A 279,020-nucleotide genomic window follows, 5' to 3' on the forward strand; every position below is an offset into this window, starting at 1 on the left:
GTACCGGTGCCACATTCCCTGCCCCACTCTTGTCACCGCCTAGCGCCCCGGAAAAGACAGCGCAGTCCCGTCTCACCTGAGCTGTGGGTCCAGGGGTGCTTAAGTGTGGCCTCTCGGGAGGCCCGAGGTCCCGCCCACACGAGACCCCACCTCCGGCCACGCCCAGGCCACGCCCCTGGGCCGGCTCCTCGGCTCCGCCCCGCCCCTACCGCCGCATCCTCTCTCCGGCTCCCACTTCCCGCCGCAACTCAGCTCCTCGCTGGGCGCCCAATTGAGCGACTCTCCCGGGTTCTCGCTGCGTGATCCTCCCTGGATTGCGGCCCCTTTGAAACCTGAGGCATCCGTGGCTCCTACGGCTCTGCCCCCGCCCGCAGACCTTGCCCTGGCGTCCACCGTGCGATTCCGAATGGGTATAGGTGTGGTGGTCCTCCCTTCTCCTCTCTCCAGACCCCTGCCCCCACTGCCCACCCCCAAAGAGGCCAACTTTTTTTTTTTCTTAAAACATTTTTACTCCTTTCAACCCAGGAACATCACAATCTAAGAGGACGAGTGGGGAAGGGAAGAAAAGCGGGCGCTGGGAGCGTTGGGGGCTTCGATCTGCGCTGGCGGAGCAGAGGTGGGGGAAACCATCTCCTTGCTTTCGCGTTCCCTCCCCCACCGCTGCAGGCGGGCCTGTGGACGGGGAGCGGGCGCCCTCAGGGGCACTTCCGCTCCACACACTGCTTCCCGCCCTCCTCATATTCCTGCTTGGAGATCCACATTTGCTGGAAAGTGCCCTGGGTCGGGGGGGCGACATCGGCGGTCGGGGAGGCTCTGGAGAGAGGGAGAAGCGCCTCCCCACACGCCTCCCGCGCAGGCTCGACCCCTCGGAACCTCCTCCTCTCAAGCCCACAGCCCTCCCGCAGCCACCAACTTGCCCCATCTTCCTGTCCCCATCTCCCTGTCCCCATCTTCCTTCGTATTCTGAGGGCGAATACCTGCTTCATATCGTTCAATCCACGATTCATTCATTCAACAAGTATTTATTGAGCACCAGTCTGCCCGGGGCCGAGGGCTGTTCTCGAGCTGGGAGGTGGAGCTTACAGCCCCAGGCCAGCCAACCGGCGCCCCAACACTCCACATCCATTCTCCACCAGATACCCTATCACTCCGTCAGGCCTTCCAAACACGCCAAGTCGCCCTCCATCCCAAGAAAAATCTTTCCTCCTCCCTCCCCACCATTCCGACACCACCTAACATCAGGATATTAGGATGTCGTCACTTTGGCGCCCCACCTCCACCCTCCCGCTGAAACAAGCGCCTTGAGGGTCTCCAGCCCTGGCATTTCAGGCTGCACCCTCTCTGTGGTTGTCCTGCCTCTGCCTGAAAGTTAGTGTGTGTGTCCCTGCTTCTGTCCCTTGGCGTGTCCAGGAAGAACACACCTTCCTGGACCAAGTCATTCCCCTCCCTTCTGCTCACGTGCCAAGGCCCCACCCTTCCCACCATCTCTGGTTTCCAGTGCAGATCTCTGCGCTGAGTTCTAGACCCAAATACAGTAAGCCCCCTACATACCAACGAGTTTCCTTCTGAGAGCATGTTCTTAAGTCCAATTTGTTTTTAAGTCTAACAAAGTTAGCCTAGGTACCCAACTAACACAATCGGCTATATAGTACCGTACTTTAATAGGTTTATAATACTTTTCCCACAAGTATATTATGTCTGCTGAAATAAATATAGATACTAGGGATCCAAAGAAATCATGAAGACCACACATAATACTGAACGCCGTTTTAACAAAGGTGGTCACAGTAAAGTAACTGGATTAAAAAGATGATATCTGATTTTTATCTATCATTCCAATATCTATAATATCTAATGTACATTCCTATTCAAAATTCTTCAGAGTGAAATTATTTTATGGGCTTGAAATATAATTTTTAAAGAAATATTTTATGCTAAGGTTGCATATTCTAAGAAGTTCTGCACTAGTGCCAATGAAATGAACACTTCTATTTTTTACAAGTACTGTACTACTGTACTCTATACAGTACTGTACAGTAAAGTACACAAAAGCAAATCACTTGTGGAGGATGCACGCATGTGACAATGTACGCCAGACACGTGAACTAACTATGTGATTGGACATGCGAACATTCGCATCTTTGAAAGTTCGAAACCTGAAGGTTCGTAAGTAGGGGACTTACTGAACTCAGCTGTCTTTGGACACCTCCTCCTCAGTGTCCCCTGGGACCTCACCCTCAACATGTCCACAACTGTGTTCACTATCTTCGCCCACACCTGCCCCCAACCTGCTTCTCTGGTCATTCTCACCTTCTACAGTTGCCCTGTCCAAATCCAGTGGCCATTCGCTACATGGAACATTTGAAATGGAGCTATTGAGCACTTGAAGTGTGGCTAGTCCGAAATGAGATATGCTCCACATGTCGAATATATACCAGATACTGAAGACTAAACCCAGAGAAAAGAATGTAAAACATCTTAACTTTTATATTGATGACATATTGAAATGATAATACTTTGGATATATTGGATTAAATATAATATATTCTTAAAACTTAATTTCACGTGTTTCTTTGGACTCTTTTTAATTATGGCTACTAAAACATTTTAAATGACCTATGTGGCTCACATTACATTCCTCTTGGACAGCACTGCCAGGATCTAGCATCCTGGGCCTCGTCCTTGAGCCAGTTCCCTCTTACCTCGTGTATCCAAACAGTGTCCACATTCTGTCAGTCAGACCTCTGATAAGCTTTCAATTCCACCCCGATATCTGCTCCGCCGTCAAACGCAGGTCACCGTGGAGACCACAGCAGCCCTCTCCAATCCACTCTCTGCTCTGCAGCCCAGGTGAGTTCACTCAACTCAGATCTCACAGCATCTGCCCACTGCCTTTGGCCTTGCCTAGCTCCCCCCAGGAGCCAAGCACCCTCTCTCCCACTTCGCCTCATAAGTTCTTACTCACTCTTTCATCTCAGCTTGAGTGCCCCTTAGAGGCCCTTCATGACCCCTGAACAAAATCAAGTCTTCCTTTGAAGGAACACCCCACACTTTGTGATGACCTCCTGTTTAATCGTCTCGGCTTCCAGACTGTTCCCACGCACAGAGGCGGGGACTAGGTCGGGCTGTCTGTCCACTTCAGGTGCACAGGAGGCCCTCAACAACTGTGTGACTGACACACTCTCAGCCCTGAGCTAACTTCAGGGGTTCAGTCTCCTGTCACTCTGACCATTGTTTCTGTCTCCTTGGGGGCACACACTCTAGTGGATATCCTCCTTGTCCTGTTATGGCCCTGCTGTCCCAGTCTGTGTGGCTGACACCTGCACCCCCAGATGCAGTTTGCATCTTCACCTCTCGCTCAGCGTCTTGCCTCTACCCCAGCAGCTGGTCCAGCCTGAACTCCCCACCTACCGCCCCAGAACCAACCTGCCAGCCTCCTTCTGTTTGCCCCTGGCTCACCACCCCATCCCCACTGCTACCCATTCCATGACTCCAGGACAATAGGAAGAACCTCCTGGCAAGGTCCCCTCACATCCGGCTCATACCCTGATCCCCAAAGACTCATGTCTGACATAACCTTCCCAAACGTGCCTGTGGCCATCACATCATCTTACCCCAAACCTTCAGGGTCTCACCCTGGCACACAGGGCCACCACAATCTCATCCCAGCCAACCTCTCCGGCTTCCTGTCCTCCGCTCCCTGATTTGTGTCCTGATGTAGGATCCACCTTTCTGGGAGCAGTGACTGCCCTTTCATAAATGTTTGTTGAATGAATGAATGAGGAGGCAGGCAAGGCGATGGGGGCTGTCTGGATCTGCCCTTCCCCACATTCAGCGCTAGGCCAGGCCCCTCCCCTCTCACCAGTGAGGCCAGGATGGAGCCCCCGATCCAGGGGCTGAACTTGCGCTCCATGGTGCTGTTGCTGGCGATGAGCTTCAGTCTCATGCTCTGGGGAGAAAGAGGGGCTGGGGGAAGCAGACACCTGGCTTCTGGGAAGGGACAGGGCTGGGGGTAGGGAAGACTGGGAAGCCACAGCAGGAAGGGGCCACTCTGGTGGCCAGAACGTTTGCTTGATGTGTGGGAAGGAGGAAGGACTTGGTCCTGAAGGGCTGAGCCAGGACTGGAGTCCAGGGCCCTGGCCAGGGGTGGGTTCCTACCGGTGGAGTCTTCTGGGAAAGCTCTCGATTGAGCCTGTCAGTGAAGCCTTGGAGCAGCGTGTTCCCACCAGTGACAATGACACTGCCGTACAGGCCCTGAGAGCAGGGAGGAGGAGTGAGCAGTCACGGGATAGCCCCTCCCCCCCCCCCCAGCTTCTCCTGGGCCCCTCTGCCAAGACTCAGGCTTGGGCCTCACCGGGCGAATGTCAATGTCGCACATGCCGATGCTGGTGGTCACCACGTGGCCCACGCCTAGCATGGTGTTCCCCGAAAGGCCCTGCAGAGAAAGGTGACTGGGCTTCGGGCCCTCTGTCCCCTCTCCCAGACCTCTGTGATGCTTCCCAGCTTCTCCCACACCCCAGGATCCAGGGCCCTCCACCCAGCCCCACCTTGACATTGGAGGGATCAAACAGGCCCTCGGGGATGCGGAGCCGCTCCGCACCATAGTCGGTGTTGTAGCCATTGGGCATCTCGTAGTGCACTGTGGGCATCTGTGCAGCCACCCTGCCCAGGAAGGAGCAAGACTCTGCTTGGGGGTGCTCCCAAAAGACCAGCGGTCCCCCCTGAGCTCCAGACCTGCCCCCTTTCCACCCCCCACCCCCCAGCCATGAGCTGCACTTACTGCTCGTCATAGGGAGAGTCCGAGACCTGCAGCACGGAGGCCTGGAAGTCCTGGATCACCTCCTGAGAACCCAGGGAGGTGGTGAGGGCTGGGTTCCCATCTCAGGGCCCACCCCACTCCACCTGCTGGGCCTCGGTCCCTCCCCGCGGCTCATGGCAGGGGACTAGGAGGTGGGGGGCGCGGGGGTTTGGGGGGATTTCTCCAGCGCCTCACATTGCACATGTAGTTATGCCAGGACTTTGAAACCTGGGGTAACTTCTCCTTCTTCTTCCAGTTTGGGGGGGCGCCCTCCCGTACGGGCTCCTGTGGGGACACAGCCTGTGAGCACCCTACCCCATCCCACACTGGCCCAGCCTACCCTGACCACACCTGCCAGCTCTGTAGCTAATGGGCACTGGGTTCTCTGCTCTGTTGCCCAGAAAAGGTGTTTCTCCCCCTTCCCTGTTAGAGGAGAGAGAACGGGGAGAGCCCATCCCCACAGATGCCATGTGTGCAGCGGGTACAGCTGATCTGAAAGGCTTTGGTCAGAGAACACTGAGGGCCTGGGGAATCCAGCAGGCGGCCAGACCTTAAGGAAACAGCCTTTTACGGATCCATGTTCCACGTGGGGATCTCTTGCATGCAGTGTCTCATTTAACACTCGCGGCAGCCCTATATGCTGTTATTCCATTTTACAGGGGAGGAAACTGAGGCTTGGGAGCTTCAGTCTCATGCTCTAGGTCACACAGTTCTTCTGTGGCAGAAGCAGACCTTGAACCTGGGTCTACTGGACACCAGTACCCACCACACTGGCCCTCACATACACATCCTGCTAGCAATTGGCTGTGGGACCTCGGCCATATCCCTCAGCCTGTCCAGATCTCTGATGCCTCAATTGCAAATTGAGGGCTGAGGGTCCTTCTGGGGCCTGGCTGCTCCCCACCCTGATATCTGATGGGTCAGTGCCCAGGACACCCCAGAGGCCCCACCTTGGCTGCGATCATGTAAGGCGGGATGATATCAATTGCCATTTCCTGGAAGAGCTCTCGGCACTGCATGGAGATGAAGTCCCCTGCCAGGGGTGACTTGACAATGCCTGGAAAGGAGGGGGTGTCAGGACCTGGTCCCTCAAGGCACCCCCGACCCCTGCCGAGGCCCCACCTTGCTGCAGGACGTAGCCATCGTGCACTGGAATGGCCGTGGTGTGGGTGGCCCCACTGTCCAGCACCAGACCTGTGGAGCGTCCATTTGCAAAGCTGGTGTGGGATGGGTAGGTCAAAGAGACAGCAGCGAGAGGGGGCTGGGACCCGAGTCTGGCCTAGTCACTCTCTTCTTTCCTGGATCCAGCCCATTCCCAGTCTGCAAATCTCTCCTTCTAGTTTGTGACCCATCTGCTAGAGAAAGGCAGCTGAGACCCTTGTCACTTTTTTCTTGTCCGAATCACACTCTCTTCCTCTATTCCTTCCTTTTGAGCTCCCAGCCTCTCTTTAGGTTTAGTTCTATGTCCCATGGGCTCTCTGAAATTAGGGGCTATATCGCCCCACCGCCTAGCATAGGGTTCAATGCAAGGCAGATCCTTAAATAAAATAAATGCTGATTGGCTGCTTGGGAAGGGAACAAACACCTCAGTGTCATATACCCTTCCCTCCTCCCTCGCCCCAGCCCCTGCTGTCTACCTGTCCCTACTCTCGATGCCCAGCCTGATCGAAGGAATGGGAAAGGGCCGCTGAGCTGGCCACCCCAAGGTCCAAGGCGCTTAGCCCCCAGGGGCCCTCTGCACTAATGGGGCTCAGGGGTCCGTCTACCCATCCAGGATATTACCCTCCATAGAATCAGGCCCAGCCTCCAGCTCAGAACGCCACACACCCCACCCTGACCCTCCACTCCGGCAGAGTAGCTTAACCCAGTGGATACGCAGTAAGCACAGCTGTCTTGCACAAGAAGAAGGCAGGAATGTTGTACTGCTCGAACATCAGCTCCGTCAGCTTCTCCCGCTTGGCCCGTGTGTTCCACTGAGGAGAAAGTGCAAGAGGGGAAGATTCAGGAAGGGAAAGGCACCGATCCACGTACATACCCGCCACCCCAACACGTATCTTGCGCTGAGGACAGAGGGCAGGTCCCCTGACCCTCAGAGATCTTTAGAATGTGAGAACTATAAAGAACTTTAAAGATCACAATTCAAACTCAACTGAAGAAAACAAAACTCAGGGAGGGAAACCGGCCCAGATCACACAGAAAGCTCTCGGTAGAGCTGAGTCTAGAGTCACAGTCTCTTGACTCGTAGCCCAGTACTCTTGATTGTGCAATACGCACTTCAGCACCCCCACCCCCCGCCGCCAGTACATCCCTCTTCCTCACTCTAATCATCTCAGAGGCAAGAAAGCTGAGGAAGAAGATTTCTGGGTAAAAATGTTGGATTGAATACAAACATCTACTTTTATTCCCTCCCAAGGTCCCAGCAAAACTATAATAGAGCGGGAATTAATTTAAAAAACAACAACAAAAAACCCCAAACTCACAAAAGCCAACAGGCACATAAAAAGATGCTCAGGGCTTCCCTGGTGGCAAAGTGGTTGAGAGTCTGCCTGCTGATGCAGGGGACACGGGTTCGTGCCCCAGTCTGGGAAGATTCCAAATGCCACAGAGCGGCTAGGCCCGTGAGCCATGGCCACTGAGCCTGTGCATCTGGAGCCTGTGCTCCACAACGGGAGAGGCCACAACAGTGAGAGGCCACAACAGTGAGAGGCCTGCATACCGCAAAAAAAAAAAAAAAAAAAAAAAGATACTCAATATTTTTGGCCATTAGGGAAATGCAAATCAAAAGGACAATGAGATTCCACTTCACACCCACTAGGGTGGTGATAATAATTTAAAAACAAGACAAAACGAAAAAACAAAGAATAACAAGTGTTGGAAAGGATGTGGAGAAATCAGAACCCTTGTCCATTGCTGTTGGGGAGGTTACATGGCTCAGCTGTAGAAAATGATTGGCATGTCCTCAAAAAATTAACATAGAATTATCACATGCCCCAGCAATTTCACTCCTAGTTATATACCCAATGGAATTGCAAACAGGTGCTCAAACAGATCCTTGTATACAGCTGCCCACAGCAGCTCTATTCACAACAGCCAAGGTGGAAATAACTCAAATGTCCATCAGCAGATGAACGGCAAAACAAATTGTGGTATATCCATACAATGGAATATCACTCAGTCAGCTACAACATAAATGAACCTCGAAAACATTAATACAGACATAAAAAGTCACATACTGTATGATTCCATTTATATGAATGATCCAGAATAGATATAGCCATAGAGACAGAAAACCAACTGATGGTTGCCAAGGGCTGGGGGCAGGGGGAGTGGAAAGAAACTGCTAAATGAAAATGGGTTTTCTTTGGGGGTGATGAAAATGTGTGTTTTTTTTTTTTTCTTTTCGGTACGGGGGACTCTCACTGTTGTGGTCTCTCCCGTTGCAGAGCACAGGCTCCGGACGCGCAGGCTCAGCGGCCATGGCTCACGTGCCCAACCGCTCCACGGCATGTGGGATCTTCTCGGACCGGGGCACGAACCCATGTCCCCTGCATCGGCAGGCGGACTCTCAACCACTGCGCCACCAGGGAAGCCGATGAAAATGTTTTGAAACTAGATAGAGGTGATGGTTGCAGAACATTGTGAATGTATTAAATGCCACTGAATTTTTAACTTAAAAAAGGTTAATTTTATGTCATGCGAATTTTACCTGAGAGAGAGACAGAGAGGCATAAACCCTTAAAGCTTGAGAAGAACAAGAAATGAGAAAACAGCAACAAATTTTTGAAGGCTGGAAATCAGTTAGGTGAGCAGTAACTGACTTAACAGATTCAAGAATGCTGACTCCTAAACTGGTAGTGGAAAAAGCCAACAACAGCCTGTGCTAAATGGCAGAATCCTCACAGGGATTGGGAATTGGTAGTTTCAGGTAGCTCTGGAAGTGGAAGGAAAGGGGAAATAAAATAAGATTGTTTAAAGCTATTCAAGTAACAGATCCCTAAACTCTCATCCTAATTCCATGGCACTAGGCTATTGCCCACTCCAACCTCAGCAGAAGAGTGGAAATTTATTCTCTGGAGAGAGTAAAACTGAGGGTCTCTGAACTGGTGGGACACTTGTCACTGTTGGGAGTGAGGACACTATACTTAAAAGAGGGGAATTAAGTGATGACATGCATATTGAATGCTGATAACATCAGCCCTATTTGCTCACTTGGCTTCCAGAAAGGGGTTGCGCAGTCCTGTCTTCAGGTTGGAAGTCTTCCCTGTGAGTTACATCAAAGATCTAAAGATGCAACATCCCAGTCAGACCATCCTATAACAAAGACTGCAGTCAGCAAGTCCCCCTGCCCAATCAGCTTTTTAGTCCCCCATTCCTAAACATATGCGGACAACCAAGGATTTGTGGAAATCTGAGAAAAACCTAGGAAATGAGATAAAGACTCCCAAGAAAGGGCAGGGAAAAAAACCAACTTGGAAGAACAATAAGTATACAAGGAGATGAAAACTTCCAAAGACAAAACTAATAATATCCCTATGAGATAACAAATAATATTGCACCCATGAAATAAGAATAGGATGCTCTAAAGAGTAACATTCATGGAATAATAAAGACCTACCGGGAAATAAAAATACAGGAGCAGGAATGAATTAAAAACTCAATAGGGGCTTCCCTGGTGGCACAGTGGTTGAGAGTCTGCCTGCCGATGCAGGGGACGCGGGTTTGTGCCCCGGTCCGGGAAGATCCCACATGCCGTGGAGCAGCTAGGTGCGTGAGCCATGGCCTCTGAGCCTGTGCGTCCAGAGCCTGTGCTCCACAACGGGAGAGGCCACAATAGTGAGAGGCCCGTGTACAGCAAAATACAAAAAAAAAAAAAAAAAAAACCCAAAACCCAAAATACTCAATAGAAGAGATGAAAAACAAAGTGAGGGAATATCTTGGAAATAAGAGGAAAAAGATAAAGAGATGGAAAACATAACAGAAAAGACGAGAACATTAGGAGACCAGTTCAGGAGGTACAAAATCCAAATAATAGGATTTCTCAAAAGAGAGAATAGAGAAAATTGAAAGAAATAAATCATCAAATAAGTAATTAAATTTTTTTCACTGAGTTGAAAGACATAGGTTTCCAAAATAAAGTCACACACTGGGTGTCCAGAGCCATGGACAAAAATAAACCCATATAATATTGTGAAATTGTAAAACACTGAGGACAAAGTGAAAATTTTATAAACTCTAAGAAAGAAAAATAAGTTACACCAAAGGATCAGGAAATAAATGTTTTTGGCCTTCTTGATGGTAACAGTAGATGCTAGAAGACATTGGAGAAGTGCCTTCAAGATTCCAAAGAAAAATGATTTCCAACCTGGAGTGTTATACCTAGCTAAACTATCAATCCAAGGTTAGACATGCAAGGTGTCAAAAATGTTACTTCTTATGACCTTTCTAAGGCAGTTAGTGGAAAATGTGCCCCATAAAAACAAGGAAGAAAATAAAGGAAAGGAGTCATGTGATACAGGAAACAGGACTTCTAATACAGGAGAGGGGCAAAGTGTTTCCTTAAGATGATGGTGAAGGGAGATGTCAGGATGATAGCTACATCTTCTGCGTAGAAGGTAACTAGTCCAAAGTAGAGCAGGTCAGTGGGCTCCTGAGGAGATTTCTTGAAGATGAAATTGATAGAACACCTTAAGGAATTAATGTCTTGAGAAAAGATATAGATAACTGATGAATAATTTAGGGCCACATTATTAAGTAGATAGAAAAACTAAGGAAAACAGAACCAAGACAATTTTCAGTGCTAGAGAAAACAAAAAGTTGCACAGGAAAGAAAAATAAGCCACAGTTTATTGCCTGGTTCAGGCCTGATTAGCATACATAATAATAAGAGTGTAAATACTGAATATTGATCTTAAAAAACCCCAAAACCCTAAACTACAACTGTACTTTAGGTAAGAAATAAGAAATGTGTGTGGTGTGGGCTGGGGAGGAAAGAGAGCCAAATGCTCATTTTCTATAGTGGGAAATCCACAGATAATGTTTAAAGCTAAAAAATTCACCATCAGCAATTTAAGTGTGATATTTAGAGATATAAAAGGTAATGGCGGGACTTCCTGGTGGTCCAGTGGTAAAGAATCTGCCTTACAATGCAGGGCACATGGGTTCGATCCCTGGTCTTGGAACTAAGATCCCACATGCTGCAGGGCAAACAAGCCCACACGCCTCAACTACAGAGCCCATGCGCCCTGGAGTCTGCATGCCACAACGAGAGAGAGAAAATACGCACACCACAACTAGAGAGAACCTGTGGGCCACAGCGAAGAGCCCGTGCCGCAATGAAAGATCCAGCATGCCGCAACTAAGATCCAACGCAGCCAAATAAATAAATAAATAAATAAACAGGGGCTTCCCTGATGGCGCAGTGGTTAAGATTCCATCTGCCAATGCAGGGGACACAGGTTCGAGCCCTGGTCCGGGAAGATCCCACATGCCGTGGAGCAACTAAACCCGTGTGCCGCAACTACTGAGCCTGCACTCTAGAGCCCGTGAGCCACAACTACTGAGCCCACGCACCTAGAGCCTACGCTCCGCAACAAGAGAAGCCACCGCAAGAAGCCTGCGCACTGCAACAGAGAGTAGCCCTCACTCACTGCAACTAGAGAAAGCCTGCACGCAGCAACAAAGACCCAACGCAGCCAAAAATAAATAAATTCATTAAGAAATAATAATAAATAAATATTTTTTTAAATAAATATTTTTTAAAAAGGTAATAGCAAAAAAAAAAAGCTAAAAGAGAGAAGAGCAATTGCCTCTGGAAAAGGGGCAATAGAAGGAGGAGGCTATGAATGGCATTTTTTTTCTCAACATACTTTATAAAACAAATTGATTCTTTACATGTATATATAATATTGACAAAGAATGTAAGTTAAAAGGTCATAAAAGGACTTGGGGTGGTGGGGCAGTGTATAAGGTTGACTGGGGTAAGGGCAAGTGGATAGAGCTGGAGGAGAGAGGAAGGCATGGAGACTAAACCAGGGAGGAAGGAAAGTGGTTGAAGATGATGGAGTTGGAAGGAAAGTTTGAAAAGCGAAGTGGAGTGAGTGATGGCTTGAGGAGAGAGGTGAATGGTGGGCCCCAGGGCTTGACTAGCAGCTGGATGAGGCACTTACCGGGGCCTCGGACATGAGCACTGGGTGTAGATTTGGCTCAGACTTGACGTGTTTGCTGTAGGTGTGATCCAGGATCGCACGGAAGCACTCCCAGTCCTCGACTGGGGCCAGGAGACCAGTGGAGAGATGAGGGTGGGCAGGCAGGAGTCCAGGGACAGGAAGGAAAGGAAGGAGGGAAGGAAAATCCGGGGGAGGGGAAATAAGACAAGCTCCAGCAGAAGTCCCCCCTTCCCAGGAATCTGGTGGCCCCTGGTTAGGAATCAGGCAGCTGTGGGAAGAAGTAAGGGCATCCCTGGGACTTGGGTCGCTGCAAGGAAGACTCTGTGGATGTGGGGTGCTGTGCCCCAGGTTGTTGGGTGTGGGCTCTGAGTCTGTGTCAGGAGGCAGTGGGTGGGGGCCCCGTACTCATGCCATTCTTGAGGGGTGACATGACCTCCGCTCCATCCCGAGGCACGTGGAGGGCATTGGTGTCGATGTGAAAGATCTTCCCTTTCTTCTCCTTCTCCCCCTCCAACTCCAGCCCGCCCCCCTCCTCCGCGGCCAGCAGTCCCACTGTGGTGGGAAAGTCAGCCTGGAGGGGGGCATGGGCGGAGAGAAATCAATCTCTTGCCCGGTTCCAGGCCCATGGCAGGGCCCTCAGCCCACCCCTGGGTTTACTCCCTCATTCCCACTCAGCAAAGCTTCTCTCTGGGCTCCGAGAGCCCTGGATCACTGGGAAGCCTGGAGGGGAGCCCTAGGTTTTGGGGAGGGGGCTGGAAGGCTCACCTTGGGGCAGTCCTCCCCAGCGTACCCAGCGCGGACTGAGAAGGAGCCAATGTCAAAGACCAGCGCCCCCACCTCATCTGTGCGGGGAGACAGACTTGTGAGGGGATCTCTCCCAAACTCTCTCCTCTTGGATTGTTCCGAAAGGAGGTCAGGGCAGAGCCACCTTCAACGCCGGACGGTGCGGGTGGGAGCTCGGCCAACAGTTTAGGGTCCTGGGAGTGGGGGTCAAGACCCCAAAGTCCCTTTCTGCTCAGTGGCCGTTTTCAGGCCACTCTCCTTGCTGGGCTGGGGGCCGGGCGGTGGTGGGTTGAATGGTAGAGAGGTTGGGCCCGGTGCGCGCGAACGTCCGGGGGCGGGGGTCGAAGGTGGGAGTGGCGCAGGACACAAACCAGGGGCTAGACCTGCTCGAGCGCCGAGGTGCCAGGCCCCAGGGTGCCCAGAGCTTGGGTCTCGCGGGTTCGGGGCGCTGGGATTCGGGCGAGGCCGCGCCAGGCTGGAGAGCCCGAAGCCCGAGGCTCGCTCACCTCCGCCGTAGACGCCCCCGCTCATAGTGCCCTCTCAGCGCTGCTCGCGGCCCGTGGGCAGCGGCGGGATCAGCACCGAGGCTGCCGGACAGCTCCCGGGACCCCGGGCGGGGCGGGGCGCGGGGCGGCCAATCGGGAGGCCAGGTTCCCCGCCCCCAACGGCGCCGCCGATAGGCTGAGAAGCCAGACAATAACCCGGCAGGGGGCCGCTGCTTTAAAGGGGCCAGACACCTCAACCTTAGGCGCCGGGGAGGGGATTAGCAAGGACCTCGAGGCCGGCCCTAAGGGATAGGCTGGCAGAGAGCAGGAGTACGCAAGAGATGGAGACCTTGTCCATTCGGAGACTGTAGGGTGACTGACGGGGCCCCTGCTCCCTTACTTTTTAAAATGGGGTCTAGAAAAGGGCGCCATCGTCTCCGAGACGCGTCCATTCTCAGGCTCCTGAGCAAGGTTCTGCCATACCCAGGACTGAATGAAATCACTGGGAGAGGGAGGGTAGGGAAGGAGGGGGAGAGGTACGGGAAGGGGTTGTCTCCATTTTCTGCCTGTTTCTTGCCACCCTTGTCTTTCTGATGGTCCCTCTTTTCCTCGCTGGTCCTCTGGTGCCTGGGCCTTATACATACACACGTTTCTGCACATGTACACACGTTCACACATGGCGCTCAGCTAACCCAGCTTTAGCTTCCTTTCCCTCTCCCTCTCTTTTCATCTGTTCTTCTCAGGAGTTATTTATCTAGCAAGTAGATTTTCCCCTCATAGGCTCCTAGGTCCTTCTTGGCTCCTGGCATGAGGCCATCTCCACAGCAGTTTTGAAAGAGAAGGTGAAGGAGTGGCTCTGACAGCCTGGCTCAGCTGAGAGACTCTTATGTGAGCATCTGGGTAGGTGTGTGCCTGTACGTATGTGAGTGTGTCAACATTTGTGTGCATATGCATATGTGCATGTGTTGGGGGCACTCCCACCTACTTGTTTAGGGGTGGGGAGCAATAAGACCAGAGATAGCTTTGGAAGAGGGTTCTGTGTGATGGCCAGCCGAATGCCCCTGAAGGTTCTCAGCTCATCAGATACTCATTCTGTAAGGGACTCCACCCTTCCTTAGCCAAAGGACAGATGGTTTGAGCTGGCTCATCCGTTACCCACTGGCGACAGTGGCATTTCACATGCCCAGGGGTGGTTCTGAGCCCAGGCCTGGCTCCCCAGACTGGAGGCTTCAGTGGGAGGGGTGAGCTGATTCAGGAGTTGGGAAACAGAAATATCCCAGCGTGAGCCTAGGTCAGCCATTGTCCTCTATACATTGAGGCCTGGATGAATTGGAACAGCCCCTTTAACCTCTCAGCGCCTCATTTCTTCATCTTTCAAAATGCTGAGGTGAGAATTAAAGGAGAACACTGGAGGGGAAAGTGATTCTATTCATGGTCTGCACCTCTCCTTTTTGTTGACATTGAATAATGTTGCTTCACTTCCCTTGTAAATTCACCTTGTCAATTCCCACTATCCCCTTCCCCATCCCAGTCAGGATCTCAGATTCAGAAACTACCCCAGTCAGGGGAAACCTTACCGATCCTGTATACAACTCCTAGATTTTATAGGGATTTCCCCAGATAGAGGCAGGGCCCTGTCTTGGGTCACACAGCCCACTGGGGCAGAGCCAGGACTAGAACTCACATCTCTCATCAGCCAGTTGACAGATGACCTTGTTTCATAACATCTCTATGTCCCTCTGCAAGCTTCACTGTCCCCATTTGTAGGACAGGTGGTGGTGAGGACTCAAGAATCAAGTTCCTGGCTAAGAGCTGGGCACACAGGGCTATTCAGCAAACACTGGGTCTTAAGAAAATCCCTAGGGCATTTTTGAGGCTTTAATATTATTATCCATTTATTCATAGAAATCTGTAGTCTATCTGGTAGAATGATTTTTCCTCTCATGGTTGGTAGAAAAGCTAAAGTCAGCGAACTACCGACTAGACTTGATTTACCGCCCAGTTAACTGTGGCCAGTTTCCATTTGTCATAGGATCTGACATGATATGCTATTGCATGATGGAAGTGGTTAAGGTGAAGTTTATCCATATATTTCATTCATCCATTCATTGATTCAACAAACAGCTTTTATGCCTACGGTGTGCCAGGCATTGTACAAGGTATGGGAATACTAAGGTGCATAAGATATATCCCTGCTCTCAAGGAGTCTTGGTGCAGTGGGGAGCTCAGACATGCATGAAAGTGGGGTGAAATGGAGGCCCAGAGGAGGGAGTGGCTACCTGTCTCTGAGAGTCCAGGGAGGCTTCTAAAAGTGAAGTTTGAATTGTGAAGGATAAATAGGGGTCACTGGTGAACAAGGTGGGAAAGGTCTTCCACCAGAGAACAGTGTGAGCAAAGGTCCATATGTGGAAATAGGAGAGTTGGAGATGAGCTGGTGGCAGAGACCAGCGTCAGGGGAAGATGAAACTAGGAAAATAGTCAAAGACTGACTCGTTAGGCTTCCCTGGTGGCGCAGTGGTTGAGAGTCTGCCTGCTGATGCAGGGGACACGGCTTCGTGCCCCGGTCCAGGAAGATCCCACACGCGGCGGAGTGGCTGGGCCCGTGAGCCATGGCCGCTGAGCCTGCGCGTCCGGAGCCTGTGCTCCGCAACGGGAGAGGCCACAACAGTGAGAGGCCCGCGTACCGCAAAAAAAAAAAAAAGACTGACTCGTTTATGCCTGAACCCTGTTTTTACTTAGCAAACACAAAGCATCTGCTATGTGCCAGGCACTGTATAAATGCTTTACAAATATTAAGTAATTTAGTCCTCATAATGACCCGATCATCATCTCCATTTTGCAAGGGAAACAGAAGCATGGAGAGGTAAATGACTGGCCCAAGTTCACTCAGCTGGTAAGGGACAGCTGAGATTTGAACTGTGGCATGTGAAGAGTATTGGTCCTGGGGAAAATGTTGCCATACTTCTATTCATTTCATAGATGTTCTCCAGGTGCCTGATAGGCACTGGGAATAAAATGGCTCATATAACTTGATGTGACTCTCACTGAGTTTAATGTCTATTTTAGAAGATGGATGATTAAACAATTAGCTCAATAAAGTCATCTGGAGGTTCTCACACTGGCCAAACCTGAGCACCTGGTAATGACATTGAAGGTGGTAGGACCATGACCCCCAGACCCCACACCTTGGATAGGATTTGGCATCTTGTTTGTGTCTATTCATTGCTTGGTGAGTTCTCACCCAGCCCTCTTCCAGACAAGCCAAGTGCCCTGGCTTCCCAGGGAGCCCCTAGTGCAGGTGGCAAGTGCCCAGAAAGAAAGTCCAGTAAAGACTGCAATAGGCACGGAGCCAGCACTGCAGTGGGGCACAAACAGTGACGTAGTTAGGGAAGCAATATTTAAATTAAGACTGAGAAAATGAAAAATTTCCCAGCTGACAGGAAGTAGAATTGGAATGGAGGGTGGAAGGCATTCTTAATAGAGGGGAAAAGACCCAGCCTCTCTGTCTTGCAAAGAAGTTTGGCCCTCGTCATGGAGTCAGTGGGGAACTACTGCATGGTTTTGAACAGCAAAGTTATACGATCCAACTTGCATTTTAGAAAGATACCTCCTGGCAGCTATTTGGTAGGTTGATTAGAGAGGGACTATCCTGAAAGGCCAGGAAATAGGCAAGAACCAAGGTAATAGCAGCTGGTGTACAGTAGAACGGATAGATTTAAGTAATATTGGAGAGGTAGCACTGACAAGATGTATTCACTGATGACGTAGACTGCTAGCCTTACATCAATAGCCATCTCCCTCCTTTCTTTTTTTTTAAAATAAGTTTATTTATTTTAGTTATTTTTGGCTGCGTTGGGTCTTTGTTGCTGAGCGCGGGCTTTCTCTAGTTGTGGCGAGCAGGGGCTACTCTTCATTGCAGTGCGCGGACTTCTCATTGCAGTGGCTTCTCTTACTGTGGAACACGGGCCCTAGGCGCGTAGGCTTCAGCAGTTGTGGCTCTACAGCTCAGGCTCAGTAGTTGCAGCGCACAGGCTTAGTTGCTCCGCGGCATGTGGGATCTTCCCAGACCAGGGACTGAACCTACGTCCCCTGCAATGGTAGCAGATTCTTAACCACTGTGCCACCAGGGAAGTCCCCCTTCTTTGTTTATGAACAATGTTTTAACTGGGTATATGGCTACAGACTACATTTCCCAGCCTTCCTTGCATCTGGCCAACTTCTGAATAGAAGTTAGTGGTGTCCTTAAACAGGAAAGAACTCATGCTTCCATGCCACCCCCCTTCCCAAGAGATGGATTCAGACACAATAGTGGGAAATGCCTGGGCCACATTGGACACAGGTTGAGGATGGCTGAGATGCCCCACAGTCCTGGAGGATCTATTCTGGGGTTGTCACTTAAGCCACTGAATTTGGGGACTCTTTGTTCTAGCAGCTTGGACTATAGCCTAACTAACTGACCATCTTTTGGATATGGGGAATGAGGGGGTGAGAAGCTCCTGGGCAGATGGTGGTGCTGTTAACTGGGCCAAGAGATTCAGAGGAGAAGTAGGGTTGGGTAGGATGGGGTGGGGTGGAAGAGGATTACTTTAGTTTTGAATATGTTGAATGTGAGACATCTGTAAACAGTGATGTGCAGTCACTGTTTTAACAATCAACTCTTCGGGAAAGGGGAATTTCGATCTGAAGCATTTGCTGACTTCCATGGTGTAAATACTCTCACCACAACGATTGCAAGTTACTACTATCAACATGACATCATTGAATAAGGAGTTGGGAAGAGAGGTATACAATGGCCTCTTGTGAGCTGGTCCAAGCTAGCACGAGCTGACTCCAGTGCACCACTGTCCCTGAACATGCAGGTGGAGACGTTCAGTCTGCAGTTGGACAGACACCAAGTCTGCATGTGGAGACAGAGATCTGAGAGTGATGAGCAATTAAGAGGTAATGAAAGTCCCAGCAGTGACTGGAGTCACCAGTGAACAACATGGAGAGTGAGAAGAGGAGGCTGAAGCTGGGATCCTGAGAAAATCAGCGTTGACAGAGTCCTGAAGAGGAGGAGAAGGCTGAGGAGAAGCCTGAGAAAGAACAGTCAGAGGGAGGAGAAAGTGTCCCATGACCCACCAGGGCCAGGTTTTCCACATGTGCTCCAGGGCTTCTGCCTTCTCAGAGAGATTGGTCATCCTCTGGTTATCCCCTACCTGTCTCTATCTTCACCTCTCTCTCCTTTCTGTCCTTCTCATTATTATCTTTTTTATTATTATTATTTTTATAAACAAGGTTTGTTTATTTTAAATAAATCTACTTATTATTTTTGGCTGCATTGGGTCTTTGTTGCTGCACGTGGGCTTTCTCTAATTGTGAGTGGGGGCTACTCTTAGCTGCGGTGCGCGGGCTTCTCATTGCGGTGGCTTCTCTTGTTGCGGAGCATGGGCTGTAGGCGCACGGGCTCAGCAGTTGTGGCTTGCGGGCTCTAGAGCACAGGCTCAGTAGTTGTGGCACACGGGTTTAGTTGCTCCACGGCATGTGGGATCTTCCCGGACCAGGGCTTGAACCCGTGTCCCCTGCATTGGCAGGCAGATTCTTAACTACTGTGCCACCAGGGAAGCCCTTCTCATTATTATCTAAACAAGCTCCAGGAGCTCCCATCAAAACACATATTTCTTGACTCCACATTCTCCTCCCATTGCCGCCCCACCTTTCTATACCCCCTTGCAGCCAAGATTCCCAAAGCCTTGGCCACCTTGGTTGTCTCCACCGCCTCATTTCTCACTTGTCCTCAGCCCGCTGCTAGCAAAGCATCCATTGCAGATGCTCCAGACCAAGCCAGCAGCAGCCTCCACGGTAGTCAATCCTATGCCCTCTTCCCAGTCCAGCTTTGTTTCACCTCTCTGCAGCATTCAGCACAGTTTACCATTCCTTTTTTTGGAACAGAATTTTCCAAAAATTCTGTTGGGTTCCAGAATTCCACGTTCTCCTGATTTTCTTCTTAGCTCTCTGGCTTCTCCTTTGGCAGCCTGTTCTCCTCTGCCTGACCTTTAAATGTTGGAGTTCCTCAGGGCTTGGTCTTAGGCCATCTTGTCTTTTCCCTGAACCTCTTTATGATTTCATCTGCTCTAAAATGCCACTCATTCTCAAGGCTCGATTCCAACCCAGACTCCTGCTGAGCCCCAGACCTGCTTCGACAGCCACTACTGAGCATTCTGCCTTGCACCTCTCCTAGGCACCTCAAGCCTAACACGTCCCAACTTAAAACTCTTGATCTTCTTCCCCAAATATATCCCCTTCCAACTGCTCTGCTCTCAGTAAATGGCACTTTCAAGCCTCCAGTACTAATAGTTATTTCCATGGTTGTCTACCATCTGTCTCCTCTGTAGATTGTAAGCTCCCTGCAGGCAGAGGAGGGTGCACAAATTCGAGGTTGTATCACCAGGGCCTAAGATAGCGCCTGATAGATCTTTGGGACTCAATAAATATTTGCTGATTGGGTTAAAACAAGGAAGCATATTAGCACAGAACCCAAGTGAGAGGAAGCAGTGTCAGATGCCCTATAGAGATTAACAAAATTGGGTTCTAGTCATCGGCTGCTAGTTTACTAAATGACTTTAGGGAAGTCACTTCGCCCATCTGGAGATTGAAACTGAAGTAAATATAAGGTCCTTTCCAAATTCTAATTGACATCTCTTATCTACTGCTAATATATCACTGAATTGGTGAGTGCACATACATGGAATTTATGCTTAAGTAAGAATGACTTTTTTTCTTATTTTCTTAAAAAATTGGTGCTTTGACGGGAATTCCCTGGCGGTCCAGTGGGTTAGGACTCAGTGCTTTTACTGCTGGGGCCCGGGTTTAATCCCTGGTTGGGGAACTAAGATCTGCACCCCCCCCCCAAAAAAATTGGTGCTTTGAAAACTATTTGTAATGCCTTCAACAGAGGTTACATGAAAAGTGTCTGTTTTGATACTTTTAAATTTGATGAGGAGGCGAAGGCTATTCACTGACTTGAACTTACCAAAACATTTTCACAATCTGTGGGGATCTCATGACAATCCAAGGTGACTTGCAGGGCAGTTAGCTATCAACAGTCTCATTTTGTAAATGTGGAAACTGAGGCTTATACTTACATTCTCATCCCTTTACAGGGATGGTCCAGGGGTTCATCAGGAGGCTAGCACTGCACACAGTAAAGTCGACAAAGCTGCCCTGGTTCATATCTTAACTCTGCAGCCCTAGGAATCTGTTTCCACTACTATAAAATGGTAACAATGCCAGTACTTAACTTCATAATATTGTCGTGAGCGTTAAATAAGTATGGAAATCAATAAATATGAGTTGTTATTACGGTGTCATGCAGCCCTGTAAAGAGTTCTACAAAAGCCCACTGAGCAACGTGGGGACACTGCCTGGGCAGGACTTTTCTCCCAGCACACCTGAGTTCCCAGGGGCAGAAGCTGCCCCCACTCCTTCCTGCTCGGGTACCTTCGGCATCGCTGCCCTTTCCTCTGCAGCGCTGAGGCCTGCGGGCTAGCCCTGCGTGGGTCAGGATCTCTCTAACTCCGCCCCCTAAGTAGGGGCGTGGCCTCACATGCAGGGGGCGGAGCCAGGGCGAGAACTGGGACGTCGAACTCCCCTTCCCAGTCTGGAGCCGCCCAATCCGGGAGGGTAGGTCACGTGATCATCCAGCGGTTTCACCCTCCCCTATGCCGGTACCATCTCTGCCAGTCCCGGGGGAGATGTCTTGCGCCTTTTGGGGAGGCAAAACATCTGTTTTGGTCCATTTTGCGTGGAAATAGTGAGGAGTAATATCTTTGATGTGACAGGGCCAATATTTGCCCCTTAGGTGGTACTTTCCCTTCCGGGCTCCCCCCACTAAGTAGTTGGTCTCGCCCAGCCGGGCCCTGGGCGCGGCTGCGACGGCCGCGTCACTGGCGGGCGGGATCCCTCCGCTCTAGGGAGAGCAGAGCTGGACGGTGAGTTGCGGTGACTGAGGAAATCCATCCGCGTCGCCGCCGCTGCCGCCTCCGCCGCGGAGGAAGACAGGACCTCTCGCGCTCCTCTAGCGACCCTTCGCAGAGTCCCACCGCCACAGGTACCTCCGCTGATAAAAGGAGTCCTCACTCCCCCCCTAAGCCCCAAATTCCCAGGGGGGAACCTCTCTTCTGTCTGTCTCCCCGGTCTGGCCTCTCGGGAGCGGACGTAACTCTCCAGACCTCCCCTCCCTTTTTCTGGCCCCGTCGCTCCCAAACCCGGAAGGGAAACCGGGGCACCCTCGCCTCCAATAACGCACGCTTTCGCTGCACCATCGGGGTTATTTTGCCTGACCCCAGATCCCAGGCCAGCCCCACCTACCTCTTGTTCCCTGAGAAGTTGGGGGTCTAAATTCGGGGCTTCCTCTAAGCCCCGCCCCGCCCCCTTTCCCCACCTCTACCACCCCCTTGCCTGCCCCTGGGTAGCACTCCTCGTGTCCTCCCATTTCGCACCCCCGCCGGCATTCGCCTTGCAAAACTCCAGAATCCTCACTGAGGCAGGCAGGGCCGCGAGGCTACCCTTCTCCTCGTCGCCACCTCGATTTGGGGTCTGCCCGTGTTTTCTGGCCACATTACCCTAGACCGGACACCTCGGCACCCTCTTACCTTTAGTAGTCCTAACCCCACGCTTAGCTCCCAGGCGGCCCCCACCCACCCCACCCCCCCGCCTAGCTTTCATTTGGGCAAAATGGAGGTCGTGGGGGCCGGAGGACCAGGCCCACTGCGCTTAGCAGCGCGGCACCGGCCCGCGCCTTCCAGCTGCCAGATCCGGGGACCCTCCCTTGTCCCTTCCCCTTCTCCCCACTAGACCTGCGGAGGTGGTTGCACCCCCATTTCTCCGTGGTACCCCCGGCTGCTGTATGCCCAGAACCCGGGGCCGCCTAGGGGGCCCTGGCGAGTGATGGGGATTGAGGTCTGGGAGCGTCGCCCCCGCCCCCAGCGGCTTCCTCCCGGCCTGCTTCCTTCTGCCCCGGGCGTCTGGCGTTGCCGCCCCGCCTGGGCTGCCGGCAGCTGGAAGGAAGGGGCTTTCTCCGGAGCTGGGGAAGTGGGGTGGGGGGCTTTGCCCCCTCCCTTTTTTGGAGGGGCGTCCTCGGGCGCGGGTGTAGAAAAGCTGAACAGAGGGGAAATGTCAGTGGGGAAGAGGAACGCCCAGGGTACGGGGGAAGTGGGAGCAGGATGGGGGACGCCTGGGTGGGCAGAGTGCAGTGTGCATGGCCAGATCACACAGGTGTCTAAAGGGGAGGGGGGGCAGGACTCCGGGCCCTGGAGCGGAGCCAGCCAGGCCCCTGGGGCCCCGGCGCGGAGCCCGCGGGCTGGGCTCTTGGGGAGCCGGGCCGCCTGGGGCCGCCCGCTCGCCCGCCCGCCGGCGCCTGGGAGAGAGCAGCTCCGCGCCTCTGGGCCCGGGACCTCTCTTTGGAGTCCTAATTACTCGAGAGCGGCTCCCACGGGCTTTCTGCGGGCGCGCCGGAGCGGGCGGCCTAGCCGCTGGAGGGAGCAGCGGCTTGGGGCTGGCTACCTCGCCACCCTCGCCTCCACCCGCCGCGGGCGGCTAATGGGGCGCAGCCGGCCCAGGGATAATCCGGGGTGAGCCGTCCCGAACCTATTAGTGCCCAATCGGCTTTTCCCAAATCCTGTAAACAGCCACCCTGGCTGGTTCTGGGGAGGGGCGGGAGGCTGGGTCGGGCGGGGGCGATGGGGCCGGGGGTGGGGTCATCCACCCTACAGGTCTCAGCCGTGGATGCGGTTGCCTCGGCAACCGGGCTAGGGTGGGGGCACTTCACCAATGAGGTGCTCTCAGTCCGGGTGACGGTTGCCTAGGCAACCCCACGAACAGCCCAGCTTTCCCCTCTGGTCTCCCCCACCCCCAGTCGAAGCTGGGGATGTGTGTGTGGAGGGTGTGCGGTGTATGGGGGTGAATTTAAAGAGGCACCGTCCCTTTTAAAATTAGGTGCTAGGAGGGCGGTGTCTCTGCGGGCCGGGGAGGACGCCCGGTCTGTTTTCGAAGGGACTCTCCCCGCCCCTTCCCGCACCCCAGTTCCTGCAGCGGGTGTCCCGCCCGGGCTGCTGTCCGAGGGAGGAGTTTCCCCTGCGCTTCCTCTTGAGCTTCCCGCTCCGTTTCCGGGGGGCGGGAGGAAGATTGGGGAAGTCAGCTGTTGCCCGGCTACGTCTCTCCCGTGCCAGAGGCCCGTGCTCTGTCCGGGGACCGCGGCCACCGCTGGCGCCCCCTCCCCCTCCGACCTGTACTTACCCCTTCCGGGCCGCGCGTCAACCCCGCCTTTCCCCCTTCTTCCCCGGCGGCCTTGGGCCTGACGTCAGCCCTGCATCCCCCAGGCCTCGGGCCAGCGGCGAGGAGCTGCCTCCCCCAGCCCCCGTCCCGCGGCCCCCAGCCGCCCCCAACCCCGCCCCACGGGCCCGGCGCCATGAGTGAGCTGGAGCAACTGAGACAGGAGGCTGAGCAGCTCCGGAACCAGATCCGGGTGAGGGCCTGGCCGCCGGGCTGCGGCGGCTGAGCGGGCAGGGCCGGGTGGCTTGTGTGCACCGGGCCAGGGGAGGGGTTTGTGTGTGGGTGGTGGTGGGGTACCCTAATATACTCCTGTCTCATCCTCTCCATTCCCTTGTTTCCTGTTCTCTTTCCTCTCCTCCTGTCTTATCTTCGTGCCTCTCCATGAATGGCTCTGCCGTCTCTTATAGGATGCCCGAAAAGCATGTGGGGATTCAACACTGACCCAGGTGAGATGAATCCAGGGCTGGACTTGGGTTTAGGGAAGGAGCACGGGTTGGAAGCATACTTCTCAGAGGGCCCTGCCGCCTGAACCTTCCTGAGCCCATTCTGCCTCCACCTCCAGATCACAGCTGGGCTGGACCCAGTGGGGAGAATCCAAATGAGGACACGGAGGACCCTCCGTGGGCACCTGGCAAAAATCTACGCCATGCACTGGGGGACAGACTCAAGGTGCGTGCGGCTGGGGCTGTGTGCTGAGCTGTCGTGTTTGCCTTGGGCTGAGTTTATGGCAGGCAGGGTGGGCAGGGGTAACCTTGCACGTCTGGTGCCAGAAACAGGATGCCCCTGTTGCCAAGTCTGTTTGGGAAGCCCATGACTCCCAGACATCCCCAGGGGATGGGAAACAGGGCCATACCGACAGGAACTTCTCAGCTGCTGCCGGGAGTTGTCTCCCACCAGATGGGAGAGGGGGAAGGGTGTCCTGCCTCCAGAGGGGGCTTCCCACCCTGACCCCTCTGCGTCTCCATCCACTCTCTGACAGGCTGCTGGTCAGTGCCTCCCAGGACGGGAAGCTCATCATCTGGGACAGCTACACCACCAACAAGGTAGAGGTGGCACCTGAGGCCGGATGGGGCTGGGCTGCAGGCCCTGGCTGGCTCTGACCCTGGGCACTGCCCCTCGTCCATAGGTCCATGCCATCCCGCTGCGCTCCTCCTGGGTCATGACCTGTGCCTACGCGCCCTCAGGAAACTTTGTGGCCTGTGGGGGATTGGACAACATCTGCTCCATCTACAGCCTCAAGACCCGTGAGGGCAATGTCAGGGTCAGCCGGGAGCTGCCTGGCCACACTGGTGAGAGGCGCCTGGCAAGGCACAGGCACTGTTGCGGGGTGAGGGGCTGTGCTGCCCTCCCTTAAAGACCTGGCTGACCAGCCCCTTTCCCCAGGGTACCTGTCATGCTGCCGCTTCCTGGATGACAACCAAATCATCACCAGCTCTGGGGACACCACCTGGTGAGGCCCTGCCAGGGCTAGGCAGTCGGGACTCACCTACACTTCCTGCCGGGGGAGGGAGCACCGCCTCAGTGCTCAGGCGGTAGTCCCCACCCTGCGCAAGCACCGGCAGAGCCCTTGTTCTGAACACTCAGCCTTTTGCTCTGGTGGCAGGAAGGAGGGGGAAGTGGGGGACCTCTTCTCACCTGGGACAGGAGCAGGCTTCTGTCACCCAGTGGCTCCCGGTGCCCCTTGTGTGGAGCCTTCACTGGGCCTGGGCTCACAGGGAGGAGGGGTAGGGGAGAGGGAGTCTGTCCTGCACCCGTCTCTGATCCATTCCTTCTTCCTGTCACCCCTCCAGTGCCCTGTGGGACATTGAGACAGGCCAGCAGACGGTGGGTTTTGCTGGACACAGTGGGGATGTGATGTCCCTGTCACTGGCCCCCGATGGCCGCACCTTTGTGTCAGGCGCCTGTGATGCCTCCATCAAGCTGTGGGACGTGCGGGATTCGATGTGTCGACAGACCTTCATCGGCCACGAGTCCGACATCAATGCCGTGGCTGTAAGTTCTGGGCGAGCTGGGTTGGCCCATCTTTGCCAGGCTCCAGGCCCTGCCCTGCACCCTCATCCCACTCTGGTCTTGTGTCCTGCAGTTCTTCCCCAACGGCTATGCCTTCACCACGGGCTCTGACGACGCCACGTGCCGCCTCTTTGACCTGCGGGCCGACCAGGAGCTCCTCATGTATTCCCATGACAACATCATCTGCGGCATCACCTCTGTTGCCTTCTCGCGCAGCGGCAGGCTGTTGCTCGCTGGCTACGACGACTTCAATTGCAACATCTGGGATGCCATGAAGGGCGACCGTGCAGGTGAGAGCTGGGAGCTGAGCAGGGGGTGGGTGGGGACAGGGAAACGAGGCTGGAGTTCTGACGTCCCGCTCCGTCCCAGGTGTCCTCGCAGGCCACGACAACCGAGTGAGCTGCCTTGGGGTCACTGACGATGGCATGGCTGTGGCCACAGGCTCCTGGGACTCCTTCCTCAAGATCTGGAACTAACAGCCCCGACCCCAGCTGGGCCCAGGCTAGGAGGGGCCCTGCCCATGCCCACACTACAGGTCGGGAGCTCTGGGGCTGGGTGCACACCGAGCCTCCCTCCTCGGGCCACGGGGCCTCGGGTCCCTGCTCCCCTACCCAGGTTTGGTTCCTCCCGGGGCCCCCACTGTGGAGATTAAGATGGGAATAGAATGGGGGAAGAGGAGGGGCAGAAAGCCCTCATCCTTTTGCTGCCCTGGGGTCAGGGCCTCATCCCTCTGGAGGGCCAGAGGCAGGAGGTGGAAACTCCAGGGGCTGGCTTTTTTAAAACTGGTTTTATTTTAATTTTTATTATATTTTCAGTTTTTCCATAAAGGAACCAATTCCAACTCTGTACCTGGTCTCTACCTTTGCTTATGTCTTCCTCGCTCTAGGTATCTGTCCCCAGCGGCAGACCAGCTGGGGGGATGTGGGGCTCCAAATAGTGGGGTGGGGACTACCACTCCTCCTCAGCCAGAAGCGGAGTCACAGGTGGGAGGACCTTCTCTGGCCCGCAGGTCACAGGTGTTCCACACACACAGCCCTCCCATTTCTAGTCTGGCCTGGTTAGGCTGGCCGACCATAGCCACCCCTTGCCTGTGGCTTTTTCAGTTCCCAGCTCTTTTGAGCTGTGCCTCTCGTTCCCAACATCCCCTTACCCCAAGAAACAACTCAGACGCAGGAGGGGAGAACACACACCAAGTTTTATTGGGGGGAAGCGGAGTATTTACAGAGGCAGGTAGACGAGAAGGGAGTCACACAGGTTGGGGAGATGGTGGGTACAAGGCAGACAAGGATACAGAATGACCCCTGCACCCACCCTAACCCCAGGAAGGGCGGGGGAGCAGCCGGGGCCCAGGAAGACGGGCTGGGAAAGGACAGCAAGGGGCCTGAGTCCCTGGGCTGGGGGGCTCAGGGGCTTGTAAACATTGACCACTCTCAGAAGGGGATGGGGGTGGGAGAGGGCTCCCCCTACACTTCCTCACAGGGTTAAGGCCTCTCCAGGCTCAAGGGCCCCCTAAATTCAAAGTCTCTTTAGCTGGGGGGGGAGGGGAAGGAAGAGACGGGGAAGAGTGTCATCCCCCCTCCCCCTGCATTGGCTGCGGCAGGGGTGGGGGCAGTTACATTCAGTCACAACAGTACTCCCCCAACACCTCTAATGCCACCAAATACTGGCTCGAGGAAAGGGGGAGCTGGGGGGCCAGCAGCAGCAAGACATTTCCCCCTGGCCCATCACCCCCTTATTGCTTTAGAGAGAATATTGTCTTTTCACGGACGCTAACACTGTTGAAACCAGGGAGAAGCAGGTGGAGGGGGCCCCTCCACCCCCGAGGCCAGCTTTATCCCCCCAACACTGACCCAGTTGCCACTTTGGTGCAAAAAAAAAAAAAAAAAAGTTAAAAAAAATCATCTCTCTGGGGATAGATGGGGAAAGAAAACTGGGGCCACTCCCCATTTCCCCAGGGCAGGAAGGATAAATACATTCATGGAGGGGAGGCAGTGGCAGAATCTTGCCCTAATACTGCGCTCTGAGCAATGAGGTCCACGGGAGAAGTTAAATGAGAAATCCAAAAGATACAACAAACTTAAAAGAAAAACCCAAACGGAGACAAACCCAGGTAGGTGATTGGGAGTAAGTTGGTGAAGGGCAGCCTACCCCCGACCCAGGAGAGAGACACTCCCATTCTTGACACCCCACCCTACCCAACATTTAAAAACATGAGGGGAGCAGGGAGGGGAGAGGCCGCGTGCTCCTCTCCCATTTGGTCAATGGAGGGGTCAGGGCCGAGCTGGGTGGTCCATGTCCCACACAGCTGGCTGCAGGTGGGGGGCTCCCTTCTAACAGCCCCGCACTGCAACCAGAAGCCCCAAGCGGCCCACTCCGTGGCCTCCTTGGCCCCTCGCCTGCCCCCTTCACAGGAGGAACAACAGTCATGAAGTGGCGCCTCTCTCTCCAGCTCCTGGAGGAACTGCTCCGCCCCCACCTCTCTCGGGTTGAGGCAGCGGGCGCAGCAGGGGCTCGTGGCCCAGAGAATACATTCATGTGGCAAGGCAGGGAGCTGGAACTTTCAGCTTCGCACCCAGGCCGGCCCCCCGAATGGCAGCGGAGGGGGAAGCCCCTCACCAGGGCCAGAGTGGAAGTTCTGCCGGCCTGCCAGCCAGGTGAGGTTGGCACTGCCGGCACTCTCCCATCCACCCTGTCGGCCAGTGCAGGGGGGCAGCCTGGGGCGCTGAGGCGGCCTGGCCCATTTGTGCAACTTTCCCCAGAAGCAGCAAAGCCAAGGGGCTACTTTGGCCCCCACCTCAGACACCTCTGCCACAGTCACAGCAACAAGGGAGCCGTTCACAGCGGGTCCGGCCGGCGGGGCTGAGGGGGCCTCGCTGTGCAAACTGCTGGCACCCCAGCTTCCAGTTACCCCAGTGGCCCACCGTGTGGGGCAGGGAGGGTAAGTGCAGCCTCGGGGGCCAGGCAGGACAGGTCCGTGGGGCCCGTGTCCCCACTGCCCCAAAATAACAGTGTGTTTTTTCTTTCAGTCTCCTAACCATTTTTTTTTTGTTTTTCTTTTTTCTTAAAAAAAAAGAAAAAAAAAGAAAAAAAAAACGAAACAAAAACCTCTGTGGATCTTCCATTGTTGCTCCCCCATCCCCAAAAGGGAAAGGGAGTGCTTAGAGTCTCCTTCTTAACAATTTTTTTTTGTCTCTAATGTTTTCTTCAATGTTGTTTAAAATTAAAAACAAAAACAAAACAAAAAAACCCTTCCCCCCAATCTGTAAAGTGCCTCGTGGTGGGTGAGTTAAGGTGCATCGTGTGGTTTGTAACAAGTGCTGGGGACCCTGCCCCTGCTTCCTCCTATGCTCCTCGTGGGGAGCCTGCAGGCCGGGGACCCAGGGGTCCAAGCCGTTGCTGCTGCCCCTGGCCTATAGCCCAGGGTGCTGGTGGGACGGGCTGGTCAGTAGTCATCCACGCTCTCGATCTCACCAGAAGGTCCATGCAGGGAGTACCCTGAAGCCAGGGGAAGCTGGGTTTGAGCTCACCCACCCAGGCTCCTGCCCAGTGCTGAGCAAGGAGCCTCCTCCCCACTCCAAACTCACCCAAGATGCTGGGGTCCGAGTGCAGCATCAGTGCCCGCCTCTTGGCCTTGCTGCCCTCCCCAGAGCCGAGTTTGGTGCTGTGGTTGGTCTGAAAGGCTGTCTGCAGGGAGCCACTGCTCAGCCAAGCCTCCTGCCAAGCAGCGGGGGGGCGGGGGGGGGGGCGGTCAGGGGAGCGCTGGGCGCCCTCACTGCCTCTGGCCAGGGCTCTGTGAAACCTCACCTGCTGCTGCTGCCGCTGCTGGCTGGCCTTCTGCTTGGCCCTCCGCTCCAGGAATTGTTTGGCAAATTCTTTGGCTTCCAGCGTGTCCCCCAGGCAGGAACGGATATAGTCATGGACGTCGTAGGGGGATTCCACCTCCTTGAGGATCGCTACAGCCATGGGCACTGCGGGGCAGGATGGGGCTGTCAGAGCCCACCGATGCGGGTCTGGTACCCCCAGCCCGGCCTCCCGGGGAAAGCCACCCGTACCGTCCAGGCTGCCCGTGGTGCTCAGCGTGTGCAGCATCTGCTCACACCACTGGGTGAAGCCATCCTGGGGCCGGGGGATGCCCTGGAGCAGCTTCAGCAGCTTCTCTTCCTCTTCCGTCTTTTTGCGCACAGGCCGACCCGACAGGTGGCTGTACGAGTCACTGAGCAGGATGGAGGTGAAGCTCAGGAGTCCCGCACCCTCCCACGCCCACCCCCACAGGCCCCGGCGCCCACCTGATGAGCTCAGGAGTCCCGCACCCTCCCACGCCCACCCCCGCAGGCCCCGGCGCCCACCTGAGGGAGTCCCGCACCCTCCCACGCCCACCCCCGCAGGCCCCGGCGCCCACCTGAGAGAGGGGCTGCTGCGGCTGTTCTTCAGGCCCAGGCTGCGGGCCAGGCTCCCGCTGCTCTTGAGGGTGTCCTCCCAGAGCCCCAGGCCGCTGCTGCCCCCACTCTTGTCGGGCCCGCCCCACAGCGGCCCAGCCTCAGACACCCACTGGTTCAGGGGGGTGGCGCCCAGGCCCCCGAGCTGCTACAGAGGGCAGTAAGTCAGGGTGGCCCAGGCCGGGACACACACACTCAACGCTGAGTGGGAGGTTCGTTCAGGTGGCACGGCGGGTGGGTGAGGTGAGGTGAGGGCCTCACAGAAGAGAGCGCCTCCAGGGTCACATGGGGACCAGTGTGCCCCCCACCCCGGGTCACCCCGGGAGCTGACCGGAAGGGGTTCCCGAGAGCCCCAAGGTGCCAGCCAGCAGGGGCCAGGCCCAGCCTGCTCACCACGCGGTGGTTGGGAGCCTGGGCCCGCGAAGGCTCCCGAGGCGGGGGCTGCTTATGCATCTGCCGCTCGCCCTCCAGCTGCAGCTCCAGCAGCGCCTTCATCGACAGGCCCTGCTTGGCCAGGCCGGCCCACAGGGGGGGCGGGGAACTGGGCGCAGGAGGCACAGGAGGCACAGGGACGGCAGCCACCGCCTGCTGCTGCTGGAGCAGCTTCAGCAGGAGCTCCTGCTGCCGCACCTGAGGCAGAGACGCGGTGAGGGCCGGCGGGCACCCCCGCCCGGCCCAGGCAGGACGTGCGCTCGGCCGGGCCCCCACCTGCTTGCGCCGAAACAGCTCCTCTTCTTCCTGCCGCCGCTTCTGCTCCTCCTGCTGCTGCTGGCGGCGCTTCTCCTCTCGGCGCTTGCGCTCCTCCTCCTCCCGCTTCGCCCTGAGCTCCACTTCTCTGCGCTCCTGGAACTGCAGCGGTCGACATCAGACCTGACGTCAGGCCTTCCCTGCCGTGGCCCGGCCCCCAATACCCGAGGATTCCAGCCCCAGACGCCCACTCACTTTATGCTGCAGCTGGAGTTGTTCTAGAATTGGACCCTGAGTCGAAGAGTTAATTGGTATGTCCCAAAGACTGGCCTCACCGCCTGCAGGGAACAAAGGCAGCTGCAGGAGGGAGCTCAGGCCTCAGGGTACCCACCCACCCGCGGCCGTCGGGGATAGGGAGGGGACTTCAGGGCTCAGGATGGGCCGGGCAGGCAGTGGCTGGCCACACACCTGACTGTGATGAGGCTGAGGTATGTATGTCCCAGAGGGGGCCCGAGTCTGGCGCTGACAGGGACCGGTTCATCGTCGGGAGCAAGTTCTGGTCCCCACCCCTGGGGAGCAAAGCACTGACACTCAGCACCCTAAAGCCATTTCCAGCCTGCACCCCACGCCCCCACCACCCGAGGGCTGTGCGCGTGGCCACGGGAACACGGAGCGAGGATGGAGCATCCCACACACCTGGGGGGCTTGAGAGCTTGGAGCTGCTGCAGGAACGCGGTGAGCTGCTGCTGCGGCGGCGGCGGCAGGTCCCCCAGAGCCGCCTTTTCCCGGAGCGCACACTGCGGGAGCTGGCGGCTGCCGAGAAGTGGACGGGCATGAGGTGGGCCGGCCACAGGGCCAGTGCAGCCCTACTGACAAGCCCTGCTGGGCCCCCCATACCTGCCGACCAGCTGCAGAAACTGCTGGTGCTGCAGCTGCTGGTACAAGGCGGCTGCCGCCAGCTCCTGCTGCTTCTTCAGCCGCTCCTGGTCCATGTTTCCCTGAGTGAGGGCCAGAGAGTTCCGGCGGCTCTGACCTTGGCTTGCTCTGCAGCACCCGCTGCCATCCGCCAGGCTCCCACCTCCCGTCCCTGCTCTGTGCAAAGGGGGGTATGCTCACCAGCAGTGGGGGTGGTGAGGGCCCAGGGGCAAAGGGCACACGACCCCACATCTTGATCACCTCACCCAACGGCTGGAAGCCCTCATCACAGCCCCGCTTCACAAGCAGGGCCATAGAGAAATAGCCCGCCTGGAACCACTCCGCCATCTCCTGTGTCGTGAAGGGGCCTGGGCCAAGGGAAAGGGGGCTGTGGTCAGAAAGGGGCGCCAGAGGAGCCCTTGATGAGAACGGTGCTGTCCCCACGCCCCAGGAGCCCCTCCTGCATGCCCTGTTTCCCACGGGCACCTTGGATCTCCCCCTGCGGGTCCTTGTAGAACCACTTCCGGGCCGCGCCATGGCTGAGGGGGAGGGCGGTGGCAGCTGCAGAGTGGCGCAGGCCCTGGGCCTGGATGGCGGCTGTGAACTGCTCCTCCTCCAGGGAGCTGTCCTGCAGGGAGGCCACGAGCTTCTCCGCCTCCTGGGAACCCAGGGAGAGAGGGGAAGCCTTAACCGGCCAAGCCCAGCAACATCGGACGGGGCTGGGGCTAAGGTGGGGTGGGGTCAAGAGAGCAGGTCCTAACACAGCGGGACCAATGGGGAAGAGCCTGGAACCGGGGCAACGACAGACGGAATAAAGACTCTCTGTCCCCCCAAGAGGGGAGGATCCCCAGAGCCTTCTCAGGCCCCCTCACACCTGCTGCAGGTGCTTCAAGCCTTCATCATCTTCCAGATCTCCAGGTGGCCCAGGGGGTGAACCCACCCCAGGACTCAGCTGCACTGCCCTCATATCGTCTCCTAGAAGGAGCAAAGAAGGGAAGGTGGAATGGGTGAGTCCAGAGGAGGGAGCGAGACAGTCCCCCTTCTACCACCCTTATTCCAGAAAAGTCGGCGCTAACTCTGGCCCCCCCACAAACACTCCTTGCACCTCCTTCCCACAGGGAAGGGGAGCATCTTCCCCACCAGCCCCAGGCTCCAGGGAAAGGGCGGCCCTGCCCTCTGGCTACCTTCAGCTGCCGGCAGGTCTTTCTCCAGAGCATCACCGCCTTGCCCGTTGCCTCCCCAGAGTGGGCCCAAGCTGGGCAGTGGGGATGGGGAGCTGGACTTCTCCTCCTGAGGAGGCAGTGGGGTCAGTTCTTTCCCACCTGAAAGGGAAGGGTAATTACCAGAATTCAAAACCAAAGAGCCGGAAGGCCTTCAAAATGATTTAGCACAAACCTTCCATTTGTGGTCAGAAGGGCCTCTGGGTATTGAGTCCACCCACGTATCTTTGGTCAACACAACTAAGGTTCGGTGAACTGACACCACAAACCCCACTTTGCACACTTCCTCTCTTGCCCCTGCAGTAATGGACACGCATCCGTATCACCGTCCGGGGCTGTACACACAATACCACTGGTTTAATACCGTGTTCGACAGATTCGAGGGACTGTCGAAGGTCATTTTGATTCTGCTTTGATTTTCATCTGGCCCTTGGCCTTCTGGACACAGCCCTGCTGTTTGCAGGCTCCTCCCCACACTGTGTCGGCACCGGCCTCCCTCCGTGTTGCCCGCGGACCCCGCTCGCCCGAGGCTGCAGGCGTCCTCCTTGCCCTACCGCGCAGGCTTACCCGCCTCAGGCCCCTCCTCGTCCAGCCCTTCGGAAGGCTCTTCCTCCTCTTCCTCCAGACCCTGGAAGTCGAGCTCCTGCTCCTCAGGAATGGGCTCCTTGGGGCCCTTCTGCACAGGTTAGGGGATATGACAGGGAGGTGAACGGCAGAGGAAAAAAGAGTGGAGTGAGAGGACCCCCTCAGGGCAGGTTCCCACCAACCTCTAAGAAAAGTCTCCCCCTCGCCGCCTCGCAGATACCTTGACAGGCAAGAAGGCCCCGGAGGCATCGAAGGTGCCCATTTCTTCATCCTCATCGTCCAGACACCACTCCGGGAGCCCATCCTTGTCGTCATCAAAGCCGTCAGGCCCTCGGCCCCTCCGGAGGTGAGAGCCGCCCCCCCCACCCCTCCCCTCCTCTTCACCACACCCTCCTCGATCCCCTCGCAAATCAAATTCAAACTTCCGACGCCGGTCCCCATGTTCCCGCCAGCCAGCAGAGCGGGGGCCGCCATCTGGGCAGGAAAAGTCGGAGAAGGAGAATCGGTATCCCAGTCAAGCCAGAGTCCCCACTCTTCTGCCGCCCACTGGGACCCCCGGCCCGGAACCGGCACTTCCGGGACAGCATTCCCACCCGCCCCGCTCCAGAACTCTCTGCTCCCTCTGCCTGGCCGTAGGTGCCCACCCTCACAGGAAGTTCTCGCCACCCGCCGCCCCCGACGGCGCCCACCTGGCCCCCATCTCACCAGGGCTGGCAGAGCGCCAGCGGTCGCCATCTCGCCGGGGTCCTGCCCCAAGTCTCCAGCTGCCCTCCTCCTCTTCCTCTTGTTCCTCCCGGAGAGAACGCCAGTTCTCGCTATCTGAGCGGGCATGCTCCTTCCTCGGGCCAGCCCCTCCCTCATCAAACCCGGATCGCGCTTGGGAGCAGGGGAAGACACAGTCAGCGGGCGGCGGCCACGGTCCCTGCAAGACTCTTACTATACACCTTGCTGGGAAAGAGGAGCCCAGCTCCGGGCCCTCCTGCCCCTACCACCTCCCCCAGGAAACATCCCCCAACCGGGGCCACCCATTTCAGTCCTCCCCCACCTCTTAACGAACTCAGGGCCTGGCCACCACCCTCGCCACTCTCCATACCTCCATCCCTCCTGGCCGACTTCTCAAACCGCCTCTCGCTTCTGTGGGAGGGACAGGTGTGGGTCAGAGGACAGTTCCGCCCCCAACCTGCAGGATCTCTGCTCACCTTGTTCATTCTGCCCCGAGAGGTGCGGGAGGGGGCGGGGGGGCAGGGGGACGGGGGGGCTTGGAAGGAAGCCCAAGGGCGTGCCCAGAGAATCGGAAGGAAAAGGGCAGGGTCATAGGGGGTCAGAGGGCACAGAGAGAGCTCTCTGACTAGGGCTGATCTGGTGGGTCTCCTGGTGCCCTCTGACGACAAGACCCAAGCCTTCCTCCGTGAGACCCTGGGCCCTAACCCCGGGGCCCCTCTCTGCTCTGCCTCTGTGCCCCCTTCTCCCAGCCTGCACCTGTCATCCCAACTCTGGCTACGCTGGATCTCCCGGGGGTTTCGGCCAAAGGCCCCATCGCCTTCTTCAATGCTTCTTTGGTAAAAGCAACTGTCACCGCGGCCGCGGCCTGGAGGAGGAATGAGGTGCGCGTGGGAAACCTGCCGGCTCACCCCTCCAAGTCCTCAAGACCGCGAATCCCACCGCTGCCCGCCCCAGAACACGCCATCACCCCCCTCTACCTCGGCTCCGCGTGCTGCCCCTGCCACGGGAGGCGCCACCTAGGGGGGGACCAGCCCCTTTCCCCATCAGCCTCAGCACAGCCACACTGTTCACTGACAGGGAGAAGTTTCTCTGAGGAGGGAGCCAGGGGTGGGAGTGAGGACCCAGGCACCTGACCGCTCCCACCCCATCCACAACCGCAACTCCACCATCTGCCTTCCCAACTCCAGCCCCCTCCACGGTGGAGACGCGGCACCCGCCGGCAGGGCCCCACCTGCTCCTCCTCAGTCAGAGGCTCCAGCGCCAGGGGCTGCAGTGGCTCCTCCTGCAGCACCGCAGCAAACTCCTTGTCTTGCAGCTCATCGGGGACCTGTCAACGGGGGCAGGAGGTATCACATGCTCCGGGGCCCTCTCCACCGGCCAAGGCCAAGCGGGCAACTGGGCCACACCCCACGCCCGCCCACCCCTACCTTGCTCTCCTTGACATAGAGGGCCAGCATCTCCTCTCGCCCGTAACGATAGTCGGCCAGCTTGTATTTGGGCATGGCGGGGGATGGGGGTGGGGAGGCCACACTGCCACCACTAGAAAGGGCCCTCAGCCTGCAGAAGGGGCACGAGAAGGAGAGGGACAGAAATCTGAGCAGCCCCGTCCTTCCCGGCTTCTCTACGCCACCCAAAGCACACTTGACTCACCACTCAGGCCCAAAGTTGAGGGTCTCTGCTGCCATTGTGGAGCTGGGCGTGTCCTAGAGGTCGAGGGGATGAGCAGGGGAGGGGGTACCGGGTGTTCACTCTCCAAACACCTGTGGAGACGTGGGGGACACTGGGCCTTGGAGACGGCACAGCCGGAGAGCCCGAGGGTATGAGGACTAGGTGGGTACAGTAATGGGCTCTGTAAGGACTCGCCTAAGCCAGCCACGTGCCACTCACACCATGAGTTAACCAAACAGTCACGGTGGAGGAAGGCCTGGGGGAGGGGAGGAAAACAGGCAGGCAGAGCCCCTTCCAGCTTCCGCAGGGGGACGCCCTCCCTCTGGCCCAGACTCACCTGGCAGCCTTGCCCAGGGAAGCAGGCAGGGCAGGGGCCGGGCTCTCTCCAGGCAAGGGCCTGTGCTGGAGTGAACCAGGGTCCCCAGGCAACTGGATGTTGGTCTGACCAGAGCAGTGCCCAGGGAGGGACCTTCACATCTGGGAAAGATCCTTATTGAGGGGTGAAGAAAAGAAAGTGGGGTTAAATTAAAGGTGAGACAGACCTCCCTGCCTCCAGCCCTCCTCCGTCCTGCATAACGAGAAGGCCCACAGCTGCCTGGAGGCCGCTGGTTACGGAGCACAGGGCAGCCCAGGCCCTGCTCCTCCTCATCGCTGCCCTCCACTCATCAGGCCTCTCGAGCAGTCAGTTCACTCGGCCGAGCCCGGCGGAGGTGCTGGGGGTGTGGCAGGGAACGCCAGGCACCTCCCGACAGCTCGGCACTCTCGCCAAGTGGCCCAGCATTCAGTGAAGGGGTGCCTGAGATACACGTGGATGTTTAGGACAAAGATAAAACACACACACACACAAGCAAAAAACCCACTGGAGTCCCAAATGTTCTAGAGAGAGAAAAGGCCAGTTATTAAGAGGGTGAGAAGTTTGTCTGGGAGCAAAATTACCTCTCCCCTGAGAACACTCAGGTCTGGCCGCTTGGCAGCTAGAATCCAGAGACTCAGTTTGGGGAGAGACCCAGTACAAGGGGAGCGGGGGCTATTCCAGAGCCTGAGGTGGGGCGCGCTGAAGGCCGTGGCCGGCCACTCCAGCCAGCGTGCCCAGGGCTCACTCACCAGACCGGAGTCAACACCGAGGCCCGGTCCCTGGGATTGGAAGAGCCCGATCGTAAGGACAGAGAGCCAAGGAGGGAACGACGTTACCGTGATACAAGCTAGGAAGAAGGCTCCCTCACCACAGAGCGGGAATAAGGTCAGAGTTACTGAGGCTGACAGAAGCGGTTGTGGTGGTGGCAGCGACCCGTCCCTCTAAGGAACAGCGGAGGCGGCTCTCAGGAGGCGGCACATCCCTGGTGGTGCCAAGCAGATTGGGGGAGGGCAGGGGCTCAGGGAGCCGCGTAAGGGCTTCCCTCACTGGCTGGGGCGGAGGCGGGACCGGAGCACCTCCACAGTTCCCATCGACTCCAAGACTCCACAACTCTGGGAAGGAAGGAAGAAGAAGGGTTTCCACCAAAGGGGCCAGGGGAAAGCTGCAGCCCAGAGCAAACTCCATGACAGCCACGGGACCCACTCCCAGAATCCCAGCGTCCTAGGGCGAAATGCAGCTTGTGAGACCATCCAGAGCAGGGCTGACCTCCCCCGGCACGGGCGTCTCTTCTACAACAGCCTCAGCTAGCCACTTCTGGAGCTGGAGCACGCCACAGCCCACACGGCCGTCAGAGAAGACAGGCCTGTTGAAAAGCTCTTCCTGTCACTGAATTCGAGTAGGCCTCCCAGAACAGCCGAGTCCGGTTAGTTCTGTCTATGCTACAACCCTTATGTAATTTGGCCAACGAATGACTCTTGAAAACATTAGCTAAATAAAACATACCAGTCACGGAAGAACAAATATTGGATGATTCCTCTCACGTGAGATTACCAGGGGAGTCAAATTCAGAAGAACAGAGTAGACAGTGGGTGCCAGGGCTGGGGGTGGGGTGGCAAGGAGAGTGGGGAGTTGTTTAACAGAGACAGTTCCAGCTGAAATGGGGCAGATGAAAAAGTTCTGGGGATGAGGTAGATGGCTGCACAACAACGTGATGAATGTATTTAACGCTGCAGAATTGTATCCTTAAAAATAGCTAGCGTGGGGGCTTCCCTGGTGGTGCAGTGGTTAAGAATCCGCCTGCCAATGCAGGGGACACGGGGTCAAGCCCTGGTCCGGGAAGATCCCACATGCTGCGAAGCAACTAAGCCCGTGAGCCACAACTACTGAGCCTGCACTCTAGAGCTCGCAAGCCACAACTACTGAGCCCACACGCCGCAACTAGTGAAGCCCGCGTGCCTAGAGCCTGTGCTCCACAACGAGAAGCCACTGCAATGAGAAGCTGCACACCACAACGAAGGGTAGCCCCCGCTTGCCACAACTAGAGAAAGCCCGCGCGCAGCAACAAAGACCCAATGCAACCAAAAACAAAAAAATAAAAATAATTTTTAAAAAATAGCTAAAATGGTATATGTTATATTTGACCATTTTTCAAAGGTTTGTGGGGGGACTTCCCTGGCAGTCCAGTGGTTAGGACTCCATGCTTCCAATGCAGGGGGCGCAAGTTCGATCCCTGGTCGGGGAACTAGGATTCCACATGCCGCGTGGTGCGGCCAAAAAATAATAATAATAAAATAAACATTACTGGTAAAAAAAAAAAAAAAAGGCTTAGGGGGAAAAGAAGACGTTTGGGGATAGCTATCACATACTAAGTCTTCGTCACTCCAAGAAAAACACCCCACTTCCTTCAAACAAACTCAGGAGAGGCTGTTCTGAGCCTCTTCCAGGCCACCCCAGAAGAGCCCCATCCTAGACGGATGGGACAAAGAGTCCTGCGAGCATGGAAAGCTGCTGCGGGGTGAGAGGACAGAAAGGGGACAACTCACCCTCCCACCCCTCCAGGGAGTGGCAAAGGCGGCTGGCCGCCGGGCGCTTCCCACTTCAGCCGTCGCCCTTCTGTCCTGGTTGCAAGGAGCGAACTGAGAAAAAGCGCTGGCTCCCGGTGTGAGAAGCAGGGAAACTGCGGAGGCGAGAGAGACAGGCAATCAGGCGAGAGGAAGTGGAGGAGCGGCCGGTGAGAAAGGCCAAGCGTCCAGGCGGGCCCAGCCAGGGGAGGCCTGGCTCCCAGAAGCCCGGTGGCTGCCTGGCCCTCCGACTGTGGGCAGCACACACGCGCCCCACCGTTTCTAGCTCCAAACAGGCGTGCGTCTTTCCCACGCCCTTCGTCAAAGCCACCGCTTCTCAGCTGGGGGCAACTCTGCTCCCCAGGACACATGCGGCAATGTCGGGGGACATTTATGGTCAGTATGACTGGGAAATGCCACTGGCATCCAGTGAGCAGAGGCCCGGGTTGCTGCTCCACATCCTACGCTGCCCAGGACGGCCCTCACTGCAAAGAGCTGTCTGGGCCCGGATTACCAACAGGGGCACAGTTAAGAAACCCCACTGTGTGCCGCAGGCAGAAGGTAACCATACCTATTGTCTGTTTATGGGGAAGAATGTAAGACAAGAGAAACCAAATTTACTCCAGCGCATTCCTGCCTCTGAAGAGCAAGGAAATCATTCCCTAATTACACTGTCCCATGAGAGAAACCTGCAATCCTGCCAGGAGGGAAATCCTCGGGAAAAGAATAGATTCAGCAAAATTGTCCTGAGTCTATCACAAACTTTGAAAGCCCAGCATTTGGATCCCCTTCCAGTGAAGGAAAGAGGAGGAGGTGGCAGGCAGCGGACGGAGACAGCATCCCTCCCCGGCTACTTGGCCTAAGGATGTTGTGCTTAGCGCCCACCTCTCAGCATCTGTCTGCCGCATCTATCCACAGCCCGCCCCCTTCTCCTTCTCAAGCCTCAGCATACCCTCACGCCCTGAACACCTGAATTACTGCTCTTAAAAGGCTGCCCCCTGCCGGAGTCCAAGGGAGAGGACACACACTGGTCCTGGGTGCTCACGACAGGCTTGAGGGAACACGAGGGGACCCTGTTCTCTGGGGTTCAGAACTTACAGGAGAAGGAAAAAATCCAGAGAATAGGCAGTCCCAGTACACACTAGGTTAAGGACGTTACTTCCTCACTCCGTCACCGTGACGGGAGCGCAGCACCAAATGCCCCGCACTTGAGCGGCCGCCCAGCCCCCGCCTGTTGGAGGCGGCTCCGCCCTTCCTCAGGGTGGGAAGCTTCTCCACGCGGGGTAGGAGAACTCTTGAGGCTTAAAAAGAGGTGCAAGCCCATGCTCTTCCCAGCTGGTCAGTTTTCCCAGCTCTGCCCTCTGGGCCATCATAACAACGCCCCGCAGCATGTCTCGCAGTTCACAGTTTGCAAAACACTTCCACGCTTTACCTCATTTGATCCCTTCTGCCCACTTGCCCAGTCTTGGGCTCAGGCAGAGAAAACAAGGAAGAGAGGCTGCAGCTGCCCTGATAGGAGACACTGACGTCTCCGACACCCTACCTGAGACTGGAGAAGGGGCACATGTGCAGCAGGAACCACCCCAAATTCACAAGCACACTTTGTGAGTTTTAAACCATTTTTAATTTCTCGTGAGAATCTTTAAAATCCTTCCCATAGGGACTTCCCTGGCTGTCCAGTGGTTAAGACTTCACCTTCCAATGCAGGGGCTGTGGGTTCGATCCCTGGTTGGGGAGCCAAGATCCCACATACCTCGCAGCCAAAAAACCAAAACATAAATACAAAAAAAAAACACAGAAGCGATACTGTAACAAATTCAATAAAGACTTGAAAAATGGTCCACATCAAAAAAAAAAAAACAAAAAAAACAAACAAAAAAATCCTTCCCGTAGCCACTTCTCACCTCCTCTGCTCTAAAGTGGGGCTTTTTTTTTTTTCCTATCCCAAACTCCAACTACAGATGTAAAAGCCAGGGCAAACTGGGGTCCTTTAATCCATCAAACCACAGACAACACTGACGTATCTGCTGACTGAGAAAGACAGGCCAGGAGTCTAAGAACAGAACTCACTTGACTGTAATCACCATGTGGGACCCCTCGAGGTCCCTGGTCCAGGCCATGGCAGCCACACAACGCCCAGATCTGTTCCAACCCTGCCCAGTGACACACTAGACCTACCATCTAGGAAATAAAACTGAGTCTGGGGTGAGGGTGGGTGGCCTGGGACTGCACAGGGAACGGTACCGATGAAGGACCAGAGAGCAAACACCCACACCGTGAGAAGCTAAGGGGACCAGCCTGTTGGTACCCAAGGTGTTTCAGATGCAAGCCAAGGGGCGGGGGCTAAATTGCAACCGCGTGTCAGCTCTCGGGCAGCAGAAAGGCTGTGGAGGCTGATCTCTGGAAAAGCAGCAATGAGAAGCAAGAGGGGAGTGAGACTGGGGTGACTGGAAGAAAGAGCTGGCCAACAAGTACTGGTTGAGCATCTATCCCCGGGGCTAGGCCCGGCCCTATGATGGACCAGAACTGTACGCTCACTGGGAATTCTAGTAATGGCTGGGTAAGACGTGTGAGATGAGGGTCTTTTTAAAGTTAACTTGGAAAAAAAAAAAAGGCAAAGTGTGAGGGGCCGTGACTGGGGAGCTGCTGCATCAGGGGAGATGGGCTGGGAAGGGCTCAGCCTAGCGACAGGACAGACCAAGGTGTTTCACACGGCCGGGCAACCGGGAGGAAGAAGACCCCAATGACCAAGCACTAATGTCGCTCGCTGAAAGGAAATTTAGGCGAAGACCCAGGCGAAGTGCTGTGGTTAAGAGGAGAGGCTTCCACGTTAGCCAGAAGTCACGGAAAGCTTGGACTTTAAGACCCGCCAGGCCCAGCTCAGGCCGATAAGAAACCGGAGGCGCGTTGGTGGATATCTCCGGGGAGAACCGGGCATTAGGGTCCCGGGCCCCCGGGCGGAGGATGCGGGCGGGGGTAGGCGGGGGGCCTGGGCCCGGCTTCCGAGGGCCGGAGAGCTACCGTTAGGAGCGCGGGGGTGGGAAGGAGGCGGGCCGGCCCGGGAGGACGGCGTGCCCTTCAGGGAGGGGGCGCCAGGTGCGGGGGCGCGGGCGGCCGCCCCCGGGAGGGAGCCGGCCTCCCTCCGGGCGGCGCGGGGGCCCGGCCCCCGCCGGGGGAGGGTCAAGCGGGGAGGGCCGGAGGGCGGGCACACCGGGCGTCGGGGCGGCGGCCTCGGGAGGAGACGGGGGAGGGTCCGTGCCGGCGGCCCGCGCTCCCGCTTTGGCTCTCGCAGGCTCGGCGCGGCCGCCTCGGCGTCGGGGGCGGGCCTGGCCCGGGCCCGGCCGCGGGCCGGGCTCCGCGGGGTCGCCGGGCGCTTACCGCGGCGGGCGGGCGGCGCGAGGCTCCGGTCCCGGGGCGTTGGCGACGCGCGGCGGGCCGGGGGGCGGTGGCAGCGGGGGAGGGGTCGCTGGCGCTCCCGCGGCGGCCGCTCCTCTCTGTTTGTGTTTGTAGCAAGATGGCTGCCCGCCTCACACCACGTGACGCGGACGCGGGGCCGCGGGGCCGCCCCCTCCGCCCCCGCCGCGGCCGCCGCCACCGCCACTGCCCCCCTTTGCTACTCCGGCCCGCTCCGACCCGCACGGCCTAGCGCGCTCCTAGCGTGCCCGGCGGGCGCGGCCCGGATGCCCGCCTCCCCCGAGCCCCCCCGGCACGTGACCTGGGAGCCCGGTGCCTCACGTGACACAGCCTGCTGCGGGCCGGGGGGGTTGTGAGGGTGTCCCCGGGGTGCTCCCCGGCTGCCCCCCCCTGCACGCGATGCGCGACCATCGCGACGAAGGCCGCCGCTAGCGGCATCGCCCGCCTCCCGGACGGTCGGCTTCCTCCGGGAAGCCCGCCTGGATTGAAGGAGACCACGTACAACCCAGAGGTGTGTTCGTCGGACATCCCCGGGGTATACGAAATAAACGAGGAACCTAATGGTTTAGAAACAAGTCCGAGGCAGCACTGGCTGGTGAGATCTGGAGTTTCTTTCTGGCTCCGCCACCGACTAGCCCCCTAGACCTCGGGGGCGAAGGAGTTGACGGTGTCGGGCCTTAGTTTCTGTTTTATAGTAAGGTATTGATGCTCTGCTCCGCCCCATCCCTGGCCCCCATTCCACTCCCTTCCGGAGTGCTGAAAGAATTAAAATAGGTGAGTGTGAAAGGCTTCGGAAAGAGAGAAACTACTATGCAAATGTGAGAAGTAGATTGACACCGCCTTTGTTTAAAAAGGAGGTTTTCAAGAATGACTTTTCCGATTCCCTGAACTTTTTAGGATGAAAAAGTCTTGTGTGTGTTTTCACCGTTTTCTTTGGAAGTTACGCCAGAATGTATACTCTACTTCCCAGCTTCCTAAAACAGCCGTTACCAAAAACAATATAATCCTCAGGACAGGGAAGGGCAAATTCAGACTTGGAACTTGAGTCCTCTGTGTTTCGCCAAAACGGAGCGCCGACCTCCGGAGCTACCAGGAAGGCCCTTTGTTCTTGCACGGAGCACACCCCAGGTTTCTATGCACTTATAGATTTCGTGTCTGCTTTTTTCAGTTCCCTTGTCTTTCTTGCAGTCAGGATTCCTGCCTCAGTGTAGTCAGTGAAGCTGCTTGTTCACAGGCTGGAAAATGCAATTGTTTAAAGCGAGGGCTTATGTGCTGGTTCCATCCTATACTGACCGTGGCCTTGGGCAACTTTACTCATTTCGGAGTCTCTGGATTGTATGGTAAAGCACTTAACACAGTGCTTGGTATAGGGCAGGCACTCCACAAATGTTAGCTAGTGGGGCCTTCTGGGTCCACAATATTCACATTGTCAACTGTGTGAAAATATATCAACAGAATCCAATCTCCAATCAAGTTCTTCTAGAACAAAGTTCTCAAGTTTATGACAGCTGTTTTTTCTTACTCCAAAGCTTTTGTTGTTGTGTCCCCCCCCCCCGCCCACTTTCCTAGATGTGTCCTACCCTCTGAATAAGGTCTTCGCCTTTTGGCCTGTTTTAATGATTATTTAGCAAATGTGAGATTGTAAATTATAGTGGAGAAATGGTACAGGGGAAAGAGGGGGGAAACCCCTGTGAAGGGGAAGCAGTCAGGGACAGTGGTGGCCTGTGCTGAGCAGGAAGGAAGGGCAGGATTTGGGTAGATTTAAGAAAAGTGAGCGTCAGCTTTAGAATAGTGACAAGCCAGGCTGATGGGAGAAGAGGACCTGGATTGCTAGTTGGATGAGAAGTGAAGTGAAACTTAAGTTGAGGGCTTCGAATGCTATCATGAAAGTGTTTTTGATTGGACAGTAGTACCTACCTACCTACCAGATGCTTTGTGTCAGGGAGAGCACGCTGGACTCCAAGGTAGAAGATTGGAGTAATTGATCGGTCGCCCTGGGTTTCCTGTATACCAGCTTGTGATCCTGGCCAAGTAATCTCCCCCAGCCGTAAAGTGAGAATGCGTTTGCTGCTGATGACACTGTGGAAATTGAATTGCATAAGCACCCTCTCTGAGAAAGGAAACAAATCAGAACTGTGAATCTCCCATACAAAATTAAAGAAAAGAATTTGAATGAAGAAAATCACTTGGACCTAAGATATTTTTGTTTATTCAGGTTTATTCAAGACTATGCTGTAAAATGCCTTGGTCTGTGTTATTTTGAATTTGGAAGCTTTTGAACTAAACAAAGAGTTGTGGTTAGATGGTTTATCGAGATGAAAGGGAAGTCTCAAGTAAGAGTAAACAGCCAAACTCTCTGCCTTTTTTTCCTAACGAGCTAAGTTCTTTGGTCAATCAAGTGTAAATGCTTGTCAAGTCACCAGTGCAAAATCACCACATTGCTAAATCCACTGGTTTGTTACCTCCTGTGGCCTACCAACAGCATATGACACAGCTGGCCACTACCTCCTCCAAGAAATGCTTTCTTCACCTGGCCTCCAGGTCACCGCACCCCTTGGTTTTCCTCCTACCTCATCAGCTGTTCCTTCTGAATCCTTTGCTGGTTCCCTCCTACTTCCCTATCTCCCAGGGCTCAGACCTCCCAGACCTCTCCATTGTAACAGGAGGTACTGCACAGGATCTGAGCCCAGCTGCTAGACGTTACTGCCTCACCTTAGCCATTGCGTCCTGTGGAACATCTTGCATCCCCCCAAGGTCATATTGGCTGCACCTCCTTGAGGGTCCACTGAACCCTATCCATGCTCCATGCTGAGCAGCGGTTGCACTGTCTTGCTCATCTTGTTTGCCTTCCACAGTAAACTCTGAGCTGCTCAGCACAGTATTGTTCTAGGATGTACGTAGTCTTCCAGCAGCCTAATGGGTCTCCTTGATCCAACTTTTATTGCTGAGTAGCAGTCCATGGTAGGGATGTACCACACTTTAACCAGTCACCCATTGAAAGACACAAGGGTTGTTTCCTGTCTGGGGCTTTTACAAACACTGCTATTACAAACACTGCTGTGGACATTTGTGTACGAGTTTGTAAATTCCCATGTGTGCTCTTGCTGGGTCATATGGTGAGTGTATGTTTAATTTTAGAAGAAGCTGCTGAACTATTTTCCGGAGTGGCTGGACCATTGAAAATTCCCACAAACAGTGTATGAGAGATCCAGTTTCTCTGCATTCTCCTAAACACTTAGTATTGTCAAAATTTTTAATTTTAGACATTCTAATAGGTGGGCAGTGGCATCTCATCATGGTTTTAATTTGCATTTCCATAATGGCTGTGTTGAACATCTTATGGGCTTATTTGTCATCCTTATACCCTCTTTGCTAAAGAACCCTCTGTTCAAGACTTTTGCCCATTTTCTATTTTTGTTTGTTTGGTTTTGTTTTTTTCGGCTGCGCCAGGTCTTAGTTGCAGCACTCGGGATCTTCGTTGTGGCATGCGGGATCTTTCAGTTGGAGCATGCGAACTCTTAGTTGCAGCATGTGGGATCTAGTTCCCTGACCAGGGATGGAACCCCGGGCCCACTGCATTGGGAGCACGGAGTCTTAGCCTCTGGACCACCAGGGAAGTCCGTAATTGAGTTGTTTTCTAACGCTTGAATTTAGAGAGTTCTTTACTCTGGATACAAGTCCATTGTTGGATATGTGATTTGCAGGTATTTTCTCGCAGTCCGTGGCTGGGTGGTCTTTCACAGAATAAAAGTTTTTAATTTTGATGAAGTACAATTTATCAATTTTTTTTAAACCATATATTACTTTTCACATATTTATTTATTTATTTTTGGCTGCATTGGGTCTTCGTTGCTGTGCATGGGCTTTCTCCAGTTGTGGCGAACGGGGGCCACTCTTCGCTGCAGTGTGCGGGCCTCTCATTGCAGTGGCCTCCCATGCTGTGGAGCACGGGCTTCAGGCACGCCGGGCCCCAGTAGTTGTGGCACGTGGGCTCAGCAGCTGTGGCTCACAGGCTCTAGAGCGCAGGCTCAGCAGCCATGGCACACGGGCTCAGCTGCTCCACGGCATGTGGGATCCTCCCGGACCAGGGCTCGAACCCATGTCCCCTGCACTAGCAGGTGGACTCCCAACCACTGTGCCACCAGGGAAGTCCTCAATTTTTTTCTTTAATGGATCGTGCCTTTGGAGTTGTATCTAAGAACTCTTTACCTGACCCTATGTCATGAAGACTTTTTTCCTATATTTCTTCTAAAAGTTTTATAATTTTCCATTTTATGTTTAGATCTACCATCCATTTTGTGTTAATTTTTTGCATAGGGCTGAGGTTCAGTTCTTTGCCTATTTATTCAGTTGTTTTAGCACCACTTGCTGAAAAGACTCATTCTTTCCCCATTCAGCTGCTTTTGCACCTTTGCCAAAAATCAGCTGGCTGGCTCTTCCGCGCCAGCCAGACAGGGGTCCATACGGCGTTGTTCTGGACTCCCATCGTAACTTAAAGGGAAACTTTCACAATTTCCAGAGCCTTTGATATCCTGCAAATGAAGGAGGAGGATGTCCTCAAATTCCTTGCAGCAGGAACCCACTTAGGTGGCACCAACCTTGGCTTCCAAGTGGAACAGTACACCTACAAAAGGAAAACTGATGACATCTACATAATAAATCTGAAGAGAACCTGGGAGAAGCTTCTGTTGGCAGCTCATGCCACTGTTGCCATTGAAAACCCAGCTGATGTCAGTGTCATATCCTCCAGGAATACTGGCCAGCGAGCTGGGCTGAAGTTTGCTGCTGCCACTGGATCCACTCCTATTGCTGGCCGCTTCACTCCTGGAACCTTCACTAACCAGATCCAGGCAGCCTTCCGGGAGCCAAGACTTCCGGTGGTTACTGATCCCAGGGCTGACCACCTGCCTCTCCCAGAGGCCTCTTACGTTAACCTGTCTACCATTGCTCTGTGTAACGCAGACTCTCCTCTGCGATAATGTGGACATTGCCATCCCATGCAACAACAAGGGAGCTCACTCCTTCCCAGTGGGTCTGATGTGGTGGATGCTTGCCGGGGAAGTTCTGCGCATGCGTGGCACCATCTCCCGTGAACACCCATGGGAGGTCATGCCTGATCTTTACTTCTACAGAGATCCTGGAGAGATTGAAAAGGATGAGCAGGCAGCAGCTGAGAAGGCTGTGACCAAGGAGGAATTTCAGGGTGAATGGATTGCTCCAGCTCCTGAGTTCACTGCTACCAGTCCAGGTGGTGGACTGGTCCGAAGGTGTGCAGGTGTCCCCGTGCCTCTTCAACAGTTCCCCACTGGAGGCTGGAGTGCTCAACCTGCCACTGAACACTGGTCTGCAGCTCCCACTGCTCAGGCCGCTGAGTGGGTAGGAACAAGCACTGAGTGGTCTTAAGCAGTTCTTCCACAAACTCTTAAAATGGAAATAGGTTGATGGAAAATAAACAGTTTCTTAAAAAAAAAAAAAAAATCAGCTGGCTGTACTTGTGTGAATCTATTTCCAGGTTCTCTATTCCATTTTATTGATTTTTGTGTCTGTCCCTTGGCAGATATCACACTGTCTTGATACTGTGTTTACAAAGTAAGTCTTAAAATCAGGTGGTGTGATTCCAACTTTTTGTTTTTCAGAATTGCTTTAACTTCTCTTGCCTTGCCATATAAATTTTACAATAAACTTATTTACATCTACAAAACTTCTTGCTGGGATTTTCATAGGAATTGCATTAAATTTGGAGAGAATTGACATCTATACTATGTTGAATATTCCAATACGTGGACACAGTATATCTCTCCATTAATTTAGATCTTTGATTAGCATTTTGTAGTTTTAAGCAGAGTTTGTACATGTTTTGTTACATTTATACTTAAATATTTTTCGCTCCCCCTCCTTTCCTCCTCCCCCTTCCCCTCTCTCTCTGGAGTGATTGTAAATGATTTTAAATTTTGGTTTCCAGCTGTTTATTGCCAGTACATAGAAATACAATTGATTTTTTTAACTTTTTTTTTTTTTTTGGCTGCCTTGGGTCTTCGTTGCTGCGCACGGGCTTCCTCTAGTTGCAGTGCGCGGGGGCTCCTCTTCGTTGTGGTGTGCGGGCTTCTCAATGGTGTCTTCTGTTGCGGAGCACGGGCTCTAGGCACACAAGCTTCAGTAGTTGTGGCTCGCAGGCTCTAGAGCACAGGCTCAATAGTTGTGGCGCACAGCCTTAGTTGCTCCGTGGCATGTGGGATCTTTCTGGACCAGGGCTCGAACCCGTGTCCCTTGCATTGGCAGGCGGATTCTTAACCACTGCGCCACCAGGGAAGCCCTACAAGTGATTTTTGTATGTTAATCTTGTATCCTGCAAACTTGCTAATAAGCTAATTTATTAATTATATGTTTTTTTTAGATTCCTTGGGACTTTTTATGTATACACAATCATGTCATCTGCAAATAGAGACAGTTTTTTTTTCTTCCTTTACAATCTTTTCTTTGCCTTATTGCACTGGCTGGGACTTCCAACAATGAGAGTGGTGAGAGACGACATCCTTTCCTTGTTCTTGATTTTAAGAGAAAGGTGTCCAGTCTTACACTATTAAGTATGATGGGAAGCTGTAGTTTTTTTGTAGATGCTGTTTACCAGGTTGAGGAAGTTCCTTCCATTCTCTTTTTGCTAAGAGCTCTTATCATAAGTGGGCACTAAATTATGTTAAGTGGTTTTTCTGTATCAATTGACATGATCGTATGTGTTTTTTTCTTTAACTTGTTAATATGGTAGATAATACTGTTTGGTTTTCTTACACTGAACCAGTCCTGCATCTTTGGAATCAACTTTACTTGGTTGTGGTATATCATTCTCTATATACTGCTGGATTCAGTTTGCTAACATTTTGTTGAAGATTTTTTGTGTTGTTCATGAGAGGTATCCATCTGTGATTTTTCTTCTTTTGTATTATCTTTGTCTGGTTTTGGCCTCATAAAATTAATTAGGAAATGTACCTTCCTCTTCTGTTTTCTGGAAGAGATTGTGTAGAATTTGTGTTACTTCCTTTTTTTGTGTGCGTGGTAGAATTCACCAGTAAAACCATGTGGGCCTAGATATTTCTTGTTCTAAATTTTTTTTTAACTATGAATTTAATTACCTTAATAGTTACAGAGTTATTCAGATGATCTATTTCATCTTGGGTTAGTTTGGTAGTTTGTTTTCTAGGAGCTGGTCCATTTTATCTAAGCTGTGAAATTTATGTGTGTAGAGTTGTTTGTGTTGTTCTCCAAGTATAATTCAATGTTTATGGGATCTTTAGTGCTATCCCCTCTTTCATTTCTGATAATCATAATTTGAGTCTTCTTTTTCTTGTTCTCTCTTTTTTGTCAGTCTTGCTAGAGGTCAATTTTATTGACTTTTTCAAAGAACCAGCTTCTGGTTTGAATTTCTTTATTGTTTTTCTGTGTTCAGTTTCATTTATATTTGCTCTTTATTATTTCCTCCCATCTTCTCCCTTTGGCCTTACTTTTTCTAGTTCCTTGAGGTGGAAGCTTAGGTTATGCTTCCATTCTTTTAAAAATACTGTTCAGTGTTTCCAGAATACTCCTTGCTTCCCTGAAGAATTCCTGTTTGTCCATCAAAACTCTGTTCAGATGCCACTTCTGAGATGGAGTAAGGTTGTAGCCAGCATTTCCTCTTCAACCCCAAATAACCCCCCAAACTTGTAAGAATCTGAAGCTGAAAGAACCACAGGATTTAAGTGGTGCTGGGAGAGAAGTTCTCAGGAGCCTGGCCTCTTTCCAACCTCCAGTCAAATGGGGTCAGACTCTACCCCAGGCAACTAGAGAGAGGTCTGGGGTGGGGGTGGGGGGGCGGTGTGCATAAAAATGCCAGCTCAGGGACGTCCCTGGTGGTCCAGTGGTTAAGACTCCTCGCTCCCAATGCAGGGCACCCGGGTTCCATCCCCGGTCAGGGAACTAGATCCCACATGCTGCAACTAAAAGCCCGCATGCCACAACTAAGACCCAGCAGGGCCAAATAAATAAATTGTTTTTAATTAAAAAAAAAGCTAACGTGTAGGCTTACAGTTTGTAAGGTTATATTGAGTTTTGCAACTCAGTAGCAAGACAGGAATTCTCATCCCCATTTGAGTGATGAGGGAACTGAGGTCCTCACTGCAGGTCTAACTCATTTCCAAATGGAACTCTACAGAAGCTAAACCAATCTGGGCAGAAAGCCCCTTCCCACTGGTCTTGGGGAGCCACCAACCCCCAGGTGTTGCCCTGCACTTTCCCGCCAGGGGGCGCACGTCCGTACTCCCAGGTGTTGGGCAGTGACCGAAGAGCTGGCGGCGGGTGGGGGTGGTGGAGGGGTGCGAGTGGGTCAGGGGGGCCCAGGGGAGCTGTGAAGGCTGGACCTGCGGTTCATAGCTCGCGTCCCCAGGGAGGGGGAGGTCAGCCCTGCCAGACGCAGGGAAGAAGGACGGGTCCCCGTGAACTGCAGAGGAGTCCCGGAGAGCTGTCCTCCGCCAAGGGCCGGGCCTCGCCACTCGTTACCCGCCCTCAGTCTTTGGGCAACAGGAACCTTGGGCGGGAGGTCAGTTCTGCCAACTCTGCCACACCTCCTCTGACCCGAAGAACTGCGATGGACGCGAGAGGGCAGACTTGACTTCAGACCCCTTCGCGATCACGTTCTACGGAACTCGCTGCCCTCCCTGCTATCTTTGGAAGACCCTTACCCCCAAATCCTCCACGCCCCTACAATAGCCTCCTCTCCTCTCCCCTTCGGGACACCTCCGCGAACCGGGGACTCGGATTGGCCCAGGAAAGCTGACCTCCCCTTCCCAGACCCTCCCCAGCTCCGACTTGGTACACGCCTCCTGCCTCTGCGCCCCGCCTGGGAGGCGTACACGTGGTAGATCCCATCACCCCCGGAAGCCTCGCGTTACTCAAACACATCGCGCGGTTTTGCGAGCTCTCAGGAAAGGGGCGGGAGAACGGAGGCCAGGAAGGCGATTCGTGGATCCCGCGGGCTTGGCTGCAGGGGCCGAGCGCGCGTGCGCACTCGGCACCCTTTTCAGGAGCCAGGAGCCAGGAGCCGGCTGGGTTCTAGCGCTCGAGCGCTCCGGCGGTGTTCACCTTTCCTTCTTGGGGCCTGGGGGTCGCGAGAAGCGCCCTATATTCCGGCCGGTCGGCGTAACGCTTGAGTGCCCTGGCAGGGGAGCGGGCCGCGGCGCGTGGAGAACACTGTGGACCGGAGAGAGTAGGCGCGGAAGAGCTGGGGAAAGGGGGCGGTGGAGGGGCCTGGAGGTTGGGGGCGATGTGATGAATGAGTAGGAACTGGGGGTGGGGGAGATGCGGGAGCTTGAGGTGAGTGGAAGGGAATAGAGGCGTCGAGTGCGCCTTCTCCCGGCTTCACCCTTTGGGCAGGAAACGGGGTGGGAAAGGAAGCGTTGGTCGCTCGTCACCCCTGGCTGATCTCGTCTCTTCCTCGTGCCAGGGCTCACAGCATGGCCGAAAACCGAGAGCCCCGCGGAGCCGTCGAGGCTGAGCTGGACCCGGGGGAGTACACCCTGCGGAAGCGGCTCCCCCACCGCCTGCCCCGGAGGCCCAATGACATTTATGTCAACATGAAGACTGACTTCAAGGCCCAGCTGGCCCGCTGCCAGAAACTGCTGGATGGAGGGGCTCGGGGTCAGAACGCATGCAGTGAGATCTACATCCACGGCTTGGGCCTGGCCATCAACCGCGCCATCAACATTGCCCTACAGCTGCAGGCTGGCAGCTTCGGGTCCTTGCAGGTGGCTGCCAATACCTCCACCGTGGAGCTTGTCGATGAACTGGAACCAGAGATTGATACGCGAGAGCCGCTGACCCGGATCCGCAACAACTCGGCCATCCACATCCGTGTCTTCAGGGTCACACCCAAGTGATTGAGATGAGGCTGGCCCACCTTATCCGCCCACCCCCGTACAGCTAGGCTCAGATGTGGCTCTTCTTGGACTGAGTACTGTCCTGGACCTTCTTCCAGAGCCATGTAGGAAAAAGCCTGTCCCCTCGCAGCCCAGAGGACTCTGAATTGAGAGGGCAAATACTGTCTTTTGTTGGGCCCAAGCAGTGGGGCCTCCTGAACCTTTGTGGTCTGTAACCATTGTCGTATACAATAAAAAGTGTCAAGTTGTGTTGGTGCCCTGCCACCACGCTGCACTGCCTCTCCCCTGTGTAAATTCTGGAAAGGAGAGTAGGAAAGAACTTTACAAGGATTTAGGTACAGTAGGGGCACCCCAGTGTTTCCTGCCGTCACAGAAAGCATAAATTGTACTACGGACACTGCAACCTAAAACCAACTTCAGTACAGTGCAGAAGCCTGACAATTCCAATGTTTGCTTTAAAATATTTCATCCTCACAGAAGAAGGTAGGGCAGATAAAGTATATACTCTCACCCGCTGGAGTGCAGCTGGGGTGTAGTTGTATGCTAGGAAAGCATCAGGTTCTCTGCTGGCGGTTCCCAGGCACAGGAAGGGTGAGGGTTTAAGGGTGAAGAGGGCAAACAAAGATGGGGGCCTCCTTTGTGTCAGCCTGTGGTAGGGACTGAGACACTGCTTCATTTGATTCCTGGTCCTGTGGGGCCCAAATTGTTCTAAACAGCTATGGTCCAGAGCCCTTCAGACCCTTGTGGCTGGGCTGTTCTAAGCAGGAAAGGATTGCCTTTCCTTTGAATTACTGGGCACACAGGTCATAAGTACTTTTTTGTTGGGATATTTGTAGGAGGAGCTGATTTTTCATGTTTATCAAACAAGTCACCTAAAGCAATTTTTATCAAAGTGGGTGGTGACCGATATGTGGGTCTTGAAATCAATTTACTGGGTCAAAGGCTTTTAAAAAGCAAGTAAAAAAAAAGTACAACTTCAATGATAATATTTTGTTGACACTTTCAGTTATAGATGTGTATATAGACACATACGTGCTAGTTATGACATCAGTTTTACTGTTGGGCGAGGTCACAGGAGTTTGAAAGCCTTTGATCTAAACGTTAGTAACAGAATTTGGAAGGCAGTTTGGTTTGGGGTTCTGAAAATTAGCCTCCTTGTTTAACAAAACCTCTCCCTCTGGCTTGAGTATTCCTGTTGACGAGGGATTCATGCTGCGGAAGTGACTGCCAGCCACTCAGGAAAGTGAACTCCTTACAGAAGGACTAGCTTCATTCTAACAACTAAATACATGCTGAGTGCCTACTGTAAGCCGAGGCCTGGGCTGGGCCCTGGGGATACAAAGATGGGTGTGAAATGGCCCCTGCCTTCAAGGAGTTCACCACTTAGTTGGGAAGGTGGATATACCCATTTTTTGTGAAATGAGTAAGATGTGTTACGTAAGAAGTAAGAATAGCCACGATACAGAAGTGTGGAGAAGGAAATGGCTAACTTCCTGGTGAGGTCTCAGATGGTTCCATCTTTTGACCTGGGTTTTGAAGGATGAAGAGGAGCTTGCCAGGCAGAAGAGAGGGGAGAGGGCATATCAGACAGAGGGATCAGCGTGCACAAAGGGGATTCATGAACAAGCAGGGTGTGTTCTGGGACTGGAGGGTCACTCGGGCAGCTAGAAAGTAGCTGCGCGGGCTTTCTCTAGTTGCGGCGAGTGGGGGCTACTCTTCGTTGCGGTGCGCGGGCTTCTCATTGCTGTGGCTTCTCTTGTTGCGGAGCACGGGCTCTGGGTGCACGGGCTTCAGTAGTTGTGGCTCGCGGGCTCAGTAGTTGTGGGTTGCTGGCTTTAGAGCACAGGCTCAGTAGTTGTGGTGCACGGGCTCTGCGGCATGTGGGATCTTCCCGTACCAGGGCTCGGACCCGTGTTCCCTGCATTGGCAGCCGGATTCTTAACCACTGCGCTGCCAGCGAAGTCCCTCCCTATCAGCCTTGACTGCAAGACTCCCTTGTCCAGGAGCCCCCAGTAACGGAGTGGGGAGCCGGCAGGGAGCTGGAGGGAACTGTGTGTGTCCCTGCACGTATGTGCTCCGCTCTCTGCTCCTGGCCTGGGCCCAGCAGAGGTGGTGGCAGCAGCCCTTTTGCATTTGGTTTGTTTTGGCAGCTACGTCTCCCAGCTTATTTGTTTGTTGTTTCTACTCCGAGTTCTCTCACTGCTTGCCAGTGGGGCTTCCCTCAGTGGCAGGTCTGCGGAAACAGCCCCTAGTCATTGCCACCGAAGGAAGAAGGGGTGTGAGGGCAGGTAGGGGGCGTGGGGAAAGCTCCCGCATCTGTTGGAGTTCATGCGTGGTGGACCGGGCAGGGAGCTCTGCATTCCCTCTGCAGGGAGGCCAGTGCCGGCCTCTGCTTCCCTCCCTCTTTGGTTCTCTGAAGTGTCTTCCATCACAGCTTGGGAGGTGATGGGGGTAGAAGGCGTGTCCAGGTGCAGTTTCCCTCCCTTTTGCTCAACCACTATGGAGCCCACAGAGAGTGCGAAATGACCTCCTACTTCAAAAACAGATCCCCAGAGGCCAGATTGGAAATGCTCGTCTTGGAGGTGAGTGTAGACCTTTTCTCGTCATCCGTGGTATTATTGAGCATGCACTGGTTGTATGGAATCTGTGTTAGGCGCCAGGTCTGCCTGGAGAGGTATAAACTCCTGGTTCTCTAAAAACTAATAGGAAAAAGGACAGATTTAAAAAGACAAATCATTTACGTGGTGCTTGGAGTTGTCCTAGCATAGTAAGGGCTCAAAAAATAGTAAGGGCTACTATTGTTAGCTTGAGCCATTTTGCTAAGGAATGGTTTGAGCCTCTTCATGGGGGTGGGGAGAGGGGAAGGAAGGTGATTTGTGTGTGTTTGGTTTACAAGGCTGGGTTATTAGTCCTGTCGGCTTTTACTTTTGTGGCACGCGTGGCAGGGAAGAAGGGAGGCCCTCAGAGCACATGAACTGTTTTGGATGGGCGGATGATCCTAGGTGAGTTCCCAGTGCTTGGTCAGGAGTTCGGGGAACAAACCCTGGAGCCTATAGGGAAGTTGGACTAGAGGCATGTGTCAAATGTAGTTCCTTAGGGAAGAGATATCCCGCTACACGGATTTGGGGGTGAGGCAAATGTTATCCCACCAAGAGAGAAGTCTGTGAAAATGACCACTTATGACTCCATCTTCCTAATGACATTATGGGTGCTTTTTAATTGATGTGTTTTGGTTTAGCCATATTTTCTAGTTGGTCAATGATCCTGTATTGTTTTTGTAACAGGAAAACGTTATTTTTTTTTTTTTTTACAAAGCCTGTTCCTTTGGTCTGTTCCCTAGGTGGGGTGATCAGGGGAGTTCCTTATCAAACTGCTGAGACGACTTCAAGGAGAAGCAGCGATTCCGTTGTGCAATCCAGTAACTAATAAATATCTGACAGATGAATGGCTGGATGTATGCATGCACAGGAGGACAGCTTGTTATTGGCTACCCTATAACAAGTCTCTGCTCCCTTAGAAACACCAAATATCTTTCACTGGAAGTGTGCAAGCAGAGGGTGGAAGTTCACCTTCATGGGATGTCCTAGGTCCCTTCCAGCTCAGAGTCTATGAATCTCGTTTGCTGCAAGAAAAATATACTTTCCTGAAAGTACTAAAATTACTTGCTGGTTGATGAAATAAGACATGAACAGAAGGTCTTGCTTATATACAGATCGGAGGATGCCTCTGTCAAGCAATAGGTTCTCGTAACTCATTGGTTATCAGTGAGCCATGAACAATTTGGGAAAATATTTGCTAAACTTGGAGGTTTAAGAGTATGTCTAAGGCTTCTATAAACTACCTTGAGTAGATCTTGGCCTATGTTCCTCCAAGTAGGAAGAGCCTAAAGAGTTCACGCAGGGCTTCCCTGGTGGCGCAGTGGTTAAGAACCCGCCTGCCAATGCAGGGGACTTGGGTTTGAGACCTGGTCTGGGAAGATCCCACATGCCACGGAGCAGCTAAGCCCGTGTGCCACAACTACTGAGCCTGCGCTCTAGAGCCCGCAAGCCACAACTACTGACCCCGCGTGCCACAGCTACTGAAGCCCGCGTGCTTGGAGCCCATACTCCTCAACAAGAGAAGCCACCGCAATGAGAAGCCCGCGCGCAGCAACGAAGAGTAGCCCCCACTCGCCACAACCAGAGAAAAGCCCGCGTGCAGCAACGAAGACCCAACGCAGCCAAAAATTAAATAAATAAAATTTAAAAAAATAGAGTTCATGCAAAATCCTTAAGCCCCATGTTAACAAAATGAAACTTTTGTGTTCACGACTGCACCCCTGCAAAGATCTTAAATGGGAGAAAGACATTACTCTCGTTGATATGGCCAGTAGTGTTTTAAGTTAGGATTTTCTAGTTTTATTTTTGCATGGACAGGAAAGCTACTCTGACCAACTTAGCAGCTCTGTCTTCTGATAAAGGATGGGTGCCATGGGAAGGAGCTTGGGAATATCCAGCCATACTTGTGAGCAAGAGATCCTAAGATGGGGTTGACACTTCATAGAAACCTAACCTGGGGAAGTGTTTCTGGATCCCAAGGTGGAGGTCTTGGTGCTTTGGGCGCCCTCCTTCAAGGACTCAAGCACTGGAGGAGAGGCAAGAGACAAGTAACCAAGGAAGCTGGCCTGGTAATGCTTCAGGCCTCATTCAGTCCAACGTCCTTGGGACTTCTCCGGGCCTCCCTTGGGAGGAGACCCATGTTAATGGGACAAGAAACCCCTGTTTGGCCCCAGGCTTTGAATAAACTAAGTGTGAGACTTGTCTTGATATCTGTGTCTTCACCCCCGCCACCCCCCAGCTCCCACAGTGATGCCATTTCACTCAGTTTTGTTCAGTGGCAAGTTTCTGCAAAGAGCAGTGGATGTGTACACCCGGCGGTACCTCCATCCGCACCCCACTATCCCCATGACCTTTACCAGTGAGTTGTTTGGTAAAGGTACAACACCGGAGATAAGGTGTCATGAACCCATGCCCAGCTCCCCAGAGGGAACAGTGGAGGACGCCGGAGGAGGGCTGACGAATATGCTGCAGATTCGGTCTCCAGGCCTCCAAAGCCAGGTAGCAGCCACAGTAAAGCAGAGGGCGCCGTGATAATTGCTAGCATTCATTGATTACCCTGTGCCGGGCATTACATAATCACACGACAGCCCTGGCAAGCGATTACTAGAGTTTTTTACCATCCCCAGGCTCAGACGTAAAGTCACTTGTCCACGTCAGGTGCTAGTGGCACAGCTCAGGCCTCCAATCTGGGCTCCCTTGTTTGCCAGACGAGCCCGATTAGCCTGCTGAAGCCACAGAGCTGCTCGCTGAGAACAGACACCCGGGTGTCTGGTTCTACTGGCTACTCTGTGGCCAAGTAAGCAGAACTTCCCTCAGTTTCTCCAAAGTGACCTTCGCACAGGACTTCCTTTTGCTGTCTGGCAGGAATCCCTTCTCCAAGTCCTCACTCCCTTCCCAGTTCCCCAAGCGCCAGGAAGCCCTCCCCCACCGCACCCTCCAAGGTCCCGGCCACCTCACTTCCCAGCACAGAAGGTCTTTTGGGCTGCTGGCTGAACTCCCGAGCCCAGCTGAGAAGCCACTGCTTGGAAAGGAGGAGGGAGGAGAAGTCCAGAGGCCCCCCTCGTCCCCAACACGACTCCAGGCAGCTGGGACTTCGTGCTGCCTGGGGGTCTGCGACAGCTCAGGGGGCTGTAAATTTGCTTCTTGGATTTTCAGTCTGAATTGGCTGCCAGGAAGACTCCATGGAACAGAGCCTGCCTCCACCCCCGCCATCCTCTGGTTCAGACCCCGCCTCGGGGGGCTGCCTGCTCAGGAAGTAGATGGAGGCCTCTGAGGCCCCCACGAACCCAGAGCTAGGTTGTCCAGGCATGGCTCCAGCAAGCATTCAGAGGATGAGGAGCTCACTTCCTCCCTCTAGGTCTCCCATTCTCTGGCTGAGGTGTCTGGAGTGGAGGGACCACACAATGCAAACCACACTTGAGGGAAGCCCATAAACAGGCAACATGCTGGGTGCCCAGTGCCACGCAGGTGAACAACACCTGCCTACACTGTCCTTTGCTCTCTCCTCCGGTTAACAGAGCACCTGTGCTGCATGACTCCAGAGAGTACCATTCTCATCAGGGTCGATATGAATGGCGCCCCCTGGAGTTGTGCAGTGCTCAACCGTGACAGCTGTATATGGTGGCCCGGTCAGGAGAGGCCTAAGACGTGTACATAAAGGATGGCAGCCCAGAGCAGGGAGACAGCTTCCTGCTGGGGTATCAGGGAAGGCTTCATAGAGGAGGTAATGCTTGGGTTTGGGCTTTTGAGAGCCATAGTGGGAGGGGGAGGGTGATCCAGGTGGAAGGCACATAGTGAGCGAAGGGCAGGAAGCAGCAAACCATCTAACTGAACTCACGTGATGCAGGAGAGTGGGAGTGAGCAAAGTGGGAGAACAGGCTGGAAAGGTGGGTGGATGGCAGAGCACAGAGGGTCTTAGTTCAGAGGCAACCGGGAGCCACTGCAGGCTCCTGCTCTGGGGGAATGCCACGAACGAGCTATTCAGTGGGAAAGTTACTCTAGTGGCAGGGCTGGGGATAACTGGAGGGGATGGTGCGGAGACCCTCCGCGGTGGTCCTGGCACTGGTCCAGCCCCCTGTCAGAGAAATACAAACAGGCAGATGGAGGGGGCACTGGCAGGGGGGTGGTGGGCATCGGAGGGAGAGCCCTGGGTAGCTTCCTGCTCCTCAGGGGCCCCTGGTGTCAAGGCTGGATGGATGGACCCTACTGGGCAGTATCCACAAGCACCTGGGTTGAAGTTGGCTCCTAAACCAGCCTCTGCCCTCTTGGTAGGATTACTACAGCTTAGGGATTGGGTGCAGGGTGGGCTGAGATCCTCTACTCTGCCCTCTCTCCCAGGCTGCAATCGCAGTTCTCTCTCCCAAAGCCCCAGCGGATGAGCCAGCATCACCCCCGTCCAGCAGGCCCCAGCAGCTAGGGGCTGGGTGCTCAGGGCCCATCTCCCTTTCTCGAAGGCAGGGGCCTGGGGACCTCTGACAAGCTGGTGTGAGGGCAGAAGCAGGTCCCACAGCCTGAACGGCTCCTCCTCTCCTCCGGCTGTGTCTACTCCCCCCCACCCCCGATCTGTCCCCGGCCCCTCTCCATGGTCAGGTCAGGGCAGTGACGCAGGAGTCAGGGGACCCAGAGAGCAGAGGCTGGGGGGTGTGTTGTGGGTCGGGACAGAACGCATGTGTGGACGTGTGTGGACGTGAGTGTGCGTGTGCTTGTCCCACAGCTGGGATCTTGTCCCAGAGCTGGGCTCTGAGGGCCAAGTGGGGCTGGGAGGCTGCCTGGGTGCTGAGGAGGAAACGGGGACCAGAGGACGTAGTGAGGTGTGCAGAGCCACAGCAGCTGCACACCAGGTTCGGGGAGGACCCCGAGAGCAGGCTCGCAGTGAGCGGAGGGCAGGGGAGCGGCTCGGGCCCTCGTTAGTTCCCACGAGCCTCTGCCTCCCCACCCCTCGCATTCATCTTTCTGAACCCCTCTTTGATCAGGCTCCTCCCCCCACCCCTTATCTCCCTCCCTCACCTCTGTCACCTCTCAGCAGGCATCCCTGCCTGCTTCATCAAAAATTGCCACCTCCTCCAACACTCCTGGGCCTTTTTAGTTCTTTTAGCCATTGGAGCGCCTCTATCTTTTATTCATTCTCTGTGTTTATCATCCATCTCTCCACTAGAATGTCAGCTCCACCAGGGCAGGCATTCTTGTCTGTTTCATTCACTGCTCTATCCCCAGGTCTCTGGCCAAGAGTAGGTACTCTTATATGTATATTTCTTGAATGAATGAATGAATACTTCCCATCTTTCCAAACAAACTCCAAATTCTTCAGAGGGGCATTCAAGGCCCTTCACAACCTGACCTCTCCCTAACCGCCACCCTAGTCTGATCTCCACCTCTCCCTCCCCCACCCCACCTTTCACCCCAACACACCTGACCCACCAAGCACTTGGCTGGACCGGCTTCTGCACCCACCTCACATCTTTTCCCATTGAAATCTTACCCACCCTTCAAGGCTGAGCTTGTTGTCACCTCCTGCATCAAATCTTCCTTGATTTCCCAGCTAGAGGTGAGCTCCCCCTCTTCCAAACTCTCACAGCTCGGATCTGCACACTCCAGTCCTCGTGCACAGTTCCGTGTCCCCACCTTATCTCTATTGTAAACTACAAACGCCAGGAGGCAGGACTTAGGGCTCAAAACACCTTTTTGTCCTGAAAAGTTCTTAGTCAATTGTCTTGCACGAAGAAGGCACTAAACGCATGAATAAAGTATCTCTAATATCATGGGACTGGGGAGGGAGTGAATGAACGTATAAATAACCGCCGGTATTTGTAGGACTTCCCTGTCTATTATGAAAGCTGCATGAGCTGGGACTGGTGCTTTCATGAGGCCCATTTGACAGGTGAGAGCACTGAGGCTCAGGGACTCAGGCCACTTTCCAAGGTTTGATAAGCCAGCTAGCCTTGGACTCCTGCCCCCCCGCACCCCCCCCCCCCCCGCTGCCTCAGGGCTTCCTAGAAGCCACAAAGGCTTAGCTGCAAATCCCAAGGGCCATCACTCTGGGGGTTCACTCTATTTCAGAGTTCCTAAGAATTTTACCATGCAGACTAACCTAAAAGTTCAATTTCTGGGTTTTCAGGGTCCTCAAAAGTGAGGAGTGGGGGAGAAGACCCCCTCAGATTTCTTGCTTTGTGCGGCCCCGTTAAATTTCTCAACAAGAACACTGGTTTCTAGAACAAGAACTAGGATCGTGAGAAGGAGGCCACTGACTTGCCCCGCAGGCACCTTCCGGGCTTCCAGCCCTAGCTGCCTCGCAGGAACCCAGACAGCCCCAGCTCTGAGTCCCCGCCCAAGACTGGGACGCCCCCTTCCCTGGGGGGACGTCGGGGTCCCCAGCCTTTCCCAGAATGGCACTGCTCTCGCAGCGCAGCCTTCTGCCCGTCCCGCTGCGCGCACCCAGCCGCCCCTCCCGGGACCCTGGGGTCCGACGACGGGGCGGCAGCTCGGCTCCCGCCCCGGCGAGCCCCCGACCCAGGCGTCCTGCCCCCGGCTCTGACCCCTCCGCCCCCCCCCTCCCGCGACCCCTCACGCACACAGCCCCCCCCCAACCCCCCACACGCACGCACACAGCTGATAACAGCCCCGACCCCCGGCCGCCGCCGCAGTTCCCCGGGCCAACAGTCCCCGGGCCAACCCCGGCCGGCCGCCTCGCCGCGCCGTCCTCCGGACCCTGGCCCCGGGCCCTGCGCGCTCTGCCCCGACCCCGGCTCGGCGCCCCGGACGGCGGCCCCCTCCTTCGGGCGGCGGGGTGGCTCTGCCCCGCCGAGCTTCCCGGGATGCGGGCCCCCGGCGCGGGCACCCGCCGAGCCCCAGGTCGCTGAGGGGCCGGGCGAGGCGCGGAGATGGGGGTGCGCGGTGAGTACTCCCGGCCGCGGGAGCGCCCGCCCGCCCGGCCCCTGTTTGAGGAGGAATTTACCGCTGGGGCTGTTGGCCCCGGGGTGGCCGGGTTCAAGGACCTGCGACTTGCCAAGGACCCCGGAAGGGCAAGGGGGGTGGGGCAGCCTTCACCTGCCGGCCGGGCTGGGGGAGTCCCCGGGAAAGTCGGAATCTGAGCTGGAGACGCGATGGAGGACTGGGGGTCCAGGGAGAAGAGGGGCGGCTACGTGGGTGCCGAGGGAGCTGATACCTGGGTCTGGGAGCAACAACTCGGATCTGCGAGAGGGGAAGCCTCTGTCACACCGGGATTGAAGTTTGGCCGGGAGAAGCGGATGCCGGTAGCTGGGGGGTGGGGTGTGCACGCGGCCGCGGGATTGAATGAAGGCAAAGGAGGCAGAGCCTGAGCGCTCGCAAGGTTCGGGTCGGGAGGACTCGCAGGGCCAGAGCAGCGGGATGGGTGAACGTGCAGGTCCAAACCACCCCTTCTCCTGCAAGTCCCGGCCTCACACTCAGCCCGGCTCTCTCTCCTAGAATGTCTTCTGCTGCTTCTGCTGTCCTTGCTGCTGCTTCCTCTGGGCCTCCCAGTCCTGGGCGCCCCCCCACACCTCATCTGTGACAGCCGAGTCCTGGAGAGGTACATCCTGGAGGCCAGGGAGGCCGAAAATGCCACGGTGAGGCCCCCTCCCCAGGACCTTCCACAGAACTCACCCTCAGGGGTCCAGGGTCTCCCCCAAGATCCAGGAACCTGGACTCCCCCCTGGCACTTGGTTCAGGGGTGGAAGCGGGGAGCCAGAGCCCCCAGTAAAAGAGTGGTAGTCCCCAGTGCACACCTGGAAGCTAGGTAAGGGGCGAAGCCAGCAGGAGCCCCTGGGGCCCCTGACTCCAGGCTTGTGCATTTCAGATGGGCTGTGCTGAGGGCTGCAGCTTCAGTGAGAACATCACTGTCCCAGACACCAAGGTTAACTTCTATGCCTGGAAGAGGATGGAGGTGAGTTCATTTTTTCCTTCCTCTTGGGGAGTCTCATTTTGGGAACCTCCTAGGGCAGGAAGGAGAATGATAGAGAGAAGAAACAGAGCAGCAAAGATGAGGGCTGAATGGAATATGTTCATTCATTTATTCATTTGTTCATTCATTCATTTAACAAAACTGTTTGCTTGGGGCTGCCGAGAGGGAGGAGGGCGGGGCTGGCTTGGGCCAGCTAACTCCGAGTCTCCACTCCCTTTAGGTCCAGCAGCAGGCTGTGGAAGTCTGGCAGGGCCTGGCCCTGCTCTCAGAAGCCATCCTGCAGGGCCAGGCCCTGTTGGCCAACTCGTCCCAGCCATCCGAGGCCCTGCAGCTGCACGTGGACAAAGCTGTCAGCGGCCTGCGAAGCCTCACCTCCCTGCTTCGGGCACTGGGAGCCCAGGTACGTGTAGGACCTTCCCTCGCACTTGTGTTTGCCCTTTCTGTAAAATGGGAGAATGGCCCTGCCGAGGAATCCCTGCTGCAATTCTGTCCCAAGTTCCCTCTCTTGCCGGGGTCCCCACCGGTAACCTTCTGTTCTCTCCTCGGCAGAAGGGAGCCGTCCCCCTTCCAAACGCAGCCTCCTCTGCAGCGCCGCTCCGAACATTCACTGTTGATACTTTGTGCAAACTTTTCCGAATCTACTCCAATTTCCTGCGGGGAAAGCTGACGCTGTACACAGGGGAGGCCTGCAGGAGAGGGGACAGGTGACCCGGCGCTCCCACCCCGGGCACGTCCACCACCTCGCTCACCACCACTGCCTGTGCCACGCCTTCTGCACCTCCACTCCCAACCCCTGTCGATGGGCCATCAGCTCAGCGCCAGACTGTCCCACGGACACTCCAGGGCCAGCGGTGATTGATATCTCAGGGGCTAGAGGAACTGTTCAGAGCTCAACTCAGATCTAAGGATGTCACAGGGTCAGCCTGAGTCTCCAAAGCAGGAGGAATTCAGAGAGTTCAACTTAAACTTGGGGACAGCGCCATGCTGGGGAGACACTGATACTCATCTCAGTGCCTTGCAGAACCGTGCTGCTGCGTGATGCTGGGACAAGCTGGAGGGCAAATAATTCCTTTTGCACCTAGCAAGCAGGGACAGGACGGACTGGAGAATTTAGGGGGCAAGCCATGAATTCTCCGGGTCTCATGGGGACTCCGTGACAGCAGAGCCCGCTGGATAAGGAGGGTGGTGGGAGCCGTGAAGATGGGATGGGGGCTGGCTCCTGGCTCTCACTGGGTCCAAGTCTGGTGTATTTTTCAATCTCACTGGCAAGAACTGAAACTGCAACCTGGCTCTTGGCTTTTCTGTTTTCCTGGGAGACCCCTACTTCCCTGGCTCTGCCCCCATCCTGGCAGCAGGCTGCAGGTCCGGGAAACCAGAGGTGGAGGGGGCCGGGCCCTACGTGCTGCCTCGCATGGCCCGTCTGACCTGTTGACCCCACTGGGCCTGAGGCCACAAGCTCTGCCTGCGCTGGTCAATAACGTGGCTCCATTCAAGGCTAGTCCTCAGTAGGCATCTGGCCCAGGAGAAGTCTTTTTTTTTTTTTTTTGGCTGAATCGCACGGCTTGTGGGATCTTAGTTCCCCAACCAGGGATGGAACCTGGGCCTCGGCAGTGAGAGCACGGAATCCTAACCACTGGACCGCCAGGGAAGTCCCCAGGCTGATGTCTTTAGTGAGCCTCGGCTGCCAGCAAGGACACAGGAGCCAGCAGGAGGGGCCCCTTTGGGGGCTGGCGGCAGCTGCCCGTGCTCCCTGCTGGACCCTCTTCTCTGTGGCCGCTTCTTCTAATGCCACAACCCCAGCACCGGCCTTTGCCATCTCAGCACACAAGCCCCCTCTAAATCCAGTGGAACTTTCCTTGCCTGGGGATGGTTACCAGGAATGCTCTACCCTGAAACTTGCCAAAGGGGCAGTAGTAGAGTGGGGTACAGTGGGAACCAACTTCCCAGACAACCATCTTGTTGATCAATCGCTCTGCCCAGAGCTACTGCAGGTAGTTCACTTATATGACCTCGTTTTACTCCTCACACAGCCCTGGGAGAATGGCACTGCAGTCATTCCCATGGTACAGATGAAGAAGTAAAGTACCTTGCCTGAGGCCAAGATGACAGGATCCCCCATCCTCCCAGCACTCAGCCCCTTCCCTCTTCTTCTTATTTCTGCCACATGAGCCCTCCCAGCTCCCCCGGGATGGGGGACATGGGACAAACTCACTCCAACTCCACACTTGATCCCTACTTGCTTCTTTCTTTTTTTTTTTTTTTTGGCCACACCGCATGCGGGACCTTAGTCCCCCAACCAGGGATCTAACTCGTGTCCTCTGCAGTGGAAGCACAGAGTCTTAACCACTGGACCGCCAGGGAATTCCTACTTCTAATTTTACCCTTTTCCCTGACAATCAATTTCAAATTCCTTCCCAGAAATAATGTTTCAGCTGCAAAGTAACGCCCAAGAGAGACCTGTGCAGATAGCAAAAGCTGTCACAGAACTGTGCGGGAACCCCTGATCCTGGCCATTATCGTACATGGATGGGGGGATCGGTCTTTCACTTATATCACAAAACGGAGAAGTCAGCCTGCACCCCGGCAAATATGCACAAAGCAGGGAATGTTTTGCAATCTACGGCAGGAAGAATATGGGCAGGTTGGGGGGTTGGAGGGTATTTGCCAAGTAGATGTGTGTGAGAGGGTAGGGGTGAACTTGTGGTGGGAGGAGTCAGCCAAGGGCAGGACCCAAGGCGAATTTTCACTCTGGCCAACCCTGCTTCTGGGCTACAGTGCCCTCTTCAGGTCCTCTTGGGAAATGCTAGAGTAATCTACAAGCTATAGAACCCTGAGGACTCTGACCTTGTGCATTTCGATAAAAATTCCTGTTATGATTTCCACACATGCCATCCGGTTCTTGCTCCAGCGCTGTGAATCAGGAAAGAAGGAATCTCTCTTTCTCGCTGGCAAAACTGAAGCTAAGAGACTTGTCCTGAAGCCCAGGGAATCCAGCTAGTAAGTTACAGCTGGGACCTGAACTTGAGATTTAGAACTCATAACCCCAAAGTCCTGTCCACCTTTCAGCCTGATGTGCTGCCTAAACATCCCCTGGATCTTTTTTCCTCCTGACCTTATTCCTCGACTTCGTTTCAGACTTCTTACTGCTTTCAATTAAAGAAAAAAAAAAAAAAAAAGGAGTTAACAGAACCTGAAGTATATGACCTGGGTCAGGTGTGATGGGCGAGTAGGTTAAGAATGTAATTTTAAAACATACTTTAGTAAAGCAATTATACTGCAATAAAGATGTTAAACAGAAAAATTAAATCACTTTTTCGACTATAGAACTTCTCACAGACTTTAGTGTGCTAGCGTGCTTGATAAATCTCTACGGAAGGAATAGGGTTTCCTATTTCATGAACTTTTAGACAGGAGTCCTTTTCTTTTTCGTGGAACATCTTACAGGACAGATGGAACAGTTTTAGAAACTCTGATTTAGTAAATAAAAGAAATATATTAAAAAAATACTTTATTCCACATTTACGGAGTGCCTACCGTGTTCCAGCCTTTGCACTAAATGCTAGGAAACTTGGAAAGACGGTCTGTGCCACTCACAGCCCAGTGTCCTCCTAGAGCGGGCAGTCCTGGTGGCAAAAAGACAGGTGCTCATGAATGTAGGCGTAGACAGAGCCAGCTTGGCATGTGACTGAGTCCTGAGGGGGAGGGGGCGCTGAGAGGCCTGGATGGGAAGAACCTGGTGACACCCACAGTCCCTGCGAAGAGACACAGATATGCAAGGAGGGCGTTGCCAGATTTCCCAGGTTCTTCAAGTGCGGACCAGGGGTGTAAAGTTTCTTCTGCACCACTGTTACGATGATTAACAACATATTAATCTCTGGCACTTACACGATCTGCTCTGATTCTCACCATCACTCCATGAAAAAAGGAGGACAGTAGGGCATCATCCTCTTTTGTCAGACAGGGAAAGTAAAACTAAGTTCCTCCAGGTAAGTGACCAAGCCAGCTCTTCTGACTTCCGGGTGGGACAGGAGCCAGCTCAGCCCGGTTCTGAGTCAGTGGGTTACATAACTGTTTCATGGAGACGCATTCTGTTTGTAGAGTGCTTTGCGATTTCCAAGGTGCTTTCCCGGGCAGTCTCACATTTGCTCTCCTAACCCCATGAGGAAGGCAGAGACAGGAGAGGAGCCCCGTTTTGCAGAGGAGGAAACCGAGATCCGGAGAGATTATGAATGGGTCTGGCCCAGGTCGTAAGACACTGAGAGGACGTGTCAGGACCAGGAGCCAGGCTCTTGGACTCTGGGTCCCTCTTCTACTAGAAGCAAGGATCATGGGGAGAAGAGAAAGCAGAGGGAGTGGACAGAGGGGAGGAAACAGCTTCAGTCAGAGAGGCATGAGTCCCATCCATTTCTTGCTACCAGCTCTTTCCCGCTCCATCCCCTGCCCCCGGTGCCCACTTCCTCCCTGGAAAGGCAGAAAGTGCCTATCACCCTCCCCACCACCAAATCTCCCAGCACTGGGGCCCACCTCATCTGCCTCCTGCAGCGCCAGCTCCCACCTCGACTGCAGCCTCTTGGCTCTGGGTACCACTGGCCCAAACGGTCTTCCTGGGCCTGAGCATCAGGCTGACCAATGCATCCGCCTGACCCCAGCCTCCAGGCCACCTGGGATTCTCCTGGAACTACTCAGTCTACTGGTCTCCCACAGTAGGTGATTGTTGCTAGAGCTGAGTTAGCTAAATGAGGCCTCTCAGACACTGGCATCTAGGCTGAATGTTAGCTACATTATTTCCAGCTGGTCAAGGCTCATTCCTCTTAAAATTCCATGATAAAACTGTGACATTATAAAAGATTATTGGCAACAGAAAAACAGATAGCAGGATGGTTTCCCAGCCTACGTGAGTCATGCCCAAATGTCTATAAACTCCCTCTTCGATTCTAAAAAATGAGTTATTAAAAAAATTATACCACACACACACAATTTCTGGTTTTTAAAAAACCTTAGCTGTGCTGGTCTCTCCATCTTACAGATGAGGAAACTGAAGCCCAGAGCAGATGAGCAAAGTGTCCAAGGACACACAGGGAAGCCAGGACTGGCTGCAGCTTCCTGGAGTGATTCCCAGGTTCTTCCACATCCCAGGGTCCCTCACACCTATTCCTGTCAGTCTTGTCAGGTGACAAAGCCTCTGGGGCCTTGCCCGTTCTGGACTCCCCAAAAGGCAGAGCCCGTGGTTCCCTCCCACACCACATTCCTTCCTGTCCTGCCTGAGCACCAACCCCCCACCCCCAGACAGGCTGGAAGCTGTGACCGTCCAGCTCTGCGGCGCCAGAGGGAGGTCAGCAAGAGCAGCCCTCGGAGGACTTATTGCCTAACCTGGAGGGGCTGGGGATCAATTGGCTTCTGCTGCTTTTCCCTGGGTTAACCCTTTCCTGGCTCTGTCCCTTTGTTGAACGCTCTCCTAACCTGCTCTGGAGGAAGGGGAGATCGGGGTTTGGGCTGGACATCCTTTACACCCCCAGCTTTTATATAAAGGGGCAGAGGATCTCTCTTTTTCGGGATTGACCCCCTCCGTGGGCTCTGTGGGTGCTCACTTGGGCAGAAGGAGCCCCCAGGACTCCGAAGGGGGTTGGGACTTCCCGCTCCAACACCTGGGGCATGACAGCACCGGCCCCTCCCTGACAGCTCATGAGAATGGCTGGCCCAGGCAACCCTGTCACATGTCAGGGGCCAAGGCCAGGCACACTGGGCATAGATTTGACGGTAGGGACGGGGGCTGCCAAAGTAAAGGGAATGAAACTGAAGATTTCTAGGAACACCTGGGCGTGGGATACAGGAACTCTGGATTCACGATAGTTCATCTTGCTGCCAGGCCAGCCCACCAGCCAAGACAGAGCCACCAGCAAGCGTCAATGCTGTGTTTAAGAAGCGGCAAAACTACCCTCTCAGCTGCATTCTCATGTAGACTCGCTATTGATGAAACTGACAAAGGCAGATCTGCTCTGGCTGGGATGGAACCCCGGCCCCATTTAGATGCACTTCAGGGAACCATGGGACTTGGCAGGACACCTCGTAGGGACCGTCAGCACCATGCCCTTCTGCTGGGCAACTGACATCATTTCTCTAGAGCTCAGTTTCCACATGCAGGAAATGAGGACAAGAATTTTGCGATGAAGAGAACATGAGATTGGCACGTGAAACAGGCACATGAAAATATGCTCAACATAGCTAATTATTAGAGAAATGCAAATCAAAATTACAATGAGGTATCACCTCACACTGGTCAGAATGGCCATCATCAAAAAAATCTACAAATAGCAAATGCTGGAGAGGATGGGGAGAAAAGGGAACCCTCCTACACTGTTGGTGGGAACGTACACCTGTGCAGCCACTATGGAAAACAGCATGGAGGTTCCTCAGAAAACTAAAAATAGGGCTTCCCTGGTGGCGCAGTGGTTGGGAGTCCGCCTGCCGATGCAGGGGACATGGGTTCGTGCCCCGTTCCGGGAAGATCCCACATGCCGTGGAGCGGCTGGGTCCGTGAGCCATGGCCGCTGAGCCTGCGCGTCCAGAGCCTGTGCTCCGCAATGGGAGAGGCCACAACAGTGAGAGGCCCGCGTACCGCAAAAAAAAAAAAACAAAAAAAACTAAAAATAGAGTTGCTGTATGATCCAGCAATCCCACTCCTGGGCATATATCTGGACAAAACTATAATTCAAAAAGATACATGCACTCCTATGTTCATAGCAACATTATTCACAATAGCCAAGACATGGAAAGCACTTAAATGTCCACCGACAGATGAATGAATAAAGAAGATGTGGTACATATATACAATGGAATACTACTCAGCCATAAAAAAGAACCAAATAATGCCATTTGCAGCAACATGGACGGACCTAGAGATTATCATGCCAAGTGAAGTAAGTCAGAAAGAGAAAGACAGGGACTTCTCTGGTGGTCCAGTGGTTAAGACTCCAAGGCAGGGGGCCTGGGTTCAATCTTTGGTCAGGGAACTAGATCCTGCATGCCGCAACTAAAAGATCCCGCATGCCGCAACTAAAGACCCGGTGCAGCTAAATAAATAAATATTTTTTAAAAAAGAAAGAAAGCAAATACCATATGATATCATTTATATGAAGAATCTGAAATTTGACACAAATGAACTTATCTATGAAACAAAAACAAATGAAACAGACTCACAGATATAGAGAACAGACTTGTGGTTGCCAAGGGGGAGGGGGCTGGGGGTGGAATGGAGTGGGAGTTTGGAAGTAGCAGATGCAAACTATTATATATAGGATGGATAAACAACAAGGTTCTACTGTATAGCACAGGGAACTATATTCAATAGCCTGTGAAAAACCATAATGGAAAAGAATATGAAGAAGTATATCTATATATGTACAACTGAATCACTTTGCTGTACAGCAGATTAACACAACATTGTAAATCAACTATACTTCAATAAAATACATTTTTTTAAGAAAGAGGGAGAACATGAGATTCAGTTAGGTGAGCCGGCAAGAATTGCTGTTTGCGGCTCCTGGAAAGATCTCGATCCACTTGCATCCCCCACTCCTGCTACCTTGACATCAGCGTCCATCGGCCCCTCCCATCTCTCACCTTCCACAACCTCCTCTCCCATCTCCCTAGCTCTGCCCAGCCCCTCCTTCATCCATAACCACCTGGGGATGCTGGAGTAGCCTTTTGAAAACGCAAGTGGAATCAAGTCACACCCACTGCTTCAAAACTTTTGGTGGCTCCACAAAGCTATGGCATTCAAGGTCCTCCAAGACAGGGCCCCTGCCTACACACACACACACACACACACACACACACACACACACACACACAGGCTCAGCTATCCTCCAAGTGTCATGCTCCCTCTAAGCTTGAACATTCCCTCTTCCTGGAATGTGCCTTCCCAACTTCTTTGCCTAGTTACCATCTCTTGGTATTTTTTTTTTGGCCACACCGCGTGGCATGGGGGATCTTAGTTCCCCGACCAGGGATCGAACCTGCGCCCCCTGCAGCAGAAGCTCAGCGTCTAACCGCTGGACCGCCATGGAAGTCCCTCTTGATACTTCAGAAAGCTCCTCAGGTGTCACCTCTTGCCAAAAGCCTTCCCCAACCAGATCCCTTCCCTTCCTGTCATCAGTGACCTGAGTCACGGATTCCTTTTCCACGCTCCGCTCCGTAGCAAAGCACTTATCTGTCCAGCCCCAGGAATGCACATTGATACAGCTGTCGAGCCTGGCAGAAGGTGGGAAGGGGTGGGCGGCGGAGGGAGGGCTAGCATTGGCAGGGCTGGGAGGTAGGGACTTGCTGGCTGTGGGCAGCACCACCAGGGAGCTTGCCTGGGAGGGGCACTCCTGTGACCTTCTTGCCAGCAGAACCTTCTCCATTCACCTGCCACTTCACAGATAAAACGGAAGCCGCTAGATGTGCACCGGCATGGTGCATCCCCCCACCGCCCCACATCACAGAGCTGGCTTTTGCCCCTCCTGCTGTTTTCGTTCTGAACTCTTCCCACCCACCTTCCCATGAGTATTTATACAGGCTCAAGTTTCTCTTATTTTGAAAAGACCTTACCTTGTCCTAACTTCAGCACCTGCCCTCCGAGTCCCCTCTAGATGGCCAAACAGCCCCAAAACGCTGTCCCCTCCTGGTGGGATTCCTTCTTCAACTTCCGCTCCCTCCTTGAACCCTCCAGTCTGATTTCCTCCCAACCAGGCTCCTCAAATGGCTTTCACTAAGGTCCCTATAATGAACCACGCCCGTTACACAGGAAGGCCTGGAAACATCCTTGTCGTGCGCATAAGTATGCAGAATGCATGGAGAGCCCGGCCACCCCCTCCCGGAGGGAGCCACCATGAACAGCTGTCTGTGTGTCCTAGTTCCATCTCTACACCTCTACTCAAAACACGTGCATATGAAATTAACACAACATTGTAAATCAACTACATCTCAGTACAAAAAAAAAACCTCATCTGTCTATGGGCCCTTGGGTTGCTGTCACCTTTCTGCTATTTTGATAACGCCACTATAAACATAGGTGTACAAGTATCTGTTCAAGTCCCTGCTTTCAATTCTTTTGGGCATATACCCAGAAGTGGAATTGCTGGGCAATATGGTAATTCTACTGTCAATTTTTTGAGGAGTGCCATTCTTTTTAATACCTGTATAATATTCCTTTGTATAAATAATATTCCTTGAATACGATCCAAACACACAACTCCTGGCAAACATTTAGGTAACCTCGATTTCTTTTCCTATTGTAAATGATGCTGCAATTAATGTCTTTAAGGTATGTACATCTTTGTGAAAATACGCACGTACTTATGTGGGAAGATTCCTACAAAGGTATCGCTGGGTCAAAGATAAGCACGTCTGAAAGTTAAACGGTCATTGTCAAATTATCTTCTAAGACGTTTTCACCAACATGCAGTCTTAGCATCAATGTATTTTAGTGTGTCTACCTGCATTCTGGCCAACACTCAATGCTTCAATCTTTTAAATTGTTGTCAACATGAAAGTTGTAGTTTTGACTAGCATTTCCCTTCTTATAACAGAAGCAGAACATTTAAAAAAATTTTTATTTCATATTTATTTATTTATTTTTATTTGGTTGTGTCAGGTCTTACTTGTGGCTTGCTGGCTCCTTAGTTGCCGTATGTGGGCTCCTTAATTGTAGCTCACCTGCTCCTTAGTTGTGGCATGCAAACTCTTAGTTGTGGCACTCATGTGGGATCTAGTTCCCTGACCAGGGATCAAACCCGGGCCCCCTGCATTGGGAGCGTGGAGCCTTAACCACTGCACCACCAGGGAAGTCCCAGAAGCAGAACATCTTTTCCAACGTATACTGGCTGCTTGTAGGTCTTCCTCTGTGACTTGTCTTTTTCAATTCTTTGCCAAGAAGCATTTTCAGTCCTCACTTTACACCATCTTTCCGTCGCCTTGGATACTGTTGCTAGCTATAGAACTTTAGGTTTGAAATGGTTTTCTGTTGGAATTCTGCAGACAATGTTCCACTGCCTCATAGAATCCGTGGTTGCTAGTGAAAAGTCCCGTGTCACGCTGATTCCTGATCCTTAGTACGTGACCTGCTTTCTTCTGTCTGAAAGTGTTTAGGATCTTCTCTTCAGCCCTGATGTTCTGAAATTTCATGACGTGCCTTTCATGGGTCTCTCTGCATTCATCGTACCAGACCCCTTTTAATCAAGAGGCTCCTACATCTGTTCCGGGAAATCTTCTTCTGTGGTTTTTCTTAAGTAATTTCTTTTCCTTTGTTCTTTCTTTTTTGAACCCTTCTGGTTGAATGTTAGGCTTCCTGGACCAACCCTCCAAGTCTCTCCTTTCTTTCTTTCTTTCCTTCTCTCTTGCTCTCATTTTGATTTCTCTTGATTTCAATGTATAACTCTTCTACTGGCTTTTAAATTTCAGCGCTCACAGTTTTCATTTCCCAGAGCTTTCTTGTGTTCTCTGTCCAGTGTTCATGGCATCCTCAGGAGGGTGCCAAGCGAGGAGGGGTGGGGGTGAATAAGGTGGCCTGGGCCCCTCACTCCGCCTTTCTCCTCTCCCCTGAGAGCTGCTTCTGAGGTCCCGCATGGCTCCTCCAGTCTGGACTCTGCTGCTGCTGCTGGGGGCTGCCTGGGGCCAGGGCCTCATGCCTACCCCTGCCCGGTAAGCTGGGCTCAGGGGGCAGCTGCGGGTGGCTCTGAGGAAGAGCGAGGGGCGAAGCTGGAAGGGGCAAGTGGGCTAGCGATGAAGGGCACGGCCCTGGTAAGGAAGGTGGGAGTGATGGGTGTGAGAAGGATGCTGAACAGGAATGGGTGGAGCCCCGCAGCCCACAAGCCTGGACCTGAGATGCGTGAGCAGCTCAGTGCGAGCAGGACAGAGCTGAAGGGCGAGGAGAGCGGAAGGAGGTGCAGAGCCGGGGAGACAGGTCTGAGCATGGCAGGGGAGGAGAGAGGGGTCGGGCCCTCAGAAAAAGGACAGCACCCAGAGCAGACCCAGCGGACAGACAGACAGCAAGTAGGAAGCAGCAAGAAATGATGGGTGGCTTGTGTCCTGGAGCTTGTTTGAGGGGATTTGAGCGAGCAGGACTTGAACTACTAAAACAAAGGGCCGTTCTGTGTGGCCCCCACCACCTGGAAAAGGGCAGCCGGCTTCTCTGTGGAATCTCCAAGGTGTTGCTCATCTGTGTGTTCAGTTGGGGCAATACCATCCCTGACCCCTACCTGGCAACGTGGGACCCATACAGTCCCTACTCTGTGGGGAAAACTTGGGCTGTAGCACAGGAAGAGCTCGACCTGAAGGAAGGAGATTGCTCAGGGCCAAACGCTTAGGCTCTGCGAAACCGGTTCTTTCTCATGCGAGAGAACCCCGCGTGACGTCCAGGGCATAGAGGGGTGGAGGGACCAGTGGGGATGTGAGGAACTTGGAGGGGAGATGCTTTCTAGGAGACAGATGACAGCTTAAGGTGAGAAGGCTGTGAGTGACCTTTTTGAAAACCTTCAAGTAAATATATGTCACTGCATACACGTTGATACAATATGGATAAAAAGAAAGGAACGATCCTCCAGAAAGCTCACAGTCCTGGAGGCTTAACAGTTCTTGGTAACGACGAGGATCACATTGTTTTTTTCTCTCTGTCTCCAAATCAATGCCAAGGAAAGAGAAGCCTCTGGACTGGAAGCCGGTCTCTCGCAGCTCGAGGGAAAACTGTGAGTTGGAAGCCGGGGCTGCTCAGTCCCTCCCAGGGGTGGCCACCCCAGGTGCCCTCAGGCAGGGTGATGACATAAATATGTAATAAATGTGTGAAGGGCAGCCCTCAGAGGATGGAGCGGGGAGGGAACCGGGGAGGAGTAGAGTACAAGTCCTGCCTGAAACATCCACATTCAAATGAACAACCACAAATGTATGCTTCCCAGACAAGCCTGCCCGCCTGCGACCTCCGTTTGCAACCCCTGACCTAGTCATTCTGCCCCTCACCGACCCCAGCCCTGAATTTCTCCTAAGAGAAGACTTATTTCTCAGCTTCCCTTTCCCAAATCTCTGCTCTGGACCCTAAATCTTAGTGGCCACCTTGCAACCCTTTTCTGCTTCCCTCCCCCCACCTCCTAACCCCCCCCCCCCAGCCTCAGTGGCTCTGCAGCCGACCCCCTGCCCTCTGCCCTCTCCTGGCCTCACAGTGGCCCTTTCTTCCCAGCCGTTCTCACCCAGTGTGATTTTGAGGATGACTCCAAACCCCTCTGTGATTGGAGCCAAGTGTCTAAAGATGACGGGGCCTGGACTCGGGCCAGTGAGCCCTCCCCCACCAGCAGCACCGCGCCCCCCGGCGGGTACCCCAATGGAAGTGAGGAAGCCGAAGGTTTAGGGAGGCATCTGGGAGGTGGACACTGGTGGATCTGGGTGCAGGGAGGCGGCCGGAAGTGACACCCGGGCTCTGGGAAGGGGGGCGGCAGGGCCTCACCATCCCTGGCTCTGCCTCCCCCAGAGGGCTACTACCTGCGCATGGACTCCAACACCTTCCGCCCGGGCGGGGTGGCGCGCCTGCGCAGCCCCCCCGTATGGGAGCAAGGCCTCCTCTGCGTGCGCTTCGCCTACTACATGTTCGGGCCGTCGTGGGGCGCCCAGCTCAAGCTGCTGTTGACCACGGACCCCAAGGGCAAGCGCCCCAACGTGCTCTGGAAACACAGGAACACCCAGAGCCCCTCCTGGATACCCACCGCCATCACGGTGCCCATTGGGCGCATCTTGCCCAGTCGGGTAAGGCCGAAGACACGGCCTGGGGTCCCAGTGGGAATCCGGCTGTGGGGGGTCCAGGAGGGGCTGGGCTGGGACAAGGAGGGGCACGGGGGCTGGGCCACCTGAATTCAGGCAGGAAAGTGGGAGCCCGAGGCAAAGGGGGCTCACAGCGTGGGTGATGCCCCCTCCCTCCCGCAGCTGACATTTGAAGGAGTCAGGGGCAGCACGGCTTATCTGGACATCGCTCTGGATGCCATCTCTATCCGTCGGGGCTCCTGCAGTCGGGGTGAGCCCCCGTCCCTCCTCCTCTTCCCCCCACGCCTATACATCTGCCCAGGTGGCAGGAGTAGCTCAGGGACCGAGACCCTGGTTTCTTCCAGAGCTGGGGCGACTTGCTTCCCTTTACCTCCACACCCCACACCTTTGACCCCTGAAGCAGCCACATCTAAAGAGACGTTCTCCTGGAACACAGAATTGTGGTGACACCTGTCCTAGAGTGACCAGCCATTCTGATTTGCCCTGGGCGGTCCCTCTTTTAGCACGGAAGTGCTGCATCTCAGGAAACCCCTCAGTCTCTGGCAAACCTGGACATTTGGTCAACCTGGCTGTTACCCCAGATCTATCCAGAATTAGCACTCTAGGCTGATGTTAGAGGTTTGAGGGGAGCGAATTCAAGGGAAGGGACATTCCAGAAGCTGCATGCAAGGAGCCAGCACTTACTGAGCGCAGGAACTGTGCCAGATGCTCCCACACGGGGTGTAACTTACAACAGGCCAGTGCTGTTGTTCCCAGTTTATCGATGGGGAAACTGAGGTTTGGGCAGCCTAAGTAATCCGTGCCAGGAACACAGCCACGGGGGAGCAAGTCCATATCTGGCTTGCAAGCCGGCCGTGGCTCACATTAGGACCCAGGCTGAGACTCAAGAGTTCTGACTCCAGACTGAGGCATACTTTTCTTTTTTAAAAAATTTTTATCTTATATTGGAGTATAGTTGATTAACAACGTTGTGTTTGAGGCATACTTTTCTGAGCTGCCTCCCCTTAGAAAAAGCTAAATCCTTCCTCGTTCCTTTTCCCTCAGTCTGCAAGACGCAAACGTGCAGTTTTGACACTCCAAATGATCTCTGTGGCTGGAGCTGGATCCCGACGGCCTCTGGGGCCAAGTGGGTCCAGAAGAAGGGGTCAACAGGGGTGCCGAACGTGGGGCCTGAGGATGATTTCTCTAGCCCTGGTAGTGAGTAATGGCCATGCTTCTTCCGTCCTTTGACTTTCCGAGCTTCTAGTGACCTTTGCGGGAGTTTACGATGCTTGCCTGACCACCCTACAATAACTCTCTTGGGATGGCCTGGGGCGAAAGTCAGCGAGCTCAGACCTCCATCAGCTTAAGTTACAGGACAGAAAACAGATTCTAAGCACCCAGCCAGCTTCTCCCACTGCCACCCCAAAAGCCCTACAGCCGGTAGACCCAACACAGCCGACTCCTCACCTATTTTCCCTGGCACCCTTCCTTCTTCATTCATCCAACAAATATTTATTGAGCACCTACAATATGCCAAGTCCCAGGCCGTTGAGATGCATCAGCTTACAAAACAGACAGAGGATGGTGGGGGACAAGGAGGAGACAGTTCCCGAAACAATAAAGAAGTAAATTATATAAGCTTTAAGATGACCAGTGCTATCAGAAAAAAAAAAAAAGTTGAACAAAGTAAGGGGATCGGGAGAGCAGGGTGGGGTGGGTTGTAAGTTTTAAATAGGGTGGTCAGAGTAGATCTCAGACAGGTCACATTTGAGCACAAACTTTTAGGAGGTGAGGGAGTGAGGCACGAAATTATCGAGGGGAAGAACATTCTAAGCAGAGGGGCCAGCCATGCAAAGGCCCTGAGGTAGCAGTGGCTTGGGGGGTGGGTGTTGAAGTGCAGCAAGGAGCCACGTGGCTGGGATGGAGAGAATGAGCTCAGACGGGTCCTAGGAGGGGCAGACCATTGTCAGGACTGATTGTGGCTTTTATTCTATGTGGATGGGGAGCCCTTGCAGGATTTGGAGCAGAAGAGTGACCTTATCTACTTACGTTTAAAAGGATCACCTGGGTTTTTTTGTATGAGAATCCACTGAAGGGATGGGGCAAGGACAGAGGCCATTCTTCTCCATCCTTCCCTCCCCCCAAATCCTTGCTCTCCTTCCTCTGATCTTTCCTGCTGCCTGAGGTTTGCTTTCTAGAAAGACCTGGTGAAAACCCCACCCCACGTTCATTCTAAGCCCCTGGAGAACAGGGCAGGGCCAGCCCATCTCTGCATTCCCCTTAGATTTAGCACCAAATCCCGTGCCCAGCAGTTTCAGTAAACGTTGTTGGGTTTGTTTGTTTGTTTGTTTCCATTTTCTCTCTCTTCCTTTTTCCACCTTGCTCCCTTCCTTACGTTTTTCCATCTTTCCTCTTTCTCTCCCGCATCTCCTTTTCCATTTCTCAGACGTCCCAGCATGGACACTTGTTGCGTTCTTCACCATTTTATTTTTTCCCTCCTTCTTACCTGTTGGCTCCTTTCTTTTCTCTCGCACTTCTGCCCACTCCCTCCTCTTCAGCCGTCTTCTCTCCCTTTCAGAAGGACACCTTTCCGGGTTTCACTCTCCAGGCAGAACCCCGTGGGGCGTCCGGCACGTGCGTGCGCGCGGTCGGAGGCCTCTTTAATTCCCCCCTCCTTCCCATGGCTACCAGTTGCGTCACGGAGCGAGGTCCAGGCTGATTGGCTGCGTGAGCTGGCGGCATGGGGCAGGAGATTCCTGCCGGTCAGCATCAGATCGGGACTCTCACCACTTGGCGTGAATCAGCTATGTCCTGTGGGTTAAGAAAAGGAAGAGGATGTGACTGTGGGGGGACCTCAAAAGTCTGAATCCAAAGGACAGGATTCTGGCTGCTTCTGAGAGGATGCCGCGTTTCTTGGGCGGCGCCCGCGTCCTCACCGAGACCTGCCAAGCACTTCTGGAAGGAACCGAGGCCTCAGCCAGTCGTGTGATGGGTTTAGGCCCATCTCAGCGCCGGCTGATCCTAGGCAACTGTTAGGGCTCCCCAGGGCCAGGCTCCCTGCCCTCGCAGCCCCTATCCCTGTGCCATCCCCCACTTTACTGGCCTTTTCCTTCCCAGGTGGCTTCTACATGCTCCTGGACCCCAAGAATGCAAAACCGAGGCAGAGCTCTGCCCTCCTGAGCCCTGTGCTCCAGTCCTTCGGCTGCCTGAGCCTGTCCTCTCACTACACCCTACGCGGCCAGTCTCCTGGCGCAGCCCTCACGGTCTATGCTTCCGACTTGGGTGAGAGTGACAACGTCATGGCATTTATACTGTCCTGAGGCTCTTCTCCCAGGGTTGGGTTGACGAGGAAACGTGGGGGCATCTCTTGGGGTCTGGGGAAACCTGGGATACTTGCAAGATGATTCTGCGGAGTGGAATTTGGGAGCGGAAGGCACAGGGTTCTGGAAAAATAGATAAAAACGCCAGGAGAGTGAGAGAGAGAAGGACGTGCTTGCACCTCGGGGAGGGGAATCCACTCCAAGTGGTCCCTCTGCTACTCATCCTTCTGAGTATAGGTTTGAAGTCATTTTCCAGCCCCCAGTCATCTCACGGCTCTCTTGGGTTCCTTCCATTGTAGGCAGCCGCCGGAAACACACACTCTTTTCAGGACAACCCGGACCCAACTGGCAGCCCGTTTCTGTCAATTACACAGGCCAGGGACAGATTCAGGTACAGAGGAGCAGGAGGTGTCAGGTCTCCTTGGACGTGGGAGGCGCACCTGTTATTGACAAGGACTGAAGATCTGGGCCCTGGAAGCCGGGTGCCTGGGTCCCTGAAGAGAGTAAAAGCAAATGGAGGGGCTGAGCATTTGGGCTGTTTGCTCACTCCCGGCCCCTTCTCCCTCTCTCTTCAGTTCACCGTGGTGGGCGTGTTTGGAGAGATCCCAGAGCCAGTGGTGGCGGTGGATGCAATCAGCATTGCTCCCTGCGGGGGTGAGAGCAGCTCTGAGAATGGGGGTTGGGGATGGGGGAGGAATAGAGAGCATGGCCCAGATTTCTCCCATCTCCCATTTTGATCCCCCAGAGAGCTTTCCTCAGTGTGACTTTGAAGATGAGGCCCATCCCTTCTGTGACTGGGTCCAGGCATTACAGGATGGCGGACACTGGACCCAGGGAAGTAAAAACACGCTCATCCAGGGTACAGGCCCCTCGGGAGCCTCCCTTAATGGAGGTGAGGAGATGGAGGACCCCTCAAGCCAACGAGTTACTGAATCTGCTCCCAGCGAGGGGGTGGACTGGTATGATTGACACAAGGTGTAGGCGGTGAGGGTCAGCCAGCGGGTGTTTCCTGGGAAGCTGCCATGGGGCCAGAGCTGTGGAGGCCACAGAGGTAGAGTGAGCTGAGGATTCTCGTGGTTCTGGGGTCACTTGAAACCCCCAGAAGATCCAGGTATAGTGCTTCATTGAGCCCAAGGCCTCAAAATCCACTGGGTCATTTTCAGTCAAGACATTGACTGGTACAGCCAACAAAGGAATCTGGGTTGCTGGCTTGGTTTTCCCTTTCTTTCTGATCCTGCCTTCTTAGTTAGAAGTCTAAAATGAGCAGAGAAAAAAACAAAACAAACAAACAAACACCCCACTGCAATGTGGGGAGTTTGGGTGTTTGCATCAAGTCCCCATTTGGAAAGCAAGATGTCGCTCAAGAAAGCACCAGACTTGTCCTCTGCAGGTTTCTCACCTTGCCTGTTCCCTTCTTTTCCCCAGAGGGTCACTTTGTCTACCTTGAGGCTGACAAGTTCTCCCAGGCAGGCCAGTCTTTCAGACTGGCGAGCCGGACCTTCTGTGCCCCGGGTGCGATCTGTGTGGAGTTTACCTACCACATGTATGGCCTCGGGAATGGCACAAAGCTCAGGCTTCTGCTGGGGAGCCCTGCGGACAGCTCCCCAACTCCTCTCTGGGAACGAGTTGGGTCTCAAAGCGCTGACTGGCTGAACGTCTCCATCACCGTCCCTTCGGGACATCAACAGCCCATGCAGGTGAGAGACAGAGAGAGTCGCTCTTTAAGTGTCACTGTGAGGCCAGGTGAGGGGAACATAATGCCTGGGATCAGGGAGCACAACCAGGGCTGAGAGGATGGGACACTGGAAAAACAGCAGGGCAGAGGGTGCTCTGTGTTCCCTGTGAGGCTCTCTGGCTCCTGGAAGGGGCCCGGGCCCCCGTTGCACTGTTGAGGCCAGAACAAGGCGACATCTTAGCAGAGGACAGACCCTCTGCCCGGAGAGTCGCTGAGTTGACGGGGATTCACTTTCATCTCTCTCTTGCTTCTTCCTCCCTCGTACCTTCAGCTGATGTTTGAGGCTGAGAGGGGCACCAGCACCGCCTTCATTGTTGCTCTGGGTTTCATCTTGATCAGTCACGGGACCTGTCATGGTAAGACAAAACCCCAGGTCCCGGAAAGGGGGCCATGCTCCAGGATGACCATCTCTTGGGCTTCTCTGCGTGAGCTGCTTAAAATGCAAGTCCTCTTTTGTGCTCGAGTCCTCACGCAGCTTTGTTCCCTATATTCTGCCCACCCGTACCTTCCCAGCCCCATCAGAATGCTTGCTTGAGTGAGTGTGACTTTGACGCCGTGGATTTCTGGGGTCAGACCCCTCACCTAGTGAATGGTGATCCCGAAGGGAAGGCTGATATCCTATTTGTTATTTGTTTCCTGTACCCGGCGCAAGATCGGACATATGTTAGGAATGGTGTTTGTCAGTGTTACCTGAGTGGAGGCTGGGGCGGGGAAGAGAAGGAGAGGTGTGAATGAGTTATTGCTTTGAGCGCACCCATTCCAATTAGATGGGAGTCAAGGGTGGGGTGGTACCATTCTGACTAAACTCCAGGGATTTATTTTCTTTGCAGGACCTGCATCAGTAGCGCCTCCTTCCAAACCTGCCGTTACCTGCACTGGCCCTCCTGAAACCCCTGTCTGCACAGAGAAACTTGTGGTCCCTGAGGAGACACCCACCGTCCCCACTGAAATATTCACCATCCCCACAGAGAAACCTGTGGTCCCCACCAAAAGGACCACCTTCCCCACTAAAAAGACCACCATCCTCACAGAAAAACCCACGGTCCCCACCGAAAGGACCACCTTCCCCACTAAAAAGACCACCATCCCCACAGAAAAACCCACGGTCCCCACAGAAAGGACCACCATCCCCACTAAAAAGACCACCATCCCCACAGAAAAACCCACGGTCCCCACAGAAAGGACCACCATCCCCACTAAAAAGACCACCATCCCCACAGAAAAACCCACGGTCCCCACAGAAAGGACCACCATCCCCACTAAAAAGACCACCATCCCCACAGAAAAACCCACGGTCCCCACCGAAAGGACCACCTTCCCCACTAAAAAGACCACCATCCCCACAGAAAAACCCACGGTCCCCACCGAAAGGACCACCATCCCCACAGAAAAACCCACGGTCCCCACCGAAAGGACCACCATCCCCACTAAAAAGACCACCATCCCCACAGAAAAACCCACGGTCCCCACCGAAAGGACCACCATCCCCACTAAAAAGACCACCATCCCCACAGAAAAACCCACGGTCCCCACCGAAAGGACCACCATCCCCACTAAAAAGACCACCATCCCCACGGAAAAACCCACAGTCCCCACTGAAAGGCCCACAGTTCCCACGACACCCCAGCCCAGCCCAACTCTTGTACCCACCTGGCCAACAGTTTTCGTGATGCCAAGTACCTCCATGACCACCGTGACCCCGGCCACCACTGCAACCCCAAGACCTACTCCAGGTTTGTGGTGGAGCATTGGACAAAGAGCTGAAAGTCAGAGACAGTGATGAGGGGAGAGGGCTGGGGAAACGGACGCTTCCAGTAGAAAACTGCACTCTCAGAGGAGAGGGGAACCAGACACGATGGCTTTAGAAAGGATGATGAGGACGACCCTGAGTGAGAGGGCCGCGGTGGGGTGGGCATGGGGGAGCGGGAGTTGTTGGGAACCAAGCACTAGACTTACTACTGCTTTTTTTTTAAATTGAGATATAATTCACTGCCGTAAAAATTCATCCTTTCAAAGTGTATGATTTGGTGGTCTTAGCATATTCACAAGACTGTGCAGCCATCCTCACTTTTCCGTGTCAGGACATTTGCATCACCCCATAAAGAAAGCCCGTACCCGTTAGCGGTCACTCCCATTCCCCCCGCCCCCCAGCCCCTGGCAACCACGAATCTGCGTTCTGTCTGCTCAGTACATTTCATACCGAGGACCTGGCTTCTTTTTTCTCAGCATATATTGTTGTCAAGGTTCATCCAGATTGTAGTTTGTGTCAGGACTTCCTTCCTTTGAATGGCGGAGTAACATGGACCTCCTCCTTCAAGAAGAACGGGAGTGGGGGGTAGAGGGGAGACAGGAGGAAAGCCGGGGGCTTGACGGAGGCTGTTTTCCCCTCAGCGAGCTGCCCACCGAATGCCCACTACGAGCGCTGCGCCTGCCCAGCATCCTGCCAGAGCCCCGCGCCCAGCTGTGGGCTCCTTTGCAAGTCCGGCTGTGTCTGCGATCCTGGCTTTCTGTTCAGCGACTCCCGCTGCATCAATCCCTCTTCCTGCAATTGCTCCTACAATGACAATTACTATAAGGTGAGACCCCAGGATGCCCAGATCCTCTGAGGGAGACTGAGAGCAGAACACCTGGGGTCCAGCGCCACCTGCTCCCCAGGTGACATGAATTTGGCTCCATGGGACATTCCCAAGGGGTCAGCTCTCCGGCAGCTGTGACACGGTGGTGGAGTCATCCATTCGGTGTGTGGTTTTTTGCCTTAACTTTATTATTTTCTTTTCTTGGCCACGCCACACGGCATGTGGGATCTTAGTTCCCTGACCAGGGATTGAACCTGTGCCCCTTGCAGTGGAAGTGCGGAGTCTTAACCACTGGACCACCAGGGAAGTCCCTCGGCTCTGTTCACACAATAAATACTTGTTAAGTACCTGCTTTGGCCCAGCCTGACACTAGGCTGTGTGGAAGATCTTGTCAGCCCGTGGCCCTGTCCTCGGTGCTCCTGGCAGCTTTGATATTTCTGTATTTCTCCGTCCTGCGCTGGCAGCCATGATGCATTAGACCATAGACCAGCCAGGTTGTGCAGGGCCCTTATCTCCATCCTGAGGAAAGTCAGGGGTCCCTGAGTATACAGAGAGCCCTGGACACTGAGTGTGTTCAGGCATTTTCAGGGCAGAATGAGGCATTCCAGAACCTTCTTCCAATGGAACTTGCCAATTTTGATAGGCTAGGTCAAAGGAGAGGAGATACTGTTCTTGTCTCTCCTAATTGATGCCCATCCCCATCCCCCCGGGAGATTCTGGTGGAGCACAGGCTCTGGGCCAGCGCTGTCCAAAAGGGATGGCATGCAAACCTCACACAGCATTTACTTGTCCTAATAGCCACATTAAAAAAAAAAAAAACTACAAGGAGGGAATTCCCTGGTGGCCCAGTGGTTAGGACTCCACACTCTCACTGATGAGGGCCCGGGTTCAATCCCTGCTTGGGGAACTAAGATCCCGCAAGCCGCGAGTGAGGCCAAGAAACAAAAAAAAGAAAAAGTACAAGGAAACAGGTTAAGTTAACTCCAGTCATCTACCCGTTTTAGCATGTAATCAATGGTTATCAATGAGAGATCATTTACGTACCTTTTTTTTTTTTTCCTACTAAGTCTTCAAACTCCAGTGTGTATTTTCCACTTACAGCCTGTGTCAGTTTGCACCGGCCACATCTCAGGAGCTCAGTGGCATGTGGCTGGTGGCCACTGTATTGGACAGAGCCGCCCAAGAGTCAGGCCAATCTGAGGTCAAATCCCCGCTCCGCCACTCGTTTGCAGAGTGACCCTGGGCGAGGTTCTTCCTTGCCTTCTTCAAATCTGTTCCCATATCTATAAAATGGGCACAACAAGATTTTCTACCTCATTAGGTTGTTGTGAAGGTGAGATTAGATCCTGACACAGAGCAATTACTTAATAAATGCTAATCACTATTGTTAGCAATTTATGGTAAATATATGTGACCTGTGAAGCAAAAGTTCAGTCAGCTATTCATTAGCATCAGTTCCTCTTCTCAGCTCCGGCATTCTCCCCACGGGGCGTCCGAGTTTCTTGCTTGCCTCTTCGGGGGCCCCTTCCTCCTCCAGCCCTCTTGGCCGGTCTCCCGGGCGTCCCTGCGTCAGTGTTGGGAGTAGCTTCAGCTGCAGCCCGGGTAGAACTATCTGTCACAACCATCAGTACCAAGCATCTCTTCCCTCTGCCCCGGGAGACACATACGAACTTACTGTATGTTCACTTATGCATTCAATAAACGTTTATTGGGTACCTTCAAACCTCTCGGCATTGGGGTAACCACGAATAGGGCATGTCCTTGCTCTCCTAATGCTGTCAGATTCCGGGGGGCACATAGGATGTTGGTTCGTTCTTTCATTCAGTAAGTATTTATTAAATGAACTCTTTGCCAGGCACTGTGCTACGTGTTGGCGCTGAGATAGTGAGTAAAGATAGACATGGTCCCTCGCAGGGGCGCTTATCAAATACTCACAAAGATGAATATAAAAGTGCAATTGTGGTAAGTCCTGGGAAGGAAAGGTACCCAGAGGTAGTCAAGGAGGTCTGGAGAGTCTTCCTGAGAAGGTAGCAACCCTTGAGCTGAACTCCGCTAGTTGCACAGGAATGGGTTAGAGAGAGGGAGAGGGACAGGTTCCAGCACAGCATGTGCAAAGGGCCTGGGGTGAGCAGGAATATCTGGTAGGCAATGAGGAGAGGAGTCTGAGCAAGGTGAGGTCTGCAGGAGGAGAGGGGACTACAGCATGGGATGACAGAGTCTGCCCAGGAGCTACGGCCTCGTGACTCCGGCCCCCTTTCCCTCAGCCAGGGACGGGGTGGTTCAGCCCCAACTGCACAGAACGTTGCCGCTGCCAGCCTGGCGGTCGGACGGAGTGCCAGCCCTATAAGTGCGGGACACATACAGTGTGCCAGCTGAAGAATGGCCAGTACGGATGCCACCCCTATGGTGAGACCCTCAGGCTGTTCCCACCTGTCCACGTGGGTGTGACACCAGGGTCCCCATCCCTCCCTCGACCAGGGGAGCCCGGGCAGGCCACTGGGTGGGTGAGGTGGGCCCTAGGGCCTGGACTGGTGAACCAGCTTCACATGTCCCCGGTGTCCCCTCGGCAGGCACTGCCACCTGCTTCATCTACGGAGACCCTCATTACCTCACCTTCGACGGGAGGCACTTTAGCTTCATGGGCAAGTGCACCTACATCCTGGCCCAACCCTGTGGCAACTCGACGGGTAGGCCCCTGGAGATGCCCCCCCACGGCCTGGGCGTGGGGTCTGAGATCAGAAGAGCTGGGCATGGGGCGCACTGGCCAGCAGGAAAGGACCAGAGCCGCTGGCAGGGGCAAGATGGGAGCAAGGCCGGCGGTCGAGCAAGGGATGACACGTCCATCCCCAAGCAGGACTTTGTGAGGACCAGACCATGGGGAAAATGCGGGTTAGGACTCCTCTCTGGATCCGTCGCTTCCTTGGCCGTCTTGGACTAGGGAGTGCCTGGCAGAGGAGGTCCCTGTGCCCTGGGGGGACAGATTCGTGGCACACAGCCCCACGCTGTTCTGGACGACGCCCCACTCCTGCCAGGGTCCTTCCTCCCCTCTTGAACCGTAGAGCCGCCACCTTTGTGGCCCTTTGTCCTCGCAGGGCGCAGGGCCGGTTGGGGGTGGCACCCTCAGTGGGTGCTCAGAAATGCTTCTGGAATGGGCCCCTGGGCGCTCTCTGCCCCTCTCCCTGCCCAGAGCCATTCTTCAGGCTGACGGTGAAGCATGAGGAGCGAGGACAGGAGGGCGTGTCCTGCCTGAGCAAGGTCTACGTGACTCTGCCCGAAACCACCATCACCCTGCTCAAGGGCAGACGCACGCTGGTGAGTCCGTTCTCCACTCAGCCCTGCAGGGCTGCCGGCCTTGGCTGTGGCCTTGTCCCGCCCATCTCCTCCAGAGCATTCCACGTGGAGCAGAAGAGGTCATTAGCATGGCGGTGGGGATCTGGGAGTCCGCTGGGGGTCCTCCTTGACCCCCGGATCTGTCTCTTGGTCTCCTCCCTCGGCCCCGCCTTCCAGGTTGGGGGTCAGCGAGTCACCCTCCCAGCCATACCTTCTAAAGGCATCTTCCTGACTCCAAGTGGGCGATCTGTGCAGCTGCAGACGGCATTCGGTCTGCGGGTGAGATGGGATGGTGACCAGCAGCTGTCTGTGAGCGTGCCCAGGTGAGGGGGCGACCCAGCGAGGCAGCTACCACTCCTCCCACCCTGTCCCTCCCTCTCCCGGGACCCTCCCATCCCCGGCCCCTGCCATCCCAGGCGCTAATTCTCAGTCGTGGGTAGGAGACACCTAGCTCAACGGGCAGGCCTCCCTTTGGTTGAGGAGGGGGAGGAAATGGTTTCAGGGCAGTGTGATAGTAGCAGGATATATACACAAGGCTTTGGGAATGTTCTAGAAGGAGTTGCTAATGAGTCGTGGGAGCCTTCAGAAGAGTGGTCCCTTGACTGCAGTCTTCAAGGATGAGTAGCTCCTCAGATGGCCAAACAAGGGAAAGAAAGACTATAGAAATAGTGAACAGTCATTGCGAGGGAAAAAGTAGAATGTCTTAGGGCCAGCAAGAAGTTTGTTATGGCTGGAAGATGAAGTGTGAGCAGAAGAGGACGAGGGGCGACGTCAAGGTGGCTCGAGAGTGAGAGCTTGGGGCCCTTGCGTGCCTGGTGCCTGGCGTGGAACCCTTGTTCCGAGTCTGCACCTCTGCATCCTCCACCCACCTCGTGCCAATGGCCCCCGCGACTCATCCCCTCTCTGCTGTGGTCCCTCAGATGCCGGAGGCCCCTTCTCTCCACTAACGCCTCCTCCTCCCCTCCCCCCGGCCCCCCCGCAGCACCTACTCTGGCAAACTCTGCGGTTTCTGTGGCAACTATGATGGAGACAGTAGCAACGACAACCGGAAGCCGGATGGTAGACCAGCGCGAGATGAGACGGAGCTGGGTATCAGCTGGCGGGCCTCGGAGGATGAAGACCACGAGTGAGGGCCTCCCCGCCTCTGTCTCCACCCTCCTGCTCCTTTGCCCCTTCGAGGAACCAAGAATCCCGACTGGCATCACCCCTTTTCTCCTCTGCTGCACACCCCCACGTCTGTCATTCTTCTTCCCACTCCCATTCCCAGCAGAGTTCATTGCCACCACGTTCACCCCCAGCCCCACCATCAGTCAGTCGTCCCCAGGCGATTGTGGGCAGCCCCGCCTCTTGCTTGCCCGGCTCCAAGTTTTCCCACCTCTTGGTGTTCAGATGTTCTCCACTAGGGGATGCCGAGAGCCGGGAGACTGTTGGGGCGGGCTGGGCGTGGAGGTGAGCCTCGGTCCTTAGGGCGTTTGGGGTGGGTCTCTTCCAGGTGCCAGGAGAACCGGGCATCTCCCCCATCTTGCGACACTGCCTTGCAGAGCACTGTGTCAGGGCCAGAGTTCTGTGGACAGCTCACGGTCGCTCACGGAGCTTTTGAGTATGTGCGGGGCCCCGGGGTGGGGGGACAGGAAGGACCATGGCGGGGGGACCAGGTCCTCCGTGGCAGGAGGCGGGAAGTTCTGCCCCCTCATTCCTTCTGACCTGGCCTCTCTCCTCAGGGCCTGCCTGCCTCACCTCAGGGCCTCTTCCTTCTTCGACAACTGCGTGTTTGACATGTGTAATTTCCAGGGGCTGCAGCAGATGCTGTGTGCCCACATGTCGGCCCTGACCGAGACCTGCCAGGATGCCGGCTACGTGGTGAAGCCCTGGAGAGGACCCCAGTTCTGCCGTGAGTTGTACCAAGATGAAGGGCCCCTTCTTTCAGACGCAAACGCAGTGGAGGGCCGGCGGCATCTGAGAGTGGTGGCACAGGCTGGGCGGCGCCCTGGTGGAACCCCTTTGCCTCCACACTAGGACAGGGAAATCTGCAGAGTCAGAAACATGCACTGAGAAAATCACACGGTCACCTGCAAACTCAGAAAGCCTTCCCAGGATTTGCTCCCAGCTGTGGATTTTCCAGGCAACACTTTCAGCCTGCATCCAGCTTGGTTTTGTTACCTCTGATTTGGGCCCTGACGACACTTTGACCTCTTTTTGCTCTATTAAAGTCTTAATTAAAGCTCTTTGGGGGGGGAAAAAAAAAAAAGAAAGCAAGCTTTCCCAGCTACCTGAAGGTATGGGTATGCAGAGCAATGCACATGTGTGTGAATGCACACCCGGGTTGAGGGATGCACACGTAGAATACACAGAATGTGGATACAGTGCAGACTGGTGGGTGGGATGGCGCGTCGTGACGGCCCCACAGCTCCTGGGCGTGGCCCAGCCCTCTGGGGAGCCTGCTTTGGGGCCTTGATGGGACCACTTGGGTTCCCTCTGCTCCCCTGCACCCTCCACAGCAGTGCCGCTGAGGCTTCTGGGTCAGTCTGCTCCCGTGGTCCTGCCTCTTGGCGGTTCCCTGCAGGCCCCCTTCCAGGCCCGGGATGTGGAAGCTGAGCTCCTCGGTGGTTTCTCCCAGTCACTGTCTTCTTCTCAAGATGGGGCGGAAGCCTCTAGCCACCGGCCTTCTGAACTCTGGGCTGGGAGCTACCTCTTTCCTCTTTTCCCCATCCCGCCTCACCTGTGCTCCCCCCCTCCCCCCCTCTGCCAGCGCTGGCCTGTCCACCCAACAGCCGATACACCCTGTGTGCCAAGCTGTGCCCCGACACCTGCCATTCCGAGCTCTCGGGCATGGCCTGCCAGAACCGCTGCGTGGAGGGCTGCGAGTGCGACCCGGGCTTCGTCCTCAGCGGTCTCCAGTGCGTCCCCAGGTCCGAATGTGGCTGCCTTGACCCCACGGCCGGCTACTTCAAGGTGAGCCGCTGGGGCTGGGACTCTCTCAGCCCTGCAGCCAGAAGGCACTCATCCCAGCTCTGAAGTCTACGGCCAGCTCGTGGGCGGGAGAGAAAAAGCAGGGGGAGGGGGGAGGGGCAGGGGGAGGGGAGGGGGGGAGGGGGAGGGGAAGGGGAGGGGAGGGGGAGGGGAAGGGGAGGGGAGGGGGAGGGGAGGGGAGGGGAGGGGGAGGGGAGGGGAGGGGAGGGGAGGGGAGGGGGAGGGGAGGGGGAGGGGAGGGGAGGGGAGGGGAGGGGAGGGGGAGGGGCAGGGGGCGGGCTGGGATTAAGGAACTTCGGGCTTAGGTCTAATTTCCCTTTTTCTTTCTTCAGTTCTAGTACTTTTCATCCCTGCAGACCGGGATGGAGTCATAGCACAGTTATTTCCCACGCTGCCCAGCAGAGCCTGGGACCCCTAGTTCTCTCCCCTCCTATCTTCCCCGCCCATCACATCCCTGAGTCACTTTCCCGGTTTCTCGTCCTCTGAAGGCCCAGGCATGTCTGCATCTCACCTGTACTCTGTCTCTCCTACTGAGGGTCCCTTTCTCTGCTGAAGGATTTCAGCTGCTACCTGGGCCCCGTCTTCACCATCTTCTCAGAGGCAGCACTTGGAGCTAGACTCTCATCCTTGAAACTTCTCTCTCTCTTCCTTTGCCTGTCCCTCACCCGAGGCCTGGGGTGACACTGATGTCCATCCCAGCCCCCTCCCACCTGGTGTCCCCTGGGCTCTCCCTGCTCGGTGCCGCATTCCAGGCTGGCCCACGGAACTCTCCTCGTCTGCGCTTTGCTCTCTCAGTTTCAACTTCTTTTCAGCCCTTCCCCGCTGCTCTGCCTCCCACGCACTATGCCTGTTAGCCACTCTCACCTCCTTTGAGGCCCTGTTGAAATGCTGCTTCTTCCTCGAAGCCCTCCTGAGAAGCATCTCTAAGCTCTTGCGGCGAGTGCCGATCGCCTGTGTCAATGGCACGAAACTCTCCCTGGGTGCCCTGATTATTGTCTTTGGGTGCAGAGTGTGTTGGACCACGTGATCTATCTGTTTACATGTTGACTGCCCTCTCTGGACTGTGAGTTCTGTTAGGGCAGGGACCTCATCCATCCAGCTCATTACTGAATCCCTGACGCCTGGCACAAGGCAGATGATAACTGTCTGTTGAACTAGTGAACAAACAAACAGTGGAATGACTGAACGAGTGAGCGGATGCCAGGGTTTTGCAACCAAGCCTGGAGCTTTGGGATGACACGAATGCCTTCCTGGTGAGCAGGCCGGTGATCTGAATAGCAGTGCTAATCGATCAGGGGATAACTTATTTCCCTTCCTTCGGTCCGTCCGCCAGGTAGGGGAGCGGTGGTTCAAGCCAGGCTGCAGACAGCTCTGCATCTGCGAGGGCAGCAACAGAACTCGCTGTGAGCAGTGGAGGTGCCAGGCCCAGGAGGTGTGTGGTCGGCAGGATGGCATCTATGGCTGCCACGCTCAAGGTGAGCAGTCGAAAGAAGGTGCTCATGGGGGCTGCCCATGTGGCCTCGAGCAAAGGCATGGTCCTGTCCTAACGCAGAGAGCTGGAGCATAACCAGGGGGCCGGAAGGCAATTGCCCAGAGCCAAAGCCGCGTCTTCAAGGACCCAGAGAGTGAGGCTGGGGCGGTCCCTGACCTTGACCTCTCCAAGTCACACCAACCGCGCCGATGGGCCATGGGTACCATTCCAATGTGGACTCGCCAAGATAGCAGCTCAGGGTCAGTGCCTCTCTGAACGCCATCTCCTCCTGCCCAGGGTCCGCTACCTGCACTGTCTCGGGGGACCCCCATTACCTGACATTCGACGGAGCCCTGCACCACTTCATGGGCACCTGCACCTACACCCTGACCCAGCCTTGTTGGTTGAGGTCCCCAGAAAATTACTTCATCGTGAGCGCCACCAACGAGTTCCGCGGCGGAAACTTGGAGGCCTCCTATGTCAAAACCGTCCAAGTGCAGGTCTTCAACCTCAGAATCTCCATGATCAAAGGCCGCAAGGTCATGGTGCGTGCCTGCGCCGGCCTCCCCGGCCCCACCCCCAGCCCATGCTGCATCTCTTCTCCGCGTCTCCTTGCCTGCAGGCCCTGTCTGGCAGACGCAGCCCCAGTTTCTGAGACACCCCCGCCACCCCCTCCTGCTCCCTGGTCTTGGCCTCGTTGTTGTCCTTGTCCCAGGCGCCTTTCCCTACAGTGTCCTCCCTGCCTCTGTAGCTGGACGGTCGCCGGGTGGCCCTGCCCGTGTGGCCTGCACAAGGCCGGGTGAACGTGAGGTCCAGTGGCTCCTTCATCCTCCTCTACACGGACTTCGGGCTTCAAGTTCGCTATGATGGGAACCACCTGGTGGAAGTGACCGTGCCCTCCTCCTACGCTGGCCGGCTCTGCGGGATGTGCGGTGAGTTCCTAGGGCACCAGCAGGTGAGGCCGGGGTCATGGGCTGGAGCCTGTCCCGGTCCTGCTCATCCACACATCTGATTAGGCGTCCTTGGTGCTTGTCGACCTCTTACTTGGTTGAAGGTGTCGTGCGCTAGGGTAGGCATGAAGGGAAGCCGAAGATGAAGGAAGAGAAAGGGCTCATCTTGGTTGGTTGCATGAAGAGGGAGGGATGCTTCTTGGTCCCGGGGCTGAGTTCAAGGCCTCTGCTGACTGTTCCGTCCTGCAGGGAACTTCAACAACAACAGCCTAGATGACAATCTGCAGCCTGATAAAAGGCCTGCGGTCAGCTCCGTGAAGCTGGGGGCCTCCTGGAAGCTAAATGAGTTGTCTGAACCTGGGTGAGCCGGAACGGGGGCGGGGGGGGGGCGGAGCCGGACCAGGGGCGCAGGCTTGGCGGGCAGCCTGGAGGTGTTCCCTGTGCATCCCCAGTCTTTCCTGGAGCTGATGACTGATCTGTCTCTTGGGAAGTCCACCCTGAGATCTAACCTTGTGCTTTCCTGCTGCATCTGCTGACCTTACTACTTGAGGCCATCACTGTTCTCCTCTCCCGTCCTTACTCCCCTCCCTGTTTCCCTCTTCACTTTTGCTCTGGCTTTTGGAAAGCTTCCTCCAATCCGAAACTCCTGTCCTTTCCCTCCTCTGTCAGCTGCTTTGCTGCGGGTGGCGGGCCCCCCAGGTGCCTGGGGAAGAAAGTGACGGAGGCCTGGAATAAGAACTGTGATATCTTAATGAACCCTCAGGGTAAGCCACGCAGGGGGCCCCTTTTTGCTCCCCGGGGGCAGGAGACAGAGGAGGGGCACTGAGCAGGGAGGGAGGAAGGGTGAGACAGGAAGTAGTGGCCCTCAAGAGGCAGGCAGAGGGAATGCAGAGGCAGTGGTCACCTGGGAATGCTGACGGATCTGTGGCGTTTTTTGCATCTCAGGCAGTAGGTTCTCAATAATTACGGGTTCTGACGGAAATGGATGTTGAATTTGCCCCAGAGCAGCCGCGTGGTTCTGCTCCCTCCCCAAGCTTAGTCTCACCTACGTTTCATCCAGGACCCTTCTCCCAGTGCCACGGGGTGGTGGCCCCGCACTCCAGCTTCACCAGTTGCGTGTACGGCCAGTGTGGGACCAAGGGCGACACCTCGACCCTGTGCCGCTCCCTGCAGGCCTACGCATCCCTGTGCGCCCGCGCAGGCCAGGCCCTCGCCTGGCGGAACACCACCTTCTGCCGTGAGTGACCTGACAGCCAGGGGGAGTCCCGAGAGCCCTGCCCTCTCTTCCTCTCCCTAAACTCTGCTCCTTCACTCTTCCCTTCGCAGCCCGGCCCCCAGGCCCCACGTGGGACCCTCCTCTGTTCCCGTCTCCCCGGTCTCTCGGAGCCCAGCCCCCAGCCTCTACTTGTCTCCCTCTTCTGGGAGCCTCCCTCCGATTCTCACTTCACCAAAAAGTTCTGATCTCCCAGGAATTCCCTGGCGGTCCAGTGGTTAGGACTCCGCGCGTCCGCCGCAGGGGGCACCGTTTCGATCCCTGGTTCAGATCCCACATGCCATGGGGCGTGGCCCCCAAAAAAGTTCTGATCTCATTTGGTTACTGCCTCCTTCCCTTCTTCCCTGGGCCAGCTCTGTGACCTTTCTCCTTTCCCAGAAACGCTTTTTGTTTTAATTGTAGTAGAACATACAGAACATAAAAATGACCATCGTGACAATTTTAAGCGCCCAGCGGCATTGCACGCATTCACCTCATTGTGCGACCGTCACCACCATCGCCCCCAGAACTTTTTCATCTTCCCAAACTGAAACTCTGTCCGCATTAAACACTGTGAGTCCCCATCCCCTCCCCCAGCCCCTGGCAACCACCATCTACTCTCTGTCTTTGTGAATTCGAAGACTCTAGGGACCTCATCTAAGTGGAATCACACGGTATTCATCTCTTTGTGACTCGCTCATTTCACTTAGCGTTATATTCCCAGGGTTCACCATGTCGTAGCGAGTACCAGAATGTCCTTCTTTTTAAGGCTGAACCATATTCCGTTGTCTGATTGGACCCCATTTTGTTTATCCATTCGTCTGATGGACGTTCCCAGGAACTCTTTTTTTTTTTAAGATTTTTTTGATATGGACCATTTTTAAAGTCTTTATTGAATTTGTTACAGTATTGTTTCTGTTTTATGTTTTTGATTTTTTTGGACTCGAGGCATGTGGGATCTTAGCTCCCCAACCAGGGATGAAACCCGTACCTCCTGCAGTGGAAGGCCAAGTCTTAACCACTGGACCACCAGGGAAGTCCCTCCCAGGAACTCTTGATGCCCCAAGGTCAGAGAGCTGGAAGTCACTCTTCCTTCCTAAACACCGATTTCTTCTTAGCTCTGAACTGCCCACTGGGCAGCAGCTACAGCACCTGTGCCAAGCCCTGCCCGGCCACCTGCCTCAGCCTGAGCGCTCCATCGTACTGCCCGCCCTCGCTGCCCTGTGCCGAGGGCTGCGAGTGCCAGAAAGGCCACATCCTGAGTGGGACCTCCTGTGTGCCCCTCAGCCAGTGTGGCTGTACCAGCCAGAGGGGCTCCTACCACCCGGTGAGAGGCCAGACCACAGGGGGTGCCCTGCCCTTCCCAGCTCCCCGAGTTTGGGGGCCAGAGGGCTCAGAGCCTGAAAAGGGGCAGGGTGGGCCAGTGCTGGGGGCTGAGGGGCAAATCCAGAAGCCAAGAGCCTGAGGAAGGCTAGCGATGGAGGCGGGCAGCCAAGGGCAGCGAGCCTCATGCGGGCCCTGGGGTGCGGGCGGCTCCGACCACCTCTGGCTTCCAAGTTTCTATCGGCTCCACGGATGCCTGCGCCCCACAGGTCGGGGAGAGCTGGTACACGGACAACACCTGCTCCAGGCTCTGCACCTGCTCCGCTCACAACAACATCTCCTGCCTCCAGACCGCCTGCGAGCCTGGCCAGATGTGCGGGTCCCGGGATGGGCTGATACGGTGCCGGGCGGCAGGTAGGCCTCCACTGAGTGTGGAGGAGGACCTTCAGCCAGCAAGGCCAACGCTCCCCAACTCCCCCTCTATCAAGAAGGGCTCCTCGGGGTTCACTCAGGTTCCCCGTGGCAGCCGTGGACTTAGACGGGGTAGAAGCCTCTCCCTGGCCGAACGACACCTGCCCCGCTTCCTCGTGTCTTGACTCTCTTCTTTGTCTGCTTCCCTTCTGAGGCTCCCTCTCCTCCCATCCTTTCCTTGAGGCAGGGGAGAAGGCCTGTTCTCGCTAGAGGCTGGACCACTCCTCAGCCACCTGTCTGCCCTCCAGGGATGGGAGAGTGCCACCTCCGCAACGCGTCCCACTACGCAAGCTTCGATGGCAGTTACCATGCGGTCAGGGGCACCTGCACTTACGTCTTGGTGAAAATATGCCACTCCACCGTGGACCTGCCTTTCTTCAAGATCAGTGGCAAGAATGGGAAGCGGAAAGACCAGCCCCACACTTTCTACCTCCGCCAGGTCCACGTGGACATCTTCAATACCCTGGTCACCCTGAAGAAGGACCAAGTGCTGGTGAGCGAGGCCGGCGGGGAGGACATGGGCTCTGGGGACGGGGCTCTGGTCCTTCTTCCTGCTCATGGGTCCTGCCCTCCTCTGTAGATCAATGGCACACGGGTCACCCTCCCGGCGACCACCCAGATCCGGGGAGTCAAAGTCATTTCCAGGGACGGCTACACCGTGCTCACCATCAACATTGGGGTGCAAGTCAAGTTTGACGGCAATGGTTTCCTAGAGGTCGAAATCCCCAAAGCCTATTATGAAAAGGTGAGGAAAACACCTGGGTCTCTTCGTAGGGGGAGTCAGCCTGCAGGGAGGGGGGCGCCTTTCTCTTAAAGGGGATGCAGACAAAAAATGCCCTCTGCCATCCCTGGCACTGAAGATCCCTGGATCCCCTCTGCCCACACAGACCTGCGGCATGTGTGGGAACTTCAACGGCGAGGAAGAAGACGAACTATTGATGCCTAATGACGAACTAGCCCTGGATGACGTCATGTATGTGGACAGTTGGCAAGACGAGGAGATCGACCCAAAGTAATTGTCCCCGAAGAACCTCTGCCTTTGCATAGGAACACGAGTTGGGATTCTGGACCGTATGGCCCACCTGGGATGGGAAGACCAGAGTGGTCCTTTGTGCGTGTAACTTGACAGGCAATGGCCTCTGGGTCCCAGGAACCTATATGGGGAAACGAGAAAGTCTTCCTGTCTTGGCTTCGAAACGTGGGAGGAGACCGAGGCCACATGGAAGGCTGGCCAGAGCTCAGGCCAGCTTCCCGGTGAAGACAGGAGGCGTCTTCAGGGTGTGGTTTGGGAGCGCCAAGTCATTATCATAGATGAGGCAGTGGCTGTCCCTATGATGACACCCTTTCCCTTCCCAGTTGCCAAGAAGATGACAAGAAGACTGAAGCAGAACCTCAGGAGAAGCCAAACACGAACTGCCGGGCAGCTGACCTGGCAAGAGCCCGGGAGCAATGCCAGGTGGCTTTCCAGGCTCCAGCCTGGGCGAAGTGTGCCACCCGTGTGATTCTCAGTCCCTTCCTGCTCAGATGCACCCACAGCCTCTGTGAGTCTGGAGGCCTCAACCATGCCCTCTGCCAGTCTCTACAAGCCTTCGGGGCCACCTGCCAGGCCCAGGGGATCAAGCCTCCGATCTGGAGAAACAGCAGCTTCTGCCGTGAGTGTGTCCTCGGGCCGCCCCCAGACTGCTCCCAAACCCTCTTTCCGTCTGTGTATCTCCGAAAGCTCCCCCATTCTCCATTTCAGTTGTTCCCAACCTATTTCTGACCTCATTTTCTCTGATGTGGACCATTTACGGCAGGCTCTTAGCTAGTGCCCCACACCACCAGGACCGCACGGGCTGCTTGTCAGCAGCTCCTTTCCAAAAGAAATGTGATCGTGTTAGGCCCCTGTACGGCTGTTGCCTGCAAGTCCAAGCTCCTCTCTGAGATGTCTGAGAGATCCTGCAAGATGTGCCCCTCCCCCACGCCCCTTTCCTGTGCGCCAGCATCACCTGCATCAAACCATCCCATTCTCCATACAGGCCTCGCTTTCCCACACCCCTCCCTGCCTTTATACATACCATGCCCTGCACCCGAAAGGTTCTTTCTTCTCCCCTCCTGGCAGACTCTGAGGCATCCTCCTCTAGCTCTTTCCTTTAAAAAAATTTTTTTTAAATTATTATTCACATACCATATTCTTCTACCCTTTAAAAGTATACAGTTTACTGATTTTCAGGATCTTCACAAAGTTGTACAACCAGCACCACTATCTAATTCCAGAACCTTTTATTTTTATTTATTTATTTAGGCTGCGCCGGGTGTTAGTTGCGGCGTGCGCGTGGGTTCTAGTTCCCTGACCAGGGATCGAACCCCGGGCCCCCTGCTTTGGGAGCGCAGACTCTTACCCACTGCACCACCAGGGAAGTGCCCAAGAACATTTTAAATTTTAAAACAGTGATTACAGTGTTTTTCCTATGTGATGCATTCCTATGGTTCAAAAACTTTGAAAATATTAAAAGATCCCCAGTGAAAAGTCTCCCTCTCTCCCTGACCCCAGGGGCCCTGGTCCCAGCCTGCTCTTCAGCGTCTGAGTATTTTTCCAAAAGTCTTTTATTTCTGCACATACAGACAAATGCAAATTTATTTTCTGTATTTTCTTACAAACAGCAGACGGGACACAGTAGTTTGCACTTTATTTTTTTTTCACTTGACAAACTAGCTTGGCGGTCCTTCCCCGTCAGATATGTAAAGAGTATCCTCATTCTCTTTTGCAGCTGCGTCATAATTCATTTATCATAATTTATTTAACTAGTCTTCTAGCGATGGACTTTCTAGTTGTTTCCAGTCTTTGGCTGTTGCAAACAGTGCTGCAAGGATAACCTCATGCAGATACAATTCTCTACGTGTGTGTCTCTTATCTGTGGAATAAATTTGTAGACCTGGAATTGTTGGATCAAGGATTGTGTGGATTTGTGCTTTTGAGAGATGTTGCCAAATGGCCTTCCATAGGGGTTGAGGAATTTACATTCCCACCAGCAACACACGAGAGTGCCCATTTCCCCACAGACTGGCCAACACACAGCATTATCGTGCTTTTGGATTTTTGCCTATCTGATATGTGAAAGATAAAAAGAGCCTTAATTTGTATTTTTCCTATTATGAGTGAAGTTGTGCATTCTTTCCTATGTTCAGGAGCAATGTGGATTTCCCTTTCTGTGATTTCTTCGTACCCATTCACCATTTTTTCCACTGGTTTGTTGGTCTTTGTTGAAATGTTTTATAGATGTCCTTTGTCTGCTGCAGAGAGTAGCCCTTCATTAGTGCCATGAGTTACAAAAATTTTGTCCAGGTCTCTTTTTTTCATCTTTCACTCTTTTTTACCATGCAGGAAAGAAAAAAAATATATATATATATGTATTTGTGAGGTCAAATATAATAATCTTTGTTTTATGGCTTCTGCAGTTTGAGCCTTAGTTACAAACGGCTTCCCCACTCTGAAGTTAAAAAAGAATTTGCCTGTGTTTTGCTCTAGTATTTGTATTGTTTCTTTTTTTTTTATATTTAAATGTTTGATCCATGGGGATTTACCCTGGTGTGTAGGATGAGAACTGAATCAACTTTGTGTTTATTTTTTCCCAGTATTATTAAATGACCATTCTCTCTTTTTCCACTGACTCAGATGCCATGATTTATATTAAATTCCCACACGTATTTGGATCCCTCTCTGGGCCTTTTTCTCCGCTTCCACTGCTCCATTTATCTTCATTTACCAGCAGCACAATGTTGTGGTCATTGAGAGTTTAGATAGTGTTTAGATTTCTGGTAAGGACATACACTACCTACTGCTGGTTTTTTTTTTTTCCCAGTTTTTTTTTGGTTTGTTTTAGAATTTTCCCAGCTTTTCTGCTTTGTTTAGATCCTCATTTCCACATTAATATCATCTTGTCCTATTAAAAAACAAAACAAAATCCTGTTGGTGTATTTTGGGGGTATCGTATTAAATGTATAATTAGGGAGGGACTTCCCTGGCAGTCCAGTGGTTAGGATTCTGCACTTCCATGGGGGGCACAAGTTCGATCCCTGGTCGGGGAACTAAGATCCCACATGGCGCGTGGCGCGGCCAAAAAACTAAATAATAATTAAATTCACTTAGGGAAGACTGACATCTTCCCATCTGTGAACAGTTCCATTTGTTTGCAACTACCTCTACTTAAAGGGCTTTATTTAGCTCCTCCAGCACAGTGGATACCTCCCTGCCCTGTGCTCCTGTCACACCTCGTACACACACACGCCAGTCACATGCTTACTGACCAGATGCACCAGGGTCGCGCTGCTGCGGCTGCGGGCTGACCCCGGGTTCCCACGCTGAGCGGGGAGGACCAATTCTTGCTCTCTTCTGTCCTCGGAGCCAGCACACAGCCCACGCTCAGTCAATGTTCCCCCCCAACTCCAGCTCTGGACTGCTCCGCCCACAGCGTCTACACCACCTGCGTTCCCTCCTGCCCTCCTTCCTGCTGGGACCCGGAAGGCCAGTGCAAAGGCTCCAGAGTGCCCTCCACCTGCGAGGAGGGCTGTGACTGTGAGCCCGGCTACGTGCTCAGTGGACAGCAGTGTGTGCCCAGGAGCCAGTGCAGCTGCAGGGACGCCCAGGGCAACTCCCTCCCTGTGAGTGGGGCCAGGAAGTAGGGGTGGGGGTAACATACCTTCGGGATGCCATGTTCTCCTTTCCCGTGCCTCTCTAGGCCTGGGCCACCCACGCCTCCACCGCTGGCCCTGGGTGTGAAGGCTGGTGATGGGGCAGGGTGGCCTCCTGGGTGGGCTAGAGGGTGTGTGGTTTGGGTTTGGGGACTGAGAAATGCAAACCACAGGGATGCAGCCGGTAGGGTGGCTTTGATTTGAATCCTGATGGTACCACTCACGAGTCAGGGGACCTCTGTGACCTCAGTTTCCTCATCTGTAAGATGGGTTCAGCAGTACCTCCTGAGCAGCCTGTGTGAGACACACCCAGCACAACGCCTCTAGGGGGCGCTACAGGTCCATAAGGGTGCAGATGGCGCCGGGACTGCCTCTGGCCCGTGCCCAGTGAGCCATCAGACTGTAGGCTTAGGCTGAAGTCGTCGAGGAAAGGGAGCTGGCCCTTCGCTTCTCACTCCCCGTTCTTCCTGCGGCGTCTGCAGGCGGGTAAGTCCTGGTTCTCCGGAGGCTGCTCCAAGAGGTGTGCCTGCAGAGCGGGCGTCATTCAGTGCGGGCCCTTCGCCTGCCCCTCGGGCTCCCAGTGCCAGCCCAACAAGGACGGCAAAGACTACTGCGCACCCGAGAGTAAGGGGGCCCTCGGGGAGGTGGAGCCAGAGGGGCCTGGGCTGGGGGCTCTGGAGAGGGAGGGACCCGGCGCGGGCAGGAGTGGGCCTAGGCTCTCAGGCTCTTACCAGCTCCCTGGTCGCCTGCATGATCCTCTCTGGGATCTGCTATCTTCAGGGCAAAAAGAGGGAACCAGACAAGGAGATCCTCTCAAGCTGGGAGAGGGAGAAAGTGGAAGATCAAGTCCACGGGGAGCCCAGGGCTAAGAGGGAAGGTGACGGGAGGCCCCAGGCAGGTGAGGGGCTCTGGGGCAGTTACATCACTCAGGGTGCCTTCTCAGCGTTGGCCCTTCTTTTCAGAGTCGGAGCAATGCACAATTTATGGGGACCCCACTTACCGCACATTTGATGGCCTCAGCTACCGCTTCCAGGGCCGCATGACCTACTTTCTGATCAAGACCTTGGACGTGCTCCCTGATGGGGTGGAGCCCTTGGTCGTGGAGGGCCGCAACAAGGTGTATCCGTCCTTCAACCCCATCTTCCTGCACGAAATCATCGTGACGGTCTACGGCTACACAGTCCAGCTCCAGACGGAACTGGGACTTGTAGTAAGAGCCAGGCCAGGCCGGGAGGGTCTGGGGAGGCAGGTCAGGCCATGGGAGGCCACCTGGAGCAGGTGAAGCCAGGACTCTGTGTTCCCTGGGAAGGTCCCAGCAGAGGCTGCCTAGTTTTGGAAATCAGAATCAGTGCCACACTCACCTCCTTGTGGGGGGGAGGGCAGAGGAGGGCAGTGGGATTACACACAAGGTGGGAGAGAGGCAGGGGAGAGAGAGAAGGGAAACTCATGCAGTGTGAGGGTGGAGCTGTGCTGAAGTACCAGGGCACCCACCTGCCAGTTTCTTTGCAAGGAAGGGGCTGAGGCTGCAACAGGAGCAGACCTCAGGGAGGCCTTTGCCACTCGGGGTAGCAAAGCTTCCTGCGGTATCTTGTTGCCTGGAATGACGGCACCGAGCGGTACCAAGATGTGCAGAGAGACAGAGGCCAAAGCGGCAGAGGGTCACCTTGATTCAGGCCTCCGTGCGGCTCCTGTCTGCCTTCTCCAGGTCAACGGTCAGAAGATGACCATCCCCTACGAGCCCAACGACCAGCTGCGGGTCACCATGCGAGGCCACCGCCTGTATCTGATCACAGACTTTGAGCTGGTCATCAGCTTCAATGGAAAGAACAACGCAGGTACCTGAGCGTGGGGACCGGAGGGCCGAAGGGACATTCCAAGGATGGGGGTAGGGAAAACCACGTCTCGGGCCGAACGTAGTGAAAGGACCTCTGCCTGGGAGTGGGGCCCCCGAGCTCCAGGGGAGGACCCAGGAGGGGTGGGAAGTGACGAGGTGGGGAGTTTCGATTCTGGGACCCCTTCCTCCTGCAGTGATCTCCCTGCCCATCACGTACCGAAGGCTTGTGCGCGGCCTGTGCGGCAACTACGACCAGAACAAGAGGAATGATTTTATGCTGCCCAACGGTGCCCTCACCCAGAACCTCCTTGTCTTTGGCAACAGTTGGGAGGTGAAGAAGACCAAGGGAGGCCTCCCCCGCTTCTCAAGGTGAAAGGCCTGGGGCTGGGCAGGGAGGCCCAGCCTGGGCTGGAGGGGCGATGAGCGACACCGTAGTATCTGTTTACACCCTGCTCACCCCCATATCCTCAGCAGAGGAGGAACCCCGAGGTCAAGGGCTCAGACTGGCTTGATTCTCCTAATCCCATCGTTTCTTTCCCCTCCCACTGACTGTGGGGCACCTGCCCTGTGGATCCCGGTCTGTGCCCGAGCCCTCCCCTCCCCTCCCCACCCAGTTCTTCCTAAGTTCACAGCCATGGTGGGCCTCACCTGGCCCTTCACTATCTCTGCCCCAGGGAGGTACAAGAGGAGGAAGTGAAAGAAGAGGAGGCGTCAGGCTTTCATGTGTCAGAATGCAGCCCGGAGCAGCTGGAGCTCATCGAGCACACACGGGCGTGTAGCGTGCTGGTGGACCCCCAGGGCCCCTTCGCTGCCTGCCACCAGCCTGTGGCCCCGGAACCCTTCCTGGAGTGAGTCGGGGACCCAGGACACGTGGGAATGGCCTTTCTCCAGGTCCTGGGGCCTGTTCTCTGATCGGCTCTCTGTTGGGCACAGTTCTCTCTGTGGCCTTGGTACTTGTCTCACACACACACACACACGCACACACGGACACTGCCTGGTGGGGCTTCCGGGGCCTCTTCTGTGGGGCCGGGTCTCCTTGCCTCCCCCTCTCTGACAGCACCCAACTGTCCCTGCCATCCCCCCAGGCACTGTGTGTCTGATCTGTGTGCCGCCCGGGACCCCAAAGAGCAGGATGAGCGGCGTTGCCAGGTCCTCAGCGGGTACGCCATCATCTGCCAGGAGGCGGGCGCCAACCCGGTCAGCTGGCGGAACCACACCCACTGCGGTGAGGCCCTGACCTTCCCCAGCCGCGGGCTCCCGGCCTCCTCCCCTGCCCCCGGCCATTTCCGCCCTCTGCTCCGCTCTGAGCCCCCACCGGTACCCGCACCTTGGCTTCCTGCCTTGCTTCCCCCAGCCCTGAACTTTCCCCTTGTCAACGCCCTCCCGAACTAACTCCTTCTGTGCCGTCACCCGAAGCCTCAGCCCCGTCACCCCGTCACCTTGTCACCCCGTCACCCCGTCACCCCGTCCTGCTCCTTCTCGCCGGTGCCCACCCTGGCTCCACCTCATGCGCTGGTGTCACAGACAAAAAGACACGTAAAGCTGGTCCACTCTTCTGGCTCCCCCGCCTCTACCAAGCTCTGTGCTCTGTTGGGTGACCTCGTTGCCCACACGTGGGGGGCCCCAGCGCAGCCACCTTCTGACTATGACTCTGTCCCCGCTGTCCCCTCAGCCTTGCCGTGTCCGGCCAATACCGTCTATCAGAGCTGTATGACACCCTGCCCAGCCTCCTGTGCCGCCCTGGCAGCTCCCAGGGACTGCAAGGGCCCCTGCGTGGAGGGCTGTGCCAGCCTCCCAGGCTACATCTACAGCGGTGCCCAGAGCCTCCCCCTGGCCCACTGTGGCTGCACCAACAATGGCATCTACTACCAGGTCCGGGCTGGAAGTGGGAGGCCTTGGGAGAGCAGACAAGGAGAGCCAGACTCTGGAGGTGAACCAGAACCCCACCTCCCTCCCCTTCTCCCTCTCCAGCAGGGTGACGGCTTCGTGACCGAGGATTGCTCCCAGCGCTGCACCTGTGCCAGCTCGGGGGTCCTGCTGTGTGAGCCCCTCAGCTGCAGCCCTGGGGAGATCTGCACCCTGGGGAACCTCACTCGTGGCTGCTTCCGAGGTGAGCCTGGACCGGCCCTTGACAGCGGGCTGCGGGTGGGGGTGAGGGTGGAGGTGTCCCTGGACCGAGGAGCATCCCTCCCAGTCCTGTGCCTGGGACTCCATCTCATCAGTGTCAGGAAGTTCGTGCCATGCGATCCCACTCTGTCTTCTTCGGGAGGGGCAAAGGCACAGGCCCTGCCTTCTCTGAGCCTCTGCTCTCTGCCGGGCACCGTGCTGGGCCCTTTGCCCAGCGTTAGCTTCCCGGGATCTCCTTTAGTCCTTACTCACCACCTGGGGGTAAGCACACCATCCCCACTTTATAGGTAAAGAAAATGGAGTTCAGAGAGGGTGAGCAGTTTCCCCAGAGCTCGGGGAGTGTAGAGCCAGGACTGGAAACCCGGCCAGCGGACCTGGCGAGTCTCTGTCAGCTGCTGCTTTCTTCCCTGGCGTCCCAGCCCCCAGCCCCCTCTCCCTGGCTGTGGAGAAGCCCCTCTCAGACCCCCCCTCCCAACCCCTTCCATCCTTGCAGACAGCCCGTGCCTACAGAACCCCTGTCAGAATGATGGTCGCTGCCAGGAGCAGGGAACCCACTTCACCTGTGAGTGTGAGCTTGGTTACGGGGGACACCTCTGCACGGAGCCTTGGGATGTGCCACCCCCCAAAAAGCCAGGCAAGAACTTCATCCCAGCCTGTATCCTCATAGCCTGTATCCCAGCCTGTATCCTTCATCCCAGCCTGTATCCTCACAGCCTGTATCCCAGCCTGTATCCTTCATCCCAGGCTGTATCCTCACAGCCTGTATCCCAGCCCGTATCCTTCATCCCAGCCTGTATCCTCACAGCCTGTATCCCAGCCCGTATCCTTCATCCCAGGCTGTATCCTCACAGCCTGTATATCCCAGCCCATATCCTTCATCCCAGGCTGTATCCTCACAGCCTGTATATCCCAGCCCGTATCCTTCATCCCAGCCTGTATCCTCACAGCCTGTATCCCAGCCTGTATCCTTCATCCCAGCCTGCATCCTCACAGCCCCTTCCCCACAAACAATGGCCGCAGAATTATCCCATATAATATAGTATTACCCTATAATATCTATTATAGATGTATAATAGATAATATAGTATCAATGTGGTATATTACTATATGAAATGTAATAATATTATAATATGATCCCTGCAGATTAGCCGGGTCAGTGTCCTTCAAGGATCTCAGAGTCCCTTTGCCCATCTCCTACCCACATACTCTGGAATCTTCTGTCTGATCCTGAGCTCCCCACTTCTGAGACCTGTATGCCTCACCCTGCTGTTATTCCCCTCCCTCGTGTCCCTCCGAGCCTCCAGTACCTTTTATTGGTATTCTCCATCCCAAACTGTAATTCCTGTGAGCCTCTGGGCCAGTGGTTCTCCAACTTTATCCTCGTGCCTAAGATCGGGGTGGAGCAGGGCTGTCTTGTTTACCTTGTTCATTCCGGGACTCATCCCCAGAGATTTGGATTCAGTAGGTCTGGAGGGGGCCCCAGAGAGCTGCATTTTTCGCAAGCTCCCAGGTGACCGATGGAAGTGATGCCTGGGCTACTCTTTGAGAAGTACGGACTGACATAATACCCTGGACTCTAGGGGACCAACTGGATAAACATCCCCTTAGAAGGTTCATGGGAGTTGTGTGTCCAGAAGCAGGAGGGCAGCACCAAGGCCTTGAAACCCCTGGGAGCAGCAGCCTCCTTGAGGGAGAAACAGCCACCAGGGATGTAGGGGATGCAATCCCTCCAGGGTGGCAGCCGAGGACGGAAAGGGAGTGTCTCTGCCACCCCTTCCTATCCCACATCCCTATTTCTCTTCCCCATGCCCCAGAAGCCTCCAACTTTGCGGTCATCCTGTTGGGATTGCTGGTGACTGTGCTGGTCATAGTGTCAGCAGTGACCAGAGAATGCATTTCCAGGAAGAGGAGGGGGTGAGTTTCAGGAAAGGGGAAGAGGAGGGGCGGCTGGTAGGGGAGCAAATACGGGGAGCGGGCGCCGACCTTCAAGCTGGTGTCTGTTCCCCACGCCCTCTAGGGAGAAAATGCAGAGCCAGACCAGAGATGAGCTGCCAGGTACCGGTGAGCACCAGCCCCACCGTCCACAGCTTTGGCTCCGGGAAGTCGGGTCTGCTTCTAATACAAGGTTTTCTCGCTTTCTCCTCAGATTTTGTTCCAGACCATGCCTTCAAAGTCGCTCAGTTTTGAGTTGTCCACAGAAGAAGGAGACATAAAATTATTTATTTTTGAGACGTGAATTTGTACATGATTCTGGTGGAGAAAGGCTCTGTGAGGGGGGTCTTGAGGGGAGAAGTAGGAGGGAGACGGGGTGTGAGGGTCTAGGGCTGGGGGCTCCACAGAGCGTCCAGAGGGGAGGGGAACAGAGGTCTGCGGAGGTGAGGGGCTGTCTGTCCCTTAGACAAAGCCACGTGAGGGTGGGCCACCCGCCCTCTGCTTCGGGGATACAGGAGAAAAGACTTCACGCCAGGAATCCTTGTTCTTGGCGGACTTGGCCTCAGAGCTCCCCACCGGCAGGTAGTGAAAGGTGATCCTGAGGTTTTCCATTTCTAACGATGCGACTAAGGCGCTGGGCAGAGGCTAAGGACTGGGGATGTGGCTTTTTCCAAAGGGTGAACCAGCCGGCCTGTGACCAAAAGGGCCTTGGGGTTCCTATGGTAACTGAGGGTGGAGTCTGAGGGCCGGCTTGGGAGGAGTTTGGAGCTCCATCCTATTAGGAGTGAGCAGCTCACCTCAGCCAAAGGCCAAAGTGCAAACATTCCCACCCTGACCCCTGTGCCTCGTGCCTCTCACCAGGCAGGTCCTGGGGGAAGGGATGGGACATCCTGCTTGGGCTCTAAGAAGAAGAAGGTTGTCAACGGGGGGGCTCAGGATGTGGGACCCCCAAGGACAGGGGATGCCAAAACAGGCAGGACCCTGGGTTCTAGAAAGGAATCCTTATTCTGTGCTTGTCCTCCAAATGACCCCAGAAGCCACCTTCATGTAAGGAAGCAGGACCCAAGCTGGCTGGGGAACGGGCTCCAAGGGAGGGGTGCCCCTGGCCAGGCCACCCAGCCCCTTAGCTGGGGGGAGCAGCTCACACTCTGGAGCTTGTGAGAGGAAGGCTCAGGCATTCTGGAACTGGACTGGCCGTGCTTTAACCTGGGCATCACGGGGCTCCCGGCGGCATGCCTGCCCGCACTGAGCTCCCTTCTCCTGCTCTTTGATCCTCTGCCTCTCTGTTCTTCATCTATATCCTGCCCCCTTGATCTCGGTTCCTCCCCTCACCCAGCTAAGGTCTCCTTATCTAGCCTGGATGTCTGGTTGGCAGCGAAGGAGGTGGCCTGGACCAGCATCCTCGAGATAGACTTCCTCTTTCTGGAAGTAGGGGGACCCAGACCCCCGCTGTCATCGGCAGGATGGACTCCCATCCACCCCTTTTAGGGGTACAACACCTGGGCCGTGTCATCGAGGGAGGGAACAGAGGATTCCAGAGTATTATACTCCCGAAGGCAGGAAATTGGGGACAGGATCACTGCCGGAGGCTTCCTGGGCTGGGAGAGGCAGAGAGTGTGATTTGGGGTCCTGTACTGACCCCAACACGACAACAGGGGTCAGCTGAGATGCAGAAATGGCAGGGCTGCACCAGCTTGACAAACCTGACCCGGTCCAGGGCTGCCCCTGCAGTTGTCTCCTGGGGCGGGCAGGCTGGGAAACCAAAGATGCTGAGAGTCTTCGGGGGTTGACCCCCACCCTCATCTCATCTTCCTGTTTGGGAGGGAGAAGTTAGGGGAAGATACTCAGGTGGTTTCCCCTCCCTTCCCAAGAGGCTGGGAGAACCTGCCTGGGCAGCATCTTGAAAGGGGGAATTGTCCTCCCAACCTAGCGCAGCATCTGTACGTGTGTGTGTGTGTGTGTGTGTGTGTGTGTGTGTGTGTGTGTGTGTGTGTACTTGTGGGGGGTCCACGTCCTGCACTCCAGCCTCTGCCCCTCCTCCACAGCCGATGCAGACACTCCCCCCACATTGCCTCTAAACCAACCCCAGCTGTCAACATCTGGCCCACATCTGTCTCTTTCATGTGACTGGACCTCCACCCCAGATTCCCCCCTCCCCCCTTCAGGGGGCTGTAGGGCCGGGCTCTGAGCTCAAGGCCTCCCCTGCCTCACAAAGCCCCCTGCCAGGGCTAGGGAACCAGGGCAGGGGAGGGAGGGCAACCCCATCCCGGAGGTGCCCCAGGCTATTGGCAGAGCCGTCTGGAGCCGTTAGAAGCAGCTGCCGATGACTCATCTTCCACTGCCCCCACCCTCCCACCTCAAACACACCGTGGGGCCGGGAACCAAGCGCCCAGCCCCGTCTCCAGACCTCCGACCCCTCTCAGCCTGGCTCAAAAGCTCCTTCACACCAGTCCCCACCCTCCACACAAGTCTATTCCCCCACCCACCCCACTCCCAATCATCCCCAGAGCCGGGACACTTTCCATTTTCTTTTATTTATACAAAACAATTGTTTTAAATATAATTTAAGAACCCCTCCAAGCACCAGTGTCTGTCTGTTGTTTCTAACACCACTGCCCCCCACACCCCCTCATGGACACAGCTTAGGGGTACTTGGGGGGGCAGGGAAATGTCTGGGGTTGCGGCGTGACCAAGGCACTGTTCTGGAAACACACAACGATGGGTCCCTGTTTCAACTTGGGCAAAGGAGGCGATAAACAGGTCCCCTCTAACACAAAAAGTTACAAGGACGGTATAAAAAAAAAAAGGGGGGGGAAGGAAAAATAAGACCAAAAACAAAAAATAAAACTCAAAAACCTTCAATATGAAGGCAGCAGATGGGGGAGGGGCATTTACAAGGGAAAACCGAATTCGGTGGAGACAGCAGCAAGGTTGGGACATCCAAGTCCAATGATTTTGTCACTGGGCCATGCCGCCCCTTCCTGCCTCACGACTCGCAGGCTAGTCCCCCCTTCTCTTTGGTCTGCAGGGTCGCTGCCCTTCAAGGTGAGGAGGGGCACCTGGGGGCTCTAATTGGGGATCGGAGGGAGGCCGTGGGGATTGTGCCCAACCCCCCCCCCCCCGGGATGTTGGCAGATTCTGGGCACTTCTTTTCCTCTGGTCAGACCCAATCCCGAGGGTAGGGCTCCCACATCCTCAGTTTGGGGTTCCCCGCTTGGGGAGGGTCTGATTTCTACACTCCCATACGGCCGAATCCCCAAATCCCTTCTCTCCAAATTACCAGCTCCCCGCCCCCATGGGTTCAAAGTGCAATCCAGTGGGGCCCGGGGATGGGAGCCTCTTGGGTCCCCACCCGATTCTGCCCCGGGAATAAGGGGAGCGGCGTCCCCAGTGTGGGAGTCCCTGCCGCTCCAGAGCTGGGGGGCCAGGCGAGGAGGCGCAGGTCAGTACTGGGGCGCTGGTGCCCCCGACCCTCCTGAGGCTCCAGGCTTGGCCTGGGACTTCATGTGCTGGACACTGGCCAGGATTTTTTTCTGATGCCCCGCCAGAGTGACTCCGATTCGGAGCAGGTCCCTGGGGAAGAATGAACAGCTAGGTGAGGCCACTGGGCTCCCGCGCGGCTCTCCTACCAAAACCCCATCCTCGCCTCGGGACTGTCCGCCAATCAGAATGGCCGGCGGGGAAGGGGGCTGACGTCAATAGTTGCCAGTCAGTTTCCGGAGGATTTAGGCGCCTCCACAGTTCTGCGCAGCCGCAGTAAGGAGCGGGGCTAGGTACCCGCGGGGGTCGAGATGCAGGAGGTGGGGCGGGCTGAGAGAGAGAGAGAGAGAGAGAGAAGGAAAGAAAGAGCTGGGTGGGTGGAGAGGAAGGGGCGGGAGAGGACAAAAACAAACTGCTTCCAGCCCCATCCTGATGCGGGGAGACGGGGATAAGGAAAAAAGAAGAGGTGAGAAATGGAGGGCAAGAGCTCGTGTCAGGGAACCCGTGTCAAGGCGAGGCTAGAGCAAGTCAGGGAGGAGATGCCCAGACCTGGTGGGGCAGACTGGCCCGGGACCTGCCTTCCAGGGAGAGGGAGGGCCTCCTGGACCCTCTGTGTCTGGGTTTATAGTCCTTCTATTTCTGTGATTCAAACCTGGGGCAAGAAGAGTCGTTGGGAGAGAAATGGAAAGGCAGAAAGGAGGACCAGGGAGAGGCCAGCTAGGGAAAACCAGTATTTGGGAAGCGTTGGAATCATAAAACCATTTAACATTAAAGCTGGAAAGGCTCTCCAAAACCTAGTCCAACCTTCTCCTTTTATGGGTGGGAAAGCATCCAGAGTTGACACGTCGTTAATGTGAGAGCAGGGTCTGGAATGCAGACAGATGCACGAAGATACATACAGATTGCGAGGTGGGAGCGAGATCGCCCCGGGCTGAGATGGTGCAAGGGGGTGAGGCGCGCGCACAGCTGACCGGGAAGAATCCTGGGGCTCTCAGCCCCTGCAGCTGTTACTGCTTTGGCAGGGGAGGGGCTTTAGAAAACAGAGTTGGCACCAGGAGTTGACCCCAAAGGCCCCTGCTGAAACTGTGGACCTGATTCTGGTCCCCAGGCTCCACCCCTCCTGGCTGCTTGGCCCTCACCACTCCCCCACCTCCATCTCCTGCCACGACTTACTCAGTGGAGATCTGGCTGACCAGCTCGAAGGAGCCAAACCCAGCGGCTGCAAAACTTTCTTCGTATCTTCCCATCTTGATGGCTCGAAGCCACTCGCCCACAGAGCCAAAAGCTGAGTAGTGAGGCTGCCGCTGATCCAGGAGGGGGTGCGAGGCCCTGGGAGGCAAGGATGGGGAGGACACACTGAGAACCAGCCCGTGTCAGGGTGGCGACGTAGAGCCCAGCCCTGGAGAGGTGGACAGGGACCATCCCACATACCACCAAAGGGACGGATACTTCTCAGGGGGAAGCGAGGTTCTCAGGGGATGGCAGAGTGCAGGAAAGAGGGCCCATCCTCTGGGGTCCTCACCCGCCATTCTCGCGGGCCACGATTTTGAGGCTGGCAGGGTTCCGGATCATCTTGTCGAGGGCACTGACCACCTGCGGGAAGCGGGGCCGCGCGTTCCGGTCTTTCTGCCAACAGTCCAGCATAAGCTGATGCAGGGAGGTGGGGCAGTCTGGGGGCGGGGGCAACCGGTAGTCCTGTTCAATGGCATTGATCACCTGGAATGACAGGTAGAAGCACTGGGTGAGGACGTCAGGGAAAACAAGGCTGCCAAAGGACCCCAGGGAAACGGCGACTTAACAGATGCTGGGATGGCTGCTACAGCACCCCCCAGAAGGGCAGTTCTGGGGGGGCTCCTGGCCAGGGCCGAGGCCACTGGCTGTGGCTCAGAGTCCCAGAAGCGCTTGAGCTATGATCCAGACGTGTAACTTCCCAAGACTGCCCTCCATCACTGTGTCCTTCTGTGACCAGATAGGCTGTATTGAACTCTTGGATACAGAGATCAGCTCCTCACAGCGCCACCCTCACCACCTCAAGAACGAAGCAGTGATGAGCTCTCTGAGAACCAAACCCCCCCCGCCGCCACCGCCCCATATCCCAAGAGAGAGGACGTTCCAGGAAAGCTTGGTAGGACACTTACATCCTGATTGCTCATATCCCAGTACGGCCGTTCCCCAAATGACATGACCTCCCACATCACAATCCCATAGCTCCAGGCATCACTGGCAGATGTGAACTTCCGGAATGCAATGGCCTCAGGGGCTGTCCATCGGATGGGAATCTTTCCTCCCTAAAGATGGGGGAGGAAAAGGTGAGCTGGGGGACTCACAGGACTCAGGCATTCTGCCCCCCACCTTTGCGTTTCCCCCAGCTCAGGCCTCCTTTCTTTCTGGGACCCAAACACCCAGCTCCCCGACTCTGTTCTTTTCCTAGACACCCGGTAGCCAAGTTCCTTAAGCTGCCCCCCTGCCCCCACAAAGTCTACTCTTACAACCTGTCTTGGACCAGAGCTGTCAAGCCCTCAGCCTCCCATTCCAACCTGCCCTGCTCACCTGGCCCTAAGAACCTAGTTCATATGCCTGTGCCCCAGCCTCACCAGAGAGCTCGTGTAGGTGGGATCAGAAGAGTTCTCCTCCAGGAATCGGGAGAGGCCAAAGTCTGAAACCTTGCAGACGAGGTTGCTGTTGACCAAGATGTTGCGGGCAGCCAGGTCTCGGTGGACGTAGCTCATCTCAGCAAGGTACCGCATGCCCGAAGCGATGCCCCGTAACATGCCCACGAGCTGGATGACGGTGAACTGGCCGTCGTTCAGCTGGAGATGGACATGGCGGGGGCGTGGTTCGGACAGCTCACCCACCGCTCCCCCTTCCTTCCATGTTCTAAACAGTATTTGTCCCTCCCAGACCCAACTCACAGACCCACCTGTAGGACTGGCCTGCTGACATCCCAGGTAAACCACCCCCTTTCTTTAAAAAAAAAAAAAAAAAAATTCTTTATTTTTATTTTCTTATTTTTAAATTTTATTATTTGAAATCTATAGACAGTTTATTTTATTTTATTTTTTGGTCGTGCATGCGGGATCTTAGTTCCCCGACCAGGTATCGAACCTGGGCTCCCTGCATTGCGAGTGCGGAGTCTTAACCACTGGACCGCCAGGGAAGTCCCTCCCTCCTTTCTTTTACCTTGAGTTCTCTCAGCTCTTACTATGGTATCGTGACACAATGCTTACAATTGTCCCACTTTCAAATATTTGCTTTCAGTCTCTCGTAATTAGATTATAAGGAGACATTTTAAGATTTTCTTCCATTTAACCTAGTACAGTGCTTTACATACAGGAACTACTCAACAAATGCCTTTGATTTATGTTCTCTTTATTTGACAGCAACAGAGCGCTGACAGTTACGCGCATGCTCTGAAGCCGCCCTTCGACAGGTGGAGACGCGTGCGTCGGTGCTGAACCTGCCACAGTCTCGCTCGGCCCTCTTGGACCAACTGTATGCAGGATGCAAGAGAACAGTGAGGAATCGGGTGTGATCAGTGACCACAGCACCAAACCCAAGGTCTAAAGCCCGACCTTGAGCTTTATAGAGCTGCCTCTCACCAGGTAAGCCGACCAGTCATGGACAGTTAACTCAGCCCACCTTCTGGGTTCAACTAGCACGCAGGGGACCCTCGGCAGCCCTCCAGGGCCAGCAACACAGAGTTCAGAAACCGAACTCTGAATCCATCCTCCAAGCCTGCACCCACCCCACGCCTCACATCTCAGCTGGTGGACTCACTTCCAGACGCTCAGGGTAGAGACCTCGGAGTCTCCCACATCCATGGCTGACAGTCCATCAGCAAGTTCTGCTGACTGTGCCTCCAAAACGCACCCCAAACCAACCACTGGTGCGCATTCACTGCAGCCCCCGTGGCCTGAATGATGCCAGTGTTCTCATCGGCTCCTATCCCCCAGCATCCGTCAGAGGGATCTCCTTAAATCACCTCCCTCTCCTGCTGAAAAGCTTCCCCTCAGACTTCTAATCGCATCCAAATTTCTAAGGTCACGAGGCCCAGCCGCCAACCGCAACGTGATCCACTATCACTCCTCTGCTGACCTGGTTCAGCTTCACCGGCCTTTCTGCTTCTTAAACAGGCTGGGATCCCGCCCACCCTGGGTTGCTACTCTCTGCCCCCGACATGCTTCCCCCCATCTTCTCATGGCTGGCTTTCTCATCTACCCAAACGTCATCTCTTCTAAGATAGACCCCCTTCCCTTTCCTGCAACCGGACAATGGAACAGACTCCCGTATCCACAAGGGAGGGTCAGGCCATTCTGGCAGTGCTCCAGGCCTCAGCATCCCTCGTGTTGGCAGCCGGGTAGCCTGTGTCTCCTGATGCGGTGCCACGGGAAGTACACGGCTCCCCCTGATGTAGGCTGGCCACAGACGTTTAATTTTGAACTTAGCACAACATTAATAGACATTGCTTCCCTTACAGGAAACACAGAGAAACAAGCTAGATGACCCCACAAGCAAGAATCCAATAAATCCCGAACATAAGACATTCAAGTGGACAAGTGGCCCAGCCCTTCAGTGTATGAGAACCCCAACGAGGGACTGTCGTGGATGTAGAAAAGGCTCAAAACAATAACCACAGGTGCAATGCTTGATCCTGAACTGGATGCTGGGACATTCTGGGGACAACTAGAGAAATATGAGTATCAAGTTGGCATTAGGTGATACCAAGGAATTGTTGTAATTCTGTTAAACGCAATGTTACTTGGTTATGTAGAAAAACGTTTTGGGGACTTCCCTGGTGGTCCAGTGGTTAAGACGCCGCACTTCCACTGCAGGGGGAGCGGCTTCAATCTCGGGTCAGGGAAATTCCGCACGCCGCATGAAGCGGCCAAAAAAAAGAAAGTTTTGGTTTTTTACAGAAGATGCATAAGAAAGTTTAAAAAATAATAAAATTCATACAGTTTTGTTAAGGTAGCAAAAATGAGCTCTTCTCTCTCATTTCTATGATCCTGTTTAATTTTTTTCACATCTGAAATCATGTTTACTTTCTGTAAAACCTTGTTTGTACTTGCTAATCTTCAGTCTCCCCCATTACGCCACCAACTCTCCAAGAGCAGAGATGGTCACGGCTCTATCCCCCGAGGCCCAGTACAGTGGCTGCTACACAACGAGGCGCTCAGTAAATATTTGTCACGAGGACAGACGACAACCCCTCCATGTCCCAGGGTCAGCCGGCTCCACAGGGAGACCAATCCCAGGACTCCACCTTCCCTGGTGGAGAATGAAGGGCAGAGGGGCAGTGACGCAGGACCCACTGTCTGTCCCGGGTTCTGAGCTCCTTGCTTGCACTACGGGAGCACAGGGTGGATGCGGAAAGCTGGGAGCAGGGGGTCTCACCCTCAGGAAGGAGTCCAGGGCGCCGTTCTCCATGAACTCGGTGAGAATCATGACGGGCACGCTGTTGGTGACCACGCCCTCCAGGCGGATGATGTTGGGGTGCTCGAACTGGCCCATGATGGAGGCCTCGCTCAGGAACTCCCGCCGCTGCCGCTCCGTGTAACCGCCCTTCAGGGTCTTGATGGCCACACAGCTCTCCTTTTTCCCTGGGGCCTTCAGCCGCCCCCGGCACACCTCCCCAAACTCGCCTTCAGGAAGGAGGCCGAGGGTCAGCTCTCCTGACCCGCGCCCCCCCCCCCCGGCCCCAACCCCAGGTCCGGCCCTGCAGTCCCTCTCCCCACCCCTCCCCCCGACCCGGGCACCCAGGCATCTTCCTCTCACCTGCGCCAATCACCTCTTCAATCTTGACATAGGAGACATCGATCTCTTTGGCAAATTCCCTCACAGCCTCATTAGGATCTTCGTATGTGAAGGGGTCAATGTAGACCTTAGTACCTGAGGAATCACGCGGGGCTCGTCAGCCACCACTGCATTCAGATGCCCTGGTCCCTGGCTCACAGCTCGCACCCCAGCCCTATCTCCTCCAGGATGGGCCTACCCACCGTGCCCAATGAGATACTGTCCGTGTTTGTCTGAGTATTCAGCTTCTCTCCCATTGCTCTGCTTCCTGTAGCCGATGGGAAAGAAGAGGTAAACTGAATCACGCATCTCGATGTTTCCAGAGGGGAAGGATGGGAATCAGAGAAGGTTCCAAGTGAAAACAGGCTCCCGGGACATCGGGGGACGTTTGCCCTGGAGCAGGAGGGCAGGTGGCCAGCTACACAGGGCTTCGCAGGGGCCCCCGGGTGCCCAGAGCCCTCACCTGAGGCAAAGGACAGCAATGACGACGACCACGAGGACCAGCACCGCACCCACGACCGCCGTGCCAGCAATCAGGGCCAGCTGCTCCCGCCAGCTCTCGTTCTCTGGAGAAGAACTGGTGATCAGGGGGACCCGGCGGGCCCGTGGGCTCCCCTCAAGTCCCTCAGGGCAAGCAAAGAAGTTTCCCAGCCTTGGTGGGTTTGATTTTGTTCTGTTATAAATACTGGAAACCACAAAAGGTTCCACTTGAACAGAAGGTTCCAAAGGCTAAAAACGAAAAGGTTCGTAGCCAAAAAGTGGAAACACCCCAAATGTCCATCAACGGATGAATGGATAAATAAAATGTGCCGCAGCCATTCAATGGAGTATTTTTCAGCCACGAGACGGAATGAAGTCCTGACATGTTCTACAACACGGATGAACCTTGAAAACATCATGCCATGTAAAAGAAGCCAGTCCCAAAAGACCGTATCGTACACCTGCATTTGTATGAAAGGTCCAGCACAGGCAAACTACAGACACAAAAGGTAGACTAGGCTTCTCCGTGGCGCAGTGGTTGAGAGTCCGCCTGCCGATGCAGGGGACGCGGGTTCGTGCCCCGGTCTGGGACGATCCCACATGCCACGGAGCGGCTGGGCCCGTGAGCCATGGCCGCTGAGTCTGCGCGTCTGGAGCCTGTGCTCTGCAACGGGAGAGGCCACAACAGTGAGAGGCCCGCGTACCACCAAAAAAAAAAAAAAGTAGACTAGTGTTTGCCAGGGGCTGGGAGGTAATGGAAGAGTTATAAGCATCTCTTTTTTGAGGTGCTGAAACGATCTAAAATTAATTGCGGTGAAGGTTGCACAACTCTGTGAATATATTATAAGTCAACGAATTATACATTTTATTTTATTTTAAAATTTATTTATTTTTATTTTTGGCTGTGTTGGGTCTTTGTTTCTGTGCGAGGGCTTTCTCTAGTTGTGGCAAGCGGGGGCCACTCTTCCTTGCGGTGCGCGGGCCTCTCACTATCGCGGCCTCTCTTGTTGCGGAGCACAGGCTCCAGACGCGCAGGCTCAGTAGTTGTGGCTCACGAGCCTAGTTGCTCTGCGGCATGTGGGATCCTCCCAGACCAGGACTCGAACCCGTGTCCCCTGCATTGGCAGGCAGATTCTCAACCACTGCGCCACCAGGGGAGCCCATGAATTATACATTTTAAATGGGTGAATCATGGTGTATGAGTCATATCTCAATAAAATGGTTAAAAAAGTTCAAAAGTTTAGAAAACCACTGAGCCAGCATAGAAAATCTATCATAGTGTCACCTCAGTTAATCCTGGGAGCCCTGTGAGAGAGGCCTCATATTTCCATTTTTTTGGATGAGAGAGCTGGGGCTCAGGGGTCAACTTTTTGCTAAAGGTCACATAGCTGGAGAGCCGCTGAGCTGGCCTTCACACCCAGCTGTTGCTTTTGGTTTCTACATCTTATCCCCAGGCCAAAATGCCTCATGGTTGAGAGAAAGAGAAGCGTGGGGCTGTGGCTTTGGGGGTCCTGAGGGCAGAGCCAAGGCCTCCCGCCTGGTCAGGTCAGCCAACCCCACCCGCATCCGGCTCCCTGGGCTCACCGTCCAGCTGGGTCTGGCTGTGGTGCTCCTGGCCAAAGGGCCCGTAGCCAGCCTCGGAGCGCGCCCGCACCTGGACCAGGTAGCTGGCTCCCCGCTTCAGTCCCCGCAGCTCTGCCCGGTTCTCCGATGTCTTCAGGAACCGCACACTGCTGGGGCCCTCTGCGCCCTGTTCAGGAGAGGGGACTGGCCGTGAGCCAGGGCCCCCAGATTCCACTGCTCTTTCTGCCTCCCCCCGCCCTGGGCCTGCATCCCTAGCATCTCTGTCCTGCTGAGTGGCAGGTGCAGCCTTTGTGCTCACTTATGTATGCACTGTGCCTTGTGTTTTGCATTAATTATATCATTTAATCCTTGTAGCGCTTCTGTGGGATAGGTTCCATTATCCTAAGCATTTTTTGGGGGTGGGGGGGGCCTCGCCGCGTGGCATGCGGGATCTTAGTTCCCCGACGAGGGATCGAACCCATGCCCCCTGCAGTGGAAGCACAGAGTCTTAACCACTGGATTGCCAGGGAAGTCCTATCCTAAGCATTTTACAATGAGGATATTAAGCTCAGAGAGGCCAAGGGGTTGACACAAGGTCACTTGGCTAGTACGTGGCAGAGGGCTGCAATTCAGGCGTCCTGGTCCCTGGAGCGGGTCCCACTGCCCACCCCCACCCCTGGGGCGGGTCCTGGTCTCACCTTCTCGTGATACTTGACCTCGTAGTCCAGCACTGCCCCGCTGGGTGCCCGGGGAACAGCCCAGGCCAGGCTCAAGCTGCTGGGTGATGACCGAGTCACCCTGATGTCGGACACTGGGGGCGGCACTGCAAGAGACAGATGCCTTGGGGCCCTTGATCGTGGCAGGTCTGTCTCTCATCTTTCCCAGCTCCTCCTCTACTGGCCACACTTGTCTCGGTCCCCCAGCTGTTTCCGGAATTCCTTGTGGCTCTCTCTGCCCCGTCCTGAACTCTCCAGTCCACCTCTGCATCTTTTTTTTTTTTTTTTTTTGTGGTACGCGGGCCTCTCACTGTTGTGGCCTCTCCCGTTGCGGAGCACAAGCTCCAGACGCGCAGGCCCAGCAGCCATGGCCCACGGGCCCAGCAACTCCGTGGCATGCGGGATCCTCCTGGACCGGGGCATGAACCCACGTCCCCTGCATCGTCAGGTGGACTCTCAACCACTGCGCCACCAGGGAAGCCCCACTTTTGCATCTTTTTAATTCTCTTTCTGCCTCTTGCCCCAAAGGCCTTGACCCGCTATATTTCCTGGGGATCCCACTCCCCAGCTGCTGCCTTTTCCCCCTCAGGCCTTTAGACTGTCCATATCCCTCGCGAGCCTTTCCCACCAACGCCTCTCCCATCCGACCACAGGCTGCCCCCTGCCCCCAGCCCCCAGTCTCACCCTCACGGTCAGTGGTGACATTCACAGCCTCAAATGGAACTGGCCCGCTGGCTAAGGAGGACACCCCGTTCACGGCGGTGACCTCGAAGGTATAGGTGAAGTCAGGACGCAAGCCACGAATGGCCACCCAGGGCTCCATCAGGTCCCGGGGGCCGGGGTCGAAGGTCAGGTCTCCCCCGCAGGGCGTGCAGGAGCCGCCGGGGCGGCACTCCCGGCACCGGAGCGCATAGGTGAGGTCCTCTCGGCCTCCCGACTCGAGGGGGGCACTCCATTCCAGGCGCAGGGAAGAGCCGTTCAGGCGGGGAACCACGCTTCTCGGGGCGGACGGAGGGGCTGCAGGAGACCAGGACGTCAGGCAGAGGCTGAGCAGATGGGCAGGGGACGGGCAGTGGGACAGACAGGCAGCCACACTGACGTCTTGTCTTGGCCGGGCACCAGGCCAGGGTCAAGAGGAGGAAGGTGTGGGAGGATGGGACTGGGGTCAGGGGTCCACCCTAGGGGTCACTGGCCACTTACTGGTACAGGGTGCACCTCGGGGGTCTGTGCGGGCCCTGAAGTACCCGATGCGACACTGGCAGACGGGCGAGCCAATGGTGTTGGAGTGGCTGTTGGCTGGGCACGGCTGGCAGGACCCCTCCCCAGACAGGGGCTTGAAGGTGCCCTGAGCACAGGCTGCGAGAAAGCATCCATCAGAGACATTCAGCAGTGAGGGGGGGGGATGGGGACCAAAAAAAGGACATTCGGCAGCTATTAAAGTTGCACGAGGCGCAAAAGGGAGAACAGGGAGGGAGAAGCACCTCTAAGAGAAGACCTCCCTCCAGACCAGGGGTCTGAACCCGGACGTGTACCCCCGGCCACTCCACGGCAGCCTGGTGAAACCCAGACCCCTGCTCCGAGGAATGATTTTAAATGCACACCACAAAATACACAGATTACCAAGAAAATCAAATAACTAAAAATACAGTGATCGAAACATGAAGAAACTTTGCAACACAGCAACGTGTGTTTCTGTACCAACAAGATACAGCGGCAAAGCTGACAGGCGAGGAAATACTGAAGTCACCACGAGCGAAAAACAACATTTTGCCAGTCTTGCGTCATCTCTAATGGGCTGTGAAAACACCCAGGATTTGAATGGGGCCCAAGTCTCAGGTCCTGCTCGACCCGCTGGGCTGTGGCTGACACTCCGTGAGAGGAGTGGCCAGTTTCAGGTAAAGATGAGTGCAAAGAAATGGTCATTTTTTTTCCCTTCCACCAAAGTTCACAGATTCCCCTACATTCTACCTACAAAACCCAGGTTAAGAAACTCTGCTCTGGAGAAAAGGCTACGTGAGAATTCAATATCAGTAAATTTGACGAAACCACAACGAAAAAGACTACAGACCGTGAAGCCTTTGTCCTCTGAGTCCAATAAGGTCCCCCAGCCCTGAGGACAGTCCCACAGCCCAGAAAGGAATTGGACATAGAAGGATGAGTGTGGAAATGATGGAGAGCTCAGAACTGTGCTGGGGGCCCTGAAAACACACCCTCCAGTAACTGAGTGCCCAGGAGAATAAAGAACTTTTAAAATGGAAATTTAAGAAGTGGGTCCAAGAGCAGGGTACCAGCCAGGCCTCCTGCAGACACGGGCAAGCTTTGTGGGGGAAGTGCTGGCCCTCACCTCGGCACCTGGTATTCCCCTCGGCGGCCTCAAACCCTGGAGCACAGCTGCAGCCCGTGACCGGCTGCTCAGCCCACTGGCCATCCTCCCGGCAGTAGAGGCTCGGGCTGGGGCCAGGGGCGGGCACGGCATCGGCCACGCAGCTCCCCGCCACGGGAACCACCAGCTCACGAGGCACGGTCTCCGGGAAGCAGGTGAGGTTCACGGTCAGCTGGGCGCACTTCTTATAGAAGAGGTGCAGGGACAGCAGGGCCATGCAGGCGCCCTGGTCCTGGAAGGCCAGATAGAAGCCGGCCTTGGTGAGCGGGCCCAGACGCAGCGTCTTGACGTTCACCTTCCCGGTGGCCTCGGCCCCGGGGCGCTTCCGGGTCAGGTGCTCAGCAGCAACTGTGTCCACCTGCCAGGTTGGGGAAGAGACTCACTGCCGCTGTCCTCCACTCCCCCAGGACCCCGCTGGACTGTCTTCTTCCCAGCTCACCCTCTCCCTGACCTGCCTGCCTCCTGTTCCAGAACCTTCTCTCCACCGTTCCCAACGTACGCTTTCCTGTAGGCCCCAACATTGTCCATTAACACCCGCCGAGCTCCTATGATGCATCCAGCCACTGTCCCGCACCCCCTTTCTGTGCATCACTCATCCTACAGACACTTATCAACACCCACTCTGTGCCAGGCCCTGGACTCCACGCCAAGGAACCAGAAATGAAGGCAACGCTGATGAGCTAATGATAAATTAAAAGTATGATGAGTGCTACGGCAGGCGGGACCCCAGGCAGGGCACATCAGCAAAGGCGTCCCAGGGGGCACCTCGGAGCTGGAAGTTACAAGGCGAGGAGTTGGGTGGGAGGCAGAGAGAAGGCATTCTAGGGTGAGGCATCAGCTGGTGCGAAGGCAGGGGGCTGGAAAGGGGCGAAGTGTACTCAGAGAATGGGGAAGTGTAGGGGGGCCCCAGCACATGGAGTAGAGCGGCTGTCCCACCTAGCAGGCCACCCTCTCCCCTCCTCAGACCCGGGCCTCTTGCTCCTCGCCCCCAGCACCTCTAGACCACAGGCAGGCCCCAGACCCCTCCTTGGCCTGGGGCACCTGGGTACCTTGATGTAAGGGTTCTCCATCCAGGCTGGCGTGTGGGCCGTGGCCGTGTCCGCGTCGCTCTCAAAGTAGAAGACGGTGAAGGTCTCCTTGCAGGAGCGGCCGGCCCGCGGCAGGGAGAGGCACTCCAGCATGGTGAAGCGCAGCGTGGCATACACGTGCACGGCGCCCCGCCGGGGCACCCAGCCCGTGCGCAGCCAGTGGGCCAGGCCTGGGGCCCGCTGCACGTCACACACCTCGTAGGTCCGAACACTGTGCTGCTCCTCGTCCAGGCCGCTCAGCTCCTCCCACTGCGGGGAGAAGGGCGCTCAGCCTGGGGGCTGCTAAGTGGGTGGGTGAAGGCCAGTGCCATAAAGCCACGAGGGGCTGGGGGACCCTGGAGAGCAAGGGCTCAGAGGATACCTGCTTCGGCTGCTGCGACGGCTGTGTGTGTGTGTGTGTGTGTGGGTGGGTGGGGGGCCTGGGAAGCAGGAGCACAGGTGGACCCCCTCCCTCGGTTTCTCTCCAAGCCCCAGCTCTTACCTGTCCCTCCACCTGAGGGAATGTCACCCACTTCAGATCGGCAGTTTCCAATTTTGTGTTCAGTAGGGTCTCTAAGACAGACAGACAGAGTCAGTAAGCGCTTGGGAGAGACACCAGGAAGCCCAGATCCCTGGGAGCCGAGACAGACAGACAGGCCGAGGAGGGGAGGGAGCCCTGCCCTCTGCCCCCCCAGCAAGCCCAGATTCCCAGCCTCTTTTCTGAGTGCCAGCCCCGCCCCTGGCAGCTGACAGGCACGGAGCTGACCTTCAGGACTCCCAGATCTAGGCCTCTGTGAACTGCTGTGCCCCAGAGAAGGGGGGACACAGATGCTGAAAGGGGAAAAAGGCAAACAGCTCAGAAAGGGCTAAGCTAGAGCCCAGACCTGACCCTGACCCCGAGGCGGGATACAGGGACACCCCTCCCACCAGGGCCTGCCTCAGCCTCTGCAGTCCGTTCCCAAATCCAAAGAACGTGCTGCCTCCGTCCCCACCCCCCTTCAGACCAAACACCCCAGCCCTTCAGATCCTTGAAGGTGGTGCTGACCTCCTCAGGCCCAGCCCTGACCCCCCATTCCCTCCCCACCAGCTAGCTGCCCTCGGAGGAGGAAGTGCTGGAGGCCGGGACGCTTGGGTTCCTGCCCTGGGCCCCTGTGTGCACGGGCCTCACATCTGGATTTGGTTACGGGAAGGAAAAGGAGAGGAGATTTTAGGGGTGTGTGTACGGCGGGGGGGGGGGGTGAGCACACCTGGCTCTGCTCTGGCCTCTCTCTGGGGAGGAGAGGGGCGCGGCTCTGGAGGAAGGTGGGGATTAGGAGAAACTGCACAGCCCCCACCCCCGCCCCCCGCCCCTGGCTGAGGGGGGGGGAGGGTAGGGGAATCCCCTCGGAGATTTGTGGGTGGGGTGCTGCAGGCCTGCCCTGGGAGGAGCCGAGAGGGGGCCCCCAGGGGAGCCAGCAGCACACCTGGGACCAGGGCCCCCCTCCCTGGTGGGAGCTGCAGGAGAGAAGGGAAGGCAGGTGGGCGGGCAGCGTCCTCCCAGGGACCAGGTGATGTCCACGGAGGGCAAGGGGTCAGGCGGGACCCCGGCCAGGCAGCTGGGGGTGAGGCCTGGGCCCCCATGGATGGCGGGAGACAGCCCAGCACGCTGGGGACAGGATGCCCGGGTTCTGGGAAGGGGGCGGATAGAGGCTGCCGTCTCCACCCTCCATTGTTCCAGACTGGATAGTGTTTTCCTGTCTCCAATTTATACACTGTCTCTGTTTCAGGCTGTCCCGGGCGCTCTGAGCGGCTCACTTTCTCTCACCCTCTCTCTTTGATCTGTCACTTCTTTTGCCTCCCACCTCTCTCTCCCGCTCTCCATCCACCTCCATTTCTCTTTCTGACTGTCACTCTGCTTTCTGTCTCCCACCTTTCACCATCCCTGGGGCACAGAGCCTTGGATAAAAGACTGAACTCTTGTCTCAGTCTCCTCATCTGTAAAATGGGAGCAACAATACATCCCACCCACAGGGTTGTTGGAACCCTGAAAACATAAAGCACTCAGCATGGGCCTTGGGCCCAGAAAGCACTGAGGTAATAGAAATTAGAAGTTACAAAAAAAAAAAAAAAGAAATTAGAAGTTACTCCCTGTTCCTCTTTGCATCTTTCTTTCTCTCTCACCACACATCATCCCGACGGGTTTTCTCCCTGCTTTACTTTCCCCTTTCTCTCCCACAGTTCTTTCCCCATCTTTCCCCGAGCCCAGCAAGTCTCTCCTCTTCCCCCACACCCAGCCTTTGATCCCCAGCCCAGAGCAGCACTGCCCAGCCTGGGGGAGAGGGGTTTCTAACTGCCTTTGATTCCTTCTCCTCAGTAGCCCCCCATGGCCCACTCCCCAGAGACCCCTTTGATTCCAGGCAGTGAAGGAGGGCAAGGAGGCAGCTCATTGAAAGGAGATTAGGGCCATGGGAGGAGGGTTTACAGGGCTCTTGGCTCCCCCTCTAGGGGTTGGGGGGAGGGCAGAGGCTCATGGATAAAGTAACATTTTGGCTGGGGTGGGGGGATGCAGAAAAATTAGAAGTTTAAGAGAGACAAGTAGACAGCAGTTAAGCTGAGTTCAGGGGACACGAGGGCTGTGTAGGTCAGTTTCTGCCGGCCTAGGGTTAGAGGAAAGGACTCTGGTGGGACTGGGGCAGGGTCTAGACAGCATTTAAAGGGCTGGGGTGCAGCTTGGGGAAACCAGGGAAGGGGCCTCCCTGGCGCAGGGGCTGTGGCTTTGGGAGAGATTTGGAGGTTTGGAGTGTGAGTGCAGAAGGTGGCCATCCCCACGGCGGTGTGTGGAATTGTAGGGTCAAGGTGTGAATGCTCCGGAATGGGGGGGTGGGGTAGTTTTATGGGCTAGCACAAAGTTCTGCCTTGTCTTCTTGTTCCTCCAGAAATGTTTCCTCCTGTTTGGCAGAGGTGGGAGGAGAGGACAGAAACTTTGGAGAGAGTTTTGAAGATGGGAGTAGAAAATTGGAGATAAAAGGAAAGGCTGCCAAGGGCGTCTGGAGTCCGGAGGAAGAGTGTGGGGAGCCGGGACCGGGGCATGTCCCGGGACAGAGCTCGCCTCCATCTCTTTCCCAAACAAAAGAAAACTCCACTCCCCGCTGGGCCGCCTCCTCCCCGCCCCCCTCCCGGGCTAGCACTATTGGTCCGGAGTGTTCGCTGTTGGGGTGCCGGGTTTGGGGGAGACAGATGTCGGCCCTTCCACCCCGAGGCCCATCTTCGGGGGACCCCAGAAGTGGCGGGGTGACTCCAAGGAAACTCACCTTCTAAAGCGGCTACAAGCGAAGCCCAGCAGAGCAGAGCCCGGAGCTCCATGGCGCCGCCTCACTCTGGTTGGATCCGATCCGAGTTTGGGGGGCCCTAGCCCCCCCAGGTCTAAACCCCCCCCCCGAGCGGGTGGACGTCGACTCCCCGCGCTGAACTCGGTAGGGGCCCTCAGCGCGGGCCCATGCGGGCGCGCCGGGCACCCGGTGGCGGCGCCCAGGTGTGGCCCCGCGTCCCAGCCGCGCGCGCAGACGGGAGGGCGGGGGCGTCCTGGCAGCGGCCGCACCGGGCGCGAGCAGAGCAAGACGTGGCTGGAGTCGGGGTCCCTCCGGGGCCTCGGGGTCCCGCCCCGGGTGGCTGGGGGTGGGCCGGCCGCTCGCGCTCTCCCCCCCTCCCTGGAGTGGTGCTGCTCGCGCCGCCGGGCCGAGTGCGCTCCGCGTCGGCAGGGAGGGTGGGAGCGGAGCGGGGACGGGAGCGGGAGGGAGGGGACTGCGGCGCGGGGCCAAGCAGGCTGGGGCTGGGCCGGGCGGCGCCTGGCCGGGGAGGGCCGGGCGCGCGGGGGGCGGGGGGAGTTACCCCCCAGCCCAGGCGAGGCGAGGGGGCCGGGGCGTGCTGATTGGAGCGCGCGCTGCTGAATAATTCATGAGGGAAGCGGAGCGGGGCGTCGAGCTGAGCAGGTCGGGAAGTTGGGAGAAAGTTTGGAGAAGGGGGAGGGGCGGCGGGTGCGGAGCCCGGGGACCGCCCAGACCTGCCCCGTGGCCGTGCGCCCCTGATCCGGACCGCGCGTGTCGGGGCCGGAGCCCAGGGACCCCTGGGTCAGGTCCGAGCCCGGCAGACACCAGGGAGCAGAGAAACACACCCCGCAGCATGGAGGGCCGCACGCTCGAAGCCCTATCCGATCCTCCTGCGGACTTCGGATTCCCACCACCCCCTGGTTGGCGCAGGGGACCGTGTTTGGGGGAAATTTTTAAAGATGGAGGGTGGCCCAGCGGGCCCCAAGGCAGAGGTCTCAGCTTAGATACGCCTGGAGCGAACGTTCACACAATCATTCAACAAACATTAAGTATTGGGGACCTACTGTGCGCGCAACGCAGCGCTGAAAAATGTGCAGAGGAAGAGGGGCACCTGGGTTGAGATGGGGAGTGTAGAAAACCCAGGAAGCAAGGGTAAGTAAAAGGTAGTTGGGTCCGAGAGAGTGAGGGGCCCAGACGGATTCCCAGATCATGGTCCTCACTCTCACCGTCGCGATTCGGAGGGCTCCGCGACACCCTCAGTCCTGACCCCTGGGGCTTGGGCCGGGGCTGCTGCTGTCTGTCTTTCCTAAGGCTGTTTCCTGTCGGGCTCCTGGGGGCCCTCGGCGTGGCTGGGAGGGCCTTTCCTCTCGTCGCCATCCACCCCCTACCAAATCTCGTGAGTTAGAGGGGAGGGTCCAGGAAAGCAGCTCCTCCCAGAAGAGCTGGAAGGAAAGAGCTTAGACTCAGAAGGTATTTAAGGGGGGGCGAGTAAGAGGAGCTGAGCAGCCGAGAGAGGGAAAGAGGAGTCCTTGGTGCTTGGGGGGTTGCCAAGCCCCTCTAACCCACAGCGAGGACAGCCAGGCCTGCAGTGACCTCTTGTCCCAGCGCACTTATCTTGCTGCCACAAGTGGTGCTCCCCACACCCTTGCCCTTCCTCGTAGCCCTGCCTGGGTCCTGCTCCGGGGTGGGTGGGGGGGTCACAGGGGGCAGGAAACAGCCAGCTTGGCTGGAGCCAGGCAGACCAGGCCAGGGCTGGGAATTCCCTCCTCCCTCCCCGATCCAAGCCCAGTATCCCTTGTTCAGTTTCTCCTCCAGGCTATCCATCTCCTGCGGACTCACCTTTCCCTGCTCTCACTCTGCACTCATTCTCTAGCCTCTAAGAGTTACGATTGTGTCTCCTCCTGGGCCCTGCCCTCAACCCCACCTCAGGCTCTTGGTTGCTTGAATTGTCTCCTTTGATGGGGGATGTAGTTCATCATCATGGTTGAGGCGGGGGGAGTCGGTGCATGGCCGGAATGGAAGAGAAACCCAGGTACACGGAGAAATGAGGCTGGGTGGAGCAAGGGGCTGATGAGACTGGAGGGGTGAAGAGATGCAACAGCTCACCACAGATTCAAACCCTGTATTTCTGACCCCCTGAGCACCAGGACTCCCTCAGCTAGAGCGAGCAAAGCACCACAGCTAAGAAGATACCCAGTTGGTCCCGCATCATAGGTCATCAGCCCCCATCCCCCAGCAGGTAATTCAGTTCCTAATATCTAGTGTACACCAAACAAGGAATGATTAAAATGAAACCTTTATTGAACATCTACTGTGTGCCAGGTGATCACCGTGCCAGTTTGCAAGATTTGTAAAACAGGGCTTCTCACCTCAAAGGTCGATACTCTGGTGGAAATCCCATTATTTCCCTCTTCCATGGAGACGACAGCTGAGATTTTTCACTCCTATCCTCAAAAATCATCCTCGGTCTCCCTGGGGGTGTGAGGTCATTTCCTCCACCCTCGGACCACTTCGCAGGCAAGCGATTTCAGTCTCCGCTGAGTGTCATCACACAGGCGAGCAACCATGTCACTACCTGGTTTGATGCTTTTGCTCCACAGACCCAAACAAATGTCAAGCCCTCCTTCCTTCATTATTAGAGCACCTAGAGCACTTCACTGTCCTCCCAGCCCAAATATGTGGCTGTCCTCCCTGTTCCCTGTCCGTGATCAATATATTGCTGTGGCAGTGCCTGTGTGGAGCACACCTCTCCCCCAGCAGCTGGTAGGGTTTTCTCTTTGCTATCCACCTGGTTACAGTTGTTTGGAGTGGGCTTGGAGTTCGGACTTTTTTCTATATGTAATAAACAAACAACAAACAAATCACCCCTTTCACCATCAGTTGTAGAAATCATCACTCCTTTTCCCATATCCAAGTCCCCCTTGTAAGGCCCACCTGACCCCATCAAGTCTAGAGTTAAGTTTACCTGGGAGCTCAGCAAGTTTAAATTTAGGCACCCCTCACCTTCTAGGCTCCTCCCACCACCCTGGTTAATGAGTCCCGTCAATTTAAACAGTTTTCAGGGTGACTCACAGTAGGAGAATGTTTGAAATGGCCCCAAATCTCGCACCTCTTACACGAAAGGAATTTGATAGAGATTCTGACAGTACCAATAATAAGCTGTAGAGCTCAATGAGGTTTTTATAAACTCTCAACAATGAAAGAAAAAAAAATTGAATTGGCCATACTAGAGAAAGACAAAGAGACAAAGAGAATAGAAAATAATATTATAAAATCATTATCATATGAAGAGGTGGTCATAGAGTTCGTATCTAAGAAACAGGACATGAAATTATTATAGCGATGTGCTGGCAGCTATTAACTACAAATATTTCTAGATTTTGTAATATTTATGGTGTTTTATCACCTTCACATTGCAACTGGTTGTGATTTCTCAATCTAGGTAAACATTAACTTTTACACCTAATTTTATATTCATGGTTTTGTTTTTGTTTTCCTAAGGAGGGTTCCCCCAATTGTAAAAACATCAGGACCGGGCTTCCCTGGTGGCTCAGTAGTTAAGAATCCACCTGCTGATGCAGGGGACACGGGTTTGAGCCCTGGTCCGGTAAGATCCCACATGCCTCGGAGCAGCTAAGCCTGTGCGCCACAACTACTGAGCCTGTGCTCCAGAGCCCGCGAGGCACAACTCCTGAAGCCCGGGCGCCTAGAGCCTGTGCTCTGCAACAAGAGAAGCCACCGCAATGAGAAGCCCGCGCACTGCAACAAAGACCCAACGCAGCCAAAAATAAATAAATTAAATAAATAAATTAAACAAACAAAAGCATCAGGACCCAAAAAACCTGAATCCACTGCTCCTATGACCACCACAAACCTTCCTGAACTCATCATATGCAAAGTTGTAATAGACACATGCCTTAATTTATTAGTGATTGTATATTTCCTTGTATGTGGTTCTAAGCTTCATGAAAGCAGGTGCAACATACGTTGTGTTCACTGCTTTAAGTCCCACGCAAGGCTTTCTCATAGTAAATGCTCAATAAATATTTGTGGACTATTTAGCCCCTTATTGATTAGTCATTCTTTAATTTACTCAGCAATATTTTTTTGTGTATATATATATATATATATATATATATATATATATATATATATATATATACACACACATGGGGTTTTTTTTGGCCACGCTGCAAGGCATGTGGGATCTTAGTTCCCTGACCAGGGATCGAACCCGTGCCCCTCTGAAGTGGAAGTGCAGAGTCCCAACCACTGGACTGCCCGGGAAGTGCCCCAATAATTACTTTTTGAAGAATTACTATGAACCAGGTCTGGAAATACAAAGTTATCCTCTACCTTCTAGGACTTGACAGCCCAGGGGTAGAAATTGCCATAAAACCTCAACAGAACACAGGAGGCGACGTGTTGAGCATAAAGGGTGGCAGGCAGAGGGTCCTATGGGATCACAGAGGAAGCACACGAATCCAGCCTGCAGGTTCAAGGTGAGCTTTCTGGAGAAGATGATGCTATCTGAATGAGTCCTGGAGGAGACTGGTGGGAAAGGTTGCTTTCAAGGCAGAAGGAACAGCAAGTACAAAAGCATGGATGTGGTGAGATTGTCCTCAAGCTGCCAGCGTTCACATCGCCGGGGTGTGGGGTGCAGGGATAGTGACGATGGGTGAGCTGGAGACCTGAAACCGAAGGGTTTTTGGCAAAGAAGCAACATCGTCAGATTTGTACAACTTTGGAGAATAGATTGAAAGTGATCAAGGTTGAAGGCAGAGAAACCAAATGCAGTTCTCCAAATGACAGTGAGGACTTGAACTGACATGGATGAGTGTGTGTGTGTGGGGGGGGGGGATTCAAAAGACGCCAAGGAGCTAGAGTGCGCTGGACCTGGAGCCTGGCTGGGATGGTGAGGGACTGGGCAGCTTGGTGGGAGCTAGTGAAACGGGCCGGAAGATGATGGGCATGTTGCGTTTCAGATCCCTGTGCACCATCCAGGTGGGGCCAGAAGTGAGCTAGATCTGAGCTCAATGGGTCTGCAGCTCAGAGACAGGTTTTTGGCTGGAGATACCAGTTTGGGAGTTATTGGCATATGATGGCGATGGAAACTGCGGGGAGTGGGAATGGGGGTGCGGGGGAGGCTGTAGAGATTGGGAAGACTGAGGAAAGCTTTACTACTTCACCTTTTTTTTTCTAAACAAGCATTATCGAATTTAAATCATCATAGGAACCCCGTAAGCGGATGGGCGTTATCATGATATCCACTTTAAAAATGAGACAGGCTCGGAAGGTTAAGTGACCTGTGCAATGCACTCAGCTAGTAGCCAGAGCAGGTGGGCCTGACACCGCACTCAGCATACAGGACAGCCTTCCAGCCCCACCTCCAAGGACCTGTAGGACACACGCGTCCTTTTCCTCCTTCCTCGCTCACCCAGGCCAGGCCGGGCACTTCCCTCCCTCAGCCTTGGACCCTTTCTCTTGTGGAGCCCCTACTTCCCACTAGACATTAAAGGGGTGTGATTTGGCCCCTAACAGTCACCAGAGCCTGGCTCAGCCAGCCCCCAATCTTGGTGATGGGTAAGAGGAAGGACCCTGAGCACTGATGGAGTGGCAGAGGACCGAAACTGCCAAGACTGGGAGAAAGCATCAGTGCGAGCTGATAAGAAGGAGGGCGGGGGAAGGGCAGAGCTCACCACAGAGGCCAAGGCTACCAGAAGGCAAGGAGGTAGAGAGAACGGAGGCAAGGGGGCTGGGGACCAGAGCTTAAAGGGAGGGCTGGGGGTGGGTAGTGCGGGAGGGAGGAGGGGGAGAGGTAATGGGAGGCTCATTGTCCCAGCAGGGGGAAGTCTTTTGTTTCCTCTCTTCCCTTGGCAGCCTGACAGGATATGAGGCCAAGCCCCCCCCTCCATGCCAGCATCCCCCCCACCCACTGGACAGGGCCCTTCCCTTACCATTGTATCCTTGACAGGGATGGGGGCAGGGGCAATGGCTCTAGGCGGGAATATAAGGACTATTCGTGGCTGGGGGCTAGGCTACCGAGGTCCTGATGGGACCAGAAGCCCCCGGGCTAGTTCGTGGAGCTTGGCAGGGAAAGCTTCGTGCCTGGGGAGGAGCAGGAAGCCAGGCCAGGGTGGGGCCTGCACCGAGGGTAGCAGGTCGGGCCAGGGGGCGGTAGGCTGGGCCCAGAGGAGATGACGCAGCCCTTCAGGCCTCTCCCAGCCCCCACCATTCCAGCGTGGGGGCCTGAGAGCTCACCTGAAATCCAGTGTTGACACCCACCCCCCAACCAGGGCGGTTGGGAGCTGGTAGAGCCCAGCGAACTCCGGGGTCCGGCCTGGGCCCTCCACCGCCGCTTTCCTGTACTCCCTCCCTCCCTCCCCAGGATCCAGGAGTCTGGCCTCCCGCTGCGGTCCTCCAGGAACCCTGGAATTTCATCCATCCCCTCCTCTCCCTCCTGGGTCATTTTGCTCCATCAGCTGTTCCTGCAGGAAGGGCGCCCTGCTCAGCCTCGCCTCTCTTCCCGAGCCTTTTGTTTGCTGGGTCTGCAGGAAACTGTAGGGGCGGTGGCCAAGGGCTCATCTGCCCCTGGGGCCTGGGGGAGGGGGGGGTCTGGATTCACGAGACTTAATCCTGGGGAGCTCACGGCGCGGGTAGGGAGGCTCGATCGCCGGGGAATTGGCATTTAGGGCCTGAACTCGGAGTTGGGGCACCCGGGGGCGGGGATTGGACGTCCTATCTCCGAGGGGCGGTCCGGGTGTGTGTTCGGGGATTCCTAGAACTGGAGGCTGGAGGGACACCCCGAGGTGACCTAATAAGTGGGAGCCAACACGAGGGGAGAAAAATCTAGATACTGAATCCCACAACTTCGTCCTACACGCCTCGAATCCCGAGGATCCCAAGCGGTGGGGAGACGGTAGGCAGGTCAGCCCAGACAGCTTCTGAGGATTAGCTAATTCCTTTTTCTTTTAAAAATGGTGGGGAGGAGGACCAGCACTTCGCCTAAGAATTCACGCTTTCCCAGGACGCGCCCGCAGACTAGGCGGCGGCGCGGACGCTCTAGCAAGCTGGCGCCCTCTCTTTGGTTGCCCTCTCTCTGAGGCTACCCTGGGCGCCGCCATATTCCCTTCACAGTGGGCGGGGCGGGGCCAATGCAGTCACGTGAGGAGCAAGCCCTCAGGTCCGCAATGGTTCCCAGAACCGTCAGGGAATGGTTCCTGAGGTCCCCTCGAGTGCCAGGGGCTGTTAGAAGTACCGGAGCTGGAGCAGCGAAGAAAAGACAAGTTCCTGTTTCGTGGAGCTTAATTTTCTGTTGGGAATAGACAGTCAATGAACAAGATGCACAAATAAACGACATGTATTAGTGTTAAGAGCTATGGAGAAAAAAAAATAGGAAAGTGGGATGGGAAGGAAGGTGTAGTTCAATATTTAAATGGGACTGGCAGAGAAGATTTCACTAAGAAGATAATATTTGAGTTCAGAAGACAAAGGAGGCTCATGCCCTGTGTGCCCACAGGGCGTTCTTGGACACAGCCCAGAGGTCGTTGTGGGGTAAGATCAGGAGATGAGCAGAGGTGAGGGCAGGATGCAGATCGGGTAGGGCTTCATGCGTAGGGTGCCCGTGTAATATGTAGGCCGCTCTGGGTCACTTCTGAGCGAAGGATATGCTGTTAATACTTATGCTAAGGCAGCAGGCATAACCTGGTAGCTGGACTGTAGTCGGTGAATCAGAAGGTAAGTATGGTTACCTTAAGGGACTTTGATTTTTACTCTGAGGAAAATGGGAGACCACTGGACAGTTTTGAAAAGGCAAGTGTCATGAATGGACACTTGCTTTAATAGCGTCACTCTAACCTGTTGAGAATAGAATGTAGGGGCCAGGGCAGAAGCAGACACACCAGTTAGGGGGCCACCAGTCAGGGAGCTGTCACAATAATGCAGGCAAGAGATGATGGTGACTTGGACTAGGGTGGTAAATTGGGGTTGGATACTGGTTGTATTTTAAAAGTAGAGGCCAAAAAAAAAAAAAAAAGTAGAGGCCAAAGGAATTGCTGATGGGTTGGATGTGAGGTGTAAGAGAGAGTTTTCAAGCACAACCCCAAGGTTTTTGACCTAAGCATCTGGGCAAGTGGGACAAGCACAAGAGGCGTAGGTTGTGGGGGTATGTTCAGGCGTTGGATTTTGGATATGCCAAGTTTGAGTTGCCCGTTTGATGTGCGAGCAGAGATGTTAGTATGTTCTTGGAAGTCTGAAGTTCAGAGTAGAGATCTGGGCTGTAGATACACCCTTAAGGCACTGTTATAGAGATGGTATTTAAAACTAGAGGATTGGATGCGATCACCAAGGGAGTGGGTGTAAGTGGTGAAAAGATGTCTGTGGACTGAGCTTCCAGTGCTCAGTGGAGCCTCCAGTCCACAGTGGCCTCTTGGCTGTGGCTCCAACACCTAGGAGTGCTCCACAGCTGAGACAAGAGATGAGGAAGAACCAGCAAAGGAGACTGAACGGGAGGATAGTTGCATTTACCAGGGCTGTGATTTTGCCAGGAGGTGTAATAAAGTGAGAGAGGGGCAAGGGAGTGCTTTTCAGTGACCGTGAACTTTAAGCTGGGTAAGAAGGGAAGTGAGTGGGGGACAGTGGGCAGAGGGCAGGATCAATGGATTGAGGCACCAGTGAGGTGGAGGAGTGTTCGGGTCAGGGCATGACAAAGACCCTCCCCTTGACCAAACTTCAGTCAGTTTCCTCTGAACCTTCTTCTGGACTAGGCTTCGACCTTAGCCCCCATCCTTGCTGGGCCTTCCTAGCTCAGTTTAGAGAGAACCCACCCACCCTTCATATCTGATCACCCTGGCCTGCCTTCAGCAAGGATCCTGTTAAGTCCCTTTAGCTAGAATCCCCCAATGCTTGGTGCTTCCTCCTAGTAATTTTACATTCACTGACCCCCTCATTCTGCTTGTTGGCTCTAAATCCCCAGCTGTTTTTGCTGTATTTGGAGTTGAGCCCGTTCTCTCTCCCCTACTGTGAGTCTTGACACCTATTTCAATAGCTCTGAATAAAGTCTTCTTTACTGTTTTAGCAAGTGTCAGATTATTTTTTTTCCTCAACAGGCATAACTAGAAGTGGTGAATGAAAAGAGGAGAGGGTACATTACTGGTAATGACAAAGTCTAGGCATCACCATTGGGTGGGATGGAGGGTGAGATCTATGGAGAAATGGAGTTTAAGCACCTGCCAGCCCAGGGTGTTGGAAGTCTCATCCATGTGGATGTTGAAATCACCAAAAATTGTGACAGGAGGGATGTTGGAGAGACCCAGGAGCCAAGCTCCGTGTTGTGGGTAGCAGAGATGACCACTGAAAATGCCAGTTTAACTGCTCATGAGACCTCTTCCTGGCAAAGCCACATTTGTGCTGCTTTGAGCCCCTTCCTCTCCTAGGGAAAGGTTGCAGATAATTTACAGCCAAAGGCCAGTGGCAGGAAAAGCGGTGTTCATTTCCTGAGGCTCAAATGACAGTGTAACCATGAAGGACTCTATAAAGTTAGGAAATTATTACTGAAGTTCTCCAAGCTTCAATTTGCTAATGTGAAAAATGGAAATCATAGCGGGATCTACCTCACAAAGTGGTTATGCATATTTCATGTAGTACCGTATGCAAATAAGTTGTTGAACATTTCCGTATTGTTCTCAAGTGCCTATTAGTTTATTGAACACTCACAGCAACCTTAACCGGGAGGGTCTAGTTAATCCCCATTTTACAGATGAGGAAACGTTGCCAGGTGGTGCCGACGTTGATGGCACCTGTAGAGCGAGGAGTGGGTCCTAACTCTCAGAGGTTCAAAAGTCTGGAGGGGACAACGTTGCGGGGAGGCGCGAAAGCGGGCGGGGGACCAGTCCGACCTACGGCAGCTTGCGCCTCCCGGGCTCGCCCGGATCGGCGGCCAATGGCTCCCTCTGGTGGCGGAAGAGAGGAGAGCAGCCAGTGGGCTGGACAGGGCGCGAGGGGAGGGCGCCGCAGGGGCGAGGGCTGAGGCCAGGACCTGGTGGGCTTTGCAAGGATCCGAGAGGCTGGAGGAGTAGGGCCCCGCGTTCCGGGTGGCGCACCTGGGCCAGGTGTTGTGGCCCCGCCCACCTGCCGGAGGCCTTCCGCCGTCACGACACGCCCCTTTCAGCAGTGTCTCCTCCGGACGCCTCCGAGCTCCGAGTGGGGTCCCGCCCGCGCGGCGGGGGCCTGTTTGCACCAGGGTGATAGGCGCAGTGGGAGCCGTGGCCCACACCCTGCCGGAGACGCACGTCCGAGTGGCGACCCCGAGCAGCACCCGGGTCGCACGTGGGGCGGGAGCCTCGCAGGCAGCGGGAGCTGGGTGGGGCGGGGCTTCCCCGGGCTCGCCCACGGGGCGGGGCCGAGCCCGGGGACCAATGGGGCGCTTGTGTGCTGGGGGTGGGTCAGGCTCGAGGCCTGGCATCCCGGTAGCCACAGCTGTCTTTCCGGCACCCTTGCCCCCTCCGCCAGTAGCGGACCCTCCAGCTCTCGGGGATCACTCCTGAGCGGCTGCATCCTCCGGTGGGTAAGTGAACGCCCTGCCACACCCGGGCGGTGAGGGTGCGCCTGGCCGGGGAGGAGCGAATCTCGGCCCCCTCCAATCCGCCCCGGGAGAAAGTGGGCAGGAACCGGTGCGGGGAGGAGGACCACCTTGTGTCGCCGGACGGTGTTTTTGTTTTGGTCGTCGAGGAGTTGTTGGGGCGGTGGAGTTTGGGGGACGCCTGTGTGGGTGGGAGGAATCTGGTGAGATTAAGGAAAGAGGAGACTGTTTGAGATGGGTTGAGGGAGAGTGTTGATGGAGGGTGGGGCTTTGGAAGATTCGGAAGTTTCTTATCGCCCGGGGATGAGGTGATTGCATGGAGGATCTTGGGGGGCGGCTCAGGACTCCGGAGGATGGGGTGAGGAGGGCCTCCTGCCCATCACTCACTTCCCTTCTGGAGGATTTGCTTCCTCTTGCGCTGCTAGTTAAGAAGGCGGAGGATCTTTGCACCTTTCCAGAGCCACTGCCATCCCTAGTCTCAGGGATACGGGGGAAGGGGTGGCCTCAGGAACTGGGAGGGGCCATGGTACCCACTGCTGGGGCTTAAGAGTCTGCCATTGTTGCGGCAGTGGCCGGGACCAGTCTGCCCTCCACTAACTCTTTGAGTTGTTGGTGAACGTGAGTGTGTCTGTGTGTGTGTTTCCTTTTTGGGGAAGCTTCTGGGTGTTTGGTTAGAGGTGTTTTGTGGGGGGCTCCACGGAGCTGCCTTCCACTCAGCAAACTCTTTGCAGGCTTCATAACCCATTGGCGGCTTCCTCTGCCCGCTGTCGACCATGGCCAATGAGAACTCTCCTCTGCTGGCCTACCGGCTCCTGGGGGAGGAGGGGGTTTCCTTCCCTGCCAGTGGAGCCGGGGGTCCTGGAGGGGCGCCTGCCCGGAAGCTCTCCACCTTCCTGGGTGTGGTGGTACCCACGGTCCTGTCCATGTTCAGTATAGTTGTCTTCTTGAGGATTGGTGAGTGGCAGGGGTTTACTTGGGGGTGCAGTGGGGTGGGACTGGGATGAGGTTGGGGAAGGGCCCTGGGAGACGAGGGTGGATGAAGGGCTTGGGGTGGGGTGGGGGGTGCGATGGGTGAGCTGCCGTCTCACCTGCTTTGCCACTCGTGTCGCAGGGTTCGTGGTGGGCCACGCTGGACTGCTGCAGGCTTTGGCCATGCTCCTGGTTGCCTACCTCATCCTGGCACTCACTGTCCTCTCCGTCTGTGCCATCGCTACCAATGGAGCTGTGCGAGGGGGCGGAGCCTACTGTATCCTCCAACCTCGGTGGACAGGGGTCTGGGCTCTTCTGTCTTATAGGGGGTAGGAGAGGGCCCCTCCCTGCATCCCCTGGGGGGTAGAACAAGAGGGGACAAGTTCTAATGAATGTCCAGCAGACAGGTTGGTATGGGGAAGGGGACAAACACGACCTGACTCGGTAGTGCTACTTTCCAGTTCACCAGGTGTCTTCCCAGCTGCCATTTTGGTTCTACTTGACCGTCCTGTCAGTTAGGTAGTATTCATCTTATGGACGAGGACATTCAAGAGCGTTAGTGACTTGGGCAAAGCCACGTGGCTTGCGAGTGGCTGCAGTGGGACGCACTGCCTCTGGGCACAGTCCCGTGTGTTCAGGGAGAGGCCTGGAGGGCCAGCTGCATGGTGCTTCGTGCCCGGGCCCTTCCTCACGCTCCAGTTCACTTTCTTTTCCCTTAACGCTCACCCCCTGCTTCCACTTTCAGTCATGATCAGTCGCACCCTGGGGCCTGAGGTCGGGGGCAGCATCGGCCTCATGTTCTACCTGGCTAACGTCTGTGGCTGTGCTGTCTCCCTGCTGGGGCTGGTGGAGGCCATGCTTGATGTCTTCGGGGCTGGTCTGTGCTCCCCACGCTGGTCTGGGCAGCTCTGAGGATTTGCCGGGTCTGGGATTCTGGGATCATGGCAGGGAGAGAAGCCCTCTCCAGGAGAGATGCTCAACTTTCTTGAGCTCCTGCTCTGTGCCCAGCCTCGTGCAGACATCCAGACATCCGAGAGAATGTCCTGGCCTGTTGAGGAGCTTCCCATCTAGTCAGGGAGGCCAGATTAACACTCCTAAAATTGACAGAGCAAGATTGGTGGTACCCGCCAGGCAGGGCTAGGATGCTGGGGTACAGCTGGGCGGGGGAGTGGGAAAGATGGCCTCTCTGAGGACTGGTGGGCCAAAGATGGGGTCCCTTCCTGCTTTGAGTCATGGTTGGGGTCCCTCCTTGGGGGTCTGGCTTTCTAACTGTTCCTTCCTCTCTACAGATGCCACGGGGTCCAGCGGGCTCCGCACCCTACCGCAGGGCTACGGCTGGAACCTGCTCTACGGCTCCTTGCTGCTGGGCCTGGTGGGCGGGGTCTGCACCCTGGGGGCCGGCCTCTACGCCCGCGCCTCCTTCCTCACATTCCTGCTGGTCTCTGGTTCCCTGGCCTCTGTGCTGGTCAGCTTTGTGGCTGTGAGGCCCAGGGACATCCCCTTGACCCCTAGGCCTGGCCCCAACGGCTCCTCCCTGCCGCCCCAGGTTGGCCACTTCACCGGCTTCAACAGCAGCACCCTGAAGGCCAATCTGGGCGGTGAGCTGGGTGCAGGAGCCCTGGGGGTCTCGGGGCGAGGGGCGGGGCGTGTGGGGGGGGGCGGGGCTTGGAATCCCTGGATGGGCGGTGAGCTGGGTGCAGGAGCCCTGGGGTTCTCTGGGCAAGGGGCAGGCGTGTGTGTGTGTGTGTGTGTGTGTGTGTGTGTGTGTGTGTGTGTGTGTGTGTGTGTGTGTGTTGGGGGGGCTTGGAATCCCTGGATAAGCGGTGAGCTGGGTGCAGGAGCCCTGGGGTTCTCAGGGCGAGGGGCGGGTGTGTGTGTGTGTGTGTGTGTGTGTGTATGTGTGTGTGTGTGTGTGTGTGTGTGTGGCTTGGAATCCCTGGATGAGAAGAGATGTCAGAGAAAATCAGGGGCGGGAGGTCTGGACCTGGAGCAGTACAGGTTGATTAAGATCTGTTGGGCGTGTATTGGCCGCTGTCTGTTTGACCCAGCTGGGCACGAGAGTGACCACGAGACAGTCCCTACCTTAGAGGAACTTGTTTAGTTGGAGAGATAAGATGTACATTCAGGAAACAAACTGCATAATAGGACCGAGTGTAATTCAAGTAGACAAGAAGCACAGAGGAGTCCAGAGGAGGGAGACCTGGGTTTGGGCCGGGGAGCGCGCGGGCCGGTGGAGCTAGAGGTGGCGTGAGTGGGGTTGGGAAATTCAGATAGGAGGTGGAGGGAAGGCGTCTGAGGAAAGAGCGTGGATGAAGGCCTGGAGGGAGGAACGGAGAAGTGTGGGGAGAAGGAGGTGATGAGGTCAGCTGAGCCAGGGCCAGAGATGGGTCAGGGCTGGGGTCTCGGTGAGCTGGTGAGGCTGGTGGAGAGGCAGTGGGGGCAGGTTTAGAACGTGAGGAGAGGGTAGCAGGGCCAAAACGCCCGGATCCCTAGGACGGATGCTGATCCCCTCTCCTCCCTGGGAACGATTCCCCTCTCCTCAGCTGGCTACGCCAAGGACTATACCACGGGGGCCACGATGACCTTTGCTAGCGTCTTTGCCGTCCTTTTTAACGGCTGCACAGGCATCATGGCTGGGGCCAACATGTCAGGTGAGAGTCCTTGGGGCAGGGGGCTGCCTTACCACCTTGTGCCCCTACAGGGCACTGAGGGTTCAGGGATACAGGGCGTGGTGGAGGGTTGACCTCCCTCCCTCTGCTCCCTGCCCTCCAGGGGAGCTGAAGGATCCCAGCCGGGCCATTCCTCTGGGCACAATTGTTGCCGTTGCCTATACTTTCTTCATCTACATCCTGCTTTTCTTCCTCTCCAGCTTCACCTGCGACAGGTGCCTGGGGAGGGGGTGAGCCTGGTCCTTGAGGGGGTGGATGGAGGCATTGTCACACCTGGATCGCCAAGGGAAGCACGGGCCAGGGCGGGGTGGGGGCAGATACCCAAGCTGTTGGGCGGTGTGGAGAAAATGGGGCCTGTTCCTCCCACTGGGAGAGAGTTAGAGCTGCTGCCCTGGATGTGGAGGGCTGGCTACACGGTAACAGCCAACCCGAAGCCAGCATTTGCTTTGTGCCTGGTACTATTGTAAGTACTTGGCTTGGGGGTGGGGTGGGGAAGAGCTTTCTAGTCAACTTGTATTTCCATAAATATTTGGCTTCTTGTGCACGTACTGTTGGGAATGTCCACCCTGTGATTAAATCCAACGCGGCCCAATGACAACCAGTGAATGCCAAGTCTAACCCCTGGTCACACTTGATCTGTTAATACGGTCCTTGAGATCGGGGCTGGGGTCAGCTGAGAATACCCAGCGCTTAACCTCCGCCAGTGTTGTGAGAACTGTTCTCACCAGGCCCCTAGGATGGATGCACGTTTATTATCTGCATCCTCCTCCTTTCCTTCCCTGTAGGATCCTGCTGCAGGAGGACTACGGGTTCTTCCAAGCCATCAGCCTGTGGCCCCCGCTGGTGCTGACCGGTATCTATGCCACGTCACTCTCAGCCTCCATGAGCTCCCTCATCGGCGCCTCCCGCATCCTCCACGCCCTGGCCCAGGACAACCTCTTTGGTGCGCTGTCCCCTGCCTCGTGCCTGGCTCTGAGCGCACCCTCCCGTGTCTGTCTCGGTCCCCCCCTTGGCCCAGGCTGATGTGTCTGCTGCATTTCCGTTTGCACAGGAGTGATCCTGGCACCAGCTAAGGTTATATCCCAAGGGGGGAACCCCTGGGGAGCCGTGCTGTATTCTTGGGGCCTAGTGCAGGTAAGCTTTCCTCTTCAAGCTGCCCTCACCCTCACCCTCACCATAAGCCCCCCCTGGTTACACTTGCGGGACCAGGAAGGGTCAGACGCGCACTGGGAGACGTGCCTGAAAAGGCAGTATGTGTTGGCGTTTGATGGGGAGCGGGGCGCGTGGATGAACGCCCAGCCTCTTGGTCCTTGTCCAGCTGGTGCTCCTGGCTGGGAAGCTGAACACGCTGGCCGCTGTGGTCACTGTCTTCTACTTGGTGGCCTATGCTGCCGTGGACCTGTCCTGCCTGAGCCTCGAGTGGGCCTCGGCCCCCAACTTCCGGTGAGCGAAGGAGATGCCTGTGTCCCCAGAGAAAGGGAGGGAGGAATGGGGAGGCCTGGGACCAGGCGGGCGGAGGCTGGGGATGGAGTGGAGCGGCTCGCCGTCGGGGCAGCCCCGAGCCTCCTTCCTTCTGTGTCGGCCCCCAGCCCCACCTTCAGCCTCTTCTCCTGGCACACGTGCTTGCTGGGGGTGGCCTCCTGCCTGCTCATGATGTTCCTCATCAGCCCTGGGGCCGCTGGCGGCTCCCTGCTTCTCATGGGCCTGCTTTCTGCCCTGCTCACGGCTCGAGGAGGCCCCAGCAGCTGGGGTTACGTCAGCCAGGCCCTGCTTTTCCATCAGGTGGGGGGAGCGGGGGGGGGGGAGGGGGAGGGGAGGGGGGCTGGGACGGGAACGCCCATGCCCGGAGGAGGCCTCCTCTTCCCCCCGGCTGCCTGCTGCTGGTTCCGGCCCAGGTGGTGAATGGGCGCCGCGCCCCGGAGCCCTTCCTCCTGTCACCTCACCTGGTCCCCAGGTGCGGAAGTACCTGCTCCGGCTGGACGTCCGGAAGGACCACGTGAAATTCTGGCGGCCTCAGCTGCTGCTGCTGGTGGGGAACCCCCGGGGCGCGCTGCCTCTGCTGCGGTTGGCCAACCAGCTCAAGAAAGGGGGCCTCTATGTGCTGGGCCATGTCACCCTGGGAGACCTCGGTCAGTTGCCCTCCACTCACTCCTCCGCCCCGACCTCTCTCTCCCTCCCCTTCCCGGAAGCTCTTTGTGTTCTTTGTGCCCCAGAGGCCTCGTGCTTCTTCCCAGATGACCCTCCCTACCAGCCATACCCCTGCCCAGACCTTTCTTTTCTGCCCACGTGGACTTGGACTCTAGGAGAAAGTACGTGAATCTGGCCCACATGGGCTGCCTGCCTCCTCCGCAGACTCCCTGCCCTCGGACCCCGTGCAGCCGCAGTATGGGGCGTGGCTGAGCCTGGTGGACCGGGCCCAAGTGAAGGCCTTCGTGGACCTCACCCTCTCGCCCTCCGTGCGCCAGGGGGCTCAGCACCTGCTGCGGATCTCAGGTCTTGGTGAGTTGCTCCACTCCGTGGCCCCTCTCAATCTCTGCTCCCCTCCCCCAGAGAGTCAACCACAGACTGCAAACTCCAAAAGGAACCCACAATCTAGTGCAGACAGCACTTGGTTCTCAAAGATAAAAGACAGTGTGTGATAAGGTCTCCGAGGTGATGCCTTAAGGACTAGAGATGGAGCGACACCGTTTGTTTGTTTTCTTTCTGACCCATGTTTGGGGCACAGGCTCTGCAGAACACGTCATCTTTCAGGGGGCAGTGGGAGAAGTATTTGAGGTGGGGCTGCCCCATCAGATCTAGGGTAGATGCTTTCTAACCACCAGAGTTCAGAGAGAGGAAGACCACTGTCACCAATGTGGCCGGCAGAGGTTTTGTGATGAGATGGTATCTCAGCTGGGCCTTGCGAGCAGCAGAGAAGTAGGGGGCCGTGTAACGTGGCTCCCAGAAACTACAAAGGATGCCAGGGGTGTGTGGGTCTGATGCTGTCGCATGGAGTGGAACAGTCCCAGCTCCGTGACTGTGTCTTTGTGCCAAGGCCTCCAGCCCAGCTCACCAGCTTCCTCCAGATCCCTGCTCAGCGCCTCCATCTTTCTCAACCCCGGGACTGGCGTCTGTGCCGTCTCTGAACGCATGCTTCCTGCTCCACTTACAATCTGGCTAAAGTTCAAGTGTTGGACATTGCCCTGGTCGGTGTCAATCAGAACCCTGGGAAATGCTCAGGAGGGGGTGTGGCTAGTTTAATTTGCAAGATCAGTTGGAGTTCCCACCTGCCAAGGTGTTTTCGGGGTGTTATCAAGCGTTGTCAGCTAGAACCTGGAGCGTCTGAGGGCTCGTCTCTCCTCAGCCCCGCCTTTTGTTGGGGAGAGACCCTTGGTCTCTGGACCAAGAGACCACTCCTTTCACGCACGCAATTCATCCTGCAGAAAATGATTCAAATGAAAAGGAAAAGGTTTCCTTTAAGTGGTTAATCCCCCAGCATGGAGAATTTGATATACTGGCAGATTTTGAGTACACCTTTTGTCCCGTGAGAAGGGGTCTTGGAGGAGGTCTGAGTCTTCCTGTAAACTCAGCCCTGGTACAGGGGAAATTATCCGATTCCATATTCGTTGTTCAGATACTAAAACCCAGGAGCTGTCAGCAGGGACTGGGGACTTTGTGGTTGGTGCGCCACCAGCTTAGTGGCTCAGAGAATGGGCTCTGGTGCTGGGTACGTCGTGTTCACTTGCTGGCCATGAGCCTTGGGGCAAGTGGCTTCACCTCTCTGGGTCTCAGGTTCCTTATCTGTAAAGGGGGGTGAGTAATAGTCCCTACCTCATACTGTTGCTTCAAGGATCAGATGAGGTAAACCACCAAGTGCTTTCAGCAGGCTGGGGGCTCCAGTCAGCGTGCAGATGGTGGCTCACAGGGGACAGTGCTTTGGACACGCTGTCGTTAGGGCTCTGCAGTCATAGAAACAGATCGTGCAGCCCCAGCCCTGAGTTCTCATCCTCCCCTAGCAGGGTCTGAGCGCTGTTTCCCTGGGGATTGAGGCCAGGAGCTTGACTCATCAGGGGGTCCCGTCTGCCAGTGGAGTCAGACTTGTATCTCCTATCATGAACAAGGTGTTGAAGGCCAGAGTGAATACATCCTACTGCCCCTGAACGGAAGTGCTTCTTAGTTCCAAGACTCCTAAGGCGAACTTTGCCTATTTAAATGGGGGAGATTAGTCATGGAGATAAATCAAATAAATGCATGTGAAAGTGTTTGGGAAAACTAAAAGTCATTATGCAAATGTGCATTAATGTTGCCGTAAGAGGCCGAGCATAACGCGCATGTCATACCTGATGGCTGACACACGCTGCTGTCAGCGGGTGGGAGTGGACACCTATTAGCATAGTGTGAACTCAGCCATGAGTCTGACTCTTGTGGGTTCCTTCCTGCCTACCCCAGGTGGCATGAAGCCCAACACGCTGGTCCTGGGTTTCTACGACGATGCTGCACCCCAGGACCACTTCCTGACGGACCCAGCTTTCTCTGAGCCTGCGGATGGCATCCAGGAGGGCGGGTCCCCAGCCCTGAGCACCCTGTTCCCTCCACCCCGGGCTCCAGGAAGCCCCCGGGCTCTCAGTCCCCAGGACTACGTGGCTACGGTGGCAGACGCCCTGAAGATGAACAAGAATGTGGTTCTGGCCCGGGCCTGTGGAGCCCTGCCCCCCGAGCGGCTAAGCCGGGGATCTGGGGGCACCTCTCAGCTGCATCACGTGGACGTGTGGCCCCTCAACCTGCTGCGGCCCCGGGGCGGGCCCGGCTACGTGGATGTCTGCGGCCTCTTCCTGCTGCAGATGGCAACCATCTTGGGCATGGTGCCTGCTTGGCACAGTGCCCGCCTGCGGATCTTCTTGTGCCTGGGGCCTCGCGAGGCGCCAGGGGCAGCCGAGGGGCGGCTGCGGGCACTGCTGAGCCAGCTGAGGATCCGGGCCCAGGTGCAGGAGGTGGTGTGGGGCGAGGGGTCTGCATCGTCCCAGGAGCCTGAGGAGGAGGAGGAAGGGGACTTCGTGAACGGCAGGCGGGGAGACGCCGAGGCAGAGGCCCTGGCATGTAGCGCCAACGCCCTGGTTCGGGCCCAGCAGGGGCGCGGCGGAGGAGGGGGGCCTGGTGGCCCTGAGGGTGGGGATGGCGAGGAGGGGCCCGCCACCGCCCTGACCTTCCTGTACCTGCCCCGGCCACCTGCTGACCCTGCTCGCTATCCTCGCTACCTGGCGCTGCTGGAAGTTCTGAGCCGCGATCTGGGCCCCACGCTGCTCATTCATGGCGTCACCCCTGTCACTTGCACTGATCTCTGATGCCCGTACCAAGTAGAGAGTGTCTAGGTAATCGTAATCGGGTGGCCCACCTTGATTATGGGGTGAGGAGGGGAAGGGCCGCCTTCCACCCGCCTGGCACGTGGGACTCGGACCCTGGTGGAGGTATTAGGGGATCCTGGTCTCTGTCATCTCTCGGTCTCTGGGAGAGGGGCCCCGGTGCACTAACTAACGCAGGGCAGCTGTCCCCGCCACCACGGGGGAGGGCTCCCTCCCCCACTGCACTCCCTCCCTTCAGCCGTGCCTTGACGGGGGCTGGGTCTCCGCTTGTGACTCTAGGCTACCTCAGTCTCCCCACCTCGCCCAACAGACTCCCCGACCACTGGGGTTTTGATGTTTTTGTTCTGTTTTATTTTTCTAACTGCCGAACGTGAATAAAAGATCAAAACACTACGCGTTGGCCGGGCGTTTCTGGAGGGGGCGGGTAGCTGGGACGGAAAGAGGGAGAAATCTGTATGGGGGATGGGGAAAGAGGGGCGCTGGAGCGTCCCAGCGGCGAGGGGGCCACGTGCGGGACCCGGGGCTCCGGGCCTGGGGGAAGCTGCTGGAGATGGAGGCTGCCCGCAGCCCCCAGACTCAGGCTCCCGAGGAAAGCCCTCCCTGCTCGCAGGAGGGGGCCCGACTCGGGGAGGGACGGCAGTTTAGGGCCTAGGGGGCCACGTGACCCTCCCCCAGGAATGCGGTGACGTCACCGGGGGCGTGGCCGTACCCAAAATTAGGGAGGAAGGGGAAAAAAGAAGCCAGAAAAAGTTTCTTTCCTGGAGTCCCAAGCGAGGTGTGGGGCAGAAGAAGGGATCAAAGTCAGAGGCCCGGGGCTCCGTGGGGCCCTGACCGCTGTCTGGGGTCCCCCTTTCCAGGCCATGTCCGGGCCCACCTGGCTCACCCCGAAGCAGCCGGAGCCTGCCAGAGCCCCTCAGGGGAGAGGGCTCCCCCGAGGCGCCTCGGGGCCGCCGGCGGCCCACGGAGCAGGTAAGGCAGCCCAGTGCGGCCGAGGAGGCCACCGGGCCACCAGCGCTCACCTCTGTCCTGTGGCTCCTGCCTCCCGCTGAGCCCGCCACTGCCGCCCCTTCCCAAGCCCGGCTGGACCTCGCCACCCCTGCCCCCTCGCGGCCCTCCCTGCCTCCTGCCCCATCCGCGGACCCCAGGTGCGGGGGTGGGGGCGTGGGGGAGGGGAGAAGAGGGACCCAAGACGGCGGCGTCCACAAGTGTCACCCTCTCCTTCCCCAACCCCACCTTCACTCTCTCTTCCCTCAACCCAGCACTCCAGCCCCACCCCAGGGTCAATTTTTGCCCCCTCCCGTCTGAGCAGTGTTACCAGGCCCCTGGGGGACCGGAGGATCGGGGGCTGGCCTGGGTGGGGTGCCATGGAGCAACCCAGCGCTCGCAGGTGAGCACGGGGATTGGGGGTGGGGGGGCTTAGGGCAGGAGAGGAGACCGTGTGATTTGCTTTCTCCCTGCTTTTGCTCCATCCCCAGGGGCTCCCCGCAGACAGGGGGGGCTTGCGCCCAGGAAGTCTGGATGCTGAGATAGATTCCCTGACCAGCATGCTGGCTGAGTTGGACGGGGGTCGAGGTCACGCCCCAAGGCGGCCTGACCGGCAGGTGACTCCCCTGTCCTGCCCCTGTCCCTTCCGGTCCTTGTCCCGTGCCCCTCCCCCTCCCCTCCCAAGCCTGGTCCCTACTCTGAACTCTCACCCGCTCTCCCCCTCTGTGTGAGTGATGCCCACACCAGCGTGGAGGAAGCTGGGTCACCAAGACTCACTAGGTTGTCAACCACTTGAGGGAGGCCCCTTGTCAAAACCAGTGCTTGCCTGGGTGCCACATGGGGTAGGGGGTTCTACAGATGTGTGTCCTAGAATGGGCCCAGCTCACTCCTTCTGGTCTGCGTTTCTCCCCAGGCTTACGAGCCCCCTCAGCCCCCTGCCTACCGCTCAGGCTCAGGCTCCCTGAAGCCGAATGGAGGGGGTGTTCCTCCCCCGCCGCTCCCAGCATCCCCCTATGGGGGCCCCACTCCAGCCTCCTATGCTACGGCCAGCACCCCCGCCGGCCCTGCCTTCCCTGTGCAAGTGAAGGTGGCACAACCAGTGAGGGGCTGTGGCCCCCCCAGGCGGGGGGCCTCTCAGGCCTCTGGGCCCCTCCCGGGGCCCCACTTTCCTCTCCCAGGCCGAGGTGAAGTCTGGGGGGCTGGCTATAGGAGCCACCGCGAGCCAGGGCCGGGGGGCAAAGAAGAGGCTGCTGGGGTCTCCAGCTCTGCCGGAGGAAGAGGAGGCGGGTACGGGTCCCAGGTAAGCCCCTGGGCACTGGGATTTGGGGTCCTCAAAGACAACTGGACGCTGACCAGGTGGGGTGTGGGTGGGGTTTCACGTCCCGGTTGTCAGAGGGCTGCGGCGCTGGAGCCCTGGATCCTCTGCGGGTGGGGGCAGGTCAGGAAATAAAGGAGGAAGGGGTCCAGACCTGCACACTGGCTCCTGCAGGGGCACCCCTGGCCCCTGAGCTGGGATGTTCTCCGATGAACTCTCTGGGTAGAATTGCCCGGTCACCCTGAGTGACAGCATCAGGAGCTAGAGGTAGGGCCAAGCCCCTGATTCTCACCGCCCAGGTCCCCCTGAGCCAGCCTCCCGAGGAGGAGCTGGAGAGGCTGACCAAGAAGCTGGTGCACGACATGAACCACCCACCCAGCGGGGAGTACTTCGGTGGGTGAGCTGACCCCGGGTGGGGCGGGAAAGGGGAGATGGGGCTGGAGAGTCAGAAGGCCCGTGGATCCAACTTCCTGGCCTGTGCAGATTGACCCTGTCCCTGCCCATCCCCAGGCCGGTGTGGTGGCTGCGGAGAAGATGTGGTCGGGGATGGTGCCGGGGTCGTGGCCCTGGACCGCGTCTTTCACGTTGGCTGCTTTGTGTGTTCTACGTGCCGGGCCCAGCTCCGGGGCCAGCATTTCTACGCCGTGGAGAGGAGGGCATATTGTGAGAGCTGCTATGTGGTGAGTGGTTGGGGCTGGCGGGGGGAGGTTTCCAGTCTGAGATGGGAACTCGATATCCAAGCCCCAGAGAGGAATAGGGCTTGAAGTAGGGGAACTAAAACTGATACACAAGAGGAGATGAATGAAGTCAGTAGCAATACACGGGCTGCTGGAGAGGAAGGACGATATTCCCTCATATGTGTGAGGCATTTATTTTATTTTATTTTTAATTAAAGATTCTTTTGGCAGCATCGGGTCTTAGTTGCGGCACACGGGCTCTTTGTTGTTGTGCACGGGTTTTCTCTCCTCCAATTGTGGCTCTCGGGCTCCAGGGCGCGTGGGCTCTGTAGTTTGCGGCACGCAGGCTCTCTAGTTGTGGCGCATGGGCTTAGTTGCCCCACAGCATGTGGGATCTTAGTTCCCCGACCAGGGATCGAACCCGCGTCCCCTGTATTGGAAGGAGGATTCTTAACCACTGGACCACCAGGGAAGTCCCGAGGCATTTATTTTAGATTTAAGGGAATGTGAGGCAGATATTACTACTGAAGGAAACTGAAGCTCAGGGAGGTTAAATAATTTGTCCAGGAAGCTGCAGTGCTGGGGCTTGCACTCAGATCTGTTCAAGGCCACCTTTCACTGAATCACATGCAGGCGGCTACAGAAACAGATGGGTAGGCTGGCAGGATGCCTGTAAGGGCTGCCGTGGGTGTCCCCAGCCCCCGACCTTCCTGCCCTCCTTCCCGACAGGCCACCCTGGAGAAGTGCTCCACGTGCTCCCAGCCCATCCTGGACCGGATTCTGCGGGCTATGGGGAAGGCCTACCACCCTGGCTGCTTCACCTGTGTGGTGTGCCACCGCGGCCTCGACGGCATCCCTTTCACTGTGGATGCCACCAGCCAGATCCACTGCATTGAGGACTTCCACAGGTCAGCGGGGTCCCCACCTTTTGTCTTAGGATGTCTGGCCTGGCCTTACCCACCTTCCTCATCTCTCCTTCATATCCCGGTACCAGCCGCTCCTGTTTCACACCCCTGGCCATGCCTCCTTCTCATTAAAATCACTCTCTTTCCCTAAGATCCAAGACCCTACCTACCTCTGGCCTCTCCCGTTCCCTCCTGCATCCCACCTTCTCTGGGCTCTGTTGTTAGTTCCCTCTAACCCTGGGGCTTGACAGCCTCCTTGGTTCCCTTCCACCCCAGGAAGTTTGCCCCAAGATGCTCAGTGTGTGGTGGGGCCATCATGCCTGAGCCAGGTCAGGAGGAGACCGTGCGAATCGTAGCTCTGGATCGCAGTTTTCACATTGGCTGTTACAAGTGTGAGGTAGGAGGGCTGGGCAAGGGAATAAGGGTTATTGGGGTCTGGGGTGCTGAGCACGAGGGAGAAGGAACTCAGGGGTCCGGGCCTGATGGAGAGCTGTTGCTTCTTTCCGAACAGGAGTGTGGGCTGCTGCTCTCGTCTGAGGGTGAGTGTCAGGGCTGCTACCCGCTGGATGGGCACATCTTGTGCAAGGCTTGCAGTGCCTGGCGCATCCAGGAGCTCTCAGCCACCGTCACCACCGACTGCTGAGTCTCCCCAGGAGCACCTGCTGTGTTCTCCCTTCCCATCCACCACCCTCCCCGACATCTACCTTTATAACTTTGTCACCAAATGCTGTCTCCTCTTCCTCCAATCATGAAATAATAATCCCTCGAGAGTTTGTAAAACACTTTGAAGTCTGTTTTCTTATCTGATTCTCACAGCAGAACAACACAAGCACGGTTGTTGTGACTGCCTGCGTTTTTGGCTAAGAAGTGACTTCCTGGGACTTCCCTGGTGGTCCAGTGGTTAGGACTCTGAGCTTCCACTGCAGGGGGCACAGGTTTGATCCCTGGTCTGGGAACTAAGATTCCCTCATGCTGAGCAGCACGGCCAAAAAAAACCCCCCAAAACAAAAAGTGACTTCTTCAGCTTACATCGATCGCTCCCAAATGGCAGAAGCAAGTTCAGAAGGGTCTTCTTAGTCCTGGGCCAGTTTTTTTTGCAACTCCACTGTACACTCTTTTTCATGTAGTTTCTGTAAAGACACCCCTCCTCTCAGCGATGGGAGCAGGGCTGCCGCATGTGCAAGGGAGGCAGCATTTCCTATTCTAAACAAGTCTTCACACTCGACTCACTGAACAAGGCGGGGGGGCGGTGCATTTAATCTGGGGCAACCCAGATCCTGCTTGGTGGTCAGGCCCTAAACCTATAACCGATCTCATCAAAGTACTGGTTGGGGTTTGCCACTTTTGCTTAAAGATGGGGTGCCTTTCTGGAAGAAGAGCAGGAACAATGGATTTTGCAGGTAGCACGTGCTGAGGCACCAACAAAGGCTGGTTCTCTGATGGGACCACAAAATGGTAGAAAATGCTTTAAAATGGTTGCCGTATCCGCTAAACGCCCTCACTCCCCAAACCCGTGCCCTGCGCAAGAAGAAGGGGGAACCACCCCCGATGAGGTCCGGAGGCTCCGTGATCAAAGCTGGGGAGAAAGCGGCTGGACGCGAACTGTTTCAGACCCCGGGCACATCCGGGAAAGCGCGACCTTCGACCTCGGCGGGAGGAAACTTCCCCTCACGCCCTGAGGGTTCTATCTCCCTCCCGAAGCTACGCTTGGTCCCGCTCCGCTCCCGTAGTTCCTCTCGCCCGCAGTTCTCGTCCTGGAAAGAGCGCGAGACTTCCGGCTCCCCGCCCCTTCCCATCAGTCCCCGGTGCTCCCCGCCTTTGCCTCTTTGAGTTGGTTCCAGATCAGGCACGGCGGGTTGTAGTTTGTGAGCCGAGGCGCCGTTTTGCGGGTGACGCAGGCGCAGCTCGGGCGGCGCGAGCCGACCGCCCATCTTCTGCTGTCCCACTTTGTTCGCGTCTACTCGGCCCCGTTGCTGAGAGCCCCGTGTCTCCCTCTCACACTCGCAATCCCCGTCGCGCGCCCGAGGCAAGGGGCGGGCCCAGGTCACCGGGAGAATCTGCTGGCCTAAGCGCGAGACGAACGGCCGCCACCGCTCCCTGGTGGGGGAGGGGAGGGGCCTGGAGAGCCGGGCTGTGGCCGGCAGCTGGGACAGGGGCCTGCGGGTGGGCGGGGAGGTGGGCGTGGAGGCCCCTGGGGGAGAGTGGAGAGTCGGATCCCTACAGCTCCCGGGGCCGAGGGCTTAGGCTGGCGGGGACAGCGGAAGGTTGGCCTTTGCGGAGGGAGGCGGGCGTGCTGCTTCAAGGGGTGGGGGGGAATCCTTTGCTCCTGTCGTCATTGTTCAACACCCCGATTATTCCTGTCCGGGCTCCAGGCCCCTTCTTTCCGCGCCATGGGTGACAGTGATGACGAGTATGATCGAAGGCGCAGGGACAAGTTTAGAAGAGAGCGCAGCGACTATGACCGTTCCCGGGAAAGAGATGAAAGACGTCGAGGGGATGATTGGAATGATCGGTAAGACACTGCTTTTTCTTAATTTTGTCCCCCGTCTTATTCTCTTGCATTCAAGTCTCGTTGCATTTCCCTTAAGGTTTTATTAGAGCGAACCATATGAAATCGCTCATACTTGACCGTTTCATGTGGTTCAGCCTATTTGCTCTTGGCCAAGGAGCTAGCTGTGGCTTGATTTTTGAAATGTCCAGCAGATCAAAGCAATAGAGGTAAGAGTTTAAGTATGAAAAACCAGTGTTTTTGTGTGTGTTTTATTGTTTGTAAATTATACCCCAAAAATGTCGATTCAAAAAAAGTAGTATTACAGAATTGACTTGACTGGAGAGGTTGTCAGACAAGTACCCTAGCAGGATATGTAAATTTCTTGTAATAGTCTAGCCTAAAAACTGAAAGAGTTCTTTGAATAGTGATGGTTGGGTTAATTGATTAGGTTTGACTCAGCTAGTGATTAGCTTTTTGGGATGTTCTTGAGTTAATTATAGTTGAGGTGTTTCTGTTAAGAAACAGCTGATAGGGGCTTCCCTGGTGGCACAGTGGTTGGGAATCCCCCTGCCAGTTAAGGTACACGGGTTCGAGCCCTGGTCCGGGAAGATCCCACATGCCGAGGAGCAACTAAGCCCATGCACCACAACTACTGAGCCTGCGCTCTAGAGGCCGCGAGCCACAACTACTGAGCCCGCGTGCCGCAACTACTGAAGCCCGAGCACCTAGAGCCCGTGCTACGCAACAAGAGAAGCCACCGTAATGAGAAGCCTGCGCAGTGCAACTAAAGAAAGCCTACGCGTAGCCACAAAGACCCAAAAATTAAATAAATAAATTTATTTAAAAAAAGAGAAACAGCTGATATTTAAAGGAACTGTGGAAGACTTTTATCTAAGGGACATCATAAATATCTAATCGGTGAGCTGATGGCGCAGGCTTGATTTGGAAACAGGTTATCAGGGAAAAGTTTGAGGTGGCTTATTGCAATAGCATTTATTCATTCAGTGTTGTTTTGAAAAGTGAGTTCAGTAAATCGTTCAGTCAGTATATCTCTTCACTGTGGAGACTTTATGTGGCACTTTGTTTTGTTTAGTATCTTCTAAGAATGTCAGACGACAACAAAAGGTGTTCTTAATTCTGAAGCTGGCTAAGGTATAGTTATTGCCCTTAAGGAGTTTACAGTCTGGGGCTTGGAGTGTGGGGCAAAATGGCCTTGGGTGTATTTTGCAAATGAGTATATATGAGAGGTCATGATGAAGATGTGAAATGTTGAGGGAACAGATCTGAGGGAGGGGACAAGTGGTGGAGATGTTGTAGGGGAGAGCGACACGAAAGGGACACCTAGCAAGGCTTGGAAAGATGAGTGGGGATTCCTCAGACACAGGTGGAGTGTGCACCTTGGAGTTGGGGGCATAATGTTGTGCACAGAAAAAAGCACATGTTCTAGTTTTTTTAGAGTAGTGGTTCTCAAAATCCCTAAGAAGTCTTTGAGCTTACAACTATTTTTTTAAAAATTTATTTTATTTATTTTTGGCTGCATTGGGTCTTTGTTGCTGCACACAGGCTTTCTCTAGTTGCGACGAGCGGGGGCTATTCTTGGTTGCGGTGCGCAGGCTTCTCATTGTGGTGGCTTCTCTTGTTGCGGAGCACGGGCTCTAGGCGTGCGGGCTTCAGTAGTTGTGGCTCACGGGCTCAGTAGTTATGGCTTGCGGGCTCTAGAGCGCAGGCTCAGTAGTTGTGGAGCACGGACTTAGTTGCTCTGCAGCATGTGGGATCTTCCCGGACCAGGGCTCGAACCCGTGTCCCCTGCATTGGCAGGCGGATTCTTAACCACTGCGCCACCAGGGAAGCCCCTAAGCTTACAACTATTTTTTATTTTCTTTTTAATTTTTATTATTTTTTAAAAATTCTTTTTCATTATGGTGTATTGCAGAATAGTGAATATAGTTCCCTGTGCTATACAGTAGGACCTTGTTGTTTATCCATTCTATAGAAAATAGTTTGCATCTGCTAAGCCAAACTCCCACCGCATTCCTCTCCCCCCCCGCCCCCCCCCCGCAACCACAAGTCTCTTCTCTATGAGTCTGTTTCTGTTTTATAACAGTTCATTTGTGTCATAGTTTAGATTCCACGTATAAGTGATATCATATGGTATTTATCTTTTTCTTTCTGACTTATTTGACTTAGTATGATAATCTCTAGGTTCATCCATGTTGTTACAAATGGCATTATCTCATTCTTTTTTATGGCTAAGTAGTATTCCATTGCATATATTTACCATATCTTGTTTATTCATTCATTTGTTGGTGGACATTTAAGTGGTTTCCACGTCTTGGCTATTGTGAATAGTGCTGCTGTGAACATAGGAGTGCGTGTATCTTTTTGAATTATAGTTTTGTCCAGATACATGCCCAGGAGTGGGATTGCTGCATCATATGGCAACTGTTTTTAGTTTTTTGAGGACTCTCCGTACTGTTCTCCATAGTGGCTGCGCCAACTTACCTTCCCACCAACAGTGTAGGAGGGTCCCCTTTTCTCCACACCCTCTCCAGCATTTGTTGTTAGTTTACAACTATTTTCATAGTAATATTAAGATAGATAGTATTGTTGTTTTCATTGTACTGACATTTGGTACTATAGCAGTGGTGGGTAAAACTGCTGGTGCCTTAGCACAAATCAAGGCAGTGGCACCAGACAGTTAAAAAAAAAGTTTCACTTCATGTCATTAATGAAGCAATAAGAATTTTAAACTTTATTAAATTGGATTCTTGACTACATGTTGTTTTTTTTTAAGTTAATTAATTTAGTTTTGGCTGCATTGGGTCTTCGCTGCTGCATGTGGGCTTTCTCGGGTTGCGGAGAGCGAGGGCTACTCTTCGTTGCGGTGCGCGTGCTTCTAATTGTGGTGGCTTCTCGTTGCGGAGCACGGGCTCAAGGCACGCAGGCTTCAGTAGTTGTGGTGTGTGGGCTCAGTAGTTGTGGCTCGAGGGCTGTAGAGCGCAGGCTCAGTAGTTGTGGCGCACGGGCTTAGCTGCTCCGCGACATGTGGGATCTTCCTGGACCAGGGCTTGAACCCGTGTCCCCTGCATCAGCAGGCGGGTTCTTAACCACTGCGCCACCAGGGAAGGCTGACTATATGGTTTTCAATACATGTGATGATAGGAAGGATGCATAAAGCACTTCTGCATGTAGTGTGGTGGTTACTTTGAGGAGGAGCATTTGTGGGATTGAGTTGTGAGCTGAACTAACAGTCCTCATCCTTCACCCCCCACCCCCCCGCTTCAGGTTTGTTACCTGAATGAAAGGCTATCAAACAATGCTTATTCATATCTGGGTATTTGGTAGACATTTTGAAAAAAGTTAAGAGAACTTGTTACTTTAAGGAAAATTGTCAGTTTTGTTGCCAGTGAGGAAGTGGAACTTCCCAGTGTAAACTAAAATTTTGGAAAACTTGTATCTACCAGTGTCAGCTTGACAGCTTCCTATTACTTTAAAGACTTTTCTGGTGAGATAGGGAGTGATACTAAAGATTATGATATTTTGATACCGTGTAATGAGATGTGTGAAGATCTTTTCAAAGAGCAAGGTAGAATAATGAATTTTAATATAGAGTACAAAATGTTCATTGATTTAGTTTCAGATTCAACATTGCAGCTAGCCTTTAAGAAGCTATCTCTTGCCAAGTTTTGGGTAGTATCAAAAGCAAAGAATATCCCCAGCTATCTGAAAAGGTTAAAGTGTTCCCTTTTCCAACTACATATCACTGTGAAGCCAGATCTTCTTATTTTTCAACGAAACAGCGTATCATAATAGGTTGAATGGAGAAGTATATACTATGAGAATCCAGCTGCCTCTATTAAGCCAGACCTTGAAAAGATTTGTAAATGAAATAACGATGCAACTTTTCTCACTAAATTTTTTTGTAAAATAGCCATTTTAATAAAAATGTATAAATGGGTAGTTTATGTTATTATATAACTTCAAAATTATTAGGTGTTTTTTTCTGTTCTAATTACGAATACAGTTAAGTATTGAGAGCTCTCATGCACATAAGCAAAAGCTCTTCAATCTTCAGTAATTTTTAAGAGTGTAAAGGGGGTCCCAAGACTGAACAGTTTGAAAACCACTGGGTTATAGCAGAGGATTTTCTTTTTTATTCTGTTAGATGGAGATGGGGTTGGCTGGTAACGGGTAGAGAACCTGGAATGACAGCCAGGAACCAAGGTTTTTTTTTTTTTAATAAATTTTATTTATTTATTTATTTATTTTTGGCTGCGTTGGGTCTTTGTTGCTACATGTGGGCTTCTCTAGTTGTGGCGAGCGGGGGCTACTCTTCATTGCGTTGCGCAGGCTTCTCATTGCGGTGGCTTCTCTTGTTGCGGAGCACGGTCTCTAGGCACACGGGCTTCAGTAGTTGTGGCTCGTGGGCTCTAGAACACAGGCTCAGTAGTTGTAACACATGGCCTTAGTTGCTCCGTGGCATGTGGGATCTTCCTGGACCAGGGCTCAAACCCCTGTCCCCTGCATTGGCAGGCATATTCTTAACCACTGTGCCACCAGGGAAGCCAGGGAAGGTTTTGAATAGTATTTTGTACTGGCATTTAAGCAAGGGCATGGCATGATTGGATTTGTGTTTGAGAAAGATCACTTTGACCTTGGAGTGGAGGAAAGGGAGAGACCAGAGGTAGGGAAGACAAACCAAGGCTGCACTTAAAGGAGAAATGGCCAGGACCAGGGCATGTGGACTAGGGCGGAGTTTGTGGGGATGGCACGGAAAAGGACAGCTTTCATTTGAGGCAGAGGATTAACAAGCCAGTAACAAATTAGTGGTGAGGGTGACACTTGATAACTGGATACCTGGCGATAATGTTGGTGCAACTGAGAGTGGGAAACAGGAGAGGGGAAGCAAGTTTGGGCCCATAGTGATAGAAATAATAGGCTCGATTCTGACATGTTGATTTTGAGGTGATAGTGGCCGTCTAGGAGGGGTTGTTGATGTTGGTCTGAAGCTCAGGAAAAAGGCCAGGCTGGAGGAGTTGGCAGGCCATCAGTTTGTGGGGAATGGCTGAAGTGATGGAAGTAGACAAGAGTTTTTTTCCTCTTAGAGGGAAGTTTTATAATTTCAGGCTTTTAGTCTCGTGTCTCAAATACGATGGGAAGGGCCTGTCCAAGAGTGTGATCTTGGGATATCCAACTGTGTCTTATTTACTGCTACTTGTTCTTATCTCCAGAGAGTGGGACCGTGGCCGGGAGCGCCGCAGTCGGGGTGAATATCGTGACTATGACAGGAATCGGCGAGAGCGCTTCTCTCCTCCCCGACACGAGCTCAGCCCCCCGCAGAAGCGCATGAGGCGAGACTGGTGAGATGGCCACGGTTTCTCTGTCTTCTCTTCTCAGCCTCAGTTCTACCTGGGCCTCAGCTGTCTTCCCTCACTTCTGCTGAGAACTTTCTTGGTCATTTCCTTTTCTCAAAGTTCCCATAAACCCATCTTTTTTGGTTCCTCTAAACCCTTGGGTGAGAGACCACATGGCAGGTGTGCCCCTCCCTCTGTCCCATCTGCCTTTGTGCTCAGGAGACATGATGGCCTTCTCTGTCTGACTTTTGTGTCCCCCACCCTCAGGGATGAGCACAGCTCTGACCCATACCACAGTGGCTATGAGATGCCCTATGCTGGGGGGGGTGGGGGCCCAGCTTATGGCCCCCCTCAGCCCTGGGTTCATCCAGACGTCCACATCATGCAGCACCATGTTCTGCCTATCCAGGCCAGGTAAAGACCTGCGGTTCTGGGGTTCTTGGGAGAAGGGAGTCGGTAGGCCTGGGGATGGATTGGGGCTGCTGAAGACCACGGCTGGAGCCAGGAGAAGTGGGTCAGGCACACTGGCGTGCCCGTGGGGGTGGCCGCAGCTGGCGCCTGGGGTCATGTTCCTGGTGGGCGAAGGAAGGGGGCAGCTGGCTACCTCGGCCCGCCATCCCCCCACCCTCTTCCCCCACAACCAAGACTTCCTGACCGGGCCCCCCCTCAGGCTGGGCAGCATAGCAGAGATCGACTTGGGTGTGCCGCCACCTGTGATGAAGACCTTCAAGGAGTTTCTCCTGTCTTTGGATGACTCTGTGGATGAGACAGAGGCAGTTAAGCGCTATAACGACTACAAGCTGGATTTCCGGAGGCAGCAGATGCAGGATTTCTTCCTGGCTCATAAAGATGAGGAGTGGTGAGTGCCCCTCCTCTCCTGCTGTCTTTTCCCTGGCATGTTTTCCCTGGCCCCGCCAGCGGAGCCTGCAGCCCTGTCCTCTTCCCATTTTCCCCAATCCAGAACTTCCTGGGGGTGGGGGATGGGAAGCGTCACAGCACTGGCTGATGGGTTCTCCTCCTCACTTCCACGTCCACCACGGCCCCCACGCCATCTCCCTTCCCCACTGTCCTCAGTGAGTGAGACGCCTCCAGGCAGCTGGCCAGAGCCACCTGTTCCCTTGGGGCAGCAGACTGCTTCCCACTCGCTGATACTGGGTCACTGTCATCCCTGATCGCCGGGACCCTGTTTGGCCATGGCATCCTCCCAAAAGCAACGAGTGAATCCAGACAAGAAAAGCAAAGATCTCAGTGTCGTTTGACAGAAAAAGAATTTTAATTTTTTTCCTTTTGTGGATGTTTTAATTTTAATCAACCATCTTTTCCCCCCTTCCTGCTCCTCCTCCTCCTCATCCTCTTTCTGCTCCTCCTCCTTGAAAAGAGCCAGAACTGGGAACTACACCCGCTCATCGACGGAGCTCGGAGCAAACCCACCTCCACCCCCACCATACCCAGCCCATACATGAGCCCCTGGGCTGACGGCGCTGCCCCGGCCAGGCAGACAGGCAGGGCACTGCTGTGCACAATGCAGCGGTTTAGCTGAATGTGATTGCTCAGGCAGCTAGTCAGTCAGGGCCGCCTCCGCGGAGTCCCGCGGGGGTGGGGCATCCGGGCCGGGCGCCCCAGCCAGGAGCCAGCCGGTGGCCCACCAGCCAGCATGGGCCCTGGGCGCGGCTAGTTAAATCTTGAGCTCTGTTTGACCAAGCGGCCAAGGTAAAGATCCTGGAGGTGACGCCTGCGGCTTTCCTTTCCTCTTACGCTCAACTCGTGGTTCTGTTCTGTCACCGTCTCCTCTTTCTTCCTAATCTGTGTCTTTGTCTCACTCTCTCGTGAACCTTTCCTTCTTTCTCCGTCCTTGTTTTTGCTCCTGCCTAACGCTTCTTTCTCCTGTTTTTTTTTCTCCCCCTAGTCTGTTTGGTCTTTAGTTTTCCTTTTTGTTTTTGACTTCTGGGACCTTCTCTCACTTTCTCCTTTCTTTTTTGCATAGCCTGATTTCTTCTGTCCCTCCCCCCCACTCCTGCCCCCCTGCCCAGGGTCCTAATTTAAGTGTTTCCTTTTTCATGATCTATCCTAACGCCCCACCCTGTCCTCTCTCGATCCCTGTGGGCAGTACCTGAGGTTATAAGGGCACTTCAGTTTCTCCCTTTGCTCTTTCCCTGTCCCTTCACCATCTGCTTATCTTCCCAAGGGGGGAGAAAGGTATCCTGCCTTTTTTGGCTTTTCCTTTCTGGTGATTTCAGGTTTCCCTGTCTTCCACCAAGGGATGGAGGGAGCTGGTGGGAGCAATCCTTTTAATGACTCTAGTTTGGGGTTGGCAAGGAGAGGGAGGTTCTTTGGGGCCTACTATTTCCTTAGAGTTCCTCTGGGAAGCTTTGGGAAACTACACTTTTTAAAATTTGTGTTTCCCAGATACTCAGGGCAGTCAGTCTGCCTCCAGCCCTGGCTCCCCCTGTAGTCATGCTCTTTCCAGATCCAGAGCTCTTAGTTCCTGGCTCTTCCCTAGATCTTCTCAGAGCATAACCTCTGGTTCCTTTTGGGGGGATTGGGTGGTTCTAATGCACCCCTCTCCCCTCATCTCTGCTTTTATGATCTTTTGTGGGTGTGAGAGGATGGGGGCTTTCCCCTGATTTTCCTGGGCCCCTCCCCATGTCCTGGCTCTGGCCTCCAGTGACTGTTTGGCCTCTTCCCTCCCCACTTCCTTCCCAGGTTTCGGTCTAAGTACCACCCAGATGAGGTGGGGAAGCGTCGGCAGGAGGCCCGGGGGGCCCTGCAAAACCGACTGAGGGTATTCCTGTCCCTCATGGAGAGCGGCTGGTTTGATAATCTTCTGCTGGACATAGACAAAGCTGATGCCATTGTCAAGATGCTGGATGCAGGTGGGTGGATTGGGAGGGGTGGGATTGTCTGGTCACCAAGGTCTTGGTTGAAAATGGAAATAGATGGACAGAAAGCCAGAGGCTGAAGGCCAGGGCCCTTGGATGGTGACCTCTGCTCCCTTTGTTGGTAGCTGTGATTAAGATGGAAGGAGGTACAGAGAATGACCTACGCATCCTGGAGCAGGAGGAGGAGGAGGAACAGGCAGGGAAGCCCGCGGAGCCCAGCAAGAAAGAGGAAGGCCGGGTTGGACCAGGCCCGGGCGATGGAGAACGCAAGACCAATGAGAAGGATGACAAGAAAGAGGACGGCAAACAGGTCTGAGTGCCGGGGCTTCTGGGTGCTGCCTGTGCCGCCTGGGCAGGAGAATGGGGCTGCCTCGGGGGTCGTGTCTCGGGTGGGGGAGAGGCGAACTTGTGGGCTCAGCTGTGGAGGGTGGGCGGGGCCCTCTGACAAAGGCTGAAGGGGAGACCAACATCCCTGGTGATTCGTCTCTACCTGTAGGCCGAAAACGACAGTTCTAGTGATGACAAAACCAAGAAATCCGAGGGTGATGGGGACAAGGAAGAGAAGAAAGAAGACTCTGAGAAAGAAGCCAAAAAGGTGGGCTCTCCTTTGCGCAGGGTCGGTGTCGGGGCTGGGTCCTGGTACCTGACTCATCTCCCCTTGCTGTGGCTCTTACAGAGCAGCAAGAAGCGGAATAGGAAGCATAGTGGTGATGACAGCTTTGACGAAGGCAGTGTGTCCGAGTCGGAGTCGGAGTCGGAGAGTGGCCAGGCCGAGGAGGAGAAGGAGGAGGCTGGTAGGTTTTATTTTCTTTGCTTCTAGTCCAGTCTCTTCATACTAACCGGTGTGGCGGGGGGAGGTGAGAGGTCTGTGAAATTGATGGGAGGGTGGCCTTTGGGAGGGACTGGTGCGGGGAGGTTTGACAGCTTCTCTATCCTCCCCTCCTCAATTGACAATAAATTTTCACCAACTCCCACCACTTCCTGCATAGAGGAAGCACTCAAGGAAAAGGAGAAGCCCAAGGAAGAAGAGAGGGAGAAGCCCAAGGACGCTCCTGGGCTGGAATGTAAACCCCGACCGCTGCATAAGACTTGTTCTCTCTTCATGCGCAACATCGCGCCCAACATCTCCCGGGCTGAGATCATTTCTGTGAGTGGGAAGAATGGTACTGGGGGCAGGGATGACGCCCAGGCTCCATTCCTTCGGGTGGGGGCGACAGCGAGAAGATAACCTGGCACTGCTTCTGACCTACATCTCTATTTCTCTGATGGGGAGGCCCCCTTCCCATGGGCCCACGCCCTTCAGAGAGGCTGGCCCTGGTTGCATGGTTTGCTTTCAAGTGCTGTTATTCTTAAGCCCTTAATTGTTTCTTCCTAGTCCAAGGAAGGATGAAAAGGCAGTTCCCCAGGGTTCTGAGGACATGGGGATTGGAGGAAGAAGTGAATCCTTGAATCACAAGTGGGGCTTCTGTTTCTGCTTTTCCAGCTTTGTAAAAGATACCCCGGCTTTATGCGCGTGGCATTATCGGAGCCCCAGCCCGAGAGGAGGTAAGGAATGGAGGGAGGTGTGACCCTGGATACCTTGGGGAAAAGGTGCAGGGGAAGATTGGTGGCCAACATCACGTCCATCCCAGGATTATGCTGACATTTTCTTGTTTAGGTTTTTCCGTCGTGGCTGGGTGACCTTTGACCGCAGCGTTAACATTAAAGAGATCTGTTGGAACCTGCAGAATATCCGAGTGAGTCCTGGGAGTGGGGCTGTTGAGGGAGAGAAGGCGGGGCTCCCCCTGCTCCACACAGTCTCTGATCCCTTCGTTCACTGATGGCTTCATCCATCTGCTCCTTATTTCATCCATTTAGTCTACTCATGTGAATTGTATGCAGTTGTCTCTCGGTTTGGCTCTGAGACTGTCCCTGTGAACAAGACACCCCGGTCCCTGTCCTTAGGGAGCTCAGTCTGATCGCTAGAGTGCTCGGTCGGGCCAGTCTTTGAGTGGCTCTTCTTCGGCAAGTGTTGGTGAGCCTTCTGTTCCCTCCAGCTCCGGGAGTGTGAGCTGAGCCCTGGTGTGAACAGAGACCTGACCCGTCGTGTCCGCAACATCAACGGCATCACCCAGCACAAGCAGATAGTGCGCAACGACATCAAGCTGGCGGCCAAGCTGATCCACACGCTGGATGACAGGACCCAGCTCTGGGCCTCTGAGCCTGGGACGCCGCCTCTGCCAGCGGTTAGTGACTCCTCGTGGAACTTGTTAAAAAGCCGCTGGTTCCCCCTCATCTGCTGTGGGCACCTCTGGCCTTACCTGGTCTGTAGCACTGACCCCCTTGTACCCACCCCCGTATTTGCCCCTCTCCTCCTGAGCAGCACCTCCAGCTTCCATCAAAACAGATTGGTATTAGCGATTACTTACCGGCTAGGGCAGAACACGTACACAAATTAAGACAAATAATGAGGCAAATGTAACAGCCCAGCCGAGCCCCACATTGCCTTTTCAAATGAGAAGGTTCCTAGGCTACCCTGAGGAGTTTTGTCTGCTCTACCTCTCTCACCCTACCAGAGTCTGCCCTCGCAGAACCCCATCTTGAAGAATATCACTGACTACCTGATTGAGGAAGTGAGCGCTGAGGAGGAGGAGCTGCTGGGGAGCAGTGGGGGGGCCCCTCCTGAGGAGCCTCCTAAGGAAGGGAACCCTGCAGAGATCAACGTGGAACGGGATGAGAAGCTGATCAAGGTGCCAGTGGGTGCAGAGTGTGTGGGGCGTGGGAGAGCCTGGCTCGGGGCGGTAAAGGGGCAAGTGTGTGGGGAACTCTCAGCTTCTCATTTCTCTTAGGTTTTGGACAAACTCCTCCTTTATTTGCGCATCGTGCATTCCCTGGATTATTATAACACGTGCGAGTACCCCAATGAGGATGAGATGCCCAACCGCTGTGGCATCATCCATGTTCGGGGGCCCATGCCGCCCAACCGCATCAGTCACGGAGAAGGTGACCTCCCAGCTTTCCCACTCCTGGCTTCCCTCTCTCCCAGCTGCCTCTGGCCTTAGTTCTGCTCTGGTAGCAATGCTCTGCCACCCTCTCCTCTGATCCCCGCCTCCGGGCTCCCTTCTCCAACCTGCTCTCCGTCTGTTCCAAAACCACAGTGCTAGAATGGCAGAAGACATTTGAGGAGAAGCTGACTCCGCTGCTGAGTGTGCGGGAATCTCTTTCAGAGGAAGAGGCCCAGAAGATGGGTCGCAAAGACCCTGAGCAGGAAGTGGAAAAGTTTGTGACGTCCAACACCCAGGAACTGGGCAAGGATAAGTGGCTGTGCCCTCTCAGTGGCAAGAAATTCAAGGTCTGGGATGTTAGACATTTGTGTGTTAGGACTGTGGGAGGAGAGGGTTCAGCCGGGAAGCCTCCTCAGAGCCTGGGGAGGAACTGCTCATTGGGATGAGACAGAGGGGAGGTGGAGTGTCCTTGCAGGTCGGGTCCGGGGAGCTGGGGAACCCTCATTGCTGACTCAGTTCTCACCCCCTCCTCTGTTCACCCAGGGCCCTGAGTTTGTGCGCAAACATATCTTCAACAAGCACGCAGAGAAGATCGAGGAAGTAAAGAAGGAGGTTGCATTTTTTAACAACTTTCTCACTGATGCCAAGCGACCAGCTCTGCCTGAGATAAAGCCAGCTCAGCCACCTGGCCCTGCCCAGAGTAAGATACGATCCATGAGGGTCTGCCCCATTCCCTCTCCCTTGACTGTTCAAAGACTGCTGGTTTTATTTATTTATTTATTTTTGGCTGCGTTGGGCCTTCGTCGCTGTGCGCGGGCTTTCTCTAGTTGCGGCGAGCGGGGACTACTCTTTGTTGCGGTGCGTGGGCTTCTCATTCATTGCGGGGGCTTCTTTTGTTGTGGAGCATGGGCTCTAGGCACGCGGGCTTCAGTAGTTGTGGCTTGCGAGCTCTGTAGAGCGCAGACTCAGTAGTTGTGGCGCACGGGCTTAGTTGCTCCGAGGCATGTGGGATCTTCCAGGACCAGGGCTCGAACCCGTGTCCCCTGCATTGGCAGGCGGATTCTTAACCACTGCACCACCACGGAAGCCCCTCCTGGTTCTCTTTAACTTGTTGTATCCTGTGAAGTTTCTACCTCACTCTCAGGCCATATTACTAAAAAGCCAGCTGTCCATCTCCCGCCACTGCCCCGCCCCCCCCCCCCCCCCCGCAGTAATTCATGTCCCTGTCTGTATTGTACTCCCCCCAGGTCTGACCCCGGGACTCCCCTACCCACACCAGACTCCCCAGGGCCTGATGCCCTATGGTCAGCCCCGGCCCCCCATCTTGGGCTATGGAGGTAAGTGTAAGAGGGAGTTGAAAGGACCTGGACTGGGGCTGGGAGAAAGAAAACTTAGCTAGGATGTAGTTGAGGTCACAGTTTTTCAACTCAACACTGATCTTTTTCATAGCTGGTGCTGTTCGCCCTGCAGTGCCCACAGGAGGGCCTCCATATCCCCATGCTCCCTATGGTGCTGGCCGAGGGAACTATGATGCCTTCCGAGGCCAGGGAGGTTATCCTGGGAAACCCCGAAACAGGTGAGACTGGGCTAAGATGTCTAAGTTTTCTTGGCCCTCTTCAAACTCTCTTTCAGGGACCCTCAAATCTCACCCCCTCTTACCTCTTTCTAATCTCACAGGATGGTCCGTGGAGACCCACGGGCCATTGTGGAATACCGTGACCTGGATGCTCCAGATGATGTGGATTTCTTTTGAGTCATATACGTTTCCTCACTCCTGGTCATCATCTATACTTGTGACTGCCTCGTCCCATTCAGCTCTGAGAAGTTTTTGTACGTTCAGCCCTACTGCCAATAAAAACACTTGCGTGGTGACTCCTGGCTTAATGTATATATGTAATATACTTCCCCAGATGCTCCCCCAAATTAGCTGGGGCCATGGTTGGCTGGGCCTTGCCACTTTATTGACACCAAAGATCCCAGGCTCTGCTGGGGCTTCCTGAGGGTCTGACATCAGGCAGCCTCTGCCTTTGAGATGGGTTAGATCAACGGGTATGGCGCTAGAGAAGCCTCAGTCCAGGGTGGGCAGCTGCTTTTTTGAGTTACAGCTGGTCAAGCACAGGTTGTAGAAGGAGTTGGGGTCAAAGGCTGTGCTCACCTCTCGCCAGCCCACCCAGCCAGCAGCCTGTAGTTCACTGGGGTTTTTCGGGGCACCCCAGCAGTGAGGGTCCAATACCAGGACGTAGGCTTCCGTGCCTGGCCCCAGGCACACTCCCAGCAAGGCCTTTGACCGGGCATCCGCATCCCCTCCAACCATTACAGGTCCCCCGCCCCCTGCGAAGTGGGAATAGAGCCTCTCCAGTTCCCCCTGAAGCCCTGCTCCACGGGGCACGTGACATAGGCGCCCTTGGGGACCCCCGAAGTGGTCAAGGCAGAGGCTGGCCTCTACACAGCCGATCCAGCTCCGAGAGCCCCGGAACCCGGGGGGCTTGTCGCCCATGTCCTCCAGGGCCGCCTGCACGGCAGCCAGTTCGGGTACGCCCGCCGGCCGGCCCTCTGGCCACGAGCACAGCGTTTGCAGAGTGCGGTAGCCGCAGCCCCAACCCCGGTCGTCCACGCCGTCGCAGCCGTAATGATAGTAAATGTAATGGCCCGAGAGGAGGGCCAGGCGAGCGCGGCCGCCAGCGCGGCCGGGCGGGGCCAGGCCCAGGTGGACGTCCTTCAGCGGCTCCAGGGCGGTGGGCGGGAGCGGCGGTCGCCGGGCCGGGCAGATCCGTTCTCCAGGCGGCGCGGAGCGAACTCCAGGGAGAACTCTGGGCTCTAGCGCTTCCTCTCAGCCCCGAGTCTTGGGCTAACTGCGGGCGTACAGTCCCTGCGGTCGCTCTCGCCTGGCCCCAGGTTTAAGCGCGTGGCGCGGCCCGCGGCAACCACCACCAAGCCGCGGGGCTCCCACAATGCACCGCCGCGTCCGCGCCGCCGTCCTCACTGCGCAGGCGTGAGCTCCACCTCGCCGGGCGGAATGTACTCGCCGCAGCGGCGGGGGCGTGGCGCGGGCGCCCATCACCCCACCCCTCAGATCCGCTCTTCCCGCCGGCTTTAGCACCCATCCCTCCATTCATTCAATCCCAGTGGTTGAGGCATTCTGCCCGGACCCTGGCTCCCCAGGCGCGCACACTCCTGTGGCTGTAACAGTTTATTGGCAGCCCAGAGGGGCGAAGGCACCGCGGGGGAGGGGGCTCGGCCCGAGGCATGCAGAGGGCGGGGAGCCCCAGGGGAAAGTCGGGGGTGGGTGGGCAGGGTCTAGGGATCCTCTGTGTTATATCCCAACCCTTAAATAAATAGTATATACAGCTGAGGGGCCGGGCGGAGCGGGCAGGGCAGCGGGACGAGGGGGTCCCTCCTGGGTCACAGGTCTGAGCAGCGATCCTGCTTGCTGTAATGGTCAAACTGGTTCTTCCAGTGCACCATGTAGGAGCTCCAGCGGTGGAACTCAGCCTTCCACTGGCGCTCAGCCTCGTCCAGCGTGTCTGCGGCCAGGGTGCCCGGCAAGTGGGTAGGGGGGAGGACATGGGGAAGGACGGGAACGGACATGGAGGGGTGCGTGAATTCAGGGAGGGCACACGGAGAATGTAGGAGACCACGTTGGGTGGTGGAAAGAGGATCAGGAGAACATGCAACAGACGGAAGACCAGGGGAAGGACGAGGGTAGAGGCGGGGCCAGAGAAGGATGGCGGGAAGGAGGAGGGAGGGGGAGAAAATGACCGGAAGACAGGGGGACAGAAGGGATCAGAGGAGGAGGATCCGTGGGTTGGTGGGGAAAAGAGAAGAGACAGAAATGGTTGGCGGTTATAGCCCCACTGGGGGGTGCTATCTAGCCCTAGGGCCTCCCTCCTACCCCAACACCAAGCTCAGGCTCCAAATAATAATTTTATAAAAAAAGAAAATTGGCTTTTTCATTTTCATTTAAACAATAAAGGCGTGTGGATCCCTGAGATGGGTCGTAGGTGTCCTCCCACCCCCCCCACCCCCCCTGCCCCCAGCCCTGTCCAGTTTGAGTTTCTCGGTTTGAGGAGGCAGGGAGCGCTGGGTCGGAGATCCCTGAGTGGAGCCCTTCCCCACAGTCAGACCACTCATTAGAGGAGGGGCCCCCTGAGGCCGGAGGGGGAAGAGGCCGTGGTCACAGCCGCAGGAGCCGGGAGAGGAGGAGGAAGAGGAGGAGGAGGAGGGACAGGGGGAGGCCGGGCCTGGGCCTCGGGGCAGCCTCCCCGTGGGCGGGGCCTGAGCAGGTGCAGGGGGCCTCCGAGGCTGGGGGGAGAAGAGAGGGGTTACACCCGGCCGGCTCCCAGTTCCCTCTCTCTCTCCGCGCCCCTTTTCTCCTCCGCCTCCTCCCAGTCCCTGCCCGCTGGCCCCTGCGTACCGGTGGCGCTGAGCAATTTGGGTAGGAAGCGGTTCCAGAAGGCGCAGGCCTGGGCGCGCAGCCCCCGCCGCACCTCTAGTGGCCGCAGGTTCAGGCTCACGTACTGCTGCGCTCCCGCCGTGTATGGTGGCCACTGCGGGGCTTTGGGGTCTCGGGGGTCATTGGGGTCCCTGCGGAAGGAAAGGGAAAGCTCAGCCCCTGGGGGCTGGGGAATGGAGATGGAGAGTAGGAGGAGGCAGGCTGCTTCCTGACCCATGCCGTTCCCTCTTAGGCTCCAGGGAGAGCCCCGTCTCCTCCCTCCCACATTCTCCTTCATCCTTTCTCTTTTCCAATATGCTCCGTCCTCCGGAGTCTTCCCCTTCCTCCTGCCCTCCCTCTTTCTGTTGTTCCTCTTTTTTTTCCCCTCAATTTTTCTGCTCCATCTTTGTTTCTCCCATTTAAAACATTGCTATGACTTACTGAGCCCTTACTATATACTCAGGCCCAGTCCTATCTCTACAAACATCATGTCTACTTGTGCGGACACCCATATGATGGGATATTTATGGTCCCCTTCTTCAGACAGGTAAACTGTGTGCGTTGTGTGCATTCATGTGTGTCACAGCTAAAAAAAATCATCACTGGTCCAATTGATCCAGTTCTACAATCCACACTCCTAACTGCTCTGGTAACTCCTTTGTCTGTCTCTCCTTGTCTGTCTCTTCTCTTTGCCTCCCTCAGCTCTGTCCTTGTCTCATCAGGATCTGCCACCTTGCCTTCCTCCCTCCTTCCCTTCTCTTGGGGTCTCCTTTGTCATTCTCTCTCTCCCCCTTTGTCTCCTTTCCTTTGTGAACTCGCCCCCCCCCCCCCCGCCCTTTCTGCTTGTCTCCCTCCCTCTCTGTCTGTTCCCCCCGCCCCTTGCCTCCCTGGCTCCTGGAGGCCCTCCTCCCCTCAGCCCCGCTGACCCTGTGCGGGCGAAGTTGGCCCAGTATCTCATCAGTCGTTGGGCAAAGGTTCTCTCCTCGACAGTGTAGTTTAGCGAGGGTTCCAGGGGGAGCCCGAAGATAAACTCGATCTCGTAGCCGTGGGGCACCCCCATCCAGAGGGGCCAGGAGAGCGTGGATGCACGGTGTTCAAAGATGTAGGCATAGACGCGAGCGCCTTGGGCGGCCAGTCGCCCAGCCAGCTGGGCTACGGGGCACACGACGTTGTGGTCGCCCACCACATCACTCATGGCCTCCCTCAGGCGCGCCGGGTCCTCAGGGTGCAGCCAGTCTGTGTAATGCAGGACCACAGCCTCGGCAGCCAGGTCACTTGCCTGGGGGACCCCGACCCGCACCCCGGCCAGGAACTGGGCCCGGCTGATGAGAGACTCGTTGTCTTTGCTGAAGCCTGGGGCCCCGTAAACCAGAAAATAGGATCCCTCATCCTTCACCACACCCACCAGCACCTGAGGGGACAGGACGGAGGGATGGGGGGAGGGGAAGCACAGACAGACAGGCAGACAGAAACAGATGGACAAAGAGCCAGAGAGGTGAACAGTTATAGACCCAGGACCAGGGAGGAAGAGAGTTCGAGATGGGGGAAGGGAAAGAGAGAAAGAGAAAATACACCCACATTTCCTTTCCTCTCTGTCCCACGGACCACCCTGGGATTGAGCCCTCAGGGGAGAGGAGCGGGCCATGGGGCCCAGAAGCCTGGGCCTTTGGGAGTGGGTTTTGAGGAGCCCTCATGCCTGGGTCCCCACGGGGAGGGGCAGGTAAAGAACAGGCCTAGAGGAAGCAGCTCCACCCCCTCCAGCCACTAGTCACCTGCAGGCCATGGAAGTCTCCAGCATTGATGAGGGCTTCAGGCGTGTCACTGAGGAAGTCTCCATCCACCACAGGCACGAAGGAGAAGCGGAAGACGCTTTCCTGAGGCAGCACATGCCACTCGTGGTCCACCAGATCCTGAGACGGCCGTGTCCGCAGGCAGGCCACCAGGTCTGTGTCATTGCCACCAGCCCCGCCAGGCGGACAGCCCACGAGGCGGGCCAGCAGCGTGGCCCTGCGGCGGGCCTCTCCCACACCCACTGTGGCCCAGGGCCCATTGGGTGCCCCGCTCTGCAGCACGGCCCTGTGGAACAGGCCCCGGCTGGGTGGGGACAGCAGGTGCATGCCCACGGAGGCGGCACCTGCGCTTTCCCCAAACAGAGTCACTGACGTTGGATCCCCCCCCGAAGGCTGCTACGTTCTCCTGCACCCACTGCAGTGCCAGCCTCTGATCCAGTAGACCCACATTGCCTGGGGCTTCCCGGCTCCCCGGCAGGGCCAAGAAGCCAAAGGCTCCCACCCGGTAGTTCATGGACACCAGCACAGTCCCCTCGGCCTGGGCCAGGAAGCGACCATCATACACGTCCAGGGAGGAGGCCCCGCTGTAGAAGCCACCCCCGTAGATCCAGACGAGGACAGGGGTGGGGGACGCAGGCCGGGGGTACGGTGTCCACACATTGAGGTAGAGGCAGTCCTCGCTCAGCTCACGGTTGGGGTTCCACATCTCGGTGCCCTCAAAGCCGGGGTACAAGGTGTCTACATATTGGTAGCAGACTCTTTGGAAGGCTGTGGCATTCAGCACCCCTGGCCAGGGCCGCTTGGGCTCTGGTGGCAGAAAGCGACGGGGGCCCACAGGTGGCTCTGCGAAGGGGATGCCCAGAAAAGCAGAGACAGGGCCCCCAGGGGCCATTAGGCGGAGGCCCCGTAGCCGGCCCCCACGCACAGTCACCAGCAGCTCTGGGTCCTCTGGGCCCTCAGCCTCTGCCCCTCCTCCCAGGAGGAAGAGGAGGAGAAGGAGCGGGGAAGCCAGGGAGGGCGTGTGCAGGGGACACCACGGGGGCCTCATGGCTGCCAGGGCAGGCAGGCGTCTGCTGGGAGAAAGAAAGGCAGAGGGTGAAGGCTCAAAGCTGCCAGGAGGGAGGAGATGATTAGGTAACACTCTTGCCCAGGGGTTATCACTGAGCTGCAGAGGAGGTGGGGCAGGTTGGCAGAAAGGAGAGAAATGGAGGGAGGGAGGGAGACAGGCAGAGACAAGGACACAGACAGGGAGAAGCAAGAGGGGACAGAGATCAGGCACACACACACACACACCCAGACGGACAAATGCAGGGAACAGAGACAGACCTGCCAAGCAATACCCTCCCCTGCCCCGCAGAAGACCCACCGCCCTCACTTCCTTCCCCCAGCTGGGTGGACTGCCTTGGGCCCAGTTCGAGCAGTGCGGGGCACCAGCACCAGAGGCCGAAGGCCACGCACAGTCCTCCCGACAGGGGCGGGGCCCTCACTGACGGGAGGCGCCGACGGGGGAGGTTGAGGTGGCGTGAAGGCTCAGCCTCTCATGCAGTTGGCCAGGGCCGTACCCTGGGAGGGTGTGGGTTGGGCATTCAGGGTGTGGGAGTCGCAGTTCCCGGGGTACCCCAAATCCTGCCTACTCCACACCCTGCCCCACCCAGCCCCGCCTCATCCACTGTCTGACACAGCGCGTTGGTACCCGCGAATGCCCGTCAACTGCGCACCCCCCTCGCCTAGCCTCAGCTAACAGGCTCGCTAGCCCTGGCCCCACAGGACTCGAGTCCCCCATCCATCCGATGCTGCGGTGCACGCTGCCGCCAGCGGGGGGCAGTAAAGACTGAGAAAAGGACGGCGCTCCCCGCCCCGAGTCCAGGAGCCGGGAACTTGGGGCGGGGGTCTGGGGGCTCGCGGGCATTGCCGAGGGGTCTGAAGGGCGAGGCGGGACGCCTGCGTTCTCGGAGCTCCGGAGATCCCCGGCTGCAGGGGCAGGGGCGCTATTTTGGGGCAGCAGCTGCTGCGGTTCCGGCATCTCCAGCCAAGGGATCAAAATTCCCCGGGTCGGAACTCCCCCCTCTCCCGCCGGTCACCCCTCACCCAGCCCTCGCCGCCCTGAGCTGGGGTGGTGGTGATGGAGATTAACTAGGAAACCCGAGTGGGGCTAATTATAACTCGGGGCTTCCGCTAAGCCTCCCCTTCCCCTAAAATAGAGACGGAGTCCCCGCGGGAGGGGGACGCCTGGGCCTGGGAGGGGGCTTCGGCTGGGAGCTGCGCAGGGGCGCTGGGGTCGCGGGATCCCGGAGGGCCCAGCCGGGCTCCAGGAACCTGCGCAGCTTGGATTCCGCCCCCAAGCAGGGGGCATCTTCCAGTGGCCCCAGACTTGGGGGCGAGCAGGGGCAGCGGCGCTCGGGGGTCCCCACAGGAATTCGAGAGCAGAGGCGGCAGCTGGCCCTGCGGGATGCTGTCTCCCGCGCGGGCAATCGTTAAGTATGCGGCGGTGAGGGAAGAGTTAAGGGTGAGTGTGGGGCGTCGGGGGGCGTCGCTGGGCAGGCCCCGGGGCGCGGTGGGCGTCCTGTTTGGGAGCCTGGGTCCCTCAGGGCGCGCACCGTTCCCAGGATGCGGAATGGGCCGCGGGCCGGAGGAGGGTCCTGGGCGGGGCGGGAGACTCACCTGAGGCGGCCGGGCCGGGCCGCGCCGGGAGCTGGAGGCGGCCGATGTTCCCCAGCGCAGGCTGAGCCGACTCTGACAGCCACCGCCTCCGGCCCCCCGCACACACCCCCTCCGGGCCGCTCGGCGCCCCCGCCCGCCCCCGCCCACTGTCTCCGCCCCCGCCCCTCCCCGCCTCCCCGGGCTGCCACCTCCTCTCCCTCTCCCTCTCTCGGAGCCCAGACCCAGAGACCCCGGGGCCCAGACGCACTCCAGTGACAGACGCCGACAGACGGACAGACACGCAGTGACAGACACGACAGAAAGACCCTCAGCGGCGGAGCAGACACCCACAGGGACAGACAGAAGGACAGAAGCCCGCGGAGACAGACACATGCAGACGGACAGTCTCATGCAGTGACAGCCAGAGACAAACGCAGTGACCGACATTCACAGACGGACGGACACACTTGGACACATTGACAAGTCGGGGCTGGGGGCCGAATAAATGAGCGTCCCTGGCCACGACAGAGCAGGGGTGGCATGGGAGGACCGGTACGTGAAAATGCGGTTGAGGACCCCCTCAGGGGCCCGAGTGGCACCGGTGGAGAAAAGGTGACACCTGTGAGAATGAGGATGTGAACATGAGATCGCGAGGGGACACGAAGGGGACCCCCGAAGAGGGAGGAGACCCCCGGGGCGAGGGAGAGGTGACTCCGGGACACCAGACAAGGAAGGCCAACGTGGTGGCACGCGCGAGGCTGCGGGGTGAGGCCGCCGCCGCAGTGGAAACTTCCGGAACCCCCGCGGGTGGGTGTGCGCTGGTTCCCTGACGGGTGACCTCGGACTTCTCGTCACCAGGATCCGGTCGGGCCATGACATCACCACGCCAGGCTCTCATTGGCCGCCACGGCCGGCCGGTGGGAGCGGCCTGGTCTGGGCTGGCGCAGCCTGGTCGGAAGGGCCTGGGCCGCACGGACCCCCAGGTCCCGCCCTGAGGGGGTCACCCATGAGGACGGTGCGGCCACGGCGGCGTCCCCACGCGCGCAAGCGCCTTCCTCCCGCGGGGTAGCTGGCTCGGGAGCTCGCTACCAGCTCACCGCGTGAGAGACCGCCCGGCGCGGGCGAGCGTCGGGGTGCGCGTGCGTGCGAGCGCGCGGCGGTGCGGGGCGATGCGTGGGGCGGGCGCGTGCGCGCACGCTCGCTCGGCCGCCGAGCGCCCCGCAGCGTCCGACGAGGCCGTCCGCCGCCGCTAGGAGCCAGGTGGCACCGGGTCTCGGGGTCTCGCGAGGACCGCGGGATCCGCGGGAATCCAGAGACGTGCCAGGCCCTGGGCCGCTTGGTCTCGGCTCTATAAGGTGGGCGACCCCCCTCCAGCCTACCCACCCGTCCCGCGGGAACCGGCCCGCGCTGGGTCCACTCTCCGCTTTCGGGCGGCGGCCGCCAGGTGGCGCCGAAGGCAGCCGCTCCAGCCTTGGAAACTGGGATGGCCCATAAAGGTCTTGGGGGTGATGGGGGCTTGCCTCCTTGTCACTCTCCTGAACGGGCTGTGCCACGGGGTCGGCTCACCTGACTGCTGTAGTCATGAAGTCCTAGGCCCGGACCACGGAGATAGCGAGGTCAGGGACAGCTTATAGCCTGGGGTTGTCATGAACTAGTGATAGCTTAGAAGGTGAAAAGACAGGGCATGTTCTAGGAGTTGGCCCAGCAGAGACCTCCTCGGAGAGGTGAGTGCTGGCTCCTGCGCTTGGAAATGGCATCAGTGGGGCAGTACCTGTGGGGGAATCCATGGCAGGTAAGGGCAAGGCTGGTTGTGGAGATTTCTTTTTTTTAAATTTAATTTAATTTAGTTTTTTATGCAGCAGGTTCTTATTATCTGTTTTATACATGTTGGTGTATACATGTCAATCCCAGTCTCTCAATTCATCCCCCCACCCCCACCCCCGCTTTCCTCCCTTGGTGTCTGTACATTTGTTCTCTGCATCTGTGTCTCTATGCCTTGCAAACTTGTTCATCTGTACCTTTTTTCTAGATTTGTGGAGTCTTCTGAAGCCAGTCAGAACTTTATTTTGGCGGGGGTGGGGTGGGGTGGAGCTGGGGGTGGAATATGGAAGGTCAGCCAGTAGGAGAGGGAAGGGGAAGTTGCACATGAAGATGCTTCAGATTCTGGGGCAGAAAGGGGATGCAGCCAGTTATGTCAATACCCTCCTCCGCCTTCCGCAGGCATGGGGAAGGCAGGGGCAGGGCTGCACTAGGGAGATGGGAGGAAGGGCAGGCAGGCCCGGCAGGGGGTTAGGTTGGGATCTGAGGAGGGTATTCTGATCTTGGAGCCCCTACTGTGCTTCCCCAGGCCCTGGGTCAGGGAGGGGTCAGTTGAATGTCCAGCCAGAAGCATCTGCAAGTCTGCGTGGAGTCCTAGGGCATGCAGGCCCTGTGCCTGCTCGGGAGGTGCTGCAGAAGGAGGCCAGGGCTCTGCAGCTGCACACAGCTCTGGGAGATGCGCCGAGGAGACACGGTGTGTCCTCAGCCGGCAGTTTGTCCCAGGATTGTGAGCATGGAGGAGATCATGCAGATTGTGTCCCCATCTCAGAGAGTTTTAAAATTAGCAGCTGATCACTGGAGAGAGCCAAGATAAAGGGTGCAGGTGTTGGGAGATCCACAGGGCATTGGAGCAAGCCCTGGACTGGGTTCTCAGTGTTCTGCTGACGGGCAGGGAGACCTCTGGAGGGGCCACACTCGTTGTCTGGGCCTCTGTTTCCTGACGTATAAAAAGGTGGGGCTTCTCTGGTGGCGCAGTGTTTGGGAGTCCGCCTGCCGATGCAGGGGACACGGGTTCGTGCCCCGGTCCGGGAGGATCCCGCATGCCGCGGAGCGGCTGGGCCCGTGAGCCATGGCCACTGAGCCTGCGCGTCCGGAGCCTGTGCTCCGCAACGGGAGAGGCCACAGCAGTGAGAGGCCCGCGTACCGCAAAAAAAAAAAAAAAAAAAAAAGGTGGATTGGACTTGAGTATATGTCAGAATCATGGGGCTGTTTAGAGGGGCTGATCCATCTGGTATTGAGTGTTCTTAAGTCTGTGTTTTTAACAGGTCGTCAGGGCAGTCCCATGAGGGTGGTCTGAGGACTACATGAGGAGAAATGCTGGATGAGTTGCCCTCACAGTCAGGCCAAACTGACCTCCTCTGGATCAACAGGCTGTGTGGGTCAGCAGGAGGTGCTGTGGGCAGTCAGCGGATACAAGAACTAACAGGGACGCCTCTGGCCACCAAGGGAGATGGACAGGGACTTGAACTCGTTCTTTAAAACGGATAGAACTTCCAGGAACAATTCCTCTTTTTACCTTCAGCCTCTCTCCAACCTTTGTCAACACAGACACCTCACCTGTCTAGCCATGACACCTGTCCCTACATAGTCCAACATGTTAACCTCCCCAATGTCTTCTGTGACCCCACCCTACACAGCTGCGACTACAGAGATATCCTTGATCCATTTCTTCCTTCACCATGTCTGTTTATCCAGTAATCAATCTGACTTCTATCACCAGTGCTGCCAATTCTATTGATACTTTCCTTGCATCTCTGTCTCCCACCTTTGCTAACACGGGGAACCCCTACTTCCATTACAGTCCTTGCCTACCTCTGCCAACAAAAAGGATTCTTATCTCCTCTGTTTTTTGGTTAGGATTCAGTTCAGCTATGTGAGACAGAAAACCACACAGTAATGGCTTGAATGAAATGTAATGGAAATGTATTTCTCTCTTAGATAAAAGGGACCCACAAGTAGGCCATGCAGGGTTGGCAGGGTGCCCTTGATATTGGGGACCTCATTCCATTACAGAGAATTTTGTTACTTAACTGTCTTCAGTATGTAGCTTCCACTGCATGATGTAATATGGTTGCTGGAGCCTCAGCCATCACATCTACATTCCCAGCCAGCAGGAAGGAGGAAGGACTGAAGAAGGGCATCGCTCCTCCCTTTAAGGACATTTCTTGGAAATCACAGACACAGCACTTCAGTTTCTATCCCACTGGTCAGAACTTAATCCTAAAGTCATAACTGGCTATACAGGAAGTTCTGGATGACAGGTTACTCATCTAAACCTTGGCTGTCCTAATACTAAGGAAGAAGGTGGGGCAGATACTGGGGATAGCAGACGTCTGCCAAACCGCATGAAGGCTTCCTTTGCCTCGTCAGTGCAAGACTGAAACACACTTCTAAAATGTTTCAATTCAGGGATGATGTCCCCCACCCCGGTACCCGCCTTCCCCGCTCCTTTTTTTTCTTTTTTTTTTTTTCCGGCCGCACCCTGCGGCTTGCGGTATCTTAGTTTGCCAACCAGGGATTGAACCCCGGGCTCACCGCAGTGAAAGCGCGGAGTCCTAAGCACTGGACCGCCAGGGAATCCCGCCCACCTCCTTTCTTTCGTGAACGTCCCCACCCTGCGATTTCTGTGACTTGGGACCTCTGCTGTCCCCAGCTGCTTCTCCACGGACACGCACTGGTTCTCGGGCGCTGCGAGGTGGTCATCCGCTGGAGGGCGCTGGGCGTGGGCCTGGCCGGGCCCCGGCTCTGCCGCTGCAGGTAGCGCCGAGCGTCTCCGTTGCGCGCGCTCCCGGAGGAGGGACCGACTAGGCGGGGCGGAGGTGGGGGGGGGGCAGTGAGCGCGCTGGGGGTGGAAGGGTGAGGGCTGCAAAGGGTTTCCAGACGCGGCGCTCCCACCGGGGTCCTCCCATCACCCCCGTGCTCATAGCGGGTCAGGGGCTCTGGTTCAGGCCAAGGATATTCTGCAGGACTGCCCCCACCTAGGGCTGGAGGGCGCCTGATGTGACCCCCGCTACAATCCACGTTAAGCCAGGTTGTTGATCTGCAGAGTTGGGAGCCTGAGCCATGCGAGAGGCTTTCCTCCCCTCTCCCCACCCCTCCCTGTGACCCCTCCTGAAGGTTGGCCTAACATTCATACTTGATCCAAGTTTCATCATTTCATATGATTCCTCCTTGGACTCATCCGTCCATCCTGTTTTTACCTTTCCCCTCTTTTGCTAGTTTTGAGTATTTCACACATTTTTAAGCCAGTCTCTGGATAGTCTAATTTTATTTTCACAGTTCTGTTAAGTATTTAACCAGTTCACAGTTTTTCCCATGCAGTTCATCAAACATCCTTTATTTTCTCCCCTTTTCTAGCTGAGGACAGGGTGGAGCGGGGGTTTCATATCCCTGTGACCCGGACTGATTAATCAGGACCCTTCTGGGGTTGGTTTCCATCCATAAGCTGTAATGGTTCTGAAAGAAATGAAGACTGTAATTTAATTCACAGTGAGTGCACTTAGCCCTGTGTTATCATTTATCTGCTCTGTGTCAGAACCCTGAAGGAACTCAGGATCCAGGAGTGTGACCCAGCACCCACCTGATGGATCCTGGAGCGCTGAGCTGTTGCTCGCTCGGATCCTGGTTTCACACAGGCCCCAGCCGACTCTGATGATGGTTTCGGTTTAAAGGTTAGCAGTGTACCTTGGATGACTTCTTGGGAACAGCTGGCAAGGTTGAACTAAATACTATCTATGACACCCAGGGAGCTCCTGTAAATGTTCCCAGCTGCTCCTGGCTGCCCTGCAGGTATCAGCCAGCCAATGAGAGCCATCCCAAAGCAGAGGTTCCTTGAATGAACCTGGCTGTGGTCCAGGGACACCAGGCATCGGATCCAGGAGTGGTGCAGAGGCCAGCAGGGCCTGTCTGGGGCTGACTGCAAGGTTAGCCGCGTGGCCAGTGGTCCTGTGGACAGCTGTAGACCCAAGGTGAATGCCTACAACATGGGGACACCAGAGTGGGGTTGGTGAGTAGCCCAGACTCAGCGTTACTTCCACATTAGCATTTACTGGGGGCTTGTTTGCCAGCTGCTGGACTGATCACGTGGGAAAGCATCACCCTATTTCATTCTCACTCACAACATTCCAAAGGGATACACCCTGTAATCCTTACACGTTAACAGTCAGGAAACTGAAACTGACACACAGAGGTTAAGCTTTTTCTTACTTTCATCAGCTGGTAAGTGGAGGCCCTGGATTTTGGACAGGAACTCTGTCCTGAGATGGTGTTGTGCTTCAGAGCCAGTCACCTCTTCTGTGACTTCCAGAAAGTTAACTCCTAGAGTCTGAGAAATGAAAAGGGATGGGGGTGGGTGCCTGCGCTTCCAGGGACAGCTTCCTACTTGCCTCGCACTCTCCCCTCCTCCCTTCCTGCCTACTGTCCCTCCCTCCCTCCGTTGCTCTCTCCCTCCTGGGATTCTGCCTGTCAGACCTTCTAGCTATCTTGGACCATTAAGATGACGGGGTCCGGGTGAGAGGTGCTAGGGTATTGCCCCAGCGTTCTGAGGGGCAAGAGCAGAAGCAGGATAAACTCTGGGGGAGAAGGACAGGTGATGGTCTCTGCAGTTTCCAGGGATGCTTCCTCCTCACAATTTGGGACCTCACACCTCCACTCCACTCCTCTCCCACACCCAGAGGCCTCTCCCTACAGCAGGATGCCACCCTCCTCAGCCTGGACAGGGCCTGAGGGCATGGGGAGGTTAGTGCTTTCTGAGTCGCTCTCAGGACCCACAGCCCAGTGCAACCCCAGGCCCCATCTCTCTGACTCTTCCCTGACCACTGATGAAATACTGTATAATTCTTTTGGGGATGTGTTTTCTTCCTTTGGTCTAATGCATGGTAAAGTCTGCATTAGAATGTTCCACTGGCACCTGCAAAAGAGATCTGTTCTCTGTTTTCAGCATACAGTATTCATTATATAGATCAGTCGGATTTGCCTTAGTATGTTATTCAGGCTTTTTATATTCTATTAAACCCTTTCTACATTCATTTCTTTTTTGGTCCATTTGATTTATCCTGGGCTAAGAGAAATGAATTAGTTTTCTATTACATGCTTCCGTCTGTTTCTTCTTATATTTTGTATAAGTGTAGCTCAAAAAATGTTGATGCTTTGCAAATTGGTGCACAGATGTTCATAACTCTCATATCTTCATTGTGAATTGTACACCCTGCCATTAGAAAGTGTCTTTTGTGGTACCCAAAGCACCGTCTGTAGAAGGAAACAAATGGATAAATTGGATTTTGTCAAAATTAAAAACTTTTGCTCTGTGAGAGACACTGCTAAGAGAATGAAATAAACTACAGACTGGGAGAACATGTTTGCAAATCACACGTCTGAAAAGGGACTTGCATTCAGAATTTATAAAAAAACTCTCAAAATTCAACTGTAAGAAAACAAAGAACTCAACTGAAAAGTGAATAAGACTTGAACAGATACGTCACCAAAGAGGATATATAAATGGTAAATAAGAATATCAAAAGATGTTCCTCACTGCTAGTCATTAAGGAAATGCAAATTGAAACCCCAGTGAAACACCATTACACGCCTATGAGAATGGCTAAACTTCGAAAAGCACTGACACTGCGTAAAGTGCTGATGGGACCGGTGAGCAAATGTACCTTGCTGCCGGGAGTGCTCGATGGTGCAGCCGCTCTGGAGAAGTTTGGTAGTTTCTTACCAAGTAAATATCCACTCACCATATGACCCATCAAGCCCTCTCTTGGGTGTTTGCACTAGCAAAGTGAAATTTTCAGTTCACGCAGAAATGTCACACACTGGAAACAATCCAAATGGCCCTCCATCGGTGAATGAGTAAATAAACTGGTATATCCATACCATGGACTAAGTCAGCGATAAAAATGAAAGAACTGCTATCGATACACCAATAACTTGGATGAATCTCAAAGGCATTATGCTGAGAGGAAGAAGCCAATCTCAAAAGATCCATTTATGTGACGTTCTCACAAAGCTCAGGGACAGTGGACAGATCAGGAGTTTTCAGAAGTTAGGGGTGGGAAGAGGTTGTGACAGCAAAGAGAGCACGGAGGGAGGTTTCTGGACTGGGAGAATTGTTTTGTGTTCTGATTGTAGCGGTGGCTGCGTGAATCTAGACCAGTGTTAAAATTAATTGCATTGTACACCAAAAAGTCAATTTTACTGTATGATAATTTGTTTGTTTGTTTGTTTGCGGTACGTGGACGTCTCACTGTTGTGGCCTCTCCCGTTGCAGAGCACAGGCTCCGGACGCACAGGTTCAGCGGCCATGGCTCACGGGCCCAGCCACTCCGCGGCATGTGGGATCTTCCTGGACCGGGGCACAAACCTGTGTCCCCTGCATCGGCAGGCGGACTCTCAACCACTGTGCCACCAGGGAAGCCCTTTTTGGTATATTTTAAAATGGATACTTACTGCATTTTTCAACAAAAATGAGAAGTATAGTAGGAATTATACACTATAATTGGGGAACGCACACAGTACAACATTAAAATGTTTGGATTTGATACTTTATATACTTTATGAGTTACTCTATGATCTCAGTTTGGATGGGGAAGCTTTGCATGTTTATTTTCGGTTTCATTTAATCTGAGATGAGTGATAGGTGGAGGCATCTTGAAATATAAAATTATAGATTCAGATTAATAATTTATAGGCCTGCACACAAATTGCATGGGTTACCAGAGCAACACCAAACAATATTCTTCTGTGGGGTTTCTGTTTCATTTTTAGTTAGAAAAGATTCTAAGGCGTGGCAAATAAGGTTAAAAATGAAGTTGTACAATATTATATCTCAATGTAATTTTAATGTAAGGACTGAAACCAGGATATAGTTCAGTCCTTGGATTTTTCCTCTTGCCCTTTGTATTGCAGCTATGTCTGTGAATCCACATACCGGATCTTTGCTATTTTCAGAACACTGTGCTCTAATTGCTGGCACACAGATTGCCAAAACTGTGAGCCTCGGATGCCTTGGCAGATCTTCCAAAGAAAGATAATAAAAATTTACAGAAAGGAAGTAAGGAATAAAAGAACACTATTATAATACAAAAAGAACAACTCAATATTATGACCTTCACTTTCTTGTTTGCATTTGCCTAGGAAGCTTTTGGCCATCAAAAGTTTCTGCATCAAGAAAAGAATCTAAAAAAGAATGATATAAGTATATGTATTTATAATTGAATCACTTTGCTGTATACCTGAAACTAACACAACATTGTAAATCAACTACACTCTAATATAATTAAAATATTAAAAAAGGTTTCTGAATCACTTTGGGATGTGTCTTTTGTATGCAGTAGAGTTGGGTTTTCCTTTTTGTTAAAGTCTTTTTAAAAAGTAAGTGAGCTTAATTCATTTTCTTTTATTTATATGACAGCTTTTTTTTTTCCTCACATCCCCCCCCCCCCACGCTTTATAACTTAAAAACACTTTTATTGTTTGGGCTCTGCTTTCTTTTGTGTTCGTTTCTTCTGATAATTTGGAATATTAAATTATTTTACTATGGTTACTGTTATAGAATATGTAACTTATACAGTAGCTGTAATTCTGTTTCTTTAGGAATGAATTCCCTGCTGTGAGCAATAATTAGATCAATATACTTTTCTTCTTCTGCCTTCCCGTCCTTCACTCCCTTTGTTTGTACTTATTATCTTTTTGTTTTGAATTTTTTAGTGTAGTTGATTTACAGTGTTGAGTTTGGTGTATAGCAAAGTGATTCAGTCATACATATATATAATCTTTTTCACATTCGTTTTCAAGATATTGAATATAGTTCCTTGTGCTATACAGTAGTACCTTGTTGTTTATCTTATTATCTTTCTTAATATTTACCTTTGTACTGTTCAGTAGTTTTATAAGTTCATTACTGGTTAATCAGTTTTCAGTGAGGTCTGTAAATCTCCACCTGTAGAAGGTAAGGAAATCATACCTGAACTTCCTTTTCCCTCCCAATGAACAATACGTATTTTTACGTCATTAGATTTTATAATGTATTCATTTATAATGTATTCATTCATTCATTCATTTATAATGTATTCATTCATTCATTTATAATGTATTCATTCATTTTATAATGTATTCATTATAGTTAATACATTAACTATAATGAATACATTATAATGAATACATTAACTATAATCCTCATATTGTTTTTAGTTTTACTTCATCAGTTAGAGAGATTCAGTGATCAGAGTTAGTAGTTTGTCCACTCATCTCTTGGTTGGCTGACTTTTTTATTTTAGTATTTTTTATTTTCATAAAAGGCTCATGAGAACAATATTTTCTAGTTTTTTCCTCACCCCCACCCCTACCCAATCTTCACTAGTTTTTAAAAACATTTATTTATTGAGATGTACTACCCAATTCACCCTTTTAAAGTGTACAATTGAGTAGTTTTTAGTAGATTCACAAAGTTATGTAACTATGACTCCAATCACATACAAAGGAAAACAAAAGCACAGCCACAGCAACCCCGGCCAGGGTTAGGGACAGGAGCCCCCAATCCAGGAAAGGTTCATGATGAAAGAATACACACCCGCTGAGCTTATGGATATAGGTGCTAAATTCCAGCCAAAGGCCAGGGAAAGTTACCAGGCACGGTTGGTGCAGCCGTGGGATATGAGCAGCGATGGTTTCTTTGACTGGGCAGGAAGCAGAGAAGATGAACAACATCAGACACTCTACCCTCCGACAGCGCCTGCGTGGTGCTGGGCTTGGCGGGAGGGTCCAGGTCCTCACTCCCTTATAGATTGGCTTATTCTCTCCTGCGGGGAGGCTTGCCCAATGACAGGGACCTCCCTGGGCATATGGGACCCTGGAAATGTATAGATGAGGTACAACAAATTCTTAGGGAGTTGGGAATGAGACAGGCAGTCTATGCCCCTGTCTTTGAAGGCCCTGATTGAGCCACATTCACTGCAGGAATGAGTTAAGATGCTCTCGTCTGCCCCCACCACCTGGAGTGGGATGGGATAGCCATGCTGAGCCCAGTTGTGGCACAAGATATTTATTTAAAGAAAAAAAAATTTTTTTTTTTTTTTTTGGCCACACTGTGAGGCATGCACCCGATCTTAGGTCCCCTGCCAGGGATCGAACCCATGCCCCCTGCATTGGGAGCACAGAGTCTTAACCACTGGACCGCCAGGGAAGTCCCTGATGATGTTTGGCAATCCATTGCTGATCTAGGGGAAACTGACAAATCCCAGGAATGGACACAGGCCCTGGGAAAGACCAGAGACTAGGAGGGAGCTCAGAAAGCCAAAAGGGCTATCCTAATTGGCTGTAAAGGGTTGGGGAAGAAACCTGGAAACAAATGTGTTTGACCCCATGGCTGTGGGAACCTCACCTGAACAGATGGACCGACAACACATTGCTGGGTGGGTCAACCTGTAGAAAGCCTTAAAACCCAAACAACAGCTCAGACCTGACCCATCTGCCCCTAGCATCCCCAATGCCCTGCCTGTTCCAGCAGAGACATCAGGGATACAGTTCTCTTTGGGGTGGGTGCCTCCCACACCCCGGATATAGGATGCAGATCAGGATTGCCTCCAGGTGAGGGCTCTCGGAGGCAATCAAAGGCCTCATGTTGAGCTCACTGTTCACTGGTCTCCTGGAAATAAACAAAATGTGACAGCTCTGGCGGGTGGTGGTGCTCAATGGACTCTAGTACATGGTCGCCCTCCGTTTTCTGGTCCCCTCGCCTGTTAGGGAGGGCAAACAGTCATGATCAGGAAGGTCCTTTTGACGCTGAAAATTGGGTATTCTACTCCCAGAGAATAAGAAGTTTTTACCTCTCTAATACAGAGAACATAAGCCTTGGCCTCCTACAAGGTCAAACTCTGCAACCTCTATCTGTGATTTCCGCTTCTGTGTGAATCCAACCAGTGCTGAGGGGAAACAGCAACTGGGAGCTGGTAAGCTTGCCCTTCCCTCAAAGAGTGGTAACTGTCAAGCCATATGCGTTGCCTGGGGCGGGGGGCATAAGGAGATAGGAGAAGGTGTCCATAAACCACACTGCCTGGGTATTTTACGCCCCGCCCATAGTGCTTTCAGCCACCCAGGATGCCTGGTAAAAAAGCCAGATGGTTCACGTGGATGACGCCAGACAACCGAGAATTGAACAAGGTAGCGCTTCCCATCTGTGGGGCTGAGCCTCACATCACCACCATCCTAGACACCTTGGCCGTGGTCCTGGGAGTGCATGGACAGTAGCATGGACAGTATGCACTGTACAGGAGTCCAGTACACGTGGTAAATGTGTACTTATCAAATGCCTTTATCAGTTCTCCCCTGGCCACTGAGTCACAAGATCAATTTGTCTTCACCTGGGAGGGACAACAGGGAACCTTTCAAGTGCTCCCTGAGGCTACCTGCACATATGTCATGGGATGGTAGCCCCAAACCTGTCCCTGTTCTCCTTCCCCACCCCAGTAAAATGGGCCCATTACATGGATGGTTAATGTTAACATGTGGAGACTTGCCTCCGGTGCAGGACACTCTGCAGGCTTTGTTGGAACACCTGTGAGGGAGTTGGGCAGTGAACCCACAGAAAATTCAAGGCCCAAGCACAGCTGTAAGGTTTTTGGAGTCGTTCGGTCGAGTGAGAGGCGTGTTGTCCCAGAAGCTGTGTTGGGTAAGATGCAAGCCTATACAACCCCTAAGAATATAAAGGAGATGCGAGGCTTTGCAGGGATTTGGGGGTTTTAAGAGGACTTTTATTCCCCACCTGGCACAGTGCCTCCACCTCTATGCTTCCAGGTAAAGAAAGGTACGCATGGGACTGGGGATCCGAGCAGCAAACTACTTTTTTTTTTTTTTTTTTTTTTTTGCGGTACGCGGGCCTCTCACTGTTGTGGCCTCTCCAGTTGTGGAGCACAGGCTCTGGACGTGCAGGCTCAGCAGCCATGGCTCACGGGCCCAGCCGCTCCGCGGCATGTGGGATCTTCCCAGACCGGGGCACGAACCCGTGTCCCCTGCATCGGCAGGCGGGCTCTCAACCACTGCGCCACCAGGGAAGCCCAGCAAACTACTTTTGAGAAGGCAAAATACTAGTGAAGCAGCTGTGGGTGTCGCCTGAGTAGGGCGGTCATTTGAGTTAGATGTGTCTGTGACACCAGAAGGCATGGGCCAGACACTGGGGCAGAGACAAGGGAAGGGGATAGTGCCCCTAGGATTTTGGTCCCAGCTCTGGAAGGGGGCAGAAACCCCATATACCCCCACAGAGCAGCAGCTCCTAGCAGTGTACACATGCTCCTCCAGGTGGATCTCTCGGAAGGGACTAAACCGCAGCCGCCAATGGCCGGAACTCAGAGTAGTTTGACTGGTGACCATGAGCCCTGGTCGTTAGCCCTTTGTGCTGGGCTGTTCTAAAGAGATTAACCCTGTGGCTTGGGCAAGGGGAAGCCAAGGGGTGGATGATTCATGAGTGGGCACTTATGGGGTCAGGATGTGTGAAGGGACATTTTGGTTCACCTGCAAGAGCCTGAGGCAGTCCTCACTGTTTCCCACATCCCAGCTCCTAAGGCATTGACACACGCTGGCAATCATGAAGCTGATGCCCTAGCTTGGACATGAGCCCTAGCAACTGACACTTCAGTAGATACAGTAGATTGGGTACCACAGCAGCAAGAGTGGCCACCTCAGTGCAGGTGGGGTGGTGTATCATCAAGGATGCTGGATTGCCCTTGAAATACAGTGACTTGGATAATGCAGTAACAGCATAGCCTGAGAGTTCTAAACAACACCCAAGGCAACCACCAAAAGAGTCTGGGGCCACCACTAGAATTCCAGTTGGTGAGGGATTGGCAAAATGATTATATCAGCCTTCTCCCTCCGAGTGGGAGCTCTAAACCTGCCCTGGTTTGTATGCACACTGTGTCTGGCTTAACCCAAGTTTTCCCTGTCTCCTTGCAAACCAGGTGCCACCATTAGTGGATTAGAGAAGCTGAGTGCCATGTATGGACACCCTTGTTGAACAGACAGTGATCGGGAGTCACGTTTCAAAGGTCATGATGTGGAAGACTGGGCGAAAGAACGTAACGTTGAATGGAGGATCCGTCTCCCCTATAACCTGCAAGTAGCAGGGTTGGTAAAAAATAATGAAATTAATATTTAATAAGTAGCAGATTAAATTACTAACAGGTAAAACCACCTTGGCTGGGTGGACTAAAGTACTGTTTAATCAGTTAATACATTTAAATGATTTTACATATTGAAATGATCAACCAGTAAGGCCCGATGCCCCACATGCCAGAGTGGGGACCCCTGTCAAGACACCCAACACGGTAAAGGGGTGAAAGTGGTGGGAGACAGGCATTGCCCTGACTGTCACCGTGGATCAATGTGCTATGCTGTTGAGAATACCAAGCGGCATCATGCCTGGGAAAGGCATTATCTACTGGAATTTGCGATGAGATATCCCACCAGGATGGTGAATTACTTCACACCCCTGGGGGAGGAGCAACTACGCAGTCTCCACTGGGATCCCATTGTCCTGCTACAAGCTGGACCTGTTGAAACTCTCAGTACCTGGAATGGAACACACACCACTGAGGGGAGAAGGTGGGGGTCCTGGTCTGGCATATCCGGCCCCCAGCCCATCTGACAGTGCTGCCTCCCCCACCCAACTTGTACGGTATGTACAACCAGGTCAAGTTCCTAAAGCTGCCAGCCTCCCTCTCCTCAAGACCAGGTGGGCACGTTCTGTTTCCTACACATAGAATCATTTGGCTGCTGACTTCGTTCCCTCCATGGTCCTGGAGGACATTATAGTCCTTACTGAATTCACCCAGCAAGGCTTAAGTGACAGCAAACAAAGCTTGTCCTTACTGAACGCTGAAATATCTCTAAAGAGAAAGGCTGTCCTCCAAAAAAGAAGGGTCTTGAACATTATTACTGCCTTACAAGGAGGCATCTGTGCCATTATCCAAACAGAACATCGTGTGTTCATACCTAGTGAGCCTGCCAGTGTGCCGTCTTATTAAATCACATGAAGACACAAGTGAACACCCTGAGTGATCCGACCCCCCAACCTAGGGGACTTAGTAAATCAGTGGTTTAGATCATGGGGTTCTTTGTGTTTTGACCCAAGATCTGGACCTGGACAATCAGAAGCTCCTCACCCACCCCACCCCCAACCTGTGCTTGGAATATACACTCTCCCCACTGTTCTCAAAGTGGGAGCCGTTTTCAAGGACGCAACCTTGAGAGAGCAATATGCTGTTGAGACCGTCTAGACAGTGACTGAACCCAGGTAAGGCCTGTATAGAAACTTTTAAGATTTGGCAAGTGGGTGCAGAAAACTACTCATCTTGTGAGCAGCCCAACACAAGCCTGGGTAAGTTCCCTTGCTCGTTAGAACTGCCACCTACCAATCTGGAGTGGTCTGCCTCTTTCTTCAGTCTCTCCTTGCCCTGCGTGTATGGGGGTTAGTTTTCGAACCAAAAAGAAAACTGGTCCATTTCATCTGGGTTATCAAATTTGTGGGCATAGAGTTGTTCTTAGTATTCCTTTATAATCTTTTTAATGTCCAGGGGATCTGTAGTGATGTCCCCTCTTTCGTTTCTATGTTAGTAGCTTGTGTCCTTTCTCTTTTTTCTTAGTGAGCCAGGCTAGAGTCTTATCGATTTGATTGATCTTTTCAAAGAACTAGATTTCGGTTACATTGATTTTTCTCTCTTTTTTAAAATTTTAATTTATTTTTTATATCCTTGGCTGTGTTGGGTCTTCGTTGCTGCGCCTGGGCTTTCTCTAGTTGTGGTGAGCAGGCGCTAATCTTCGTTGCGGTGCACGGGCTTCTCATTGTGGTGGCTTCTCTTGTTGCAGAGCACAGGCTCTAGGTGTGAGGGCTTCAGTAGTTGCAGCATGCCGGCTCCAGTAGTTGTGGCGCGTGGGCCCTAGGGCGTGCGATCTTCAGTAGTTGTGGCTCGCGGGCTCTAGAGCGCAGGCTCAGTAGTTGTGGCACATGAGCTTAGTTGCTCCGCAGCATGCGGGATCTTCCTGGACCAGGGATCGAACCCGTGTCCCCTGCATTGGCAGGCGGACTGTGCCACGAGGGAATTCCTGATTTTTCTCTCTTGATTTCCTGTTGTCAATTTCATTGACTTCTTTAATTCTTATTGTTTCTTTTCTTCTGCTGACTCTGGATTTAATTTGCTCTTTTTTTTTTCTTAGTTTCCTAAGGTGGAAACTTAGGTGATTAATTTTAGATCTTCTTTTCTAATATATGCATTCAATGCTATACATTTCCACCTAAGCACTGCTTTCACTGCATTCCACAAATTTTGAAAAGTTGTGTTTTCATTTTCATTTAGTTCAAAATATTTTAAAGTTTCTCTTGAGATTTCTTCTTTGTCTCATGTGTTATGTAGAAGTGTGTTGTTTAATCTCCACATAGTTTGATGTTTTTCCAGTTATCTTTCTATTAGTGATTTCTACTTTAATTCCATTGTCATCTGAGAGCAGACATTGTATGATTTCTATTTTAAATTTGTTCAGGTGTGTTGTATTGCCCAGGATGTAGTCTGTCTTGGCGAATGTTTCATGTAAACTTGAGAAGAAGTAGTTTGCTTTTTATAGTCTCATCAACAACGGACTCATTTTAAACCCATTAACTTAAATTTCCTGTAGTATAAAGTATAAGAATGGTACTGGCCTAGTAATATTTTTTAAATATGGTATTCATTCACATCATAAAAGTGGAACTGAATTGTAAAAACAATACCCAGGAATGAAAAGTGTGACACAAAAGCTACCTATAACAGTTATTTAGTAATCCATCATATGTACCACAAGCCAAGTTTTCTAGACATCTGTGTGTTTAGTATATGTTTTGTCTTAAATTTTACTTTTGAATAAAATGCACACTTTAACAAATTCACCAAGACAAGTCATGCTGTAGCTACTTAAAACTGTAGTTAGAGAATAGAACTATTAAAACTGCTAAGCATAGTCTTTAAGGTCACCAACAGGGAAAAACCAGTTTTAATTTCTAAAACATTCCTAAGGTTTGGAGCCAAAAACATTTACTAGCATGGTTCGAGGTGGAAGTTGATCTAGATATCAGGATTGAAACTCAGCAAGAACTGAAGTTCTCCAAAGCCAAAAGAAGACTTGTGCATTAATTTCGTAAACAGATGAACAAAAACAAGTAAACCTTAAGGGCAAATTTGTACTTATAAATACATACTCTTACAAAAGCAACTTTTCCAACCAGAAAACAAAGCCCAAAAACCAAAAAACCAAAAAAACCCCAAAAAACCAAGAGCTTGGAAGCAGCAAGAGTATAACTAACAGGAAGTGAAAACTGAGTGACAGCTTATGGTCTGAGAAACTCAACAAATAGTTCTTTCAGTTCCATTAGCTGTGGCCCAAAGCTTCAATCATGTTTCAGGTGAGTGTTTACTGTTCAGTATTCTGTTGGCATTATAAGTAGCAGGCCAGTAGCACCCTCTGTATTTATAGGAAAGCAATAGTTGTTCCTGGCCTGACTGTATGGGGTAGACTAGTGTTAACAGGACTTCCTAATATAACAGACTTTAGGAAGAAGACTGAGTAAAAGAAGAAATAAATGCCAGGGAAAAGTGAGATTCAGTTTCCTTGAGTTGATATCATTTTGTTGAACCTTCAGAAATGTCCTCAAGCCGACCTGGTCTTCCTTATATGCAATCCTCAGAAATCTATTGCCACGTGAGAAATATTTGTACAAGCTTTCTGTGAGTTTTGTTTTGTTTTTTGATTTTTTGTTTTGTTTTTGTTTTTGTTTCTGCGGTACGCGGGCCTCTCACTGCTGTGGCCTCTCCCATTGCGGAGCACAGGCCCCGGACGCGCAGGCTCAGTGGCCATGGCTCATGGGCCCAGCCGCTCTGCGGCGTGTGGGATCCTCCCGGACCAGGGCACGAACCCGCGTCCCCTGCATCGGCAGGCGGACTCCCAACCACTGCGCCACCAGGGAAGCCCTGTGAGTCTTTTTTTTAACTCATAAATCTATAAATGGTGGCATTCATTTCTCTAACTTAAGGTGAGCATTCCTCCTAAGAGGATAAATCCCATACTTAAATTAAATAGGGTGTTAGTCCTCATAAGAAAGAAAGTGATGGCAATAATATCAAGTCATACTGCACACAGAAACTGGCAAATTCTTGTTCTCTCCCTCCCTCCCCCACCCCACACTTTCTTTTCTCAGGCTAGAGTGTTTGCATTAAATCATAAACCTTATAATGGATTTATAGAAACGGTGGTAATAAAATAAAACTGTCAAAATGAAAGTTAAGAACAGAACTGGCTGCCACTTGAAATGGCATCTTATGATCTTAGATTCCTGAATAGTGTGAGCTAGGCACTCGATTCTTTCCTAGGAATCACTATGGATATGTGAAACAAACAAGGAAGGAGAGATGAGCAGGGCTGAGGGAGGGGGATATTAATTAATGGAAAAAACTTCACAAGGAACAAATTTCACATGGAAACAGAAGTTTCAAAAACTATATTGAAAACATTTTACCCATGACATTCCTGTATCATAAACATACTACAGACACACAGATAGCCAACAGGTACATGAAAATGTGCTCAACGTCACTTACCATCAGGGAAATGCAAATCCGAACCACAATGAGATACCACTTCACACCTGCTATAATGGCTATTATCAAAAAGACAAGAAACAACAAGTGTTGGAGAGGATGTGGAGAAGAGGGATCCCCTGTGCACTCTTGGTGGGAATGTAAATTGGTGCAATCACTATGGAAAACAGTATGGAGGATCCTCAAAAAATCAAAAGTAGGACTACCATAGTAAATGGATCTAGTGGATCTAGCATTTCCACTGTTGGGTATTTATCAAAGGAAAAAACCCCACTAACTTGAAAAGATACCTGCACCCTCATATTCATTGCAGCATTATTTACAATAGCCAAGACATGGAAAGAAACTGAATGTCCATCAATGGATGAATGGAAAAGGAAACGTGGTATATCTATACACAATCTAATATTATTCAGCCATACAAAGAAGGGAATCCCAACATTTGTAACAACGTGGATGGACCTCGAGGGCATTATGCTAAGTGAAATAACTCAGACAGAAAATGACAAGTACTGTATGATCTCACTTATATGTGGAATCTAAAACAAACCCAAAGCTCATTGAAACAGAGAACAGATTGGTGGAGTCTTTTGTAGTTCCTTATAAATTTTAGAACTTTTGGTTCTATTTTGTGAAAAACATCGTTGGGGTTTTGATAGGGATTACACTGAATCTGTACATTGCTTCAGGTAGTATGAAGTTTTTTTTTTGTTTTTTTTTTTTTGCGGTACGCGGGCCTCTCACTGTCGTGGCCTCTACCGTTGCGGAGCACAGGCTCCGGATGCGCAGGCTCAGCGGCCATGGCTCACGGGCCCAGCCGCTCCGCGGCATGTGGGATCCTCCTGGATCGGGGCACGAACCCGCATCCCCTGCATCGGCAGGCAGACTCTCAACCACTGCGCCACCAGGGAAGCCCTTGTTGAGAGGTTTTTAAAAACTCTTAAGTTGTTGAGTTTTGTCAAGTGCTTTTCCTGCGTCTAATGAGACGACCATATGATTTTTATCTTTCATTTTGTTAATGTGGTGTATCATGTTGATTTGCAGATATTGAACCATTCTTGCATCCCTAGAATAAATCCCACTTTATCATGGTGTGTGCTCCTTTTAATGTAATGTTGAATTTGGTTTGCTAACATTTTGTTTCTTGTTCGTTGAACAATAAACATTTGAATCTGATAGTGTGGCAACTCCGGAAATCAGATTCTCCTTCCCTAGAGTCTGCCGGGTTTTTTGTTTTGTTTTTGTTTATTTTTTGATCATTGTGGTCTGTGTCTGTGCCAAGGATCAGAATAATGTGCAGGTTAAGGTCTTCTCAGGTCTTTTTTTAATCCTTCCCCTGGGCATGCATGGCCACTTTCTAATTTTCCCCATATATGCAGTAGTTTCTGAATGTCCTAGTCTTTAATGTCTGAATCCCAAAAGTGGAGAAGGCAAAAAATGAAGGGGGGGAGGGGTGTTGGCCCTTTAAATCACCCAGAAGTCATTTCAGGTGGAGGGGGAAGTTCTTGCAAGAATGGAGGGGGAGGTGCAACTACAGTGGCTATCTACCTGTTTTCCTGCACTTATGTGATCAGAAGCAGCAATCAGTGAATTAGAACATAGATCCCTGATATTTGTACACAGTCCTTTTTGCCTACCACAAGCTATGTGCAAGCAACTCCTGGAACACATGCATAGCTACCTGCTATGTGGCTGGAGGTGTTGAATGGGTACCTGCTACTGTGCTAAAATTGACCAAAATTAACTGAAATTTGCAATTTACCATCCAGGTCTTCCCCTGGAAGATTCAAGTCTTCAACAGGCTCTAGAATTCTGAAATAGTTACATCAGACAGATTCGGCTAATGCAATTGTTGTCTTGGTGGGGAGATGGATTCCTGGTGTGTCCTAGCCCACAACCTCCCCAGAATCCTCCTCTAAATTATTTTTTAATTACCTTCAAAAACCATCATATAGGGCTTCCCTGGTGGCGCAGTGGTTGAGAGTCCGCCTGCCGATGCAGGGGACACGGGTTTGTGCCCCGGTCTGGGAAGATCCCACATGCCGCGGAGCGGCTGGGCCCGTGAGCCATGGCCACTGAGCCTGCGCGTCCGGAGCCTGTGCTCCGCAATGGGAGAGGCCACAGCACTGAGAGGCCCGCGTACCGCAAAAAAAACCCCAAACAAACAAACAAAAAAACATCACATAGTCTCCAAGTTGTCAAAGGTAAACAAAGCCAGACATTAAAGTGGTAAGGACAGATTTTAATCCATAATATACTATTGCCATAGGAAAAAGAGTCTAGCATAAAGTGAACTCTACTTCGAGTTGCACAGAAGTGACATTTTAAAGGGAGAGTAAGGGTGTAGGCAAGAGGTCAGGCAAGGGCTCAGCAGTGTTGGGAAAGTGAAAAATTACAAAAACAGGTGAGTGGTCCACATGAAACCCATCTCGATTTGCTACCTGGCACTTATAAATTTAGGCTCCTACCCTCCATAAAGGCTAGGAGACAGGAGCCCTGTCTTCAGGTGTTGGCTGGAACAAAGAGTAAGGTCTTTTGACAGCCTTGAGTTTTCTTAGGCAAGCACTTTAAGGAGGGCTGGAGTCATCATAGGGATGGGGCCTTGAGCGGTTAGAAACTATGGTAGTATCTGTTCAAGTCTTTATAGTTCAGGGTTGAGGCTTAGTGAGGAGGGGGACTCAGAGGAGCCAGGCTAGAGTTTGGTCAAGGAGATAATGTTTGTCAAAGGAAAAAAGGAAAAACTACAGATACAGCCAAAGTGGCCTGACAATCATTCCCAACCTTAGTTCATTCATGCTTCTCTGAGCTAAACTTACCCCTGTTATTGGAGTAGGTGAGCCTCCTTCCAAAATTTGAATGCACTTACGTATGTATGTATGTGTGTGTGTGTGTGTGTGTGTGTTTGTGTATTCATAGGAGACATACATGTGTGCGTTTTAAGAAAGCTGTTTCTACTGGTTTCACTGAACAAGACGTTCCAAAAGTCTTGCCATGATGGTACCATTATTTTTTATTTGAACGTGGTAGCCTATAGTGTGATTTGTCCATAGTCATTCTAGTTTCCTATGGAGGGCAATTTGGGTTGTTTCCAATTTCTATCGGAAATGCGACAAACTGGATGGCAATAAACACTCTCATGAATGCCTCCTGGAAGTGCTTCTTGAACACAGAGACGGAAAGGTGGAATTACTGGGTCCTCGAGCATGCATTTAAAATTTTCACAGATGCCACCAAATTGCCTTTCTTTAAAAAAAAAAATTATTTATTTGGCCGTGCCAGGTCTTAGTTGTGGCACATGGGATCTTCGGTGCGGCGTGTGGGATCTTTAGTTGTGGACTGTAGACCATTTAGTTTACTGCATGCAGGCTCTTAGTTGTGCCATGCCGGATCTAGTTCCCTGCCCAGGGTTCGAACCTGGGCCCTCTGCATTGGGAGCTCAGAGTCTTAACCGCTGGACCACGAGGTAAGTCCCCAAATTGCCTTTTTAAACCAGCACAACCCCCTTACACTCCCACCAGCTGGGTAAGAGTGTTTATTTTTCCACTTTTCCCAACACTGGATAGAATCAAAGTTCCTAATACTTGCTCATCTGCTGGTCCAAGCTAGTCATTTTGTTTGATTGTTTCCACTAGCCATCTGTGTTTCCTTTTCTGGGACCTGGCCCAAGTCCTCAGATATTGAAATGACTTCTGATGGAATTCTGCATTGTTCCCTGGTACTGGTGGTGGGGTCATAGCCCCAGAGTCATGCTAAGGGCAGGATGGAGACGGGGAAGAGTGAGTGGCAGAGGGAGTGAAGAAGAACAAGTTTTCATCTCTCCCCGCCCCCTGCAGCTGGGAATGAAACTAAGGAGAGGCCCCAGACTCCAGCGTCCAAGGTCTTGGCCAAGCGTATTCTCTGTCCAGTTTTTCTAGTTCTTGGCTGGGGGCAAGGGAAGGGCAGAGCAGGGCAATGTCCTGGGAACTGCTGTGAGTGGGCCAGGCAGGCTGTGGGCGGAGCTCTTCCCGGCTGACACTTCCTGGGCTTGTCTTATCTTCTAGAAAGTCCTTTCTTCCTGCAGCTTGTCTTATCTTCTAGAAAGTCCTTTCTTCCTCCCCCACAGGGAGAAGGGGGGAACAGCGGGGCAAAGGGCGGTACAAAGGTAAAGCTACCTATGCTCAGCCCTCACACCCAGCAGGGCAGATAACTTCCAGCTGGGTGCTACTGCGCACATCGTGCTGGCCGGCTCTGCACTGCTATACCCCGTGTGCTGGCGCTGGTCCTGCTTCCAGCCTGCTCTGCACCAGACCCATGCAGCTGCTCAGGGTCCTCTGCCTCCTCTGGATGCTCAAGGTCTCCCTGGGGGCCACAGGTGAGGGAGCGAGGTGGGGGAGGGCTGGGGAGACCCTCCTGATGTTCCAGGACAGGGGTGTGTGTGTGGGGCGGTGGCTCTGAGATCTAAGGGGAGGCTGAGGAGGGGCCTCTCAGAGCTCTTTGTGCAGGGAGAGCTGTAGGCAGGGGGAGGAGAGGGAAGCTGGGTCCAGCGGTGCTGCTCTACACCTGGGACCGAGTCCGCGCGTGCATCAAAAGGGTGGGATAACCTGTTTCTGAAAGAGTGCTCTTCCCACTTTGACTCAGTTTTCTGAGCCCCCTTCCTCTTGTTGCCCCTGCTCCCCAGCACTGATGCTTCCTCCGCCCTGGATTCTATCCCTCCCTTTACTTCCATCGGTTCAGCCCTCCTGAGGGTCCCTGGCTCTGCCCCTGGGGCCCCCTCCTCTCTCTGGGGAGTCTACACCTTTGGTCCCGGTGCCCCCTCCTCCAGTCCTGCCCCTAACTCTCCCACCCCGACCTAGCCTATGTTTCTGGGCACAGCTGTCATTGGCAGGGCTGTGCGGGGAGAGCCTGATGGCTCCCAAAGGGTGGTTCTGAGACCACCTGGTGTGGGGTCCTGCTCTTTCTCTCTCCCACCCCTTTGGAACCTCGGAATTCCTCTTCCCTTCCCTTCCCTCTGCCCCCCAGTGTCTGCTCCTGAACCCCAACCTTAGACCTTCCCAACATAGAGGTCCTCTGGTCCACCCTCTCACTTATCTCCAGGGCCACCTCCTGGCTATAAGGGCTCTGGGCCAGGAACCTTCATATTCCCCTCCCCTATCTCCCTGACACCCCAGCTAAGCTGAGTAGTGAAACCCCAGCTCTCAGAGCAAAGATGTGCTGAGTCTGAGTTGAGAAAGCTGCCCCCGAGTGGACAGAGGTCTGGGTGCTTCCTGCCAGCAGCTGCCGTGGCTGCCGGTCACCCTCAGCATTGTGAGATCTTTGACTCTCACTTGTATCACCTGTAAGATGGGGATGACAACATCTGTAGAGGGAGGGGCTCATATTTGTAAACTAATTAATTCCTTGGCCAAAATAGAATAGGTGATGGAAAATATAGCTATTTTTATTATTAACACTCACTGCTACACCTTAAGGTCTTCAGGACTCACGCCTGCCTGCCAAGGTATCTCTTTCTGGAAATTTCCTTTTCTGTCCTGTTCCTCAGCCTGTGTGTGATCCTCTCTCCTTGTCCTCAAACTCAATGAAGTCTGAGCTTCAATCTCTGCTTTTCCCTTTTTTATTCTCTTTGCAACTTTCTGCTCTCTGACCCCTCGTCTCCCAAAGTCCATGATGTGTCCCCACCCTCAGCCCAGGATTGGCTGGGTTCTCTCTCTCTCTCCAAAGAGGAGAGTCAGCCCAGACAGCAGTGGGTCACAGGGAGATGGGCAGAGGCGGGCCAGAGGGGGCGGGGGTGGTGCAGAGAACCGGAAGGGACAAGGACTTTGGGGTGTGTGAGGAAGAAGGAATGGGAGTACCAATGGGAGGAGACGGGACCTTCTGCTGAACCTGCGTGCTCAGCTCGGCCGTCCCAGGGCTGCAAGGTCAGTACTCAGACAGGTGGGCAAGGGATTAAGCGCGCCCTCAACCCAACGCCCCTTGGAGAGGCTGCCCAGGGGGGAAGACATATGTTGGCCTTTAGAACCTTGAAAGACCCCAGCCCCAAACTGCCTCTGATTCGGGAGGAACTGGTGGCACGTCCTACCTCTGTGGCATGTATCTGGAAAATGGGGTATGTGGTGTTATGGCGACAAAACGACCTACCAATGAATTCCTCTGTTCTACCGCCAATACAGGGGCTTCAGCCGTGGCCACATCCACCTCTAATGCGCTTTTGCACGCGGCTCTCAGCAACTCCCCACACTCTCAAGGCCCAGCAAGGCGGCCACTGAGTACCTCTGAAATTTCTCCCACTCCAGATAGTAGGGAACACATACCTATGACTATCACCACCTCCCCCCACTTGAAATCCATTTCTGAAACATTGCTCAAATCGCCAATCAATTCCAACACCTCAACAATCCCCATGTCCAAGTTCGTCTTCAAGGTTGAGACCACTCCACCAACCGTGATTGTCTATATGGGCACGACAGAGTGCATCAATCCAACGAACCTTGTAATCACTACCACTTACCCCACTACCACCTGCATGACACAGACCCAAGTGTCCCTCACCAGCTCTTACACCACCACTCCTGTGACAGAGAAGCCACGGACAACCATTACCAGTACTTATCCCGTGACAACTACCAAGAGAGTCACTTCAGCCGTGACCAATTCTCCCAGTACCACCACTCCAGGGAAATCTCCCACAACCATGACCCCGCCCCCTTCCTTTGTCCCAACAACCCACACAACTCTAGACACTCCGATCTCCTCTGTGACTGGTACCATACAAAGGGCTATGCTTAACGCTGCAAGTACCCACACAACCCAGTCTCCGATCCCAACAATCGTGTCTACCTCTGCTACTACCCCTTCTCTAACTACTAGGAAAACCTTGTTAACAACACTCAGCACCCGTAGCACCTTGATTACAACCATCACTTCATTTACAGACATGGTGGGTACCTCTCAGACATCTACAGCTATCACTCAATCACCTACTTCAAATGATATATTACCACCTACAACACAAGTTGTATCTGTTGCCACCTTGAATACAAAGGTATTGCCCTACTCCTCAACAACACAAAAAACCAAGACTGGTACCACAAATACAGCAACGACACCCACATCAATGACACCTGCCACCTCGGAAACAACAGTATTGCCCATCACCTTAATGACACAAACAACCAAGACTGGTACCACAAATACAGCAACGACACCCACATCAATGACACCTGCCACCTCGGAAACAACAGTATTGCCCATCACCTCAACGACACAAACAACCAAGTCTGGTACCACAAATACAGCAACGACACCCACATCAATGACACCTGCCACCTCGGAAACAACAGTATTGCCCATCACCTCAACGACACAAACAACCAAGACTGGTACCACAAATACAGCAACGACACCCACATCAATGACACCTGCCACCTCGGAAACAACAGTATTGCCCATCACCTCAACGACACAAACAACCAAGACTGGTACCACAAATACAGCAACGACACCCACATCAATGACACCTGCCACCTCGGAAACAACAGTATTGCCCATCACCTCAACGACACAAACAACCAAGACTGGTACCACAAATACAGCAACGACACCCACATCAATGACACCTGCCACCTCGGAAACAACAGTATTGCCCATCACCTCAATGACACAAACAACCAAGGCTGGTACCACAAATACAGCAACGACACCCACATCAATGACACCTGCCACCTCGGAAACAACAGTATTGCCCATCACCTCAACGACACAAACAACCAAGACTGGTACCACAAATACAGCAACGACACCCACATCAATGACACCTGCCACCTCGGAAACAACAGTATTGCCCATCACCTCAACGACACAAACAACCAAGGCTGGTACCACAAATACAGCAACGACACCCACATCAATGACACATGCCACCTCAGAAACAACAGTATTGCCCATCACCTCAATGACACAAACAACCAAGACTGGTACCACAAATACAGCAACGACACCCACATCAATGACACCTGCCACCTCGGAAACAACAGTATTGCCCATCACCTCAACGACCCAAACAACCAAGACTGGTACCACAAATACAGCAACGACACCCACATCAATGACACCTGCCACCTCGGAAACAACAGTATTGCCCATCACCTCAACGACACAAACAACCAAGGCTGGTACCACAAATACAGCAACGACACCCACATCAATGACACCTGCCACCTCGGAAACAACAGTATTGCCCATCACCTCAACGACACAAACAACCAAGGCTGGTACCACAAATACAGCAACGACACCCACATCAATGACACCTGCCACCTCGGAAACAACAGTATTGCCCATCACCTCAACGACACAAACAACCAAGACTGGTACCACAAATACAGCAACGACACCCACATCAATGACACCTGCCACCTCGGAAACAACAGTATTGCCCATCACCTCAACGACACAAACAACCAAGGCTGGTACCACAAATACAGCAACGACACCCACATCAATGACACCTGCCACCTCGGAAACAACAGTATTGCCCATCACCTCAACGACACAAACAACCAAGACTGGTACCACAAATACAGCAACGACACCCACATCAATGACACCTGCCACCTCGGAAACAACAGTATTGCCCATCACCTCAACGACACAAACAACCAAGACTGGTACCACAAATACAGCAATGACACCCACATCTATGACACCTGCCACCTCGGAAACAACAGTATTGCCCATCACCTCAACGACACAAACAACCAAGACTGGTACCACAAATACAGCAACGACACCCACATCAATGACACCTGCCACCTCGGAAACAACAGTATTGCCCATCACCTCAACGACACAAACAACCAAGACTGGTACCACAAATACAGCAACGACACCCACATCAATGACACCTGCCACCTCGGAAACAACAGTATTGCCCATCACCTCAACGACACAAACAACCAAGACTGGTACCACAAATACAGCAACGACACCCACATCAATGACACCTGCCACCTCGGAAACAACAGTATTGCCCATCACCTCAACGACACAAACAACCAAGACTGGTACCACAAATACAGCAACGACACCCACATCAATGACACCTGCCACCTCGGAAACAACAGTATTGCCCATCACCTCAACGACACAAACAACCAAGACTGGTACCACAAATACAGCAACGACACCCACATCAATGACACCTGCCACCTCGGAAACAACAGTATTGCCCATCACCTCAACGACACAAACAACCAAGACTGGTACCACAAATACAGCAACGACACCCACATCAATGACACCTGCCACCTCGGAAACAACAGTATTGCCCATCACCTCAACAACACAAACAACCAAGGCTGGTACCACAAATACAGCAACGACACCCACATCAATGACACCTGCCACCTCGGAAACAACAGTATTGCCCATCACCTCAACGACACAAACAACCAAGACTGGTACCACAAATACAGCAACGACACCCACATCAATGACACCTGCCACCTCGGAAACAACAGTATTGCCCATCACCTCAACGACACAAACAACCAAGACTGGTACCACAAATACAGCAACGACACCCACATCAATGACACCTGCCACCTCGGAAACAACAGTATTGCCCATCACCTCAACGACACAAACAACCAAGACTGGTACCACAAATACAGCAACGACACCCACATCAATGACACCTGCCACCTCGGAAACAACAGTATTGCCCATCACCTCAACGACACAAACAACCAAGACTGGTACCACAAATACAGCAACGACACCCACATCAATGACACCTGCCACCTCGGAAACAACAGTATTGCCCATCACCTCAACGACACAAACAACCAAGGCTGGTACCACAAATACAGCAACGACACCCACATCAATGACACCTGCCACCTCGGAAACAACAGTATTGCCCATCACCTCAACGACACAAACAACCAAGGCTGGTACCACAAATACAGCAACGACACCCACATCAATGACACCTGCCACCTCGGAAACAACAGTATTGCCCATCACCTCAACGACACAAACAACCAAGACTGGTACCACAAATACAGCAACGACACCCACATCAATGACACCTGCCACCTCGGAAACAACAGTATTGCCCATCACCTCAACGACACAAACAACCAAGACTGGTACCACAAATACAGCAACGACACCCACATCAATGACACCTGCCACCTCGGAAACAACAGTATTGCCCATCACCTCAACGACACAAACAACCAAGACTGGTACCACAAATACAGCAACGACACCCACATCAATGACACCTGCCACCTCGGAAACAACAGTATTGCCCATCACCTCAACGACACAAACAACCAAGACTGGTACCACAAATACAGCAACGACACCCACATCAATGACACCTGCCACCTCGGAAACAACAGTATTGCCCATCACCTCAACGACACAAACAACCAAGACTGGTACCACAAATACAGCAACGACACCCACATCAATGACACCTGCCACCTCGGAAACAACAGTATTGCCCATCACCTCAACGACACAAACAACCAAGACTGGTACCACAAATACAGCAACGACACCCACATCAATGACACCTGCCACCTCGGAAACAACAGTATTGCCCATCACCTCAACGACACAAACAACCAAGGCTGGTACCACAAATACAGCAACGACACCCACATCAATGACACCTGCCACCTCGGAAACAACAGTATTGCCCATCACCTCAACGACACAAACAACCAAGACTGGTACCACAAATACAGCAACGACACCCACATCAATGACACCTGCCACCTCGGAAACAACAGTATTGCCCATCACCTCAACGACACAAACAACCAAGACTGGTACCACAAATACAGCAATGACACCCACATCAATGACACCTGCCACCTCGGAAACAACAGTATTGCCCATCACCTCAACGACACAAACAACCAAGACTGGTACCACAAATACAGCAACGACACCCACATCTATGACACCTGCCACCTCGGAAACAACAGTATTGCCCATCACCTCAACGACACAAACAACCAAGACTGGTACCACAAATACAGCAATGACACCCACATCAATGACACCTGCCACCTCGGAAACAACAGTATTGCCCATCACCTCAACGACACAAACAACCAAGACTGGTACCACAAATATAGTAACGACACCCACATCAATAACACCACAAAGTATACCAGAGATCACGTCTTCAACCAATTTCTCTACAGGAAGAACAATGACACCAGCGAACACTGCGTCCACATCCTTGAGTACCACTGGTCCATTGACCCCCACCAGCGAACTCAGCTCCACACTCGCTCTTTCCAGCACCTCACCCACTCACACAAATATCATCCCATCTTCCCCTCCACCTTCCCCAACCTCAGAGCCAGTCTCCACTTCGACTGCAAACACTAGCCCTATGTCCACCCTGAGTACCACCATCCCCGCTACACACCCAACTTCTGGCCCTTCAACTCCCACCACTCCTCCCACCAGGTCCACATCGGAAATCACCACTCCCACGCACACTGAAACTCCTGTCACCTCGATCACAGCCACTTTTCCCATTCTAGCCTCAACCACAGAAGTAGCCCAGTCTGGGACCACAAGCGTGGTAACAGCACGCACCTCAATAACAGCTCTCAGTACTTCGAGTGTTTCTCCCTCAACACCCTTCCCTGAATTGATTACTTCTACTAGTGCAATAAGTACCCCTTTTAGTACCATCATCTCATCTTCAATACCTGAAATAACGATATCATCTCTCTCTTCCATCAGCACAAGTTCACTGGTCTCTACGACAAGTAAGTCTTTTCCTACCTCCTCTCATGTCTACAGTACAGACATCACAGGGTCTTCTGTCACTGCTTTTCCTACTTTTTCCTCATCTGAAACTGCAAGAACTTCTCTCACCACTTCTCCCCAAAATGGTAGCAGTCGTCTTACCCAAACCACCACCATGTTGACTCTTTCTTCCACTACCCAATGTCCAGAATCAATATCGGTTACAATAGTGTCTGCCTCTCCCACTACACCATGTATAGAAGTGGGTCCAAATCCTGAAGTTACTTCTACGCCCACCATCCCATTATCAGTTTTTACTTCTACTACTGAGAGGGCCACCTATCCCAGTTCCACCACCAGGACAACTGTGTTCCCTGCAAAAACGGACACTTCTACTTCCGTTTTCGAAACTGACCCCACTGACATGACTGATGCGCCTAGTTCTATCAGCACTGGAACCATCCCCATTAACACGGATTTCACGAGCACACAAAGACCCACCAGTAGCACCTGGATCAGCACCAACTTTGTAACTACCCCACATGTGCCCGGCTCCACTAGCCTCCCAGTGACCATGAAACCAAGTAGCAGCTTTTCAACTACCATGATGACTTCAAGCAAGCTGACGCGCCCCACCTCACACATCACCAGCGCTCCAGGGACACCAGCGGCTACCACCAAGACTCTCTCCACCCTTACGTCACCCAGGACAACTTTGACCACGACTCAGATGACCACACAGTCTAGGTTGACCACCACCCCAGGTTGGATCTCCTGCCTCCATGTGGCCTCTCCTCCCTCTCCTGCTATATTCCCATGACCAAGGTCAATTCTGTCCTGAACTTCCTGTTTTCCTGTGCTCCCCAGGCACTTGTGACAATGGTGGCACCTGGATGCAGAGCCAGTGCTCCTGCCCCAGCACTTTCTCTGGCTCCCGCTGTGAGTTTGCTGTGGAACAAATAGATGTGGGTGAGTTGCTCTCTGCACTTTCTCTCGGGAGGTGCCACTGACTCTAATGGGCCCAATCATTTTGCTGAATCCCTTCATCCTTGCTTTCTGCCTCATGCTCTCCCCTACCCCATACCATGCCTAATCTCCACCCTCACCTCCAGGAGGTCACTGGGACCACTTTCTTTCCTGGGACCTCCTCCCAGTCTGGGCTGCTTCGAGTTGTATTAGGTTCTAATTTCTGCTGTAACAAATTACCACAAACTTAGCAGATGAACATTGCAAATTTATTATTGTACAATTCTGTACATTAGAAGTCTGACATGAGTCTCGCAGGGCTAAAATCAAGGTGTTGGCAGGGCTGGGTTCTTTCTGGAGGCCCTAGGAGAGAATCCATCTCTTTGCCCTTTCCAGGTTCACAAGTGGCCACATTCCTTGTCTCAAGGCCCCCTCGCTCCATCTTCAATGACAACAGCTTTGCATCTCTGTGCCTGTTTTCCATACTCACATCTTCCTCTGACTGATTCTGACTTCTGCCTCCCTCTTCCACTGCTAAGGACCCTTGTGATAATACTCGGACCACCCAGATAGTCCACATTAATTTTCCCATAATGAGGTCAGCTGGTTAGTACCCTTAAATCCATCTGCCACTTTGATTCCTCCATGCCATATAGCATAAGATATTCCCAGGTTCTGGGGATTAGACATAGGCATCTTTGGGGGCCATTATTCTGCTTCCCATTGGGGCAGACGTGGGAGAGACTACAGGCCTGACTGCTGGACATCCTGACTTTCAGTGTTTCTCACATCTCAGGACAACTCATTCCAGAATTCCTGCCTCTCTCCCTCCTGCTGTTCAGTCAGTTCTCAGGGAACATGGAGAGGGGCCACGGGAGTAGCCTCTGGGTCAGGGTGGTGGTGGTGATGTCAGACAGGAGTGGATGGTGAAGTGACCAGAGCAGGGAATGTTGTGTGCAGACAAAGTGGACGCTGAAGTGGGCATGGAGGTTTCTGTCGACCAGAAGTTCTCCCCGGACCTCAATGACAACACTTCTAAGGCCTATAGGGATTTCACGGACACCTTCCGGGATCAGGTGAGGGGGACGGGGAGGGAACTCAAAGGTCTGCCCCTGGAGTTGAGCTTGGGTCCCTGGGTACCCTCTGGTCTGGATGTTCAGATGTGAGCCCAGGATCCTTGGCATTTCAGATGAAGAAGGTCTACCAAAATGTGAAGGGGTTCAAGGAGGTGGTGATCCTTTCTCTGAGGTAGGAGACCCTTCTGGCACTGTGGAGACAGTGTCAAGTGGTGGGGGGGGATGAACTAAGAAGTGCTGGAGAAGACATCCCTTGCTTTTGGAATCGTCAGATGTCATAAAGAGAGGGATGGAGTGAGGATGCAAACGAAGCACTCTGTAGAGGGTATTTTTCAGTCATTTTCTGGAGTCATTTCTCTGTAGGAGGGATGTCACCCCTACTCTCAAAGCATGTTGGAAGGTGAATGATTCAGTGGGACAAACAGGGAGGCGGTGCATGAGGGATGGTGCCTGGTATCTGGTCTATAGCTGGTCTCTCTCTAGTTGGCACCTGGTCTGCTGGATGGGTCAGCAAGAGGGAGGCAGAGAGCCCAGGAGGGCCTGGTTTGATTATGGCTTGAGGCAATGCCAAGAGAATGTCAATCATTCCTTGTCCCACCTACTCAGGCTGATAAAGGCAGAGGTGCTGGACATAATGTGTCTGGAATCCCAGCTCAATGCCCACTTCCTGCCAACACCCGTATAGTTGTGGTTGGTCTGGAAGTGCCCTTCTATGGACCTATGATGGCCTGGGCCTGGACACCTTTTAAGGCTCCCTGCCCCCTTGCCCCCCCTCAGGAATGGCAGCATTGTTGTGGACTACCTGGTCCAGCTGGAGTTACCCTTCAGCCTCCAGCTGGAGAGCGAGTATGATAATGTGAAAGTGGCCCTGAAGGAGGAGCTCCAGACTTTCAGCCAGAATAGCAGCTGCGGGAAGGACCAGGGTGAGCAGAAGCTGGGGGCCTCGGGCTGCAGGGAGGGGCCAGGGTCACAGCCACCGTCCCAGCCTGCTCCACAGGGTGAGAAGAAGCTGGGGGCCTCGGGCTGCAGGGAGGGGCCAGGGTCACAGCCACCGTCCCAGCCTGCTCCACAGGGTGAGCAGAAGCTGGGGGCCTCGGGCTGCAGGGAGGGGCCAGGGTCACAGCCACCATCCCAGCCTGCTCCAGCGCAGACAGGGTCCTTCTGGGGTCAGGTGCCAGCCCTGTGGTACCTCTGGCAGGTTGGGAGAAGAGACACAGGTCCCCAGCCAACTGGGTCAAGGATGGGGCTAAGGAGGGGCTCACCAGAACCTGGGTGCTGTGGAAGAGACAGTTCTGCTCAAGGTTTCCAGGGTGGCTGAGGACCCCTGACTATTCAGGGGACATGAGGGAGTCCAGAGGGGTCTTCCCTTGTTGCCCATTCACACCTCCTCCATACTGACAGAGCCCTCTCTGCCCCTCCCTGTGCCTCCCCCCAATTCCACCTGTGCCTCTGTGTCCCCCCCCCCACCCCCAGTCTTGTGTTTTAAGCCTGATTCCATCAAGGTGAACAACAACACCAGGACGGAGCTGTCCCAGGAAGGTGAGAGGTTGGGCAAAGGGCTAAGTGGCTCCAAGAGGCCATGACCCCTCCCACAAGGGACATCTGTCCACTGAAATTCCCTAGGGAGGATGGGGAGACCTTCTGGGGAGGCAAGTGATATGGACCTGGCAGTGCTGCCTGCCTGGCCCTTGTTAGTAGCTTCCACCTGAGGACCAGCAAAGAAGGTGAGGAGAGGGTGAGGGGCCTGCCCTTCCCTCATCTAATCCCAAGGTCTACCCCTCGACACCCCACCCTCGGAAATGTAGTCCTTCTCATCCATTTTCAGAGTCATTTCATAGCCTGGCCCCAGAGTAGAGTGGATGAAGTCTTTGCCTCTGCAACCCCCTTCCTATCCCCCAGCCATCTGTCGCCACGCTGCTGCCGTGGGCTACGAGGATTTCTACTTCCCCTTGGTGAAGGAGAACAAGCTCCTCTGTGTCACCAAATGCACGGCGGGCGTGGACGGCGCCATCGACTGTCGTCAGGGCCAGTGCGTTCTGCAGAGGAGCGGTCCTTATTGCCGGTGAGGCCCCGCCCACAGCCAGCTGAGCCAATCACCCGACCCCGCTCAGCCGGCGCCGCCAGAGGCCCCGCCCCCTGGCCCCCGGGTCACCCACCTGCTAGTACCTGCGTGGTCCAGGGGCACTAGCGGACCAAGCCCAGGAGGTGGTGAGGGCGTGTGACCTGTGACACGCTCCCCGCAGCTGCTTCTCCACGGACACGCACTGGTTCTTGGGCTCGCGCTGCGAGGTGACCATCTCCTGGAAGGCGCTTGTCGGAGGCCTGGCGGGGACCGCGGCGCTGCTGCTGCTGCTGCTGCTGGGGGCGCTGAGCGTCTTCGTCGCGCGCTCGTGGAGGAGGCGCGGCCAAGGCGGAGGCCTGTGAGTGCGCTGGAGGTGGAGGGCTGAGGGCCGCAAAGGGGTCCCAGACCGGGCGGCCCTGCCCTGACGATGCAGCGCCCGCCTGGCAGGTCCTGGGACGACAGGAAGTGGTTCGAGACCTGTGATGAGAACACCGTGAAGACTTTTTCTAACTTGGGCTTCGAGAATGACAGAACAGGTGAGTCCTGTCTCCTGGGGAAGGGAGACGGGGGCTTCCCTGGGTACCATTTTGGCCTGGGCAGGACAGGAGGACCTCTCTTGCCCAAGACAGGCATATACCTCTTGCCCCAGAGTTTGCTTCGTGGCTTCCGCGCCCCCTTCTAAGGCCCAGGTCGTGCACAGGCCGTCCCCGCAGGGCAGGCGCAGGGGCACAGGAGCCCCCTTGGCCCTGCCTTCCTGACGTTTCCTTCCCTTCTCTTTGCTCCCCACATCTTCCCTCTCCCCACCACCGCCCCCCCTCCCGCCCGTTCTCTTTTCTCTCTATTTAAAGATGAAAACTTCTATGTGGCCTTGGAGAACGTGGACACTAATATGACGGTGAGGGGGCAAGGTGGGGTGGCGGTAAGGAGTGCTCCCAGGTCCAGTTCCTGATGCCCCCCTTCTCAGGACAGGGGCCGGGCAGGGACAAGGAGGCGGTGACCTTCTAGCCGGCCTCTGCTGGGTGGCTTCCTCTTCTCACTGCCTGTCTCACAAATTCTGTGGCAGCTGCACTTCCACAAACCTGAGGTGAACTTGACCTCTCTGTGAGCCCCACACTGCCTTCTCCACGCTGCCGCGGACAGTGCAGGGAACCATCTGCACTGCCTCTGAAGAGATGGCTGTGAACTCCTGCGGCTTAGTCTCCTGCTTTCCTTGGGCAGCATCAGACTCCACCCTGACCCCTATCCTTCTCCCAACTTGTGTGAAACCCACCTGGAGACCCAGTTCAAATCCAGGCTCTTCCACTCTGGGACCTTGGGCAAGTCAGTCACTTCTCTGAACCTCGGTTTTGTCACCTGTAAAATGAGTGTGGCCGGGCTTCCCTGGTGGCACAGTGGTTGAGAGTCTGCCTGCCGATGCAGGGAACACGGGTTCGTGCCCCGGTCCGGGAGGATCCCACATGCCGCGGAGCGGCTGGGCCCGTGAGCCATGGCCACTGAGCCTGCACATCCGGAGCCTGTGCTCCGCAAGGGGAGAGGCCCGCGTACCGCAAAAAAAAAAAAAAAGAGTGTGGCCCACTCGTCCTAATACCTTGTGGGATTATTGTGAAAACCAGATGTGCTTGGTCAGACCTCTGTCCCAGCGCACCTTCCTGTGTCGGCCCTCATGCTTATATGGCTTCTCTGAGATCCCCAGTCCCCATGTCCTTCCCCAGGGCTCAGGCCTCCATTTCTCCTTTTCCTGGGGCATGCCTACTGCCGGGTCCTCACCCTGTACATGCAAGCAGCCTGCAGCCCGCCCCATCCTCCTACCCTCTCCTATATAACTCCCCTTGCACCCCTTGCCCCCATCCCTTAAACTTTCTCCCCTCTGAACCCACTTCTTAAGTCACTTCTCCCCCACAGCCCAGTGCCCAGCCCTGCATCTCCCCCAGTTTCCGTACTTTCCCCTTCCCCATCCCTGTACCCTCAGCCCTAAATACCCCCCTGCCCCCCGCATCTCAGTGCCCCAGTCCTAAATCCTCCCTCCTCTTCTCCCTCCATCCCTAGCTAGGTACAGATGCCCTCTGCATCTTAGGACCCCCAGGTGGTGCTCCCTAGGCCAGGTCCCCCATTATGAGGCTCCATTCTTCCTGTTACCCCCAGGTCCCTGAGGATGAGAGGAAGTGGGGTCCTGAGGTGGGAGAACTCCTCCAGCACCTCCTCCTCATTCCCCTAACTCTCCCTCCCCTCCCTCAGTGCTTCCCCCCATTCCTACCCCCTTCCCCACCCCTTCCTCCCTTCCTCTCCCTGGTCTCACCCCCATCCCTACAATAACCTCTGAAGACAGAAGCCCCCCAACCTCCTTTGCAGGAAGACCTCACTCACCTGGGGACAGGAAGTCTGCAAGTCTCCCGTTCTCCCAACTGAACATAATATAGCATTTATTGTAAAAGAAACTGCTCTGTGTCTTTCTCTTTCTCACACTCTGGTGCTTCCACTCGGTTGAGGAACAAGGATGTCAGGAGATGTAGGAGGGCCTGGGAGCGCAGGTTTCTCCCAGCAAGGAATGAAGGGTTCCGTGGGCAGCTCTCAGGGACCATGACTGTCCTCAAAGGGAACGTCGAGATCGGAGGACCCATTTTCTCAGGGAATGGGTGGGAGCAGGTGGTGGGAGCCTGTTGGGTTTGTCATCTGTGCCCCTTGACGTTAAGAGCTTACGGCTGAGTCAGGGAGGTGGGTGACTCCAGCTGAGCCAGCTGTCATTGGCGCTGTTAGGTGAGCCAGGCATCCCCAAAGACCTTGAGACTGCAAACCTGGGTGGCAGAGACACTCACGCCAGGGCCTGCCACGCCGGGGGCTGGGGCCCTCTTGTTTCCACTTCTGTGGGCAGCAGCAGGCTGTCGGACTGAGCTGAGGGTGGTCAGGGCTGGCAGAACGAGGTTCTCCAGGTGGGGGTGTCGGAACGACCCCCGGGACCTTTGTCCAGGACAGGAGAGAGACTGACAGTGGCCAGTGTGCTGGTAGAGACCAGGACCATAAAGCCTCAGGTGCCAGTGGAAGTCCCACCCAGGAGAAGCGCTGGTGGGCAGAGGGGGCCCGGGGGAAGGCACTGCCCTTCTTCAGAAGGGGCCAGCTCGAAGTGGGTGATGAGGAAGGAAGACCCAAAGGGGGGCCTCTTGGGAGTAAGGGCGGAGGGTCCTTCACTTGGCCTGGTCCCTCTGGCAGCTCCTTCTAGGGTTCTGTTGACCCTCCCTCCATAGTCACCGTCTCCCTGGGTTTCTTGGCCCTCGCATCTTGGCAACCATCGCGCACTCACGCCTCTGCTGCCTGTCCCTTCCTCCTGCCCTGCCCCTCCCATGACTCTGGCTTCCACACTATAGAGATCCCGCAGAGGGAGGTTCAGGTCTCTTAGAGAGGAGGAGGGTTGACCGGCTGCCCTTTGGCCAACTCCCCGTGTCACCCACCAACCCCATCATCTCACCTCCACCCGGGGCCAGGCAGTGTCCTTCCTGAGGCAAAGGTCTCTGGGCTCCTTTATATGGTTGACCCCTCCCTGGGAGGCACTCGTTTCTTAGTTTCTTCCGATGTGCGAAGATCCTACACCCAGGGCCTCACTCTCAGGGAGATGCTGGCGACCTGGATCCTGTCAATGGCTCTCTGGCTCTGGGCGTCCGACGCTGCCACATCCACGACATCAGGTGAGTGAGATACAGCCCGAGCCCCGCGGTGGTCCCGGTGTGTGCCGGCCTCAGGCAGGGCTGCAGGTGGCTAGCCTCCCTTCTTCCTTCCCTCCCTCGCTTTTCAGGGGAGGGGGCTGCCCAAGGGCTGGACACCCAGGCCATGACCTCATCCCGCCTTTGGAAGCTAAAGGGGTCACCCCGGAGACCCGCGGGTGAGGAGGAAGGGGCCTGGACTGTGCTGTGCTGTTGAGAGTTTGCACCAAGCCCCACCCCGGGGCTGAGTGGGAGCTGGAATCCACCCATTCTGTTCTCCAGGCTTCCCCCTGGGGAAACAGGGGGCTCTGCCTGCCCTCATCCTGGGGTCTTGCCCAGCCTAAGGGTCAGCTCTTTCCAAACCTCACAGAGACACTGCACAGGCTGCCAGCCCTGGCCAGGGAGGGCAGGAGTCCACGGGGTGTCCAGCAGCTTCCCTCCTTGCCTGGGGAGAGCCTCAGGGGTGCCAGGGACAGCCCCTCTGGTTAGAAATGGCTGAAAGGCTGAGGGAGAGACAGACTCTGTGGTCCGTGTTAAACCTTTTCACGGCCGTTTGTCTGGGAAGAGACTGGTTACAAGCTGATTCCCATGGGTTCCCTCATGCGGAACAGACTTTCTGGTTCCCCCGAGACAGGGAAGTGCCCCTGGGAAGGGGTGGGCAGGGCAGATGCTGGGGTGAGGGGCATTGGGGGAGTGAGCCCAAGGTGCCAGGTGAAAGAGGCATCTCTTGAGTTGAAGGACATGCATGGTGTGTGATGAGCGGTGGCAAGTGGGTGGGTGGGTGGGAGGGTGGGAGCTGCGGCCGGGGGCCTTGGAGGTCTTCAGGGCGGCTGTGAGAGAAGCCACGCAGGAACTTAGGCCCCTAGGGGCCACCTCAGCTGACCATGCCTTAGTGTACTTCTTCCTCCCCTACCAAGACATGTTGGGGGCAGCAGCACTGGCTGGGAGAAGCCAAGGGGAGAGGAGCCAGGACTGGGGGTGTGAACTTCGTGGCTTTAGGGACATTATGAAAATATGTTAATTAAAGACATTTTAGCCTTAAGCTAATATACAGAGAAAAGGAAGCTATGGAAGGGGGTCAACCTTAGGAGGGGTCCTCCCATCCCTGCTCCCCAGGCAGATGCTGAGGAGAGGGATGGTGGGGATGACGATGACAGTGATGAAGGACCCAGAAATCAGCAAGGGTATTGCCTCTGTTTCTCCCACTATGCCTTCGAGACAGCCACCCACACAAAGTATTGCAAGGTGCTCATAATCGCATGGAAGAGATCATGTTGAATCCGTTAGAACGCCAAGGGGTCAAAAGCATCTATCTTTGATAAATGCACAGAGCCATCAGGAGTGGGGAGTTCAGGCAAGTAGGGCCATCCTGGGGGACACCAGGTCTGATGATACCCCAGGCCCCCCAGCCCCCTACTCCCAGAAGGCTCTGCTATTCACAAAGCCATTTCAGAGCATGTAGCCTGTATGACTCATCAGGAAAATTAGGAAAGGAAAGGAAGGCAGACAGGAAAGAGAGACTCAGAGAGGGTGAGTGACTTACCTGGGACCAGCATGACCCATGATTATATGATAATTAGCATGACCTCACCCATATGATACCAGGTTTGTGCTGCCCTGACCCCGCACTGGAGGCGCTCAGCCCTCTGCAATACCTCCATCCCACTGCGTGCATTCTGGGTCCTCTGCAGAAGTCAGATCAGAGACCGCTGGTGGCATATGTGGTTTTCTTTGTTTCTCATCTGCTCCCTGCTCTTGGTACCCCAGTTCACCAAGAGGACTGATGAAGTCTTGGACAACTGAACAGTGGGGAGAAGGAATGGCAGCCTGAGAAAATAGAAAAACGCTGCAGGGCTGTGCAGGGGAGTCGAGGTGTAGGAATGTCCCAAAGGTGAGGGGCATGTGCCCGGTGGGGAAAGCAGGTTGGTGAGGGAATACCTTTGGGTAACAGGAGCATCAAAACCAGGTGGAGGCTTTTAGACACCAGAGGACCTCCAAGGACAGAGCAGGGGTGGGTCACCCCTGCCAGGACAGGTGCAAAGAGGGACATTGGGAGCCATCCTGGCATGAGGCCATGGGGGTCCAGCTGGGAACCCAAGTTCCTTGGAAATAGAGAGGAAGGTCCCTCTTGATGATGGGCACCAAGATAGATGGTTCTAGAACCTGTGTGACTGGGGAGCAGGAGATTCTTTTTGGTGGTTGACAAAGGGCTCCAGGCAGGCCTGTTGAGCTTGGGCTGAGCATGGGATTTCTGGAGGGAGCTTTCCTAGAGGCCTGGGACTCAGGAAGGAGGATAAAGAGAGGGACATGGTCTAGAACTCTCCATTCTCCATGTGCTGCAAGGGCCGCAAAGACCACACAACACCAGGGATCAACTTGAGGATTGGAGTCTGTGTCCTGTTTTGTGTACATGAAGCTCCAGAGTGTTCCTAGGAAGGGTGGGGGAGAGGAGCTGCTCAGGATGGCAGCAGGGAACAGGCACCGAGTGCAAGAGCCTCAAGGGGTCAGAGTTCTGGAGTCTGGAAAGGTGAAAGTGGAAGTGGAAACGTCCAGTGTATAAAAGTGTGCTGGGGCTTCCCTGGTGGCGCAGTGGTTGAGAATCTGCCTGCTAATGCAGGGGACACGGGTTCGAGCCCTGGTCTGGGAAGATCCCACATGCCGCAGAGCAACTAGGCCCGTGAGCCACAACTACTGAGCCTGCACGTCTGGAGCTTGTGCTCCGCTACAAGAGAGGCCGCGACAGCGAGAGGCCTGCGCACCGCGATGAAGAGTGGCCCCCGCTTGCCACAACTAGAGAAAGCCCTCGCACAGAAACGAAGACCCATGACAGCCAAATAAATAAACAAATGTGGGGTTTAAAAAAAAAAAAAAGTGTGGTGAAGGCCACAACAGACTTGTTCACAGTAGACAAAGGGGCAACCTTTGAAGCGTAGGTGACATAAATTTAGAGCAATTAAAAGGCAGTAGTTGTATTTTTTTGTTTTTTTGTTTTTGCTATTATGGATAAAGCCACTACAGATCTTGTACACATTTTTGGATGGACACGTGCACTCATTTCTCTTGGATTTATAATTGGAAGTAGAATCACTGAGTCATGGGGGGGCTTACGTTTAGTGTTTTACGCAGAGTAATAAACTTACTCATTCAGCAAACACAGGAGACCTGGCTCTGCCCAGGCAGGTGCTCTGAACCAGGTAGGACGAATAAGCCAGTTTTTAGTCTTGTTTATTAGACAGAAACACGGGAACGGGGCAGAAAGAACCCCAACCCAGGGCTGCTGCTGAGGCTCCGAGAGGGGCCCCGGTGGAGGAGGGTGAAGGGGGTACCACTCAGAGGCTGTCCCCTGGGCTGAGCTGGGAGCCTGCAGGGAGGGGTGACACTGGAGTTTGCTGGCTGACGGGGAGTCCAGGGAGGGAGTAGTAATAGATGCTCAAAGCCTTTAGACAATTTCAGAACTGACAAAGCCATACGTAGCTATGGACAGAACTGGAGTAGTGACAAACAGATTCCCTGGGCACAACACATCAGGAAGCCACGCCTCCCGCTGTCTGGGTATGACACTAATGATCAGAAGGGCTGGTGTTCACTGAGGACCTACTATACGCTAGACAGTGTTCTAACTGATAGCTCAGTTAAATTTCCCAGCGACCCTGGGAAGAAGCACTGTTACTGATTTCTGTTTTATACATGGGGAAACTGAGGCATGGAGATGTTAACTAACTAGTTCAAGGCTTCCCATCTATCAGGTGGAGGAGCCAGGATGGGAACCCACGCTGTCAGGCTCCAGAGCCCACATTCTTTACCACTTGCTCTAACTGGGGGTGTCCGTGTGTGTTAGTTTCCTGAGGCCGCTACAACAAATTACGATAGGCTTTGTGCTTCAAACAACAGAAATTTATTCTCTCATAGCTATGGAGGCCAGAAATCCGAAATAAGGTATCATCAGGGCCTGGTCCCTCCAGAGGCTCTCATTGTCCCTTCCAGCTTCTGGTGGTTCTTGGCGTTCCTTGGCTGTGTGGCATCACTCCAACCTCTGCATCTGTCGTCTCATAGCCTGCTTCCCTGTTTGTGTCAAATCCCCCTTGCCTTTCTCTTATAAGGACACCAGTCATTGTATTTAGAGCCCACCCTAAATCCAGGATGATCTGATCTTGAGATCCTTAATATAATTACATCTGCAAAGACCTTATTTCCAAATAAGGTCACCCTCAAGAGTATATGGGGATTAGGACTTGGACATATCTTTTGGGGGGACATAATTCAACCCACTATACCATGCTTCTACAGCAATCAGAGCAACAGCCCTTCAGGGAGGCAGTGGGCAGGGGCAGCGGCAGGTGGCCCTGGCTGCTGGTGCTAGGAAGCCGGGAAGCCCATTCATTCGCCACAGGTGTGTGCAGGGCAGGGGGTGGGGGGCGGAGGCAAGGTGGCCCCGGCCTTGTCTCACCCCTAAGGCGACTCTGCCAGGTGGGAATGACCTTCCAGAAAAGGAGACAGGCCCAACACACTGAGGTTGTGTGTGGCAGGGCTGAAAGTACACCCAGGACTGAGTGACACAGCCTAGTGGCCCCCACATGGCTTCTCTTGTAGGATATTCTAGAACAGTGGTCCCCAACCTTTTTGGCACCAGGGACGGGTTTTGTGGAAGACAATTTTTCCACGGACAGGAGGTGGGGAGCCGGGGGTTGGTTCAGGCGGTAATGCAAGCAATGGGGAGCGACGGGGAGCGGCAGATGAAGTTTCGCTCGCCTGCCCGCGGCTTACCTTCTGCTGTGCGGCCCGGTTCCTAACAGGCTGCGGACTGGTGCCGCTCCACGGCCCAGGAGTTGGGGGCCCCTGTTCTAGAATGAGAAGGGTGGCGAAGGCAGGCATCATTCATCCCAATTTTCCGGGGGAAATGGAAGTTCAGAGATGTTAACTGCACAAGATCCCGTAGCTGGGTGGCACCTGCCCTCACAGGTGCGCCCCCCGCTCCACACCCCACCCTTCAGGGCTGCTCCCATGGACCTCGCTGAGCGACCACAAGCAGAAATGTGTTTTGGAGGTGGTAGGAGGGGACCGTCTTATATCGAGGTGGCGATCTTCAGACTTGTCCCAAGGTGTTTTCGAGGGCTTTTTCCCAAGAATGCCACCAAGTGAAAAACTTGCTTGGCAAACCAGCTGCCTAACTCAAATGATTATCTTTTAAAGAAAGAAGCGATAAGAACTGTACACAGGACAAGAAAGTAAAATTTTACTTGTTTGGTAGGAGAGCTGGTGTCTTGGATGGCTAGTGCAACACAGACATTAGATCATTTTTGTTAAAGCATTTTGATCACAAAGGTGTGGGGAATCCCAGCTTGGGAATTATTAGTGATTTTGCATGAGTTCTCCAAGGTACTGGGCACACCTAAGTTTTAATTTTTACAGCATATGCATTTATTATGTTTAGACATTATATCGTGAATGCCTATTTATAGTAGAACATTTAGAAAATATAGACAAACAAAAGGAGGAAAATCTCTCTTAAGCTTACCACTCAGATAAACATTGCTAACATTTTGGTCTTTTTCTGAATAGGTATTTAAATTTATTCTATGGGCAGTTTCTGTTTCAGTGGCTGATTAATATTCTATTTTATGGAATACCCTAGTCCTCTAACTGGTCTCCTATTCTTTTATTCTTGGACAGGTCTTCCCCAATCTTTCATAGATAATGATGCAATAAACCTTCTCGTAAAACATTTTTTTAAAAAACCTGCATCAGATTACTTTACTTTAGGGTCAGTAACTAGAAGTGGAATCATTAAAATGGTATGACTCTGCCACGATCCCTGATGCACATTTTCAAAATTATCCTTTAGAAATATGATACTAAGCTAACGTCCATCAGCATCTTATTCCCCAACCAATACCAGCTACGTTACTTAACATCACAGAGGGGGGTGCAATGTGATACGCTTACCAGTGAAGTTGACCATCTTCTTCTCATAGGCTTATTGGCCATGTACATTGTTTCTGTGGAGAATGTCTGTGTTTTTCCTTTGCTCAGCTTCCTGGTGGAACATCTTCTGACCCTGGAGGTTGACTTTGGGAAGGAGTTTGCTCAACTTCTCTGACGCATCCTTTGGGGATGACATGACCACCGGAATCTCAGGCTGGGAAGGTTCTGAAGCTCTTCACAGGGCACTGTCTAGGGTGCCTTTTTCTTGTCCCTCCCAGAAATGAGTGAAAGCCTTGGGCATGGACGGGGCTGCTGCCGGGGAGGTGGGGGATACGGCAGAGCCCTTATCTTGCGGTACGCGGGCCTCTCACTGTTGTGGTCTCTCCCGTTGCGGAGCACAGGCTCCGGACGCGCAGGCTCAGCGGCCATGGCTCACGGGCCCAGCCGCTCCACGGCATGTGGGATCTTCCCGGACCGGGGCACGAACCCGTGTCCCCTGCATCGGCAGGCGGACTCTCAACCACTGCGCCACCAGGGAAGCTCCAGAGCCTTTATCTTGAGGGTCTCAGTTAGACAGTGAGCAGGAAAGAACAGCACCAGGGAGGAGAAGGGTGGTTAGGAGGCAGTGGTGTCTTAGGACCTGAAGGAGATGAGAAATTCCAGGAGGAAGGGCAGCCTGGTGAAAAGGACAGGGATTTGGGCACTCAAGCTGGTCGGCAACTATAGCGAAGACGTGGGTGGCAGTAAAAGGGAGTAAATGGTGTGAATTCAGGAATAAAGACCAAAGACAGCCTGTCCAGAGGCCATGCCAACAAGTGTCCTGGCCTTCACTGGGGTCCCCGGCGTCCCACTATGTAACTGCCGTGGGCTCCTCAGTCAATCTCCATGCCTCTGCCCTCACTGCCCTTCACTCCAGGGCTCTGCTCCCAAGGCACAGCTGTGATCATGGCCTTTTGCTGGATGTTCTCCACTGTTGCTGAGTGAAGTCCAGAGCTGGCTTCACACCCACCTTGCCAGCCTTCCTTCTGCCCCCTCTGGTCTCTCAGTATTTAGCTCCGCACCAAACATGTACTCTGAGCTTCCACACATGCTGTTCCCCGCGCCTGAAACGTTTTCTTTGCTCTTCACCATTCGAGAAACCCTTTTCTTGTGCTAAAAGTAAAAGCTACCCTCAGATTGAGCTTGAATTCTACCTAACCAGCTGGGTGAACTCGGAAAATATTTAACCCTTAGACCCTCAATTCAGGTGTGAAACAGGAATATTCATGTCTACCTCCCAGGGTTGCATTAAATAACTAAGAAGAAGTGTCAGGTAGACGTTCCAGTATTCATTCTCTCCTTTACTCAAGACGTGCTCATGGAGCAGCCACTCTGGTTCAGGCTGAACGGGGCAGAAATGTTCTCTATGTGCTCAGAGAGGGGCAAAGGGAATTACATACACAGTCATTGAGTTACAGTTGTGATATGGCTACACAGGAATTTGATAGGCCGCCAATAAATGTCACCTCTCCCCACCCCTATTTATTCTTTGTGACTCAGGGACACGATCATAAATTGCCTTTGTATGCTTTCTCATTGTTTGACTTTCTCAGCAAAAATAGTCTACTTTTATAACTGAAAAAGTCCAGTAAAATTTGTAATGCCTAAGTCCACAAAACCCCTTCTTTTTAAAGAAGAAGGGAAAAAGACAGCTTCGATATTACTTTCTTTTCAAAGCCTTCTGAGAAAGGCAGAAGGGTGGTTCCCTCCCTCTCCCACCCTGTTGACTCCCACTGTCCCTTCAAATGGGCCTTGACTGCCCCCGAATTGCACTGGGGGGCCAGGACACCCCGTGAGGGGTAGGGGCTCATTTGTCCGCCAGCCTGGGTTTACTCTGAGCCCTGCTACCCTCTGCTTTGGGTTGACCAGAGGCCCCATGTGTGGTCTCTCTCTCTCTCTCTCTCTCTCTCTCTCTCTGAGCCTCTTCATACCTGAGCCCCAGGGAGGCCCCACCTCCACCCTTGGCAGCCTCTCAGCTCAGCCGCTTCTCTTCCCCATGCTGAATTAGGCAAAACCTAACTCCGTAGGCAAGAGAATTGGGCAAAACAAACATATCTACTGACTTAAAAACAACCAAGCAATCTTGTCAATTTTTTACATTACTTTAGAATTCCACAAATCATAGGCATTATGCCATCTTTGACCCGAACTGCCTTAATCAACGATTTGATATCACTCTTCCCCTAATGTTCTTTTTGTTTTTAAATTTTTTTTTTATCTGCCTGCTCCTGGTCTTAGTTGCGGCACGCGGGATCTAGTTCCCTGACCAGGGATCGAACCTGGGACCCCTGCATTGGGACCATGGAGTCTTAGTCACTGGACCACCAGGGAAGTCTCTCCCTTAATGTTCTGATGGTAGCTCTGCAAAGCCAACGATCCAGAACTGTTGGTGTGAATGACATATCTTCGCTAATTGTCCACTACCCTGGCCTCCAGTCCTAGTCCAGCTCCTGGCCTCTCCCTGTGACTGTCTGCCTCTTTTAGGACCCTGTGAAAATGGGAGCGTCTGGGAGGGCGGAGGGTGCCACTGCCTTGACGGCCTCCACAGTCCTCTCTGCCAGGGGCCAAAGTCCACTTTCCTGAGAGGTGAGAAAGATGCAGCCCCAGGGCATCTTTGCAGAGGAGTGGGGGACCGACAGGAGGGACAGGAGGTCACATGCCCTGCCCTCTCAAGGAGGTTTCTATACACCATCCTGTGGAATTCCTAATAATCCCTAGATTTATGGCACAATTGTCACAAAGATTCTATCCATATTCCATCTTATTCGTCTTATAGGCAGGGTGAAGAGGAGCCAGAGATTATAGTCCCAACTTCCATAGGAAAATAGCGTCTCACATGTGCAGTCACATGTTCTTAGTGGCACAGAGAACACAGAAGAAGCCCTCCAGTCCCAGGGTGCAAGCCCAGCTCCCATTATCAGAGAGCTGCAGCCCATCGAGTGGGCTGTGGGACCAGGGTGGAGGAAGAGCTCATCTGGGCAGTCGCCGGGGTCCCAGGACAGCCAGGTAGTGGTGGTAGTATTCCAGGTAGAGTGGCTAGCCTCTGTGTAAGTATATCTGGAGAGAAAGGACAGGGGATGAATTATCCACAGTAATGGGTGAGTGCCTTAGCTCTCCTGTTCCTCCTGGGTCGGTGGGAAGTGCTGGGGTAGAGGAGGAATCTCACATGTAAAGGATTGTGAAGAGAGATTTGTCAGACTAAGTGTCAGCTACATGACGGAAGGTGAGTGTGTGGCCTGCAGATCACAGAATGTGAGGGGCAAAAGGAATGTGCAGGGGGGATGTGAGTACTAATATCAGCTTGAGTTTATGCAGGAGTGCCAAAGGAAATGAACATGTCTCTGGGTGCCTGGGAGGAATGTACAGGCAATATTGGGTAACAGTATACATATATATTTGATACGGAGGCATTCTTATTTAAGGTGTTTGCAGATGACACTGTGGGTTGAGAAAAATCATGTACACGTATATATGTGTATATATGTATATATGTGTGTGTGTATGTATATATGTGCATATATATGAACATACAGATTTGTCAAAATCCACAGCCATACAACTAACAATTCAAGTCATAAATCACATTAACCCCCAGAATATTAGCTAGTGATACTTTGCCCTATAAATAAACTACTATACTCAACAGAAGAGACAAAGGTCTAGATCACCATTGGTAAATTATCCATATCTACAGATGCCCCTGACATAGGGGCATCCTATCCCCCTGAAAAGGAAAGCCATGCTTCAGTGTCATAGGCTGACAAGCTATGTCCCAGGCAGCCTGGGACAGACTGCCATTAAACTCAGTAACAAAATCACATACCAAAGTATCATCTCTGAGTTTTCCCAATTCACGGTGTCATCTGCAAACACCTTAACCAAGAATGTCCACAAAACAAGTCCCAGTGACTCCTATACACTTCTAGTGGTGATGGACCGTCAGCCATAATTACTACCGGGCAATCCACTTTTCCTACAATACTCTAAGAATTATCAGTTCCATCTGCCACCTTCCGTACTACTGATAATATAAGAGCTTCATCACCTTCTGGTTCTGGTGAATCAACCACCACTCAAGTCTTTGGACAAACAGCCATGACATTCACTAAAGAAACAATTCTCTAGACACGTTTCAGATTTGTTAACAACAGTCCTCCGACCACCTATACCGAAAGTGATGGAAGAACTGCATCCCCTTCAAGTCCTCATCAACTGTCTACCACTTATTTTATTCCAGGAGAGACATCCACAACTTGCAATCCAAGTTCTGCTTCCAGCGAAAGCACTGTGAGTTCCACCACGACTTCCACTTGGTCAGAATCCACCATCTCTTCTGAGGGTTCCTACATCACAGACCTTCAGAGTTCCACCACCACTTTGGGCTGGACTGAATCCACAGTCTCTTCTGAGGGTTCCCCCACCAGAGGGGATGGAAGTTCCCCCCCAAATTCTGGTTGGTCTGAGTCCACAGTCTCCTCTGAGGATTCCCTCACCACAGCCACTGGAAGCTCCACCACCACATCTGGTTGGTCTGAATCCACACTTTCTTATGAGGGTTCCCCAACCACAGGCTCTGGGAGTTCCACTACCACTTCTGGTGGGTCTGAATCCACAGTGTCTTCTGAGGATTCCCCCACCACAGGCCCTTGGAGTTCTGCCACCACTTCAGGTTGGTCTGAATCCACAGTCTCTACTGAGGGTTCCCCAACCACAGGGGATGGGAATTCCCCCACAAATTCTGGATGGTCTGAATCCACAGTCTCTTCTGAGGGTTCCCACACCACAGGCGCTGCAAGTTTAACCATCACTTCTGGTTGGTCTGAATCTGCCATCTCTTCTGAGGGTTCCCACACCAGAGGCTCTGGGAGTTCCACTACCACTTCTGGTGGGTCTGAATCCAAAGTCTCTTCTGAGGATTCCCCAACCACAGGCCCTTGGAGCTTCACCACCACTCCTGGTTGGTCTGAATCCACTGTCTCTTCTGAGGGTTCCCCAAACACAGGACTTCAGAGTTCCACCACCATGTCTGGTTGGTCTGAATCCACAGTATCTTCTGAGAGTTTCCACACCACATATGTTGGTAGTTCCACCACTGCTTCTGGTTGGTCTGGATCCACAGTCTCCTCTGAGGGTTTCCTCACCACAGCCTCTGGGAGTTTCCCCACCAATTCTGGTTGGTCTGAATCCACTCTCTCTTCTGAGGCTTCCCCAACCACAGGCCTTCAGAGTTCTGCCACCAATTCTGGTTGGTCTGAATCCACAGTCTTTTCTGAGGGTTCCCACACCGCAGGTCTTCAGAATTCCACCAGAACATATGGTTGGTCTAAATCCAGAGTGTCTTCTGAGGGCTTCCCCACCACAGTTGATGGGAATTCCACCACCACTTCTGGTTGGTCTGAATCCACAGTCTCTTCTGAGGAGTCCCCCACCACAGGCCCTTGGAGTTCTGCCACCACTTCAGGTTGGTCTGATTCCACAGTCTCTTATGGGGGTTCCCAAACAACAGGCCCTTGGAGTTCCACCGCCACTTCTGGTTGGTCTGAATCTACAGTGTCTTCTGAGGGTTCCCACACCACAGGCCCTTGGAGTTTCACCACCACTTCTGGTTGGTCTGAATCCACAGTCTCCTCTGAGCATTTCCTCACCACAGCCTCTGGGAGTTCCCTCACAAATTCTGGTTGGTCTGAATCCACCGTCTCTTCTGAGGCTTCCCCAACCACAGGCCTTCAGAGTTCCACCACCAACTCTGGTTGGTCTGAATCCACAGTCGCTTCTGAGGGTTCCCACACCACAGGCCCTCTGAGTTCCACCACAATATCTGGTTGGTCTAAATCCACAGTCTCTTCTGAAGTTTTCCTCACCACAGCCTCTGGGAGTTCCCCCACAAATTCTGGTTGGTCTGAATCCACAGTCTCTTCTGAGGGTTCCCCAATCACAGGGCCTGGGAGTTCCACCACCACTTTTGATGGGACTGAATTCTCAGCGTCTTCTGAGGGTTCCCACACCACAGCCACTGGGAGTTCCACCACCACTTCTAAATGGTCTGAATCCACAGTCTTTTCTGAGGGTTTCCACACCACAGTTGCTGGGATTTCTACAGCCCCATCAAGCAATGGAGAGACATTCACTGGCCCAGCTGGATCAAGACAGACTGCCACTGTTGTTACTCAGAAAACCACAGATCACAACACCATATCTGATTCTCCTCAGCTCATGGACTCACCTACAACAACAGTTTCTAAAGGGGATGGAAGTCTTGTGTCCACTTCACGTCCAGTTGAATCCATTACCACATCCAGTGGTGATGAACAAACAACGACATTTTATATTGAAACCACTGTGTCCACGACTCTCTCAGCGCCATCAACACACACACTCTCCTCTTATTCCTCATCTTCTACACCTTTAAGTTCTGAGCAACTTTCTACCACCACCTCCAGCACTGGACACAACACAACAGCAATTACTGAAATGCCCTCGGTCCTCACGACAATTTCCAAATCATCTAAATCAACCATTTCGTCTGGAACTTCCTATCCTGGGCATTATGGTAGCGTTGCTTCCTCTTCAAGCTCCAGCCAGCTGTTTACCACCCCCTCTGTCTCTGCACAGACAACCACAGGCCTCACCAAGGAAACCACATTTTCTACCTCTACTCCTGATTCATCAAAACCTACAGGTAACTTGAACGGCACTGTTACTGAAGGGAATGAAATTTCTGCTTCCACATCAAGGCCTAGAGAATCCTTAATCACTTCTGGTGGTTATGGACACATGACCACATCTTCTCCTCCAGGATCCACTTTCTACACAACCTCCACAGAGGGGTCCACACCATCATTCTCTATCCCTTCTTTGCATAGTACATACAATGCAAGTCCTTCCGCATTAAGCTCCAGTGAGATCTCTACCCACATTGTGGTCTCAGAACCTATCACCATGACTGCCAAAGAGGAGTCAACTTCTGGCTTTTCTCCTCCTCTGTCCTCCACTTCACCTGGCTCCACTGGTGCTCCAGTCCCTGGTTTCAGTACCATTTCAACTCTGCGTCCCCCACTCACTGGTACACACACAGCTGTGATGACAACCCACTCTCCAGCTATGACAACAAGTAAGTCTCCTTGTTTGTCACTCTATGGGTTCCTCCTGCTCATCTTCCCTTATCAGCTAATCAGTTTTGTACTCCTTGTGATCTTGTTCCACACTTCCAGTGCCTTTTTGTTACCAATGTACGTCATCCATGCAGATGATGTTGCTCCCTTTTGATTTGTAGGGCACTTGTTTTCTTTGTGTGTCCTCTATTTTTTTTAAATTTGTTTATTTTATTTTTGGCTGCTTTGGGTCTTTCCTGATGCACGCAGGCTTTCTCTAGCTGTGGCGAACCAGGGTTACTCTTCGCTGCGGTGTGTGGGCCTCTCCTGTCACGGAGCACGGGCTCTAGGCTCACGGGCTTCAGTAGCTGTGGCTCGCGGGCTCAGTAGTTGTGGCACACGGGCTTAGTTGCTCCATGGCACGTGGGATCTTCCCAGACCAGGGCTCAAACTCATGCCCCCTGCATTGGCAGGCGGACTCCCAACCACTGCGCCACCAGGGAAGCCCCTTTGTGTGTCCTCTTTTATCTCTTGCTTCCTTCCTCTCTGTTGTCCCTCTTCCTTTCCCTACTCTCTCCTGGGGGTTGAGGTGGTGACAAATGGATCTCGGTTGCTGCATGATCATCTGGTCCCATCCCCATCTTTCAATGCAGTGTCTGAACGATGGGACTTGGAACAGGAGTCAATGTTTTTGTGTTTTGGGCTTCCATGGTAACCTCTGTGAATGTTCTACCCCTTCTCAGGGCAGTGCTACAATGGGGCCACTTGGAACGGAGAAGAATGTGCCTGTACCCAAGGCTACTTTGGTTACCAGTGTCAGTCCCTCTTGGAATACTTATTCATAGGTAAAGACCTTTCCTGAGACTTGTAGATCATCCCCACATCCCTTAACCACTTAAAATAGGAGGGCAGCACTGGAAGGATCATTTGCTACCACTGCTTAATTGTGCAGGTAGAGGAGAAAATGTGACTTTCACCCAGACCAAAACGCAGGTAGAACATGGACCTTCTGCCTCCCCCTTCTGGGTCCTTTTCACTAGCTAACCTGCCTCTCTCATCAGGATGATCATCTGCAGGCCTCCATTTAGGTCTCACTGGGTTGTAATCCTGGCCACTAGCTCTTCCTGGTATACAGAGGCAAAGGGCAGAAGTTTCAGCTACTCCTACCTGCCTTTTGAGTTTCCATCCTCCCTCCTACACACTTTCTCTACTTCCCCAAAGCCAATAGATGAAGAATTAACTAATCCTGCAAGGCATTACTGGGAGGGTGCTGTCTCATGCATAATGTTTCCTCTTCCCACAGAAGTCCCAGAAAAAATCAATGCCACTGTAGAACTGAGAGTGAAAGTAACTAACAGAAATTTCACAGAAGACCTAAATAACATATCCTCCCATACATACCTGAATTTTGTTCAACTATTCAAGAGTCAGGTAAGAGCAGAGGAAGCCTAGATTCACCAATGTGAGAGGGGATGCCAGGGCTCATCTTGACTTACTGTTCAGGGCTTCTCAGCTCTTGGGTCCCTTCAGCCTAAGTCCTGAGAGGGGGGCGGTTCCTCTGAGAACCTCCTTCCTTGAGCCATACCCCTCCAACACATCCTGGAAGAGGGAACATCCCTCTGCCTTCCCTTCCTTCTTTCCTATGGGCTAATACAGGGGCTCCTTGGGGAAAGAGAACAGGGGCTGCTGCACACTCCAGGCTTCTATGAGCTCATCTGTCTTGTTTCTTTCAGATGGATAAAGCTTACAGGAGCAAAGACTTTCCACAATACAGAGGCGTGATCATTAGGAAACTACTGTGAGTATGGGGGTGGAGAGATTTAGAGACTATGGGAAGCTCCTTCTCTCTTGCCTGCTCTCCTGTCTCCTCCTATCATGAATGATTCGAGTATCAGTACCTGGCTGGGTCAAAAAGGTCCTCAGCTAGAAGGCAACACCTGAGGGCTCTGAGACCATGCATTCATTCATTCAGCACTCATCCAAGTAACAAACTAGTATTGAAAGCCTACCCTGTGCTAGGTGCTGGGAGCACAGTGGTTCTGGTCTTCATGGAGCTTAGAGTGGCAGAACACAGGTAGCAGAATGGCTGTGCAGTCTGTCTAGAATTATGGTAAGGAACACACAAGGTGCAGTGGGAGAGGTCCCAAATGCAAGCTCAGTGAGATGGAGGGAAATCCTCCTGGAGGAAGTGACAGCTAAGCTGAGGCTTGAAGGATGAGGAGAAATGAGCCAAGTAGAAGGAAAGGAGGAGGAGAGTGTTACAAGAGGAAATCAATGACGATGAGCCTAGAGGTGAGTAGATTCCAAGAGGGTAGATTCCAAGAACATAAAGCACACTTGGCTGCTTGAGGACAAAGGGGTCATGGTGGGAGAGGAGGTTAGAAAGGTAACCTGTGCCAAGCTATTTAGATGTGAAGCATCAGCAATTGTGGCCCATTGGGATAGTATCCAATTTGCACTGCAGACAACTCAATTTGGCTACAGGGCTGAGAATGGGTGGACAGAGGAGGGAGATGATAGCAGCCTGGACCTGAGAGGTGATAATGAAGAAGAAAAGTATCCAGTGTGAAAGGTCTTTAGGGGACAGGACCAGCAGATCATGGGAGTTTGATGGGTGTTTTGAGAAAAGGAGGAATGACACCAGATTTCTGGGCTTCTGGGAGTGCGGGGTGCCCTTTGCTGAAATGAGGAACATAAGGAAGAGCAGAATGGGAGACGAAGATGATGAGTTTGGCCTGGGGGCCCAGCCACGTGGAGTGGCTGAGTGATGGAGCAGCTGATGGTCAAACATGGGATAGGAAGGGTCTACAGTGGAGGCACTGGTGTTGGCATCCCTAGATAGACATCGCTGGAAGCCCTGGGAGTAAACCAGATGGCCGGGGCCGTCGTCACAGCACAGAAGCGAAGATGTACCAGGGAAGGAGCATGGGAAGCCCCAACATTGAAAGGATAGGCAGGAGAATCAGAACTCTGAGAGGAGAGTGCAAAGAAGCAGACAGAGGGGTGGGAAGGGAGCCTGGGGGTGTCAGGTCCCAACATGTCCAGGGCCCTTTGGGTTCCATAGCCTAGTGTCCTCCACCCCCACCCAGCATCAGAGCCATTGTCTCCATCTCCCTTCTGGCTCAGGATTTTGTTGTTTCAAGTCCTCCTGGGTCCTGCTCCTGACTTCTCTGTCACAATGGCTGTGACTAGTGATGGACCTTGTCTCAAGTTCTCTCTGCTGAGAGCATTGCTGACTGTCTAACAAGAAGCTTCTGGGTTGAAATCCAACGTTTCTAAAGCAGCTTCACGTTTCTTCATTTCTGAACGCTTACCTTTTTGGTTTTGAAAATATAATCCAATAGCTTCTACTTTACATTTTTTAATTAAAAATTTTTTCATTGTAGTAAAATACCCATAACATAAAGTCTGCCATTAACCACTGAATTCGCCATTTTAAGTGTACGGTTCAGCAGCGTTAAGTCCATCCACATTGTTGTGCAACCACCACCGTCCTTCTCCAGAACCTTTTCATCTTCCCAAACTGAAGCTCTGTCGCCATTCAACAATAGCTCCCAATTCCTCCTCATCCCACCCCTGGCAACTACCACGTTACCTTCTGTCTCTACAAATCTGATTACTCCAGGGACCTCATATTACTTCTCATAAATACTCATAGAGTAGTTGTTTCTTTGCGACTGGCTTATTTCACTTAGCATAATGTCCTCAAGGTTCATGCATGTTGTAGCATGTCTCAAAATTTCCTTCCTTTTTGAGGCTGAATAATATTCCATTGTGTGTACAGACTACATTTTGTTTATTCATTCATCCACTGATGGGCGCTTAAATTGCTTTCACCGTTTAGTTTTTATGAATAACACTGCGATGAACATGGGTGTACAAATATTTCTTCCTGCCTCTGCTTTCAATTCTTTGGGCTAGATGCCCAGAGGTGGAATTGCTGGACCATATGGTCATTCTGTTTTTAAGTTTCTGAGGAACCATCGTACTGTTTTCCACAGTGGCCGCACCATTTTACATTCCCACCAACGATGCACGAGGGTTCAGTTTCTCCGCATCTTTGCCCAACAGCTTCCATTTTTAGGAATGAATTCCACCCATTGGCATATATTGTTATCACAGTTTACTCTGTAGCCTCCCTCTAGGTTGTTACCTGCTGGAGGGAAGAGTCTCTATTCTGTCCTGCCTCTGGGACATATGGCTAATTGTTTCTCATCACCTCTCTTGCTTCTTGGGCCCTGCTTGCTGGGAGGGCGGGCAACACAGGGTAGCTGACGATTCCTAATTCCAGCAAAGGCAGCGTCGTGGTGGAACATGAAGTCGTCATGGAGGCAAACTTCACTTCAGAGTTTCAGGAGCTGTTTGCAAACCTCACTAAGATCATAAAGGCCAAGGTTATGAATGAGACCAGAAAGCTACCCAGTCATTCTGAAGCGTGCAAAAGTAAGCCCATCTAAAACCCCTTGATGTTGGTGGGGAAAGGATGGGAGGGGTCGCTTAGAGAGGTCTCGGCCCCATCCCCACACCTCACCTCTCTCCTCTCTTCCGGAGCTCCAGAGACCTCCCTCCCCAGCAGTCAAGCCCGGATACCTTCCGCAGACTCTGTGCTGCTGCCAGCAGTCCCTCCCAGTCCCGGGCTGAGGTTGTCACCAGCCCTAATGTCCCCATCTGAGCAAGCTCACAGGCCCAGCTGCATCTGGGGATGGCCAAGATCCTACTAGCCTTGTTCCCGCAAGGAGGAGGGGAAGGCTGGCTGCCCCCAGGGGGCAGAGGCGCCATGTCTATTTTGTTCTTTCCCACCACCCTGGGCAGACATCTCATTCCTGTGCTACAATGAGAAGGACACCTTCGTGAATGAGACCGTGAAGCTCGGCTTTGACCTGCAAGGTAAGCAGCTCCGCAAAGTGTGGATGGTAAACCTGAGGGCTAGAGGGCGTGTTCACCAGGCTGACGCTTCCTGCCCGCCCCCCACCCCCAGGGCAATGCACTCAGAAAGTTGCGAAGGAATTCGCCCAATTCTACTACGTGGATGATCTGAATGGGAAGCTGGCCTGTGTGACCAAGTGCACCCTGGGGACGAAGTCGCAAATGAACTGTCACCACGGCAGGTGCCAGCTTCAGCGAAGTGGCCCCCGTTGCCTGTGAGCATCTACCCTCTCTGGTGGCAGGGCCCCACTCTCCCCGACAGTCACCCAAGGCGGCAGGGTGGGAGCGGGCAGAGCTCGCAAGGCACCCCCTCCCCCCTCCTCTACACCCCTCTTTCTTCTACCCAGGTCTCCCATCTTCCACCCCACCAGAGGGAGAGGGAGGCGCAGATTATAGACAGGCATCGTAGCACTGAGCAAGCCCCTTCCTGAAAACGCCAGTTACCAGTTTCCAAATCTGTATCCATGGATCTCTATCTCCATCTGTCATCCGTTTCCCTGACGTCATCCCAGCCACCGTGCCATTATCACCTCCCGCTGTAGCTGGGACGCTACATTCGGGAGATCATAAATTAAAGTACAAAATATAAAACACGGTAACGGGCTGTCAAAGTGCCAACTACTTAGTGTTTAGATGGGTGAACATCACGTGTTTGGGACGAGGTACCGGCGCTCTCGGATTCTGAATTCCTGCTCCGCAGATCTGTGGTCCCTGCACACCCTCCCCGCCCCTTAGCCTTGAGAGTCAGGGAGAGCACCCAGCAACTGTCCTCAGAGGGAGAGCTGGTTTCCTGTGCTTTGACATTGATTTTTTTCTTTCGGGAGATTGGGTGGGCGAGGGATGCTGGTGGGCTGGCCTGAGCTTGTGTGTGTCCCCAGGTGCCTGAACTCGGACACGCACTGGCACTGGGGAGAAAGCTGTGAATTCAGCACCAGCAAGAGCATGGCGTATGGGATCGTAGGGGCCGTGGTGGTGCTACTGGTGGTCTCGGTGGTGGTCCTGGCCATCTCACTCAGCCAGTCCCAGAGAAAACTGCACAGGTGAGCTTCTGGCGCTGGGGCGGGGCCTGGGGAGAGGGGACCACAGTCAGAATAACGTGAGGCTCTGCTCCTTCCAGCTGAGCAGTCAACTGAGGCCCAGGGCAGCCTGCTGATCTGGCAGGACGTGTCTGTTTGGCAGAGAAATGGAAACAAAAACATATGTACTGAAATTGGATTATGTAATCAAATTACCTGGTGCTTCTTATCACCTTGGCTTCCCTAGAGCAACACCGTCACACTCGGACACTGGGAAAGACCGCCGTCGCTTTCCCCCAATTGTAAAATGCATAAGACCCACCTGAGAAGGTTGAGTAATGCTCAGCACAGCACCTGGCCGGCAATCGAAGGGAACTGCCCTGACTCTAGTCCAATGCCCCCATCTCACAGATAAGGACACTGAGGCCCACTGAGGAGTTGGGGGGGCCAGGCCGTGGTGACATCCCCAGGAATGCTTTTTGTTTTCTGCCGCTGTCGCTGGGGGCAGTCTCCTCCCTGACTCAGGGCTTGGCCAGGACAGCCCCTTCCGGAAGCCGGAGGTTCAGAGGCCTCTGAGCCCCCTCCCCTGCCTCCCTGCCATGAGCTGCTCACGGCATTTCTGTTGGCAGGCAAGAGAACAACCTGTCTCGAGACTGGCAAGAAGAAGATGTCCTTGTCAGCTTCCAGAGCGCCGGCGTCTGGGAAGGTAGATCTCGTCAGGGGCCAGGACGGGGCAGGCTGGAGGGTGTAGAAGTGCCAAAGTCGGGCTCAGTGGGGCTGCGGGTGACACGCGCGCACACCCTGCCAGGTCGCCCCACCTCTGCTGCAGAAGCCAGGCTCCTCTGCAGCCTCCTGACCCCGAGCCTCCACGGGCAGCCCCTGCTGGCCCTCCGGCCTTTTCTCGCTCCTCCCCGTCAAGTTCCGTGCACTCCAGTCTGTGGCCCATGCCTTTGCATAGACTGGGCTGCTTCCGGTGGTCTGAGTCTCTGCGCACCCGCATCCCACCCTGTTTCCAAAATCCGGTTCATGAGCTGCCCCTCCGTGGAGCTCCGCGTGGGTTCAGCCTGCTCCGGCTCCCAGAGCTGCTCCCGGCCCTGCACCCAGCTGCGGTGGAAAACCCTTCCCAGTACTTCCTGACACACATGACGGAGGGATTCCAGGGATGGCTGAGAGCCTGATCCTGCCCCCGGAGGCCACCCCCAGCACACCAGACGCACACAGTTAATAGGATGACAGGGCCACGGCCAGGGCTTGACGGGGCATAGATGTACGTGCACCAGCCCAGCGTGGGGCGGGGGCCAGACAAGGCTGCGGAGGGGCATCCCCTGAGCTGAGAGCCAGGGCAGTGGTGGGGAGTAAGCCATGTGTTTCCTGCTCCCATGAACATACAGCCCAGTGGGCAGCGAGGCCTTGTCCCACGATGGGAAGGGAAAGGGCTTTCCCGGCAGGGGTCCCTACTTAAGAAAGGACGTGGAGGTGGGAAAGAGCACGGTCTGTGGGGGGGGTCTGACCCCCCAAGGGCGGGTCAGTGGGACGGGAGAATGACAGGGCCAGGTCAAGGCTGGTCAGTGGGCCATGATGGGGGGACACACAGGAGGGGCTTTAAGGGAGGGGGACCAGACTTCGTTCTGAGCAGCTCACTCAGGAGGGTCTAAGTGGGACAGCATGAAAGTGGGGAGTCCAGGGAGGGAGAAGCACAGCACCACAGGTGAGGGACGATGAGGCTGAGCGGGGGTGGCATAGACCGGGAGGCGTGGACAGCAGATGACATAGCTCAGATGCCAGTGAGTCAGGCAGGGCGTGTTGTTTGCAGGCTCTGGGCGGGGATGACGGGGCGCAGTGGGGAGAAGCAGCAGGTGGGTCGCGCTGGGCGGGGGTGGGAGGGCAGGGTACAGGGAGGGGGAAGCACCCCAGATCTGGCCAGTCCGAAGCCTGGGGACAGGCCTGCGGCCTGTGGGCAGCACTGGGGGTCAGCCTAGTCCACGGTGGGGAGACAGTGGGCGAGGAGGGCAGGTGGAGGGCCGCGTGGGGGATCTTGAAGGAAGCAGCAGAGGAATGTTCTGGAAGATGCCAGGAGGACCCGGAGCCTGGGGCCCGGAGGCCGAGGAGGAAGTCTGTCCGCAAGATGGGCACAGTGGGTGCTGGACACGTGCCAACTCAAACAAGAGATTCCAGGCGCAGCTGCTTTGTGTCTGCTGTGGCTACCGTTGCCATGAGGAAGTGTGCATGGTGACCGCAAGCAGTCCCGTCCTCCTGCCCCACCCAGACCAAGCGGCCCCTGGGCCTGGGGCCCCTGCTCACCAGCCACGACTTTTGACCCCAGAGCATGTCGGAGGGCTGCCGCTCTGGTGCCCTCCTGTTCCCGCGTGACTCTGGGCCAGCTCCCCAGGTCCCCTCCCGAGCCTCAGACAAGCTGTGCTGCTGGGAGGACGGATGGGCAGTGGGAAGGGAGTTTAGGGCAGCTCTGGGGCTGACTCTCCAGAGCTGGCCCTTTTACTGGAAAAAAACCCTCCTCTGGGCGTCTTTGGCTTCCCCCAGGCTCACTCTCACCCCAGTACCTCTCCCTACAGGTCAGAATCTGCAGGGGGACACGTTTGGCCTTGAAAATGTCTACAGACACTTCCAGCCTTCCCTGCAGAACGTGGACCCCAGCACAGAGGTGACTCAGGAGCTACCCCCCCCCCAGCTAGGGGCTGCTCCCCTGTCCCCCACCCCCTGGGGCTGCCTGGGGAGGGCGGGGCACCCTCGGCCCAGAGGGCAGGTCGCTCCCCGGGGACGCAGCCATCACTACTGGCCCCTCAGCGGTACCTCCTCTCTCCCACCCCCCAGCTCCACATTCAGAGGCCCACGGTGGTGACAACTGCTCAGTGAGGGGGACAGGGGCTCTCACCCCTCACCCAGATCTGGACGACGAGATAGCGGCTGACAGAGCCCTCCACAGGTCCCAGGGCCGCCAAGAGGAATCAGACGTCAGGGCCCAAGGACAGTCCTCTCAGTGCTGCTGGGTTTGCCCCATCCCCACTGTTGTGACCACCCTCTGCTCCCTTGCCCTCCATCCAGGAGCCCCAAGGCATCTTGTTTGCTCTATGGTGACACCCACTCTGGAATTTCCTACCATAAAAGAGCAAATCTTAGGGCTTCCCTGGTGGCGCAGTGGTTGAGAGTCCGCCTGCCGATGCAGGGGACATGGGTTCGTGCCCCGGTCCGGGAGGATCCCACATGCCGCGGAGCGGCTGGGCCCGTGAGCCATGGCCGCTGAACCTGCGCGTCCGGAGCCTGTGCTCCGCAACGGGAGAGGCCACAATGGTGAGAGGCCCGCGTACGGCAAAAAAGAAAAAAAAAGAGCAAGTCTTAAAGTGCAGAGTGTAGCCTGAGTGGCCTCCTCCCCTCCCCTGCAGGGCAGGGGCCCGGTTGCAGGCCTGCATGTCTGGGAGGGTCCTTCTCAAGAGAGCACTCCTTCCAAGGTTGGAGGCTCGGCCCCTTCCTGTGCCCCACATGTGGGGCAGTGAGCCCTTTGTCTGCTCTAAGCAGGGGCAGTGGCGGGCCCACCTCTGCCTGAGGTCTCTGCGGCCGAGAGTGGACCTAGGGCCCAGGGAGGGGGGGAGCCCCCAGAAAGGCCAAAGAGTGAGTGCTTTGCCCTGCTGACCTTGAGAGGGGCCTAGGTCACTCCAGATGACCAGAGGGGCTGTGCTTACCTGTGAACCCACAGACCCAAGAACTCTCAGCCATCCTGGGACTGGGCACTGGCCCAGCTGCGTCCATGACCTGCACCCTGTGACCTGGTGGGGTACCCATAACGGCAGTAAAGCTGGCTTGAGAAGAGGGGAGAGGGGTCTCATTCCCTGGGGCTGGAGTCGAAAGCAGGGCACCCTTCTCCTCGGAGGCTCAGGCCCACCCTCTCCTCCACCTTCCACGTCCCTCCCGGGGTCCCATTAGCTCTTCCAGGCTGCTTCAGGCCCTGTGCCTGTCCCTTCAGAGTGATGGCAAATCTGATGGCCTGTGTGCCTATGTGCTGCCCAGCCAGGGAGGGGCTCCCCTTCCCTCTGCCCTTTGGCCTGGAACAGAGCTGAACCTCCAGTCATTAGTGAAGCTTCCACGCTTCCTCAGATGACCCCCAGCTCTCCGGTGTCTCAGGATCAAAGGGCTTGGGGCCCATTTATTTCTGGGATATCTTGACCGACTTTCATTTCGTCAATCCCCGAAAGGGTGTAAGGCAGGTACGCTGCCTTCCAGACTCAGTCACCAGTCTCCAAAGTCGAGACTGGTGACAATGACACTCTGCCTGCTGCCTCTGGTCCTTCAGCTCCCACCCCCACATGGTGAATGACGCCCGCCCACCCACTGCCCTCACAGCCCCAGCCCTACCATCTCCTGGACCTGCCCACGCCCAGGGAGGGCTGTGTCTTGGGGCCACAGTTGGGGGTACCCTCAGCCTCCTGGCCCTCGCCTACTCCTCGCCCCTCCCCTGTGAGATTTGGGGGAAGAGCCAGGGCTTTGGGGCTCATCTGAGTTAGCCTTAGCCTCTCTGAGCCTCAGTTTCTGCTCCAGAAAGTGAGAATAAGAAAACTGACTTGCGGACTTCCCTGGTGGTGCAGTGGATAAGACTCCACACTCCCAATGCAGGGGACCCAGGTTCAATCTCTGGTCAGGGAACTAGATCTTACATGCGTGCCACAACTAAGAGTTTGAATGCCACAACTAAGGAGCCCTGGAGCCACAACTAAGGAGCCCACCTGCCTCAACTAAGACCTGGTGCAGGGCTTCCCTGGTGGCGCAGTGGTTAAGAATCTGCCTGCCAATGCAGGGGATACGGGTTTGAGCCCTGGTCTGGGAAGATCCCACATGCCACGGAGCAACTAAACCCGTGTGCCACAACTACTGAGCCTGTGTGCCACAACTACTGAAAGCCCTTCAGGGCTTCAGCAGGCACAGCCCCTTATTTATTTTTTAAAATAAACATTAAAAAAAAGAAAAAGAAAACAGACTTGTCAGGGATGGAGACTCAGACAGAATGCCCCAGGCATGATCCGTGGCACATGACGGCTGTTCAGTCAATGGTAGGGTCTGTCCTTACCCCGCGGATATGCCCCTCCAACCCCCTCGCACCTCCCACCCCTGCCCCAGATGCCCGGGGCTCTCCCTTACATGACACAAGACAAATGTCTTACATCTCAACTCTCTCCAACTCTCGTCCTGGCCATTTCTGCGTCACCCCGTCCCTGCCTTGTGCCCTGAGGTTGTCACAGGGCTGTCAGGCATCCCGGAATCAGGGGAAAGGCCACTGCTGTAGCCAAATGGGCACAAGATAGGGTTTGGGGACAAACCCTAACCCTAACCCAGATTCTAATCCTGCCATGAAGCAGCCGTGTGCCATGGGGCAACTCAGTTTGTCTCTGGCCTCAGTTTCTCCCCCTAAAGGACAAAAGTTGGGGTCTCTAGGATTCCTTCCAACTCAGCTGCCCTGGGCTCCATGGCCGTAGGACTGGGTTCAGGTTGGCAGAAGATGATAACGGGTCCTCGTTGGACCCTCCAGGATCTACTCTGCCCCTCACCTGCCCCCAGAGAAAGAGGGAAGGGAACAAAGGCTGAAATCAAACTGTGGCCTCAGGATTCCCACCCTCTAGGGGTGTCATCCTGGGATCGCCTGGGTGAGGAGGGAAGGGAGTTTGGGGGCCGAAGTGGGGGGCTTGTGCTGGGCCCTGTAGATGCCATTCAAACAGCCATGTCCTGGCCTGTGTCCTGCCCTAGGTTCACGACCCCAGGAGCAGTGGGGGCTCCTGACACCCTGTCCCCGACCCTGGACAACTCTCCTTCAAGGAGAAAATGGGGTGAGGGAGGGGGAGAGAGCACACCTAAGCATAATCATGGAGCCTGTGGCCTCCTTGGTCCAAACCTGCCCACAGGAGGCAGGGCCTTCTCTGGGGGCCAGCCTGAGGGCTGACTGGGCAAATGAAGAGGATGGAGGTGGGAAGAGGGTGAGGCAGGCTGGGGCAGGGCGGAGCAGTGGCTTGGGAGTGCGGCACTGATTTGAACCCTGCCACTCCTTCGCTTAGATTCCCAGGGTAACAGAACCAATAGCTGCTATCTTATCTGTAGTAAGACTGACACCCTCTTTCCGGAACTTTCAATGCCTTCCAGACTCTTAGTCACTTATCTCTAATGGGGGCATTTGGGGCACTGTTATGTGCCTTAGGGAAGATCTTTCCCGCCTCCCTCTTAGATGCCTCCACCCTCCCCTGCCCCGCCCTCTTTCTTCCTGCTTCTCCCTTCCCTCTTTCTGGCCCTCTCTTCCCTTCCCTCTCCCTTTCTTCCCCTTCTATTCTCCCCACCTTTCCTCCATCAACCCTTAGCCTCTAACCACTTTCTGCACACTGGGACTCATCGCATCTCTGGCCTCAGTCTCCCCCTCTGTGAAATGGAGCCTTTCAGACTCTCTGCTCCTGTTGCCCAGGATTCTGTGGCCTTTTCTCTGGGCCTGGCATTCACTGGTCTGGAGACCCCTGACCAGCTCTGAGTGGCATCTGACTCTCCCATGTTTCTTCTCTGGGGACCCGGAACCATGTACCTCCTCAGGCTATGGGGCTAAAGATGGCAGGATGGGGTGTGGGCCGTGAGCTACATCCTGGTGGCCTGTGCTCGGCCTTTCCCTTTCCCAGAAGACACACCCTCTCCCGCTGCCCCCGCTTTCAGCACACCCCAGTTATATTGTACATGAAAGAAACATGAACCATTTCAGCCCAGTGCAGCCCTGTCCAGCCTTAGCAAGTGCCTTCTCGCCTTCCACACGAATGGGACCAAGGCCTGGTTGCTCAGTCCTCTGTCTACAGCAGGTCCCTCTGTCCTTTCCGCCCTCCCCCTTATCCTCACCTGCCTGACATCATCTGACCTGGGCCCTTTCATTTGCCCCTGGTCCCTGTTTCCACCACCATCCCACCCTTGTCCTCCTTCTGAGAGTCTGGGGAAGACAGACTCAAGCGTCTATCCCTCCCACACCCCCTATCCCACCCCGAATAAGGCCCACCTCCTCTGAGGGAGCTTCCTGGGGGTCTCCACTAACTTCTCTCCCCTAGAACCCACCCCTGCGACCACAGGTGACCAGAAAGAGATTGTATGTGCTTCCTGTGGTTGCTGTAACACATTCCCACAACCCGAGTGGCTTAAAAGGACAGGAGTTTATTGTCTCACAGTCACAGAGGCCAGAAGTCCAAAACCAAGCTGTCAGCAGGACGCGCTCCCTCTGAGGTTGGCAGGGAAGTGTCTGTTCCGGGCCTCTGCCCTGGCTTCTGGTGGCTGACTGGCGATCTTGGTGTCCCTTGGCTTGTGGCCACAGCACCCTTATCTCGCCCTTTACCTTCATGTGTCCTGCTGCCTGTGTGCACATCTGTGTCCAAACATCCCCTTTTCGTAAGGAAGCCAGTCATTTTCAATTAGAGGCCCACCCTACTCCAGTGTGACCTCATCTTAACTAATTATATCTGCAATGACCCTATTTCCAAATGTCACATTCTGTGGTACTAGGGGTTAGGACTTCACCATATGAATTTGGGGAGGGGGACACAATTCAACCCATAACAGAGGCCATGAGGAGTTTCAAGCACGGGAGTAATCTGACAGATGTGTTTTGAAGAGATCCCTCTAGCTGTGGTGTAAAGGACTGTTTGGTGTGGGAGCCCAAGTGGGAAGCAAGGTGGGCGGCGATGATGCTGAAAACTCCAGCCTCTGTGCACTGGTGCCCAACTGAATCTCAGAGACAGAGTTTCGGGTGAAGTAGAAAAGAATAGCTTTATTGCTCTGCCAAACAAAGGGGGACACAGCGGGCTTGTGCCCCTCAAAACTGTGTGTCCCAACCTGGAGGGATTTGGTGAGGAGTTTTATAGCAATGTTTCAAAGGCAGGATTGGCGGTAAGGATTAGGGTATGTGAAGGGCCTGCACTCATTTAATCTGATCTCAGGTAGTCTCTTGATGAGCTTCTCTGGTTCCTTTAGTCTGGCCTCAGGTGGTCTTCTCTGGAATGAAGAATACTAACGTCTTCCATTTGTTGGGGGTTTTAGTTCTGTAAAGAGCTCAAAGGTATTGTTCTGTGTATTCCTTGTGGTGGAACCAGGATCTGCCCCAAGGCTACACCATTGTTTCTCAGCAGCTCCTCCCTTGTCTCTGCATCCCCTCTCTTCCCTGATTAGCAACTGTTCGAATCTGTCCTTTGGGACTCAGGGAAGGTCGTGGAGGCTGGAGTCTATTCCCTACAAACAAGAAATGGGGGACACAGAAAGGCTTCCATGTCCAGGGGCTCCACAGGGTCCTGCTCAGTTTCAGGGAGGCTGTGGCAGTAATCTCGGTGGGAACTGACAGCAGTGCTGACCTGGGACTTAAAGGAGAAATGGAAAAAAGTGGGCCTGTTCAGGATCTACTCTGCAGGAAGCTGGCTGATGGAGCAGATGAAGGAGGTGAGGGGGAAACAGAACTGGGATGCCTTCCAAGCTGCTGGGCTTCAGCAGCTGGTAGAAGGTTGCTTTCTGAGAGGTTGTCTAGCATAGAAGATAGAAGTCAAGAGTTCTGTTTTGAACAAGGCTGGGATGCCTAGATCATCACGTGATGTCTGCCATTGAGAGGGGAGGCCAGAGCAAGAGATACACAAGGGAGTGATCAGAATGGCCCGGGGGTGTTGGGATGGGGATGGGGAGGGGGATGGGGAGGGGGAGGGGGAGGGGGAGGGGCGGCAGAAACTGAGGGAGTCCAGCAACTCAGAAGCCAAGGGAAGACTGTTTTTCAAGAGACAGGGAGTAAAAAAAAAAACCAAACAAAAAATAGGGCTTCCCTGGTGGCGCAGTGGTTGAGAGTCTGCCTGCCGATGCAGGGGACACGGGTTCGTGCCCCGGTCCGGGAAGATCCCACATGCCGCGGAGCGGCTGGGCTCGTGAGCCATGTCCGCTGAGCCTGCGCATCCGGAGGCTGTGCTCTGCAATGGGAGAGGCCACGACAGTGAGAGGCCTGCGTACCGCAAAAACAAAAAAACCAAAAAACAAACAAAAAATAAACAAGAGGGAGGGGGTATAGGCAGAGATAAAAATTCAAATTACGGGAAGTTCCCTGGCGGTCCAGGGGTTAGGACTTGATACATTCACTGCATGGCCCTGGGTTCAATCCCTGGTGGGGGAACTAAGATTCTGCAAGCCCCGCAGTGCAGCTAGAAAAAGAAAAGATTTCAAACTACCAAGAGGTCCTATCTTTAATCCATTACCTGGCTCCAGTCCATTCGTTTCCTAGGGCTGCTATAACAAAGTAGCACAAACAGGGTGACTTAAAACAACAGAAATTTATTGTCTCACAGTTGCAGAGGCCAGAAGTCCAAAGCCAAGGTATCAGCAGGGCTGTGCTCCCTCTAAAAGCGGCAGAGGGTGGATCTGTCCCAGGCCCCTCCCCTGGCCACAGGTGATTGGCTGGCGACCTTGGCCTCCTTGGCTTGTAACCTCATCACCCTGATCTTTGCTCTTCATCTTCACGTGTCCTTCTCTGTGCGCGTGTCTGTGTCCAGACTTCCCCTTTTGACAAGGACACCAGTCATTTTGGATTAGGGTTTTTCCTAACAACCTCATTTTAACTTAATTACCTCTGTAAAGACGTATCTCCAAATAAGGTCAGGATTTCAGTACATCTTTGGAGGGGCGGGGGGAGCACAATTCAATGTGTAACAATTGCCAAGGATCAAAAAGCTAGATAGCACATTGGGTGTGGGAAGCAGACACGGCTGCAGAGGGGCAGAGGGAATGCAATTGCTATAATTCTATAGAAAGAAGTGACACAGTATTAAATACTTATGCCCTTTCACAAGGCAATTCTGATGTTTAGGGATTTACCCTATAGATACACTCACAGACCCATCCAAGGTCGTGTGTACAAGGATATTCAGATTCCCTGCAGCAAAGGAGAAGACTTGAGTCTATTGGCTTTCTATTGCTGCCCTGACAAAGTACCACAAACTTAGTCAGGTAAAACAACACCCTCTGATTATTCCACAGTTTTGTGGGTCAGAAGCCTGGGCATAGGCATGGGTCGGCTGGGTTCCCAGCTTAGGCTCTCACTAGGCTGAAATCAAGGTGTCAGCAGGGCTGTGTCCCTTGCTGGGGGCTCTGTGGAGGAATCCGCTTCCAGACTCATTCATGTTGGCAGAAGAGAGTTTGCCGGGGGGCCCCTCCACCTGCAGAGCCAGCATTGGCGGGTCCTCATGCTTTGAATTTCTCTGATTTCCATTTTGCTCCTTTCCTCTGCTTTTAAGGGCTCATGTGCTAACACTGGACCTGCCCTGATAATCCACAAAAATCTCCCTATTTTAGCCGATAGGTCAGCTGACTAGTAACAGGGATCCTGTTGCTCTATTTTGGCCAGAAGCAAAAGAATGATTACTTTGATTAAGGCCTTTGATTAGTGTTTAATCTATTTTACATTCTTGGTTAATTAAAGTCCATGAACCGTTGCATTTATAAAACGAATACATTACATTTCCTATTTAAAGTTTTCCTTTTTTTTTTTTTTTTTTTTTGCGGTACGTGGGCCTCTCACTGCTGTGGCCTCCCCCGCCGCGGAGCACAGGCTCCGGACGCGCAGGCTCAGCGGCCATGGCTCACGGGCCCAGCCGCTCCGCGGCTTGTGGGATCTTCCCGGACCGGGGCACGAACCCGCGTCCCCTGCATCGGCAGGCGGACTCTCAACCACTGCGCCACCAGGGAAGCCCAAAAGTTTTCCATTTTTTGATTAACAAACAAAATCTTTCCAATGACTCAAGAAACTCCACAAATCTCATACGATTAAATATATGTTTTTTAAGCTTCCCCCAACCTAAAGTAATTCTACTAACCTAATAAATTAAATGCATCTATATGATGAATCCTAAGTTCTTCTAAGTGTTCTGATACTGTTTATAACCTTAGCAAGGTTTTAATGTAAAATTACAAGTCTAAATCACTCACTTAATTATATATTTTATATTGAAACAAGGTTGACATTCCAATAGGCCAAATTCTCTTGAATGTTATAAATATATTAAATCCCAAATGCGAAGAGATTATTTGATACAAAAATATTAATACTAATACTACAGGTCTGAATTTATTTGGGGCGACTAGAGTCATTCTGTTCCTGGGGTTAAGTGGCACCCTTCACTGTAGCAGTCAGGACATTTTTGTATCTGCTATGACAAGTATGCCCCAAATGTATAATGGCTCCACCACAAAAGAAGGTTCTTCTTCTTGCTTATGTAACAGTGTTCCTGGTTGGCAGCTAGCTTTCCTCCATGTGGTGCTTCAGGGATCTAGGTTCCTTCTTCCAGAGGCTTTGCTATTCCCTTGGATCTCCTCACCACGTGTCTCTAACTGGCAGAGCAATTAGTACCATCAGGGAAGTTGTATGGACCAGGTCTGGAAGTGGCGTCCATCACTGTGGTCACATTCCATTGGAAGGGACTTAGTCACGTGTTCTTACTAACTTCTCTGAAATCTGGCTCCTGAATCGGGCACGAGCTCCCTTTCTTACAGCTTCACGATTGGACATTGCTCCCACCTCCCCAAAGACCTGCAAGACCTCATCCCCCACCCCAATCTTCTTGCTTCGCTTCTATGTGGATTAAGTTCTGATGACTGATTTCTCGGCTGTGAAACAAGCAAGGTGGTTGCAGTACCAAAGCCCCTCCAGAGGAGAGTGGGGGACTCATAGGAGTTGTGAGAGAACGAAGGACCCCTCCCCCCAGAATGGGAAGGAGCGTTATAGCTCCAGGAGCTATAACTTCCCTTTCTCTTTCAGATCTCAGTGAGGACAGGGCTGTCTGGGATGGAGGAAGGTATGTATCCCAGGAAGACCCCCAGTGCCAGCATCTATGGACGAGCTATGAAGTGAGGTATTGCAGCCCTGGGGTACTGAGAAGGGGGCACCTTCATGCAGAGGGATTGGAACAACCCCCAGTAGGCTAGCAAAGAACCAGATTTTATAGTCCATGGCAACTGCTGGTGTTGGTCACCTCTCTAAAGGTGATGGTCTCCCTTCTGTCTTCCTGTACACCTGAACTTACCAAGGAGGGAGAGGAGAGAGACCACAGTGTTTGGAAACTCTCAAGTAGAAACACCATGGAAGCTCTGATAGGCTTGTCACGATATCAGGCGAAGGCCTCCCTCTCATTCCAGGAAGGTTCTTCCTCCTTCTTGCTCAGTTTCAGCACCAAGGACAGCGCCGCAATCAACTCGCTTACAGCCGTGATCGCTTAACACTGGACTGAACTTTCCATTAGAATGCTCGCGTAAGATTTACTGCATTCCATTTCTATGAAAAACATATGTTTTAAAGTATATAGTGTTTTCTTTGAGTATATAGCATTATGAGTATTTTTTAAGTTCTTATTTTTATCAGCAGGTTCTAATTTTTTTTTTGTCAATGTAATCATCTCTGTTTAATAGCTAAAACAACAAAACAACTTTATTAAATTTTTCATGATTCCCAGACTTTCTCCAGTCAATGCCCTATGCAAGCTCCCTTTTATCTCATGACTCGCTTGTCTCTCCCTCCTCCTCTCCCCCGGGATGTAGAGTCTGATAAGTTTGGCCTCAAGATGACTAGAGGGAAGTCTGCAGCCAGGAAGAGTGCCAGGCCCTGACCTCCCCCATCATCATTTGCTGACCGACGGGGATGCCCCGAGTGAGGCAGAGCCACGCGTAACTCACTCACACGATACAGGGACTTACTTCCTCCTGTGAGAGAACTAAGTTCTCCTTCTGGAAATGAGCTCATGTGTCTTTCCATAGATCTGAAGAGGTGGAGTCTTGGGTTCTCTTTCCAGCTTTCTCATCAAATCTCTGGGTTAAGTTCGGGAAAGTTCATATTTGAGCATTTGGACTCAGTTTTGCCTTCTGCTGAATAAAGACTTGGCTGTTTCTAAAGTCCCCATCATTGCTATCTTTTTTTTTTTCTTTTCTTTTTTTTTTTTTTGCGGTACGCAGGCCTCTCACTGTTGTGGCCTCTCCCGTTGCGGAGCACAGGCTCCGGATGCGCAGGCTTAATGGTCATGGCTCACGGGCCTAGCCGCTCTGCGGCATGTGGGATCTTCCCGGACCGGGGCACGAACCCGTGTCCCCTCCATCGGCAGGCGGACTCTCAACCACTGCGCCACCAGGGAAGCCCTGCTATCATTTTTAACATTATTAGGGTGCTTTATCACTATCCCTGTCATGCAGCTCAGGATTCATTTTGTTCTGCAAGGTGTCTCCCACAGGCCACTCCACTTAAACCTTAACCTAAGAAAGAGGCTAATCTCTGCTGCCCCCTCACGGACACTTACAGCATCTGCAGGCACCGTTTGGCTTCTCCCCCATGAGAGATCTTTAGCCTTCCCTTGGTTTCTTCTCATATTTGCCATCAAACTACTCAGCTCCTAAAACTGGGGTGTCTTGGTCCATTCGGGCTTATATAGTAGGGCTTATATATATTAGGGCTTATATAGCCATATACTGGATGGCTTAAAAGGAACAGACCTTTATTTCTCACAGTTCTGAAGATCAGGAACTCCAACATCCAGGTGCTGACAGATTCAGTGTCTGGTGAGAGCCCATTTCCTTGTTCATAGTCAGCTGCCTTTTTGCAATACCCTTCCCACACCTTCCTCTCTAGAACCTGACTCATCCTGAAAAGCCAGTTCCGCTTCCTCCAGGAAGCCCTCTCTGATACAACCCTTCACAAGTAATCTCTCTCATCTATGTCTTTCTGGCTGCTACAACAAAACACCATACACTGGGTAGCTTAAACAACAGACGTTGATTTTCTCACAGTTCTGGAGGCTGGAACTCCAAGAACAGGGTGCTGACAAGATCGCTTTCTGGGGAGCGCTCTCTTCCTGGCTTGCACACTGGTCCCTTGCTTGCCGTGTGCTCACCTGGCCACTTTTTTGTGCGTGCACACACTGGAGGTGGGGAGGAGTCAAAAAAAAGCAAAAGCTGTCTGGTGTCTCTTCTTATAAGAGCATTAATGCCATCAGACAAAGGCTCCACTCTCACGACCTCATCTCACTCCACCTCCTAAAGGCCCCGTCTCCAAAAACCATCACATTGGTGGCTAGGGCTTCAGCGTAAGGACTTGGGGAAGGGGCACATTCAGTCCGTAGCACCCCTTAACACTGCTATGTATACTTCTTACACCACATTCTTAATTTTCCCTACACTGTCCCCTCAGGGTGAGGTTGTGGCTTTGTTCCCTTCTGTGCTCCCACAATGCCTAACACGGTGCCTTGTGCACAGAAGATGCTATTAATGCTTGTTAAATTTAATTGAATCAAGACTCATCTCCACAAAGTTTTTAAAAGCACCTCCTGCCACATTCATCCCATCCTTCTCTAGTCTCCTTTTGGCTTGTGTCAGCATGACATAACTGAATTCTTATGTGTTCTCTAATTGTTTCATACGTACTTATCTCTGATCCTACAGAAAGTCCCATGTTTGGGGCCATGGTATCCAATTCAGGCCATGCGTGCCATGGGCACTTGTACATCCTTTCCTCCCACAGCCAAGCCTTGCCCTCTCTGGAGAGATCAAGACCAAAGGAATGGTCGGCAAAGGCTCTTTTTCCATCACAGGGGCGCTGGGGTTTGGGAATAAATAAACAACCTGATTGCCTTTCTTCTCCTTCTCTGGATCTTTCCGGGTCAGATCCAGTCACCCTGAGACCCTGGGAATGGGTCAAGTATGAAATAAGGCTGGAAGTTCAAGGACCACTCCCTGATGATAAACTAAGACCGATGCCGTTAGCCTACCCTCACAACGTGTAAAGACGAGGGAGATTTTCCAAAGCTTCCTCTAAAAGTCAGCTCTGTGCAGGCAGATTCTAGTGTCATCTTTCGGATAACAGTGAGGGTCTTGGCATTTAGAACCCCAGAGATTTTACTAGACCTGGGAAGACGTGACAATTGCGTTTTGCTGCTGAGGGTGATGTGGCTCTGTCGATGGCGTTTAGATTACACCCCCCAGGTTGGTCAGGCCTGATTCATCTGTGATGATACAGCCGGCAGGGAGCTGGCAGCTTCCTGAGTCAGGCTGCCTGACAAGAGGCAGGGCTCACAGGGGAGCCCGGCGGCGGAGGAAATTTACTGCGCGTTGTAGCCAAGGAAAGTGGAATTGGACCTGGGCAATAATCAGCCTGATTAGCTCAGTGCCTGGAGAGAGCCAAGGGCAGGGAGGCAGTGCGGGGTGGGGGCGGGGAGGACAGGTCAGCCAGCATCAAGGTGGAGCCCCAGGGGCTGGGGTTTGCTAAGGTCAAGAGCAACTCAGGCCCAGAGGAGTGTATGGAGCAGCAAAGTCAGCGGAAACAAGCCCAACGCCCAGTCGTGGGAGTGAAGGTGAGTCAGAAGCAGCAACCAGGCTGAAGGCTAGTAGGGGGGACATGCAGCGGTGGTGGTGGGGAAGCCAGGATCGAGGAGGAGGACAGTGGGCAGAGCTGTGGTGTCCATAGCGCATCCCCTCACTGCGCAACTTCTGGCCAAGTTAAAGGCTGAAGATCTGCCGTCAGCAACCCGCTCTCAGGTCCCAGCCCTGGAGACTCAGCCTGTGCCAGATGTGTCTGTCCAGAGCAGAGCTCACCAGCGTTGATCTTGGTGGCAGGCCACAAGGTTCTCATGGCGTGGCTTCAGGAATCCCAGCAGCTCTGGTTTTCGAGATAAAGTGGCAGCCTGCTGGCTCTGCCCTCCCCCTCCCCCCCCCCCCCCCCCCCGTTTCTACAGGATTAAATTTTTGAATCTTCAAGAAAAGAAGACCCGTCATGTCTGCCCAGTGCTGAGTGACTTTCTCCTCCACAACCATCACAGGCTGTTGGTGACCCCTGCCAGGTGGCACCTCCAGATTTCCACAGTCTTCCTGATCGCCGTCACAGCTCAACCATTTGTGAGGCTTTGCTCTCTGCCAGGCCTGGTGCCAAGCATGCATGTGCATTAAGTCATAGCTTCCCAACCTAGGCGCCTCAACCCAGTGTGCCCTGAAAGGGTCACAGGTGGGTGGAGAGAGGGAGCCCCCTGCCCTTGGACCACCCACCACGGGGCTTGCCAGAGACTGGTGCCCTACCCTCAGGTGACCTGTTACCAATGCAATCATGTTTTCACGTGTGCCACTCATGGAAAAGGTTTGAAAGCACATAGTTATTTCATTTGATCCTTACAATAGTCCTAGGAGGCAAGGACCTTTAGCTCCTTTTTACAGATGAGGAAACTGAGGAGTTGAAGGGTTAAATCACTTGCTCGTGGTTACCCACGTAGGAAGAGGTAGGTTTGCATTGGGCGTGTTTAGTCTGAAAGCCAGCTATGTGAACAAGCCTTTAGGAAAGCAGACTGCCCTCTCTCCCACACCAGGGCCACTAGGTCCTGATCGCTTTCAAGGCCAGCTCTCTCCCAACACCTCCATCAGGATGAAGGTTCTCTGCCCGGTAGGATGGGGGCCCTCTTTCAACAGCATTGGAGATGTCTGTTTCCATGTTGCAGGGTAGACCAGATGGAAATGAAAGGGAAGATGCTCCTGGCTCTCTCATGCCCAGGGTTGAGCTAAAGCCTTCCGGGGTGGGGAGGTAGGGGAGTGGGACACATGTGCTCGGCTGTTTTCTCTTCAACTTCCTCCCTTACTGAAATGGGGCTGTCTGCACTGCAGAGACCAAGGCTGAGCATATCCAGGCCTGGGATTTGGTCCATTAAGTCAGAGACGCCTAATTTGATGCTAGAGCAACCAAGCATTTGCTGTGCTTTCCCCCACTCTTGAACCTAGAAGGCAGGCTGAGCCCAGGAACCCTGATGCTCTTCTCAGGAGCAGCCCCACAGGTCTGGCCGACCCCCCAAGACTTACCAGGCACCAGCTCAAGATCCCCCACACACACACACACTCCAAGGAGAGGCTAACCCCCTGTATTCGTTTCCTAGGGCTGCCATGACAAAGCGCTACAAACTGGGTGGCTTACACAACAAGCATGTATTCTGCAGCAATTCTGGAGGCTGGGAGTCCAAGATTAAGGTGTCAGCAGAATTGGCGTCTTCTGAGGGCCATGAGGAAGAGTCTGTTCCATGCCTCTCTCCTGGCTTCTAATGGTTGGCTGGCAATCTTGGCATGTTTTGGCTTGTAGAAGCGTCATCCCTTCCACCTTCACCTTTAGACGGCATTCTCCGTGTGTGCGAGTCTCTGCGTCCAAACTTGCCCTTTGTGTAAGGACTCCGGTCCTATTGGATTAAGGTCCAGCGTACTCCAGTATGACTTCATCTCAATTTAACTCACTACATTTGCAAGACCCTATTTCCAAATAAGGTCACGTGCTGGGGTACTGGAGGTTAGGACTCCAAAATACAAATGGGGAGGTGGGGGGACACACTTCAACCCATAGCATGGCTCTTCTCTTGCAACAGTTGCTCTCACACTTGGGGGAGGAGCAGAATCACCATCAAAGAACACAGAGGCTCAAGTCTGTTACACAGGATGCGGACCAGGTGATCGTGATAGCACCAAGTGTGCCACCTCTCCTGGAGCAATTTTAACTGGACCTCAGGTGCAGAGGGCTGAGCTGGCTACACATCTCCCATCACCCCACAGTCAACAATCCAGGCAAGGGTCATTTCTTATCAACTTGGCCCTCTGTTCCCTGCCTCCTCTTCCCCCTCCTCCATCAGTGCCCACTCCAATGTGCCACGTAGATATTAATTATACATTAATATATTAAGGTAGGCTTGAAAGTTATATCGTGCTGTTTCATCTACGCAAGTGTTTTAAAGTTATATATGTGAACGTGTTCTGTGGATCTTGTCTTTTTCTGTTTCTATTCTTTTAGGCTTTTAAGGCCAGTCCACACGAGAGTTTCTCTGGGAGTTGCATTTCTACGTCATCAGATTTACACATAACTTAGTTTCGCTGCTTTGCCGGATGGCTCTCCCGAATGGCTGTGCCCATGTTTACTCCCATCAGCTCCCATGTCTCCATAGACCTGTCTTTGGATGGGTGCAAAGCTACCAGTGATCATCTTCGAAAATGCTTGCTAGCCATTTAACTTCCATAATCTTTGCCTATTTTTCTTTGGGTGGCTTGCCTTTTAAAAATTGATTTGCAGGAATTTATTGGATGTGAATCCCTTGTCAATTTCAGATATTGCAAATATGTCCAGCTGGACACCCATATCTTAATTGTCTCTGCAGTGCCCTTTGTTGAACAGAAAAAAAATTTTTTCTTTCCCTTATATGGTTTGTGTTTTGGAGCTCCAGTTCAAAAAGTCTTCCCCTATACAAAAATCTCGAAGATACTCTCCTGAATAATCTTCTATTAGTTTTGTAATTTTATTTTCCACATTTAGGTCTGGGCCTATTGGGAGTTCACCTCTCTGTATGGTGAGTCAGGGGTCTGTAGTAGTTTCCCATTGCTGCTGTAACAAATTACTACAAATTTAGTGACTTAAAAACCACACAAACGTGGTGGAGTAGGAGGATGCGGAGTTCACATCTTCTCACAACTAGGGCACCTACCAGGCACTGGTGGGGGACCTTGGACACATAAAGGGATGAGAGGAACCCCTGCATGACCAGGTAGGATGTGGGGGGAGGAGAAGTGGAGGCCAGATGGGACCAGTGCCCCTGAGAGGTGGTTGGGGGAGGGAAGTGTTCCCAGGCTGGGAGAGGCCCACTCACCATGAGGGGATCAGTGGGGATGGGGATAGACATTTGGGGGATGGGAGGACTGGAGGGAAATGCAGCCAGTGTTTCCCCTGCCTGCTCCGTCCCTGGGGTCAGCCTGCTGGGGCCCCAGGCCTAAACCTCTGCCCTCCAAGTTCCCCTCCAGCCATGCTGAGCCTAAACCCTGCCCCTCCCCCTCCCCTTCCCCCTCCCCCTTCCCTTCCCCCTCCCCCTTCCCTTCCCCCCCCCTCCCCTTCCCCCCCTCCCCCCTCCCCAGACATTTTCCAATGGCTGGTCCTGAGCCTAGGCCCTGCCCCTGCCTAAGCCCCACCCCCTACAGCCAAGGCCTTTTCTGGTCCTTCTCTTTTCTTTTTTTTTTTGCTGTTGTAGTTCTGTTTTGCCTTGTTGTTTCATTTATATTTTTATTTTTTCTAATATATTTTTTACTTTTCTAGTATTGTTTTATTTTTTTATTCTTCGTATTGTCCTGCTCTTCTTCTTTTATTTTTATTTTTTTTATCATGCCACACAGCTTGCGGAATCTTGGTTCCCAGGCCGGGTATCAGACCTGAGCTCCTGTGGTGGGAGCACTGAGTCCAAACTGCTGGACTAACAGAGAACCTCAGATCCCAGGGAATACTAATTGGAGTGAAGTCTCCCAGAGGTCCTCATCTCAGCACCAAGACCTGGCTCTACCCACTGCCTGCAAACTCCAGTGCTGGATACCTCAGGCCAAACAACCAGTAAGACAGGAACACAGCCCCACCCATCAAAAAAAAAAAAAAAAAGAGACGACAAAAAATATGTTACAGACAAAGGAGCAAGGTAAAAACTTACAAGACCAAATAAATGAAGAGGAAATAAGCAACCTACCTGAAAAAGAATTCAGAGTAATGATGGTAAAGATGATCCAAAATCTCAGAAATAGAATGGAGGTATGGATTGAGAAAATACAAGAAATGTTTAACAAGGACCTAGAAGAACTAAAGAATAAACAGTGATGAGCAACACAATAACTGAAATGAAAAATACACTAGAAGGAATCAATAGCAGAATAACTGAAGCAGAAGAACAAATAAGTGAGCTGGAAGATAGAATGGTGGAAATAACTGCCTAGGAGCAGAATGAAGAAAAAAGAATGAAAAGAATTGAGGACAGTCTCAGAGACCTCTGGGACAACATTAAACACACCAACACTCAAATTATAGGGGTCCCAGAAGAAGACGAGAAAGAGAAAGGGTCTGGGAAAATATTTGAAGAGATTATAGTCAAAAACTTCCCTAACATGGGAAAGGAAATAGTCACCCAAGTCCAGGAAGCACAGAGTCCCATACAGGATAAACCCAAGGAGAAACACACCAAGACACATATTAATCAAAATAACAAAAATTAAATACAAAGAAAAGATATTAAAAACAGCAAGTGAAAAGCAACAAAAAACATACAAGGGAATCCCCATAAGGTTTCAGCTGATTTTTCACCAGAAACTCTGCAGGCCAGAAGGGAGTGGCAGGACATATTTAAAGTGATGAAAGGGTAAAACCCACAACCAAGATTACTCTACCCAGCAAGGGTCTCATTCAGATTCGATGGAGAAATCAAAAGCTTTACAGACAAGCAAAAGCTAAGAGAATTCAGCACCACCAAACCAGCTCTACAACAAATGCTAAAGGACCTTCTCTAAGTGGGAAACACAAGAGAAGAAAAAGACCCACACAAACAAACCCAAAACAATTAAGAAAATGGTAATAGGAACATACATATCAATAATTACCTTGAATGTAAATGGATTAAATGCTCCAACAAAAAGACACAGACTGGCTGAATGGATACAAAAACAAGACCCGTATATATGCTGTCTACAAGAGACCCACTTCAGACCTAAGGACACATACAGAGTGAAAATGAGGGGATGGAAAAATATATTCCATGCAAATGGAAATCAAAAGAAAGATGAAGGGGACTTCCCAGGTGGTGCAGTGGTTAAGAATCCACCTGCCAATGCAGGGGACATGTGTTCGATCCCTTAGAGCAACTAAGCCTGTGTGCCACAACTACTGAGCCTGTGCTCTAAAGCCCGTGAGCCACAACTACTGAGCCTGCACTCTAGAGTCCATGAGACACAACTACTGAGCGCATGTGCCACAACTACTGAAGCCCATGTGCCTAGAGCCCATGCTCCACAACAAGAGAAGCCACCACAATGAGAAACAATTGCACAGCAACAAAGAGTAGACCCTGCTCACCGCAACTAGAGAAAGCCTGCATGCAGCAACGAAGACCCAACACAGCCAAAAATAAATAAATATAATAAAATAAATTAATTTAAAAAAAAGAAAGTTGGAGTAGCAAAACTCATATCAGATAAAACAGACTTTAAAATAAAGACTGTTATAAGAGATAAGGAAAGACACTACATAATGATCAAGGGATCAATCCAAGAAGAAGATATAACAATTATAAATATTTATGCACCCAACATAGGAGCACCTCAATTCATAAGGCAAATGCTAACAGCCATAAAAGGGGAAATCGACAGTAACACAATAATAGTGGGGGACTTTAACACCCCACTTACACCAATGGGCAGATCATCCAGACAGAAAAGAAATAAGGAAACACGAGCTTTAAATGACACAATAGACCAGACAGATTTAAATGATATTTATAGGCCATTCCACCAGAAAGAGGCAGAATACACTTTCTTCTCAAGTGCACATGGAACATTCTCCAGGATAGATCACATCTTGGTTCAGAAATCAAGCCTCAGAAAATTGAAATCATATCTAGCATCTTTTCTGACCACAATGCTATGAGATTGGAAATCAATCACAGGAAAAAAACTGTAAAAAACAAACTCATGGAGGCTAAACAGTGCACTGCTAAATAACCAAGAGATCACTGAAGAAATCAAAGTGGAAATTTAAAAATACATAGAAACAAATGACAATGAAAACACGATGACCCAAAACCTATGGGACACAGCAAAAGCAGTTCTAAGAGAGAAGTTTATAGCAATACAATCCTACCTCAAGAAACAAGAAAAATTTCAAATAAACAATCTAACCTTACACCTAAAGCAACTAGAGAAAGAAGAACAAAAAAACCCAAAGTTAGTAGAAGGAAAGAAATCATAAAGATCAGAGCAGAAATAAATTAAATAGAAACGAAGAAAACAATAGCAAAGATTAATAAAACTAAAAGCTGGTTTTTGAGAAGATAAACAAAATTGATAAAGCTTTAGCCAGACTCATGAAGAAAGAAAGGGAGAGGACTCACATCAATAAAATTAGAAATGAAAAAGGAGAAATTACAACTGACACTGCAGAAATACAAAGGATCATAAGAGACTACTACAAACAGCTATATGACAATAAAATGGACAACCTGGAAGAAATGGACAAATCCTTGGAAAGGTACAACTTTCCAAGACTGAACCAGGAAAAATTAGAAAATATAAACAGACCAATCACAAGTAATGAAATTGAAACTGTAGTTAAAAATCTTCCAACAAACAAAAGTCCAGAACCAGATGGCTTCACAGGTGAATTCTGTCAAATATTTAGAGAAGAGCCAACACAGATCCTTCTTGAACTCTTCCAAAAAATTGCAGAGGGAGGAACACTCCCAAACTCATTCTATGAGGCCACCATCACCCTGATACCAAAACCAGACAAAGATACTACAAAAAAAGAAAATTACATACCAATATCATTGATAAACGTAGACCCAAAAATCTCAACAAAATACTAGCAAACAGAATCCAGCAACACATTAAAAGGATCATACACCATGATCAAGTGGGATTTATCCCAGGGATGCAAGGATTCTTCAATATACACAAATCAATCAATGTGATACAGCATATTAACAAATTAAAGAATAAAAACCATGTGATCATCTCAATAGATGCAGAAAAAGCTTTTGATAAGATTCAACACCCATTTATGATAAAAAAAAAAACTCTCTAGAAAGTGGGCACAGATGGAACCTACCCCAACATAATAAAGGCCATTTATGACTAACCCACAGCAAACATCATTGCCAATGGTGAAAAACTGAAAGCATTTCCTCTAAGATCAGGAACAAGACAAGGATGTCCACTCTCACCACTATTATTCAACACAGTTTTGGAAGTCCTAGCCACAGCAATCGAAGAAGATAAAGAAAAGGAATACAAATTGGAAAAGAAGAAGTAAAACTGTCACTGTTTGCAGATGACATGATATTATACATAGAAAATCCTAAAGATGCCACCAGAAAACTACTAGAGCTAATCAATAAATTTGGTAAAGTTTCAGGGTACAAAATTAATGCACAGAAATCTCTTGCATTCCCATACACTAACAACAAAAGATCACAAAGAGAAATTAAGGAAACAATCCCATTTACCATCACAGCAAAAAGAATAGAATACCTAGGAATGAACCTGCCTAAGGAGGCAAAAGACCTGTACCCAGAAAACTATAAAACACTGATGAGAGAAATCAAAGATGACACAAACAGATGGAGAGATATACCATGTTCTTGGATGGGAAGAATCAATATTGTGAAAATGACTATACTACCCAAAGCAATCTATAGATTCAATGCAATCCCTATCAAATTACCAATGGCATTTTTCACAGAATTAGAACAAAAGATTTTACAATTTGTTTGGAAACACAAAAGACCATGAATAGCCAAAGCAATCTTGAGAAAGAAAAACAGAGCTGAAGGAATCAGGCTCCCTAACTTCAGACTATACTACAAAGCTACAGTAATCAAGACAGTATGGTATTGGCACAAAGACAGAAATATAGATCAATAGTACAGGATAGAAAGCCCAGAGACAAACCCATGCACCTGTGGTCACCTAATCTATGAAAGGAGGCAAGAACATACAATGGAGAAAAGACAGTCTCTTCAGTAAGTGGTGCTAGGAAAACTGGACGGCTACATGTAAAAGAATGAAATTAGAACAACACCTAACACCATACACAAAAATAAACTCAAAATGGGTTAAAGACCTAAATGTAAGACCCGACACTATAAAAGTTTTAGAGGAAAAACACTCTTTGACATAAATCACAGCTAGATCTTTTTTGACCCACCTCCTAGAGTAATGAGAATAAAAACAAAAATAAACAAATGGGACATAATTAAACTTAAAAGCTTTTGCACAGCAAAGGAAGCCATAAACTAGATGAAAAGACAATGCTCAGAATGGGAGAAAATATTTGCAAAGCAATGGACAAAGGATTAATCTCCAAGATATACAAACAGCTCATGCAGCTCAATATCAAAAAAACAAACAACCCAATCCAAAAATGGGCAGAAGACCTAAATAGACATTTCTCCAAAGAAAACATGCAGATGGTCAAGAGGCACATGAGAAGATGCTCAACATCACTAATTATTAGAGAAATGAAAATCAAAACTACAATGAGGTATCACCTCACATTGGTCAGAATGGCCATCTTCAAAAAATCTACAAACAATAAATGCTGGAGAGGATGTGGAGAAAAGGGAACCCTCTTACACTGTTGGTAGGAATGTAAATTGATACAGCCACTATGGAGAACAGTATGGAGGTTCCTTAAAAAACTAAAAATAAAACTACCATATGACCCAGCAATCCCGCTACTGAGGATATACCCTGAGAAAACCATAATTCAAAAAGACATATGTACCCCAATGTTCATTGCAGCACTATTTACAATAGCCAGGACATGGAAACAACCTAAGTGTCCACTGACAGATGAATGGATAATGAAGATGTGGTACAGATATACAATGGAATATTACTCAGCCATAAAAAGGAATGAAATTGGGTCATTTGTAGGGATGTGGATGGACCTAGAGTCTGTCGTATAGAGTGAAGTAAGCCAGAAAGAGAAAAACAAATATCGTATATTAACACATGTATGTGGAATCTAGAAAAATGGTACAGGTGAACATAGTTCCAGGGCAGGAATAGAGACGTAGACGTAGAGAATGGACGTGTGGACATGGCAGGGGAAGGGGAGGGTGGGATGATTTGGGAGATTAGGTTTGACAAAAATATACTACCATGTGTAAAATAGATAGCTAGTGGGAACCTGTGGTACAGCACAGGGAGCTCAGCTCTGTGCTCTGTGATGACCTAGATGGGTGGGATGGGGGGGAGGGAGGTCCAAGAAGGAGGGGATATATGTATACATATAGCTGATTCACTTCGTTGTACAGCAGAAACTAACACAACATTGTAAAGCAATGATACTCCAATTAAAAAAAAATGCAAATTTATTACTTTACAATTCTGGAGGTCAGAAGTCCAAAACGAGTTTCATGGGGCTAAAGCCTAGGTGTTAGCAGGGCTGTTCTCTTCTGGAGCTTCTAGGGAGGATCTATTTCCTTGCATTTTCCAATTTATAATGGCCACCTGCATTCCTTGGCCTGTGGCCCCTTCCTTGATTTAAAAAGAAAAAAAAAAAACTGATGTGATGCTTCTCTCCCTCTGACCACAGATAAGGTTTTCCACTTTGAAGGATTTATGTGATTAGATTGGACCTACCTGGATAATTCAAGATAATCTCCCCCTTTTGCAACCTCTACTTAATCACCTCTACAAAATCCCATTTGCTATGTAAAGTAACATACTCACAGGTTCTGCAGATTAGGATGTGGACATCTTTGGGGTACCACTGTTCAGCTGCGCATAGAAACCAACTTGATTTTTGCTCCATATGGTGAGACAGTGTTCCCAGCAGCATCTACCAACAGGTCATTTTCCCCTATCGATTTGTGGTGGTACCTCTTGCATATGCCAGGTAGCTGCATTCTCACAGATCTGGTTCTGAGCTCTCACTTCTGTTCCATTGTCTCATTTATCTGTGCCAGCACAAATATCAGTGTGGTTTTGTTTTTGTTTTGTTTTATTACCTTGGCTTTATAAAATATTTTTTAAACTAATAGAGTGAGTCCTCCTTTTCAACATTTTCTTAACTATGTAAGGACTTTATTCTGCCATATAAATGTAGGATTGCGTTTAATAGATTGACTTGGGGAGAAGTGTCATCTTTGCAGCGCTAAGTCATCATATCCATGAAGACGGTATATTCCGCCTTTTATTCGGGACTTCTTTAAAGTCTCTCAAGGGGGTATAAACTTTTTCTCTGTAAGGGGGTAAGTGTTCTGATCATCAACCTCCTATGTGTGTGTGTTGGGTTTTCCCCACATCAACAAGCAATTCTTTGACACCAACTGGGTGTCTTACTATTCAACTCAATTTTGACACTGTCTACCTGAAGACAGATTCCGCAGGTAAAGGGGTCAGTCCTACAAGACTGCCCTCCACTTCAGATGCCAATCCCAAGTCCAGGCTGCTGTCTATATTCGTGGTCAACAGGCTATAAATCAGCGGTTCCCATGACCTCCTCCTTAGGTTCAATTAATTTGCTAGAGTGGCTCACGGAACCCAGAAAACTTATTTATTCAATAGGTTACCGGTTTATTACAAAGAATATTAAATGATATGAATCAATAGACAAATGAAGAGATATGTGGGGCATGTTCCCAAACCAAGGAGCTCCTGTCCCTATGAAGTTTGATGCTGGTACAGTGGCACGTGGAAGAGTTCTGGTTCACCAACCCAGAAGCTCCCCAACCGAGTCCTGCGGGACTTTTATGGAGGCTCCATTACACAGGCATAATTGATTAAATCACTGGCCATCAACAGCTGATTCAACCTCCAGCCCCCTTTCCCCTCCCTGGAGGTCAGGGGGATCGACTGAAAGTTCCAACCCTTTAACCACCTGGTTGGTTCTCCAGGCAACTAGCCCCAAATCTTAGGTGGGGTCCGAAAGTCATCTCATTAACCTAACAAAAGAAACCTTTAAGGCTCTCCTCACTTAGGAAATTCCAAGGGTTTTAGGAGCTCTGTGCCAGGAACTGTGGATGAAGATCCAATCTATTTTTCTTATTCTAAATCACAACATCACAAGTCACATCGATTCCACTGATGGGAACAAGCATTCCCCAATGCTCGTGTTTCCACCAGGTATTTCTCCTGGATCTTACCTCCTTCCTACACTTGGAATGGTGAGTGACAGTTATTTGTGTAAATCTCTTGAATGATTGTGCCAACCATGAAAAGGCTTTAAACATTGGGATTTATGACTCTTTTTCTTCTCCCTTCTGCCCTGGGCAGTGTGAGGGAACGGTCAGTCGTAAGTGCCTCTGATGTTTAGGCCCAGGAAGATAGGAGAACCCAGAGAAGGCGTGGGCAGGGAGGTAGGAAGAAAGCCAGGAGAGCGGGGAGACCAAAACACCAGGAGGAAAGAGTTTCAAGGAGGGTGGATCTCCTCTGCCAGACTCAGAGTAGGAGGAGCACAGATGAGGTGAAGATCGTTGGTGACCTTGACCAGGGCGGCTTCCCAGGGAGTGCTGAGAACAAAAGCCCAATTATAGTCAGTTCAAAAGAAAAAGGAAAACAAGACAGGAATGATAGGGCGTGTGAAGTCAGGCAGGGGGCTGGTTTTCTTTCGTTTTAAGACGGGAAATATGCTAAAGGAGGATCCAGGGGAGAGAAGACAGGTGATGCTGCAGGAGAGAGGCAAATGCAGAAAGCCACGTCCTTGACTAATTGGCGGGGGGTGAAACCCATCAGTGCCAGGCTGAGCCAGATTGAAGCCTGAGGCCAAAGGAAAAAATCAGTAATACTGACTCTGTCTTGACTTAAAATTTTGATATTTTGTTCATTATGTATTTTTGCATTCAATAATTATTAAAATATTTATGTTGATTCATGGAATTTTTGGTGTTCCTTTAGATTCTGCACCTGAGACCCTGTGGAGGGGAATCTTTGAGAGATATTCTAGTATAAGAGGGAGGTTGTAGTTAGGGCGTGTATAAGAATAAAGGGGCACAGGGCCTCTGATGATTGGCAAGGGTGGCCCACAGGCTGACAGGCACCCCAAAGCCCAGAAACAAGGAGAGGTTGTTTGTACCCACCGCTTGGCAATGGACCATGTCCCAGTACATAGTCCGCTTCAGCAGGGCTAGAGCTCCCCCTGGTGGGCCTGGCTGGGAAAGACAGCTCAGAACGGATGGGGCGGAGAGTCTAGGGCTTGCTTGGGCTGAAAGCTGCAGAGGATGGGAAGCCCGCTGACTTGGAGGGAAGTGGTCCCACAAGAAGGAGGAACAAGTTTTTTTTTTTTTTTGCGGTACGCGGGCCTCTCACTGTTGTGGCCTCTCCCGTTGCGGAGCACAGGCTCCGGACGCACAGGCTCAGCGGCCATGGCTCACGGGCCCAGCCGCTCCGCGGCGTGTGGGATCTTCCCGGACCGGGGCACGAACCTGTGTCCCCTGCATCGGCAGGCGGACTCTCAACCACTGCACCACCAGGGAAGCCCCAGGAGCAAGTTTTGAGGAAGGAGTGATGAACAGTTTGAGTTGCCAGAGAGGCGTCCATTAATTTCGGCCTGGTTATTTACATAGGCGCCGCAAGAAGTGTACATTTACGTGTGTCAACCTCTTCAAGCATGGGGTATTACGCAAACTAAGATGAGAAATTTACCTTTTATGTGGAAATTTTCTAAAGGAATCTTCGTTTGGACCTTTAACATCTCTATTATTTGCTCTTTTCTCCTGAGTCTAGGATCAAGACCAAAAAAGTCCCTTCACACACGTCACCTGCAGTGCCTGTAAGTGGAAGTGAAGTTCCGTCTCAGAGAATTCCCAACACTTTATAAGGTTCTTACTATCAAGGAGTGGTCTTCCTTACCACTGTGAGGCGGGGACCTTAAAAAAAGATTTTAAAAATGTCAGCGAAGTCAAGGAATGTAAAAGGTAAAAGGAACCCACTATCAACCTGGGTTGCAAGGCAGATTTTGCGGTCACTGGGCATCTGATCCTGGGGTCTTTTGCGCTGGGCAACGAGGGCTGGCTGATCAGTGACCAGATGGATTTTGAGTGACTCAGAGCAACTTCAGTTGCTGTAAGGTTGACTGAATCCCAGACTCACACCAACTAGAAAATCACCACTGAGCTGGCAGCTTTACTACAGAAGGTGAGCAGGAATTTAGAGACTGCAACCAGACTTGCCTGGACAGCTGGAGGTATGCTTCCACTGGAGCAAGAGCTAAGTTTCAGTCGTGCTTCTCAGCGAAAGTGGACACTTCCAGCCTGATGGGTTTAGGATACACACAGACCTAAATAAAGCAGACATCCAGCCCATGTTGTCGGCTCCGCTGGATGGCAGGAACACAAATGCCAGGGCCCTGGGCTGGGTCTGGCTCTCTAATTTTACTTTTAAGTAACTATTATCCAATAATTTCATTTTAAATTATTTTGCAGCATAACTACGTCCAGAATGTAATGGTTCTTTTTCATGATACTTGTCTGGGATGTAAATATTGCTAAGTATCCTGTGAGACTCGCATGTTGGTTTCCTCTGGAAAACTGAGGGAACCTAGCAGAAAGTAAAAGCCGGGAGAGATGTGAGTATAGCTGAACCCCAGATGTGTCCCCCAGCCCACACACAGGTCACACACATGTCAATTGGCAGAGGGTGGAAGCCTTAAGGGCTCCAAGTATTTGGGCGCAACCTCTGCCCAAATCATTGACTGACAAACAACTAAGCTAATCAGACATGGGGAGAGTCCCAAAGTCAGACTAAAAAATAAGAAGAGAAAAACCAAGTGGAGGTATCGGTGACCTCACACCATGGAGAAACGAAGTCCACAGCTTAAGCCGAGTCTAGTTGCTAAACAGCAGCATTAGCAACAATATCCTCAGCACCAAATACTCCAAGATGCCCAGAGAAGCAGGAAAGTGTGACCCACACTCGGGAGAAGAGTCGTCATCAGGAACTGGCTCTGAGCAGGCCCAGAGATTGCGTGTAGCAGATGGATACTTCAAAGCAGCTATTAAGAATATTTGCAAAGGATTAAAGGGCAATATGATGACCATGACCCCCCCAAAACTTATTAGATTAAAAGAGAGAGAGAGAGGGCTTCCCTGGTGGCGCAGTGGTTGGGAGTCCGCCTGCCAATGCAGGGGACGCGGGTTCGTGCCCCGGTCCGGGAGGATCCCGCGTGCCGCGGAGCGGCTGGGCCCGTGAGCCGTGGCCGCTGGGCCTGCGCGTCCGGAGCCTGAGCTCCGCAACGGGAGAGGCCGCAGCGGTGAGAGGCCCGCGTACCGCAAAAAAAAAAAAAAGAACACGAACCCTCCTACACTGTCGGTGGGAATGTAAATTGGTACAGCCACTATGGAGAACAGTATGGAGGTTCCTTAAAAACTAAAAATAGAGCTACCGTATGATCCAGCAATCCCATTCCTGGGCATATATCCAGAGAAAACCATAATTCGAAAAGATACATGCACCCCAATGTTCATTGCAACACTATTAACAATAACCAGGATATGGAAGCAACCTAAATGTCCATCAACAGAGGAATGGATAAAGAAGATGTGGCACATATATACAATGGAGTACTACTCTGCCATCAAAAACTACGATATAACGCCATCTGTAGCAAAGTGGATGGACCTAGAGATTGTTGTACTGAGTGAAGCAAGGCAGACAAAGACAAATATGAGGTCATATTGTTTATATGTGGAATCTTAAAATGGGGTACGAATGAACTTATCTACAAAACAGAAATAGAGTTACAGATGTAAGAAACAAACTTATGGTTACCAGGGGGTTGGGGGGGGAGGGACAAAATGGGAGATTGGGAATGACATACACATGCTACTATATATAAAATAGATAACTGATAAGGACCTACTGTATAGCACAGGGAACTCTACTCAGTACTCTGTAATGGTCTATATGGGAATAGAATCTAAAAAAGAGTGGATGTATGTATACGTAGAACTGATTTACTTTGCTGTACAGCAGAAACTAACACAACATTGTAAAGCAGCTATACTTCCCCCCCAGAAAATGAACACGACCTCTTCAGCCACTTCTGGCACTGCTTGTGGGCCCATTTGGTGGGGCTCTGGTATCTCTTTTGCAAAAGCAGAAGCTGAGGTGACTTCATTACTACTTGCTATGATGGAAAGCTTGGTCCAGCTCGAGAGCAATGTTGATGTTAATGTGAAGGTGGTTGAAGATTGAGGCATATACCACTCAGTAGACTAATGAAAGCTTATTTTGAGTGACACGGCGGGTCAGTGAGGCAGGTCAGATTCTGATCTGCTGGGCAGCCAACCAATGAAACAGACGCTCCTGCATAGTTGAAACTGGAGGGCAAAGATACAATTGACAGCTTCCTAGAGCGGACGGGAAGTACCCACTAAAAAGAGAACCTGCCACTTTGGTCCAGAAGTCTGTTTCCACAAGCCAGCAACGTGTTCTCAGTTGGAAAACTGTCATTTCGCCCCAGGACATCCTGAATAATTTTTTCCATTCTTTCATTTTTCCCTCCCTATTCCTTCATTGTATATGAAATGACTGGGACGTGTGCGCAAGCCTCTTGCTTTTTTTTTTTTTTTAGCTAAATGGCCAATGATATATTTTCATCAATATCAAATGGAGGTGAACTCAGGAAAAATACTGTTTCTGTGAAAATACCTCCTTTCTCTGTTAGGAGCAGGCTCATTTAACGCCCATCTTCTTATTCCAAGAAGTTATTAGCTCTTGCTGTTTAACAAAAAACAGAAACAACAACAAAATAAATCCTTCATATCTTGTTTGGAGAATTTCAATGTTTTTCATTTGTCATTATGAAATCAAGGGCAATTTTGTAACTTTTTTTTTTTAGTATGTAGCTGTTACATGTATGGTAATGTCTTTAAGTAGTGATACGTTACTTTTAAGGAAAGGTAGTCTTCTCTTTGAGTCAAGCACATTGTTTAAATAAATTTCTTATTTAAAAAAATTTTTTAATTAAAGCCAAAATATAAGACATTCCCAGATAAATACAAACAGAGATTGTTGCTAGCCAAACTATTTTACAGAACGAAGTCCTTCAGATTGAAAAGGAAGGACCCCCAAATGGTAGGTTTAAGTCACAGGAAGGAAGAATATGGGAAATGGTAAACTTGTGGGTAAATGCAAAACACTGATCTATATCTTTCCCTCCCTTAATGTCTTTTATTTTTTATTTATTTATTTTTTTTTGCGGTACGCAGGCCTCTCACTGTTGTGGCCTCTCCCGTTGTGGAGCACAGGCTCCGGACGCACAGGCTCAGCAGCCATGGCTCAGGGGCCCAGCCGCTCCGTGGCATGTGGGATCTTCCCGGACCGGGGCACGAACCCGTGTCCCCTGCATCGGCAGGTGGACTCTTAACCACTGCGCCACCAGGGAAGCCCCCTTAATGTCTTTTAAAAATGAAATTGTTTAAACAATTATTATAAGGCTGTAGTGTTGGGTTTTTAACATATGTAGATGTAATAGATTTGACAAAAATAGAATAAAGGAGGGAGGAAATAGAGCTATATGGCTGTATTTTATTGGATTTAAGTCAATATTAACCTGAAATAGTTTCTCATAAGTTAAAGATGCATATTATAGTCCCTACAGCAATCACTAAGAAATGAGTTTAAAAACATAGAAACAGTGGAATTAATGTAATACAAATATTTTTAACACAAGATAAGGCAATAAAGAAGGAACAGAGTTTCTTTGTGTTTACGGGACAGTTCTGTATCTTGATTATGGTGGTGGTCGCATGGTGGTCATACTTGTGATAAAATTGCATAGAACTATACACAACACACACACACACTTGAGTGCACGTAAAAACTGGTGAAATCTGAGTAAGGTCTGTGAGTTCACAGTATTGTGCCAATGTCAGTTTCCTTATTTTTATATTGTACTACTGTATAGCATGATTATGTTGGTAATTATTTGACTATATACATTGTCAAAACTCATTGAGCTCTACATTTATTATTTTTTAATAAATTAATTTATTTTGTTTATTTATTATTTTTGGCTGCGTTGGGTCTTCATTGCTGCACACGGGCTTTCTCTAGTTGTGGCGAGCGGGGGCTACTCTTCGTTGCGGTGCGCGGGCTTCTCAATGCGGTGGCTTCTCTTGTTGCGGAGCACGGGCTGTAGACATACGGGCTTCAGTAGTTGTGGCATGTAGGCTCAGTAGTTGTGGCTCGTGGGCTCTAGAGAGCAGGCTCAGTAGTTGTGGCGCATGGGCTTAGTTGCTCTGCAGCATGCGGGATCTTCCCAGACCAGGGCTCGAACCCGTGTTCCCTGCATTGGCAGGCGGATTCTTAACCACTGCGCCACCAGGGAAGCCCAGCTCTACATTTAAATTGGTGATTTTCATTGTATGTAAATTATACCTCAGAAAGCTAATTTTAAAATATAAAACAATTTTTAAAATAAACAAAATAAAATATAAAACAATGAATACTACAGTCATCTAAAGAGGAAGCCAGGGAGGGAAGGAAGGAGGAAGGAAACCATAACTTGGAGGTAACAGATACTGTGCAAGACGAAGAAAACTCACACACACACACACACACACCACCACCACCACCAATAACAACAACAACAATAACAGCACTATCGCTTACATCCTCAGAGAGGTAAGAAGATACTGGTACAAATAGGGTACATAAAAAAGGGAACTCATAAATTAACACTGGGACAGCAGATTGGAAAAAACACAAGGATTGAAAGTTCAAGGTGAGAAATCTCCCAGAAAGTAGTACAAAAAGAGAAAGAAATGAAAAATAAGAGAAAAGATAAAATCAGAGGACCATCCGGGAGATGCAACTTCTGAATGATGGAAGTTCCAGACAGGGAAACAGAGAAAACGGAGGGGGAGAGAATCAACAAAATACTTTAGGAGAATCTCCCAGTCCTGAAAGGCACATCGACAAGTAGACAAGAAGTTTGTGCATACTATAAATACAGTACGTCACATATGTACAAATATATATATATATATAGAGAGAGAGAGAGAATTGTGTAAAACATACTCATGTGGACAGAGACCGAAGAAAATACACACAGGAAAAAAGTTATTTTGTTACAATGATGATGAGTGTTTCAAATTTTATTTTAAATTATGCTTATTTGTATAAATTAAGATTAAACACCTTTGCTTGCCCCACCCCTAAGTACCTGCACAACAAAGTCCAAACTTGCCTAATAAAAATTCTGTAATGGCTCCCCGTGACCTTAAGGCCTTACAGGATTGTCAACAGGAAATTTTGAACTTTGTTCTGCCTGCCCGTCCCCATCTCCTGCCGCTTCCTTCCACCTGCCTGCACTCCAGCGGTATCAGAACATCCAGCAGGACAGGCATCTTGAGGAACCCCAGCATCTGGCAGGAACTCCTCCTCCTCCCCGGGTCTCCATGGTAACACTTACCACTTGGTTGTAGCTGAGTTATCCCTTGCCTTGGAAGCCTGTTCTCAGGGAGGAGAAACTGTCTCCCTGGGGCCTGCCACACTGTAGGCACTGTAAGCAATTGTTCAATGTTTGGGGAGGCCGGGTAGGGCAGGCATTGTAATGCCACCCCTTTCGTGTGGCCTTTCTGATTCCCACACCACCACAACACCACCATTCCAGGAGAAATCAGACTTTCCCTCTGTGTTGCCGTAGCACTTTATGTGACCTTGGGTGACTTATTCCCTCTATAACTCAGTTTCCTCACCTGTAAAATGGGGCAAGAATGGTACCTATCTTACGACATTACTGTGAGGATTCAATCAGGTTATGTTTACAGCACCCATGCCAAGCTGGTAAATGCCCAGGAAGAGGAAGCCATTGTGATGATTACTTTGACGTCTTAATATGACATCTGTCTGTTTCCTATGGCAACATGTACAGACCTCACCTCTCCTATGTGAGTATAAACTGCCCGTGGGCGGGGAACCTATCTTGTTGATCTTTGTCTATTGCACAGCACATGGCATGCCGTCTGACTGCAGCAGACATCCAGAAAATCGTCCTTGGATTCACACAGACAAACATACACGGAGCCTTACACATGCGCAGACGTGTGCACACGCTTAGGGACACACATGTGCCAATACATTTTTCTGTGCTCATCTTGGCTGACCGTCGGGTCTGTAGCGTTCAACTGCGCTGACCACCTCCTCCTCTGGAAGTACAGCATTCTCCACCCCTGGCTCCTGGGACCTACTCTTGCTTGGATTTCAATCTACCTCTCTGGAAGTACCTCTCAGCCTCCTTCGCGCCCCAGCTCCTCCCCAACTTGCCCTTAAATGTCTTTGTTCCACATAGCGCCATCTCGGCCCTGCCCTTCTCACTTTGGACCTGTTGGGTGACTTCATCAGAACCAAAGATACATTTGCAAAAGTCTAGAAAAGTCATAATCCGGGTTAGCAGCAGCAAAGCTCTCCGTCCTGACTTCCAGAACTGCAAAACCTGAAGGACTTCCTACCCTCCTTCCGGCACCTCCCTCCAAAGGGACAGTCACAGGACCCACGGCTTCTTTCACCTGTAGCAGCTGCTCACACGTGAGGCTCCCATCCTCCACCCTCCTCTCTGCCCCTAGTGGCGCTGTGTCAGCTCAGACCCCTCCACTTTTCACCCGGACCCATGGTCAGGCCCCCCCCCCCCCCCCCCCCCGGTCTATTCTGTTGGCCGCTGCCGGAGTGAGCTCTCACCGGTTCTGTTTCCTCGCGAAGTCCCATCACTGTGGATAAAGCGATGCATACATGGGTAGCGGTGTGACGAATCAACTACGGCAAGACGTTAACTGTCGAATCTAAGGGGTAGGTACAGGAGTGCGCGTTCCAATCCTCTCAACTCCTTTGTGCTTCAAAATTTTCAGAAGATGTTGGGGGAAATACCCTTCAATGGTTTCTTTTGGCTTTTGGGATTAAACTCAGACCCCTTCGCGTAGAACATAAGGCCCTCTGTGATCTGGCCGTTGCCTCACCCTCTGTAACCTCATCTGCTACCACTCACATATCCCTTTCCCACAAGCCATCGTGAATTACTTGGATCCCCCAGCAGAGTCGTGGTATTTCATTCCTCTGAGCCCTCGGACTTGCTGTTCCCGATTCCTAGAATGCCTTTCCCTGTATTCTTCTCGGGTGATCCCTAACCCCCATGCACTCTTCTGACTCATCTCAAGTGACACCTCCTCCAGGAAGCCTTTGCTGACTCCTCCTTTCGAGGCCCCTTATCTGGTTCCCACAGCCCCTCCCGTATCTCAGCAGAGATTTATAGTACGAAGGGCCTCGCCTAAGACTGGGTTGTCAGATATGCAGCAGCAATGGAACCCTGGCCTGAGGACGGGGCTCTAGTTACCCTACGCCTCCGAATCACCTATGATCTCTCATTTCTTCCCTCAGAGGACGCATCCTCAGGCATCTGCCCTGCCTTTGCGCCAAACACACTTAGCAGGCTGAGCGAATCCTCGGGCTCAAACTGACAAGCCAACCTCGGCAACTCCAGCCGCCAAAGCTGTCCTGGCCCCGGAGCCCCGGAGCCTGCTGGCGGGGGCTGTGCCCTGCTGGTGGTGGAGGCCCCCGAGGAAGCGCTCCAGGCAGGGTAGGGAGGAAGGCGGGGCCTGCGGCTGTACAAGTCGGTGTCCCGGGCCTGGGACGGAAGTTGCAGAAGTACAATTAGTTTCAGTTTTGTTTCTCTTTCAGGAGCCCAGCAACAGCAGCGCCAGGGCCTCGGGGGCTCCCACTCCGGGTCCTGGAGCCCCGGCTAGGTAAGGAGAGGGGCTTGGAGGGCGATTGAAGGGACAGCTGAACTGGAGGGGGTGGGGGAAGGGGGAGAGCGGGAGGAAGGGGAGTGGGGGAGAGGGACCCAGAAGGCGGGAGGAGAGGGGAGGAGAGGGGAGGCTTCCCCCGCGGGGCCAGAGATCCGAGACTTCCTGGGGAAGACCCCCTCCCACTCTCTGAGCTCTCCAGCCAGCCCCTGCTTGCTGGAAGTTTGGGGGAAATCCCCCAAGTTTCTTTATCAAGTATTTCACAGCCACTGTGTAGGGAGCTGGGGGCATTCACAGCTGATCCTCATGTGACTCCTACCCTCCAGAGGCTTCTAGGAAAGCAGGAGGCCTCTTGCAGCAGGAAAGGCTGAAAGAAAAGGGCTGGAGGAGATGGGGCAAAGGCTACGCAGTGACCCTGAGTTTGAGGAACTGGAAGGAAAGAGCGAGGCGGCCCCTTCCTCTCAGGCATCCTTCTGCCTGTTCATTTCAGGATAGTCGAGGCAGGAAGAGGGGCCCTCACAACCCGTGATGCCGCTGCCAGGGCCTAGGAGGCAGGTGTACGGGGCTGTGGGAATTGGGGTCCCTCATACTCCCCCACCCTCCGGGAGTCAAGGCACATCTGCCCACCCAGACCCTCGGCGGGTCCTCTGTGCCCTCCCCTCACCTGGCATCCCACCCCCAGCAGGACCCCCAGGATCTATTCACACCAGACTCGCATCCCATGTGCCACAAGGCCTGTCAGTGGGGGACACCGATCGTTACGCCAGCAGGTCTCTAAGGCTGTGCTTCTTGGTGTTGTCATATCTCGCAGGGCCTGACATGCAAAAGCGGCCTTTACTTTTTCATAGTTGCTGAATGTCTGCAGGGAGGAGGGAGGCGGCTCTTTATCTCAAGAGACCAGAAGAAAATTCCTGGCCATTCAGGTGAGACCCCAGACCTGGTGGGGCTTGAGGATGGGGGAGAGGTGAGAGGGCAGGTGGGGGCCACCGCGGAGGTGCCCTCTGTCCTCTGACCCCGACCCCTCGCTTGCAGAATGGTTTCCCAGGGCTCCTCGCCCTCCCTGCTGGAGGCCCTGAGCAGCGACTTCCTAGCCTGTAAAATCTGCCTGGAGCAGCTGCAGGTGCCCAAAACGTTGCCCTGCCTGCATACCTACTGCCAGGACTGCCTGGCCCAGTTGGCCGAGGGCAGCCACCTCCGATGCCCTGAGTGCCGCGAGACTGTGCCTGTGCCGCCCACGGGCGTGGCTGCCTTCAAGACCAACTTCTTTGTCAACGGGCTCCTGGATTTGGTGAAGGCCCGAGCCGGTGGAGACCTGCGCGCAGGGAAGCCGGCCTGTGCACTGTGCCCGCTGATGGGGGGCGCCAGCGCGGGGGGGCCAGCCACAGCCCGGTGCCTGGACTGCGCCGACGACTTGTGCCAGGCCTGTGCCGATGGGCACCGCTGCACTCGGCAGACCCACAGCCACCGAGTGGTGGACCTGGTGGGCTACAGGGCAGGGTGGTACGACGAGGAGGCCCGGGAGCGCCAGGCGGCCCAGTGTCCCCAGCACCCGGGGGAGTCCCTGCGCTTCCTTTGCCAGCCCTGCTCCCAGCTGCTGTGCCGGGAGTGTCGCCTGGACCCCCACCTGGACCACCCCTGCCTGCCCCTGGCCGAGGCTGTGCGTGCCCGGAGGCCAGGCCTCGAGGAGCTACTGGCGGGCGTGGACAGCAACCTGGCCGAGCTGGAGGCCACCCGGCTGGCGGAAGAGGAAGCCTTGGCCTGTCTGCGGGAGCAGGCAGCCAAGGTGGGCACGCAGGTGGAAGAGGCAGCCGAGGGGGTCCTCCGGGCCCTCCTGGCCCAGAAGCAGGAGGTGCTGGGGCAGCTACGGGCCCATGTGGAGGCTGCCGAGGAGGCTGCACGGGAGAGGCTGGGGGAGCTGGAGAGCCGGGCACAGGTGGCCAGGGAGGCGGCCGCCTTTGCCCGTCGCGTGCTCAGCCTGGGTCGGGAGGCCGAGATACTCTCACTGGAGGGGGCGATTGCCCAAAGGCTTCAGCAGCTGCAGCGTTGTCCCTGGATGCCTGGGCCAGCCCCCTGCCTGCTGCCCCAGCTGGAGCTCCATCCTGGACTCCTAGACAAGAACCGCCAGCTGCTAAGGCTCTCCTTTCAGGAGCAGCAGCCCCAGAAGGACAGCGGGAAAGACGGAGCCAGATGCCAGGGAGGCGCTGCAACCCCGCCCCAGAGCAGGGACGGAGCTCAGACCCCAAAGCAGGACAGCGCGCAGCCGCCCCAGGAAGATGGAGCCCAGACCCTAAAGGCGGAGAGAGCCGAGACGCCCCAAGAAGATGGAGCCCAGACCCCGAAAGAGGGCAGAGCCCAGACACCCCAGGAAGATGGAGGAGCCCAGTCCCCAAGGGGCGGCCGATCCAACAAGAAGAGGAAGTTCAAAGGCAGGCTCAAGTCCGTTTCCCGGGAGCCCAGCCCAGCACCTGGGCCGAACCTGGAGGGCTCTGGCCTCCTCCCCAGGCCCATCTTTTTCTGCAGCTTCCCCACACGGATGCCGGGGGACAAGCGGTCTCCGCGGATCACCGGGCTGTGTCCCTTTGGCTCCCGGGAGATCCTGGTGGCAGATGAGCAGAACAGGGCCCTGAAGCGCTTCTCCCTCAATGGCGACTACAAGGGCGCGGTGCCTGTCCCCGAGGGCTGCTCCCCGTGCAGCGTGGCCGCCCTGCAGGACGCCGTGGCCTTCTCGGCTGGCGCTCGCCTCTATCTCATCCGCCCCAACGGCGAGGTGCAGTGGCGCCGGGCGCTGAGCCTCTGCCAGGCCAGCCACGCCGTGGCCGCCATGCCGAGCGGGGACCGGGTGGCCGTCAGCGTGTCAGGCCACGTGGAGGTGTACAACATGGAAGGCAGCCTGGCCACCCGGTTTATCCCCGGGGGCAAGGCCAGCCGGGGCCTGCGGGCGCTAGTGTTCCTGACCACCAGCCCCCAGGGCAATTTCGTGGGGTCAGATTGGCAGCAGAGTAGCCTGGTGGTCTGTGACGGGCTGGGCCAGGTGATTGGGGAGTACCAGGGGCCGGGCCTGCACGGCTGCCAGCCAGGCTCTGTGTCCGTGGATAAGAAGGGCTACATCTTTTTGACCCTTCGGGAGGTCAACAAGGTGGTGATCCTCGATCCGAAGGGGTCGCTGCTCGGTGACTTCCTGACGGCCTATCACGGCCTGGAAAAGCCCCGGGTGACCACCATGGTGGATGGCAGGTACCTGGTTGTGTCCCTCAGTAATGGGACCATCCATGTCTTTCGGGTCCGCCCTCCTGACAGTTAAAGGGCTGGGACTGGAGAGACACTTCGGGGTGGGGGGGACTGGGGGGGTAGAGAGAAGGGAAGCAGGGCGGCCCGAGGGATGTGGTGGCCGAGGGCATTTTCCCAGAGAGCAGGGGTTGGCAACTTTTCAAGGTGAAGTGCAAAACCGCTCTTCAGGTGTGCAGGAATAGGGACCAAGGCGGGTGGCATGGCCGTAACCCTCGGAAGCGGAGGAGGAGGGGTTGGAGGGGTACTGGGCATTAATGCTTCTTGCTTTTGCTGGGGGTGACTGCCACTGCCGCCGCCGTAGAGTCTAGGTTTCCAAGATGTGTAAGCTAGTCCTGATTTGAGTTCTTTAAAACCATTCCTGATGGGGTAGCCCAGGGAGAGTCTTGGGGAAGTGGGTAGAAATAGTCCTTTAAGCCCAGGGCTTGAAGGGTATGTCAGGTATGTACTTTCTGGAAGAGAGCTGAGAACCCCCTCCCCTCTGACTTGAATGGGACGCACCAAGTCAGAAGAGGTCTGGGATTTTGAACCCGGCCATAAATGGCATCTTCCACCAGCCTCGGCTGGGAAGTTGAGGCTCCTCTGATAATGGCGTCCCCCAGTGAAGTGCGGGCTGGACTTCATGGGGGGACCAAGTATAGACACAAGCCGAGGCCAACAGGCGTTTACCTTTAAGTCCGTGAAGAGAATGTGCTACTAGAAAATGGAACCCGGCAGGGTTGGAGTCTAAAACACAGGGTTCTGAGTGTGAGACAAGGGGAGACCCTGGGTCTTACCCCCCAACTTCCACCACCCCTCACCTCCAAGCCAACCTGAGGCCAGACCTATGTAGGATTTAAAACCTTTTCTTTTTTGATGTCTTTACACTTCCTGGAGTTTATTTTTAGCCCCCTCTTAGTTTTCTGGCACAATTCCTTTTGAGAAATTTTGGCTGCACTAAGGGGTTGAAGGCATTTGTCCATATTGCCGTTATGGGTGGGGAAAAAACCTAAGGCTAGAGGCCAGGTGCCAGACTCAGGGGCCAAACCGGTTGGAAGATCTGGGAAGTCGGTAGTGGGGCTGGGATGGGCGGAGGGGTGAAAATCTCATGGAGGGATCCCATCAGAAGGGAGCCGTGACCACCGGCCTTCTGCATAGGCTGTGGCAGCGGTGGAACTGAGGTGGACATGTTTAGCCAGGGGCTGTTGAGAGGTGACCAAAGGGAATAATATGTAAGGATCATGGGCAGTGAGTGTTCATGGGAACCAGAGAGATTTTGGACAAGTCCAGATGGAAAATGCAGGACATTAGGTATAGGGAAAAGAAAATCTGTTTCCAGGGAGGTCGTTGATTGTTTAATGAAGTGAAAGGGGAAATCATCAATGTCAGGTGGACAAATTCAATTATATAAAATTTTGAAATGTATGCACAGGAAAGAAGAACGAAGATTAAAGGAAAATCAATGAGATGAGGAAATTACGGAGCATTGATCTAAGGAGTCTCCAGTATATGGAGTGACTAAACAGATCTACTTGGTCAAATGACCAAATAAGCCGTATACCCAAGGGGAACGCACACAGGCCAGGACACATAAAATGGAACATAAAATAAAATCGACCACTTGCATTCGTCAAAAATACATTTTAAAAAATATGTCGTGGGGAAATAGACCCCTGGCACTATAAATGATGCTTCCTGGTGAACAGTTTGGCAATTCTTGACAAAAGTCAAAGAAGTGATTATAAGACGAAGTTATCACACTTTGGGGAGTACATTCTGGGAAAAGGATACAAAAGGAAAAAACGTATCTGCACACAGGTATTTGTGGCCACCCTATCTATTACAGTCTTTGACAGGAAACAGCTCAGCTTAGCTCGCCAGTTCTGGCTAGACCAGAATCTAGCCAAGTAGACTGTGTTCTACCAGGACAGTGAGCTGCTGCCTTCATGGATGACAATTATGAGAGCTATTTAGGAGAATATGACGTTATATGATGCAATCGTAAGCCAAAAAAAAAAAATTTTGGCTTTCTGTTCACATAATGATAGCAACAAGATAAAAGCATGTCTGAATAGTTACCGAGTGGAAATAGGTTCAAAATGTGTAAATAGTCAGTGATTGGGGAGATTGGGTTCTTTTTATTTCATGCTGTTATTCATACATGCACATTTCTACTTCAGTTATTACTGTCTGTTAAATAACATATATGCTTGACTACTTCAGAAAAATACACTCAAGAATAACTACTGGATTTGTGAATGAATGTGTCCGAATAAGTGAGACTGTTCTGTCAGGGGTAGGGGTGGGGGGCTAGGCAGGAGTCAGGAGGAGAATCCCAGCCAATCAGGACCCAGCAGGGAGGAAGGTTCGTCAGAGCAGCGTCCTGTCTGGTGACTGACCAAGGAATCTGCCCTGGGAAGTTTGCAGAGGTCAGGTGGCCCCCGTGGGTCATTGTGGAGTGTCCAGAGACAGGGGACGGTCTTACTGAGTTCACCAACTAATTCAGACCAACTGGAAACCAAGTGGCGGTTCTGTGGAACCAGCTGGTTTAAGATGAGTTGCACGAGTGGGGTGCCGTGTTTGTCTTCTTTGCAGCTCTCTCTACAGAGTCAGCACAGTGACGGCTCCTAGTAGGTGCTCTGTAAACGCCTGTGGAGTGAATTGATGTCTAGAAAATGCCAGGTTGTCCAAAACTTTGGCTTGTGGGAAATCTCCAGTAGGGGGCACTGTGGACACAGCCTACCATAAGCCTCCAGGAGACTGGCTCAGCTCTAAGTCACAAAAGAGGTGAAATTCGCCTGTCCTTCTTATATGTCCTGGGCAGGGGGTGGGGGTGGGGGATCCTGGCCTCTAGGGGATAAATACCTTCAGGTTTGCAGAGCCGCATGGGAGCCACGTGCAGGGGGCCCGGCTGGTGGAATGGCTGCAGTCAAGTGGCTCACCCCTGAGGCAGGAATAGAGAACTTCCAGAGGGAAATATCACCTGGATTCAGGAAGAGAATCCCACAGATGCTCTAAAGATGAAGGAGGCACAGGGCTTTCCATGACGCGGTAGGAAGCCTGGGGAGTCAGGCACTGGACGATTGACAGACTTACTGAATTTTCCTCGTGAAGGGGTAGGGGTGGGAAGGCACAGAACATGGCAAAATGTGAAACGGATGAGAAGTATAGCATTGAGCATAATTTGGAGGTAAAGTCCTCAGTGCCCCAACTGTCACCTGGGAATCCTAAATCCCGGCACAGAAAGCACTGCTCAGTGCGGAGAGAGAGTTCTCGGCTCAACTACAGATGTTAAGTAATAGGAACATTGTGAAACATCCGACATCCGCACCCTGCATTGGACTATGACAATGATCGCTCATTCCTTGTGCTGTCTGGAACTCTCCAGATCGTGTAGGAAAGGAGAATGCCGTTCGGGTAGAGAGAAAGGGAGTAGAGAACCTTGTTCATATTCTCTGTGCTTAAAAAAGGAAGGTGAGGGCTTCCCTGGTGGCGCAGTGGTTGAGAGTCCGCCTGCCGAGCCCTGGTCTGGGAGGATCCCACATGCCGCGGAGCGGCTGGGCCCGTGAGCCATGGCCGCTGAGCCTGCGCGTCCGGAGCCTGTGCTCCGCAACAAGAGAGGCCGCGATAGTGAGAGGCCCGCGCACCATGATGAAGAGTGACCCCCGCTTGCCACAACTAGAGGAAGCCTGCGCACAGAAACGAAGACCCAACACTGCCATAAATAAATAAATTTAAATGATAAATCATATCTTTAAAAAAAAAAAAAAAGGAAGGTGAATGAGGCAGTGGAGACCTGGGTTGAATGCTGGCTCTTCCGACTAAATAGCTGTGTGATGTTGGTCTAGCTCCCTAACCTCTCTGAACCTCAGTTTCTACATCAGTAAAATAGCGATAATAGTATTCACCATGCCCACCTCACGGGGTGGTGGTGAGGACTGGCTGAGAGGCATAGAGAAGGATTTTGTACCCCATAAAGCTCAAATCTGCAGTCTTGGTTGGGAAAAATTTTAACCGACTTTAGCACTGACTTATTTTCCATCAGGGTAAGCTTGAATGGGGATATTGTGCGCATGCATTGTGAGGGGAAAACTCGAGGACGTCTGGGTAGAGTTGTGACCGGCTTCTCCTTTGGAGGAGACTGTTCTGTTTCGCTTTCCAGCAGTTATTTGGAGAAGCCATTCGCTAAGACACAGCAGTGACCGTAGGAGCAGAAGGGACCGATGGCCAGCTTGCTAAGACCAAGGCCAGCTGAGAATCAGGCTGTACTAATGAAGGCCCGATAGCCATAGACATTTAGAAGAAATTCAAAATGGCAAGAGTAGCCCAATTTTTTGGTAATTTAGAGAAAATATAATTTGGGAGAAAATAACTCTTCTTTCGCTGTAGCCTTATTATTACTGTATCTATAATGCCATGTCATCGAATAATCTACAGAGATAATATTCCAGAGGGGCAGACATTCAAGAGAGAAGTCAGAAGTCTTCCGAGGAAATTGATGAGGTTGGTGACCTGAGCTGGGCGAGATGTGATAAGTGGGTGCCAAGATCAAGGTTTTGACCATTTCTCCTGGGCAGGTCAGCTGAGAACTAGAGTTATCTCGTAAGTTAGGTGGGAGATTGGATGGGGATGCAGAGTTCTGTTTGGGGGAGAAAATAGTCTTGGACTAGCTGGGGCAGGGAGCTGCCAGAGAGAGCGCTCAAGAAGACGTTCCCATTAGGAGAAAGATGAAGTTCAGATGCAGGCTTAGGAAAACAGGTAACTTGACAGAAGGTAACAAAACCAGCCTACCCAACTGATTCATGAATGTAGTTTAATTAAATGAGTCTGGATGGGAACAAAAATAGGTGTAGGAATGACAGAGTGATTGGAGGTGTGGAGAAGGCTCAACAGGGTCTGGCTGACCTCACCCTCACCTGAAGCCTGGGTGAGGAATCTTTGGGACCGGGTGGAGAGGGGACCGCATGTAAAGAGGCAATTAGGAAGTAGTTTGGGGAGGTTTTGGAAGGCTCTCTGACTTGTCTTCAGAGAAAGTTTGAACTGGTTGCATTAGCAGCTAAGAGAAATGGGCTTGAAAATGGTGGCATTGGGGCCTCTGTACCGGTGGTGTGAGCCCAGCAAATATTTCTTCGTTGCCACCAGGCTGAAGAATCTGTGTTGTAAACTCTTTCATTCCTTTATACTTTGTATCATTTGTTTCTGTTTCTTAATAAATTCTTTTGAAAAATGTGGACCTTCTCTCAGATGGTTCATGGGTCTGGGAAATGATCAACACCCAGGTAGCGGACCTCCCTGGCGGTCCAGTGGTTAAAACTCCGCACTTCCACTGCAGGGGGCGCAGGTTCGATCCCTGGTCGGGGAACTAAGATCCCACATGCCTCACGACACGGCCAAAAAAGATAAAAATACCCGGGTAGTGAAGGGAATCAGATATCATGGCCATTCCTTGATGTTGCTCCAGAGGTGCTACACAGGATCCTTGGGGACATTTCAGAAGCAGGGTGATCAGCACAGTCATCGTCTGTGGTCCCAGCCCTCGTCCCAGGCCACTCCCACCTGTAGGACAGAGGGGCCCTCTGGGCAGAAATGTGCATCTTCCAGGCTCACGTTTGGTGGGAGGGAGCCCTCAGGTGATCCGGCCCAGCAGGACCCCGTGGCGGTGTATATGAAGGAGGTGGGCCAGGGGCCCAGGTCAGGATGGCTGTGCCCATCACTGGTCTCTGCTCGTTTTCTGGCTTGTGGGCTCCATCTAACGTGCTGCGTTTGTGATCCCACGGTGGCCCCTGCAGGGCTGGGAGGTACCCAGGCTCTAGGAATATCTGCCTACTGGCCCAACCCACCCCCTCTGACCTACTCTCCAAAGCCCCTCCAGGAGCTCCTGACCCTCCCTTCTGAGTCCTGAGCAGGAAGAGAAAAGATCTCAGGTCTTTATTTCGAATTCACTCAGCCTCCGGCCTCCACATCAAATACAGGCGTCAAGCAACAGTTGTGGAGTGCCACCTACCTGTGCTTCACATCCATCGCCTTCCTGGGTGGAAGTAGGCACCATCGTTATTTTACAGACACGGAGACCTAGGCCTGCGAGCTTTGCTCATTTTAAGTAGATTTCGTTTCTGACTCCAAAGGCTGCCCTTCCGACCAGCTCTGAGTCCGGAGCCTCGTTCATCGATGAGAGAGCTGAGCGAAATGAGATCTGGGGTTCTTCCCCGAGCTAACAGGCCAGGACCTATCCCTAAGCAGGTCCAGAATCTAGGCCCAGGAAGGGAAGCTCAGTGATGCCCCACATACCTCCACCACCATCTTCTCAGTGCCAGAGAGGCCCCGCCTCCCCACGGAGCAGGAATGACATGCCACAAGACAATGCTCTAAGTGGCTCGGGGGGGGGGGGGGGGGGGGGGGGGGGGGGGGGGAAGGGGAGGGTGTGGATGAGGGCCCACCACTGCTGCGGTGACAGCCTGAATAAGAATTCCGCAATTCATCATCTAATGACTCAGCCTGGCTTTGGACCAGAGCCTCTGTGAGCCCTGGGGAGTGTGACTCAGCAGCTGAGGGGGCCGGGCGGGAGAGCCTGTGGGTCCTTGTGAGCGGCGGCTGTGGGGAGAACGGCCTGTTCTAGCTCCAGACCCCAAGGCGAAGCGTCTGGCCCTGTGGTCAGGCACATGTGTCCTCGGTTCCCAGCCATGCGGCCCAGCCTCCTCCCTCAAACCTGGGTCTCTCTCTCCTCTGCATTGGAGAAGTCGCAGCCCTGGAGGCGGCAGACCCACTGCCTCTGCTCACAGCCATGGGGTCTGCAGCAAGTTGCCAGGCCACAGACTCTGCAGGCCTCTCTCCTCTTCGCTGCCCTGCTGGGGTCAGGCCACCTTCGAATAAGGGCAGCAGAGGCCACACTGTAGGGGTGGGGAAGCCGGGCTATGTCACAGGCTGGGCACACAGCTCGACAGATGTTCGCTGTATCCCTCCTCGTCACTGGGGTCAGGGGAAGGGGGCTCTGGGGTCTTGATGTTGTTCCAGGGTCAACTCAGAAAATGTCTCTTCCCCATCAGAAAGGGCGGCGTCTGTTCCCTCTCCCCTGAACACTAATTCAGGGACAGTCTCACCAGAAGAAAAGAGCCAGAGCAAGGAGACATGGAACAGCCCCCGAATCCAGCGAGGGGCCAGGGCACCGAGGCCAGGGGTCCACGTGCAGGGCGGGTGTGCACAGACCCGCCGCTCCCCTCCAGCGCCGGCTTCCCTCCCACCTCTGACGGCCCTGACAACTTTCTCACCTCCATTATTCACACGCAGCTCTTTCCTCACCTGCAAAACCCTTCAGGCAAGAACTTCTGATTCACACTGAATTTTCCATAACCAGGTGTTCTATAAATACTGGTGAGTGAAAAGAACAAATGAGTGAATTTGGGCTAACATCTAGTCCCTGTCGCTTACGTCAGATAGAACACAGAGAGGAGCTGGAAACATTGCTGGGCCAGGCCCGGAGGCAAAAAGCGTTTATCCCTTTTCCTTAGAAGGGAACATGAGTAAGAGTGAAGTTATCTGGAAGAAAAGATAGTAATCTCACTCCGCCGTACTTCTCCCATGTTCCACAGCACTTTAACCTTCTAACATACTATTCCATTGAATTATTTGTCCTACTAATTGTTATAATTTGTCTCTTCCTCCAAATTCTACCCCAGGTAGAACGCAAACCCCAGGATGGGGCATTTTGCCTGTTTTGTGCACTAATACCTCCTATGCCCACAGAATGGTGCCTGGGATACGGTAGATTTGGAATGAATGAATGGTATCTATGAAACGTTTACTTGGAGGCAGGCCCCTCTCTACCGATTATGCATTTATGTGTATTAAAGTCCAGGTAGGTGCATAGTATTATCACGTCTGATTTAATTATGGGGACGGTGAGGTTAGAAGGTTATGTGACATGAACAGGCTCACCACGAGCTGGGCAGAGGCCAACGCCAGCCGCGGCCGGCCTGGAGCTAACTCTGCAGCGCTCCCTGGCGAGGTGATGCGCACGAAGGCTTCCCAGCAGCCCCACCCCAGTCCAGCTTTCCTGGGTGAGACTTTCTTTCTTTTTTTAAAGACTTTTTTGTTTGTTTTTGGTGTGGACCATTTTAAAAGTCTGTATTGAATTTGTTACAATATTGCTTCTGTTTCATGTTTTGCTTTTTTGGCCACAAGGCCTGTGGGATCTTAGCTACCAGACCAGGGATGGAACCCACACGCCCTGCATTGGAAGGCGAAGTCTTAACCACTGCACGACCAGGGAAGTCCCCAAGGCTTTTTTTCTTTCTCTCCCTTCCCACCAACTTCCCACACGACCCCACTCTAACCCCCAAAAGTTAGCTCTGCCCCAAAGTACAGCTTCTTCTCAGTTGGAAAGACTTTTCCTGGCAGGAGAACCACGGAGACATGGGAGCAGAGCGCGGGCTGGGGAGCCTCGGCCCGGCTCTCCCTGCCCGGGCCCTGCTCCCCGCCACCTCCCTCCCCCCACCCCACAGACTGCGTGGGAGGCTCCCAGGCCCAAGTTGAGGGCCGGAGGAACTCCCTACATCACTCTTCTGTGAGTTTTGTGCTGCTGGGAGCTGAGCTAGAACCTAAGGAGGTCCCTGCCCACCTCAAGGCGCGAGACTCCAGACGCTGTCTCCTCTCCAGGCCAGCCCTGCGGGGCCCAGGCGGGGAGAGCCAGGCCCCCTCACCTTCTGCCTTTCTCCCCAGTTCCCTTCTTGGCTCCAGTGCCTCCGTGGTTCTCTCGCCAGGAAGAGTCTTTCCAGCCGAAGAGAAGCTACACTTTGGGGCAGAGATATCTCTTGGGGTTGGAATGGGGTGGTATGGGAAGTTGGCGGGAAGGGAGCTATAGAGAAAACATCACCCAGGAAAGATGAACTGGGCTGTGGCTCTCGGGAAGGCCTTGTGCGAATCACCTCCCCAGGGAGTGCTGGAGTGTTAGCTCCGGGCCGGCCGCGGCTGGCGTTGGCCTCTGCCTAACCACTTGCTCCTGTGTGATCCCTGGAGAAAAGAATAGAGATCCAAGAACACCAGGAAGCAGGGAGAAGGCTGCAGGGACTTGAGGACACACACATCCAAGCTCAGGGAGACACGACGCCATATATCTGCATCCGAGGCCTCGGGGAGGCAGCAGGAGAGGAAGGGAAGGATGCTGGGGTGTCTGAGCATCATCTGGAAGTGGTCCATCAGGGGAGGCGGAAGCTGGATTGGGGTTTGTCATCGAGAATCTGTGTCCGGATGTTGAGAAGCATTGCCACACCCTATGTATGGGTTTGTGGTTGTGGCCAGGGCCAGACATCTTTGCTGGTGTTTAGATGAGGTGTATCTCTATGCTCTGCAAAGCACACAGGGCTGGGGGACTTGCTGTCAGAGTGTTCCCAGGCAGGGCACCATGCCAACTTTCACCTCATTAAAGAATCAAGACTGGAATTTCCCTGAAGCTCATTTCCTACCACTTACTACTTAGCGGAGGACCAGAGCTGCCACATCTGTCCTCCGAGGGCAGATGCTGGGTGTGGGCGAGGAGCAGAGCCCTCCAGGAGTGCCTCCATGCCCTGTTCACCTCTCCACCCAGAGGCCTGTCTCCTAACACAGGAGCACATGTGCCTCCCCTCTTGGATTCTTCCTCCCTCTCCTTCAAGAAAGGGAGTCACAGGGAAGAGATCCACATTTAGTCCCAGCTCCACCACTCCCTGTGCAGAGGTTCCTTCACCTCTCTGAACCTCCGTTCCTCATCTGTACAAAAGATGCAGTAAGACAGCACAGTGGTTCCCAGATGAATAAACAAGAGGGAGAACACAGACACACTCAGTGCCTGGCACATGGAGATGTTCGGTCCATGGCCGCCCATTCACTCCTCCCCTCACCCAGCCCTTGGGACCACGGGCCTTCTCTCCATCCATTTAGAGGCAAAACACCCCATGCACCCATCACTCACTCCACCACGCAGCAGGTATTTATTGGACCCTCTGCCTCTAAATAACCAATGCAAACAGCAAGCACAAAAATGTCCAGGGGGAGCTTCCCTGGTGGCTCAGTGGTTAAGAATCCGCCTGTCAACACAGGGGACACGGGTTCGAGCCCTGGTCCGGGAAGATCCCACATGCCTTGGAGCAACTAAGCCTGCGCGCCACAACTACTGAGCCTGCGCTCTAGAGCCTACGAGCCACGACTACTGAGCCCACACACCACAACTACTGAAGCCCGTGCACCTAGAGCCCATGCTCTGCAACAGGAGAAGCCACCGCCATGAGAAGCCCGCGCTCGATGCAACTAGAGAAGGCCCGTACGCAACAATGAAGACACAACACGGCCAAAAACAAAATAAATTAATTTTTAAAAAAAGTGTCCAGGGACGACATGGCCGGGGCGGAAGGTGGCCGGTCTCCCAGACAAGGCAGCTTTATCATGGTGCTTCATCACAGCCCAGCACCTCCTTCTCGGCTACATGTACACACCTTGGACAAAGCAATCTCAGGTCCAATTAACATGAACCGGACGTGGAAAGAATAGCTTACAGACCCCCAATTCTGGCTTATTAATTTACAAACAGAGTCACATCCCCAGGCACCTGGACACATCTCTCCTGGGGGCCTCAGAATGTGGCTTTAGTGTGGACATTGGATGATCTTAATGGCAGGATGATAGTCTGAGGCGTCCTCTGCACCTCCAGACACACCCATCCTTGGTCCTAGCCACTGAAATTTGCGGGACGGGACACCGATTGTCCGGCACAGCCTGGAGCCCCAGCACCAAGTTGGGTCTCCTTGGATCCCCCTTTATGATGAAGAGGAACTTTCCCCTCGTCTTGGCATTTTCCCTCGGGCAGAAGACAATGCAGTTACTTTGCTGAAATGCAATCACAATCTTATCTGCTCCTCTATGTCTCCTTAATTGGATTTGGGATATTCACAGACAGACAGTCTCCTAGGTAATTTCTACAGAGGGCTAATATCCTCTCCTAAACTGAGTTTCTTCTTAATTGAATTCTCAGAAGGCGATGTTAACTTCAAGGTACTTGGCCGTCAGACCCAAGTCCCGCCCACGTGGGGCAGTTTTAAGGGACAGGGACACAGGAAGAAAGTTTACACCCAAACAGTTCCTGCCTCTAAACGATGTACAACCCAGTAGGGAAAACAAAACAAACACATGCAATGCAGTCGACGAATAATCCAGTGCTGAACGTGTGATTGTGTGGGTCTGATCATAAGAGGGATCAAGTTCAAAGGACAGACAGCTCAGGATGGCCTGGAGGAGGCTGGGAAGGCTTTGGGGAAGAGGCAGAGCTAAGGCATCTTGGGAGGCTCTGTGGACAGCTGACTTACCTGAGAAAAGCAGGGGAGGGGGAACATTCCAAAGGCAAAAAATGGGTGGGAAAAATGGAAATCAGATGGTCTAGATGGAAGGGGGCAGATGTGACCAATTCACATCCCGCCCCTGTGATGAATGGCTTCCCGGTTCCCTCTTTCACCCCCACTACTTCTGTTCCTCTTCCCCGTGCGTGAGCTGGGCTTGTGGAGAAAGTCAGGGACGTCCATCTCCCCCACCCTCCCCAACATACACAAACACACGCGTGTCCAGACGCAGCAGAACTAACGGTCTGCTGGACAGGAAAGCCCTGTCGGAGTGCAGGGAACCTCCACCTCAGGCCAGGAGGGACAGCCCTGGGCTTTCCACCTGCTGCACTGATCACCACCTGATTCAGCCTGAAAACCAGCCCCAGTGCTAGACACAACATGACCTCTTCCCCTTTCCTACCAGCTCCCTGGGATTCTCAGAAGTGATAACAGGGAGTTCCCGAGTCAGGGGCTTTCCATCCGGGCTCTGCTGCTGGCTCCCACCTCCACCCCCATTTCCCTGAGTAAGCTACCAGCACAGGCAGATACGGGCAAGATGGAGTTTGGCCTGCCATTTCCAGAAAGAGGGAGGACTGGAGGAGAAACCCCCTCAGAGCCCCATTCTGGTGGCTTAGGTTCAGGACCAGACCCTTGAGACACCCAGAGCAGAATGGTTTCCATTAGTGCTGGTCTAAAGCGGGAGCTCAGAATGAGAAGGGTGACCCCCAATTTCCTGGTGTCCCCTCTGAAGGAGCTAGACCCTGGAAACCAGACAATGGCCCCTCTGTTTCCCCAGACAGCCTGGTCCTTAGACAGAGCTGGCCAGTGTGGAGCTGAGGACTCGGGAGGGCGAGGTCTCTGCCTGCGAGGCCCGCAGCTCCTGCCAACCCTGGCATGACTGAGGCTGTCTGCGTCTGGGACCAGCCTCACAGAATGGTGAGCTGGCAGGCTGGGCTACACCCTGGGGAAGAGGGAGTGGGCCCCAGAGAGCCAGGTGGTCTAGGCTGTGAATAACAGAGGCCTCATCAGCACCCCAGAGCCACGGGGCAGAAGCACCCAGCACAGGGACTGACTAAGAGCAGGTCCGG

The 279,020-nt window shown here is 53.5% G+C and overlaps 12 protein-coding genes and 1 pseudogene across 20 annotated transcripts; 8 read left to right on the forward strand and 5 right to left on the reverse strand.

Moving 5' to 3' along the window:
• Nucleotides 1-511: 511 nt before the first annotated feature.
• Nucleotides 512-13,278, reverse strand: ACTL6B (actin like 6B; the record flags this gene model as incomplete). The annotated part of the gene is made up of 14 exons (XM_082856916.1): nt 512-776; nt 3,863-3,949; nt 4,159-4,254; nt 4,355-4,435; nt 4,548-4,662; nt 4,781-4,842; nt 4,994-5,083; nt 5,749-5,855; nt 5,921-6,015; nt 6,674-6,771; nt 11,965-12,065; nt 12,370-12,535; nt 12,730-12,806; nt 13,254-13,278. 14 exons carry the CDS (start codon nt 13,276-13,278, stop codon nt 696-698), a joined length of 1,281 nt encoding a protein of 426 aa, XP_082713042.1. The 3' UTR covers nt 512-695.
• Nucleotides 13,279-21,206: 7,928 nt separating this feature from the next.
• Nucleotides 21,207-26,397, forward strand: GNB2 (G protein subunit beta 2). Its single transcript, XM_082857591.1, has 10 exons — nt 21,207-21,321; nt 23,591-23,736; nt 23,951-23,989; nt 24,106-24,212; nt 24,523-24,586; nt 24,670-24,832; nt 24,927-24,993; nt 25,334-25,535; nt 25,627-25,843; nt 25,923-26,397. The coding sequence occupies exons 2-10, from the start codon at nt 23,680-23,682 to the stop codon at nt 26,027-26,029; spliced, it is 1,023 nt and encodes a 340-aa protein (XP_082713717.1). The 5' UTR covers nt 21,207-21,321; nt 23,591-23,679; the 3' UTR covers nt 26,030-26,397.
• Nucleotides 26,398-28,883: 2,486 nt separating this feature from the next.
• GIGYF1 (GRB10 interacting GYF protein 1) lies at nt 28,884-42,311 on the reverse strand. Of its 4 annotated transcripts, none has more exons than XM_082856391.1 (25): nt 42,082-42,311; nt 35,770-35,879; nt 35,547-35,676; nt 35,351-35,446; nt 35,097-35,208; nt 34,876-34,984; nt 34,490-34,530; nt 34,102-34,272; nt 33,617-33,870; nt 33,379-33,487; nt 32,776-32,913; nt 32,466-32,566; nt 32,078-32,249; nt 31,793-31,959; nt 31,574-31,674; nt 31,373-31,489; nt 31,145-31,245; nt 30,932-31,014; nt 30,698-30,838; nt 30,383-30,619; nt 29,953-30,134; nt 29,606-29,766; nt 29,358-29,521; nt 29,138-29,267; nt 28,884-29,048 (listed from the first exon to the last, which is right to left on the reverse strand). In XM_082856391.1, the coding sequence occupies exons 2-25, from the start codon at nt 35,802-35,804 to the stop codon at nt 28,996-28,998; spliced, it is 3,105 nt and encodes a 1,034-aa protein (XP_082712517.1). In that variant the 5' UTR covers nt 35,805-35,879; nt 42,082-42,311; the 3' UTR covers nt 28,884-28,995. The 4 variants fall into 4 exon arrangements, with proteins under 4 accessions (XP_082712517.1, XP_082712516.1, XP_082712515.1 ...); XM_082856390.1 differs by having other exon boundaries at nt 29,953-30,137; XM_082856389.1 differs by having other exon boundaries at nt 29,138-29,521.
• Nucleotides 42,312-46,655: 4,344 nt separating this feature from the next.
• On the forward strand, nt 46,656-47,581 carry LOC309972769 (small ribosomal subunit protein uS2-like; annotated as a pseudogene). Its single transcript has one exon. The product of its transcript is annotated as a small ribosomal subunit protein uS2-like (transcript).
• Nucleotides 47,582-51,182: 3,601 nt separating this feature from the next.
• On the forward strand, nt 51,183-52,274 carry POP7 (POP7 homolog, ribonuclease P/MRP subunit). The gene is made up of 2 exons (XM_082856917.1): nt 51,183-51,349; nt 51,587-52,274. Exon 2 carries the CDS (start codon nt 51,597-51,599, stop codon nt 52,017-52,019), a length of 423 nt encoding a protein of 140 aa, XP_082713043.1. The 5' UTR covers nt 51,183-51,349; nt 51,587-51,596; the 3' UTR covers nt 52,020-52,274.
• Nucleotides 52,275-61,494: 9,220 nt separating this feature from the next.
• On the forward strand, nt 61,495-63,242 carry EPO (erythropoietin; the record flags this gene model as incomplete). The annotated part of the gene is made up of 5 exons (XM_082856836.1): nt 61,495-61,507; nt 62,060-62,199; nt 62,430-62,516; nt 62,755-62,934; nt 63,084-63,242. 5 exons carry the CDS (start codon nt 61,495-61,497, stop codon nt 63,240-63,242), a joined length of 579 nt encoding a protein of 192 aa, XP_082712962.1.
• Nucleotides 63,243-73,295: 10,053 nt separating this feature from the next.
• On the forward strand, nt 73,296-105,516 carry ZAN (zonadhesin; the record flags this gene model as incomplete). Its single annotated transcript, XM_082856837.1, has 47 exons — nt 73,296-73,476; nt 74,162-74,257; nt 74,743-74,889; nt 75,031-75,302; nt 75,480-75,567; nt 76,362-76,514; nt 78,417-78,581; nt 78,919-79,010; nt 79,195-79,273; nt 79,365-79,511; nt 80,045-80,316; nt 80,626-80,710; nt 81,185-82,087; nt 82,746-82,930; nt 85,195-85,336; nt 85,501-85,617; nt 86,118-86,242; nt 86,438-86,583; nt 87,243-87,386; nt 87,753-87,860; nt 87,982-88,151; nt 89,010-89,212; nt 90,564-90,705; nt 90,999-91,246; nt 91,453-91,633; nt 91,901-92,012; nt 92,321-92,415; nt 92,712-92,888; nt 94,022-94,230; nt 94,496-94,640; nt 94,946-95,190; nt 95,278-95,442; nt 95,585-95,709; nt 96,054-96,349; nt 99,127-99,338; nt 99,851-99,992; nt 100,331-100,578; nt 101,074-101,203; nt 101,397-101,571; nt 101,877-102,050; nt 102,288-102,427; nt 102,875-103,074; nt 103,174-103,312; nt 103,823-103,963; nt 105,144-105,243; nt 105,347-105,384; nt 105,476-105,516. 47 exons carry the CDS (start codon nt 73,296-73,298, stop codon nt 105,514-105,516), a joined length of 8,040 nt encoding a protein of 2,679 aa, XP_082712963.1.
• Nucleotides 105,517-107,835: 2,319 nt separating this feature from the next.
• On the reverse strand, nt 107,836-124,125 carry EPHB4 (EPH receptor B4). Its single transcript, XM_082857337.1, has 17 exons — nt 124,034-124,125; nt 121,246-121,316; nt 120,726-121,013; nt 119,638-120,034; nt 118,494-118,649; nt 117,978-118,310; nt 117,276-117,400; nt 116,599-116,764; nt 114,998-115,100; nt 114,738-114,802; nt 114,517-114,630; nt 114,136-114,383; nt 111,336-111,551; nt 110,880-111,029; nt 110,264-110,457; nt 109,915-110,070; nt 107,836-108,834 (listed from the first exon to the last, which is right to left on the reverse strand). Exons 1-17 carry the CDS (start codon nt 124,083-124,085, stop codon nt 108,705-108,707), a joined length of 2,964 nt encoding a protein of 987 aa, XP_082713463.1. The 5' UTR covers nt 124,086-124,125; the 3' UTR covers nt 107,836-108,704.
• An 11,275-nt stretch (nt 124,126-135,400) lies between these two features.
• SLC12A9 (solute carrier family 12 member 9) lies at nt 135,401-148,223 on the forward strand (the record flags this gene model as incomplete). Of its 2 annotated transcripts, XM_082856225.1 has the most annotated exons (20): nt 135,401-135,581; nt 136,886-137,194; nt 138,140-138,247; nt 138,369-138,480; nt 139,051-139,208; nt 139,317-139,399; nt 139,584-139,708; nt 139,855-140,047; nt 140,220-140,394; nt 140,618-140,764; nt 142,694-143,226; nt 144,462-144,573; nt 144,864-144,991; nt 145,080-145,205; nt 145,502-145,888; nt 146,203-146,296; nt 146,414-146,583; nt 147,310-147,488; nt 147,762-147,882; nt 147,997-148,223. In XM_082856225.1, 20 exons carry the CDS (start codon nt 135,401-135,403, stop codon nt 148,126-148,128), a joined length of 3,573 nt encoding a protein of 1,190 aa, XP_082712351.1. In that variant the 3' UTR covers nt 148,129-148,223. The 2 variants fall into 2 exon arrangements, with proteins under 2 accessions (XP_082712351.1, XP_082712352.1); XM_082856226.1 differs by lacking the exons at nt 144,462-144,573; nt 144,864-144,991; nt 145,080-145,205; ... (4 more) ...; nt 147,762-147,882; nt 147,997-148,223 and adding exons at nt 135,739-135,873; nt 136,342-136,473 and having other exon boundaries at nt 142,694-143,926.
• Nucleotides 148,224-149,338: 1,115 nt separating this feature from the next.
• On the forward strand, nt 149,339-163,065 carry SRRT (serrate, RNA effector molecule). Of its 3 annotated transcripts, none has more exons than XM_082857098.1 (20): nt 149,339-149,585; nt 149,858-149,997; nt 155,208-155,336; nt 155,598-155,744; nt 156,001-156,189; nt 158,034-158,203; nt 158,335-158,519; nt 158,706-158,804; nt 158,886-159,003; nt 159,199-159,356; nt 159,693-159,754; nt 159,867-159,945; nt 160,246-160,434; nt 160,765-160,938; nt 161,038-161,191; nt 161,347-161,540; nt 161,737-161,893; nt 162,429-162,530; nt 162,643-162,769; nt 162,871-163,065. In XM_082857098.1, the coding sequence occupies exons 2-20, from the start codon at nt 149,876-149,878 to the stop codon at nt 162,944-162,946; spliced, it is 2,631 nt and encodes an 876-aa protein (XP_082713224.1). In that variant the 5' UTR covers nt 149,339-149,585; nt 149,858-149,875; the 3' UTR covers nt 162,947-163,065. The 3 variants fall into 3 exon arrangements, with proteins under 3 accessions (XP_082713224.1, XP_082713223.1, XP_082713225.1); XM_082857097.1 differs by having other exon boundaries at nt 149,339-149,511; XM_082857099.1 differs by having other exon boundaries at nt 149,339-149,511; nt 162,441-162,530.
• A 131-nt stretch (nt 163,066-163,196) lies between these two features.
• On the reverse strand, nt 163,197-163,690 carry UFSP1 (UFM1 specific peptidase 1; the record flags this gene model as incomplete). Its single annotated transcript, XM_082856318.1, has 1 exon — nt 163,197-163,690. The coding sequence occupies one exon, from the start codon at nt 163,688-163,690 to the stop codon at nt 163,262-163,264; it is 429 nt and encodes a 142-aa protein (XP_082712444.1). The 3' UTR covers nt 163,197-163,261.
• A 905-nt stretch (nt 163,691-164,595) lies between these two features.
• ACHE (acetylcholinesterase (Yt blood group)) lies at nt 164,596-168,463 on the reverse strand (the record flags this gene model as incomplete). Its single annotated transcript, XM_082857179.1, is given in 5 exon segments — nt 164,596-164,717; nt 165,608-165,777; nt 166,552-167,036; nt 167,398-167,802; nt 167,804-168,463. Coding segments are annotated over 5 exon segments (1,842 nt in total).
• Nucleotides 168,464-263,233: 94,770 nt separating this feature from the next.
• Nucleotides 263,234-266,627, forward strand: TRIM56 (tripartite motif containing 56; the record flags this gene model as incomplete). Of its 2 annotated transcripts, none has more annotated exons than XM_082856393.1 (3): nt 263,234-263,326; nt 264,175-264,249; nt 264,359-266,627. In XM_082856393.1, the coding sequence occupies exons 2-3, from the start codon at nt 264,182-264,184 to the stop codon at nt 266,625-266,627; spliced, it is 2,337 nt and encodes a 778-aa protein (XP_082712519.1). In that variant the 5' UTR covers nt 263,234-263,326; nt 264,175-264,181. The 2 variants fall into 2 exon arrangements, with proteins under 2 accessions (XP_082712519.1, XP_082712518.1); XM_082856392.1 differs by having other exon boundaries at nt 263,245-263,326; nt 264,138-264,249.
• Between the last annotated feature and the right edge of the window lie 12,393 nt (nt 266,628-279,020).

The sequence above is a fragment of the Leucopleurus acutus genome, assembly GCF_964270905.1.
Source record: "Leucopleurus acutus genome assembly, chromosome: 16".
Lineage (NCBI taxonomy): Eukaryota > Metazoa > Chordata > Mammalia > Artiodactyla > Delphinidae > Leucopleurus > Leucopleurus acutus.

Excerpts from the sequence above, each read along its gene's own strand:
- POP7 (XM_082856917.1), top strand. The coding sequence starts at position 51,597 with ATGGCCGAAAACCGAGAGCCCCGCGGAGCCGTCGAGGCTGAGCTGGAC.
- SRRT (XM_082857098.1), top strand. The coding sequence starts at position 149,876 with ATGGGTGACAGTGATGACGAGTATGATCGAAGGCGCAGGGACAAGTTT. Across the intron at positions 156,190-158,033 it reads GCTCATAAAGATGAGGAGTG|GTTTCGGTCTAAGTACCACC; the intron begins GTGAGTGCCCCT and ends CTTCCTTCCCAG. Across the intron at positions 161,541-161,736 it reads TCAGTGGCAAGAAATTCAAG|GGCCCTGAGTTTGTGCGCAA; the intron begins GTCTGGGATGTT and ends CTGTTCACCCAG.
- EPHB4 (XM_082857337.1), bottom strand. The coding sequence starts at position 124,085 with ATGGAGCTCCGGGCTCTGCTCTGCTGGGCTTCGCTTGTAGCCGCTTTA. Across the intron at positions 118,311-118,493 it reads CCGAGGTGCACCCTGTACCA|CCCCTCCGTCCGCCCCGAGA; the intron begins GTAAGTGGCCAG and ends GGTCTCCTGCAG. Across the intron at positions 114,384-114,516 it reads TGAAGAGGTGATTGGCGCAG|GCGAGTTTGGGGAGGTGTGC; the intron begins GTGAGAGGAAGA and ends TCCTTCCTGAAG.
- GIGYF1 (XM_082856388.1), bottom strand. The coding sequence starts at position 35,804 with ATGGCAGCAGAGACCCTCAACTTTGGGCCTGAGTG. Across the intron at positions 34,985-35,096 it reads GGGCAGCACGCGGAGCCGAG|GCCGCGGCCGCGGTGACAGT; the intron begins GTAGAGGGGGGT and ends TTCCTCCTCCAG. Across the intron at positions 31,490-31,573 it reads TTTCTGCAGCTGGTCGGCAG|CCGCCAGCTCCCGCAGTGTG; the intron begins GTATGGGGGGCC and ends ACTTCTCGGCAG.
- GNB2 (XM_082857591.1), top strand. The coding sequence starts at position 23,680 with ATGAGTGAGCTGGAGCAACTGAGACAGGAGGCTGAGCAGCTCCGGAAC. Across the intron at positions 23,737-23,950 it reads AGCTCCGGAACCAGATCCGG|GATGCCCGAAAAGCATGTGG; the intron begins GTGAGGGCCTGG and ends CGTCTCTTATAG. Across the intron at positions 23,990-24,105 it reads GGGATTCAACACTGACCCAG|ATCACAGCTGGGCTGGACCC; the intron begins GTGAGATGAATC and ends CTCCACCTCCAG.